General features: G+C 53.8%; 56 protein-coding genes and 3 pseudogenes across 59 annotated transcripts in view; 29 read left to right on the top strand and 30 right to left on the bottom strand.

Annotated features, from left to right (window-relative positions):
* GCG54_00006231 (SAGA-associated factor 73) overlaps positions 1-2429 on the bottom strand; it is a gene marked incomplete at both ends in the record, with an annotated part of 9836 nt that extends 7407 nt beyond the window's left edge. The window contains 3 exons of the mRNA XM_045406240.1: positions 781-834; positions 944-2033; positions 2414-2429. Coding sequence (XP_045265623.1) covers positions 781-834; positions 944-2033; positions 2414-2429 — 1160 coding nt within the window. The remainder of the gene's footprint in view (positions 1-780; positions 835-943; positions 2034-2413) is intronic.
* A 1779-nt stretch (positions 2430-4208) lies between these two features.
* On the top strand, positions 4209-5183 carry GCG54_00006230 (annotated as a pseudogene). The gene is made up of 2 exons: positions 4209-4952; positions 5008-5183. Coding segments are annotated over exons 1-2 (920 nt in total).
* A 1068-nt stretch (positions 5184-6251) lies between these two features.
* On the bottom strand, positions 6252-10501 carry GCG54_00006229 (Cell division control protein 25; the record flags this gene model as incomplete). The annotated part of the gene is made up of 6 exons (XM_045406239.1): positions 6252-6315; positions 6388-6473; positions 6588-6970; positions 7025-7241; positions 7293-9599; positions 9644-10501. 6 exons carry the CDS (start codon positions 10499-10501, stop codon positions 6252-6254), a joined length of 3915 nt encoding a protein of 1304 aa, XP_045265622.1.
* A 14558-nt stretch (positions 10502-25059) lies between these two features.
* Positions 25060-27745, top strand: GCG54_00006228 (uncharacterized protein; the record flags this gene model as incomplete). Its single annotated transcript, XM_045406238.1, has 3 exons — positions 25060-25213; positions 25427-27551; positions 27607-27745. The coding sequence occupies 3 exons, from the start codon at positions 25060-25062 to the stop codon at positions 27743-27745; spliced, it is 2418 nt and encodes an 805-aa protein (XP_045265621.1).
* A 2654-nt stretch (positions 27746-30399) lies between these two features.
* GCG54_00006227 (uncharacterized protein) lies at positions 30400-31558 on the top strand (the record flags this gene model as incomplete). The annotated part of the gene is made up of 2 exons (XM_045406237.1): positions 30400-30852; positions 30908-31558. 2 exons carry the CDS (start codon positions 30400-30402, stop codon positions 31556-31558), a joined length of 1104 nt encoding a protein of 367 aa, XP_045265620.1.
* A 1391-nt stretch (positions 31559-32949) lies between these two features.
* GCG54_00006226 (uncharacterized protein) lies at positions 32950-34113 on the top strand (the record flags this gene model as incomplete). The annotated part of the gene is made up of 1 exon (XM_045406236.1): positions 32950-34113. The coding sequence occupies one exon, from the start codon at positions 32950-32952 to the stop codon at positions 34111-34113; it is 1164 nt and encodes a 387-aa protein (XP_045265619.1).
* Positions 34114-35811: 1698 nt separating this feature from the next.
* GCG54_00006225 lies at positions 35812-37655 on the top strand (annotated as a pseudogene). Its single transcript has 2 exons — positions 35812-35871; positions 36031-37655. Coding segments are annotated over exons 1-2 (1685 nt in total).
* A 575-nt stretch (positions 37656-38230) lies between these two features.
* On the bottom strand, positions 38231-39940 carry GCG54_00006224 (Peptidyl-prolyl cis-trans isomerase-like 2; the record flags this gene model as incomplete). The annotated part of the gene is made up of 1 exon (XM_045406235.1): positions 38231-39940. One exon carries the CDS (start codon positions 39938-39940, stop codon positions 38231-38233), a length of 1710 nt encoding a protein of 569 aa, XP_045265618.1.
* Positions 39941-40715: 775 nt separating this feature from the next.
* GCG54_00006223 (Membrane protein PTM1) lies at positions 40716-42698 on the top strand (the record flags this gene model as incomplete). The annotated part of the gene is made up of 7 exons (XM_045406234.1): positions 40716-40787; positions 40865-40898; positions 40981-41147; positions 41210-41532; positions 41585-41700; positions 41752-41994; positions 42046-42698. 7 exons carry the CDS (start codon positions 40716-40718, stop codon positions 42696-42698), a joined length of 1608 nt encoding a protein of 535 aa, XP_045265617.1.
* Positions 42699-42953: 255 nt separating this feature from the next.
* GCG54_00006222 (Protein arginine methyltransferase NDUFAF7) lies at positions 42954-44663 on the bottom strand (the record flags this gene model as incomplete). Its single annotated transcript, XM_045406233.1, has 4 exons — positions 42954-43813; positions 43872-44076; positions 44135-44404; positions 44460-44663. The coding sequence occupies 4 exons, from the start codon at positions 44661-44663 to the stop codon at positions 42954-42956; spliced, it is 1539 nt and encodes a 512-aa protein (XP_045265616.1).
* Positions 44664-45185: 522 nt separating this feature from the next.
* On the top strand, positions 45186-46647 carry GCG54_00006221 (Serine/threonine-protein kinase ppk23; the record flags this gene model as incomplete). Its single annotated transcript, XM_045406232.1, has 2 exons — positions 45186-45745; positions 45801-46647. 2 exons carry the CDS (start codon positions 45186-45188, stop codon positions 46645-46647), a joined length of 1407 nt encoding a protein of 468 aa, XP_045265615.1.
* Positions 46648-46910: 263 nt separating this feature from the next.
* On the bottom strand, positions 46911-47812 carry GCG54_00006220 (uncharacterized protein; the record flags this gene model as incomplete). The annotated part of the gene is made up of 2 exons (XM_045406231.1): positions 46911-47632; positions 47692-47812. 2 exons carry the CDS (start codon positions 47810-47812, stop codon positions 46911-46913), a joined length of 843 nt encoding a protein of 280 aa, XP_045265614.1.
* A 3692-nt stretch (positions 47813-51504) lies between these two features.
* On the top strand, positions 51505-53134 carry GCG54_00006219 (uncharacterized protein; the record flags this gene model as incomplete). Its single annotated transcript, XM_045406230.1, has 7 exons — positions 51505-51569; positions 51594-51681; positions 51751-51853; positions 51931-51983; positions 52039-52560; positions 52612-52865; positions 52915-53134. The coding sequence occupies 7 exons, from the start codon at positions 51505-51507 to the stop codon at positions 53132-53134; spliced, it is 1305 nt and encodes a 434-aa protein (XP_045265613.1).
* Positions 53135-54009: 875 nt separating this feature from the next.
* Positions 54010-54968, bottom strand: GCG54_00006218 (Short chain dehydrogenase andC; the record flags this gene model as incomplete). The annotated part of the gene is made up of 3 exons (XM_045406229.1): positions 54010-54315; positions 54375-54621; positions 54682-54968. 3 exons carry the CDS (start codon positions 54966-54968, stop codon positions 54010-54012), a joined length of 840 nt encoding a protein of 279 aa, XP_045265612.1.
* Positions 54969-55865: 897 nt separating this feature from the next.
* GCG54_00006217 (mRNA decapping complex subunit 2) lies at positions 55866-58595 on the bottom strand (the record flags this gene model as incomplete). Its single annotated transcript, XM_045406228.1, has 1 exon — positions 55866-58595. The coding sequence occupies one exon, from the start codon at positions 58593-58595 to the stop codon at positions 55866-55868; it is 2730 nt and encodes a 909-aa protein (XP_045265611.1).
* Positions 58596-60069: 1474 nt separating this feature from the next.
* Positions 60070-61061, top strand: GCG54_00006216 (uncharacterized protein; the record flags this gene model as incomplete). The annotated part of the gene is made up of 3 exons (XM_045406227.1): positions 60070-60144; positions 60209-60423; positions 60512-61061. The coding sequence occupies 3 exons, from the start codon at positions 60070-60072 to the stop codon at positions 61059-61061; spliced, it is 840 nt and encodes a 279-aa protein (XP_045265610.1).
* A 1382-nt stretch (positions 61062-62443) lies between these two features.
* Positions 62444-63867, top strand: GCG54_00006215 (Ribonucleoside-diphosphate reductase small chain; the record flags this gene model as incomplete). Its single annotated transcript, XM_045406226.1, has 3 exons — positions 62444-62473; positions 62577-62834; positions 62914-63867. 3 exons carry the CDS (start codon positions 62444-62446, stop codon positions 63865-63867), a joined length of 1242 nt encoding a protein of 413 aa, XP_045265609.1.
* A 573-nt stretch (positions 63868-64440) lies between these two features.
* On the bottom strand, positions 64441-64995 carry GCG54_00006214 (uncharacterized protein; the record flags this gene model as incomplete). Its single annotated transcript, XM_045406225.1, has 2 exons — positions 64441-64836; positions 64924-64995. The coding sequence occupies 2 exons, from the start codon at positions 64993-64995 to the stop codon at positions 64441-64443; spliced, it is 468 nt and encodes a 155-aa protein (XP_045265608.1).
* Positions 64996-65548: 553 nt separating this feature from the next.
* On the bottom strand, positions 65549-66833 carry GCG54_00006213 (COMPASS component SWD2; the record flags this gene model as incomplete). The annotated part of the gene is made up of 3 exons (XM_045406224.1): positions 65549-66342; positions 66399-66633; positions 66696-66833. The coding sequence occupies 3 exons, from the start codon at positions 66831-66833 to the stop codon at positions 65549-65551; spliced, it is 1167 nt and encodes a 388-aa protein (XP_045265607.1).
* Positions 66834-67350: 517 nt separating this feature from the next.
* Positions 67351-69079, top strand: GCG54_00006212 (Mitochondrial oxaloacetate transport protein; the record flags this gene model as incomplete). Its single annotated transcript, XM_045406223.1, has 4 exons — positions 67351-67533; positions 67939-68149; positions 68194-68781; positions 68841-69079. 4 exons carry the CDS (start codon positions 67351-67353, stop codon positions 69077-69079), a joined length of 1221 nt encoding a protein of 406 aa, XP_045265606.1.
* Positions 69080-69249: 170 nt separating this feature from the next.
* Positions 69250-70498, bottom strand: GCG54_00006211 (Cytoplasmic tRNA 2-thiolation protein 2; the record flags this gene model as incomplete). Its single annotated transcript, XM_045406222.1, has 2 exons — positions 69250-70354; positions 70416-70498. The coding sequence occupies 2 exons, from the start codon at positions 70496-70498 to the stop codon at positions 69250-69252; spliced, it is 1188 nt and encodes a 395-aa protein (XP_045265605.1).
* A 1222-nt stretch (positions 70499-71720) lies between these two features.
* GCG54_00006210 (uncharacterized protein) lies at positions 71721-72934 on the top strand (the record flags this gene model as incomplete). Its single annotated transcript, XM_045406221.1, has 3 exons — positions 71721-71951; positions 71998-72485; positions 72538-72934. The coding sequence occupies 3 exons, from the start codon at positions 71721-71723 to the stop codon at positions 72932-72934; spliced, it is 1116 nt and encodes a 371-aa protein (XP_045265604.1).
* Positions 72935-76268: 3334 nt separating this feature from the next.
* Positions 76269-77553, top strand: GCG54_00006209 (putative PH domain-containing protein PB16A4.02c; the record flags this gene model as incomplete). Its single annotated transcript, XM_045406220.1, has 2 exons — positions 76269-76487; positions 76543-77553. 2 exons carry the CDS (start codon positions 76269-76271, stop codon positions 77551-77553), a joined length of 1230 nt encoding a protein of 409 aa, XP_045265603.1.
* A 1717-nt stretch (positions 77554-79270) lies between these two features.
* On the top strand, positions 79271-80521 carry GCG54_00006208 (uncharacterized protein; the record flags this gene model as incomplete). Its single annotated transcript, XM_045406219.1, has 1 exon — positions 79271-80521. One exon carries the CDS (start codon positions 79271-79273, stop codon positions 80519-80521), a length of 1251 nt encoding a protein of 416 aa, XP_045265602.1.
* A 182-nt stretch (positions 80522-80703) lies between these two features.
* Positions 80704-83531, bottom strand: GCG54_00006207 (THO complex subunit 1; the record flags this gene model as incomplete). Its single annotated transcript, XM_045406218.1, has 5 exons — positions 80704-81153; positions 81205-82107; positions 82166-82321; positions 82372-83184; positions 83244-83531. 5 exons carry the CDS (start codon positions 83529-83531, stop codon positions 80704-80706), a joined length of 2610 nt encoding a protein of 869 aa, XP_045265601.1.
* Positions 83532-84172: 641 nt separating this feature from the next.
* On the top strand, positions 84173-88686 carry GCG54_00006206 (Intron-binding protein aquarius; the record flags this gene model as incomplete). The annotated part of the gene is made up of 5 exons (XM_045406217.1): positions 84173-84456; positions 84511-84998; positions 85055-85874; positions 85922-88176; positions 88229-88686. The coding sequence occupies 5 exons, from the start codon at positions 84173-84175 to the stop codon at positions 88684-88686; spliced, it is 4305 nt and encodes a 1434-aa protein (XP_045265600.1).
* Positions 88687-94471: 5785 nt separating this feature from the next.
* GCG54_00006205 (Eukaryotic translation initiation factor 4 gamma) lies at positions 94472-99591 on the top strand (the record flags this gene model as incomplete). The annotated part of the gene is made up of 4 exons (XM_045406216.1): positions 94472-95269; positions 95339-99016; positions 99071-99423; positions 99480-99591. Coding segments are annotated over 4 exons (4941 nt in total), but the record flags the coding sequence as incomplete, so codon positions are not given.
* Positions 99592-101233: 1642 nt separating this feature from the next.
* On the bottom strand, positions 101234-105874 carry GCG54_00006204 (DNA polymerase alpha catalytic subunit; the record flags this gene model as incomplete). The annotated part of the gene is made up of 5 exons (XM_045406215.1): positions 101234-102976; positions 103028-104316; positions 104375-105368; positions 105421-105524; positions 105583-105874. The coding sequence occupies 5 exons, from the start codon at positions 105872-105874 to the stop codon at positions 101234-101236; spliced, it is 4422 nt and encodes a 1473-aa protein (XP_045265598.1).
* A 545-nt stretch (positions 105875-106419) lies between these two features.
* On the top strand, positions 106420-108315 carry GCG54_00006203 (Pentatricopeptide repeat-containing protein 2; the record flags this gene model as incomplete). Its single annotated transcript, XM_045406214.1, has 1 exon — positions 106420-108315. One exon carries the CDS (start codon positions 106420-106422, stop codon positions 108313-108315), a length of 1896 nt encoding a protein of 631 aa, XP_045265597.1.
* Positions 108316-108752: 437 nt separating this feature from the next.
* GCG54_00006202 (uncharacterized protein) lies at positions 108753-109892 on the bottom strand (the record flags this gene model as incomplete). The annotated part of the gene is made up of 4 exons (XM_045406213.1): positions 108753-109016; positions 109065-109577; positions 109634-109761; positions 109850-109892. The coding sequence occupies 4 exons, from the start codon at positions 109890-109892 to the stop codon at positions 108753-108755; spliced, it is 948 nt and encodes a 315-aa protein (XP_045265596.1).
* Positions 109893-111034: 1142 nt separating this feature from the next.
* Positions 111035-116540, bottom strand: GCG54_00006201 (Dual specificity protein kinase YAK1; the record flags this gene model as incomplete). The annotated part of the gene is made up of 6 exons (XM_045406212.1): positions 111035-111747; positions 113673-114452; positions 114506-115244; positions 115300-115459; positions 115523-115722; positions 115782-116540. 6 exons carry the CDS (start codon positions 116538-116540, stop codon positions 111035-111037), a joined length of 3351 nt encoding a protein of 1116 aa, XP_045265595.1.
* Positions 116541-120607: 4067 nt separating this feature from the next.
* On the bottom strand, positions 120608-122351 carry GCG54_00006200 (Oligouridylate-binding protein 1; the record flags this gene model as incomplete). The annotated part of the gene is made up of 5 exons (XM_045406211.1): positions 120608-120807; positions 120871-121000; positions 121060-121707; positions 121759-121929; positions 121986-122351. The coding sequence occupies 5 exons, from the start codon at positions 122349-122351 to the stop codon at positions 120608-120610; spliced, it is 1515 nt and encodes a 504-aa protein (XP_045265594.1).
* Positions 122352-126673: 4322 nt separating this feature from the next.
* On the top strand, positions 126674-127698 carry GCG54_00006199 (uncharacterized protein; the record flags this gene model as incomplete). The annotated part of the gene is made up of 2 exons (XM_045406210.1): positions 126674-126730; positions 126784-127698. The coding sequence occupies 2 exons, from the start codon at positions 126674-126676 to the stop codon at positions 127696-127698; spliced, it is 972 nt and encodes a 323-aa protein (XP_045265593.1).
* Positions 127699-128082: 384 nt separating this feature from the next.
* GCG54_00006198 (uncharacterized protein) lies at positions 128083-129286 on the bottom strand (the record flags this gene model as incomplete). The annotated part of the gene is made up of 3 exons (XM_045406209.1): positions 128083-128838; positions 128888-129088; positions 129140-129286. The coding sequence occupies 3 exons, from the start codon at positions 129284-129286 to the stop codon at positions 128083-128085; spliced, it is 1104 nt and encodes a 367-aa protein (XP_045265592.1).
* Positions 129287-130412: 1126 nt separating this feature from the next.
* Positions 130413-132071, bottom strand: GCG54_00006197 (LON peptidase N-terminal domain and RING finger protein 1; the record flags this gene model as incomplete). Its single annotated transcript, XM_045406208.1, has 1 exon — positions 130413-132071. The coding sequence occupies one exon, from the start codon at positions 132069-132071 to the stop codon at positions 130413-130415; it is 1659 nt and encodes a 552-aa protein (XP_045265591.1).
* Positions 132072-136166: 4095 nt separating this feature from the next.
* GCG54_00006196 lies at positions 136167-136768 on the top strand (annotated as a pseudogene). Its single transcript has one exon. A coding segment is annotated over exon 1 (602 nt).
* A 526-nt stretch (positions 136769-137294) lies between these two features.
* Positions 137295-138516, bottom strand: GCG54_00006195 (uncharacterized protein; the record flags this gene model as incomplete). Its single annotated transcript, XM_045406207.1, has 2 exons — positions 137295-137675; positions 137725-138516. Coding segments are annotated over 2 exons (1173 nt in total), but the record flags the coding sequence as incomplete, so codon positions are not given.
* A 2817-nt stretch (positions 138517-141333) lies between these two features.
* Positions 141334-142761, bottom strand: GCG54_00006194 (uncharacterized protein; the record flags this gene model as incomplete). Its single annotated transcript, XM_045406206.1, has 1 exon — positions 141334-142761. The coding sequence occupies one exon, from the start codon at positions 142759-142761 to the stop codon at positions 141334-141336; it is 1428 nt and encodes a 475-aa protein (XP_045265589.1).
* Positions 142762-143654: 893 nt separating this feature from the next.
* GCG54_00006193 (Serine/threonine-protein kinase ppk30) lies at positions 143655-146969 on the top strand (the record flags this gene model as incomplete). The annotated part of the gene is made up of 3 exons (XM_045406205.1): positions 143655-144561; positions 144609-144706; positions 144759-146969. The coding sequence occupies 3 exons, from the start codon at positions 143655-143657 to the stop codon at positions 146967-146969; spliced, it is 3216 nt and encodes a 1071-aa protein (XP_045265588.1).
* Positions 146970-147507: 538 nt separating this feature from the next.
* GCG54_00006192 (putative amino-acid permease P7G5.06) lies at positions 147508-149374 on the bottom strand (the record flags this gene model as incomplete). The annotated part of the gene is made up of 5 exons (XM_045406204.1): positions 147508-147744; positions 147800-148838; positions 148887-149014; positions 149071-149141; positions 149197-149374. Coding segments are annotated over 5 exons (1653 nt in total), but the record flags the coding sequence as incomplete, so codon positions are not given.
* Positions 149375-152032: 2658 nt separating this feature from the next.
* On the bottom strand, positions 152033-155308 carry GCG54_00006191 (TEL2-interacting protein 1; the record flags this gene model as incomplete). The annotated part of the gene is made up of 2 exons (XM_045406203.1): positions 152033-155203; positions 155255-155308. The coding sequence occupies 2 exons, from the start codon at positions 155306-155308 to the stop codon at positions 152033-152035; spliced, it is 3225 nt and encodes a 1074-aa protein (XP_045265586.1).
* Positions 155309-155807: 499 nt separating this feature from the next.
* Positions 155808-156775, top strand: GCG54_00006190 (uncharacterized protein; the record flags this gene model as incomplete). The annotated part of the gene is made up of 3 exons (XM_045406202.1): positions 155808-156149; positions 156205-156449; positions 156499-156775. The coding sequence occupies 3 exons, from the start codon at positions 155808-155810 to the stop codon at positions 156773-156775; spliced, it is 864 nt and encodes a 287-aa protein (XP_045265585.1).
* A 527-nt stretch (positions 156776-157302) lies between these two features.
* Positions 157303-159838, top strand: GCG54_00006189 (putative sterigmatocystin biosynthesis P450 monooxygenase; the record flags this gene model as incomplete). Its single annotated transcript, XM_045406201.1, has 7 exons — positions 157303-157333; positions 157394-157534; positions 158140-158476; positions 158533-158563; positions 158622-158765; positions 158826-159595; positions 159661-159838. 7 exons carry the CDS (start codon positions 157303-157305, stop codon positions 159836-159838), a joined length of 1632 nt encoding a protein of 543 aa, XP_045265584.1.
* Positions 159839-160905: 1067 nt separating this feature from the next.
* On the bottom strand, positions 160906-161730 carry GCG54_00006188 (uncharacterized protein; the record flags this gene model as incomplete). Its single annotated transcript, XM_045406200.1, has 1 exon — positions 160906-161730. One exon carries the CDS (start codon positions 161728-161730, stop codon positions 160906-160908), a length of 825 nt encoding a protein of 274 aa, XP_045265583.1.
* A 1654-nt stretch (positions 161731-163384) lies between these two features.
* GCG54_00006187 (putative eukaryotic translation initiation factor 5) lies at positions 163385-164717 on the top strand (the record flags this gene model as incomplete). Its single annotated transcript, XM_045406199.1, has 2 exons — positions 163385-164374; positions 164433-164717. 2 exons carry the CDS (start codon positions 163385-163387, stop codon positions 164715-164717), a joined length of 1275 nt encoding a protein of 424 aa, XP_045265582.1.
* A 605-nt stretch (positions 164718-165322) lies between these two features.
* GCG54_00006186 (uncharacterized protein) lies at positions 165323-167992 on the bottom strand (the record flags this gene model as incomplete). Its single annotated transcript, XM_045406198.1, has 1 exon — positions 165323-167992. The coding sequence occupies one exon, from the start codon at positions 167990-167992 to the stop codon at positions 165323-165325; it is 2670 nt and encodes an 889-aa protein (XP_045265581.1).
* A 1106-nt stretch (positions 167993-169098) lies between these two features.
* On the bottom strand, positions 169099-170412 carry GCG54_00006185 (uncharacterized protein; the record flags this gene model as incomplete). The annotated part of the gene is made up of 2 exons (XM_045406197.1): positions 169099-169599; positions 169867-170412. The coding sequence occupies 2 exons, from the start codon at positions 170410-170412 to the stop codon at positions 169099-169101; spliced, it is 1047 nt and encodes a 348-aa protein (XP_045265580.1).
* A 1459-nt stretch (positions 170413-171871) lies between these two features.
* On the bottom strand, positions 171872-172701 carry GCG54_00006184 (uncharacterized protein; the record flags this gene model as incomplete). Its single annotated transcript, XM_045406196.1, has 2 exons — positions 171872-172264; positions 172321-172701. The coding sequence occupies 2 exons, from the start codon at positions 172699-172701 to the stop codon at positions 171872-171874; spliced, it is 774 nt and encodes a 257-aa protein (XP_045265579.1).
* A 579-nt stretch (positions 172702-173280) lies between these two features.
* Positions 173281-174052, bottom strand: GCG54_00006183 (Mitochondrial import inner membrane translocase subunit tim23; the record flags this gene model as incomplete). The annotated part of the gene is made up of 2 exons (XM_045406195.1): positions 173281-173343; positions 173399-174052. 2 exons carry the CDS (start codon positions 174050-174052, stop codon positions 173281-173283), a joined length of 717 nt encoding a protein of 238 aa, XP_045265578.1.
* A 1208-nt stretch (positions 174053-175260) lies between these two features.
* On the top strand, positions 175261-175900 carry GCG54_00006182 (uncharacterized protein; the record flags this gene model as incomplete). The annotated part of the gene is made up of 3 exons (XM_045406194.1): positions 175261-175268; positions 175319-175568; positions 175619-175900. 3 exons carry the CDS (start codon positions 175261-175263, stop codon positions 175898-175900), a joined length of 540 nt encoding a protein of 179 aa, XP_045265577.1.
* Positions 175901-176998: 1098 nt separating this feature from the next.
* Positions 176999-178722, top strand: GCG54_00006181 (uncharacterized protein; the record flags this gene model as incomplete). Its single annotated transcript, XM_045406193.1, has 3 exons — positions 176999-177030; positions 177090-177371; positions 177414-178722. 3 exons carry the CDS (start codon positions 176999-177001, stop codon positions 178720-178722), a joined length of 1623 nt encoding a protein of 540 aa, XP_045265576.1.
* A 1171-nt stretch (positions 178723-179893) lies between these two features.
* Positions 179894-180307, top strand: GCG54_00006180 (uncharacterized protein; the record flags this gene model as incomplete). Its single annotated transcript, XM_045406192.1, has 1 exon — positions 179894-180307. The coding sequence occupies one exon, from the start codon at positions 179894-179896 to the stop codon at positions 180305-180307; it is 414 nt and encodes a 137-aa protein (XP_045265575.1).
* A 1228-nt stretch (positions 180308-181535) lies between these two features.
* GCG54_00006179 (uncharacterized protein) lies at positions 181536-182604 on the top strand (the record flags this gene model as incomplete). The annotated part of the gene is made up of 2 exons (XM_045406191.1): positions 181536-181854; positions 181952-182604. The coding sequence occupies 2 exons, from the start codon at positions 181536-181538 to the stop codon at positions 182602-182604; spliced, it is 972 nt and encodes a 323-aa protein (XP_045265574.1).
* Positions 182605-184449: 1845 nt separating this feature from the next.
* GCG54_00006178 (putative O-acetyltransferase CAS1) lies at positions 184450-190269 on the top strand (the record flags this gene model as incomplete). Its single annotated transcript, XM_045406190.1, has 5 exons — positions 184450-184570; positions 184668-187209; positions 188677-188693; positions 188748-189184; positions 189250-190269. 5 exons carry the CDS (start codon positions 184450-184452, stop codon positions 190267-190269), a joined length of 4137 nt encoding a protein of 1378 aa, XP_045265573.1.
* Positions 190270-191122: 853 nt separating this feature from the next.
* Positions 191123-191875, top strand: GCG54_00006177 (40S ribosomal protein S18; the record flags this gene model as incomplete). Its single annotated transcript, XM_045406189.1, has 4 exons — positions 191123-191147; positions 191216-191245; positions 191367-191465; positions 191559-191875. 4 exons carry the CDS (start codon positions 191123-191125, stop codon positions 191873-191875), a joined length of 471 nt encoding a protein of 156 aa, XP_045265572.1.
* A 901-nt stretch (positions 191876-192776) lies between these two features.
* On the bottom strand, positions 192777-193733 carry GCG54_00006176 (Ribosome maturation protein sdo1; the record flags this gene model as incomplete). Its single annotated transcript, XM_045406188.1, has 1 exon — positions 192777-193733. One exon carries the CDS (start codon positions 193731-193733, stop codon positions 192777-192779), a length of 957 nt encoding a protein of 318 aa, XP_045265571.1.
* A 608-nt stretch (positions 193734-194341) lies between these two features.
* On the bottom strand, positions 194342-196039 carry GCG54_00006175 (Carboxypeptidase Y-like A; the record flags this gene model as incomplete). Its single annotated transcript, XM_045406187.1, has 2 exons — positions 194342-195498; positions 195559-196039. The coding sequence occupies 2 exons, from the start codon at positions 196037-196039 to the stop codon at positions 194342-194344; spliced, it is 1638 nt and encodes a 545-aa protein (XP_045265570.1).
* Positions 196040-198160: 2121 nt separating this feature from the next.
* Positions 198161-200956, bottom strand: GCG54_00006174 (3' 5'-cyclic-nucleotide phosphodiesterase 2; the record flags this gene model as incomplete). The annotated part of the gene is made up of 4 exons (XM_045406186.1): positions 198161-199201; positions 199259-199854; positions 199905-200732; positions 200788-200956. The coding sequence occupies 4 exons, from the start codon at positions 200954-200956 to the stop codon at positions 198161-198163; spliced, it is 2634 nt and encodes an 877-aa protein (XP_045265569.1).
* A 10878-nt stretch (positions 200957-211834) lies between these two features.
* GCG54_00006173 (putative zinc protease) lies at positions 211835-223001 on the bottom strand (the record flags this gene model as incomplete). Its single annotated transcript, XM_045406185.1, has 9 exons — positions 211835-212622; positions 212672-213416; positions 213468-214040; positions 214089-216181; positions 216241-216958; positions 219842-220059; positions 220112-221747; positions 221804-222658; positions 222729-223001. 9 exons carry the CDS (start codon positions 222999-223001, stop codon positions 211835-211837), a joined length of 7899 nt encoding a protein of 2632 aa, XP_045265568.1.
* Between the last annotated feature and the right edge of the window lie 4652 nt (positions 223002-227653).

Below are 227653 nucleotides of genomic sequence, written 5' to 3'. Positions count from 1 at the left end.
CCCCCCCCCCCCCCCCCCCCCCCCGGCGGCCCAAGGAAGCGGAGGTGGGAGAAGCAGATCAACGCCGAGGCTGCCCAATAGGAAGTTACTCGGCACGAGACACCGCTGTAAGGGCAACGCGAGATTCGAAAGAGTCAGTCTGTCCATACGGTACGGCCTCGTTTTCGGTTGCATTCTGCACTTGACGAACATCTCCATTGCACCACTTTATGCGGACAAGTTTCTTTCGAAATTCCTCCTCCCCTGGCAACAGCAAGTCTTCGTCCGATCCTACCAAAACCAGTACCTGTGGCAGCAATTGAGGGCGCACACAGGACATCGATGATCGAAAAGCTGTTCTATTTGAAGTTTCCCGAGAGTTTCTCCGGGCCAAGAAGAGAACACCCCCGGCGAACCTATGCACCAGCATCCCCAAGGAGACCGCGGTACCACCTTCCCCTGCAGCCATATCCTCCGGGCCGCCGTCGACATGTGAAGAACGGAGTTTCGGCGCAACCTGCATCCAGATACCTGAATCTCTCCGACTAATGCCTAGGAATCGAGCACACTCAATTCGACGTCGTTCCACACACAGGCTCTGTGTGCGGCTACGTCCGATGAGTCTTACAAGAAGGAGGAATCGCTGTCAATCGTGAATGGGCTCTCCTAGCACAACGGGCGATTGAGCAGGCCCATTAGTACGACGTTGTGCCACTTTAAGTAGCTTGCGACGAACGCATATCACACAGCTGCAGCGATGCGCATACGTAGGCTGTCCGCTGCGTCTATCCGTACACAAACCCTAGCTCGGCCCACACGCGGTATATCTCATCCTTGATCGCCTCGTGACCCAAGCTTCTCCTTGTTCTCGTCAGTCTATGGTATCGGAAGCCTGAGACAGCATGTACCATCAAGAAAGATCACTCACGGATGGAAAGTCTTGCCGTAATATGTAGGAACATACTACATGGAGTTTTGCGATATGATGTCGTCGCGGGCAAATCGTAGCGATGGATCTTCCTGTTGTGCCCTGGCCATGTAGCAGATGGCAAGCAAACCCCAGTCTCCGGAATTTTCAGCCGGGCCCAGACAGGTATCAGGGTCTACAAAAGGAGATGGGGATGACAACGTCCTTGCGGACGTGCAGTCGCAACCGGCGCCAGCGACGGTACCATTCGGAGCCGGTGTGGGGTCCATCACGTTCGGATCGTTGTCCTTCCCACCCACCAAGAAGAACCACGTCTCGGTCCTGTTGTACGCTGGCTCCGTCACATTGGGCTCGCAGAAGCGATGGCCATCGAATCTGGCATCATAATCAACAAAAACCACCTTGGGCTGCGCGAACCTGGAGTTGACGTTGTCTATGGACTTTCTCAGTTTATCGTTGACTGCGAGGACCAGGTCGTTCATGCGCTTGCGGACACGGACTCGATCAAGTTTGGGGCCTTGTGACCACACACCCAGCGTGCAGTTGTCGCACTCATCGGTGTCGGCGTTGAAAAAGCGCGCGTATCCTGTGACGGTGATGACAAACCAAGGGCGTTTCTCCCACTGGACCTTATCCAATATCTGCATGACGACCATCTCCAGACGTTGTTCAAAGGCGCTGCCCTCGATTTGCTCGGCCGCCTCATGTAGTGCCGTTTCGCAAGTACCGGAGTAGAAGCTGTAGAAGCGAAAGATGCAGGCGTTCATCACCTTGAAGAAGCCTAGATCGTTGCCTCCAATAGAAAGCAGCGCAAAGTCTGCATTGATCGAGGCGTTGAAGCTATCGACCTGACTGCGCTCGCCTCCCGACACGATGTTACCAGTTGTAGAACCGGTGCAGGAAAGAAACTGGAAGGCTGTCGTATTGGGTCCTTGGCTTCCTGCTAGATCAGCGTGGATCAAGACAGGGTGTGCGCGCTCTCCGAGTCTACAATCAGTCTCCTTGCCATGTACGCCTGTCCCGATTCCCGCGCTGTAGGAGTCCCCAAATGCAACGAGGCCGGCTGTGCCGGGTGATCCAGGGCGAGTCAGGAGGGGAACAACCTGGGTTGTGCCCGACAAGGACTCTGCGAGGCTTCAAGATCAGTTGAGGACATATCTTGTGGCAAATGAATTTCAATACGTGCCTTGGTGAGAAGTAATAACGTGCTGGTCTTCGTCCGGACCTCCAGAGGACGGTGCTATTTGGTCGTCGAATGGCACAGCTGCCCTGACTAGCAGAAAAAATCGATACAAGGCGAGTAAAAGGACCATGTCTCGATGCACACCGGAGAGCTGTGTGGCGGGAGATTGATGGAATATGCACCGGAGACTCAACACAGGTCCACGCGAGATTAGACCTGTCGCGACAAAGGGTGCAGGAACTTGATAAACCCAGCCCATCCCGTCAGCTACGGCCATTCAAACGTGCACAGCGAGTTGGTGTCAGCATGGTGGCATGACATACCGCGCGGCTTACGCATCGGTATGTTGTTTGGGTTAGGCCAGTCGAGTACGTGGACCAACGCCCGAGGGACATTCCAGAACGCTGGGAGGTCCACTTTATGTCGCCTTCAAACGGTGTACGGGCAAGTGGTCGATCCAACTCACGCGATGGGGAAGACCGAGGAATGGCACATCGCATATTTTCGTCAAAGGCGTAACAGCGACCGCCTGCACTGTTGGCAGGCAACTCCGACTCGGTACCTACCCACTCCACTAGAACGCCGGGTACCCGGCCGGGTTCCACGCCGAAGGTCCCGCATGTGATGAAACGGGGCGTTGGATGCTTGGGGGGTCTTCGACCTGGCTTTCCACCCTCACCGTCCCGCCCACCGAAAGAGAGGGGGAGAGCAGCGCTTCTTGAGCTAAGGCGTGGCATGGAAACACAGCTATGGCTTATGGCGCTTGTGAAAGCGGTAACGCGAGTTTCCATGAAGAAGACCCTTAGCGGCAGCCAAGCTTCGGGAGCGGGACAAGCATGGTGATGGTGCCCTTCTTGGCTTCTGCTGGTGCGCACCGAAAGCAAAGACGCAACGAAGGTCCATCTTCCCAAGCTTCCTGCTGACAGCTGATACCGAATACTGCGGTAGTACTGCATACCTGCCATGTACATTACCTAACCTCCTCATCCGACCCATGACGTAATCGGTGCGCTATCTTGTTCACATCGATTCTCACTGAGCTCACCATCACGCTGGGATACTGCTTCCTTCATCCCATATAGCACGCGTGCCGCCCAACGTCATAGCTCTTCAGATTCCCCCAGACTGTCCCACTTTCCCAGCCAACGATCGACCGATCCCACCTGTGCCCCTCATCCCTCCGTCAAGACGCAGGGCTACCTTGGCGGGATGATGGACAGGCGCGCAGGATGACGAACCACCACACCAATACCTGTCCGCTCGTTGGCCAGGCCTTCGTCCTTCTTCCACATCGGGAGCCACTGCACTTCATCCGTTTGCGCCAGCCTTGACGTGACTTGCTTCAGGCGCTGCTCCCAGATGACCAAACAATCGCAACACGGCCTGCTTGCTTTTGCCCCAGGCCTAATCCCGTCAACCCTTCCCCCTTCCAAACCCACACTGCCTTGCTTTAGGCTCGCCCCCAGCCACCTTTGGTCTCCCCTCTGCTGCCGCGACGACGAATCCGAGGTCAGGATTCGACTGAAGAGCATCTAGACGACGACCGGACGTGGCTGCTACACTAGCCATGATGTGCCCACCGCCGCTCGAGTACTATGTACCTCACTTACACAATTAATGCCAAATATCGGGCAAGGAGGTGGCACAGTCGACTCCCGATGCGCCTCTTCTGCTGCTATAGCTGAGGTACACTTTAGACGACCTGGGCCAAGATATATCGTCCTTACCCGAGCCGTTCCAACCGTTGCATCAAAAGCCTGCATAGCACGCTACCGTAGCCGCGCCAGAAGGGACTTGTGCCGGACCTGCCCTACCCACCACTTGATGAGCCCCCCGCTGTCCAAGTTAAGCAAGGTGCGCTCATCGACGAAGGTAGCAATGTAGACAAGGAACCTGCAGGACCTGAAGACGTCAGACTTAGCCGAAGATACATATAAGAAGATTCATGACATCCTCGCCCCGGCAGCTGTTTTCCCTCTCCATAGCATCTACCAACGCGAATTCATTGAACCACCAGTACATCGCACCCCGACTTCGGAAACACCCAAACAGCGTTCACATCACTGAGAGTCGGGAAAATCTGCGGGATTCCACAAACACCGAAATAAGAAAGTCATAATGGAAGCCATCAATACCATGGCGAGCGCTGCAACCAAGGCCATATGGGGAACAAATGACGCTAAGGAAGAGCCTGTCTCTGGCGTGTCCGGAAATACGAGCAATGGCGAACCTTATGACGCCGGCAACATCGGTATGAAGCAGAAGAGGCACGGCACACTTGCAAGTTGCCCATGCTGACACGGGCGCTAGAGAATCCCATCAAGAAAGCCGACGTTGCGGACGACGCTCGCACGGCGTCTAAACATGCTACGTCGACAATCGCCTCTGCCACATCCACAGAGACATCTGCCACGACCGAAGACACTGTCAAACATACGGATCAAATTGGCAAGCCTGAACTGAAAGAACAATCCGCAGATGACGCAGCTCCGCATGATAGCGCCGCCGGCAAAACTGACACGAGATCCCCGACTGACCCTGCTACCGACCCGAAACCCAAGGGTCAAGATGTCAGCACTTCAGGGACAGGTCCCGCTAACGAGGGCGACAAGCTCGACGGACCGGGCCCGAAGCCGCTGGAGGCGGTGGCCAAAGAACGTGGGGGCGACGCCGGTAGAGTGGAGGGCGCTTCTGGCGATGGCGGTCTTGCCGGTGACGCAGCAGTGGATGATGAGGAGGATGGTCCCCAGAAGAAGAGTCATGGCGAAGGTACTGGAGAGAAATATGTGAAGAGCACCGGTCTAGCAGCTGATGGTGGTGACTTTGACGCAACCAAACCTGGGGCTGGCCGGGAGGCGGACCGTAAGTACAAGCACCTATACCGGTACAAAATCTCTGTGCTCACACAGGTAACTAGGCCTGATGGACGAGAAAGATCCTGCTGCTGCCGCCGCAAAGGCTGCCGCCGCTAAGCCGGGTCAACATGACAAGACCAGCGGTAGCGAAGAGCGAACTCACAGCCCCGGCGATAACACAGAAAAGGAGAAGAAGAGTCTTGGAGACAAGATTAAGGCTAAGCTGCACCGACACTAACCCCGAACAAAATCTTTATCACGCGTTCCTTTCGGAGCTGAACATGTTGCTACTGCAATGTTTCTACATAATCAACCCTAGGTCAACACACGACCGGATTGTATGACAGTCATTCTTAATGAACCCACGAACCAAGGCTAGTACCGTGTATGTGGCACGGTTGAGACGTTTGAATTGTGACACTTTCTGGTGACCACGTCGGCGAGAGCGTTTGCTGTACTCGGTCACCATTATCTTGTCGCAATGCTTTGTATTTGTCAATTCTACCCTAGTTACAACAAGTGCCACGTGATAATACGTGGCTAAGAAAGCTTGGTCATTCCGTCACAAAATACTTGCCGCATATTCACCCCCAAATGACTCGGCGCAGTAGAAGGACATATCCGTCGCTGTCAGTCTTCCCTTGCCGTCAATGGTCTCAAATGATCGGTATAAGTTGCACCGCACTTCAGTCCATTTCTTTCAGTGGAGCTCTGATTTGTACATGAACATGCGCAAAACCATGACAAAGACACGCCTATGAGAAAATGGAATAGCGAGTTTGAACCATACCACGCGCGCTCGACGTGGACGTCGAAGTCCTTCCATTGCTTTTTAGGCTTGGGGAGTAAACACAGGCCATGATCGTGACCAGCTGCTCAAAAATAAAATAAAACAAACAAGCATTCATCATGGTTTTATCCCAGAATATCATACACCAAGATTCATTCATTCATCTTTTCATCCATAGCTCATCCGTCCCTTGCCTGCCGGCTGACGACCGAGATAGGTATGAGTATACCCACGCGACCCCGCCGCCCCCCCTTCGTACTCGTGGCTGTCGATGTTACAACTCGCCTCTTGGCCATGCCATGCCCACGTTCGTGTTTTAGAAAACACCCGTCGCTGCCTCTAATGGCCCGCGACACTCGTAGGGTCGTCCTTTCTTTCGTCCGCCGGAGTCGCGACTTGCTCGAATCGGCGAATCCAAGTTTACCTGGAGACGTTGCTCCCCGTCCTCAACCATGCGTGCTCCAGAGCCGAGTGGAGCGCATGTTGTACCCACAAGTTGAAGATGGCCGAAGACATCTATGAATCCATGGTCTGGCGCAGGGACGGACCCATACAGGGCCGGTCGCTGCGCACAACCTGGCTGCACAGATGATCAGCGCATGCTGCCGCACACTGGCTGAATGGGCGGCATCGAGTTGGGGCTATGGACGACCGTTCGTAGTGGTGCATGTAGCGGAGGCGCGATGCGTCGATCTCGTCCCAACAGGCTTTCATAGGAAGCCTGACTCGGCAAGTACCCTGTAATATTTCAACAGTATAAGCATATGTTCTTAGATGCGAGCAGGCAATGTCAAACAGTAGGAGTGGAGGTTAAAGTAAAGAGGCTTGGGTCAGCGAGAGAAATTTGACCACGCTGCATGCCATGGAACGAAGAACAAGAGTGGTGTATCGGACAAGGCTTGCGTTCTCATCCCAGCCTGAGCCCAGCCCCAAGAATACGAACTGGTCTTCCAGAGCTACATACCTTACGATTTTCTCGTCTTCTCGCTCGCGCGGCTCCACCTGCAAACTCTTGTCGTACATCTCATGTACGTCTCCAGCGGCTTGCATGTTGCTGATAATGTAGTCCTGTAGTTCGGGGACAGGTTGCAAGGAGTAGCCGACGGCCTGATACTGCTGGATATCACGAATAACTTCAGCTGTTTTAGCCCTCTTCGCGAAGTTGATGAGGTTCGTCTTTTTGATGACAGACGGAATACCGTCCTCAATGAAGGTTAGATCAGTCAAATAAACACCTTCGGCTGGGTCAGCACTTCCTAATGGCTTCACAGTTCATTGGGATCACACACCAAAAAAGGGGATACAGGGCGGGTTTGCCACGTGCAGAGCCTCTCTATACTCGCCAAAGTTCTTGGTGCTGGCCATGAGTTTCCTCATCGTCTCCAAGACACCCTGAGTCCTTTGCGGGACTTGATCCCAAGTCCGCTTGAGACGCGCGATTGGCGCAGTTCCAAGCGCCGAAATAATTGATGTAAGCGTAGAGAAGTTGTTGAGACTTCGGCATTTCTGCGTATCGTTAGTGCGAGACTTGCATTGCCGTGAGATTGCTTTACGTACGTCTGCTACCGAAACGAAATGCTTGATGACAATGACACGCTTCTTCACATCCATTTGTGCCAAAATCATCTCCGCAACCCAGTTCGTCATTTGATTTGAATGCAAGATGAGAGCCTTGACATTTGGTGCAGGCTCAGGTTCTCCTTCAGCAACCTTCTTCTGCCATGTCTTGTTGAGGCATTCGGTTGGCTTGATCTTGCCATACAGTCGCGATTCGATGATCGTAAGTTGGCGAGCAAACTCCGTGACGTCAATATCTAGAAATTTCAACTTCTTCATGTTCTTTGGCATGATAGGCGACGGCGTATTTTGATTCAACGTCTGAACCATGCGTCGCGCTCCAGCCTCCTTGCCGCTGAGACGTTGATCCAAAACGGTCATGAGAGGCCCTGACCCAGGTGTCTCGGTTGACTTGACCGTGTCTCTGGCAAACGTATAGACATCTCGGATGAGCTGCTTCGATTCCTCGTTGTGGTCTTCCATCCAAAAATTGTCAAACCAACTCTTCAAGATATTCACAACACGGAAGCGAATGAGTTTCTGTTTCCTGTCCCGCCATGCTTCGAAGTCAGATTGTGAGAGGCCCTCGGGAGGCTGAATGCCGAAACGGTTGACGAGTAGCTTGAAAAGATCCTGGGCAGTGGTAAACGACCTGTACGTAAGAAGGAACGTGTTGTTAAAGTTCGAGTCCAACTTGTCATGCCGGGTGAGTTGCTCGACAAGTGCTTCCAGGGTGCCACCCTTGACCACAGGTGGCTGCAGCTTGTTATCCCAGGAAAGGTCGGGTTCGTGATCTAGTTTCAGGAATTCAGGGGTATCATCGACGGGTGGCAAATTACTCTGAGGATTGGGGTCGTCGCCCAAAATCTTCTTGACCTTGGAATAGTCGCCTCCTCTGAAGTTGCCAGTACCGTCTCCTTCGGTGAAGGACTGTGAAGTTATCATCGGCGGTCGAGCAGCTATGGTTCGAGATTCGTTGCGCTGATGCGGTCTGTCGTACGGCATTGTATCATTCCTCCGCAGCTGTTCCCGTTGGGCCACGTCCTCCCTCTGCCGCGATTCGGCCTGCTGCTGCAAATTAATTTGAACTTGTTCCGACAGTAGTTGCAGGGAGAACCCAATGTGTGACGAATTCGTCTCCAGCGCCTTTGCGCACTGTCGAACATAGTCTAGACGGTTTTCCAGAGCTTCACCTCGCACTTCTGCCCATTCATCAGCCAGTGGCCCGGCCACTGCTTGACAACCCAAGATGAGGTCAGACATGTTGTCGTACAGACTTTGCTTGTTGGTGCTGAAGTCGGCCAGCTGCGGCGTTTGAAAGCTATTCCCCAACGAAGACAGGTCGATCGATTCGATGACTGCGATCCATGGTTTGAAAGTCTCCAAAACCTTTCCACCCGCTAGACAAATGTTGTTGCCAATCACTTCATGCTTGAATGGCATCATGATCTTGTCTCCGACGACCAAGTTCTTGTCCAGTTCTCGAATGCTGAATACGAGCATTCTCTTCAGCTCATCAAGCCGCTCCAGAAGCTTACCATCTAGCAGTGCTGTTGGTTCGACTACACCCTCCTCGTCTTCGAGGAAATTGGCTGTGATGGGATCACGCGCCCCCAAGCCATTGTTTTGCCAACTGCCACCCGTGGAGCTGCCGATGACGAAGCCAGGGAACAGACGAGGAATCTCTTCGCCCCTCTGCTGTCGTGCGATCTCCACATAGCTGAAGACACCAAGCAAAACGCCATCAGCTTCTTGCAGGCACTTTTGTACCGACTCGGCGTTGGGCCAGTCAGCCGCAGCGATGTGGGAAGAAATTACGAGCTTTGAAAACTTGGACATCATGTCTCTGAAGTGAGGATAAAGGGCCTTGTTCGTTGAGATAATGGAAGGCTGGCCAGAGTGGTTGTCTGTGGTGCCCGAGCCAGCCGCGAGCAGCAGTCTCAAATGGTCCGATATATCCTCTGCTCGTGCAACATACTCGGAGCGATTGTTGCTTGTGATGGCGTCACGGTAGCGATCTACGGCTCTGCGCATGTTGGATACGAGCCGAGTCCACGTGAGGGGTGGCGCTGAGCCATCATCGAAGAATGACCGAGGAACGGTGCTGGTCGGCGGCGTATTGTAGGACGTGCTCGTGAACGACGTTGCAGATGCTATCATGGGCGTGGTGCTTGGTGCTAAATTCGGGTTCACATATTTGTTCTCCCCCCGAGTGATTTGCGCGATGCCGTTCATAGAGTCCATGGACGTGGACGGGGATAGCATGTCGTTGTTGGATCGTCGGTTGCGAGGCTGCTGCGTGTAGGCCTAGTCAGAAAAGAGGACACCATCGTCTGGATTGAACATCTTACCAAGGATCCGCGAGACGCAAGCATGAGAGATTCGCCCTCTAGCTCCGATGCCGAATTCGCCTCCGAGTCCTCATCCTCGTCCTGCGTCAGCCCTCTCGCCATCATCTCCGGGGGTGGGCGTGTCTTTTCCGGAACATTGACGTTCATCCTATTGCGCGGACCAGTCTCGTTGGTCGACACGGGTGACTCTAAAGGTAATTCCATACTCCTGTCTCCTGTCATCATGTTGTAGTAGAAAAGACGGCCGTCGGAGGTTGCCTGTGGAATCCAGAAATCGGCTCTCGATTTGTCGCTCAAGTCGGTGCCCTCGAGCGGAAGGGCGTTGTTAAGATCGTCCATCTCCGACTCATCATCCTCCTCAAGCTGCTCATCATAGACTTCTTGGTCATCTTGGTCGTCGTCTACAGGGCCAAGATCGCCATTCTGGTCATGGTCGGGGATTTCGTCGGGGCTCGTGATTATCTGACAATAGTTGCTTGGAAACCAACCGCGTACGCCGTTGATAACGCCGTCCCACCAGCCGCTTTCCAGCTGCGTAATAACCTGAATGACGTCTCCTTCGTGGAAGCTGAGACTGGTACGGTCGTCGGCCTCGTAGTCGTACAGGGCTCGGACGTACATGGTGCCCGGCGGGGCGGTCCCCGCAATGCCGTTCATGAGGGAGGATGTGGCTGCGATGGTCTGGGAATAAGTTGAGTAGGATTGGCCGACGTTGGAATCGTCCAACGTCGGTTGTGAAGGGTAATAGTTGCTAGATTCGGAACGGAGGTTTTCGCGCGAGGGTTTTTGTCGAGAACTGTAGGCGTTACTCTTCTGACCCTGAACTAGTGCCGGCACTGCGGTTTGTGTCATCAGCATGATGAGGCGGTCGCGCTGATACCCCAAAGAAGGGTCAAGTCATGATCTGGGCGGGAGTGCTCCTTCTGCTCCAGCCTCGCAACGTCCAGTCGGGGAAGCGGTCGTCAATCGCGCCGTTGAAAGGACCGTGTGAGTACGGGAAAAGAATGTGTGTGTGTTGGTTGGGGCGACGAGATGTTGAGCGTCGGGAACCGAACCCACAATCGAGTAGGCGCAGGTTGGAGCAGGGGGTTGCGGGGCGTCGTTCTCTCCCAAGGAGGTGGGCAGACCCGGCCGTGTGTGCGCGTAAGTAAGTGTACGGCTTCCGCGGCGTGTCAACGAATATGATGCTCCGAGGCTGGGCGTGTTCGAGAAAGGGAACTTCGGGCGAGTTTTCGCGATTCCGAAAGCTGAATGGGGGAATGAGCAGTCGTGCCGGCGGGTAGAGTCGTGTTGGATGCTGACGACGATTCGCTAGGAGGTTTTTCGCGTCGTGGGCGCTGGGCGGGAGGGAATGAGGAGGAGGAGCAACGACAGCGGCGATATCAGCAGGAGTCGAGTAGAGCCGGGAGAGGATCGCCTGATGGGGAAGCCCGCCCGGAAGCGACCAACACAGAGTGGTGTCGGTGATGTCTAAGGCCCGGAGCGGAAGGTAAGACAGGGCGGTTTGATTGCCGCTTTGCCCTGAGGGTGCCGATGCCGAGAGATCTTTCACTTGCGATCTCGTTGTCGTCGCCGTGGTCGTCGTCTCTTGAACGAGATGGAACAGCAGCGTCTTGAGGCGAGCGGTTATGGTCGTTTCGACCGTAGTGGTGTTCTTCAATGGGAAGCAATAGAGTGCTTGGGGGGATTAATCTAGCGGCCGTGGTCGCAATATTGGTCAGGCCCAAGACATACTGAGGCTTTGTGCCCCAGCAGGAACTGAGGTGGGCGGGCAATGGGATGGCAGCACAGGTCTTGGGAGAGGGGGTAACTCAGGCCTGTCGTAGTAACAGGCGTCCAAGCAATACTGAGAGTGGGAATGGTAGCGACAGCGGCAGTAGTACCTCGTGGCACGCGAGGCGCCCACCTCCTCAGGCACCTAAGGTACCTACCTTAGGTACCTGCCTAAGGCAAGGTAGTTAGGTAGTTGCAGAGTACTTCTTCGCAACCCTGTGATGGGATACTCTATGCCGTCCTTACAGGCAACTCAGGCAAAGGCAACAACCACCTTTAGGTACCTTACCTTAGGTACCTAAGGTACCTAGGTAGGTATGAATTGAAAGTAAGGTCCACTGCACCGCACCGCAACCACGACACCAGTGACCACTGGTCGGTTTCTTTCCCCTCCTCCCTCCTTGCCCTTGGTGTCTCCTCCTCCCCTCCTTCTCTTCCTCGTGCTGCTCCAGGGCCCTGCCTGCCCGTCCCCTGCAGAGTGGGCCCATTGAATATTCCCGGCATCTCACTGGCCAGGGCCGCTTTCTTGGAAGAAACGGACCGCGGGATGCGTGGTTTAGGGCCATCTCAAGCTCCTGGTTAGGGTGACCTGACACAGTGCACCAACCAATCCGCCTTAGGTTGCTCTTGCACTAGGTTGCTCGTTGTTGCTTTTGACCATCAGGTCGGCGCGGGTTGCGTAAACCTTTTTACACATAGGTTCACAGTGGGCATCAGGAAACCCAGCCTACCTTACCTAGCTAAGAGAGGTTCGTTGCCATCAGCGGACGGGTGGCCTTTGGCGCCTTGAAAGTTGAGCCCGCAACTTGCAAGAGAAGAGGTCGATGCGACAAGCACTGCGAGGGTCCAGTGAGATGAGGAAGGGGGAGGGTCCTGGAACAGGGGCCGAGGTGAGGTGCCTCGGGCATCTGGACGCTTACACCGGTGTGGAGCAAGGCGCCTGTGCTGCCGCGCACCGTCTCGACCGTGCGGAAACCCTGCGAACCAGCCGAACGCTTGTTTGTTGCCTTCGCACTGTCTAACAGATGCGGTACCTCACCTTGGGCAATGTTCGCAGTTTGCCCACAATCCTCCCGCGTCCTCGGAGCCCTCCCTCAAGGCTCTCGATGTCGAGGTACCTTACCTTAGGCACGGCGGTTGTCGTCACTCGAGCAACAACAACACCACCTTCCAACGACAGATCCAAAGCACATCCGCACCATATCCATAGTGGGCACAGCTGATACTCGGCTCCTCCTCCTCACCACCACCGGCAACTGCAAGTCTAATCTCGCTGGCCGGAACTCTTCATCTGAAGATGGGGTAGCCTTGGGTTTTTACCCGTCACGTTTCCCGACGGCTCGACGAACATCCGTCCCCCATCAAGCGCCGTCGCAAGTCACCAACCACCTGGCCCGGCTCGATACCCCTCTCTCTTCTTTCTTGCGCCCTCTGCCCTCCGCCTGCTTCTGTGTTGCAGGCACCGTTGAAGCATCATCCCCTACGTTCATCGTGGAATCCGGCTGATGAATTCTACGCCGATCAATTGCCGCTGTTCTCGATCTTGCTATGCATAATTACCTAAGATGCCCTCGTTGTTGATTGCGCTGGGTTTACCTAGTGCCGCAATGGCCAAGTGGCTGGTTTCTGTCCATATAATTGCCATGAAACGACGAAACAAGTGCTGAGTAGGCAGCCAGCCCACGGGTTCGAGCAAGGACCAGACCTTGAGCCTCAAAGCCAAATGATGAGGCGCGCTACGAGTATCGATACACGCTTCCTGGTCATCAATACACGTCAACGAAGGCAGCAAATCGTGATGCGCTCGTGTTTCTGGGCCTTGGGCTGGGTGGGAGGCATCGGCGGCGAGGCGTCGTCGACATTCGAGTTGGTCCAATGCCCAGATTCGCTGCACCAACAAATCGCGGTGATCGCCAGGGGCCAGAAAGACAGACGATTTGGAGTCAGCCTCTAGCCCGTGTAGCTGTGGTCGTTTACTGTGCGCCCAAGAAAAGACATATCGATATTGAAAGCTTATCCAAAGGCGCTTGCATCGCAGGCAGGAACAATGGCGATTGCTCAAGATAAAAGATAGCTCATTGTTCATGTTGTGTCCCATTTGGTCCACGACTAACCCGTTCGACCGGCTGCACTATGTCGACATTGGAGGGCGAGCAAGCTGCTGAGGGGAACATCGGGGGTCAGTGGATGACGGAAGAATCGCCAAACTTGCGGCTTGCCAGTGTTTGGGAGATTCCGAAGCAGCCCTTGAATGTGCCATGCCATTCATTAGACCATGTCCACCATGTCCACCAAGCCAACCCCCAGCGAGCACCCTGGCACTCCTATCCAAGTAGCAGCGGGCATGGAAACAGGCGCTACCAACGGGGAACCGGTTGACCGGAACCGTGCCGCGGAAGTGGCCCTCCTCTGGCGCCCAGACGTGTGGATGCCCTTTCTGCCTTATTTACTCTGTACATAACTACCTGCCTGCCTAGGTATTCCGTACCATAGGAACCTACACCGTGGGAGAGGTGTAGGTAGGTAGGCAAGAAGGTGAGGCAGGTAAGGTGTCGCAGCGGGTGGTATGCCCCGCTGGCTCCAAGTTCCGTTCCAAAGTGTCCTGTTCCCTCCCCTCCTGTGCCGTCCTGATGTCCCGTAGGGCGTAGGTATCCCCCCAAGGTATTTGAAAGAACGGTGTGCGGCGTGCCACCGGCACCATGGTTGTGTTGCTGGCCTTCGAATGACAACACCACGCGTCTTCCACTTGGGACGAAGCATGGCGTCTAGGTAAAGCACGTAGAGCACGTATCAAAAGACCCTCATGTCATTCTGGAAAAGGACTCGTCGGCCTACAACTACCATTACCATGGCTGCAAGTCTAGACCCAGCACTGAAGCCGAGTCAGCGGCTTTGACAAGACGCCTGCCTCCGTACCCGCAGGCCCTGCCTTGTTTCTCAGACCCGATCGTTGGACAGCACCGAATGCCCGGGTTATTCTGGGCCACGGCATTAACTCTCCTCCCGGGTTCCTTTTGTGACCGCTATGTATCCGTAGACGCGTGTGGGCTCTCGGATTACCTGGAGGTGTGTACGACTGTCCGGAGATTGAGAGAAGGGGCGGTCAGCCTTCTACGGATACACTAGCATCTTTTGGAGTTCATTCGGACAGCTGGTTTTGAGGTTGAACCCCCCCACTCAGACTTATTAGACGGTCGAGACCGACAAGGTGAAGATGCACCTACAAGGACTCACCGCATTGTTGGTGCTCGGTATTCAGCGTTGGCGATGCGGTGCCCCTCCGTGGCCTTGTCAGTGCGCTAGGGGTTTTGAGGGAGAGAGAGAGAAAGAGAGGAGGGGAAAAAAAAAAAAGGAAACTTTATTCCCTGCCGTTCAAGGGCCCTGGGCACGGCGGTTCACCACAATTTCAGGGGATTCAAGGCGGTGACTGACTGCGTGTAAGTGCAGCGAGCGGATAAGGCGAGCAAGGGGCCAGGCGATGCTGGCAGGAGGGGGGCTCGCACGAACGCGGAATCCGCAAAGGGTACTCTGTACTGGCTCCGTACAGGAAAGTCTGGGCCGGTGATGTTTTACGTGTGAAGGAGTGAGAGTGACCGTCGGGGAAGACGCCTCGCAAGAACTAGCTGAGAAGCGAAGCTGGGCCTGATATGGAGGCTTTGCCAGCTGCGATGCGATGCGATGCGATGCGATGCAATGTGATGCGCAAAGCGGAAGTGAAAGAGGCAATGGGTCGGGCAGACAGGATAAGCAGGTGGGTGGTTAGGCTTCGTATGTAGTTCTTTTGTGGTTCCCGATTCCTTCCTAACTACTCTATCTGCAATGACGATACGGGGTTCCTTGATACGGCTATGTTCTGGAATGCAAACTGAGTCTTCGGGTCCGTCTTCGCGCCAATCGTTCAGCAGGGAGAGAGAGTCAGAATGACGGTCCGAGTTCTGTCGCGATTGCCCTCATGGCGTGTGCTAATTAAAGAGCCTACGGAAACGCCAGGTTATGAACGAGGGTTTAGGGAAACCCTCCCGTAATGACAGGATATTGGAATGGATTCAAAGAAGTAATGGATCCAGTGGCGGAAAGGCACGAGAAATTGTGCTGTTCGCTTGACTGACGAACAGCGAGCATCAACAGTCATCCCCGCCGTGTGCTGAGTTACATACATAGGTAGTAAGTACATGGGCACCTGTACCGCAGTACAGATAGGTGCGTTACGAGTACCTTTACCCTGGGTACCCTGCCGCTGAGGAGGAGCGGAAGAAACGAGTCCAGCTGTGCTGCCACTACTACGCAGTAGGTAAGTAAGGTACCTGAGGAAGGTACTTGCTTTGAAGTCAATTCAATTGAGGGAGCTAGGGCATGGATTAGGGCCTTTCTTGGAGGCTCCGCCCGGCTATGTACTATGTACTGCAGTATTGCCTCTACGACAATGAGGGGCATGAATAGTCACAGCCAAATAAACAACCGACCGACCAGTCGCGCGGTATTGACAGCACCCAGCCTCAATTGTACCTGCTTACCTATCTATCTATCTATCTAGGAGAAGGAGGGGTGAGTGCTTGGAGGGGTCGAAGCGCCCCGGGGGGGGGATCGCGAGGGGCGTGAGGGGCAACTTACCAGGTGCAAAAATCGAGGACATCGCTGTCATTTCGTTTGGCGAAGATCACGGTTGCGGAAGGAAGGCAACACATGTATACCACGCAGAAGCAGTACGGATCCCCCCGCGGGGGGGGGGGAATACCATGTCTATACACGGATTCCGTGGATCGATCCATACCTTCGATCCAGGGAGCACGTCTCCAGGCTCAGGGTCAAACTCAGATCCAGATTCAGGAGCTTGCCATGGTCTAGCCGTTGCACCACGCCTCTCTGCTTCTGGGTTCCAAACATCCCATTTTCGCACGAATGCTCTGGCGCCTCTTCGTTCTTCTTGTCTCCTCTGCGTCTCGTCTCGTTTTCGATCCGTCACTGGTGCCAGGAACCAACGGTCAAACCCTGATACCAGACGCAAGTTCCCAACTGCCCCTTGAAGACAACAGGGATATGTGGTGTACATAGTAAGGTAGGTCAGGCCGACCCGCTGAGCCTCTCGTTCGGATGTATGTTGCAAAAGCGGTCGACTGTGAGCAGCGAGCACCAAGCTTACTTGCGGGGGGAAGGGGGGAAAGATGCAACACATGAAGGAAGGCCCTGACGGTAGACAGCACACCGACTCGACCTCGATGTATCCAAACACCGAGTGAAGAAGGCTGTTTGTGCGGCCAAAAGTGCGGTAAGTCCCCATCGTAATCGCAAGTAGAGTGCCGGTAAGGTATGCCATGCTGTTGGGCAGGGGAGCGGAAATCACCTGCCTTGCGAGCAACTTGTTCAGTCTCTCGCTTTCTCGGCCGGCAGCCAACGGCAGTCTGCCGTATCCGTAGTCCCGTCCGAATTCTGAAAGCGGTTGCGGCTGCGGTTGCGGCTGCGGCTGCGGGCCAGCCGTCCGCGCCACCCGTCCCCGGTTCCCCGTCCCCTTGCTTCGGGTCACCGCTCATCATCGCCCGTCGCCCACCGCCTACCGCCTATCGCTCAGCTCGCACCGCCGCGACGAGTCACGCATCATGCATTTTCTCTTTAATGTTCCCGCTGCACGAGAATACCTAGCTGGCCACAATCCAGCTTAATATCACCGTTCAGAGGATACCGGCGTCAGTTTTGAGCTCCAGCGTTCCGGCAACGACCCACCAACACAATGCTATTATTTTCTCTTTTATTTCATGAGCGAGAGAGAGAGAACAGTCTCACAACACCCGGGCTCCTTCGAAAGAACGGACTAAGAACGTTGGATCGCTATGGAGTCGCACGTGAAATGCGACCGCGTACTTGAACAGGCCGCAGGGAGGGGGGTTGTGATACTCGTGGATACCTCTGCTCACCGCTGGGAATGACAAGACCGTCGCGCGTCCACGGGAACAAGCATGCAGTCCGCCGGCGCGCGTTAGTGCATCCTAGCCAGACACGTATCGTCCGAGTACCTGTACACTAATACGTGATGCCCTGTCGCGGTCGCGTCGGCATACCTCGTGGATAAAATAGCGGTTCTAGCAGCATGCAAGTGCTTTAGTATGTCCGGGGACCGGGAGACGGGGTGAGTGCCTATTGGCTACTGAGGAACCACGCCGGTAGACTTCTTTTTTTGGTGCCCGCCGTCCGCTTCCACATCGCCTAGGACTTGCATCACTCGACTTGTGTCCTCTGTGCATTTTGAGAATTCGACTAGCAACACCCTGCTCGTACCCCCTTCAGCTGGTCTACCATCACTACCTTAGAACCCGCTACCGCTACGGCTACCTCTTCCGCTACCGCCAGCCACTGTATGGTAGAAACGGCCCAGGGGGCCTGGGTATCTGGGCATCCAAAGTCGCAGTGTTGTTGGTCTTCGGCTGCCCCAGGACACGTAATAACGTCAGTATTTTGGCTTGAGCAGACGAGCGAGTACCGAGAACCAACCTAGCGATGGAAGCATTAGTGGAAGGTCTCGAAGCAGCGGAATTGTGCCAGGCTGACCAGCCCCCCTCGCAACGCCGACCTGGCAAACGGTAACAAATCTGGGTCTCCTCCCTTCCGAGGCCGGGGCGAAATTGCCAGCCGAATCGGCGGTCCGGGATTTGGCGAGGCTAGGCTGGGAGGGGCAGAGAGCGACCTCCAGCTGCTCCAGGCCGTTGGTGATTGTAATTTCTTTCCACCCTCCGTCGCATTCCTTTCGCCTCTGTCAGGTTCTCACATGGACTATCGGTTCCTCGAGTCGTGTGGCCCCAATGTCCCGTCGCTTCGATATGAAAGGTCAGCAAGAAGAAGCAAATTGTGAAAAGTATGCGGAGGTAGCCGCAGACGGGAGACTTTCCTCATCATGCGGGTGCGCCGTGATCGACTTTCCCTACAGATTTCATCGCAACCAGAATACTCGTTCTGCGCCCATCATGTATCATTCCGCATTGGCATGTCCAGGGTTATGAACATGAACTCCTGTCGCATGCCGTGGTGAGGTGAACAACCAAGCATGGGACGAGACGAACTAGGTTGGATACAAGCACGATTCCACAGACTGCAAAGAGTCGATTTGGGCGCTCACCGCAAACCTCGTGCCCTTCCCGGTCAACGCCTCCCTTACCTTATCACTATGCTGTCCTCCCTCTCGCGCTGCTGTTTTGCTGCGCCGTTGGGGCTCGCTGTGTGCCGGGTTCGTCGCAAGGTGTTCGAACGGCCTCGCAGACTCGCCCTCCACGGCCCACCAGCCCTCGGCCTGTTGACCTAGCCATGCCCGCCCTCCCCCTTGGCTGCACCCTAGCAATTATCCATGAGTTGTCCCATAACCCGGCCGTCCGCCATTTAGCCCCCTGCCACTGCCACCCTTGCCTTGCTCTTGTGGGTGTTCAGGGTGTGTGGATGTGCCTACTGCGTATGTAGCTAGCTAGGTGTGTTCCAGACGGGTCGGGTGCATGCCAGGCCATGCAAATTATCCCGTTGCACAAATTTGGGGCGGTACTTGGAAAGTCGTGTGGCTCGCGGCGGGTCGGTACCGTAATGAAGTGCTTGCTTGCTTGAGGGGTAGCTGTTAAATTGATGGGGTCGTTTTGTTAATTTACCTAATCTAACTGAATTAGGCACTTAAATAGGTCAGCATAGCCACGCTACAGTAATCCCACTAAAGTCTAATATACCTAAGTTTTTAAGTATAAATACCCTTAGCTAAACACTTAAACCTAAAAGGCCCTACCTAGTTAAATCCTAGCCCTCTAATTAGCTTAGATTAACTAGAGTTTTACTAAGTTATTAAATAGTTTAAAAACTCCTTAGATTTAAATAATTTAAGGCTTAGTAATTAGTTTTATTAATTTTAATTAAAAAGCTATTATATTATATAACTTCTAATAAGTATAAAAGAGTATATTAATAACTACTTATAGCTACCTCTAAGTTTATAATCTTAATAGTAGCTAAATCTACCTTAGTAGCTATACTAATAATAATAACTATATTAATAACATCAAAAAGATATATTACTATAGTAGTAGCAGTAATCTTAGCTAGAGGAGCTAACTTTACTACTATAATATAATAAACGCTTACTAACACTAAAAATCTTCCTCTCGCTAAGCTAGTAATATATCTTCTTACTACTAGTATAATCTCTTAATATTAATCTGTTATTATTAATAGAGAGTTTAATAGCTAGTAAGAGCCTTAATAGAGGTAGTAAGAGTAGCTACTATACTATAAAGCTTAGTAATCTCACTTACTATTTATTTTAGCTTCTAATATATACCTCTACTACTACCTCTACTTACCTAACTTATAGCTAGCACTAATATTACTAAAGCCTATAATATAGGTATAAACCTCTTAGAAACCTTATAAGCCTTCTATATAGAAGGTATACGTTAGGTATCACTTAAGTTAATTATAAGGGGGGCCTTATTATCAGAAGAGTTAGAATTATAATATTAGTACTAAGTATTTCTTAGAATAATATTTAGGTTAAGTTTAAGGGTAAGCTATCTAATCCTAATTAATTCAGGCTAGAGATATTAGTAAAAAGTTAATAGTTAATAGACTAAAATACTTATATTACTCTAATTAAAGCACTAATAGTTATTAATATCTTTAATATAGAGAACCTTATTATTACTACTATATAGTTAATCTAATAGGTTATAATAGTAAAGTAAACCTTACTACTTCTAAAAAGTACTAATATAAGTAATAAGTAAGCTTCTCTACTACTTAAATATATCTTTAGTAGTATTATATTAATTACAAAAAAGTTTAAAAGCTTAAAAGGAAATATTATAGATAAAGTTATTAATAAGTTTATACTTCTTTTAGGTAATACGTTATTTATAGACCTTATTACTAAACTTTACTTAATATTACTCTTACTTCTTAATAACTATTTTAAATATTTTAGTATATAAAACATATAAATCAGAGAGGTAGTAGGTAAAGTAGGATTTTAACTTATAGTAGCTACCCTTAGTAGGTAATATTATCTTATAGCTATAGTTTTAAAGTTAATATATAAAGTAGTTAATAAACTCTTTAAAGTATAAGATATATATTATCTAGAGGTACTTAAGAATATCTAAGAAGTTAGTATTAATCTAAGTACTATAAGACTATATATACCTAGCTAGTTATAAAACTACTACTTAATATATTACTATACTTTTTTATACACTTTATACGTTAATAAGTAAATATAAGTACTCTACACCTTAATAAAACTATTAGTATTATAGTTATAATCCTTCTTAGTAGAAGCCTTACTAACACCTTCTAGGTATATAGCTACCTCTATTATAAGTTAAGTAGCAATCTTATAACTTTAAGTGTAAAATTAAAGCTTAATAGTATTATTACTAGCATTAAGAGTAGCAGTAGCTACCTTATCGCTCTTAAAGGCTTATAAGCCTACCTATTTTTTCTTAACATTTAAAGTAACGTTTTTAAGTATATACTACACATAAAACTATTACTTTAAGAGAGGAAATATATCCTTAGTAGCACACTTTAAGCTAGCATTAAAGTTAATAATAATAATACTTAGGTTAGATATAAAGTTCTCAAAGAGAAACTTATATAGTTAGAGTAGTACCTATTAGAAAAATTCAGTAGTTTTAGTAGAAATAAAGTAAAAACTAGCATTAAACATAATATTAATAGTAAAGAGACTAATAACTTAGAAGAGGGGTATTTAGAATTAATTAATCTACTTTATATTTCTATTAGTAAAAAATTAAAATAATAATAAATAGGGGGGTAGTAAAAGTATATATTACTTACTTTATATATATTATCTATTATTAATAGTTCTAAGTTTTTCCTTAATATCTCTAAGTAGAGCTAGTATATCTAAAAAACACTATTAATCTTATTATTATTACTACATTAAACTACATAATAGGGTATATTATACCTCTTAATAAGTTTATTAAAAAAGAGCTAAGTTAATAATAATAAGCTATATTTTTCCTACTAGAAGTAGTATTACTAGTTATATATATCTTATAAGCTAACCTTATAACCCTCCTACTTAAAAAGGTTTATAATTATATATAATATTAAGTTATTTACTATAGAGAGCTCCTTAATATACTTAAAGAGGCTTTTTTTTAGGGGGCTACTAGAGGTCTTTATAACCTACTTAACTTTATTAATAATAAGTTTTTAGAAGGCTAAGATTATATTAAACTAAGCTTAAAGGGTAATAAGGTAGTTATAGTACTTAAAGCTATTAAAAACCTCTTATACCTAAATCCTTATAGTAGTAATATATTAAATTTTACCTTTAAACTAATAGTTATATTACTTAATATAGCTTTTTCTCTTTAATATAGTTAAAATACACTTACTTTCTCAATTATATATAATATTATACTAGTTACTACTATTAGAGGTCCTCTTTTTATATATAGTAAAGCCCTTAGTATAGAGAGCAATATAAGTATATAACTAATACTCCTTAAAGGTAGAGGCTTAGATCTAGGCGTTAGATATACCTTTAGTCCTAAAAAAATATAGGATATATAAGAAAATTAACGATTTGATATACCTAGAAGATAGGTAGTGTAATAGAGGCCTCAGAGCAGTAATCTTAGCTATATATATAGGTAGGGGTAGTTTTTTAACTAAGTTAGTAGTATTAATATTAGTAAGTTATATCGTGAGAGGGTAGTACTTAGAGGGGTGGATTAATTGTAGTAGCAGTGGCGTAGTAGCTAAATTAGGCTAGTGCGGGTAAATTAATAAAACAACCCCATTAATTTAATAGTAACTGCTTGAGGGGCAGGGGGATGTAGTTATGGTGTTTGTGGTGACGATGGTGATAGTTCGCCATGACAGCACCCATAGGGCAAAAACCCCTAAGAAAAAGTTTGGGACCCCTGACGGGAAACGTGGGCGAAAGAGAAAGACAGAGAGCGCTGCGTCGTGTTCCGACAGGCCCTATTTTCCCGTTGCACACCGGGCTGCTACCGAGCTTTTCGCAGCAACCTCTGTTGGCCGTCCCTGCCCCTTTATTCGTCTAATGTTTTATTCTTCTTCTGCTTCGGCTTCTACTTCTCCTATTTGCGCCCCCCCTTTAGATTGTCTTGGATTGAGATAGCAACGCGACTCTTTTTAGATTCCTCGTTCCTCGTGTGTCAGACGAGATGAAGGCACTTTACAATGGAACATCCCTCCGGTTCCGAGAAATTTTTTTAAGATTGCGTCAAATCCGTGAATAGGGCGATGCCGGATGGGCCGCATACTACAGAGTAGATGTTCGTGAGTCTGGTACCGTGGCCGTGGCTTCTAGATTGGTGACGGAGAGACAGATGGATTCATTCTATCGGGAGCCAGAAGTTGTGATCGAATGCGCACCGCAATTGTTGAGCACGTTACGTAGTTATCTTAGGTAGATACCTTGAGGCAAGGTAGGTATGCTGTGTCGACTATATCGTGCGCATTTCCAGCTGAGGTTTCCAAGGCAAGATGTGGTAAAGTAGAGGGCATGTACTCCCCCGCGTTACGCGATACAGACGATACCTATGGACTAGAGGTAAGGTACATGGGGTAAGATTATCAGTGCAGCTTACATAGCTCCGGCCACCTCGACGTGTTTTTCATTGGGGTGTTTTTTTCTTCTTTTTTCTGTACTTTATAACTGGGTCGGTAGCTCAAACGGGAATGGCGAGATGGTGAGGTACGTATCTCCTTCCCTGTTTGGCAGGCTATTTTTTGTGGATAGTGTGCGCAGGCCTTGGTGCCAGCAGCTGCTGCTGCGGAGACAGCATGGTGGACGAAGCAAGTGAACAGCAGCGGTCATATCAATAGACCAGACGGAAAATACCTAGCATGGACAGCTTCACCAACCATGATATCTCGCGTTCAAGAATTGCGACCACTTCTTGGCAGAACACAACAGAGCATAGAGCGATCAACAGAAGACGACGCGGGGGGAGTGAAAGAAGAAAAAAGAAGAAGAAGAAGAAGAAAAAGCGAAATTCAACGTGCACCGCGCCGCTGTGTCGTTGCCATGGGTCATTGGCGCCTCTCTACCTTACTCCGCCTGTCGTTGTCATTGCCCTCATCATGCCCTGCCTGCCTGGGCTGCTTCTGTACCCAGGGGCTTACTGTCCGCCGGGCATCCGCTGGCCCGCCATCTGAGGGGTTGTCTGCGGTCCCGTCTGCTGGGCCAGCTGGTGGACAGACGCTGGACGCTGGACACACTGGACCTCTCTGCTGTTGGGCCCTGGTGTCGTATCCGGCGGTCGTCGTCTCCCCCTCCACTCCCGCTTCAGGGCCCCCCCTCCTCTCTCTCTGCCCCCCTTCCATGTCCTCCACCCCCTCCATCCCTCGCCTCTCGAGGTCCAGTCGCCTCTTGACCCCTCCCTTGCCCATCCTGCTGGGGGATGGAATCGGGACGGGTCTGCCTTCTGCTCTGGTGGTCCGGTGAACGAACTCTATGCTCCAGTCTTCTCCTCCTCCTGATGTACTTGTGCAGTGTCCGTTGTGCAGTCCCGTCTCGCCCGTCTTACATTCATCTCAGCGAGTAGGTAGTCTGGGGATCCACCAAACTACGAAAGACCTGACCCCACGAGGTACTTCTGCTCTACCTTCCCGACCTGACATGCCTGCTCCATCCAGTCGTGGTGACTGTCTCCTGCTTTCCTGCCCCATCAAACTCGTCCTGTCCGAAGTACATCGCTCGCCCTACTCTAGCAACACCGACTGCCTTACTCCTCGTCTCCGCCGGTAGGTATCTGTCCCGGCCTGCCACTCGGCCAGTACGTACCCCTCCTCCCATACCACCCTCTGCTTACCGTCGTTAGGTACCTACCTGCTGCCCGCCTCCTGCCGCTTCTTTACAGTGGAAAAGATACCTGTTTCCAGGTACCCCCCCAGCTTCGGCCAGCGTGGTCGTCCTCCTGCTCGCCCCCTCTCTCTTCCCCCTCCCCTCCTGCCCCCCTCCTATACACCCAGCGTCCCTCCCACTGTCGCAGTCCAGTGTCCCCACCGTTCTCACCAAGACGCCCTCTTCCTCCTCCTCCTCCCCTCCTACTTTTTTCCTGGACTTCCCCTCTTCCGTCTCCTCCTTCTTTCTACTCTCGTGATCATCCTGCATCTCCAACACGCAACCCAACGCGCCTCTCGCCCTCTCCGGCTCCCAACAACCATCACTCAAGCGCGCCTGTCGCTTCCAGACAAGCCGCTTTATACACTGGCCTTGAGCCAGCTTTTTTCCAACACAATCGCACACGTCCTTCCTATGACCAGAATATCGAACCAAATGACCATCAACATCCACCAGTCTAATCAAGACACACTTTAAATCCCACGGGAGCGCGCCGAGCGAGGAGGAACCTACGAGCCAGGCGATTTCAACCATCGTTACAATTCATCGAGAGCCGTTGTCCTGATCAAGCCATTCGCCGTTGTCGTCGCCGTCGTCGTCGCCGTTACCTGCTGTCGCAGGAGCTTTCCCAGCCACCGGGATCACCCACCATCCGCATCCAAAAAAAAAAAAAAAAAAAAAACNATAGTAATAATTAAACATAAAGAACATATTAGTTAGAGTTAGATAGAAAAAAGAAAAAAGAAACTCGCGACATCGACAGCGAGCCGTCACAATGCCCGGCGCAAGCGTTGCGGTCCTTCCCACGTCCGCTTCATCAACACCGGCCTCCCGCAAGGCCTCACTCGCCCCGGAACGCAAGTACAAGTGCCAGTTCTGCAACAGAGCCTTCAGCAGAAGTGAGCACCGCAGCAGACATGAGCGCTCTCGTAAGTTGTGTCCCGAACCCCTCTCCTTCCCCTCCTCTCTACCCGTGAAGCTTCCACCCGACCGGGAACCCCTCGCGACGATTAGCAACCCCTCCTTTCCGCCTCATCGTCGATCCAAATCGCATTGCATCGTGGCACGGGAAATACTTCCTCCCCCCATCGACGCGCGCTGGACCATCACCCATCAGTATGCTAATGATACCGCGGTAATAGATACCAAGGAGCGCCCTTTCAAGTGCATGAAATGCCGGAGCACGTTTGTTCGACGCGATCTTCTACTTCGGCACGATCGAACTGTACATGCCAAAGATGGCGGCATCCCATTGCACAGCGACGGCAAGCGACGTTCGGGTCCCAAGACGAGAGCCATTGGCGGACCTGCCAAAACGCCTATGCTCGACCAGTCTGCGATAGATCAGCTCGAGGCCGCCTCCCATGATGGCACTATCGACGTTGAGACTGCCGCCATGCTTGTCGCCGATTTCCAGCACAAGGCTGCCGCAGGAGCTCGTTCCGCAGGTAGCCACTACGAGGGAAGTCCCTCGATGCCCTACTCGCCGCACGCCATGGAGTCTACTGTCACGTACTCGAATGGCGCCTTCCCGGTGCCCCAGTGGGAGAGCTTCATGTCTCAGTCATCAGAGCCCAAGGCACACTCCATCGCCTCCTCGGCCTCTGGCTCGTTCGAGTCGCAGCAGTCATTCAACAGTGGAAGCACCGTGCAGCCTCATCACAACGTTCAGCTTCCCCCCATCAACGGCCAGACTTGCAACGGCCTTGTTCCTGCCCTTCAGTCCATGATCAACAGCCTTCCTAACTCAGCTGCCGGAACTCCCACACCACTGAGCCCTTACGTCAACGAGGCTAGCTTATCGTCTGCCGGCTTCCGTGCGCCTCAGGTCGCTAGCGACGATGAACGTAACCAGATTCTGGACAACATTCGGGCCAATGATACCGAGCATGCTATTCCTGAGGGCTTCCGCCTGCCCAACTTGACGTCTCTCAACCGTTTTTTGTCAACGTACTTCGGCTTGTTTCACCACCACCTGCCATTCCTGCACCCTGCTTCTTTTGATTCTACTAGGGTCTCTCCAGCTCTGCTTCTAGCCGTGCTGAGTATTGGTGCGCTCTACGCTTTCGATCAAGACCAGGCTTACATGCTCCACATTGGCTCCAAGGTCCTCGTCAACCAGTTCCTCCTTAACAAGGAGAACTTCAGCTCACGCAAGTGCCCTCTGTGGACAATGCAGGGCTCTTTACTCAACATGATCTTTGCCAGCTGGAGTGGTGATCCCAAGGGGCTCGAGTGGGCTTGCTCTATCAAGAGCTTGCTCGCGAATATGGTCGCTGGAAACCGGTACGAACTCAAGCTACGACAGGAAGCTCGCGGAGGTGCACAGCCGGCTCGCGCCGAGTGGGTGGAAGATGAGGGCTGTCGTCGCACTTACTACGCCGTGTACATCTTCTTCGGGCTGCTGACGCTAACTTACAATCACACCCCTGCCATCAGCTTCAATGAATTTGAAGACCTTCAACTTCCGTCTTCGGAAGCACTCTGGAACCTCCAGGTTACGGATGAGGCCGCTTGGCAGGAGCAATTGAAGGCGTCGCCCATGGCAACCTTCATGGAAGCGCATGACAATCTGTTCCAGGGAGAAACACTCAGGTACAGCGCGTTTGCGTCGAGGGTCATGATAAATGCCCTGTTCCTTGAAGTGTGGTACCATAAGCGCAGTCCTGAGGCTCTTCAGGATGTTGTGACTGAGTACAAGCTCAGACTCGCTCTCGAGACATGGGAGAAATCCCTCGAGCTCTGTGAGCCCGAGAATGTTGCGGTTCCATTGAGCGCCCCTCACAAGGGACACCCTCTCATCTTCAATGCCAAGGCTCTTTACAGGAACGCCCGGGCTCGTTTGGAGGTCGACTTGAAGTCCGTGCAGGAGGCATTGCGATACCACGACTCGTACGAAGTTGCGGCTGCCATGACAAACGCACGCGATCGCGTCAAGCGCTCTAGCGAGATGATCAAGGTAATCCAAGAATGCTATAATTGCATTGAGATTGCTGTTGTGCAAGGTGTGCGCTGGGTTGCGCGTACTTCGCCGACGAACTGGAGCGTTGAGCACGCCTTGTGTGGTCTTGACCTGATGATTGTCCTCTCCCTCTGGCTCTACCGTCTGGAACATGACGAGGAGCCGGCCACCGAGGAAGAACTAGTCATGTACAATAAGGTCCGCCAGCTCTTCGAAAAGGACATCGACGAAGCCTACGCTTCCCAAATTAGCTCGGTTGTTGCTCGGCTTTGGGGAAGCATGCTTGACGAGGTCGTCGTTTGGGGGTAAGTTATACTGGCAGGCACCACATAGAGAGAACGATGGCTAACGGTTAAATAGAATCACCAGATTGATGGGCGAGTCTTTCCGCCTCCACGCGCAAGCGCTTGTGGGCTATGTCGACGACATGGAAGCATCCTCCAGCGTTTCTACGCCTTCGATGACATCGCAGGGGGCGGACGAGGACAGCGTGTACTAGTTGCGATGATTGAACGATTTCCTTATGTTTCACACTATTTTCCTTGGCATATACCTTTCCGTCCGTTGGGTTGGTTTTTGGTAATTCCTGGCGCATAAGGGAATCGGAGTTGTTCATACCCTCTCAGTTTGAGGTGTGTTTCCCAAATGGTATGGGAGATGCGGCGCAGATGAGGAGAGGATTGATTTCGGAACAGTCCTTGCGTTTAATCGGTTGCTCGAACGCGGCTGGCTTCGAGGATTCTGGTTTTCTTTTTCTCCTTTTCTATTTCTCGATTGGAATGACGTTGATTTAAGCGTCCCAGCATTGGACTCGGTCATCGGCGATAATGAGCACAGGAAACACGGGGATGGGTTGGGGCATATGGGTTCGGCATGGTTTCCTGGGTAAGAACCCGGGAAATATGGGTAATTCGGGCCCTGCTCACGCATCCCAAAGGCTGCCTCAAGGCACGTTGGCTGGTCCAGGATGACGGGTTATTGACAGGTTTTTGCGTTGTTCCACTAGCTCTTACTAATGTTTTTGCGCTGTTGATATCCTTTTGGTTTTTTGTTTGCTGTTGTTGGTTTTTTTCCCCTCCGTCTTCACTTTCGAACATTGTCTGCTCAATTGGCTCAACCAATTTAGTTTGCTCCTTATTTCCTCGTCTATTCGGATCTTGCGCGCATTCTGCCTGACTTGTTTGACTTTGCTCAGATACCTTGTGCGACCTACAGATTGCAGTATTTGCTTCCCCTGGAATTTCCTCGTTTTGACTTTGATTTTAATTGTCTCTGCTCTGGAATGCACCATCGGCATGAGTAGCTGGAGAGAAGGGATCACGGCAAGGGTGGGCCTGGCAGCTGGGGCGACGATGTTGTCCTGCACTGTTGATCGGTCGAAATGAGGTGGAGGAGCTGGCTTGAGTACATGTGTATAGATAGTTTCCTAGGAGTCGAGCGTTGAAATATCACTTCTCCTCATTGGCAAACCCACGCGGGGGTTATTCTTTGGCTCACCACTCCGGCTGGTATGACATTACAATAAGCAGAATCTATTAAGCTTCTCAAAATCATCATCGTCGAGAGGTCCGTCGCTTGGTTGACAAAGAAGAATTCGATTGTTGAAGGAGCTGCTTGCGCTAACTTGTTTTAGGTCACAGACGAGCGTGTCATGACCTCCGTGCTAGAGAATAAGGACCCTGTACCAGGCGAGGTGTCAGTTTTCTTGTGAATCGCACAGTGACGTAGACCTGGTCTATCTGTCACAACCCATCAGTGGGCAAATAATGTGCTCTTCCCACAAACTTCACTCTCAGCAGTGGAACACTGCGCAGGTTCTGGCCTGGCCCACTTGATGTCGACTTTTGACGCGAGATGCCGGCGGGTGATCTCTCAGGAATCGCACACCGCGCCGTCGTGGAAGGTCGGAACGTCGAGGCAGTGACTGGATGCACGATCGAGCTCAGGGGGCTTTCTCGAGCCTCGAGGGACACGAAAGCCACACTTTAACTTGTGGATGAGACATCGAACGGGAAAACACAACGGGGGGCTTTTACTGGGCAGACTCAGCTTTCCAGCGAAGGTTGGCGTCTTCGTTCCTTGTTCTTTCTTTGTTGGCCCTCAGTGGACTTCTAACGTGGTGGCTTTGGCCTCAACGCCTTCGGCCCCGACTCGAACTCCAGAGTACGACGCCCGCTCGAGCCCCCCACTCCCACCGCCAGTCCTATCCTTCGTCCAATCCAGCTCATACGGGCTCTTGCAGGGTGAACAATACGACGAGACGCGACGCGACGTAACACCAACTGGTGTGGCTGGACCGCCACCACTCCCTCGGACATACGGACAGGGAAGCTAAAGAGGGACGGTAGACATTTCGGGCCAACTCTGATTTCCAACCGGTTTCCAGGCTTCAGCCCGTTATAGTTGCCGTGGTTCTTTGTTCAGTTCGTCCAGCTGAGTACGTTAGAGATCAGTTTGGGAATCGCGAGAAGACGGTCTGCAACGGTCATTACTGGCCCATGTTTCGTGTCTTTGAACATTGTCAAGCTTGGCCTCCTCCATAGTACCAGCCACAGCTCAACGACGCTGGCACACGTTTCCAACGTGTCGAACGGCTCGAACGGCTCACTCCTGTCTTTGTTCGCCAACTGGTCTCCTCTTTGACCTCCGACAGCTCCCAGATGTTGCCCGTTCGCCAGCTACCGATTCCATGGAGACGACTATCCTGATTGGCGTGAAATCTAGAAGGAGGGTTGTATTCTGGCTTGTGGAGGAATCCAAGCCATGGAAGCGACGGTGGTACAGCGTTGCTTTCTCCCGACCCTTGTGCGTCCCCATCGTGCTCCTAACAAGTACATAGTCCGTCGATGATCCCGCTACGTCGTTGTTTACTTCCGTCCATTCGGTTTTGTGTTGTTCTTGTTTGCTAACCCGCCGTCTTTCGTTCCCCCTCTCAGTCGTTTCGCCTGAGCGTCTACCTTCACTCCATTTCATCCCATCACCTCTCTATTTTTGTTTATGCACGCCTGGACTGGTTGCCTGCGTGCTTAGACTTCCTTCAGTTCTGTCAAAAGTTTGGACGACGATCCGTGTACTCCTCTGGCAGTAGTACATGTGAATAAAGACACCCACGCAACCACATACCCCACGACAGCAGTCTAGAAAGCAATCACCATGAGGAATATTGCCGCGATACGTGTGGCGATGGCCGGTCTTCTGGCCCCCATCGCCCAGGCTGCCTGCGAATGCGGTTATGCAGCCAACATCACAGGCACAGTCGAGGTTTTTACCGACCTGATCGAGACCGACTTCACAAAGGTAAAGGATATCAGGAACAACACCGACTGGGTGCGGCAGGACTTCAACAAGACCAATGCGAATGCAAGGGGGCCTCTAGGGGAGAAGTTCATTCCCACCAACGTCGCCACCTCATACAATGCAGGCTCAGGTTCTTTCGCTTCGACCAAGATGGATGCCGGTCTTCAGCTTCTCGTAGAGAGCGAAACAGTAGATGGACTAGTGCCGGGCGCAGAGATTGACTCGGCTCGGAATGATCTACAATATGGTTCCTTCCGGGCTATGATGAAGGTCCCTGATGTCCCGGGGACGTGTGCTGCCTTCTTCTGGGTAAGACTCCTTGGCTCGCCGATAATACAAGACAGATTGCTGACAGTGAATGCAGTATTATAACGACACTCAAGAGATTGACATGGAATTCCTCACGCGAGAGTTCAACGCGGCAAACAACTCGTATCCTGTCAACATTGTTCTGCAATCGCGGGAGTCCCTGGAGAAGGGCTACGACGCTACAGGAACAGGAAATTTCATCAAGGCAAACCTCGGCTTCAATCCTACTACTGGCTTTCACGAGTACCGCATCGACTATCTCTCCGATGAGGTTATCTTCTACGCCGATGGTGTCATAATCGGAAGCATGAACGGCAGTGCCGTGCCTGTCGAGGGTGGTCACTTGATTCTCCAGCACTGGAGCAATGGAAATCCTCTCTGGTCTGGCGGTCCGCCCAAGAAGGACGCAATTCTTGCAGTGGCTTCTGTCAAGGCCTATTTCAACTCATCCCTTGACTCTCGCAAGGCCGACCACCAGGCTCGTTGCGTCGATCTCTCAGCACCCGACGCCGTCTGCACCATCCCCAGCGACCCTTCCTTTTTCTTTACTGCTCAGACGAACATGACCAACAACCAGACCGTGTCAGGACAGCCTAGCCCTGATGGTCACGAGGACCAGGGGGGTCAGCAAGGTTCTGCCTCGGCAGAGACTCCTTCATGGCCTCTGCTTGTCAGCCTGTTGTTCATTGGTGTCTGGTTCATCTGATCTTTCTTCCTTCTGCTGGCATACTCAGAAGGCTGGGTCTGTACGCGAATTTTGTAACTGGGGGTTCCTGTTTTGTGTCTTAAACGATGATCATGATTCTTCTTCTTCTTTTTTGGGTTTGCAGCGTGGCGAACGGAGTCTACGGCAGGCAGGTCACCAAACGACCATATATGTATTTTTACCGTCATGATGATGAAATTCATACGATACGTCTCACCTAGGGTTGAATCATCAAACGATCTGTCTGCCCCGCATTGATCTGCGTCGGCCTCAAACACCTGCAATAGTTATGCATCACCGTCACAGCCCGCCATTGGGGCTCGGGGGGTGCCTAGTTGACCACGCCGTCACTTGGCCGATTTCGAAACCTGCCACCGGTCGGTCACGTTGTCATTTTCCTTTTGGAGAGCTTGAAAAACGCTATCATGATGGCAGTGAGTGTCATGTTCGGTAGTTGCCAGATAACGGCGGTCTCATTCCACGCCAAGGTAGACCGCCTGCCGGAACATTGATCTGATGACGCTGACGAGCCGACTTGTTAGCTAGCAACGGACGTGTCTCGAACCTCTCCAATGTGGCCTCCATTGCGGGGGATCAGCAGCACATGTATGCGGGCCCCTCACCATCTTCGGTGAGGCACATGAACAGCGGGAGGAACAGAGGATCGGCAACTACTGGTCGCTCTTATCCGGGTCAGGCTGCTGCAGTGTTGCAGTCCACCTCCGTGGCCTCGGCTCTTGCTGGGCGGCTGATCCGTCTGATACCTCTGCGGAAGAATGCGGCCGAGACACTTTTACCCCGGATTTCCCCTGTGCGCAACGTCGTCGCGATTATCCCCCTACCGATCCCAAGTGACTTGGCGGCCTTCTCTGCCTCTTCCCAGCCACCAGGGCCCCAAAGGAGTCATTTGTCACTGCTCCGGACGAATTGCGCTTCCTTCTCATGCTCCGCTACCAGGTCGACGTATTAATGCAGGCAACCCGGCCATGTGCTGCATGGTAACGGGGCCGTCAGATGGAGCTCCAAAAACCGGGCAAGACGTTCCTAGCAGTGGAGACTAGTCCGCGCATCCATGCCGTCAATTCCGTCATGCCGTCAGGGAGGGAGAGTCCAGAGCATCGCACTTGCGCGTCTGTCTCTCGCGATGTTTGAATAGTCACTTGTTGGATGGGCCAAGCACCCGCACATGGCCATCCCGGTCGGTCAGTTGCCATTGAACCAGCTTTTTCTTGCCTGCGAACGAAGGAACGCGTTGAGCACCTTCATCATAAAAGGATCAACCCAGACGGCGGCAGCGCTGTATGTTGCTACTGCAAGATATCGGCGCATCAAAGCACAGCCAACGGACACCAAAATCATCATAGCAGTTCAACTGCTCAACAATAGCAGGCATGACGAGATCGACGGTCGACGTTGTTCTGCAGAACAATACCGGCTCTTCCAACGCGTATGCCCACCTAACCGGCCTGGATATCAACAAGAACAATGCCGTATTCCTCCTCCAGTCCGATGGGGTCACTGGCTACTATCCCAGCTCGCCATCTGGGATTCTCCAACCGCTGGGTGCCGATTGTGCCATCTCGCTCGGGGCACCGGGGTCGACGCGAAAGCTGACGATCCCCCAGATTGCGGGTGGGAGGATCTGGTTTTGCCGGGACGGCCCGCTTCAATTCTTTTTGAACCCAGGCCCAGCCGTCGTCGAGCCTTCGGCCACCAACCCATCCGACAAAAGTTACAATTTGGCTTGGGGCTTTGCAGAATTCACATTCAACAGTTTTCAGCTATTCGTCAACATTTCCTATGTCGACTTCGCGAGCATCCCGGTCTCACTCACTCTCGAAAACGACTCGGGCACCGTCACCAACGTACCTGGCCTTCCAAGCAACGGCCTCGATCAGATTTGCGAGAAACTCATTGCTCAGGATGCCGCGGATAATGCCGGTTGGAGCGAGCTGATTGTCCGCACGGCTGACAATACGGCCAACTTGAGGGTTTTGAGCCCCAACTCCGGTATTGTCATGCAGCCGACTCTGTTTGACGGCTACTATCAGCCCTACGTCGATAGCGTGTGGCAGAAGTACAGGTCAGCAGTCCTCACAGTCAACACTCAGGCTGAATGGGGCGACGTCAAGGGACGCGTGGGCTCCGGCAACCTCTTGACATTTGGCAACGTCGGATCGTTCGCACAGCCGGCCTCGAAAGACATTTTCAGCTGCAGCACAGGGCCGTTTGGCGGGTACCCCAGTAACCAAGCGGAGATGGGGGCCATTGGCGCGCGCATCGCGGCGGCGTTCAACCGGTCGACGCTCCTCATCGATGACCAGCAGCCAGAGGGAGAGCAGGTGGCCAACTACTACAAGGACACCCGGACGAACCACTATTCGCGCATCTGCCACGAGGTCAGCACCGGTGGTCGTGGTTATGCGTTTCCATATGACGATGTTGGTCCGTCCAACGGTGCTGATCAGTCAGGGTCGCTGTTCGACTCCAACCCCAAGCTGCTGACGGTTGGTATTGGCGGCGGAAGTACGTCCGCGGCCAAAGAAGAGCTGTAAGGGTTCCGATCAGATCGCCCTCGGGCCTGTATATTTGTTGCCGTGTTCCAGCATGCGGTCGAGACGTGGACGATGCTCGGATGCACATATGTTTGAAAGATGAGCTTGCCTTTCTAAGATCGACGATACGATTGTATGTATAAATTGAGCAACCCCGACCGGATAGCACAAATAGATGCCATTTGCGCGTCAAGCTAGCTCTGTCTGGTGCGCGGTGCGACGGGATCTTTTCGTCCCACCTAGAGACACGAGGGTTATCGAAATCCAGCCGCCATCCCGTTGTACCCGAGAGGATGGTGGATGGTGAATCCGCTCCAGCGATCGTGGGCCAAGATGTGATCCGTTCTCTGGTAACATGGCTGGCCGTCAGCTTTTCTCAGCCCAGTCTCTCGAAAGCGGCACACTTCATGGTCACTGACCGAGTGTTTATGCAGTCGTGCTGGCTTGCGACAGCCGTCGTATGCCGGCCATTCACGGTAGGGACCGAAATAGAATGGGCAGAGCAGTGGGTGACATGGATGGAGGCGTCCATCGCTTGGCTAGCTCGGGAAAAGAAACCGTTGAGGGCGGCGGGCTAATGAGCACGCGAGCTAAGTAAGGTAAGCTAAGCGGCTGCGGTCCAGCTTCGGAATCAATCCTGCCCATGCACGCTTCTGCAGCCATTCCCGCCGGGGACATGCTGCCTAGAGCCACAGTTGTATTGCCAGGTCGACAAGCTGTTTGGTTTATTTGGTTTGCTGTCTGCACCCGATGACCTGTTCGTGATATGCGTTAGGTCCTCACGCGCCAATGTGCCCAGCAGGCAGCGTAGATTTGACCGACCATCCACCAGCAAACGAATGAATGTACGGATACTCCGTACGTATGGATAGGCACGATGACACTAGATGCATCGTCGATCGGCCCACGGCACGAAAGCAACATGCTCTCTCGTTTGTGATGGCGCGACTGAGATTGATTGCGCAGGCTCCGTTTCTCCGTAATGGAAACGAATACTCGTGCAGTAAATCTGCCAGGCCTCGGCATTAGACCCAAAGCCGTTGGACCAAGACCCTGGCTCTAGCTGCCCGGTTCTAGGCTCACGAAGCCCCCGTCGCCACCGCTGCGTGTCCAGTCGTGCGCCCTCCAAGGGCTCTTCCGGCCCTGCAGGTATCGTACCCCCGTCGCTGCGATTTTCTGTCTCTGTTCCGGAACGGCCTGAACGCACCTGCTGATGACAGCTGCGGAGGCGATATCGCAGTCAGGCAGGCTCTGATTTCGTCGTTCCATCCTTCAAGGCATGCTACTGACATGCCCCGAACGCCCGATTGAACAACGTATATGTCGTCGACCTACTGATAGATCCTTCGAAGATACCAAGAAGCATCCCCCTTTTGGCCCATCATCTTGCATTCTCGACTCGAACTCGACCGTTGAAAGCTGGGCGCTCCTCCACGGAGCATGGTGATCTCCGACCAGTGCTGCCCGCTCTGCATGAATCCCGGTTTCTCTGCGCATTTCATCTCCGCCTCGCAGCCCTCGCTTCTCCCCGCCCCGACCTCTCGTCGTAAAAAAATGGACTAAATCAAAGTCCGACGATGGCACCCCCCGAGACAAATCCATCCCGTTCGGCAGTCTTTGAGCACGGCCAACCTTTGCTGTCTTCTTCGAGACGACCCGCCGCCGATATCAAGCGAGCCATCTGAGTGAGGTTTCATCATGGTGTATTGTGGGAAGCCGTCCAAGGGCTGCTCTAGCTGCCGAGAGCGAAAGATCAGAGTAAGTGTGGGCTTGCAGGCGTGCTTCTCTATAGTCATCACCGTGACCGGGCACGCCTTTCTGTCAACAGGAGCTCTTTCCGAATGCTGCTAGGAGACGGCACCCTGATAGCGTTGAGCAACGTCGACCTGACATTATGCTAATAATATTCCCCGTTAGTGTGATCAGAAAGAACCCGGCTGTGGCCAATGCGAGAAACGCCAGCAAGAATGCCCTGGCTACCGCAACCTTGTCGATCTTATGTTTCGAGATGAAAGCGCCCATGTCAAAAGAAAGGCAACCAAAACAAGGACCCGGATCTCTGGAAAGCCTCCCACAGCGTCGAACGCTCCAGGCGTCCCCGAGCCCCCGGGACTCAGCGGGAGTGCACCGTCCAGCTCCGGCACCGAGCCCGAAAACTCCGCTCCGTATCCCAGAACGACCACCACAGCGACCGACACTCGTCGAAAACCCGCCCCTGCGCTCGCTGTTGTAACCCAGCCCGTTCCTGTAAGAAGCAGGCAGCGCCAGGCTCCTTGGCCATCACCACCCGAGCCTGCCTATCCTCCATCAAACGACGACAGCGACGATGAAGATGGCTCATTGCCATCACCGGAAGAGGGCAACTGGCCCACATCACCACCGACGACCTTGTTGTATGCGCTGGCACCCTCGTATCAGGAGCGTGGGACGGCGTTCTTCTTCTCTCGCTACGTCTCGGTTGATGAAAACGCGTGCTACCAGAACTATGATTTCGTCTTCGACATCTGGCGTCCAGCTAGCATGCTTCCAAGTCGGCAGGTGGATGGCGTCATGGCAAGCATGACTGCCGTGGGTCTGGCCGGCCTAGCTGACCTTACCAAGTGCCATCGAACGATGGACTGGGCACGCAGGAGCTACGGCACTGCTCTCCGTCTGACGAATGACGCCTTACGGGACCCATCCGAAGCAGTCAAGGATACAACAATGCTTTCGATTCTCGTCCTCAACACGTATGAGATGCTCACCGGTCGAAGCCCACAGACAGTCCGGGCATGGCAAGAGCACCTAAACGGCGCTTCTGCCTTGGCAAAGATGCGCGGCCTCGCTCAATTCAGGTCGAGGGCCGGTGTGCGTATGTTCATCATGCTGACGCACATCGCGTTGACCAGCTGTATCCAAAGGAGCCTGCCAATGCCCCCGTCTCTGGTCGAACTTCGGAACCAGCTGGGTATGCTTTCGCCTCCGGGTGACCCGAATTGGCGAATGTCCGGACCTATATATAGAGTCATGCAGCTGCGGCACGACATCAAGCGCGGAAAGCTCAGACAAACAGAAGCCATCGTGGACCAGCTGGCTAAGGTTGACAATGACTTTGTCGACATTATTGCAGACCTCCCAGAATCGTGGCATTACCGATTGGTGAATCTCTCACAGTCCCACCCAGCCGTCTTCGATGGATTCCACTGCCATGTGTATCCTGCATTGGGCCTTGCGGCTACATGGAACGGCATTCGATCTCTGCGAATGTTGGTGCACGAGACAATCATTGGAGAGCTCTGTAAAGATCTCGGCGAACAACCTATCCTCTCATGGCCGTATGAGGCAAAGTTCCAGCTCGCAAAGTCTGTAGACGCGCTCGAGAAGCTGCGCGATGCCATCTTGGCTAGCGTTCCTCAGCACTTTGGCGTCGTCAACTACAATGACGCGAAGCCGGAGGACCGTGGGTTGCCAGTCACCCTCGTCAGGGCACGAAGGCCACCAATTCGCGTCGTATCATCACCGGCAACATCTGCGTCATCCTCCCCAGAGTGCCCATCTGCTGATGATCCTCCCCGCCCTGGATCTTTCAGCGGGCCTACTCTTCACGATCCCATCCAAATGGAAGGGGTGAGCAACAGTGCTGAGCGTTTCATGATACTTGCTTCGGCTAGCAACACTATTGTGTGGCCGCTGTATCTGCTAGGGGTCTCGTCTTCCGGTACACCCGAAGTAAGGGAATATGTAATCGACCGTCTGCAAGCCATACTCAAAGAGGCGAGTCTTCAGCAGGCTGGCGGGGTGGCTCAGATGGTTCGGAATACCCAGGTTTCTATACCCTGGTCCGATTTGCCTTGGGATCAAATGCCGCAACTACCAACGTTGCCACGCGTGTTGGTGTAGAGCCTGGTTGCACTCATCTGAAGGCCTGAGACATGGCGCCCTAGAAGTGGTAGCCTAGTCAGGTCTCTTCATTGTACATCAACATACACGACATAGTCAAGACATACAAGAGAGATCGCCGCACCGGTTGGCGAAGTCGACGCAAAGTTTTGGGGTATCTTGTCTATTTTGGATTTTGGATTCTCGTTTCCCCAGGTGACCCTGGATGCTCGGCTCCGCGACTGCCAGTCCTGACTTTTCACCAATTGTCGAAGTTGCCGAAACCTCCACTCTTCATCTTCTTTCGTGACGGCTCCTCCCATGTGTCAAGATCTTCTGCGTCGATACGTTTTGAGCCACTCTTCTGTGTTTTGAGGTACTTGCCTACAGTGGCACCGCCGTTTCCGGTCTCCACAGTGTCGTCAGCTTTGATTCTCTTCCCTGTCCAAGTTGTCTTGTCATCTTCTGTACCGCCGTTGAGCTCTATAGCCTGCTTGGCCTTCTCCAGCTCTTCGGTGTTGCTTTTCTCCTTCAAAAACTCCTCGAAAGGATCAAGATAGACTACAACCTCCTTCATCACGATCTTGTTCAGCGGCCTGTCAGATCCATCGGTAGGAACGTCCTCCATCTTTGACAGTACGTCTAGGCCACCGACAACCTTACCGAAAACAGTGTGCTTGTTGTCGAGATGCTTCGTTGGCCGATAAATGATGAAAAACTGGCTCGAATTGGTGTTCTTACCCTTGTTCGCCATGCTGATGATTCCTCGAGCATTATGCGTCAAAGGCCCGTCGAACTCGTCCTGGAAGTTCTTGCCCCAGATACTAGTACCGCCCTTTCCAGTGCCAGTAGGATCACCTCCTTGAAGCATAAAGTTTCTGATATTCCGATGGAAAGCGACGCCTTTGTAATAACCCTTTTGGGCGAGTCTTGTGAAGTTCCATACTGCGCGCGGGGCAAATTCTGGGTATAGTTCAATATTCAAATCGCCCAAATTTGTTTCTATCCGGGCGTAGCCTTTGATCTTGACCCTTTTGGGTTTGAGCATGTATTCCTCGTCGGTCAACAGAGCCCGCTCGCCGCTTGTTTCTGGCGTCAAACCCGTGCTGGTGAAACTGGCGGCTGCTCTGCCAGTTGTGTAAACTGCCGCATTGGCTGGTATTTTCTTATCCATGATCATGGACTTGCGTTGCACCGCGGAGCCGGGCTTGACAACCGCAGAAATACGATTCACATCGAAACCTTCGTCGCGTTTCTTACGGGCCTCTTCAACAGCTTGCTTGGCACGGAGGACCTTGTCGCCAATGCGACCCAAAGCATTGATGTTGACATTGCCCTGCTTCCGCTCCTCCTCCTGCTCCTTGGTCAAAATTGCCTCTTCACCGTCCTTGAGAAACTTGAATTGGCTCAGGTCCCTACTCGCAGCATTCTGCGGGTCTTGGAGAGTGATGATGTCGGCTTTGGTAAATTCCTCATCATCCAGAAGATCCCGCCAGTTCTTGGCCTTGACATTCATTCGCTCGACCGTGTCCCAGGCGAAGACGTTTGCATAGTTTCCGTGTCGGATCGCAACGATATGGGTGTTGTCTGTGAAAACCTTGAAGGTCACGGGGTCAATCAAATCGCCTTGACCATCGCTAAAGCCTGGGGTCCGCGAATCGGTCTCGGCGTTCCTGGCGAAGTTGAGTTTGATAAGGTCTTTCGCATCGAGACGGTCGCCGTTGACGGGATTCGTGCTGTGCTTGTCTAGCCACGAGCTGATGACTTCAACGTCGAAAATGGTACCATCTTCGGTGCAGACGGGGTTTTTGAAGGGTTGAAGGCTGGCTGCGCAGAAGTTGAATGGCAGCCGTCGGAAAGAGCCTGGACGCGAGCGCGCATTGACGTTGGCGCCAGCACTGGCAGAGTATGCGTCAGATGAAGACCACTCTGAGTGAGTAATGTACAGCTTGTCGGTATTTTTGCCCATCGTAACGGAAAGGTGTCGTGGTAGTCGGGAACGACTTTGCGAGGCTGTATCGCGACCGTCCTGTGGGTGAAAAGGCCAACCACGACCATACCTAGGCGGAAGTCAGGGAGCTTTTCTTAGTTGCTCCAAGCCCGGTAGCAGGGATGGCTGCTGTGCAGCCAGTGCATGAAATTTCAGCGGGACCAATTGACGGAAACATGCGTAGATACCAACCTAAGGTAGGTACTTCGTACGGTGCCTAATTAACCTAAGGTAGGTACCTACTCACTTGCACTGGCGGCTCTGGAAGCATCTCAGTAATAAAGCACAGTAGGTAGTCTTCTCCAATGAAACTTTGCAGGGATTCAGGTCCAGCAGCAAGCGTACGGATACGCATACGTAGGCAGGTAGGTACCTCGGAGCTTGGCACGTCCCTGTTCCAAGGTCCTCCCTTTCGTGGTCAGTTTCGCCAAAAAGGCTGCCAGCCTGGCACTGGCACACTTTGCTGCAGCAAGCCCAGCTTCATATTGTTCCCCGTGCAACCTGTCCGACTTGACCGGACTTGTCAAACTCAACGATCCGCCATCAGCAAGTCGCCCAGGTCCCACGTCGCAAAGCGCCTAGAGAACCGGCATGCTCGATACGACAACTGCCATTCCATATCTGTGGTAGACGTACCAATCAAGTCCGACACAGACCTGCTTCTCCTCCTCTCTACCCACCAAGACTTCCTCTTCCCAGAGCCGCCGACTGGTCGTTTGCCGACACCAAGCCCGCGATTCGAACCAAGATCACGATGAAGGGCTGGCTTTTGGCCTCTGCCTTGGGCTTGTCCCTATGGACGGCCAACGCCCTTGAGGTCAAGATGGTACGAAACTTGTTCTACCATAGACACCGCCGCCGGCGTGTCGCTTTATAACACGCAGACTAACCCATATTGTCCAGGACCAAACCGATGAGAACAGACAGAGATGCTCTGGTACGTGCCATTCTAGTGCCAAAAGCACTTTCTACCTAATTCATTATCCATATCAATGGGATGCTGATACGTGTTGCAATAGGCATGTACAGCCGGACTGCTTGGGGCGGTCCCGTCGACCCCTACATCAACGTTATGTTTCTCCCAAAGCAAGCTCCGGCAGACCAAGACCCTACTGTTAGCCTGGTCATCTTCGAATGGAAGGACGAGGACCTGATCGGGGTTCGTGAAAGTCAGGACTCGGAGCATGTAAGGCGCATTCTCGAAACTAGCATATATGTACGAAGACAACTGATGTTCTCGATGGGTAGAAAATCGGCATCTGCCAGGAGCAGTTTGTCAAGAAGGGTTTCTGTAACGAGACCGATGTCGGCAAATTCATCATCGATCCGGAAGCCACCACGAAATCGAAGAACATGATCGATACGAAGGCGATTCATCTGAAGGAGCCGCAGGCCACCAAATACATGATTCGCAAGACCGGCTACTACTGCGTTCTCACCGACCGTTTCACTGCGGATGAGTATACTGCCGTCGTCGAATTCCGCAATGCGTACGGCGAGCTGCCTGCCACGCAAATCCCGAAATTGCCTTTCTATGGCGGAATAACGATTCTCTACGCCTTGGTTGCTGTGTACGGACTCTCAGCGCATTGCTTCAGTTGTTGCAAAGCTAATGTTTTGCAGATTCTGGGGTTTCCTATACTACCAGCATCGCCATGACATCCTTCCAGTCCAAAACTACATCACAGCAATCGTGATTTTCTTGGTTGTCGAAATGCTTATGACCTGGGGCTTCTACGGTGAGCCGGATTGTACGTGATATCACGATCATGTCACTGATAAGTTCTCAGACTACTTGAACCGCAACGGCGCCAACATTGGGTCTAAGGTGCTCCTTGTCATTGTCGCCATCCTTAACGCTGCCCGCAATTCGTTCTCTTTCTTCCTGCTTCTGATTGTGTGCATGGGCTACGGAGTTGTTAAGCCGACTTTGGGCAGGACGATGGTTTACGTGCGCTGGCTTGCGATTGCCCACTTTGTCTTCGGACTTGTGTACGCAATTACTAGTTTGCTGATCACCCCTGACGCAGCTGGTAAGTTTTGATGTCCATTTTGCCAATGCGGCATGCTTACTTGGGTAATAGGACCCTTCGTCCTCCTCATCGTTCTTCCGCTTGCTGGCACACTCACTGCCTTCTACGTGTGGACCTTGAACTCCCTCAATTTCACCCTCAAGGACCTGCGTGAGCGCAAGCAGCATGCTAAGGAAGCTATGTACAAGAAACTGTGGTGGTGCATCCTAATCAGCATTTTCGTCATCTTCGGTTTCTTCTTCTTCAACAGCTTCAGTTTTGCTTCTGTCAACGACCCTGATTACGTTCCCTTCCATTGGAAGTCCCGCTGGTTCGTTCTCGATGGTTGGCTCAACCTAGTCTATTTCGCGGATGTTGCCTGGATCGCCTACGTTTGGAGACCGACAGCCAACAACAGGCGCTTCGCTATGAGTGATGAGATCGCTCAGGACGATGATGGAACCTTCACAATGGCGGACATTGGCGCGCCTGACGATTCGGACGATGACGAGGAAGCCCAAATCGGCAAAGAGACCAACCCGCGACCAGCTGCCACTGCTTCATTAGGTGCACAAGCGAGCAATATGCCCCAGGCGCAGCCGCAAAGACACATTCCGCGAGATTCTCTGGACGGAGAGACCATCTTCGCGGTGGGCGAAGATGGCGATAGATTCTCTGACGACTCTGACGAGGAAGACGCCAAACTTGTGGGTCCCAGGAAATAGATGAATTTGAGGTTTGCGCAAGGGGCGAAAATCGGCAATGGCATAATTACTTTGTACAACATGCACTTGGAGGTGGCGTTGGCGTAGTCCACTCGGTTTCATTGTTCGGTAAGAGGCCTACGTGTTTAGAGGTGGGAATCATCATGATATTTGGTTTCGTCGAAGCATACCAATCTCCCTCGAAGAAGTGAGGTACTAGAGAAATGTGTCAGGAAGCTGTCAGGCGGCTAATGTTGGCCAATGGTACGTGTGACTTCACACATCACCACCAAAGCCAACCGGCCGTCTTCTTCCTTCATTCTCTGGCAAGATCGCCATGACCTTGTAGACCTTGCCCATGCCCCCTGGGCCGCGATCAGTCAGACGCTTCCAAGCCTTCTCAATATCCCGGGCCTTATCAGCAACACCATTTGCCCCGGCTTGCCTCATGAGCACCTCCGCCCGCTCCTTGATGCCCATCTGGCCCAAAAATGCACCTTGGTCAACGGGGCCGTGAACCTCCACCCCCTCACTCGAACGTGTCGCCGCCTCGGCAATGGCCGTGAAGTCAACGTCGGCACTCAGATCAACTAGACCAGGGTCTGCAAAGGGGCTTACACGGCGGTGGCGACGGATGCCACGCAATGAGTTGATGGGGACTGTGTCAGCCGTGCCGTAGTCCAGAATCAACGCTGCGCCAGAGGGACGAACTTTAGGATGCTGCTTGGAACCGCCAATGCGGCTGGCGAAGTCCGCTGCATAAAGGGATGCGTCGGGACAGATCTCGGCCACAGCATCAGGGATGGACTTGAGACGGCTATATCTTGAGGATGACTGAGGCAGGTATCTTGAATGGCGCGTAGGTCCCGTGGAGAGTGTCATCTGGAAGTCGGGAATCGGATCTCCCTGCTCCGACTTGGGAATGTTCATAGTCTCATGAGTGGCGTCTGGCGGAGTGGGGGACACCACCATCTCTCGCCATTCGACCTTGGGTTTACCCTCTGCGAGAATAGTTGATGATGCGTTACTTGTTCCAGGCTCGCGAGGAGGCGGTTGGACAGTTACAGCCTGGAAGGCGTGTATAGGGAGGGCATCAAAAAATTCGTGGGCCATGATGAGGGGCATCTTGTCTGGGTCTAATGATCGGATTCAGCTTTCACGAACACACAGAATGAATGGTTAATTAATGCCTACCGCTAGGAATCGATTTAATAGTCTCGGTCCAAACAATAGGCAAGCTTGTATACTTGCAAATACTGTGATAGCCAACCTTGGACTCAGTCATGGGAGCGTCAGGCCCGCATAGGAGGTTCTTCTGAGCCTCACGCAGCTGAGGGCTAGCTTCCACCATATAAATAGCGTCAATACTTGAGGCAAACTCCTTGAAGTTTTGCATAGTCTAGAAAGGGCATCAGCTTGCTGCTCAAGGACCACGCAGCTGGCGCAGATTGGCTTACACGAAGCATGTCGTCCATCAGTGTGCCACGTCCAGGACCAACTTCAACAAGTTCAACACCTCTCTTAGGTTTTCCCTGGCTCAGCCACTCTGCAACAAACCACACACCAACCAGTTCGCCAAATATCTGGGAAATCTCAGGTGAGGTAACAAAGTCTCCCTTCAACCCGAACTGGTCTCTGTTCTCCTCGGCCAAGCCGGTGTAGTATCCGTCAATGTCGCCAGTCAAACACATGCGCATGTAGCTTGCAAGAGGAATTGGCCCCGTCATCTGCCCACAACACTGTTAGAGTAGATTTGCGATTATGATGCCCACGGGCGCATACAGAGATAGCTTCGGCCAGCTGCTTCGCCAGAGGAGTGGACCACTTTCTCTCCTCCTTATCTTCTCTATTCCGCCTGGGAACGGACACCGAGAACGACCTTGGAGCGTTTACCGCCCATGACCCCTGTGTGACGCGGGTTGAGGCGACAACTCGTAGACCAGCCTTGAGAGCGCGTCGAGGAAAGAATCGTTGCATCATGCCCATCGTATCGTAAGAGACCTTGGGCACTTCTTCTATTTGATGTGCTGAACTATGTCGAAGTCATCGTCTGCCGAGAAAGAGACGAGATCTAGTTCGGTAGCGCATTCAAATGTGTGACGCGGCGGCATGTATTTTTCGTCGCTTTTGGCTCTAGAATCCGGTTTCCCACGACAATGGCCGGCGCGTAAGTCGGGGCCAGCCTCTGAAGCTTTTATCTTAGCGCATCCATATTTGCGGGATGTGCGATAAGATAAGGACCCTTGCTGCTCTAGCTTCGTCACCATCTCCTGGAAAAGTCGGAAAAGTTCGCTGCCGACTCACCGCGCGTGATCCCTGCACACAGCCCGAGACTCATGGAACGACCGCGTCTAGTCGTCTTCTTTGCAATGCCCGAATAGCTGAGTTTCTGCTGATGTCTAAACTTCACAACATCATATTTCAAACAAAATTTCTTGAAGCGGGCATGCGAGCTGGACGAAACACGCACCTCTTCCAAATAACAACCAATACTATTGTGCCGACGCAATGGCAAGCAACGCCAGATCTAGATGGACCGATAGCGCGGAAGATGCAGCTCTGGAGGCCAAGCTGAAATGGGAGAAGGAAGAGAAGAAGCGTATTAAGGCAGAGAAGGCCCGAAAAGCTGAGGCCGACCGATTGGCTCAACGGGTCAAAACGAGCAACGACAACGCCGCCGAGAATCCCGACGAGTCCCGACCAGCGAAAAGACGGAAAATCACGCCAGATCCCGAAGGCAGAGCGCTGGACGGCTCTTCGAATAAAAAAGAAGGCGCATTGAAACTCATGCGGATGCCATTTGGTCATTGGAGAAAGTGCCGCAGTGTCGAGAACTACGAGAAGCTGAACGACATCGAGGAGGGTACATACGGTTGGGTTTCACGGGCCAAAGAATCCAGGACGAATAAAGTGGTTGCCCTGAAGCGTCTAAAGATCGAACCAGGCGATCGTAATGGACTTCCAGTCACGGGCTTAAGGGAAATACAAATCTTACGGGACTGTAACCATCGCAATATTGTAAATCTGGAGGAGGTTGTGGTTGGAGAAGATACCACCAAGATCGAGACGTACGCCATTACGACATGGCATCCTTTTGGGGACAACACGCTAACCAGCTTACAGCATTTTTCTCGTTCTAGAATTCGTTGAGCATGACCTGAAGAGTATACTGGAGGACATGCCTGAACCGTTTCTCCTCTCCGAGGTCAAGACACTCCTCCGACAACTAACGGCCGGCGTTGCCTACCTCCACGACAACTGGATTCTCCATCGCGATCTCAAAACATCGAATCTTCTCCTGAATAACCGTGGCCAGCTCAAGATTGCAGACTTCGGCATGGCTCGTTATGTCGGCGACCCCCCGACAAAGCTGACCCAACTCGTCGTAACGCTGTGGTACCGGTCGCCCGAGCTGCTCCTGGGGGCCAAGACCTACGGCAAAGCCGTCGACATGTGGAGTGTCGGCTGTATATTTGGAGAGCTACTCACGCGGGAACCACTTCTCCAGGGTAGCAACGAGGTTGACCAGGTCACGAAGATCTTTGAGGTGTGTGGCGTGCCGACGCAGGATAGCTGGCCGACATTCAGGAGCCTTCCGAATGCTCGCTCCTTGCGTCTTCCTAAGAACCCTCTCACCACAGGGTCTGTCATCCGTTCAAAGTTTACAACGCTGACCAACGCCGGTTGTGCGTTGCTGAACGGTCTATTGTCATTGAACCCCGACTCACGGCCTTCCGCGAAGGAGATGCTGGATCACATGTACTTCAGAGAAGACCCGAAGCCCAAGAAGGAGGGCATGTTCCCTACGTTCCCTAGCAAGGCCGGCCAGGAGAGGAGGCGCCGGCATGAACCTAATGCGCCCGTACGTGGCCAGAATGCAGTCGAGCTGGGAGATGTCGACTTCAGCGGCATCTTTCAGGGTAGGGACAAGGAAGAGAGGGGTGGAGGGTTCTCATTGAGGATGGTGTAAGTGTCACAACCAAAGCGCAAGCAGCGAGCATAGGGAAAGTTTAACATATGACCGTACGTGTTCGGTCAGTATCATCAATTAAGCTATGTGTCAGGAGAACTCATAAGTATTTCCGAGTTTATATATGAAGCCGCCATTTTGCCCGACCATGTTGAACACAACGCCACCCTAATGATCACCGTAAATGATTACCGCTGGACTTGTTCTCGCTCTCAAAGCTCCCAAAATAAGATGTTCAACCCTGATTACCAAGGAAATAGTCATTAAAACATGCCCAGTCCAGCCACAAACCACGTAAAGCTGGCGACGGTGATGATGCTCATACCCACGGCCATGCTAATGGCCTTGCTGTTGAGCGCAGAGGCAGCCGAGTCGCAAGTTGGGCAGTTGAAGTCGCTCAACGGTGTGTACGCTTGGGGCTGGTACATGCCAAAGGTGAGAGCGTTGGAAACACCCAGGTAGCCGGCGCCTGCAGTGGCAGTGACGCTGGATTCGGCGTCATAAATAATCAGCGTATACGCGTCGTTGCCCAAAGGGGCTGAGGCATCAGTAGCCTGGACGCTCGTATCCCATGTGTAAGAAGCGGGCTCGGCCCAACTCATGTTCTGGGTCAACGTCCACGTCTGGGATCTGGAAGAGCAGCTGATGAGCACATCAACGGCTGTTGGGGTGGCTTGCACGTTCGTGTAGTTCCACTTCCAAGTGACGTAGTCTCCGATCTTGTACAAGTTGATAGAGTTGGCCGTCGTCGCGGGATCGACCATGACAACACTGCCAACAGGGTCTCTAGCATCGAAAGTAGACTCAGAGCTCGCGGTAGCATCGGTGCCTGTGCCGGTAGCAGACCCAGTGTTGGTGCCTGTCTTCACCTTTGCGGTGTTAAGGTTGGTTGTCTTCGCTCCTCCGGTGTTCGTCGCGTCTGCGGTAGTGGCGGTTGCTTTAGCACCTGTTGTGGCAGATGCCGCTTGGGTGGCAGTGGCAGCGGCTATATTCAAGTTAGAGATATGGACCAGCGACCTACAACCGAGCCTTGATATGAATTACCTGTGGATTCGTCATTCTGACGGACTACGAGCGCATCTACATCAGGAAGCCATTGCGGCCAAGCGGAGGCTAGGGGAGAAAAAACGGCAAGGCCGAGAGCAAGAGTGTGAGCGGCCTTCATGATTATCGATCGAGGTACGGGTGGTGGGTGGTAGTCTTGTGAGCCGAGTAAACACCAAAGGGGAGACCCAGTGGTGCGACTTGGACGAATATGTCGAGAACTCGTCCAAACAGCAGTAAATGATTGCAATCGAGCGGGATGAGATGTCTTCGTGGTTCGAAGAGCTTTGAGATAGGGTGTCGGGATAGTGTGGTATCGGTTCGCGGCGACCCCTTTTTTCGGTGGGCAAATTCGCAATAACAAGCCTTGGGGTAAACTTGTCGACGTCCAAATCGGACAAACCGGGTGAGCCTTTGTAATTTCCTCCTCTGTCAATAAGCGACCGAAAAAGCGAGCGAGTGTGCCAAGCGAGTGGCGATATCGAAATTGAAAAAACAGTAGAAGAAGAAAGAAAAAATAAAGGCGACGAGAGACGGCGCTGGTGGTGAAAATGCTGCTGGGAAGCAAATCACATGAGGATTGTGTGAGAGGGAAAATGGTCAGTGGCGAGAGAGGAGAGGGAGACGAATTCTGCAGTGGAATATGCGTCTAGCCCCGGGTAAGGTAGTAATTAGGTAGGTAAGCCCCAGGAGGACTAGGTAAGCATTACGGCTAGGAAAGCACTGGAATGGCAACAGAGAAATTTGGGGCGGGTTCAACAGGAGACGGGAGAAGACTGTGAAGGCGCACAGCACTAAGGTAGACATCGAGTGGATGGGATGGGCCCCGATTGATTAGGTTTAGTGGGTCCACAGCAACAAGGCGAACCCCCGACTGTCCAAGTCACTCCAGGGACAACACCGCCCAGTGACGGGATGATCGCGAAAAAATGGAATGCAGGGCAGCCGACAGGGGCGGAGCCTGCTAGAGCATGCACCATACGGGATGCATAGAAGCAAGAGATGGGGTGGCACAGCCGAACAGGCCAAGGCACCTCGAGTCTTCTAGCCAATCCTGTGCTGTGTGCTAACACCATTACCTCAGCCCGCCCGGGTGAAAGATGGTACGGGTGTGGTTCGGGCTGCAAAGACACGAGTGGGAAGAGGGGAAACAATGAAAATACAACATCACCAACAATAGTTAGGACATGGCACCACAGGGAAGGAGCACAGGAACAAGAAAAGTAGGATCAACAAGCCAGCCACTCTTCCAGTCGTCCTCTGGCGGCGCATCGAATCGCCATGGGCCTCCAGATTCCCGCCACCCGACAAGCACATATCTGTACCCAAGGTATGCAGTCCACGGATGACTCTAGCGGCTCATGGGCTGCCCGCTCGCCGTTGACCAGTGAGCACACCTAAGATGCGCATCCAACCTCCCGTCGCGCGTCCAAAAAGGGGGTAAGGGAGGGGAGGGGCCATGGGCAGCTAAACACGGCTGGCGTAGTGTAACGCCCGCCTTTGATAGCGACAGCATGCACAGCACCTCAGTTGCTGAGGTGTACTTTGAGCAAGTACCTACCTTCTTCGCCGTCCATTTGTCAAGGCCGGACCTTAGTACAAACATCAACCAACCGGACTGGTGAGTCGGGTGAGCAGACTGGATCCACCAGCCATCGTATTCCTTCCCCTCCAACACCTCCCCTCGCTCGTGTTGACCTCCTAAAAATAATTACCGGGACACGCGCCTCCACAGATTCAATCAATGATGAGACTGAGGCGAGACCGATGGATGGAGTGATGAGCGCCTATGAGCACCTGTGTCAGTCGAATTTCTTCCTGACGATTCTAGAGCAGGATTCAGCGCGAGACTGGTCCCGTTGGTCCAGCTCACCATCGCATGTCGTCCGTCAGGCCCAACTGTCCTCGTGTTCTACTGAGGTGCCTTCCTTCGTTTTCGAGGCCAAGGACCGCGACTGTGGGTGTAAACACCGGATCGAACCACGGATGCCCCGAGTATGCCGTAAAACGCTGCAGGGTACGTCCCCTAAACGAACACTGCTCCGCAGCAAGTGCAGAGGACTTCCAATCGTTCACCTGCTTTCCATTGGAGGTCACTACCTTATGCTGCGTCCATTCTAATACGCTGTCTGCCTGAGCAGCTTCATTGCACCTCGAACATGCGAAGAGTACAGCCCAGCAAACAAATACCCGGCAGCTTCTTTTTTTTTCCCCTTCCCCCATACAACCTCGCACATGACGCATCGTATCAGGTTCCTCGTGCAAAGAAGCACGCGCTGTGTCTTCATCCCCCTCGGTACCGGTAGCTGGCTGTCCTTGACTCAGAAGGGTAGCCCAGAGCACGTCCGAAATGGACGGCTCCCACCGGCATCTTATGCAGCTCGGTGCAGCATGGGTCTGGCCCACTCGCGTCGGTTCTTGGCAGGTTTTCGGTGCACATCATGCTTGTCCTCGTATATAATACTACAGGAAGGGCCTACGTAGCCAAGCCGTTGAATGCAAACCAAGCAGGCTACGCGCAGTAGCACGGACAGCATCTAACACGCATCAAATGTTTTGAACTGCCACCAAAAACGACTTCGATCTTCCCGACTCTCAGAGACTGATCCCACTAGGACCCGAAGTACAAGTTTCTTCGGGGTGACGCTGTGGTCCGCGGGAAGTTATTCAGTGCTTTGCTGGGTTTACCCTGTTCTGCCGGGCCAAACGGTCCCTCGGTGAAACGGGCTCCTCTACAGTAGCGACAGAGGCTTTGAGGTTAGGTACCAAACCACCTCTGCGACGGCGGCGGGCCAAAAGAAAATTCGGAAGCTCATTGTGTTCCTGCTTGATCTTGAACGTTAAAGGCGCCTTAATCGCCGAGACATACCGTGAGCACTGGTATGTTGTATGATTGCCCATCCGAAATTGGTTTCTGGGGCGAGTCGTGACGAATGTCGGCATGATTATGCATTTTGATTGAGGAATGACATTTTGTGCTCGGTCTGCTGCGGACTATCCTCTGCCTCCCTTAACCAAATGCCTTGCCCTATGCCATCATTGCCGCCAAACCATGACTATACGTTGGCGGGAATATCTAATGCCCATTCCACGAGAACGCCAAGTGCTAAAGTGGCGTTTATGTCTCAAGTCGTCCTTCCAACCCTTTCAGATGATCGATGACTCAGCAAGGGATTGGTTTCCCGTTCAACCAACGGCTCCTATGTGTCAGTGGAAATGCAACTTCGTCAGCAGTTCGTACGCTGTACCTCAGTCATTGTCGGGCTATGGAAGGGCGATAATTCTTGACCGACGGTGGATTCTTGCTGGGCGTGTAAGGGGAAAGGCGGAATGGGGGGGGACACTTCAGGGGTCTTCTCTGTTGCTTCTGAAGTTCAGCATTGAGTTTGCGGATGAATGACGAAGAGTTTGGACGACGTGAAGCTTCCCGTCCGTTGACATGCCGTCTCATGGACCACCGGCAGGCTTTCTGGCCCCAGGAACTGGCCTGGAAAGACTCCCGTCCGAGACTTTGGACTTCGATTCACCCGAACCCATCCTCCTGGCGGCTGAATGTGGGGCATTACGGACCCTGCACGAACACTCACACTGTGACCTCACCCAGTCCAGCAAGCTCGTAAGGTAGGTAGGTACCTAGGCGCTGCTTATCGATAAGACAAGCTTCTATCGGCAACCACCACCTACCTCACCTAACCTTCCTTAGATTAGGTACCCCCAAGTGGCTTGTTGCCTTCCATATGGAGCGGCCAACAACTTCTCCAAACTCATACTTTTGTCAACCTGGTTGTTGTCGGCGATCAACTCGTGCCAGTTATGGTGTCTTTCGTCAGTGAAACGGTCTCAATTGACCGGTCCTATCTTGATACGTTAATCCGCAGGTAAGTACTCCTGACACAATCTAGCCAGAGCCTGCCGTCTGAGCCTACTTCGAGACCGAACGAGGCTGCTGCGAGCCGACAAGATGCTAACAAATGGCGCAGGGCTCAGCTCGTACGTCTCACACCATCGTTTAGCTGTATTCTTTTCCCTTGATCGGAGAATATGCGAATGCTGACGTAGACCCGGCTCCTGCAGAACACTGGTGACCCTGCGGCGTGTCACCCCATCATCACCATCTCTTGCGCCGAGCATGAAACCCTGCTCAATGCTGCGCGTGAATTCGGTACGACGCCAACCCCCGCTATATGGCAATCCAGGGCTGCCGGGCATCAAAATGCATTTTTCTGACAAACTGAATAGCCAACTTGCGCCGCAACCTGATGAGAGGTGGTGTCACCGAGGATACACTTGCTGTAAGTCGTCGACTCCACACCACGCGCCTCGTTAGCTGAGCAAAATGTTGCCCAGGTTCTGACCAGTGACGAATCCCAATGTCAGGAGGATGACCAGAAGCATGCCGGTCAAGTCCCCGACCCGTCTTCGGGCGGTGCTCCGGACTATGTTCACAAGCCGAGCCAAAAGATTACGGCTGCCACACGAGTTCCCAACGGCGACTATCATGGAGGCCAACCTAGTGATGGCGGGTCCATTAAGCAGGATTGGGCTGACACGGAAGTCCACGACATTTCGGAATTGTGCATCTCTCCCACTGAAACCAACCATCAGCAGGGCTCAAGTCACCAAGACAAGGATCAAAAGCCTTCTCGTCCCCAGTTCGAGAAATCGGCCACCAGAACGGTCTTGATCACCAATTTACCCGATGGGACGACTCACGCTGATGTCACCGCCGTAATTCGAGGTGGTCAACTCCTGGACATCTTTCTGCGCACGCATGACCGCTCTGTCCAGGTCTCCTTTTTGCACTCGGCAGAGGCTCGAGACTTCCTTGAGCATGCGCGTCGCCACGACTTGTATATCAAACACAAGCGAGTAAGGTTGATATAGATGTTTGCAAATGCTCTCAGCTAAACAAGCTATTAGGTTGAAGTCCGCTGGAGCGATCGACAGTTTATTCTGCCTGGCCACGTTGCGAGTAAGATTGGAATCGGCGCTACACGGAATTTAGTGATTCGGCGTTGTGATCCCAACCTGACCGAGAAGGGTGTTCGGGACGACCTGGAGCACATCCACAACCTTGTTGTTGTTCGCGTCTCGTTTAGAAGTGGCAGCTGCCACATTGGCACTAATTCGGTTCACAATGCCATGTTTGCGCGTACCTGTATGATGAGTCGCTAGTAAGTTGGTCTGCTCGAGGAAGTACAACAAATACTGACCAAGCCACAGCAAGTACAAGGGTTCCAGGATCGACTGGGACGTCGACGAGTGCTCGCAGCCACTGGAGAAATTTCAGTACCCCCGCGCCCCGGCCCAATCTCTGTCAACTAAGCGCCCGTTCGACCCCATGGCAAATCGGTTTGAACTCTTGCACCTGGACGACGATGATGAGGACGAGGATGTAGCTCTTCTAGAGTTCCAACGGCGCCCGATGGACATCGTGGTATGAGTAGAGAGACCACACCAGAGTTCTCGAGAGAATTTTATTCTTGCGCCCTGCCTTCGGTCTAGAGTCCGGAGTCAGGTGAGGGATTTTGTTTGTCGTTTTTATGCTTCAGGTGTTGGTTGCGAATACCCTTGGCCTTTATTGTGTTATGTTGTCCTGTTCCTTGGCAGCAGTGCTATGTGGCTTGGTCTTCTGGGAGGGCGGCAGTGCGTCGGGGAAGTCGGCATAATTCTGAGACGTGTCAATGAGTCAAAATACAAATACATTTCAAGCTGGGTTTCTTCTTAGTTCTTTCCAAAGCATTTCTCGCCATTGCGCATCTTCCAGTGTGGTTAAACTTCACTACATGTCAGGCTATAATGATTGAAATTGAAAAGTAATTGAAACATCTATGATACCAACTAGATTTCTAACCTAAATGTTTGAAGATAATATGCATCATATGTTTGCCAAAAGGTTTGCTAGCTGGGCGGTGTCAGTTAGCTATTCGGGCAGTGAGCCCTATAAATTTGATTGTAATTGCCCTGATACTTCGATAAGGATGATAGTAGTAGAGAAAACGATAAGGCTACAAATGATAGACGACGATAGAAGACGACGATAGAAGACGACGATAGAAGACGACGATAGAAGACGACGATAGAAGACGACGATAGAAGACGACGATAGAAGACGACGGCGACGATAAAAGCGAGTATCCCGGAAACATATTCGCTTGAAGGTAGTATAGGAAATGAGGGTTTCGCTAGAATAACATGCGTATATGATGGACTACCCGGATAGCTGACTGACACTTCCCGGCTAGCGAAAGTCTTTGCCAAATCTTCACGGCATGCGCATCTTCCGCTTCTACCAATCTAGAGGGTGCCGTAAGACTCTCACACAACACCCCATGCCTGATCGATAGGCAAGCTCACTCCGTTGATGGTTCGTGCTTGATCGGAGGCGAGGTAAACGACCGCTTGTGCAACCTCGAGGGGCGTTATGTCCGGCGTCGACCCTGATGCATGGGCTTGCAAAGCATGGACTGGCTCAACTTGGACGTAAGCCTCGACATCAAACCCATCGCCCTGTCCCGTGGCAATGGCCTTTCCAATACGAGAGTCAATTGCACCGGGAAGCACAGCATTGCATCGGATGCCCTCCTTACGGAAGCGCCATGCCACATTCTTGGTAGCCCCAATCTGCCGATGATATTATTAGCACCTAACCTCAAGATACCATCCTCCTCCGTACGACTTACCAGTCCATGTTTGCTGCAAGTATACGCTATGCCAGCAACTGCCCCAGACAGGCCAGCCGTACTAGACACATTGACAATTGCACCAGTGCCCTTCTCCTTCATGAAGGGCAGGACAGATCTCATCATTTTGACCGGCACCGTCAGGTTGACTGCCATTACTGTATCCCATTCTGCGTTTGTGACACCGTCCGCGCTGCTGAAACTATCCATGATACCTGCAACGTTGACAAGCAAGTCGATTCTCCTCCTAGTGCCGTTGTCAAAATAATGATTTTCCTCAAGTCCCTTCTGTCAGCACCGCACTCACCCGAATGACGAAACCGATGCGTAAACTCCATCCTCGCATGCTCGCGGTTTCGTCAGGTCAGCTCGGTGGAAGTGGAAGCGGCCGTGATCACACTCCTGGAGAAGCGAGTAGTTGAACTCGCGTGCATCGAGACCGCAGACTTGGAATTGGTGTGCCAGCAAGAGCTGGGTGCAGGCCAGGCCGATCCCCGAGCTGCATCCGGTGACAACTGCTACCTTGCCATAACCTATTGGGTCAATCGTCTTGGGAGGGATGAAGAGGGCGTCTGGGGAAGTGTGGAAGAACATGCTTGATTGTCTGGGAGGTAAGCCGGGAACATTGATGTCCACCGTTCCAGCCAGGCGAGGTTTTCTTCCCGCCGGGAATGGTTCAGGACGGAACAGCGTCAATCAACAGTCTAGTTGTCGTGGAAGATTGGGGGAAAGTTTGTTCATCATCACGCTGTGTGCTGGAGCCTCCATTATATTCCCTTGGGTCTCACGAGTTGACCGGGTCATCGATGCATCCCGCGCTCATTCTCACCAAAAGAAGTGGTTCGATAGAAGGTCAAATGCGTGGCAAGCGACTTCAACTTGTTGGTTCTTATTGCTTCCGCCATCCCAAACCGGGCTATAGCCCATTTTGCACACCCTCTCTGCACCTCGGCCATCAGCCCACTTTCCATTACCACTCCAGAGCAGCCGCCGTTTGCCGTGTTCCAATAATGACACATGAGGGAGAAACAGCTAACGGAAGATCATTATTCGTTGAAGACCGATGCGGGCCGGCCAGACACAGTCACGCCATTGCCGGAGCGCGGGCAGTGGATTGGCAAATGGTGCAATGCGGGGGTGGGTATTTATTGCCATACTTATTGCTTCCCAGACCCTAGGAAAGTATCACCTTGGTACGAGTGCTTGGAGAGTCTCTTCCAATCACTGAAGCGAAATTGGCAAACGAGGTACATCCCAGGGTATAATATTTCCTTCCTGAATATTTCATGCTGCACCCTTGGCCGTTCTCCCCAAGCCATTGTCCACCAACGTAGATACTTTGCCACGTCCTCAACCCATTGCAACGCAATACCAAAAACGCAAGATTGCGACTCCGTCTAAATGCATGCGTATGTTCGACGGACAACTCATTAGACGGTTTGCAGGCATCAGATGGAGGTGACTGCTGTTCCACCACCTGTAATGATTGTCCTATTTGCTGTTGTTCGCTACTGATGTTAGGTAGCCTAGCAGGAAGCTACGATCCGCGGGCGAAATGGGTGTTTGACTGCCACGTCGGGATTCGGGCAGGCCTTCAGGCAAGCCTTGCCCGCTTGCAGAGGCAAGAGATGCCACCCGTGATCGCATCCCCCCCATATCAGGTGGTATTATCTCTCTCGTCTTTCCCTTGTCATCCACCGCATAGCCGGGACCAGGACTGGGCGACTGCGGCTTCCCGAAAAGCGAAAGAAGCTTCTGCCTCTGTTCCGTGGACATCTCGGGCTTGCGCTGTAACGTAGCTGGTGCTGGCAGCGCGGATGCTGCCGGAGGGCTTGCTAGACTGGCGGGCTTGTCCGCACCAGCGGCGCCGAGGAGTGCTGCCATAGCGGGACTACGAGGTCCTGTCGGCTTATTCACGCTCTCCATGTGCTGCAAGACATGGCTAGAGTGCAATTGAGGAGAGTTGTTGAGAACTGCCAATTGGTTGATTGCGCCCTGATTGTATACACTTCGGGTTTCCGTTATTCTGGGGCTGTAGCCACTGGTAGAACGAGGGCTTCGATACTCAGTTCCTCCGATTTGTTGCGATTGAAGTGAGAGATTATGTGACGACATCTGAGTTGCTAGATCTGCAGGTCCCTGGGGGGGCCTGCTGAGAGGACTGCTTGACACGGGTTGAGTGCTGCGGTTTTGGAAGACTGGGCTGGGAATGTCCTGGTTGTCTCCCCTCGTGGTCGAGATTCCCTTGAGAAGCGCGGCACTTGCAGTAGTTGCTGGAAGTTCAGCAGGTTGATTGGCAGGAGGAGAGCTGGTTATGGGCTTCTTGAACATGTTGAGAAGAGCAGAGCGGTGAGCAGGGTCGACAAGTTGCTGACCCCGCTGGCTCATGGCCTGATTTGGGTTGGTATGGACTGGACCTGCATTCGAGAACGGTAAGCCAGGCTGCTGAACATGCCCTTGAGCCCCTCCATGACTGCGCATACCGCTAGATTGCTGAACATGCGCGCGGGTGGGCTGGCCGCAAGACCCTGGGACCTGACCTCTGTCTGGATTGATGGCCTTGGTATCGGATTTGAGGACGCCCAATAGAGCCATAGATTGGTTTGAGAGCTGCCCAGCAGGCGGCTTGGGTTGATACAGCAGGTTCTGTGTTTGCTGTTGGAAATATGCTTGCTGGTACTGCGCGGTGGGTACAGATTGATTCAGAGTCCCCTGCGCATGCTTTGGCGGAGGGGGTGGTGTACTATCGGCAAAAGTCCCTCTGCTGAGCAAAGACTTTTGAACCTGAGGAGGCAACGGCTGCGGATGTCTCAACGGGGGTTGCAGGTGGCCGTAAAGAGGTCCATTCGTTAACGATGGATCTTGTTGCCTGACCTGATGGGCCATGCCTTCGACGTTGCCCTGCTGAGAGAAGGCCCATTGCTGCGGAGTTCCATCTGGAGCAGCTGAGAAACCGGGCGGGTGTTGATAGCTCGCCAGCGGCGCCCGTTGCTGAGGATGGTGTTGCCCATGAGGGCTTCGCGGCTGGGAGATTTCTCCAATGGTGTGATCGAGAGGCGTATGCGGTACCGGCGCAGCTGGAGCAGCCTTGACGGCAGCCTGGTTCTTCGCCTGAAGAATTGCTAGTAGCGAGGCGCCCTTATCTCCTCCGCTCTCTGAGGAGATGGATACAGAAGTACTTTGAGCCGCCGCAGGCTGAACTTTCAAAAGACGCTGCAACTCCATAGTTGCACCCTCTAGAGTGTCTAGGGCTGGTGTTCGTGTCGAGGCATCTGTTACCGGTTCTGTTTGCCAAACGTCGTCTTCGGTCACGAGCTCATCATGAAGGGGGTGAGGCTGGAATTGCGCGTCGCTGGGTCCTTTGACAGCGTCCCTCTTCTTTTGCTGCACAACCCATTTTTTCAAGGGCACCAAGAATGGAGCTACCATGTAGAACTTATTGGCATTCGCAGCCGCGGCCGCGTCGTTCTGGTTTTGCGCGCCCTTCTTCCGGAAGGCAGGAAGCTCAGATAACTTGTACCACTGAATCTTGCTGATCTCTTTTCTGGTTCGGGGTTGGAAATGTGTTTCCATGGGAACATTGCGGAAGACGTAAAGCCTTAGTTGCTGCTCCCGCATGGTGACCTCGATGTATTTGACATCACGATTCTCGGGAACCAAGCCAGCTGCATGCAAGTCGTATCCTGTTTCCTCGTACACTTCGCGGATGGCACATTCGAGGTCGTCTTCATCCTTGTTTATTTTCCCGCGAGGGAAGCTCCAGTTGGCGCCTTTCTTCCAACCTTTAACCAAAATTGTGGAGTCCATAGCCTCGTTGAGCAGAATTGCACCTCTCACAGGCACTCTCGTCTTGTATTGCAAAAACTCTTCGAAGGCTTTCGTGTGATTCTCGACCGAGAAGGGAGCGAGGAGGGGACAGTGCTGAAATATCCTGAGACTAAAGCTTCGGAGCGTCATAGAGGGAAGGGTCGGGTCGAGCGGGCGGACGAAATCTTCGTAGAACCATTGTGCTTCCTCGATCTGAAAGCATATGCGTGCAACCGACGACAAATCTTCTTCGGGAAGGTTGATAATGAATCGGACACAGAGGTCGTCCAACCCTGTTCGGTTATGATACTTCGTCAGTCCTGTTTCTGGCCGTGGTGATCGGTAGCTGACGCCACGGTTGTTCGGGGTGTGGGGTAACGTACAGTCCTCTAGCTGCATCTTTTCTTCGGCCATTGTGGGCGACGGCCTAGACCATATCCCTGGAAAAGTATACGCTGGTCTTAATCGCCTGTGCTAGGAGGTTTGATCGGGATGGAAAGAGGCTCCTGGCGGCGAGTATGTGTCGAATACAGGGCGAGGAGCGGCAGTGGCATGGTACGGGGTGGGAGGTTTGTTGGGTTGCAGGTCAGGCTCAGGCTCGAAGCTTCACGCTTGCGACCGGAATGCGCCCTTCGACTGGAATCGGTAACGGCAGAAAAGGAACAGTTCAAGTTAAGAGTGGCGTTGGATGCCTCGCACTTTTAATCGTGGCTGGGGCGTTGGTGATTGCTTGCTGTCAGAGATGCGTTGACAAGCAGCCTCTTGGTTGTTGGTCGCAGTGTCGCCGATTAGTAGAGGCGGAGAAGCAAGCGACACTCTGCTCTTTGTTGACGATGGGTGAGGTGGCCAGCCAGTCAGAAGGAAGCACCTCTGGCATCCGCGACCAGGCGCAAGGAGCCACACCGGTGGAGGTAGGTGGGACGGACGTGGCAGATAATGTGTGGCGGAAAGCTCGAGCGAGGGACGTACATGATTGGCTTGTAGGGCCAACCTTGCTCGAACAGCAGGTCACACTGTTTTGTGTATGAGGTTCCTCATAAAAGGATAGTGCATTTTGGTACGGACGCACTGTGCTACATAGCCCTTCTCAAGACTTCAGATCACCATCTTCTATTCGGTCTACACTGGTTTTTTGTCAAATGGCCGGCTGCCTCCAACTGTGCATGGGCTAAGCAGTAGACACAACAGGTGTATCCTTTGATCATTCAATATTTGATCATGAAATCTGGCCTGGATTGCATGTGAAAGGGTGACGACAGGGACTTGAGACGATCTGGAGTAACCAAGCCACAATGTGGCTGAGTAGAACCTCGACCTCACTTCGGTGTTGCCACACTTGTGCGCTCTCTTCAACGCCATTTGAAGGTCCCGGTCCAACGGACACCGCTGAATTGCCCAGTAATGGTCATTTGGGTCGCATGCTCACTGGGGACCGTACAGCGAAGGCGATGCAGCATGATGTGAAACACCGCAGCTAGCTTGCTCTAGCTCCACTGCAGAGGCCTCTCGGGACAGCTCAAAGTGCATTGGCGTGCAGTGACCGACAGGATTACATCATGGCTGTGGTCTGGTCCCCTGACTTGTCAAAACAGGAATTCTGGGCGCTCTCAACCACCTTACGTCGAGAGGCAACTTGCGTCGTGACAGGGACTCGGACCCTGCATGCATGTCCTTTTCTCAGTCCCAATGCTTGTTTGAATACATATACCATCCATCAACTTCTTCGAAAGCTTTACTGTTCCCCACCCTTTGTCTCTATGCACACTTATTCCACGCGGCAAACCTTGAGTCTGCTATAGGAAATACCAGCGCCATTCGTGCTTTTCGAACCCAGAACATTTAGCAAAAAGCACTTTCTTTGCCCGCGCAGTCGGCTCCAAGCGCAATCATGGCCAGTCTCATCGCCAAGTGGGTGAGCAAGAAGATCTTGGCGGAAAAGGTTGAGAACAAGTTTGGTCGCGAGGTATGTACCGGCGAAGGTAAATGAGCTTCCACAAGTGCACTGTACTGACGTCTCAATCCCTCAGGATCCGTACTTTGAGACCGTTCCGGCCACCAGACTTGATGGTCGTCCCACCAAGAAAGTCAAAAAGCGCAGAAAGGCCCTCCCGCCGGGAATCTCCGCCAAAGATGGAGAAGTCTTGACCAAGGTCAAGCGGCGAGCCTATCGTCTCGACATGTCGCTATTCAGCCTCTGCGGTGTCCGCTTCGGTTGGAGCAGCGTCATCGGAATCGTTCCTGCGTGAGTATCATACACTGCCTTGCACATGTCCCACATCCCTATTTGGTACGTAAGGTATCTTCAACGCCGACTAATACCATGCTCACAGCATTGGTGATGCTCTCGATGCATTCATGGCCTTGATGGTGTTCAAGACCTGCAACAAAGTTGAGGGTGGGCTGCCGGGTTCGCTCAAGTCCAAGATGCTGTTTAACATCATTGTGGACTTCGCTATTGGCCTGGTACCCTTCATTGGTGATATTGCCGACGCCGCTTTCCGCTGCAACACCAAGAATGCCATCCTTCTGGAAGACTATCTTCGCGAACAAGGCAAGAGGAATCTTCGACGGAGTGGAGCGCCCGTACCCGCGGTCGATCCCAGCGAAGCAGATGAGTTTGATCGCTGGGATGATGACCGCACGCCACCCGAGTATGTTGAAGAGGAACCGCGCCGTCATGGAAACATGTCATCTGGTCATGGCGGAAGCCGCCAACACTCGTACAACGGACGCGCCCCAGCTGCACCTGCCCCCCTTAAGACACGAGACGACCGGTCTGGCGGTGGCCGGGGTTGGTTCGGGTTTGGTCGATCGAGGGTGGAGGATGAGGAGACGGGCTATGCTGGCCGCGACCCCAGAGACAGGCCTTCTCGGCGTTGAAGTCGCCACGAGAAGTTGTGGCATCCAGAGGCCTAGAAGGGATGACATCACTAGACAGGAAGACTTCATTCATGAAGTGCCCTGGCGATCGTCTATACGGATTTCATTTCTCTTTTGTCTCGAACTGGGCCAGAACCCGGCGTTCTCGCTAGCTTATGTTCATGCGCGCACACAAGATACGAATCGGATGGTGAGATGAAAGCACGACACGATACCTTAGTTACATACCCACTTCACGATAGTAAGGCCGCTTTAGATAATTAATTCAAACGCTTCTGACGTAGTACGTAACACTTGGACTGTCTAGAAATGAGCACTCAAGCCGGGCCGCCCGTCCGTGCCAGCAGGCGGCTGGACCAGCCACACAGCGACGACGAGCAGGATCAACCGCGTCGACCCGCAACCAAGAGTCTCATGCCAGCGAGATTTGTCGATGTTTAGACACAACTACGGGGCGGTAAGTCTTGGGAGGGCCACTTCGTCCCGCCCAAGCCCTGGGTCCTGGACGGATTAGGTGTTATCTGATCTGATCTGATAATCTAAGGGGGGTTCCAGACCAGGGACCCAGAAACGCGTTGGTTCGTAACGCCGAGAACGAATCCAGAACGAGTCGATACGGAATTACGGATGCGGGAATAATGGCACAGAACCGGGTGTGGCCCGGGTTGACGGGGGCAATAAGTGATAACTGGCACGCGTTTGCTCGGCCGAAGCCCTCGGTAGGAGTGGTCTGGCATGCCGTGACGCCGTCCATTTCCTCCCAGTTGCCCCGGTCATGACATCGTTGCCTGGTCGGCTCGCGGGGGGTGGAACGCATGCGGCCACTTGAACGACGAAGCACGTTACAAATTGCCTGGTACGATGAAGAAAAAAGAGGGAAAAAGAGGGCTGGGCAAGACGCGTCCCGCTGGGACCCGTCGGTCGTCACTTTTCTTGCAAGGGTCAGAAGTGGAAAAGTGCCAGCTGAGACAGAATCCTGCCACTTTAGCAGCGAAACGCGCCGGCGATCGCTGGCCTACCCCTGTTCGACGCGCTTTTAAGTGGGGCGAGGGGCAGCGATGTAGTCAGTGAAGGACCTAAAGCTGCCAGAGGTCCCGGGGTAAAGCAATTAGACCCAAAACCCGCAAAACACGAACGCGGAACCCCCTGCACCTAGCGACGCGTTTTCCACCACACGTGCTGCCCAGTTGTCTGGTACAAAAGCCTTCCAAAAGTCACCCACTGACATCGCGTCTACTTCTCTTCACACTCAACCAGAAGACACAACAACGCTTCATACGACCGCCGATATCCTCAATTCATTCTCGCAGTCTTTTTTCTCGTTTTTCAATTCACCCATTTCTCAACGCTTACTTCCCCCTCTCGGCCGCGCAACCCTCGCAATGTCTGTTGAAGTCACTCCTTCCAAGCAGGTACGTCACGACTTGCGCTCTGGCGCGCAACCGCAACCACTACTTTACTTCGTCACAGTGTGCGCGTAAATGGATTTAACTGAACTAACAACCCACTCTCCAGGCTGCCGCCGCTCTCGATTCTTTCAAGATGGAGTCCCCTGTCAAGAAGCTCAACTTCAACAACGCCGACAAGGAGAACCAGCCCATCAGCTCTGACGTTGCCACCGCAACCGACATCCAGACCAAGCCCACTGAGGAGCCCACGAAGCAGCAAGAAGCGCCTGTCGTCGCCCCTGGCATCAAGGAGGAGGAGATGGACGAGCCTCTTCTCCAGGAGAACGGCCAACGCTTCGTTCTCTTCCCCATCAAATACCATGAGGTCAGTCACACCACCACGCGTCATTGACGCGTAAAGTGGTCTTTCTCTCGAGAACATTAATTTAACTCTCGACGCATAGATTTGGCAAATGTACAAGAAGGCCGAAGCCTCGTTCTGGACTGCTGAGGAGATTGATTTGTCCAAGGATCTCCATGACTGGAATAACAAGATCAACGATGATGAGAAGTACTTCATCTCTCACATTCTCGCCTTCTTCGCCGCCTCCGACGGCATTGTCAATGAGAACCTGGTTGAGCGTTTCTCTGGCGAAGTCCAGGTCCCCGAGGCGCGCTGCTTCTACGGCTTCCAGATCATGATGGAGAACATTCACTCCGAGACTTACTCCCTTCTCATCGACACCTACATCAAGGAGCCTGCCCAGCGTACCTATCTCTTCAACGCCATCGACACCATCCCCTGCATCCGCAAGAAGGCTGATTGGGCCCTGCGCTGGATCACGGACACAAAGTCCACCTTTGCCCAGCGCCTCGTTGCCTTTGCCGCCGTCGAGGGCATCTTCTTTAGCGGTGCTTTCGCCTCCATCTTCTGGCTCAAGAAGCGTGGTCTCATGCCCGGTCTGACCTTCTCCAACGAGCTCATCTCCCGTGATGAGGGTCTCCACACCGATTTTGCCTGCCTTCTGTACTCTCACCTGAAGCACCGCCCCAGCAAGCAGGTGATTGAGGATATTATCGTCGATGCTGTCAAGATCGAGCAAGAGTTCCTGACCGAGGCTCTGCCTTGCGCCCTCCTGGGCATGAACTCCAACCTGATGAAGCAATACATCGAGTTCGTCGCTGATCGTCTGTTGGTTGCTCTCGGCAACGACAAGGTCTATAAATCGACCAACCCCTTTGACTTCATGGAGAACATCTCTCTTGGTGGCAAGACCAACTTCTTTGAGAAGCGTGTCGCCGACTACCAGAAGGCCGGTGTCATGAACAGTGCCAAGAAGTACCAGGATGAGTCTGCCGGCTCTTCCGAGGAGAAGGGTGAGAATGGTGGCGACTTCTGCTTTGATGAGGACTTCTAAACTGGAGTGTGCGAAGTCGGTTATGTCCTTTTTCTTCCCTCTTATACCCTTGTACATTGCATTCGCGTGGTATTTGCCACAGCGCTTTATTTTCGCACTCCATCGCCTCTCTAATGAGTTTTGGCATAGAGTCGTTTGTTTTATCACATACATACACGGCGTTAGCGGGGAACACATTACACCAGGGAGTTGGATGCTCCCACGGGCTAGGTGGTTGGATGACGGTGGAAAATGGGGGGGCATGAATGTCTTTGATGGATGATGTATTGGCGAGGACTATTTTCAGTAATTCAGACATGACAAACGAAAAAATGCATTCATCGCATGTGACGAAAATGACGCATCTTTATTCGCCAGCCTTGTTTCACTTTCACTGATTGTTCTATCAGAACTCGGTCTGGGCCAAATAGATCGGTGTATATGTGAGCGCTTTTTGAAGCCCCGACGGCTTTTGTATGCGCCCGTCAAGTGCCATTTTCAACATGTCCCCAGCCATATATCATAAATCAACACGGTTTAGGCATGCCTATCTATCATTGCGTGTGCGGTCCCTGTATGCCATCTGTCATTTTCTTATTTCTTGCCCTTCTTCTTCTTCTTTCCACCACCGCCACCCGCAGCTTGTTGAGGCTTCTCCTGCGCGCCACTCTTCAACTCAGCAGCGCCCACGCCCTTCTCCTCGGCAGGCGTATCGGCCACGGCTTCGTCCTTGACCTCCGCGGGGGCCTTGGATGTCGCCATGGTGCGGCCCAGGGAGCCCAGCAAATTGATGAGACGTGTGACTTCAGCAGCCTTGGTCGTCCGGTACTTGAGCGCGACACCGCTGACGGGGTCGTATGTCTTGATCTCGAGGCTGCCTCTTGGTGGCTTGGCGGTCGCCGCGTCGGGCATCGTGCTGTCCTGCTCGCCGTCCGCCTTTGATTTTCTAGGCTTGACGTCCTTTATCGAGTATTTGGTTGTGATTCTAGTCTATGAGGTCGATGGTCGCGTAACGCGACACGGGTCAGTCGGGGCTCTCTGCAAGACTTGAAATGTAGAGCAGGGGAAGGGCCTCACGGTTGCTGGACGAGCTTGGAGGAGCAGCGACGACTGCTGCAGCCATTCCTGGCTGTTCTTGTAGGTCGGCATCGTTGCAAGAGGGCGGCCAGAGCCTTGCACTGCACCGAGATGTGCGCAAACTCGGTCGCTATGTTCGTCTCTCCAACGCGACCTAGGTACCTCTTTGCGCTCGCGTGTCGTCTCGAGGTTTCGGCGACTGTTCGCTAGATGTCGTGGGATTGTGTATGTGGATGAGTGACGTTCGTTGATGTGGACTAAGGTAGCCGCGGGCGGTGGAGGATTGAATTTTGGTGGGGTCCAGCTAGGTGACCTACCTTAGGTCGTGGTAGCTGCGGTCAATCCACACTGAGGCCATGGGTGGCCGTGATGAGGGGCAAGTCTAAACAGCACGTCGCTGCTGCGAACCTGGGTCTCCAGGCCAGAAAATGGGCAAATTTTATTTGATTCGAGGATAGTGACTAAATGAAGCATATTCATATCGCGTTCAGTCGTATCTACGATAAACTCTTGGCACGGAATTGTACGAGTTGGGTATCTTGTCTTTAAACTCCAAAAATGCTTGTCCCTCTCAACGCCGCTAGCTTGCGGTCCTTCCTAAGAACTCTGAACCAAACCTTCCATCCTATTGAGGCGGGTCAGGCAGCCAGAAGACAACTTCCTGGTCAGCCGTCGCGAAGAAGTTGTACCGAGGGTTGAATGCCAGCACTGCCGCCTCTCGCTTGTCCTCCAAAGTCCAGGCGGGGTTAAGAGTCTTGGTTTCGTTCGGCGGCGTCAAGGTATCCCATACCAAGACATCCTTTTTGGTACCACTGAGCACAAATCTACCATCCACCGAGAAGCAACATTCACCGCTGCTCTCCACCGTGGCAGGATCGATTCTCGAAACACCATTGTAAGTAGCATTTACGCCTTCACCCGCAGCCAATCGTCGAGTGCCGCCTTCAGGCTTGCGGAGATAGGCCTTCAGGCTGCCATCAAAAGCATCGATGAGAAAATGGCCACTCCCACGCGTGCCGACAAGCATGTGCTTTCCATCGTTCGAAAACTCCAGTTTAGTCCAGCCCCTGATCACAAACTGGGGGTCTACGTGTCTGCCCACATCGATCAGGTCGAAAGTCGCGAAGGGCGCCTTGTCGTAGTTGCGACAGTCGTACAGCAACACACTTCCGCTGCTTGGAGAAGCGACTGCGAAAGTCTGTCCCGAGGGATCGTATGCGGCAAGGTATGGCGTATTGAGGAAAAGCTGGCCGCACCACTGCTTTGTGGATACATCCCACAGGCGCACTGTGTTATCCTGGCTGCAGGAGATGAAATTATCAGCTCCTGGGTGCACTGCAATATCTGTCACACTCTTCTCGTGGCCCTCGAAGTATCTGATGAAGGAGTTGTCGTGGGTGGCAAGGTAGCGAATCTGGTCTGTTTCGACTGTCAGCTTCTCCAGCCCTCCCTACCGCTACTCAAATCCTTCTCACCATTCTGTTTTGTGCTCGCATAGAGAATGCTCGAACTTGTATGGGTGAAATTTGCCAGCTTTACGCCATATTTCTTGCTTAAGAGACTCTTTTCATGCCGTCCCTCCTTAACGTTGTAGATCTGAATGGTCTCGTCGCTTTCGGATGTCATAAGAAGCTCACCCGGATCGTCGAAGTCAAGCGAGAGAACATGAGGTTGCGGCCGGCCGTCTTTGATGTCATCCCTCTTGAATAACTGAAAGGAGGTGTAAGCGCCACCCGTTTTTGACTGATCGAGGGGTCATGAGACCTGCCTACCTTTGTAGGACGAAACGTCGAGATAACATCGCTCAATTGAGAAGTGTTGTTTGCGTTCAGCGATCGCGTAATGTTCAGCGAAGTTCCATTGGCAGGAGTTGAGTCCCGGTAGTCCAGATCCATGGGTGTCGAAGCCATGGTGACGGGTGAGAGGCGAATTGCCGGCTCTTTCAGTGCAATTGGCGTTGCGGCGGTGGGCAGCAGCGTCGCAGATCGAGCTTGTCAATCTGCCCAAGGTTCGTTCACCCGGAGGCTGGTTAGATCAATGTTTTGAGTTGGCTTGGGAAATGACAACTCCGATCAGAACCAACCTCTGGAGTCTTGGTGGTTTTGTCGCAAGAAGGCGTGTGGACTGTTGGTGAACGCGGCGCCAAAGCAATGCGGATGCAGAAGACGCGATTGCGGCTGCGGCTACGGCTACGAGGAAATTGGAAGCTCCAAGAGGTGGCGGGGCAAGGAGCTTCCAGGGTCTGTGAGGTCCTTGTTCTATAGGCACATACCTCGACTCAGTTCAGCCACGTCGTAACACCACACGGGGCCCGTGAAGCTAGCACAGAAGAAACCCCTAGCAAGATAGCAAGCCACACCAGGCCAGTTGTCCCACAGAGTGCAACGACCTGCGATGACGGCTGACTCTGCATTGCAAACTGCCTCAATGGCAATGGGCCAGCTAAAGCAACGCCCCCATTTACGCCAGGATCCGGGGTACCGGTTTAGGCCGCTGCTGTCCGCCAACCCTGCCAATTGGCAGCTCCGAACGCCGGGATCGGCAGTGGCTATCCACGGCCGTCGTCGCTGCAAGAAAAATTCCCATTTTCTCTTCCGCGCGCGGAGCTTAGTGAGATACCCTACCTGCGACCCCCAGCAGCCTGAGAGTCAATTCGTCCTGTCTGGTGCCAACCCGACCTGCCCACACCACCATCTTGCATCGCGACTTTGTTGACTCAAAAAGTGCGCGACAACCTGGTGTTGGGCTCTGGCTAGAAGGAGTGAATATGTAAGACCTGCTCGCCGCTTGACTGCCTCGTTTCTGCTTCTGCTGCGTTGTTTTGCTGTGCGTCAGCCTATCGTGGTAGATTTCCAGCTGTTACTTCGCGTTGCTAACCCGCATCGTTCCGTCTCCAGGTCCTAAGGTTCCGAACGGTGTCGCTCTTTTACTACAATTTACCGACAACCCCGATCGCCATTGCATATGCGATCAGCTTCACCTGCTTGATACCCTTTTATATTCTTATTCGCGCAGCAAGACCGGCACAATGTCGACAACCTTGGGGCAAGTTGCGGCCCGCAGACCGGCAATCCGCGAGATGGCGCAGCTAACCATCGAAACAGCGCCTTTATCGCCGGTGGCATTGCCGCCTGCGGTGCCGTGACGGCTACACATCCCTTTGAGACTGTCAAAATTCGGTTCGTCCCGGCCCTGCTTGCCCTCTCCCCAAGTTGGCGCTGCCGCAGTGCGCTGACCCCTCTTCGACGACATCTAGAATGCAGTTGCAAGGAGAATTGAAGGACAAGGTACATCAACCCCATCAGTACCGCGGACCTCTGCAGGGTGTATCCGTCATTGTCAGAAATGAGGGCGTTCGGGGCATCTACCGTGGTATCGGCTGCGCGTACGTCTACCAGGTCCTGCTAAACGGTTGCCGTCTGGGCTTTTACGAGCCCATGCGCCACGGCCTCGCCTCCTTGATCTACAACGATGGCAGTAAGCAGAGCTTGGGCATCAACATGTTCTGCGGCGCTGGATCGGGAATAATGGGAGCTGCTGCCGGTAGCCCCTTCTTCCTTGTAAAGACCCGGTTACAGAGTTTCTCTCCTTTCCTGCCCGTCGGCACACAGCACAAATACCGCAACGCTTGGAACGGCCTCAGTTCGATCTACCATAACGAGGGAGTTCGCGGTCTCTACCGCGGTGTTGGCGCCGCCATGATTAGAACCGGTTTCGGAAGCTCTGTCCAGCTGCCCACCTATTTCTTTGCCAAGAGGAGATTAGTCCGCCATCTGGGCATGGAAGAGGGCCTTCCTCTGCACCTTGCTAGCAGTACTGTCAGCGGTTTCGTTGTTTGCTGCGTAATGCATCCTCCTGGTATGCGACCGTTCGATGATGAATTGTATTGGATGAGGTTTACTGATGTTCACCGACAGACACCATCATGTCCCGCCTGTATAACCAGAACGGAAACCTGTACAAGGGAGTTTTTGACTGCCTGTCCAAGACCGTCCGCACCGAGGGACTGTTCGCCATTTACAAGGGATTCCTGCCTCACCTGGCCAGAATTCTCCCCCACACCATCTTGACCCTGACCTTGGCCGAGCAAACGAACAAGCTGATTAGGAAGCTCGAAGATCGCATCCTGCCTACGGCCGCCCTGCAAAACCCGTGATTGAAAACCGATCTTGTACTTACTGAATCAGCGTTTGCATATATGGAGTTCAAAAGAGCTGGATAGACTTGATGGACTCGTCATAGCCGGGGATGGCTGGGGTTCAGGAAAGCGGCAGGGAATAGGCCAAAGCTCTGAGAAGGGGACGTGGGGATGCCTCTCTGTTTGATCTACCCATATATAGACCGTTCGCACCCGTAACATAATCGTCCTGCAGTTCCCTTGAGCTTCACATCATCCGGATCCTCGCCAATCTCTCCCTTCCACCTGGCGTAGCCATGCTCGTCGAGATCCATTCCGCAGAGTGCACACGCATTACCGGCATTCTCTCGTATGAGCTTGCCAGTGGTGCGAACGACGTTGGCGACGACCGATGGATAACTTTCTTCCACCTCCTCGAAATACCGGGCCATGACGTCCTCGATGCTTAATTCTCTATGCGACACGATGGTGCTGCTACTCGAACCCGCGTCTTGAATCAGCTCCCTGATCGGTGGTTGGACGAGTCCAGTATACGTAGTCACTTCCCGCCTGAAAACATCTCTCAATGGGTAGTAGACAGGGAACGTCGTCTTCTGAGTTCCGCTGGCTGGCTGGCCTTCTTCCGACTGCTCCTTCGAGCGTGGAAACGTCGTGATGGGAACTTGTCCGTCATTCACTTGCAAGGGCACCGCAAAACCCCTCCCTTTCGCCGTCTCCGCCAGTGTCAGTTCGGCCAAGGCGGTTGTCGTGCAGCCAAGAAGCAGCGCGTGGCATTCCTTGTCGATGGCCAGCGACAGCAACAGATGCCGTACGAGCAGCCTCAAGATGTCCACCCTCGACGTCACAGATGGCAGCGCTTCGAGCATGGCTCTGACCTGCTGCGAGGGCTCGAGGTCCTTCTGCAGAGCCGGTAATACAGACCAGTCTATCGTATCTAGCCTGAGAGCGTCACTCAGTGGCACGCATTGCATGGACAGGTTGGGAAATCTTTCCTCGTACTTGTCCAGCAACTGGCTCGCAGGGGACTTTGCCGATGATTGCGAAGTGCCCGATAGGTCCGTGTCGATGTGGATGGCGTGCACCTCATAGGCGACGCGCAACTTTCTGTCATGGAGGCTCTGGAGATTCTTGTCCAATATCTGTACCATGGCCGCAGACGAATGCCCGAATGAGAGACCGAGGAGGTACTTTCCTTTGGCGTTTGGCTTGTTTCCGATCTTCTCCTTGGCCTCCTTCCATGGCTTGCCAAGAGCCTTTACCACTCGCTGAGCAATGTGTGCCTCATAGCAGGTTCTGAGAGAACAATCAGCACGGGACTTCCAGAATGTAGTGGTATTCAAATTTGATGGCTTACTCGCACAGCGGGTCCTTTCTCACCGTCAGAACCGTCGGTATCTTGCATCGCCGGCAAGGTCGTGGCTCAGTGTTTGCGCTCATACTTGCGAGTTTGGCTGCGACAGAGATTGGGTTTGGCCGCGTTCAGCAGCGAAGGAAAAAAAACTATCGGCCCGAAATAAGTGTATGACACAATAGTGTTCAAGCTCGCCTATTGCCGTGTGCTCTTGTTGCGTGCCGTTGCACACGCGACGGGATATTTTTGGCTGTTTAGTTGTGAGAAGAAAGATTATTTCACTTTTGGGTTCCGCCACTCAAAGTTGACTCACACAGTTTGCTGTGGGATTTTTTTTCTGGGCTAAGTTCTCAGAGTCCCAAGTGGCTTCTCACTTCACACCAGACCTGTGTTTGGATTTCATCAACAAATTGAGGCTACCAATAGCCAGATTAATTATTTCGCCTTTGCCTCTGCTATCCGTCATAAAATGCCCCTGGTTCATGGACATGACCATACCATCAATATATGCAAAACGCGGATGCAAGATCGCCACTTCAGACAGCGTCTTGCACAAACTAGACTTCTACTCACGACGAATATGTGAAGCGACAGAGGTCATGATGCAGCGTCCGCATCCTATCTGGAACCGACTCAAGGTTGTCGACGGGTCCCCAAAGTTTTATAGGCCCCATTTCGGGTTGAATCTCGACAAGTCAATGGCCCCGCCACCCTCGATCGCATGAAAGCTTAGCAGAAGAACCGCACACCGTGAGCCGCGAGCCCTTTCATGGCTTGTGGAAGTATAATTGGCATCGCCTTGCGTTGTCCTGTAACCATTACCCAGCTACGGTTTTTTTCAATTATGCCCCATTCGGGGATGCTTCCTTTTTGAATCGTCGCACATGGGCAGAAGGTGGTGTGTGTGTGTGTGTGTGTGTGTGTGTGTTTGTTTTCGCTCTATATTCTTCACTATTGCCCACCGGCCAGATTGTTTCCGGTTCGTAGGTAGCAGACGTAAGGTAGGTAGGAATAGATGTACTCGCCGTCTGACTCATTCGGCGGGAGGTGCAGGCTGCAACTTCCGTTCTCGGCAGGTTCAAACTCGGCAGGTTCAGGAGGCACAGAGTCCCTCGCGAAGACTTGTGTCGATTTCATTTGACTGTGTCTCGCTCGCCATCGACCAGAGGCGCGTCAAACCTCGGGCTGCAAAGTTCTCGCCTTCAATGAACTGTCGCATGAGAAACTCGCCCCGCTGGCTGCTGTCAACGACCACATCGACCTTCTTCTTCCCATGTTGTGAACATCAACTACGATCTGCTCTTTGCCATGGTTGCCGAAGATACATCTAAACGTATTCTGCAAGACATCAAGGCAGAATTGGCCAACACACCATACAACTTCGGTTCTGCTCGACTGCTCACTGGAGGAACAGCGAATTTCATCTACCAGGCGCGCCTAAATCAACCTCTTCCCGATGGGATGTCGGAAGTGGCCATCAAGCATGGCGAAGGCTTCGTCCGCCAAAGCCCAGACTTCAAGCTCACTACCTCCCGTTGCGTATGAAGCCCTCTCGTATTGTGCACTGCCTCTAACCGCTACTCAGCGCATCGAGGAGTCTTGTCTTAAGTATCTAGCGGCGTTTCCGCCGTACATAAACTCGAATGTCTCAGTTACCACACCGAAGTTATTCTACTTCAACAGAGACACCAACACGCAAGTGCAAGAGTACCAGCCAACCCCGCTCAGCCTCAAGCTCTACGCGATTGAGCACTTTGCACTCTTGGAACCCGCATTAGTAAGAGCTCAATGTCTTGAGATTGGTCTGGGAATTGGCCAATGGCTCCGACAATTTCACGACTGGAGCAACTCGCCGGCACAATCCAACCTGCGTGAGATTGCTTTGGCGAACAAGGAAATGCAGTCTATCAAGCATTGGGCCAACTACCAGCAGCTTCCGAACGCGATGAAAAGACACCCGACGGTGTTTCGTGGTTGTGGAGACATCTTCAATGCCATCGTGGGAAAGTCGACCGAGGAATTGATGGACCAGAAAAGTCTCCAGGTCATCCACGGGGACTTCTGGACGGGAAAGTGCGTGGCCTAGGTCAAACTTATCAGCAGCATGCACTAATACTCGCAATAGCATTCTCTTGCAAGGGGTACGGTGGGAATCGCGGCGTATGCATCTCTTTGTAGTAGACTGGGAGATGTTCCAGGTTGCCCTCACACCGTTGGATCTCGGTCAGATGATCGCAGAGCTTTATCAGCTGAAGCTGTACAAAAACCTGGATGCTGGCCTGTGGTTGATTGAAGGCTTCACCAAAGGCTATGGTGATGTTGATGACAGTTTCGCCTTCAGAACGTTGCTTCATGTCGGCGTGCATCTCATTGGTTTTGGAACCACTGTGCCCGATTGGGGTGATGCAGAGCAGGTAGAAAATGTAGCAGCAGTAGGACGGGAAGTTGTGTTAAGTGCTTGGGCGAAAAGTCGGCGGTGGTTCGACGACCACCCGCTTGGTTGCATTTTCTCTTCACCTTAAGGCAGCAGGGTCAGAGATGGACGTGTGGACTTGGGTGGTCGATGAAACGGAAGATGTAAAGGCCCTCCCTGTTCAAATGTCCAGTCTGCCGTGTCTTTCACGGTCGGACACACATGTAAGACCTGGATGAAAAAGAGAAGGACCGACATGAGACGGCAGCAGTCAAAAGAGAGGGTCGGCCTCGAAGGATCAGAGTCAAGTGAGAAATGAGCAGGATGGGAAGTGCGCTGTAGAAGCCAAGCCACGGACGCACGAGAGAACAACGGTCAGCCATCGGGCCGCACCGGGCTTAGGCACTAGCATCTGCCAAATCCCGGCATGATTGTAGTCGAAAGCCACGAAAGACCGGTGGCAAGCCACAGAACATGAGCTTATCTGAGCGTTTCACCGCTCTTCTGCGTTGTTTGTTTGCATTGTGGGATGCGGTAGGGAAACAGAGAGTAAGCGAGCGAGAACCTAGGCAGTGACGGGAGAGGTTGGTATGAGGAGAAGAAGAGTGGTTCCTCGTGTGCCGTGAAGCAGATAGAGGCGGGAGGCCGGGATGGCACAACATCACGATGTTTTGATGGCCGGGCCGTCCTCTCATACACTACATGGAGTAGTCTTGGCGAGGCGCAGGAGTGCCATAGCTCATGGGTGGTCGGATAAGGGCGCGGGCATGAGGCTCTCTGCTCGGGGGTAAGTGATTGATCATGACGGCGGCGGCACGACGTGGAGATTGAAAGTGCGCAGGCTGCCTAAGCGCGCGTTCGCGCGTGCTCGGGCCAAAGTCAGGCCGAGTCAAGGCGCTTAATCATGACGCCGGCTGTACAGTCGATTGACTGGAAGCGGCAAGCATCAGACATGTGAGAGCGCAAGGCGTGCCGAATCCGATGTTTAATCAGGGAGGGGTTTGGAAAGGTGGCTTACTGATGGACAGTGGCATATCATTGTCAAGGTTCCACGGCCTCTGTGCTCTCATCAACGGACGATGCAGGGCAACCCTTAGCACAAGACGCAAGACCCAGTTGAAAGGAATTCTGGAGAATGGAAGCATGTTCGGACCATCAGAAACAGCACCAATGCACGGAAAAGAACAAAGCACACAAATCTCGAGACTGTTCCTCTTCTGGCGGGGTGGGTGGGTTTAAGGACAAGATGGGACGGGCATGGCACTTGGGATACTTCAAACAGGGACTCCCGCGGACTGGCGGGTCTCGGGGTCATCGATGGTTAAATTCGTTCTCCATGAGACAGAGTCCCCCCTTTTCCTCTTCCCAAAGGGTCTGGGTTCGGGGGGGAAGGACGATCCCAACCGATTTGTCCAAGAGACTCGAATGTGAAACGGGGCGGTGCTTGTCGCTCAGTGCCTCACAGTTTTCTTGGCTTCTTCTTTGCGCGTTCCACGGCCCTGAGCGGCAGGAGGTGGTGGTCGGTCAGTCTATTAGTCGTGCGACTTGGTTCTTGAAGAACATATCAGAGCAATATCAGCAAGAAAAAAAGAAAAAAAAACTCTTGGACACTTTGACCCGCCCAGCGGCCCCCCCCTGGAGCTAGGCCATTCCACAGCATACTGCAGTGTCCCAACCACCCGACGACCCTTTCCCGGCCCCAAGGCCTGTCACCTTGAATCTTCTTTTCTGTTTGAATCCGGTGTCAACCAGTCATGGTCGAGCTAGGACAACTACCCCTCGCAGGTCCATGTCGAAGCAGTGGGTTGTTAAATGAAGAGTGGCCCTCAAGAGTAATGCAGGCGCCGCCGTCTTCATCTCATCAATGCCAAGTACGTCTTCGTGGCCACAGTCCATCCAGTCAGCGAATACCTACACTAGTGTACATTGCATTGAGGAGGCTGGCTCCACGGCCTAATTTTATCACTCACCACTGCAACTACCTTACCTACCTACCTTAGGTACCTTATGGAAGTACGTACACTTTTCACAGGCGGGCCTTCTTCAGATGGCGGCACTCCAGTGAACGAACCCCGTCCTTGGAACCTGCTCTGCCGTGCCTAGGTAGGTGCCCTCCATCCATCTCCCTCTGCGCTCTGCCTGCGACATCGCTGTGCCGATCAGCGCCCCCGTCAAAGCTTAACTCGGGGGTGCCGCCTTTCATCCTTCGTACCTACCTACCATATAGGGTGCCTACCTTAAGGTAACGTAAGGTAAGGTTCCTGACACAGGTACCTCGACAGAGGTATCTTTTGTTTCTTTGGTTATGCTCACACGCGAGCAACAAGAAGGAGGTCATCGTCACTGCCCGTTGCTCTCGCTTTTTGGCTCCCGTCACCCGTAGAGAGGGCCCGCAGCATCCGCCATGCCCTTTCTTTCTCACTGTAATAGAGCCAGCTAGCCCTGACCTCATCGTTACTTTCCACCACGGCCCATCTGTTTTATTAGCTTTCCCTTTCCACTAGAACTTCATTTTCGGACATATTGTCCATGCCCAACACAACGCCATCCATTCCCACAACACGCCCGAGTCCTCTACAACACTAAAACGCAGACGCTTGCCGGGGGCATAAATCTCCGGGCACGCACACTCACACACACCGCATCTTACCAAGTACCTGATTACCTCCTCAGGGTTGGAAGGTACTCACATACCACTGCACCCGCATCCGCACAAATCCCTTGCTGTCTTTTGCCATTGCCCATCGCACCCGTCTAAAACTCGAGATTCGTCTCCTTTTCTTGGCATCCCAAGTTTCACCACTCAAATACTTCTTCGCTCACAGTCCCCTTCCCCTTTCCGCCGTCACCATCCGTGCTAGGAACAAACAACTTCTCCTCATTCACTCTCTCGCCCACACGATATTCTCCCACTTCCCCTCCTCTCAACAAACACTGTGCGCAGCCTGTCTTGTCTCGTCCCGTCTTGCCTACGATCGTTTCCCATCCCACGTGTGCCCAAACACCTGCTGCATTCGCCTTTCGTTTTTTTTTTAAGATAGAGGCAAGGGCAGCTTAGACATCCAGACACGGTCCCTGGTTCCAGTCGTATGCTACCCTACGCTGCGGTAGGAGCATCCCCCGAATAGTAAAGCCACCGACACGCGACTCCCACTCGATATATCCACTTCCAGCCACCCCAACTTTTACCTCGCCCACCATCGAGATACCGACTTCGGGTACCTTACGGTACGGATCACCTCACGGAACACCTGGCCCGCCGCCCGGTTTTTCCTGATTTTGTCCGAGTTGTGGAACGAACGCCCATCTCCCGCTCTTCTCATCCATCTGTCCGTCGTGTTTGTACGCCCGAACACCGAATGGTTCAACTATTGATGCGCGACTACACGCGATTGCCAACCCGCTTATAACTACGATCGCTCGACACGAATTGAATTGTCGCAATGGCAATGGCGCAAACACAAGTCCACACACTCCCTACGCCTATCATCGACGTCTCCATACCCCCTTCTTCCATATCTCTCCCGAATGACCCCAATTCGCGGGTGCGCAGTCGTCTCGCGCTGGACACTTATTCTTCGCCCGTGAACCAGAACGGCAGCTTCGAGTTTGACCGCGTCGTCAAAAGCGGTTACCTGCAGAAACGCACCCAGAAGACAAAGGTTTGTCCCAATGCCACCGCAACACGACGTGCGACACCTCTGACTGTTTCCCTAGGCCTGGAAGTCAATCTACCTTGTTCTGCGTCCTACCTCACTCTCCATCTACAGATCCGATAAGGAGGACAAGCTGCGACACAAGCTATACCTCGCCGATTTGACGGCTGTTGCGCTTTTGAAAGATCCCAAAAACAAGAGAAAGAACGTTTTTGGCATATTCTCCCCGGCTAAAAACTACCACCTCCAGGCTAGCAGTGGCAATGATGCAGAGGAATGGGTAGAACTGATCAGGAATCATGCGCGTATTGAAGAAGAGGATGGTGAACTCCTGCTTGCTAGTCCCATTGGTGGTCGCCGACAATCCTACATGGCAGCACCAAGTAGCTCCGGGCAGGGTGCGGAGACTACCAGACCCGAGAGGCTGGCATCAAGCTCACCAGAACCATTGGAGCCCCCAGTACCACGATTTGTCGGCTCGGACCGTCGCCGCCCTTCGCAGATGGCGGATTCGGCAGGCTACTCTGGCAACGAGTTGGCGTCACACTCCGATTTCTCTGATAACGACATTCAACGCATTCAAGGCATGTCTATCGAGGATTTGGCGGTGCAGTCTCCAGGCGACGGCGAAGGTCTGACATCCCGGCCCAGCCTCGGGAATCGTAACGCGAGCCAGGTCAGTGGCCTCAACTTCGACCAAGACCCGGATCGCGTCATTTGGCAAGGCTGGCTCTGGTTCCTCCGCAGCAAGGGCGGCGTCAGGCAGTGGAAGAACCTCTGGGGTGTATTGCGGCCGCGAAATTTTATTCTCTACAAGGACGAATCCGAGTACACGGCCCAGTTCATCAGGCCAATGTCAGCGATAGTCAACGTAGTCGACATCGACCCCGTGAGCAAGTCAAAAACGCACTGCCTCCAGCTCATCACCGAGGAGAAGAGTTACCGATTCTGCGCTCACGACGAGGAATCGCTGATTCACTGCCTGGGCGCCTTCAAGAGCCTCTTCGCAAAGAGGAGAGAGCTTGAGGTTCGTGCCGCAGCTTCAGAACCACTGCCGACGTCTGCGGCATGAGCCAGCATTGGCGAATCCAGAGTTTTCTTTTCCGAGCGGGCGTTTTGCGTTGCATCATTCTTATCCACGACGCATGAAGTTACGATGTATATGGGGCTTCACGGAGTCTAGGAAAATATTGTTTTTGGGAGGAAACCTCATCCTGCTGTGCTGAGGGAACACCACTGACGGCGAAGGGACTCAATACCGATGCGTTTCCTTTGGGGCACGAGGAGACTGTCGATGCATCCCCTTCTACCATTGAACATATTAGTATGTTAAGTATACCAAGTTTACTGCGGTGGCCGGTAGCTGCCGACCGTCTTCCATGAGGAAACGGATGATGAATAATGATAAAATAAACACTTCAGAAACCATGCTTGGTTTTCACCCTGCCGTTGAAGGGGGTTTTGTGAAATCGGGCGCAGTTGCGTACTTGTTGATCGCCAAGAGACGACTCTAATTTCTCACCTTGTACCTTGGTCACTTGATGATCTAGTTACCTATTGAAGACGGGGAATTATCCAGCCAGAGCCAAACTTCATCGATCCAGCGTAGCACGTCCAGGAACCACCAATGATGTTCAGGAAGTATCGTCAACTGGATAAGTCACTAAGAGCCGGCCCAAGAGTGGCACGCGCGAGAATCTCCATCAAGGGTAGCCATCAGTGGGATGAAGGCCTGTGGCGAATGAAAGGGCGCGGGGGGCCCAGGCCGGCCAGCAGCGCAGCACAGCTCGGTCGGGTGACGTGGGCTCTCCTTCTTTGGACGGTCCAATCGTGCGGTGGCCCGGGCGCAGCCACCGCGACCTTCCTCTTGTTCGTCCGTGGTGGCTGCCACCTCCACACCAACCCTCCGTGTTTACCCACCTTCGTTCATGCCGTCCCTGGGCGAGACATCCAATCACACGCTGTGACGGCCATGTGTCCAGCAGAGAGCTCCACTGCCACTTGCGGGCAAGACCTTGACGAGTGTCGAGGCACAACCGTCTTCTCGTTTCTCGTTCGCTGCCATGTTGAACTTATCAACGTCCAACTCTTGATTGTCCCTGACTACAGCCTGCCTGAGTGAGGGATACGACCCTGCAGCTCAAATCAGCTTTCATCCGAGCCCACCTGCTCTAAGGACTGACAGGTCGAATTCCCCATGCGAACGAGTCCACGGTCTGGAGGCGAACGTGGATGATGGCTGGCTGCCTCTATTCGTCTTCGTCTGGCCGGAGTTGCGGTCTCTGAGGTGAGTCTGGGAAGGTGAGAACGGTCGCGTGCTGTTCGCTCTATGTGCTTGGCTCTAGTGACTATTTCTCACCAACAACCCCTGTTCATGTGCTCCGTGGTGGACTGGCCCCAGAGTTGCGGCCCGGCTGGAAGCTCTTGTCTCTGGAAACTCTCAGCTGCCAATTCTGGAGTTGGGAAGAACGTCCTCGTGGTTCGATAATACCTGTTGTAAGCCAGGCAAGACCTTCTTCAGCAGCTCCAGTGGATGCCTGAGTCTCGACTAATAATCCTTCGTTCAACCCCCTTCCCCCATCACTCACTTGAATCCGTCTCTTTTCAACACCTGTGTTTGTATTACATGCTTTGTTCTCCATACGCCTAGGCTGCATCCGTGGCTTTAAGTTTCGAAACCTGTATTGTTATATCTCCCGAGTATCCTGGCTAGAGGTCGTATCACTGGCAAGCCCGTTGGGTCTTGTATTGAGCCCAATCGCGGGGTCACCCGCGAACTTCTCGCAAAGATGAGGCTCCTACCTCAGGCATGGGCCTTGAGCTGGATCGTCATTCCCGTCCTCGCTCAAAAGCCGCAGACACCTCTCTTCTCAACACATCGCTGGATCACGGACTCCGCCAACAAACGCGTCAAGCTTCGCTGCATCAACTGGGCGGGCCACATGGAGGTCAACCTTCCAGAGGGCCTACACAAGCAGTCTATCGACTATCTGGCTGATTGGATAAAGCAAGAGGGGTTCAACTGCGTCCGTCTCACCTTCTCAACTGACCACGCCTTAAACCCGGGTGTCGGGGTCCGGGATTCCTTCACGAATGGTGCCAAGGCAGCAGGCGTCGCGGAGGCAGACCTCCTGAAGCTCTACGACCAAGCGGTTCAAAAGAACCCCTTCCTTGCTGAGTTGAACATCACGCAGCGTGATGTGTTTGCACGCGTCATTGACGTCCTCTGGGAGCGAGACATCATGACGATCCTCGACAACCACGTCAGCAAAGCAAGCTGGTGCTGTAACCTCGACGACGGAAACGGGTGGTGGAAGGACGCCAGGTTCTACTGGGCCGCCAACAGTCGCTACTTTGACACGGACGAGTGGCTCGCGGGATTGCAGCGAGTATCGATGTGGGCTTCCACGAGACCGGGTGTCGTCGCCATGTCGATTCGCAACGAGCTCCGCGCGACATGGACCCAGATCCCCTTTGCCGCCGACCAGTGGTACGGTTACGTGACCCGCGGGGCCAAGACGGTTCATGAGGCGAATGCGGACGTGCTCGTTATCATCGGCGGCCTCAACTCGGCCACCGATTTCTCACCCCTGCGTACGAAGACGCTAGACACGTCGGCTTGGAAGGAGAAGAACGTCTGGGAGGCGCACAGCTACAGCTTCACCATAACGACGCCCAATTTCGGTGACTGCAATGTCGAGCGCACAGAGTACGGCGCCCTGTTTGGGTTTGTGCTGGAGCAGGGTGAAGGCTACACCGGCCCGCTGTTCTTGTCCGAGTTTGGCGTGGGCATGAGTGGCGGCCCAGAGGACGGGTTATCGGCCGAAGACCACACCTATTTGACCTGCCTTATTGGGTATCTGGAGGGGAACGATGCGGACTGGGCACTGTGGGCGATTCAGGGGACATACTACGTGCGGAACAAAGTCGTCGATTTCAACGAGACGTGGGGGGCGATGGACAGTGATTGGAAGGGATGGAGAAACCCACTAGTCAAAGGCTTGTTGGGCAATATCTTTTCCGTGACACAGGGCCCGTAGAATAGTTTCTGGGCGAATGACAGGAATGGCAGGAATCGAAGCGTCTCATGACAGGTTTATGCACACAGCCACGAGGCTCCTGATGGTTCCCCTGTTATCTTTAATACTTGTCTCGCCACTTGCCATGCTGCAACCTCAGTCACGAGTATCTATCATTTACAACCACTTGAGAGCGGGGTACTCTATGATGCCGCCTCCTTCACTTCCTCAGACTGGTCGGCTTTTCCCTCCACCTCGGCCTCCTTATATTGCGCAGGCTCTTCGGCTTGCGGTACATCAGACGGTGCATCAGCCATGGGTGCATCGGTGTCAGCCTCGGCCGCCTCGTCCGCCGCAGGCTTAACTCTATCACCAGCTTGGCCGTTAGCATGATTTTCCTCTTGCGTGCTGTAGATGTGACCCTCAAAACTCCTGAAGGTTGATTCAAGATCCTCATTCGTCAGAACCAAGTCGAAGCCCTCTTTGATATTTGACTCCGTGTCAAAATAGGGGGCAGATTTGGAGAGGATGTTTTGCACATCGTCTTTGTGCTTGCCTGATTTCTTCAACCGCTCTTCCAAAACCTCCTTACTAGGTGGTAGCAAGAGAACAAACCGAGCTGCGAAGCCAAGGTCCCGGACCTGTTGGACAGCCTGTGAAACGATTAGAAACGTTCGACGACGAGGATGGCGATGACGTTTTACCTCGCTATCCATGTACATTATCGGGACCTTTCCTCCCTCGATAACAGTCTCTACGGCCTTCCGGCTCGTACCATAGTCCACATCATCGACAGTTGTAAACTCCAGCAACGCATCGCCGTCTCTCATCATGTTGAAGGCCTGCGCGTCCACAAAGTGAAAGTGTTGGCCTCCTACCTCGCCTTCTCGCGCTTTTCTGGTGGTGTGACGAGGCACTCGTGTAAATACTCCAGGACGCTTCTCAGCTAATAGGCTAAAGACAGATGTCATGCCAGCTCCTGATGGCCCTGATATGATGATGGGCCGCTTGTCTGCTGGAATTTCGTCGCTATTCGGGGCCTCTTCCGCAGCTATGTCGGCCTCATCTGCGTCAACCGGCTCCTCGAATATAGCATCGATCTTGTCTGGGTCATCAATGTTGTCAAACAAAGTTAGCCTGGTCTTGCTTGCTATTCTGAGAGCTCGCCAACTCTTGCTAGCTTTGCTCTCGACGGCAGCGGCCTTTGTTTGGTTGTTCGTGGGCATCTCGATCTCGAAGTCATCGTCAGCTATCTTCCTTTTGAACCCCTCCAGCTCCGGCAAGCTGTATCTCTCCTCGGTCTTGAGTTTCTGCATTGCCGTCTCCTCATTGCCCTCTTCGAGGAAGCCAAGGGGCAAAGAACCCATTGGCATGGATCTTAGACGCTTCTTCGTAGCCGTGCGCTGTGCGCTTTTCTTCGCCTCGAGAAATGTCTCAGGAGACACTGGCGGCAGCTCTATTGATGGGCAGTTCTCTGATTTCCACCGAATCCAATTCTTATCTCTAGCGAGGACAGTCTCAACAACACGGCTGAAGTACGGGCCGTCAGTCCCATGCTTGAGGTACTTATCGACGATGACCCTCTTCATCTCCGTCGCCCATTTCGTCTGCCACGCGTTAGTAGCTTTCCTGAGCCTCGGATTCAGGTAACCAAGAGTTACTGACATCTTCGTCGCTGAGAATCTGGCCCACGTAGATGACCGACTTATTCTGCGCATTGCCGGCTAGTTTCTCCTTCACTTTGCTAGACAAGGATAGAAGGAAGTCCATGACGATCAGAGACTGAACGAGGATATGTCTTCTAAACGATATATCGCTCATCTGCGAAGCAATCAGCACGATTTCTTCCCCATCGAAGTGCCGAAACATACCTCTAGCTCGAATAGATCCCGACTGGTCAGGTACTTTGGGTTGTATGAGTTTGCCAGGTCACCCTCTTCTGCGTCTTCTCGTTTCCGCTTCAAGCTTCGCTGGGCCTCATCTATTGCCTTGGGCGGTCTTTGGCCCTGCTCCGCTTGAATCGCTCGGAAGGAGTTCATGGTCGCCTCCAAGCCGCGCTTGAAACCTGCCAGGTTTTCTGGTTCAAACAGCTTCTTTGGTTGGCTGAATGTCTCTTGGAGAGACCAGAAAAGAGGGTACAGCACATCTGGGTCGAGTGGCTGATCGGCTTGGACTGGTTTTTTGGCATCAAACGAGACAGCCTTCGTCTGGGATTTCGCGTCCACATCGGCAACCTCCTTGGGCTGGTCCACGTCCATCAGATCGGCAGCGTCGTCGTCCTTGACGCCGAGGTCATCGTAAACGGTCACGTTCTCAACATGGTATTCGCCTCGCAAGTTTACGGAGCTTTTGTCGCCAAGAGGAAAGCTCTGAAACATGAAGATAAACACCCGTCCGCAAAATGCCGTGTCCTCTGCGCGAGAAAGACGGCGCAGAAGCTCATTACAGCTGCGCAGAATGACCAATTGTTTTTGCTTGAAATGCTTGACAGTGATCCTTTCTCGCCTCGATTCGAGGAAATCAAATATCTTCCGGCATCCGGCAATAGTTTGGCTGTCCAACAGCTCCTCCACCAACCAGAACAATAACGCGGGATCGCATTTCTCTTCGTCGGAAAGTATGATGAGCAAATCAAAAAGGTTCCAGACCTTGACGAAATCCGGAGATTCGATCGGTGTTGTAGCCTGTCGGCAACGGCCGCTCGTTAGCTTTGATTCCAGGATTGCTTATGAAGTTGATGTACAATTAGGTTGCTGAACATGTCCCGCACAGCAGTCTCAATTATAGCGAATTGCTGCGCCTTGCTCTGGGCGCTGGTAGCGGGTGCGCCTTCCTCTCCGGCAGGCTGCGAGACCTCCAGCACATAGCCAAGCTGGTTGTCAAGATCGCCAAAGTCTGCTTTGTGCAGTGCGGGTTCGATTGCGGGTGTGGACTTGACCTCCGTTGACTGGGTCAATAGACTTTCCAGCAGTTTTGCAAAGGAAACAACTCCAGACATCTCGTGTCGGTGCGACGCAACGGCGGCCGGCATTTCGAGATTCGCGTGGCAGATAGTGGTCGGATCAGAAGCTGCGGATGAAAGCGATGGCGCGTGCCATTCGCAAGGAAGCACCACCTGGATGTGATCTTCCTAGGTTCGTGTGGATATGGGTGGTGGAAAATGTTGGTGTGTGTACGTTAGTTGACAGTGGTGATGTTTGCGCAAGGCTGAGAAGTGAAAGAGCTAGACACCTTCAGCGTTCGATTGTTCATAGCACAGGTAGTAGGTATCACAGTGGAAACAAACACACGGTGCAGTGAAGCAAAGACGCTAATCGCCCGTCGCGGTACCGTGCGCGTATCATCCATCCACTAAAGTTGGGGCTCTGCAAGGTAGGCAGGCACATCTAACGGAACTTTCCAACTGGCCTTGCCCAGCAGGTACTTTTAGGTACCTCCAGCCAGTCAGCAGGGGGACGATCGCGTCGCGTGGGGGATTTGGAAACGGGCATCCATGGATGAACTGCCAGAAATGCAAGGCTGAAATTTTTGGAGCTCTCAGGTTAAGCATCTCGATCTTGTCAACACTTGCGCCTGCGCGCATCCCGACCCGACCCCGTACCTCTATTTTTTCGATTCGGAATGCGACCGCGACCCTTGGCGCCCACTTTGTCTTGATCAACATCGCCAGAAATGCCCACAGCCAAGCGGCAGAAGAAGAGCGGCGATGCTCAAGCTGCACCGTCGACCCGATCCAAAACAAAGGCTCCGAGCGATCGCCCGACCGTCGCCGATATCGAGGGCGAGAGCTCTTTCGCTCAATTAGCAAAGAAGCACTGGCTCAAGGCTACCAAGAAGCCAGCCAAGGTCAAGGTCAAGAACGATGTTTTGAAGCAAGACATCTGGGATGTTTTGGAGCACGATGGCTTCCCGTATAAGTCAATCTTAACATTGGAAAGCTTGCAGACACTGGAAAGGTATGCCGCAATACATGCAAGCTGATGATAGCCTTGACTAACGAGAATGTGAAGTTGGCTATGGCCTGGATATACAGAAGAATCGTCCAATCACCACGTTTTGTTGGTGGTTCTCCTCGTCAATGTGAAGCGCCGCGAGCAGCTTGAGGCTTGGAGCATATTTGAAGATCGACCCGACGATTTCTCCAGTCTATTCCGCCGAGTTCTTTCGATGACACTCGATCAGACGCTGTCGCCTACGATTAGAACCCACCTTTTATCTTTCTTGATCTCGTCGTTCCAGAGTCTCGACTGTGCTATCGTGAGAAAGGAGTGCGCGCCGCTGGTCTCTATCTCGATCTGGCACAACTTGTCAACGGAGGAGCTGCGGGAAGAAAAGCTTGAGCAGAATCCCCATGTGCGGAAAGCATGGCGGGCCGCTGGAAAGAGATACGATGCTGCTGACGATGCCACGAAGGCAAAGCTGCGATTCGACCGATCATGGTTGTACACTTTGATTCTGCATTTCTTGAGTTTGATCTATACAGAAGACGCAAAGCCAGGTATGATTTCGGCGCTGGGGAATGGAGGAGAGTTTCTCTGTGCTAATTAAGCCCAGATCAGGTTCTCTACTGCGAACGCCTCGTCGAGTTCTTGACCGACTTGCAGAGCCAGCTCCCAACTCGGCGCTATGTTAATTCTCTACTGATCGATCTGCATGTTTTGTCTGCCATGAGGCTGTCTCCCATGTTCAATGACGAAGACAGAAGCCTGCTGCGAGATCTCCATACACTTCTCCGTCACTACACGTATTTCACGATTGATGACCAAACGGGCGCGCAGCTCAGCCGGACAGAATCTTACGACAGGCATTGCGCCAATTTGTCACGACTACAGAAGGTGGCGCTAAAGCATTTCAAAGACAAGCTTACGGTGCTTGCATTATCGAACTATGGTTCCATCGACAAAAGGGATGAGCTCTCGAGCCTGTTGGAACCCTTGATCGACGAAGAGATAGTGGAACTGTCACGGTTGCTTCGTCTTCGGACCACTTATCCTGAGTCCTTCAAGGTGAACATCGACAGGAAATTCCTCGTCGAGGTTATTTTGACGGCGTTCGAGAGGCGGAAGACTTTCCAAGAAGTAGCACGTGGCATGAGCCTGGTCCCAACTGAACAGTCTCTCTTTGAGAACAACATCATGAGGACCGATGATTACAATGGTTCTCATCCACTTGCTCTACCGAAACTCAACCTTCAGTATCTGTCTGTTGGTGACTTTCTGTGGAGGTCGTTGGTCTTGTACCGCGCCGAGTCCTTCTACGGCATCAGAAAAGACGTGGAGTCGGCCATCCGACGTCTTCGCCCCGAAAGCCGCAGACCTGGCGAGACAACTTTCCAAGGCTTCTCCAAGATGGCATTGCCGACAACAAAACCATCGTAAGTCATGGCGTTGCAAGTTGGAGACCGTTTACTAACTCACCCAGCATCCTCGAAGTCGCTCCGGCACTCGTAGGTGATGATAAGCCATCTTTGGTTCGGGCAGAAATCTCGATTGATGTCCGTCGTTTGAATGACGGTATCAGGCGCGAGTGGGATTCTCTACGACCTGACGACGTGGTCTTCCTTGTTGCTGTTCAGGCACCCGTTGCTAATAGCATCACCAACGGAGATGCTTCACACTCCGAGGCTGAAAAGCTTGGAATCATCTCCATCCGCTCGGCTGAAATCATCCAGATCACAGACGATAAGGGCAAGGTCGTGCGTCCTGGTTCTGCTTATCACGATAACCGGCGGAGGCTGCAGTTGAAATTGGATTCCAGAACGTACGCTTTGGATGCTGAAAAGTCATCAGCAAACCCTCCCGAGGCCTATGCGAAGGTCAATTTGATCATGCGCCGTAGCGGAAGGGAAAACAACTTCAAGCCAGTTTTGGAGTCTATCCGTAGCTTGACGCTTTCCGAAGTTCCAATTGCCTCGTGGATTCATGAAGTCTTCCTCGGGTACGGCGACCCAGCTGGAGCGACGTACAAGCAGTTGCCGAATCGAATCAAGACGATCGACTACCGCGATACTTTCTTGGACTGGCAGCATCTTACAGGGAGCTTGCACGGAAAGATCGTTGAGCCAAGTGACGATGTCACCGGGAGCTTTGGCCCGCCTTATGTGCTGGAAACGGCCGAAAAACCGATCGTCGAGCCACCGTCAAAGCCCTCCAAAAAACGCCGCCGTGGTGTTGAGCCGGCCTTGCTAGCAGATGTTGAGACTGTCAAGGTGTCGACCTACAGACCTCCGAACGTGGGCCCTTATCCCGTCGACGCGCCGAAGCTGAACACGGTGCGCTTTACTCCCTCGCAAGTAGAGGCAATCACTTCAGGAACGCAGCCCGGGCTTACGGTCATCGTGGGTCCGCCGGGTACGGGAAAGACAGACGTTGCCACGCAAATTATCAATAACATCTACCACAACTTCCCGCAACAGAAGACGCTACTCATCGCACATAGCAATCAAGCCCTGAATCAGTTGTTTGCGAAGATTGTGGCCCTCGATATCGACGAGCGCCATCTTCTCCGCCTTGGGCATGGCGAAGAAGAGCTCTACACTGAGGGCAACTTCAGCAAACATGGAAGGGTAGAATCTTTCTTGGAGAACCGAGACCGATATTTGCAGGAGGTCAATCGTTTGGCTACCAGTCTCGGAGCCCCAGGCGCCCATGGCAATTCCGCAGAAACTGCTGGATACTTCAACTCTGTTTATGTCGAGCCAGCGTGGGCAAAGTTTACTGAAGCGACCAAGGACGGGGAACTAAGTGCTGCCAACATTGTCGCTGCCTTCCCCTTCCATCACTTCTTCTCAGATGCGCCTCAGCCACTCTTCCCAACAGACGCAGACCGAGACGTCGTTCTCGAAATCGCCAACGGATGTTACCGTCACATTGAGAAGATCTTCTCCGAATTGGCTGACGCAATACCGTTCGAGATCTTACGCCGTGAGAAAGACAAGGCAAACTACTTGCTCACTAACGAGGCTCGCGTGATTGCCATGACATCGACTCATGCAGCTATGAGGCGGGCAGAGATTGCCTCTCTTGGTTTCCACTACGACAATGTGGTCATGGAAGAAGCTGCGCAAATCACCGAAATTGAGAACTTCATCCCGTTGGCGATGCAGAAGCCCCAGAATGGACAAATGGCTCTGCAAAGGGTTGTCCTCTGCGGTGACCATTTCCAGAACTCTCCTGTCATCCAGAGCCTAGCTTTCCGCCACTACGCAAACCTTGAGCAGTCTCTCTTTTCCCGACTCGTTCGTCTTGGGGTACCCACAATCACGTTGGATCAACAAGGAAGAGCTCGTCCATCTATTGCCAGCCTTTACTCGTGGCGGTACCCCAAACTTGGCAATCTGCCCCATGTCGAGAGTGAAGGCGAGTATACCATGGCGAATGCAGGCTTCAAATACGACTACCAGTTCATCAATGTCCCTGACTACAAAGGTCGTGGAGAGACAGAGCCTACCCCCCATTTTGTTCAGAATCTGGGAGAAGCAGAGTATGCGGTAGCTGTCTACCAGTACATGCGTTTACTAGGCTATCCTGCCTCAAAAATCAGCATTCTCACGACATACGCTGGGCAGCGAGCCCTGGTAAAGGACGTCTTGGCCCACAGATGCGCCAACAAGACGATCTTTGGCATGCCCAAGGTTGTGACAACCGTGGACAAATACCAGGGCGAGCAGAACGACTGTAAGTTGGAAACAAACCAGATGATGCCAGCTTGATGCTAACTAGCCCACAGACGTCATTCTGTCGCTGACCCGTACATCGAAAGTTGGATACTTGAGAGACATTCGCCGCATGACAGTAGCACTGTCGCGTGCGCGTCTAGGCCTCTACATCCTCGGCCGTCGTGATACCTTCGAGGCTTGTTATGAGCTTAGACAGGCGTTCGAGCAGCTTCTGGCTCGCCCTGATAAACTCATGCTAGTTACCGGCGAGTTATGGCCGTCGGACAGACAGCTTGCTGGTATCGCAAAGGACACGGTACCTGGAGAGGTTTGTATGGAAGGAGTGGAGCATCTTGGGCAGTACGTGTATGAGATGACCAACACCAAGGTCAAGCAAATGCAGGCAGAAGGTACGACGCCTGGTGGGGTCGAGATGGAGATACAAGAGAACCTTCTGGACGATGTGGAAGAGGTGGCAGAGGAAGACGATGACGTTGAGCCCCAGGATGCTGAGGAAGCCGAAGCGTGACAAGCGGGGAATTCTGGAGATGAACAACCCCTGCCGACAAGATGCAAGCGTGTCGATCAGTAGAAGTGGAGGCGGGACGGATCTGATTATCAACGCGTCGAGATGGCTTTCCTCCTTTCGAAGTTTTGAGGTTATGCGATGACTATGAAACGAGGGAGGACATGTATATGGACCAAGAAAAGTCTCAAAGTAATGTTGATACAATAGGCCATGCGGGATTTTCACCATATTTTTCTAGCGGCAGATGGGACACGCGAAGCCGTCCACGGGGTGGCTTAAGATATGCTAGCGGTGCGCGCGAAGTCGCCCTTTACGGTCTTGACCACCACTCCAATGGCGGGGAAGGAACTCGCTGCAGCATGCATGGTGACGACACTCAGCTGTGTTGTAGAATTTTGCCTGACTTCCTGGGGACAGAACAAGGCCGGGCGAAGACGGGGTTTTCTTGGGGACTAGAGCAAACGCGCCACCAGCAGCAGTGACAGTGCAAGCTGACAACATCAGCCTCAGGGTTTGCGAGTGACAACTGCGAGTGGCAACGGGTCGTGGATGCTTGGTTAGATGTTTGGACATGTTCAAGGCACCTTGTGTGACTGCAGGAGACGACCAAGTGAAAACTGTAAGAGTCAGCTTGCACGGGTATGCGTGTCATGAAGACCACGGAACATGTCATTACTTGGCAGGTGGCAGGGGGAATAGAACATTTCCGACGAATAGTGTGCGACCACTCAATGAATGAGAGAGAGAGCAACCATTCCGTACAGCCATCTAGGTGAAAGGCAACGATGGGATGAGTTTGTGAGCGACAGAGAGATGACTCGCCCCAAACCTGAAGCAACAAGCCCCTTAGGAGCAAACACTTCACGTCTAAAATAGTGTTCCCGCCGGTTAGCGCTGTACTTTCATCCTCCTGGAACGGGGGAAGGCAATAGAATTGGTATAGGCTTCCCAAGCGTCGTCATTAGCTAAATCTACCTGCTTCAACGTTCGAGTGCCTCCTCTCACCAAAGTGGGCTTATCAAGGCTCATCTTAGCTCGGCAACAGGCTGATATCGACCACCGCTGTGGAAACATCTTTATCTAAACTGATGTATGTCAACGCGTCTGAATCGGCCATTTTTTTAATGGAAACGCAGGAAAAGGACGCCGCGAGAACGGCTGGCAAATCATCGACGAGTCGCATTTCAAGAGCATAGGGGTGACAAGACGAACCTAGCGGGACGTAACCAATGGGGCTGACCGGAGCGATAATATTGGGACGCGACGACCACCAAGCCATGTCCAGTTACTACGCCATGCAATCAATTAAACGGTGGAATGAGAGGTTGGTCCTCAACGACGGGATCACTTTGCGCGCCGTACTCTGACTATTTCGACAACTCCCGTTCCGCGGCCCCTTCCATCCAAGTTCGGTCGTGAGTTCCTCGGTTTGAGCGCCAGTCCCTTTGGTTTTGTAGGGTGTCTGGTTCACGAGCAACCACGGGCAACCTTCCATAGACCCGTTAGCGTTCTACACAGATGGTCTGTGTCGTCTGGTCTTGTCTGCTATCCTGGGGCAAATGTACCAGGGTCTGGTGCCTGCCTGGGCAATGGACGGTACCTTGGCATATCGCAGATCCCTCGACGGGGCATTAAGACGGAATATACATGTAAGCAGCGGCGTGTGGTTGCCCGTTGCAGTCATGCAGGCCCGTCGGAAGTCCCATCTCATCTCCTTCGGATTGTAGGCCGTGCTCTCATTTACCCATCTCGACGCGTCGACATGTGTGATGGGTGATTGATGGGAAAACGATGCCGACCCGGGGCGTAGTGATGAAGAATTCTCTTCGGCGTGTCAAGGGGTGAGAGCACCAGCAAGATCAGACCATGGCTTGTCGTATCAGGATCAGCAGCCGACTGTCATTCAAGTGAGCTTACGGACACTGAGGCGAGGGTGTATGACTGCTATCGCCTCCGGACCTATCCAGTCGACGGCGACGGTGGCAACAGCGAAAGCCGTGAATTCTTCAGAATAGCCCGTCCGCTGTCCAATTAGGGTCGCATTGGGATTGGTACTCGACAAGATCCATGGCGGCGATGACGATTTTCCTGTTAAAAGAAGATGAGGACGATGATGGATGGCAAAGTGCACGTGTCAGCCACTCCGTGAAGCCCGGCATCTGCAGGGGTGCGAGCTTGACCAGGGTAGTGGTGTTTGGGGGTGCCCTTGTCCAGCCCTGCTCGACGCTGGTGTTGCTCCTTGTACATTGTCCAGGGTCCGTGTTTGAAACCGACCTCCAGATCAATTTAAATTTTTCTTCCTGTTCTGGTGTCTTTTTTTTTTTTTTTTTTTTTTTTTTTTTTTTTTCCCCCCCTTTTTTTTTNGGTTTTTTTTTTTTTTTTTTTTTTTTTTTTTCTTTATCCCTCCCTCTTTTTTTGCCCCTCTGTCTCTCTCTCTCCCTCACTGTCCCTTCCCCCGTGCCGCTTTGAGTGCGTGTAAGGAAGGGCTGGCTGTACGGGGACAGGTAGGTAATAATGCCTCAGGCTTCAGAGCTGCAGCACCTTGCAGACCGAGGTGATGTTGCTCCGTAGCCCGTACCTGCAACCGGAACGGACGTCTGGCATCTGGCACCTAAGTATCAGACAATTAGTGACGGCGCGGGTTTGGGATGGGAGACCACTCCTGGCAGCAAACACCTCTCATCATTCCTGGCAGGCATTGCATGGCAAGAAGGTGAGGCACTTTTGCAGTGCAAACTCAACTCTACTACTGCATACGGCGTACGGAACCTGCCTACTTGATAGCGGATGGGGATGACTGCTCGTAGTGCCTTTCATGACTGTCTCTGTCAACCCTAACTGTTTCTAGTAAGATGGCTAGGTAGTATTCTGGGGTCGAGGTTCTGTACCAAGACACAAGAGCAACAGGCAACAAACGTCTGATGTTCGTATCTTCATACCAAACTGCCGGTCTCGGGCAGATCGGTACGTTATGGAAGGGCACTCCTCCAACTGCTTATTGAGCTCCCGACAGTTTCCTTAAGGACTGAATGTTCTAACGACCTACCTATATATCCGTACCTACTGTGCTGTGGTGCACCGTAGCTGCGACCTGACCCACTGGCTGACCTGAAAATTCGCACTTCCACACAGTCTTGCCGACCTCCCGACGCAGAGCCCAGGTGACATCGCACCTTTCATTTAAGGAAAGGGAAGAAACAGGCAAATAAGAAAAAAAAAAGGGCCAGTCACAAGCGGGAAGGAAGGGACAGTCAGTACAAGCAATGTACCAGACAACATCGAGAACTAAACTATCCGAGACGACATATCCTCACCGACTTGGGCCATGGTTTACGATGTTGAGCGCAAGACGGAAAGAAGCAATAACAAAAGAAAATAAAGAGTAAGAAATAAAATAAAAATAAAGCCAATTGCTATGAAAGAAGGGTCCTACCCGAGTTGTGCCAGAGTGGACGGCGAAGACCAGGATACATACACACGCGGAAGCCAAACCCCGTCTCCTTTTTCGCTTCAACGATGACTGACACCCGCTGCACCATCGGAACTTGGGCCTGAAGCACATGGTCGGGCTGGCACCGCACTACCTAGGGTTCATAGTGAGGATAATCTGGGAGGCTGAGGTGAGGCCAATATTGCCAATGGAGGTCAGTGGTTCGAGCTCTGTATCTCCATGTACCCCGAGCTAAGGTAGCCCAGGTGAACCAGAACTTGGGGAAAGGCATGCAAGTAATCTGGCCCGACATCCACGGATTTGGTGGCGTCGGTCGTCGGCCCTCGCATGCTGGTTTTGACTGGCGAGCACCCCGGCCAAATGTCGATATAATGCTACGACATGGGATCTTAGGGGAATTCAGTCGTTCAAGAGTGGCAGCTCCTGCTACAGATGGCATATCTATCCTACCTTCGGTATTCAGTGAGGAGAGCACCTGGGAGGTCATCATACATATCTGTGCGAGATACGACTACTGTCGGTAGGTGGCATTTTGGGGCTGGCGTGGGCTCGTACGCTCCCCGCCTGATGCGCAGTAAGGTAGGTAAGGTAGGTAATGTACGGATAGGTAGGTTCCATGAGTACCCAGTTGAGTAGCTTGTGCTCCCGCTGCCCAGGCGCACCGTAGGACAGACAACTCTGGAAAAGGAGGCTGATCCAAGAATAACCTGTAATTATCTGCTCAACAAACCACAAGCCGGTACGGATGGATGCAAAGACCAATGCATGTGTTTGTCCATTCCGACAGGCTTCTGGGAGCTCTGCATGAAGCGGCGTTCGTTTCCCTACTTCAAGTGCACGCATAAATAAGTAGTCAACCACAGCACAGCTAGCTGCCTGACCGTTACCGGCAGTGATGATTAATTCATCTGCGCGCTGTTAGCAGGAAGGATCGTAGATTTATGAGAGGAAGGGGGAGAAGAAGGAGGGAGGACCTGCGAAGGAAAACTTTGGGTTTAAGCCGAGCCTCTGCCGCTACACCAAAGACATAAATCACTCAACAACTTCACTGCTTCGAGCCTTGTTTCCTCTTGCCTCATATCGATAGAAGCCTACCCACCCCTAGTAACGCACCCAAACAATCCCACTCGTCCTGCACCACATTGCATTCTGTCTTGATCTCATGATGAACACAGTAGCTGCCTACCTTGCTGCGGTACCTAAGCGCCTGTCTGGGGTTCCAATCAATCACTCGCCTGGGCGGGCAGGGAAAAGTAAGAATGGCATTCACCAATGAGGAATTCGCACTGTCATTTGTGCGCGAGAAATGCGGGTCCTCTACCGTGCTGATAAGCGAGAGATATGGCCAGTGACGCACTGTCGTTCTGCCAAACGGGGCTACTGGGGGGGCCCTGGGGTAAATGGTCTTTGTGTGTATGAGGTGTCCTGGGCTGGTGGTGTTGGGTGTTGGTGTTGGCGGTTTGTCGTCCGGGCCACTCACTGGTCACCCCGTCCTGTCGCCCAGGGCATGTCGCTCTGCCCTCCATGGCTCTTTGGCTCGTCAGTGATTGGGCGTTGGTATGGCCCAAGCCAGCCCGTCCACTGTACTGCGTAAGGGAATGAATGAGTGAGTCCTTAGCAAATGGGACGCTTCCAGATCGAGGCAGATTGGACAACGGGCGACGGGACAGTAGGAGACGTCGACTGCCTGAGCAACTCTCGTGGACATCTGTGATTCACCTTGTCCAGTGTCGTCGACACAGTGTCCATAGCCCCACTATTTTTCACACAGGGAAAGGTAGTGAATCTGGGCTTCCCACAGGCGACGTGAGGTATCGAATCTGCTTTTAGGTGAGCCATAGGCGCGGGCTTAATGGTGAGGTACCTCCGAAAGGTACCTTCCTGGGTCTTTCCCTCACACTCCTCCGATTTCCCAGGTCCACGCCATAATATCTGCCGCCCAAAATTTTTTTGGCCGTTTCCTCTTTCAAATCTTCCCTCACCACAAACACCAAAATTGGTCCAGGTGGATAATTCCTCACCAGACCCTTTCTTCCATCAGCAGGTTTCTTCTGTATTTCCCTTCAGAAGACAACTCTCCCCTCTTCTTAATACAGCCGGTCGCCTGGAATACCTTTCTTTGGTTCCTTTCCGACCGCTGCGAAGGCCGAAAATCGTTGTATTTTCCCCTCTCCCACCCCCCATCGCCCAGCGATATTTCGTTCCTTCCGTCAAGGAATCTACGACAACAGTCCTTCGCAACCCAGTCAACGGACCGAATCGACAATAACCCGATCCGATCCTGCCTCTGAATCATCCTAGCGACGATTCATTGATCGACCCATTGCACCACAGTCATTCACTCCTTGGATTTCTGCGCCCCAGGACCCCTCCGTCGAATCTGAGATTCGGTATCCGAGCGATCGTATCAGTTGCGCCAAGTTCGACCACATCGTCGTCTTTTCGCAACCTATACATCATCCCCCGACGCCGACGCTTCCTCGACCGAGAAACGCATCTCCATCATCGCACTTTTCTTTCCGCACGCGCAACGACGAGATTCCACATATGACTTCGACTGCCAGCCCCCAGTCCAACCCGGCGCCCAACTCCTCTGCTGCGACTTCGGCTCCTTCATATGCGTCCGCTGCCGGTGCGAACAAGAAGCAAGCCTCCACGCCGCTGATTGCGACGGGATCCAACCCACCTGTGGTGGTCGGTGGCTCCTCTGCGCAAAATGCCAAGCCGTCTGCCCCGTCACCTGTAAATGGACGTCCACCCATCACTCCTGCTGTGCCTGCTGCCCCAGCAGTCGCCCACGGTTCCTCGAACATGAACGGAAACACGGCTGACCACAGCCGCAAGAGCTCCGTCACTCTTGCCAACGGTCCCAACAGCTTCGCTCCCAACGGTGGCCCCGTCGGTGGTTCCAAGCCTGGTATCCAATTTGGCTACAACTCACCCGCTGTTGCGCACAGCACTCCCCAGTCTACCGCGGCTCCTATCCCCATCCCTGGAGCTCATCAGAGGGTGCCCTCTCCTGCGCACTCTCCCTCGCCTATTCCTCAGCCTTCTGCTAGCGGTGGCCGCCCTCCTTCTGGTATGGCCCACTCTGGCGCGATGACATTTGGCAGTCTCGGAAGCGATGGCGATGTAAGTTACCCATTGAACCTGCATAGACCATGCGTCGTTGGTACCCTTGCTGACAATAACTCGCTGCAGCGCCACATGAGACAAGCCTCCACTCCTCAGTCCCAGGCCGCTCTGCCCGCCCAGCCTGGCTCTCATATTCGACGAGAATCGGGCGTCTCCCAGCACAGCGATGTGAGCGGACCTGTTGGTCCTAACCAAGGCCCAAACCGTCAAGGTTTCCAGCCTCAGGGCGGCCGAGGCCGAGGCTTCAACCCGCAGCACCCTCCCTACAATGCCAACATGGGTTTCCCGCCTGGCCAGCAGTACGGCAACGGCCGCGGACGCGGTGCCATGCCCCCTTCCTTCCATCCCGGACGTACGATGCCTTATCCGAACTCGCCTCAGCCGACCCGAAGCCCGGCTCTGGCCCAGTCCCAGCCAGGAACCCCGAACATGGCTCCGGCTCAGATGCACCCAATGCCTATGGCCACTCCGCCTCAGCACTACTACCCGCCACCCAACATGGCGCCCCAACAAGTACAGCACCCCTCCTCCTTTCCAGATGTTTATGTTCCGTCTTTCAATTCGTCTACTTTGTCTACCAAGAACAAGCGGAAGAATCAGCGTCGTGACTGGGATAAGTCGTCCCAGAAGTCTCGGCATGCAGACTTATCACATGAGTCGCAATTGGATGTCAACAGACCTCGACGCCACAGTCGGCGTGAAGAGCAAATCTGGGTGGCTGATCATGAGCGATATCATCTGGGCAACATGCCGCACAACGAGTTCCAGCCGGGCTACTTCCCGGAGCATGGCGAACTCAACTTCGCTGATCAGCTTCCGATGGCGCCTGATGGATCTTTCCTTGCGCACCCCCCAGTTCCTCCTCTTGATCTTTCGCCCGAAACTGGTAATTACGAGAGATTGCTAACTCAAGCGAAACAGCAACAGTACGGATACCCTCCCCCTCAGGGCCAGTTCGACAACTACGGCAGACCCATTTACTACAACCAGATGGGGTACATGCCCTCCCCCCCTGGCGCCCCTCCGGCCTTCCAGCCTGGGTTTGTGCCTCCCCCTTTCCACCAACCTGCTCCGACTGCCATGTCACGTACATCTTCGCACTCGGAACGGCCGTCTTCAAGCACTGGCCAACCGGCCGCGCCTGTTGTCTCTGGTACACCTCAGCCTCAAAATGCTCAGGTCAAGACCCCAATGGTTGTCGGTAACAACTTTGTTCGCCCCAAGAAGAGCGCGGCCATAGTCATCAAGAATGCTGCGGGTGAGGCTGTTGACTTCAAGAGCATGAAGACCCCGTCTTCTCCTGCTCCAAGCATTCAGCAATCCAAGACTCCTCCGATTGTGACTTCTACCCCTACCCCTCCACCGAAGTCAGCGACGCCATCCCATGTCCGTAACGATAGCCAAGCCACCCCGAAGACTGCTCGCGAGATCCAGGACGAGCTTAGAGCCAAGATCCAGCAAGCTACCAAGGGTGGCGATGATAAGGCTAAGGAAGAGGCCGAGGCCAGGGCGAAGGCTGCTGAGGAGGACAAGAAGACTGCCGAAGCTAAGGCCAAGGCTGAAGCTGAGGAGAAGGCCAAGGAGGAGGCTCGCAAGGCCGAGGAAGAAGCTGCCGAGGCCAAGCGTAAGGCTGAGGAAGAAGAGAAGGCCAAGGCTGAGGAAGAAGAGAAGGCCAAGGCTGAAGCTGATGCCAAGGCTGAAGCTGAGGCTAAGGCCAAGACAGAGGCTGAGAAGCCCGCCGAACCTGCCGCTGAGGCCGAAACAGAGGACGAACGAATGGAACGCATGATCAGGGAGATGGAAGAAGAGGATGCTCGTCGTGAGAAGGAGGCTGCGGAGTACAACGCGAAGAAGGCCATCGAGAAGGAGGCTGCGAAGAAGGCCGAGGAGGAGAAGAAGAAAACCAACGCCGCCGACGAAGATCGCAAGCTCCGCGAGGCTGAACGTGAGATGGAGCGTCTTGAGGAGGAGAAGGAGAGGAAGCGTGCCCAGGGTGCTTCCTCTGCCCCCTCTGTTGCCGAGCTTCTTGCGAAGAGTAAGTCAGGAGACCTTCCCGAGGAGCCTGCCAAGGTTGGCGACGTCGCCGACAAGCTCTCTACCTTGAGCATTGGTGGCGATTCAAAGGCTTCCACTCCTACTGAGGCGTCTGCGCCCAAGGCCACTCCTACTGAGAAGCGTGGAGCCAAGCCTTCCCCTCTCAACCTCGCCCCGCTCAACACCAAGCCTGTCGAGCCGCCTCAGCCCAGCGCCGCTCTCCAGTCACTCAAGTCTGCCCGCTTCTTGCAAGTTATCAACCAGGACACCTATCCTGCGGGAATCAGCTCCCCCAACCCCGCACTCAACGCCGCTGTCGCTAAGAAGGGCAAGACCTTCAAGTATGACGCTCAGTTCCTGCTCCAATTCCAGAAGGTCTTTACCGAGCAGCCTTCCATGGAGTTCCACCAACAGGTCAAGTCTTTGATTGGTGATAACGATGGCTCCCGTTCCGCTTCTACTCCTCGTGCTGGATCTGGCCGCGGAAACTCTCAACGCGGCTCTGCTGCCGGAGTGATGGGCAAGTTCGGCGCCCCTGGCGGCCCCATGAACCCCAACGTCAGAGGCACGACTTCTGCTGAACGCTTCGCCATGTCCAATGCTGCTATGAGCGCAGGCGGCATGGGTGGTATGGGCAACTTCCGTCCCTCCTTCCCTGTCGCTGGACAGATGGCTCGCACACCTTCCTCCTCCAACATGGGACCCAACTCGCCTAGAACTCGTTCTCAAAGAGGAGGTGGCAGCAGGCGCAACGACTTCAACGCCAAGGAGGCGCAGGCAGCTAAGACCATGCCTCTTACGCAGGGCATGGAAGTCAAGCCTATCGCGGTCTCCGCTACCGGTTGGAAGCCTACCAGTATTGGAAAGGGTGGTGCCGCAGGTGGCGGTGCTGCTGCCGACCACATGGATCCCGAAATGGTCCAACGTAAGGTCAAGGCCGCGCTCAACAAGATGACCCCCGAGAAGTTCGACAAGATTGCCGACCAGATCCTCGCCATTGCGGGCCAGTCCAAGGACGAGTCTGACGGCCGCACCCTCCGCCAGGTCATCCAGCTCACATTTGAGAAGGCGACTGATGAAGCTCACTGGGCCTCGATGTACGCCAAGTTCTGCAAGCGCATGCTTGATACGATGAGCGCCGAGATTCGCGACGAGAACATCAAGGACAAGAATGGTGTTGTTGTTAGCGGCGGTGCTCTGTTCCGCAAGTACCTCCTCAACCGCTGTCAAGAAGAGTTCGAGCGTGGTTGGAAGGTCAACCTGCCAGAGCTCAAGGAAGGCGAGAAGGATAAGGCTACCGGAGAGGCTGTCATGCTGTCCGACGAATACTACATTGCTGCTGCCGCCAAGCGTCGTGGTCTTGGTCTGGTTCAGTTCATTGGTGAGCTATACAAGCTCGGCATGCTGACTGAACGTATCATGCATGAGTGCGTACGCAAGCTGGTTGATTACGAGGGCGTCCCCGACGAAGCAGAGATTGAGTCTCTCTCCAAGCTGCTGAGAACAATTGGCGGCAACCTCGATGCATCAGACAAGGGCAAGCAGTTGATGAATGCCTACTTCGAACGTATTCAGCACATGGTCGACATGCCCGAGCTTGCCAGCAGATTGAAGTTCATGCTCATGGACGTCATTGACCTCCGCAGGTCTGGTTGGTCTTCCAAAGAGGCCAACAAGGGCCCCAAGACTCTGGAGGAGATCCGTGCCGAGGTAAGAAAATCAGTAATTCCCGAAATGCTCAAGCGAAGGCTAATAAAAACATAGGCCGAGGCTGCTGCCATCCAGAAGGCTCAGGAGAACCAGCGCAGCGGCAGCCAGCGTGGTGGGCCTGGCGGTCGTCCCAACCTTGGTCGTGGCGATTCCCGCAACTTTTCGTCTGGCTATATGCAAGCTGCTTCCAACCAGGTTGGTATGGATGACCTGCGCCGCCTGAAGGGCTCTACCAGCAGAGCCGCAAGCGGCAATGTCACTCTTGGGCCTACGTCCATGTTTGCCTCGCGCAGCAACAGCGGCCGCAGACTCGGCCCTGGCGGCTCCCTTGGCCGCCCTGGCGAGGACTCTGGTGCTTCTTCCCGCACCGGAACACCGCCTACCACCCAGCACACCAACGCTTTCAGGTAAGACAACAATCATGATCATCTTTTCTTCTGGTCAATGTCTCACGGGTCAATAGCGCACTCGCCAATTTGGACAGCGAAAACCCAGCCTCTCCTCCCTCGACTGCGGCATCGCCTGCACTGTCCAAGGCCGTTCCTGACAACTCCGCTGCCGGCGGAGACAAATGAGGAGAGACCCTGAGTATTTCCTTTTCCAATGAGTCGTTGCATTTCAGCAAATAGACAGGGGCGGGGGTTGTTTTGGTGCATTTACACAAGGGTTTTCACAGTTCGTGTGTTTCAAAAGTTACCCTGATCTTTACTACTGCGGACCATGATACCTCGAGAAGAATACCGACATAGACGATTCACAACCGAGAGAACCTCTCGCCAGGAAGAGAGGTTTTCCCAATTCGGACCACAGAAGTCCGTTTTCCTACATCCTACCCCTCTTCAACTCCACAACGCATCCCCCGATGCGTTTCTCAACATGTGTTTCTATTCCTTTCTAATACGAGTTCACGACGCTTTATGGGTCATCTTTATCGTGCCTGGCTATGTTTGGAGGGATGGGACATGGGCGAATGGAAATGCCAGATGCACGAATGAAAGAAGACGACCTTGGGAGGGTCTATCCAGCAATGGAGAGCTCATGTGTGTATGACCTGGCCAGCACGCTTGAACTTCCAGGCGGATATGAGGGCACACTCAAAAGCATACAATGGGGAGCTTCGGCCAGGTCGTGATTTCCTGTTATGCAGAAAAGGGGATTCTGGGAATGTTCAGAAGAGGGTTTCGTCTTTTTCTATTTTCTTTGGCTTTTGGCATTGGCTTGTCCACTGGCTGGTTTCTCACAGCGGAAACCCAACAACACTTTGCATGGAAACAAGTTTGAGGGAAAAGGAAGTGAGGTCCCCCCCACCCGGTTTTGGGAGGGCAATGAAACGGTCTGGTCACGGAACACCCTCTTTAAAAAGAGGTTGGCCCAGTTCTAGTACGGACGTCAGGATCTTGTTGCCGGTCGCCAACGGCAGCTTGGCGCCTGGGTTTGAGCCATGATGAATAGGGGCAAGAAGATGAGACACCGGCGGGATTAATCGGACCGGGCGGAGGACCTAATACTTCTTCTGACATTGTACATTTAATTCGGCAAGAGCCTGCCAGTGGACCAGCAAAAGATTACACAGTTCACACAATTCCGCATGTGTTGTATTTGCCTAGCGGTCTACTGACTACTGACAGCCCTGTCTTTATGGCGTGTGAACGCATGTGTGAATGTGGGTGGCTTCCTGCATGAGGGCTTTTTTCCCCTCGAGTATAGCCTCTGTGTCGACACACCCCTGCCAGCCCTGATGTACCCTACCCCTGCAAGAGTAGCCCCTCATGCGGCGCCGTCGTTGGCCTCCCAACCATCGACAGACGAGGAGGGGTCGAGGACGTAAAGAGAGGGGCTGACAAGCCTAGGAATGGCAGTATGTTGGTATCTGTAAAACGAAGTGAGAGGGAGCACAACATGCAAACGGAAGCTCGAAAGGCTCTACTTGAGTAGACACAACTAGTGTAAATTGAAATCGGCCTTCTTGCAATACCAAGACCAATGCCGTGCGTTCATCGATACGTGCTCAACTGCCCAAATTTGAATCTGCCCAAAACGCCAGGCTCGACAATCTGAAAACCCGCCACTGTTGAGCCAGGCAGGAGAGAGCAATGTATACAGAAAGCCAAACAAACTCCCTTCCCTGAAACCTCATCCTACTGCCCCAGCCAAGCTTCATTCTAAAGTGATCCCGTCCGGTTCATCATCATTGCATTTCGCGGTTCGTTGTCTGGCTTATGCGGCGGCAAGAAGAGGCTTGTTGAAACCCAGCTTCGCGAACAGAGTGTCCATAGCCACCCATTGCCTGCCGCACTTGTCGAGGTATTTGTCAACCACGCCCTTGACGGTGTCAAACCGGACGCGGTTATGCTCGGCTAGTGCGAATATTTTGTCCTTTTCCTCGTGGGAGAGGTCGTTCCCATTCTCAGCCGAGGCCTTGGTCTTAGCCTTTTCGACGTCCCACAGGCTGGCAAAGTACACCAGTTGGTTGTAAATTGCCTTCTCGGTGAACTCGTAGCGCATGCGGCCGAGACAGTCCCGCGCAAGGCCTTTGGGTCCCAGACAGCGGGTGCCGTAAACATTCATCTGACGAGTGCGGATGCCACAGGCCGTGTCATCGCACACGAGCCAGCCCTCGTAGTAGCGAGCAGTCTGCGTGCGAAGAGCATGTTCGACTTGGGCCACGATAGACATAATCGAAATGGTTGCGTTGCACGAACCGCAGAGCACACCCGAAGCCGACACACGATCAGGCTGGGCGAGGAGACCCTCAAATACAGACGATTTTTTGCAGGTGCGGCAGCGCAGAGACAAACGCGCACACTCGGCAAACCGCACGTCGTCGGGGATCTGCGACTCAAGAGGATGGATCTCCAAGTCGTTGCTAGAGCTTTGATGACCATCCTGCACCGACTTGTACCTGCGAATATCTAACCCGAGGCACTCTGCAAGTTGAGAGCTTGACGTGCCCACAATGTTTGCACATAGACGCTCAACAGGGGGGAAGATCTGTTTGCCCATGTACCATTCGACGTCAGGCGAGAGGCCAGAGTCGGCCTTCATGACATCGGCGGGAAGGTATGCTCTCTTCGGGGCAGGGTCGGAACTCTGAGGATCACCGGTGATGATGTACGAAACAACGTCACCACGACGAACTGTCTTTCCTCGAGCAATCTCCCGAAGCGCTACCTGAACCTGGGGCATCGAGTCTGCGTTGGGGTACTCGGTAGGAGCTTTGCCGAGTTGGGTGAAGATGATGTACTTTTGGGGAGGGACGGAGTGCTCGCGCATCTTGCCAGAGATTTCTCTCAGGTACTCATGAATACGGGAAATAGACACCTCTGTCTCATCACCGGAAAGAATCTCATTAAGAATCTTGCTGGAGATTTCCTTGGACAAAGTGCAGTACTCGCGACGCTTCATGTCTAGACCCTTGACCTCCATCTTTTCGATGAACTTGCCGTCTTTTTCAACCAAATTGATGGCGGCGTACTTCTTCTTGGCCTGGAGCAAGATACGGCGGAAGACGTTGTCAATGTCGATCTCAAGAAGTCTGTATCGCTCGTTGACTGCCTTCTTGAACTCCTGGCCTACCTTGAATGCGTCCGCCACATTTTCGACGTTGGCATTGATCATGACGGAATCAGTGTCTCCGTAGATCACCTGAAGTGCCTTACTCTCAGCAAGCTCCTTGGTGCTCCGCAAGATCTCACGACCCTTGTACGTGGTCAAGACTGCGAGCGGACGGGCGTAGAAACGAGACTTGGTGTAGCCCAAGCATCCGTACATGGAGTTGGCTGTGAGCTTCAACGCAAGCTGCTTAATATCCCAGGTGGCAAGCTGCTCCGTCGTGGCGGTCTTATCCTTCATGAGAGCCTTGACTTGTTTTCTTCGACTGACAAGAGTGGCAATGAGTCTGGGCAGAATGCCCTGGTCCTGGTCCTTGGGAACCTCGGGCACAGCGTCCTCGTCCTCGTTCTAAGAAATGTTTAGATATTGTCGCCTTTCCAGAAGATGTGATTAGCTTACCATTGCTGATCTATCGACAGTCGTGAAGCAGATGTTGAACTCCTGAATGATAGAGGGGTACAGGGAGTTAAAGTCCATGACGAGAACGAACTTGTCGTACAGACCCTTTTCGGGCTCAAAGACGAGACCTCCCTTGTACTTGTCCTTCTTCTTGCCTTCGCCTTCCTCTTCTTGATTCTCCTCTTGGGCCATTCTGCCCCGGAAAGTTTGCTTGTCGGGACAGATGTACTTGTTGCGGTGAAACTCATGCAGCAAAATGTACTCATTCCTCTCAGCACGAGTACCTGTGAGAGTTCTCGCCCAGGAGTTACCAGCCAAGTTGGTGAGGACTTTGGTCAGAGGCAAAAGCTGGACTTGGAGGGCAAGGGCAGTGATGAAATGTGTGTCGGTCTCCATGTGAGTGACGTAGTTCATCATGCCATCCTTGTTTTGGGTAGCCCAGCCCTTGAGAGCCGCCTCATTGTCAATGTCTTGACGGCGGTTGTTGCCCGATAGGTAGAGGCTACACATCTCTGTCAAACTCCAAGACTGGCACTTATACATGGCAGATTTTCCGGCGTCGTTGGCGAGATCACAGAGAAGACGACCAGACATGATTTGCCTTTCAGCGAATACATTGCCACCGACCTTGTTCATAGAAGCTGGCCATTGTGACCGCTTGAGACGACCGAGGCGAGACCACTGGTGCGTCTTCTTCTCGTGTAGGCGGTTGAGTAGCACACTGTAGTCGACGCCTTCTAATTGATGTCCCAAGATAACGTCAGGATCAACAACATCGAGCTGTGCTAGGAAAAACTGAAGGATTTCAGATTCTTGACGGAACGTCTTGAGAAGGCCTCTTTTGCGCTCTTTGGCCATTGTCTCGAACCCAAGGGGGAACGAAGTGCCGTACGGCCGAATAAGTGTGAAGGTTCGGCAGGGAAGCTTTTCGGCGGGAGTGGTGTCATTTAAGGACAGCTTCTCGTAAATCCTGGCGCTGATGGCGAGGATCTCGGGCTTGTTGGCTTTAGCATTGAATGCGGTACGTAAGGACAAGGCCATCAATGTCAGGGGAGGCGTATCGAGGTTATCGGAGTCACTCAGCGGGGCGACCATATTTGGGTGCTCGACCAAGACCTCAAGCTTGCAGTGAGAGGCATTCTTGAGGGCGCCAAAGTCGGCGTCGTTGATCTTGAGCCAGCATGGTCCCATGATGTTTTTCCATAGAACGAATTGCTCGAATAAAGCGGTGTTGGTGCCGAAAACGCGCGAAAAGGTCTCTCCAGTAGCGGATCCATCGATCACGGGCTCTTTTTTTTTTCTTCTGGTCAGTCAACGTTCGCCAAAGCCTTCATACCGGTGACTTACTTGTATACGGGTAGAGGCATTTGAGATACTGTGCTTCTTTGGGGATTCCTGGCAGTTCGAATGCATACTTGCGCTTGCAAGCCTTGATCTTGTACATGCCAACATTCATCTTGGTCATCATGGCATCAATCTCAGAGTAGACGTCCATCATCCCGACCTCCTCCCCAGTGTCCTCGCCGCCTTGCACTCTTGTTTCGCGCGGCAGAAAGTACAGCTTGCGCAGGATGTTGTCGACTTTTACGAAACAGCTGACATACAGCCCGGTCTTCTTGTTTAAGACCTTACCGAAGAGGCAGAGACTGCCATTCACCTCAGTGTAGTCTGTCCAGAACATGTTGAGACTGCCATCCGGTTCGACAGCATCCTTGTAGTCGATCTTACCAACAGTTCTCGCCTGCGTAGGTGAGCTGCTGACGACGTTGAGCTGGTCAGTAATAGAGTTCCAAGCTGACGAGTCCACCATGGGCTCGGCTGCGTTAGCAGGGGACGAGTTCAGGGGCGAAGGATACGGCTCCGGCTTGATCAGCTTCTTCGGAGGTCTCGATCCGGCGATGTTGACGCTGGCAGTGGTGATGGTACCGGCGTGTGCGACCTCCATCATGTCGTCATCGTCATCGTCTTTTGGCTCTGCCTTAATCTGGGCCTTTCGCTGAGCTACCTTTGCCGCAGGCGATGATGGTGCCGGGTCAGACATGGGAATATCAGCAGCCTCCACGATCGGACTGTCCTCTCCATCGTCGCCCATAGGCGGCATGTAGCCATCGTCAAGCACCGAGTCGTCAACGGTGGGAGAAGAAAGTCGGTCGTCTACGGTCTTGGGTCTCTTGGTCAAGGGCCGTCTGGTCTCTGGCGCGGGAGAGAGCACGCGGGCTCTCCGCCGTTCTGGGGATCTGTTGCGTTTGCCCCCAGACCTTGGGACGGGGGCGGGGACATTGGCGTCCACTTCACCAAGTAGGTCGGCAAGGAAGGCGTCATCTTCTTTTGTCTTCGCTACCTGTTTGACCTGGTTACCATAGAGTTCGTCTCACAGTTTCTTTAATGCAAACCTTTGGCTTTGCTTGTGTCTTGACAGCACCCTTTGTAAAATACTCGCTAATGTCTCGATCGTTTGCGTCTCGCTTGGCTGCCTCGTCCTCGCGCTGCTTCTTTACTACTTGCTTTTAGCTGTTGTCCAGACTCGAATGATGGGTATGGTCAGGCTTTCTTACGTGCTTTGCTAGGCCTGCCGCGTCCTTGTACAGTCACGTCCTCGTCGCTGTCCGAATAATACTGAGGGGCACGATCCCACTCCTCTCGGCCGTCGTCAGCGTAGCCTTCGCCATTGTCGTCGACAACGAAGTCGTCCTGGTCCAGACGGGTCCTAATGATCTTTTTGTATTGATTCTCGTCGACCTCCTCGTACAGTTCGGAAACGTCCTCGACTTCGTAGTTACCCTTCTTGCCAGACTGTCGGAGAGCCCGAAGCTCGGCGAGCTTCGAGCGCCTGTCGGCTTTCGGCATGATGGGTTGTTTTCTTTGTAGGATGTCAATCAGAGAGCGAAAGTGTGTAGAAGAGGTGTCTAGTTCATGGTTTCGCGAACAAAATCGAGACTGCGGGCAAAGTGAGTTGTTGGCGGTTCGGCGTGGCTATCAGAGGGTGGAAACAGGCATGTTGTGAGCGGAAATCGCAAAGGACGGGGTTCTAGGCACTATAATTTGGCCCGTTGCAAGGGGCGGCGCGTGTTGAGAAAAGTCGCGTCCGTGTTTGCGACGCGTTCTGCTTAATTGAACTGGGCCAATTGGTCCACTACAAGCATATGGGGCATGCAAGAGGCCTGGCCCCGCGGCTCAAACGTCAGTGGCCTGCGTGACACGCTAAGCATGCATGCCGTTGTACGGATACAGAGTACGGATACGGAAACCGATATTTCACTAACGTCCGATAAGATAAGGCGGCAGCTTCATTCTCAGCAGCTTCAGTCACTGCAAAATTTCCAAGTAACGGCGCATCTACCAGCACGATTAGGAGTTTCTCCGGGCGTGCAAAATCAGAATCGATACCCAGCATGTTGGCCTGTACGGCGTGTCTCAGGAGGTCCACCAAGCCCATCAAGGCAGTAGCTTTGTTCGCCGGGACGCCTCGCGTCTCTCAATATGGCCTGCCGCTGATCCGACTAAGCCATGCCGATGCAATTACACAGGAGAAGTTCATGCGGAAAATGAACGCAGCACCCCAAGAACAAGAGGTGCCAGCGAAAACTCAAAGAGAAAGAAGGATCAAGCGGGTTGTTGAGAAAGAACTCGAGTACTCGGAGGACCGCTGGAAGATTGCCCAGCAAGTCCAAGCGATGCTTAAAACGGACCGTCACGAGGAGGCCGTCCTCCTGGTGAAAGAAGCCAGCAAGAAAGACGATTGTGCTGTTGCCTGGAACCACGTTCTCGACTACGAGCTCGTCACCCGAAAAAGCCCGGCCAACGCATGGAAGCTCTTCAACGACATGAAGAAGCGCGGGCAGAAACCCAACGAGCAGACTTACACTATCATGTTCCGCGGTTTTGCCCACGTCCCTCAACCCGAGGCCGGTGTCAAGCGGGCGGTCCAGCTGTACCGTACTCTATTGCAAGATACAAGAGTCAAGGCGAACCAAATACACCTCAACGCTGTCCTCCAAGCATGCGGCCGCGGGAAGGACATTGATTCCATGTTCGCCATCTTGGATTCGGCGGACCCGAAGGCCGGTCGCGGAGCAGACGCACGAACATACACGACCATTCTCAATAGCTTGCGCTTCAGTATCATGTCCAAGTCTAGCCATGATATCGGAGGTACCAGGGAGCCAGCGGGCACACAACAGAGCGAGACGCTAAAGGTTGTTGATCAGTGCAAGCGCATCTGGGAAGAGGTAATGCGCGAGTGGCGAGCCGGAAAGCTTACCATGGACGAGGAGTTGGTCCTGGCCATGGGGCGCATACTGCCAGAAAAGGAGTTGATGCAGCATTTGCAGGACACCATGGGCATACCCAACTTTGAGGACGCCAAAGTCAAAAGGGACTGGGGAGGTGTGATCAACGAGGATAATGTCATTAGAGGTATCGCTGCCGTCAGCAACAAGCGATCTCAGAATGACCAAAATCGCGATGGCGTCAACCTCGCGGTTCCAGGTCCAAAGACACTCTCCCTCCTCATTTCATCCAGAGCCACCCAAAGACAGCCCCGATTAGCCACCGATTACTGGAATCTTTTCGTCCTTCACTACGGCCTAAAGCCCGACGCCGGCAACTTCCAACTATACATGTCGCAACTTGAGCGCCGTGGAGCCAGCGCCCTCGCCATGAACATCCTCTCAGAGATGCCCCAGGCCCAATTCACATCATCTCTAGTACACCAGGCCCTACAAGCGTGCCTCCGTGATAATATGAACCCCAATGCCTTCACCAATGCCACCGGCATCATCGACAACACGATGTTGCGTGCAGAATCTCTGAAGAACGATAGGCGGTTTCCCCCACGCATCGACATCCTCGCGCTAGTTCTCTACCACCGAGTCGCTGTGGCAGCAGACCATGCCTTCCGCCAGATGGCCAAGTCTGGCAACCATGAGGGTGCGGATCGGGGCTACGGCAAGCAGCTGGCTTCGGCCGTCGAAAAGTTATATGGCCCTATGTGCACGGCCAAGCAAGGTGTGCTGGCAGCGGCAAGACCAAGTGCCAAATCCAAGGCCAAAGCCAAGCCGTCCGCCGAGAGAGGGGGCGAACGCCGCATCGAGTTTGCGAAACTCGTCCTTGATCTTGCTCGCAGCCTCATCGCTACGGTCGACAGGATCGAAAGGAGGCAGCTTCTCGAGCAAGGAGATCAGCTTGAAGATCTTAAGAAGAAGCGAAATGCCATCAACCGTTTCGTGGTCGAACTGACTGACCCCCAACAGCAGGACTCCCAGCCTGCTGTGTCCACCAGCATATAACTTGATGTGCAAAAACGGTGACGAAGCGACAGGGCTGTATCATAGGAAAGGCGCCTCAAAACTATTATCATCTCCAAAATATACCCATTTCTAGCTGGACACTGCTTTTTAAGTGCATTTCTCTTCCAAGTGGTACAAAACGCGGCGAGGTCCAAGAGGCCATATTGAGGAAAGGGTGAAACCGAAATGACGACTTGATGCCAAGAAGCGATAAGAACGTTTTCTACTGTTACATGTGCTGCTGAGCAAGTGATACTAACCTCTCGCAATCCGTGAGAGAAGAGAGAAGAGAAAAAGGAAGAAAAGAAATCCCCGAATATTCGCTGCAACAGGGAAAAGCATAAACATGAGTCGCTTTGGTATTCGACCTTCCAACCGCTCTTTACCAACGCCAAAGACAAGCATCCCGGTTTCTGATTCAGTGTTGCTATGACTGTTTACCGCCGTCCGCCGCGGTTCCAACCGTGTCCTCTGCGGTTACCGCCGCCGCCGCCGCCGTTGCCTCTACCAACCATCTTATCACTGTAGAGGCCGTTGCCTCCGGTGTTGTCGGCCTGGACAGGCTCAGGGAAGCCGTTAGATCCGTCAATGACATTGCTCGATGTAGGGCGAGCATTGCGGGATACGTTAGTGCTTGCTGGCGCAGTGGTGTCCTTGTAACCGCCGGGCTTGGGGTACACCTTGATAACACGCCCGTCGGCCTGAGAATGTCAGCGAGCAGTTCGACTCCCGAACATCCTAATACTCACGGTCTGGTTGTTGAACGTAGAGATCACAGCATCGCCGCCCTCCTTGGTAGCGAAGACCATTTCCGCCACGAGCAACGGCATCGTCTTGAGAATCCGGCAACTAAGCATCTCACCGCCTACGGGTGTCATCGCGCTCTCGATGTCAGCGGCCGTGGTGCCGGGCGCGAAGTTCTGTGCCATGACGGCAAAGGGACCCGCGAGACCCCGAATAGAAAGACCTGGTCTCGCTGCGGAAGCGGGTGTCATTTGCACGTCGGCCATGGCATCGGAGCGCTCAATCGCATTCGCAACCCTCGCGGCCCTCTGTTCGTTCCGTCGCTCATTTCGTCTGCTCATCGTGGCCGCGGAGGGCTTGCCTCCAGGCGCCGAGATGCGAGACGCAAGGCCACCAGCTCCGGCGCCGTTCCGTCCGCCGCTCACTGTGCCATGGAGATCATGCGTCCAGTCGCCGTCGATATTACCAGCGGGAACGGCCTTGGGACCGAGGGAGGCGGTACGCTGCTGTATCAAGCGCTGTCAGCTTGCGTGCTTCTGTCGACTCGACTCGAGCAAACGGGCGGCGGCTATACCTTCTTGACACCAACTCTGCTAGCCAGCGAAGGACCTGCGCCAGGCTTGAGCTTCGACGGGGCGCTTTGTCGTCTATCCTTCGAAAAGATCTTCTGGGCCAGCGCCTCGTTCTTCTTCCTCTCTCGTCCTGCGCATCCCAAGAAAGACGTCGGTTAGCGGCTGTTCCTAGCCGGCAACATTGTACTTCAGAAGAAAGGGGGAAAGGACATATCTACCTTCCTGGATAATCTTCTCGAATTCGGTTGCAACCTTGGCCATTGTGAAATTTCCGGGGGAGAATCCGCGGTTGGGTGTTCTAGTCGCGGGGGTTGAGTGGCTGTCGCAAAACGAAGGCGTTGCGATTAGGTCGAAAGGCAGGGAGCTGTAAGTGCGGCAGCTGCGACGGTCGGTGTCGCCGGGGCAAGGAAGCGCAGCAGTGTCCAGAAATAAATGTCCCTTGATGGAAATGGCGGTGCGCAGAAACTTCCGAGATAGCGGGCAGAAGAGGCTTTGGAGACGGATTCTTAGCAGAGACCCTGGGCGACATGGGAGAGAAAGTTCACTTCACATGAGGCTGACTTCAGCGCGCGTTGGTTTGCGAGGTCGCGGCGTGGGAGCGTGTTCCAGGGGTCTCCACACACTATTTGCTCATTGGACGTTGGCCACAGCTGCTAACTTCACAAGGCCCGGTTATGTACAGCTACCTAAGGTACACTGAGGTGAACCTCCAAATGTGTGGGCCACTACATAGTAATTGCAAGGGACGGCCTAATTCTCCTTTGTCTGCGCAGCTTTATTTATGTTTCCTGTGTAGTTAATCACCCCTATCAAATAGAGTAGTAGAAATAAGTGGTAGCAATGATCATGATAGCGGCGACGACGACAGCAACAACAGCAGCAGCAGCAGCAGCAGCAATAACAATGATAGCAGCGACGACGACATCAAAGTACATTGTATTACCACGGGAAAAGCAGTCGCTCCAGCACAGGAAAATAGGCAGTCTCATCGCAAGGGGGCCAGAGCTTCTTGGGGCAAGCCAAACAACAGGGACGTTGTCGGTGGCTTCCGTTGCTTTTCTTTCAAGCCAATGTTTGTTTTCGTTGCTTGGACTTTGCACCTGGCGTTGCAGCTAATCGTATAATCTTGAAACGTCTAGTCTTCTGACTCAACTAATCTACAACGCGACGGTCGCAGCATTTCCCTTTGAAAGCAATAGTCGTGCATGTGTGGTGTGTCATTCCCGTCTTCAGCAAACAATATTTGCGTCTCTGTCCCATATCTGCCTCTCTTGCGGTGTACAAAATACCCAATCCCCGTTTTCAATCGTTTAGCTGCATCAGGACGGTGATCCCGATCTTGTGGTCTGCCTTCAAGTGCTCATCACGGGGCGCCCCGGCGACTTGCTGAAGGGTTGGCTCTCCTAGTTTCCGTTGTCAGACATTGTCACGTTGGCAGCGCTCGACGAGGTTTCCACCGGCTCGATAAATCCACGGAAGAGTTCTGTCTCTTCGTCCGCACGCCACTTTGGCGGATGGCGAGGATGCGTGGTTCGCAATCGGCCCTGCTGTTTATGGATGCTTGATTTTCTGGAAAGTTGGGTTGAAGCCGTGATGCGAAGTGGAGATGCATGCGGGACAGTGACCAGCCCTTTCTTTTCTCTCAGCTTCTTGTTGTATTCATCCCAGGCCTGCGCGTCTTTCGATCCAGGGTCAGGCAGCCCGGTAGCGGTCATGTTTAATACGGGCTCCTTGGAGATAACCCAAGGTTTGGGTGGGCCCGGGACTCTCTCGAAGCACACTTGCCCTGTCTTTGTGTCAATGCTATATTCCCAGTGGTGATCCGTTGGTCTGTCTGCCCCGATTGGTGTGAGAACACCAGCTGTATCCTCTTCCGCAGTGCCAGTGGGAAGCGAAGCAGTAGAAGCGGCAACGTTAAGCCGATCTATTGGATTTGATGTTGTGGCTGTTTTGTCGTCTTTGGACTCAACGGGCACAGCTTGCAATTCCCCCGCGAGACCATCTAAAAGCCCGTCAGAGGGCTTGATCAACTCGCTCGCACTGGTAGGCAGTCCCTGACCGAGTTCATGGAGTGTGATCTTCTTAACGACGATGACTGGCTCGGTGCTCATTGAGTCTGTCTTGTCGTTACGTTCGCTAGCCACAGCGCCATCCGTCTCCCGTTTGAGAGGATTGCACTGCTCCTCTGACGGGTTTTCCGGAAGGAAAGCCATGGACGCCAATGTCATCTCTGATCGCTGTAAGGCCGATGCCTCTCGAACACGATCCGGCTTCGTTTTCTGGTTATTCTCCCGATGACGTACATGTGGCGTCTTTGCCATGCAATGTACGGCTTTTTCTGCCCCTGAAGAATCAACTTGACTCGTCTTGTGCAGGATTTCCTTGGGACTCAAAGCCGTGGAGTGGCTGACAAACTCGAGGTCCAACGACCCAGACGGCTTGATGACCAGAGGTTGGGGGGCCGGACAGTGCGGGACCTGAACCTCGCAGTCACTAGGCTCTTCGTCGACTCGGAGTTCGTTTCGAGATTTATACCTTCTGAGGCCATTGTGCAGATGAAGGTGAGTGTCGATCACATCGCCCAAGCTTCGTCGTTTTTTGACCGCCTTGTTTCCTGCCGAAAAGCGTGCGTTAGATGCGGGCAATACTGAGCAAGGCGTAGAGCGCGATGGTACCTTGTATGCCCTTTCCTCTGTACTTGACAGTTGCACTCCATCCTTCAGCGTGCTTCGGAGCACTAGGGCAAAACGTGGAAGGCTCGCCGTCCCTTTCACACTCTTTGCGTTTACCGAATATCCTGGGCTTGGCAGAGATGATAGACGGCCACCATCTACGCCAAGAACGACGGTCACTAGAACAGTCACTGGAGGAAACTGAGCTTGCGTGGCTACGTTCGGGGGCCTGCGAACTGCCATCCCCGTATGTTTTGTTCCTTTGTAGAAGCGGGTGATCCATGCTAGACCTGAAGTCCTAAACGAGCTTGTCGATGAATGAAATTTGCTTACAGATTATTATTGCTAGGAGCCAAGAAGAAGAAGGTGAAGCTGTGGTTGAAAGCTGTTGGAGTTGAAGAGATGACGAGATGGAGAAATGGAGAGATGTCGAACAGCTACTCAAGTAGTGGCAGTGGGTTGAAGAGGTGTCGGAAGAGCGTTCGAAGACAGCAGAAGCGTTCATAGCAACAATCTGGAAGGCGCTCGGGTCATACTCTTCCCTTCCCTTGTAATAGTAACCGCTATAGTAATTTTGATAGTGTGCAGATGTGGACACAGAAGGCACTACTCACCGCTGACCAGCGTGATTGCTACCGCCACCGGGAATTCAAGCTGAGGCCGGTTCACATCGTCTCACTGGGTACCTTGACCTATGATCTTCACTTCGACCCATCAAGCGCCATCTTCGCTTACAGCATTGTATTGAAAGGACACAGGTGGCAAATCATGTCAAGACGCCATCGCGGCTGGCTTTGGCATCGCTTCCGCATTAGTAAAACAACAAGAGTAAAAGCCAACCTGCCGTACCCGACACCCGTGCGAACCTAGGACGGTGGAGGTTGTTAGGTAGGAACCTTCTCTCAAGTGTCGTCGAGGCCGTCCGCCTCCCCGCAGGCAAGACGCTTCCTTTAACGACCCAACGCCCCTGCCTTTCGTTTCCCTACACGTGCATCATCCCATCAAAGCTCCCGTGCATTGCGTGTCATTGCCCATCCCAGCTCATGTCGCTACGCCCGCCTCTCAACAACTCCCTCCATGCATACAGGCCTTATACGACAACGACAGCCCGCAAGTTGGTTCTCAAGGCTCTTGGGTATCATACGTCATTCCAGCTTCCATCTCGCAGACCAGGGCTTGTTCTACACTGACCAGATCATCGCACTAGGACACGTCAATTTCAGGGCTTTCCTAGTGTGAAGACTCTTAATCTCGCAGACCACTTCCGACAAGTCAATGTCGGTGTCGCTCGTGGCGACATCGAGACGCAGATTTGAGGTGATTGTGCGGCTGTCATCTAACCGAAATCAGTGCCATGGATTTTGGTTACCCATAAAGCCCTCCTCCAATGTTCGCTCCTCAAGGTTGCGGATGAAGTCCCGATTACCTCTTCCACCTTGTTGGGCCCGGCTCCCGCGTCTGCCTGCCCGACCAGGTGTGTTGTCCATACCAGCCATAGCTCCGTCAGCAGGAGGGGGGTAGTACGCTGGACTGGGTTGCAGTCGGATGGGTTGGCTCGGGTCAAGATGACTAGCCACACGCTGAATGGCCATGGGGATACCACTCTGCTGCTGCTCCATGGTGGAAGCACGTTGACGAGGGGGCCGCATTCCCGTTTGGGGGTAGAGACCGGGCTGCTGGGAAACATTGCCGTAAGGACCGGGTGGCATTTGCTGCGGCGCTTGAGCCATCGGCATCTGCGCATACCCGCCTTGTTGCGCACCATATGGCGGTGGTTGAGTTGCGTGGGCGTTACTTGGAGAGTACATGTTGTTCGCGTACATCGGGGTGCCTTGGGAGTGTCCCGGCTGCTGGTATTGTGCAGCCATTGAGGCATAAGCTCCTTGTGCGGCGGAATTCGCCTGTGCCTGAGCCGCCTGTGCCCTTTGCTTGCTCAAAGCCTCAGCCTGTTGCTGCTGTTGAGTCCCTGGTGCCGGAGACCTATTCAGAGAACTAGACTTCAGGTTCATCGGCGGTACAAATGGCCCAGTGAATTTTTGCTGGGTAATAAACGGGTGCAGCTTGGCTTGCTGCGGCGACCAACGCTCCAGAGGGTTAATGTTCAATAGACCCCTGACAAAGTCAATGAAGGCGATTCTATTGTTCATTTCTGTGCTCAACGTCAGTATTTGTACGTAGGCTGCCCAAACTAGTCTGGCTCACCTCTGTCGATCTCGCTTTGCTTCATGTTCTTGCGCGGCATGGGGTAGGACTTGATGATCTCCGGGAGAGTGTTCGCCTGGAAGTACTTCTTGCTAGGCTGCTCCTTTGTTGAGTGTTCCCTGGCGTACTGCTCCATGCTCTTCAGTTGATACGTTCGTCGACCAAACTCGTCCTGCCTTTTTTCAAAAAACTCGCCAGCTTGCTTGCCCATCTCGATCATCCAGTTCGGTGGGTTTCCAAGCATGTCTACGATACGGGAAACTTGGTTGTACTCGGAGGAGCCGGGGAATAGAGGAAGTCCCAAAAACAGCTCTACAACGATGCAGCCAAGTGACCACATGTCGATGGCAGAGGAGTAGGGAAGTCCCAGCAGAACCTCTGGAGATCTGTAGAAACGCGACTGGATGTAGGTGTAGACTGTTTGGCGTTCGTCACATGCGGATCCGAAATCGATAATCTTGATGATGGGGCTCTCGAGATTCTTGAGCAAAATATTCTCCGGCTTGAGGTCGCAGTGGATGAGACGGGCTTTGTTCAGCAGTGCCAGGCCGTTCAGGAGCTGTTGGGCAAAAACGCGGACGAGAGTTGTGCTTAGACCTCGGAACTGGTTTTGCTTAATCAGCTCGTACAAGTTGACACTGAGAAGCTCGAACACCAGACACAAGTGTTGGCGATGAATGAAAGTGTCCTTGAGTCGCAGAAGGTGGTGGTCATCGTTCTTGTCGAGCTTGGTGTTGAGCTGGGAAATAAACGTCAGCGCTAGGGTCACGTCAAGTTCGACGGAATTGTCTCACCAGATCCAGAACAGACACTTCCATCATACTTTGGTTGAAGTATGCTGTGCGGTTCTTGATGACTTTTACAGCCACAACCTCTTGAGTCTTGAGATTTTGACACTTCACGACTTGGCCGAAAGTGCCCTGGCCCAAAACATCCAGGATAAGGTACCGATTCCTGTGTCCCATGTCAGTACTATCCAAACGGCGCGTATCCGTTCACTTTTCATTGCAAACGCACTTGTGACCAGCTTCTTCAGAGCCCAGTATGTCGTTCACATAGAGGATGTAGTCGCTGTCTTCGTTGTCGTATCCGTCGTTCTTCACGCCCTTGCTTGGCTTCGTTAGGACCCGACGGGGGTTACGCGAGGATTCGTATTTGAAATTCGGGTTGCATATCCTGTAAGTGGCAGGCAGGTGCACCGTGAGCGCTTGCAGGGGCTGGCAGAGTGGGTTAACAAGGTTCGGTTGTGGTGCAATCGCGGGGTATTTGTGCTTACACTGATAAATCCGCCTTCCGGGTTGGCGCGGCGGAAAGGAGGCTGCGAGCTGACCTTTGGCCGAAGGTCTGTCGGCCCTCTGCATGGTCTGAATTCGGGAGCAGGTCCTCGCTGAGGAATCGGGCGTCGCGGTGATTTGGGGTCGGCGGCAAAAGCACTGTCGAGGGCGGCGACAGTGGAAGACGGATAATTCTCATGGCCCGAGGCATAGGGAGACATGGGGGGGACCTGCTGTCCCTGCTGGCGACTACCATAATGGGGGCTCTGTGGGAGATAGTCGGATTGTCTCGTCGGGGACTGTCGTTGTCCCGGAGGTGATGCGAACTGACTCTGTGCGGACTTGGGCGCGTAAGGCGAGGTGGGGGACAGGGCCTCCATTGGCGAATACCGTTGGGCAGCAGCTGAGGGCTCCTGGGACGAATACAGAGTGGAAGACCGACTGCCTGAGAGATGGGACTGATGATGAGGTCTCATCGGGTACTTCATTCCAGCGTATGAGTCTTGCACATCGTGCATAGGGATGTCGCCGTTCCCGTCGCGCATCTGGGGAGTGGACATGGGGGAGGTGGCAGCGCTGGCAGTGTGAGAAGAGATACCTCCAGGGCTCTGATATTGATCGTACTTGAAGCCGGCAGGAGGCTGGCCCTGGGGAACCTGCTGTCCGTTGTAGTCTCCCCTGGGCATCTGGGCGCCAGTGCCGTTGTATCTCCTCGCAGAGCCGGCCGAGTCGGCATAGCCCTGCTGCCACTGGGAGTCCATGGCGGCGGGGGAACGATGTTGACTCGGAGGAAAGGGAGCGTTACGGTCGACCGAAATCGGTTGGATTGAAAGATGGGCGAATGCGCGGTCGTCGGTGATGTGAGAAGGAAGAAGACCGGGGCCGGGTAATTGAGCTGATGTCGTCGCTGGCTTCTGACTGCACGCGTTAGGCGGACAAATGGGGCCGGGCTGGACTGGCTGCGCTGGGAATGGTAAGGTTGGGAGGGCAGGTCGCAGGTACGCAGTAGTGCGAGTCGCTTTGGTCAAGACCCGGCAAGGTAGGTAAGTATGTAAGGCTCCCAGGACAATGCCGTCGTGGATGGGTGGCCTGTCTTGTGTGGCGTCTGATGTGCGTGTGCGTGTGTATGCGTATGTGTGTGTGCTGTTATTGCTGGGGACTGCTCAGCGCAGTGAAATGCGGTACGATGAGTTGCGCCGCGGGCAAGGCCGCGGGCGGGTGGAATAGTGAGGATGGGGGACGACGGCGGGTTTGTCGCAGCACCTCGGAGTAAGGCACTAAGCAGGCGGGCGGCAGGACGTGGTGGTCGGGCTCAAGCTCAGGCTCGAAGACTGATGCAAACCAAGCCCGGAGCGTGGCAGTCGCCGCAGTCGAGCCCTGAGGACAAGATTCGGGGGAAATTGGGCTGTGTCAGCCCAAACTCTCGTCGTGGGAATAAAGTTTGAAGCAGGAGGTTGGCGGTAGTATTCTTCTGAGGAACTTTTAGTGATAAACCCGTCTCAAGATTTGCGAAACGAAGGTGATCGTGAAGGCGACAGAGAAACCGACGTGCTTGCGGAAGATGGAGGAGGACCACGTAGATTGACGACGGGGCTGTGGTGTGGTGGTGGTGGAGGAGCACGAGGAGCTGACATCAAGGCCGTGAAATGGGGGGAGGGGGAGGGGGTAGTGATGGATGTGGTGGGAGAGAAAGGATGCGATGCGAGCATCCGCGGGCCACGATGATCACTGCAAAACAGAGCGGCCGTAGCAATACAGTCGCAACCAGTGTGGACAAGCACCGACTGGTTGTGGAGAGGTAGAGAGAGAATGTGTGTGTGAGCGGGAGAGGGAGAGAGACAGCAAGCCTCAACACAATGGAGGCGACAAGCAATTAAAGCAGCAGGCAGGACAGCGCAGAGACGGGGAACACGGCCAGTTGCCGCTGTGCGACAGACAATGCCAACTGACGGGAGCAGCGAGCGTTGTTTTGCTTGACCTTAAGCTACCTTACACACACTGATTACAAGGGCCCGCCCTTACTGCCCGTGTCTGGCAGTGGACGCCAGCAGATGGACGCCCAAACACGGCTGCTCGTCAAGCTCCCTATGTCAGACAACTCATGATACTTTCCAAAGGCCATCCAGCAATGCGCAAATGCCCAAGGTGAGGTGGTGAATTGGAGACGAAGCAAGCGGGTGGGCGGGCTTTAACAAGGGTGTCGAGTGTGAAGTGTACGTGGGGTTCGCGAGTCGATGAAGCAGCAGCGTCGGGGACACTCGCGGGCCATACTGGAAGTCAAGGCCAATGAGGTTTGCAGCAGCGCCAAAATCCGCGCGGGTAAAGGTACGTCAGGTTCGGATTGGGTTTCCATGTTCCCTACCGGTTGTGGACAGGTTGGCCGGTGCGCGGAGGAGAGGAGTGGACAGGATGCTGGGAAGCTTCCCATCTTCTACACCATCACGGAAGCATTTCAATCCATGGGTATGAAGAAAGCTGAAAAGTAGCCTTTGGTCTCTTCTGGCGTTTGCAGTTCAGAAGAGGACACGTTCATTAGCTGTGACTTTGCGACGACGACGGCGCCGACAACGTGGGTCCAGTCTGGCCTGGAAACAACGATTGACTGATGTGCATCTGATCCAATGGCACTTAGTGTGTCCCTTATGTGTTTGCGCGCCGCTCAGAGCACCTCAAGCACTCGAATGTGGGTTTGCTTTAGCTACCTTAAGCCGAGCCCAGCCCAGCCCGACGTGCCAAACGTTCCGAATATCCGCTCCCAGCGCAAGGAAACGGATACTGCCATTTCGAATGGAAAGCTGAGACGTCTGCTAAGAACCCTGCTGCTCCAAGAGACCAATCTTGGTCCTTGGCTCTCTCTTGGTCAGAAAGCCTGCCGCTGTTTAGAAGCCAGAGCAGGGTTGAACAAGATGAGTCTTTTGTTTGTTTTGTCCACAGCAGACCTTGGTAAGGTAAGGAAGCACGGAAGGTAGTGAGATATCACAAGCAAGGGCCGCACCGATTCTTCATCAGTCCCCCGTCGCTGCAGATGTTGTCGCCCTTCCTCCAAATTTGCTCTGCGTGCCACCAAAAGAAGATAGGTATGCCCCCACATGGCGATGTACCTTCCCTTCAAGCGAAGAGCGACAACCTCCCAGAGTTCTGATGACTGCGGAATGCGGTGCCCGTACATGGAGCAATTGACGGTCTCAGAGCGAGCCGATCATCACGGCCATCATTTCGCCCCTAATGTCATTCAAGCTCCTTGTCACTCAACCTCCCAGCCAAGAATCAAGGAAAAATTCAAAGCCGAGTCGTCCCAAAAAGACAGAAGCTCCTGCAGGTGGGCCGCAGCTCTGCGCTACTGCAGTACCTACGTAAGCTGTCTGACCCTCGCCTGGCTCGCTACTTTACCTGACTGGCAAGGTAGAAGGTGGGCTGGGGGTAACTTTTATGACATGGGCAACAGCAGTAGATACAACATCACAACGACTCCTCAAGAACCCCTTTGACTCAGTGGGCATCAGATAAAAGCGCATATCTATATCTGCTTTATTTTCTTCTCAAGATATCTGCTAGAGGGCTGTACATCAAAAACACATCAGCGGAACTGGCAGGAGTGATGGCCTTGCAGATGACGACATGTCATTCTCGGAACTGCTGGTCAGCGTCTCTCTCACTGGGTTTTTTTTTTCTTCTTTTTTTTCTTCCCCTGCCCATTTGTGTCGTCATTCGCAGGGTTCTCCGGGAAGGAATGGGTAGGCTAGATTTGGGTGGCTGTCTTTTATCCAGGATATCGGTGTGCCACGATGATTAGATTCCAACATACGGGGAGTCTCTGCGGCATTCAGTTGGCTCCAAACAGCATCTGTGGCAAGTTTTCGCGTCCCTCGCGCTGAAAGGCAACATTCGGACGTTGCACCATCCACTCAACCAATCCAAATGCTCTCATGTAAATCTCACCATGCACTCCAACATCAATCGCTAGCCCGCCTTGAGATCCGGCGAATGTCTTGCAATGTTCTTCTTTAATTTCTTCTCTCGTTGTTTCAAACCTTTTCTCCATCCCGTCACACTCCGAACTCGCTAATCGCTTGTCGCCTTCCATACTTCCTAACCAACACAAACATCGCAGCAACCCCAATCTGCACCTCTCCTCTCTTCTCCAGTCTGATTCTGGTTCGTACATATCTAAAAGGGGGAGGGGAGGGGGCCGGAGCGTGATCCAAGTAACTGGGACCACACACGCATGAGTGAGAATGAAATGTTTTTGGGTCCATAAGAAAAGATAAGAATAGAAAGTTGTGTCATAAGCTCGTCAATCCAACAGATCCGTCATGCTGAAGAGGTATCCATGAGAGAACAGAAAGTAGCAAACTTTTATGTCAACGGAACAGCATATCGAGTCTGCCTCTTACCCCGACAGGTTGAGAGAAAATGACCGCGTAAGGAAAGAAGAAGAAATATCTGTGACTTTGTGGGAATCACTTAAGGCCGTAGAAGGAAAATACGAAGACGTAGTAAAGAGCATTCCGGAAAATGCACATGATGGCCCCATCGCACTCCCAGTGCTCACACAAGAGAAACCGACACATGTCCCTCATCGCAGATGAAAGGAGAGACAGAGAGATAGAGAGACGCCTTGGCAAGAAATGATTTTTTTGGAAAACATGGGAGATGTGTTGGTCATGCCATTTCTGCCACCAGAAACATCAAGAACTCCTCAAAGATACCCCTAAATCCCGGCAATCGCTGTGTATGCGCGCAAGCATGAGAGACAGAGAGATGTGCTCGTTTCAGCCAACACGCAAGGCGATACGCTCTGGCTTTCCACCAAGGCCGTTTCGAACATCTAGCCCTGGTATCCGGCGAAGCCGTTGTTGAAGTTCTGTCCCTGAGGACCCTGGGGCCACTGGGCATTGGGTGGCTGTTGACCACGACCGTAGCCTCCTGCGCTCTGGGGTCCGCCGTATCCCATCGGCTGCGCTCCGTAACCGGCCGGGGACTGAGCAGTCGGGCCGGCAAAGTTGCCATGCTGACCGCCGTACTGACCTGAATGAGAATGTTGTTAGTTCCAACCGATGCGCGAGCTTTAGTCCGAGTTCGAGCACATACCACCATACTGAGGGAAGTATGCCGTCGGGGTGCCGGGGTAGCCTGGTCCGGAAGCACTCTGCGGGCTGTAGGCCTGCTGGGAGGGGTCAAAGCCAGCGCTTTGAGGGTTGGGAGTCTTGTCCTTGCCCCACTTCACAAAAGAACGTCAATGCTGCTTCTCCAATTCGATTTGGGGTGATCCAAGCTTACACTGCACTTCAGAGGACGTCCATTAACATTATAGCCGTTCATTTGGCAAATGGCCATGGCCGCGCTCTCGTGACTGTCCATCTTGATGAAGGCAAACCCGCGGTCGGCCTGGAAACGAGACTCGACGACATAGCCGAAATTTTGGAAAAGCGGGACGACATCATTGGGGGTGGTATAGGGGGTCAGGTTACCGACATAGCAGGTCGTCTGCCACGACGGCGTCTGGGCCAGAACAACCTCGTAGCTGGCAACGCCGTGAGCCGGGAACTGGTGGTGACCAAACGGCGTCGTGGGGGTCAGGCCCATAGCCTGCATGGCTTGCTGCTGTGCGATGGATGGCTGGCCCTTCTGGTTTGCCCAGTTGCAACGGATGGCGCGTGAGCCGAGCCACTCACCGTCCATGGAGCTCAGAGCCTTCTCGGCATCAGGTCGATCGCGGAAAGCCACGAAACCGTATCCACGAGATCGTCCGGTCTTCATATCCCACATGACACGGGCCTCCGAGACAGAACCAAAGGCGGAAAATGCCTGCGTCAAAACCTCATCGTTGACCTCGTTGCTAAGATCGCCAACAAAGATGTGGAAGTGGTTGGATGTGTCCTCCTTGCTGGAGGTGTTGGACTGGTATGCCCAGTTGACTCGGATTTCCTTTGAATTGGTCAGTTTCCGAGTGGCATGGCGGGGTTAGGCAATGCATACGGATTGATGAACACGTCTTCCGTTCAGGGTCTGCATGGCGCGTTCAGCGGCACCAGGGTCATCGTACTCAACGAAGCCATAGTTGTAGCCCTTTGCCTTTGGCGCAAAGTCAGCAAATATTCCAACAAGGGCCAAGGAGAAGCAGAAGGCTTTTCCAGAGCTGACGCCAAACTCATCGGAGCCAGCAGCATCTCCGCCCACAGTGTACACACGGATCAAATACGCACGTTCTTGTCGGGAATAATCTTGACGTTCTGAACATGGCCCGTCGTCTCGAAGATTTGACGCAAAACGTCCTCAGTGACACGCTGGTCCAGGCCTCCCACGTACAGCGCCCGCTTGTTAGGCTCGGGAGCTGCGCGGCGGCCGAACCCCCCGGCACTGCTAGGCGACATGATCTTGTCAACGCCAGAAAGAGGCGATGTGACGGCAGTCGGAATCGGGTTGGTGTTCTGGGGAATGTGCAGAGGCGGAGGCGGCATATGAGCCGGGTTGGACTGGCCGTTCTGACCATTCTCGTAGCCTGGCGCACCGGCGTTCGGCTGAGGAGGAGGGGGCAACTGCGCCGCGTTGGGAACACCGTTGTCGGCCATTGTCTCTTCGTTCGGTATTAGGATGCGATCGCGCGACGATTTGGATCTCGAGAGATTGATTGGAGCAGCGTCGACTTCGTGTGTACTGACGGTCAATAGCAATATTAGGGCAAGTAGTCAGAAACCTCAAGAAGCAGAAGTCTGGAGCAGTCTATTGCGCAATCTGACGGTTGGAACAGCGAAGCAGCGAACTCGTCGTTTCGAAAAGCAGGCGGTCGATTTTTCGTAGCTGGGTAGTGGCGTAAGGAGGGGCGGGAGTGGTGGTGGTGGTGTTGGTACTGAAGAGTGTTCCCCGAATGTCTGACGTGACCCTAGAACCCCAACGCAAGGCAAAGCAACAAGGCCAAAAGAGCGAGAGGGAGAGAAAAGAGGTGGGGGCAATTAGGACGAGGAGTCGAGTTGTTGTTGGCGTGTCGACTCGTCCCAGTGCCAGAAGGTAGGTCGAGGTCGAGGCTTTTGGCGGTCTGGGTCAAACGACTTGTGAGTTGACTCTGGCTTGGAGGTGGAAGGCAGCCGAAAGTCTCTTGGAAAAAATGTGGACGTGGAGACGGGATGAGCAGTGGCAGCTAAAAAGGACGTCGACCCAACGTGACAGGACAAGAGACAGAGAGAGAGGCAGACGCTTAAGCGGATAGAGAGACAAGGGGAAGGGCGAATGATAAGAGAGATGCCGAGATTGAGAAGCTCCAAAGTACTTTGAGTGGACTGTGCTGTGTGCTGTGTGCTTGCTGTACCGGCCGTTGCTGCGGGTGGTAGCTCCAGCTGTGGCGTACGTGGTGTTAGACGACTTGAAATGATGAGCGGAGACGAGCACCAAGGAAACAGGCAGGAAAGAAGAGGACTGGAAACCCCTGAAGGGAATTACGACAAAAACCGATCCGAGGAGAGAGACGGGAGAGGAGGTTGCTGGTGGACGTGGAGGGGAGGAAGAGGAGGAGGAGGAGAGGAGAGGAGATTCTACGATGGGGAGGGGGCTGGCTGGCGGAGGGGAAGGGGAGCATAAGGTATGGAAAGAGGGAGAAGAAGGCGGGCAATGAGGGGACTTTCATCATCCCAGGATTGGAGCACTAAACAACCCAACACCAAATTGCCTTGCCCGTCTTGTCTATACTACCCATACCTACGTTACCTATGTATCCGTACCTCCTTCGCCCACGAAGCTCACTGCACACATACTCACCTTACCTACCTGGCCTCACATGAGTACTTGCTTGCCCACGCAGCCCTGCAGGATGCAAAGTGTGCAGCCAGAATTCCCAGCGCCTCCGGTGCATATCCTGTCCTCCTCAACGTGCAATTGGACGAGGATCGAGTGCTGCAGCACCAGCGCGCGCAGCATCACACCTGGCACCTACCTGCCTGCTGTCCAAGGTACTACCTTACCTACCTACCGGGTGCCTGCCTAACTTACCTGAGTACAGCTGCACTCTTCCTCCAACAATAGGTACCTCCTCTAAGCGCACTTCCAGATTTCAGCATATGGATGTGACGGGTCTTCAATCCCCACCACCGGCCCCAGAAGACAAGATTGGTCCGTTGAAGGTCTCGTCCAGCCCAGCCCAGTGCCAGGCATTTGCCTGTCCTGCGAGCCTGTCCAATGGACACAGCTGTCCCCTATTCCCAGTCAGCCCAGGGTGGTGCTCCTAAACCCGGGTGCCCGTCGTTGGTCACTCAGCGGCGTGGGCTTTTTACCTCCTTCGTCTGTTTGTTGCTTGCCGCCGACGTTGAGTACACTGTACTTGTCGTATCGCGCACTCAACGCCGAGCCCCGCATGTCGAGGGCACTTGGGTCGAGCTTCCCGGTAGGTCAGGGCTTGTGGCGTGAGCAGATGGGATGGCAGCAAAAAAGGGGTGTTGCTGCAACAGATAGATCCAGCCTAAGCGACTAACGCTACACTAGACTTTCTCTGGTATGAAGCCACCCACTGCCACTGACTGACACTGACAATGTGGAACTTTCAGCATCGCATGAAGACACGCCGCACAGCTGTCAACGACAGCCCGCCGCTTGGGATGGCGACGGCGACTTGCTTGCCCATAATCAACTGGCTTCCTCGGGGACACACTGTACTGAAGACCGTGAGGGTGGCCATAAGACGACGCATATAGACAGCATGAATCGCATAGTATATGTGGGGTCGGCTATTCGCGGTGGCTCAAACGCGTCACATTAGATGAGGACGCCAACCGCTAAGAAGCACCATAAGATGAGCTCGAATGAGGCATGAAATGCGTGAGCTGACGAGCAATATTCGAGTCAATGGAAGCCCCGGCCACCGCATCCAACATTGGCTGCAAACAAGTCGATATAGGAAGGGGTTTAACAACTAGTGCAGAAATGATGGAATCCTCACAAAATCGAACGATTCCGTCAAGATGGGATATTCCTGGTCCTACCTCGATCACTTACCTTTTTCTCGCACTACTGCCTTGTCCATCCCCACAATCATTACGATCGAGTAACGAACAATTGGGAGCCGCATGGCGATGCTGGACATCTAGTGTCCAAGAAAGACGGCTCTTTATATAAGAAGGAAAGGGATCCGCTGGCACTACCTTAGATGGGGTTAGGAGATTGCAAGATGCTTCTAGTGGCCATTGAGCCTCACGACACCTCCCACTAGAGGAAATTCGCAGCAAGCCCATGTTGCATAAGAAAGAGACATCGACGACCGAGGGTTTGGATTACGAAACTGTGTTGCAGGACACGACCAATTTCCCGGGAGAAGGGCTCCCGGCACGGATGGGACGAACACCATCAGCTGAGTTAATCCACTGCATCGCGTCGGCGATAGGGCTACCCATACCTCCGTTTACCGTTACCTTCCCGGGGCGCTACCCATCCGCAACAACGGGCCCCCTCAACGACATCTGAGAACCTCTTCTTTGCATCCCGGAAAGACATCGAGTTGATTGGTTTTTATCGAGCGTATGCTAGATAGGCAGATTGCTTCCCTCCTTGGGGTCTAGCATCCCCGCGCGAGGCTGCTCATGCTTCTAACACTAGCCGTTCTGTAGCGAGTTGCATGGTACGGATGCGGGAGAGAGCGTTTCTGGGCAAAAGCAGACGATACAGGTCGGAACACGCCGTTACGCTGAAATGGGCCGAGATCCTCACATGAGCGTAGCCGGTGGCCCTTAGCCTCAGATTCTAGGAACCAAGACACGAGCTTCCCACATGGCATTTCCATGTTTCAAGTCGACTGAAAGCCCCCCCCCTTCCTTCAATTGCCTTTCGTCCCAAGATTTTGATCTGATGCATGGAAAGCAAGTGTGGGGGACGAGAGACACAACCAAACAGCGGGCGAGGGGAAATGCCCTTCGGAGGTACGGTGCTTGCCTAAGGTACCTCCCATAACTAGGTGCCTTCAGGGCCTTACCAAAGGGAAGGTACCTACCTACCAGTCTGAGGTAAGGTACGGTCGATACCTTATGGCGTCAAGGCGTTGAAAGTCCGCGCAGTACAACTGCCCGCCTGCCCGCCTAAACATCCCACGTCTGCGTCCACACCCGTGCCGTGTTGGGTGCGCGGGGTGCTGCCAGGGTCACTTCTTTTTCCATAGGTTGGCGCTGAGAGAGCTCAACAGCGGGTGCGTTAGCGCAACTGCGCGGACCTACAGCCATTGTGAGCCTGAGGCTACAGTCTCTCGGCTCTGGACCCACCTTGTTTGCTCGGGCCTCTCCGTTATTCTCTGTCCCTGCGTGCGGTACGTATCCACGCCAGTGGGTGGTCGGAGGCTGGCAGTAGACAGCTTCAAACGACATCAAACATTGATGACCCGCCGAATCAGTGTCACTTACAGCGATCAGCAGCAACCACATTCACTCTCAGTCATTGTCATAGCAGGTTAGGGGCCCGGGCTGTCACTGTGTTGAACACGGCTTCACTGAGGACGCCATTTTCATGTCCACATCTGCGTGCCAAAATCCTTGGTTTGGCATCAACTCAGGCATCAATTCAAGCATCGAAGCGACTTGTCAACGTATCTCGTCCTGACGAGGCCGATTTCCACGAGACCCTTCATCCTTCTCGCCCTTTCAACCAGCTCGAACAGCTTTTGTATACCTGGCCGCATAAGCCGGGGCTCGGCCGGTACATCCCACTGAGATGGCCACCTCGAAGCCGGCCGATATGGATTCTGCAGAGGCTCTTCAGGGGCTCATTAATGACGCGGTTAATTGCACCTATCAGGACTGATTGGAAGGACTACTGCTTACTTTGCTCCTTTTCTTTATAGCTCGTACAAACAGGAAAGGCATTGAAAGCCTGGGGTAAGGATGGCAAGCACCAGCTTCAGGCTCACATTTCCCTCCAAACAAAGATGCCGGAAATTATTGAAAGCTTCCACTGGAAGCTAGATGACCTGGAGAGCGAAATCGTGAGTCGTTATTCGGTCAAATCGGGATGTGTCTTCTCTGACCAATGCGGCAGATCAGAGCAAAGGCAGCTCTGCAGAGGGATCTGGACAGGATACAGGAGGCAAGACGACCAATTCAACAACCGGCCCCGGTCGATGCGCAGACAAAGTCACCAATGGCCATCGACCTCGACTCCTCATCCAGGGAGCCGTCTCCCGACCAAAAGGTTCAGCTCACACAAGCTTCGGGCCCGCATAGGGTCCCCGCAGAGCCGAGCGCGGCTCCATCGATGGCCCCCTTTCCCGATATGGGCGTCAGCTTCCAGCCGCCGGTAGAGCCAGCGCAGGCAATCAAGCAGGAGCAGGCACCGGCCCCTCCGGCTATGATGGCGCCCATGGGCGACGTGAAGCCCGAGGTAAAGACGGAACCCATTGCCACACAGCCTCCGCAGTCTGGCGCCCCCGAGGCCCCAATGGACGATCTATTCGGCCTGGGAGGAGACGCGGGCGGCAGCGGCGCGGAAGGAAGCAACTCGGAGTTCCACTTCACCGACATGACATTCAGTCTTGCCCCGCCAAATAACGACTCTCAGGGCCAAACCCAGTCTCAAGACGCCGCCATGGATATGTCATTCGGTTCTGGCGAGATGGGCGGCGATCTCCTGTCCCTCGACAACCTGCTCCCGCCGGACAATGCCAACAACGTCAAACCCGACACCAAAGCACAAGCAGCGCCGGCAGCAAGTGCGCCGACACCGGCGGTAGCCGGCCAGGAGAAGCCTGCCGAAGGCAAAATGGAGAAGCAGGACTCAACAAACTTGGACGACCTCTTCAACCTCGATGGCAACACGAGTCTCGATGGAATGGATCTCGACATGAATATGGGCGGCGACGGTGGAGACGGCAGCACCTTCGATGATATGTACTTTGGCGATATGACGGAGATGGAGCACGGCAAGTTCGACGATGCCTTCTTTGGGATACAGTGACCACCACGAGACAGGTCTTTTATTTTGCTTGGGAGTGTCGGCGTCTTTGGCCAAGTGTGTTTCTTACAGTTTGTGGGTGGCCTCGCAGTACGCAATGCGAAAAAACCTGGATCTTGGCAGAGGTTCAGGACGGTGTTGGAAGCCGGTAGTGTGCCTCATGGAGCAGTTGCCTCGAGTTTGGCTAAAAGAGTCCATCTCCATACACGGCACTATGGAAGCATTGCCTCGTTCATATTCGTAATGGCATCGGATCCTGAGGGCTCCTTTGGTATCAGATACGGCTGTCGTTATTCATCTGGTATCCCTATCTCTATCTGCGGCACTGCCCAATCATTTCTCTTAGTACCATCGTCTTGACCCTCGTCCTCATTCTGTCTTGTCGTCTTACTGGTCCTCCTCGCCCTGGTACTCATCCACCTCAAGATATTTGGGGTTAAACTTGGCACCGGGTATAACCCCATTAGTAGAGCCTGCGGTCTCCAGACGCATCATCCGTCCTCGAGTCCTGCTGGATACCATGCCGGCCTGTAGATCTTGCCGGACCCTATCTTCACCATAAAAGTCGAGTCTTGAAGCGGCCAGGACCTCTGCCAGCCGCCTCCCGCTCACAGGGATCGCTGCACTTTTTGTGCAGACATCTTTTGCTATCTCCAAGAAGGCGACATGAAGAAGTTGTATCTCCTGTTCCAGATTATTTCTGTCCTTGTGGAATTGATGGCTCTGGCAGATAACAGGACCCGATATCAAGCCAGCAACAAGAGAATCTTCGCAGAAGCGGCACCGCAATGACACGTCAAAGTGCCGTAGGTTCCTAATGCGTCGTAGTGCAGCCCATGGCTTGGAATTGGGACTGATCATGCAGGAAGTAGGCCCCGATTGTCGACGGTTTGCGAACCATGTCGCTGGCGTCGGATACAAGATGCCGGTGGTGATGCCGATGTCGATCTTCAGACTTTGCAACGAGGTACATTGAGACAACACATCTGCTGCCAGTGATACAGCCTTTTCTCCGTTCAGGCAAACCCCCCACCACGAAATGATGCCGAGGCGTATTTGGCATAGCGAAGAGCGACGAGCTGGCGTCAGAGCCGAAAGGAAGATGTGTAACGATGTCACTGAAGGAAAGGCGAACTCGTTTTCCTGACACCATGTCAGTATAGCGCCAACGCCAAGCTCTGCATTGGCTTACTTTGTAGAAGAACGGGTGGGCTAAGATTTCGTCATAAAAGAATCGACTACTTAGAAGCAAGCTGGTAAAGGTGCGTACTGCTTGTTGTCGCGATTTGGGCAGCAGTGGAGCAGTCTTGAACTTGTTGGATCTGTCTTCGATTTGGACAGGCCGAATGGGATCGTCTTGTACTACTGCCAAAGAGTAGATCATCAGGCGGATCTGCACGTCGGGTCAGTCTGTCTTGTCCCAGTTTCGGAGGTTCACACGTACCTCTGCAGGCAATACTTGGAGATAGTTACTGGCGACACCCTTCTCTATCGAGCAGGCCACAGCAGGTTCCTTGGCGGCTTGCGAGGTCTTGGTATACTTGGCCGTCACTGTCTTGGCTGTGACCTTGCGCTTGCGTTTGGGTGCCATTATGGGCGAACACGATGCACCGTGTGGTGGTGAGGTGCAGAGTGTGAAGTGTCGAGGTTAGGTGGGAAGAGGCGTGGTATGTAGTAGCATGTTTTTCTTTTTTTCTTTTTTTCAATGGGTAAACGAAAAAAGAGTTCGTCTGTCACTCGGCCAGGAAGGTGCTGATTAGTTCTCGACAGAAAAGGTAAGAGCGACGTGACCTACCTACCTAGACAGTGATTAAAGTAGCATGAAAGAGCAGACTGATGAAGTGTTGGGAAAGAGTAACTCACGCGCCAGCCACTGTTTCTTTCCCATCCCGCACGTCATTTCGCCTCCCAAAGTACGTGGACATAATATCCAATGCCTCCAGATTTGTGAATGCCGCCCAACTCTGGCTCATATGCCATCAAACAAAAACTTGAGCTCGTATTGAAGTAATGATTGAACCAAACAACGCAGGAGTTCTATACTTGTCTGGTATGTCTTATTAGAGGCATTCTCAAAGGGCAGATAAATGTAACCTGTCTTGACTTCTGGAAACTGCGGATGCCTTTCGTGCGCCACATCATAACAACGTGAAAACAATGTGAAGAGCGATGATTCGCTACCGAGATTGCAGTGGTCCTCGACTTTGCATTAGACATAGCTATCTAGTAGCATACTTGCATAGCCCAATTTTGGTATCTGTATCATGATGTAATGCGTTGAAGTGTCCTAGCTTATGACCGATGCAACCATGCAAATGCGAAAACATGTTCATCCTCCTATATATATTCTCCTTGAAGAGGCATGGCACAGAGAGCGCCCGCAAGCCCCTGTCGCTTCCTTGGCCCCGGCCGGCATAAAACACCTAGGCCACTCGCGTATGACATGCAGTACCGTTGGCTGGACTAGTCCCCAGCATCAGAAGATTCTGCAGTCTGAGAGGGACCTGAGCGGCCGTCAATAAGGGCACCCCTGAGAGATTCTGCACCTTAGCCCGTCTGTTTCATTGTCTGATAACAAGCAAACGGGGGCAGCGACATCTCCAATTCAGCCTCAACCCCGTGGGGGAGTTTGAACCGAAGTGAAGTTTAAAAAGATGCGATCAAACTCAAAAGCAGGGATGACTGCCAAAGGAAAGCTTGAGTTGGGCAAGGGACACTTACCATCTACTTGACTCCCATTCCAAGACCCAGCCGCAGCAGATCTTGAGTCTCTCTCTGACACTCCTCGTGCCGAGCAATTTGTACTTTTCGTACTCCTTAGCAGGCAAGATGCTGGCAAACCACCAAGGAAATAGTGCCGGGTCATTGGGACATTCTCCATAGATTGCTAGCATCCGTTGTGCCAGCCAAGGCACGCTTTGTTGCCGCATTCTCTCAACGAATGACACGCCAAACGACAGTAGCTCGCTCGTTGGCATCTTCGAAAGATCTTCGGGTGTGATTGTAATAGAGGGCGTTGTCGTCGAGTCCTCGCTTTGATGTGTATTCGCGCTCTCATATCTTTCCAGAGCTAGTTGGGTTTCACTCGCCTCCAGATCTTCCTCCTCCGCAATGGATATGTCGTCAATCCTCTCAATCTTCCCTACCAGGTACCCGTCCAATATACCATGTCTTGTGATCCTGAACCGAGAGATGCCAGTTGTTTCGATAAGACTACGGCCATCGGCAAAATATTCCGCATTCACGATCCGCAGCAAGGTACCTTGCTCCTTGAAATGAGTGTCGTTGGCCGTGCGCGGCCGCTGTGGAAGGACCATGCCGAAGGTTCGATCGCCTTCGAGTGCTCGCCGAATCATGAGTCGATATCGTGGCTCAAAGACATGGAGAAATGTTGGCATCATGGGGAATGAAAGCGTACAAACGAATATCGGGATGTCAAATTCCCGATGTCTGTTCAATGCCTCGGCAGCCAAGGCATCGCCTCTAGTGAGGACTGCGTCGGCCCAAAAGGTTTGAATGATAGTCTTGAGGTGTTCGTTTGACGGACAAGATTCCCGGTACAGTAAAGGACTGACAGAGAGGCCCCTCCGACATATGGGGCAGTATGACGAGTGGTCCAAAACCCGATGCAGGCATGAACGACAGAAGGTATGGCCGCAGACCGTCGTCAAGGGGTCGTAAAACAAGGCATAACAGACCTGACAGTCCATTTCTGTCCTGACAGATTCCTTGACTTTGGAGAAGGTCTTAGTGTCTAGAGCAGCTGCCTCATCACCATGGGAAGATACTTCAGCAAAGGCAATGTCAGAGTTGTAGTCCAAATCGCCCCCTTCAGCAAGTGTGTAAACCGCGATCAGCGGGCCCCCACGGACGACCCTCGACGTTGTCTCATGGGCTTGCTCTTTCGTGTTGCTATCGCCATGATTTGGTGGTTGTATGACAATGTGTGAAGAAATTTCGGCGACTGTTTCCGCCATCCTTGCCTTCTCAATCTCTGCTTTGAAGTTGTTGACTGCCTTGGTGAGGATAACGTCGACACCACAATCGCCCACCGCATGGTTGCGACCACAACCGGGATAGGGACATTCGAAGCCTTGTAATCTGCCCGGTGTGGCTGGATATGATATGTTTTCTCGGGCGTGCGTCTCGGGGAGGCATTCTCTGCAAAGGCTTCTGCCGCAAGGGAATGTAACGGGCTCTCGGAGCGGGCGCGAGCACTTCCGGCACTGAATCAAGCGAATAACATCTCGAACCTGATCGGCCAGCAGAGGGCGCTCAACAGTGCCATGGTCCTTTTCGTCCTCGGCTTCGTGCACCGGGTTGGACGTCAAGGCCGATGGTCTGCTCTCGACGACCCGGGGCTGGTCGGAGGACATGAAGCGTCTCCTCCAGCACGGCGCTGGCGCGGGCAACTCGTCTCGGGGGTATCTGGGAGGGTTTCGGTTCGTCTCGTAGCCTCTACTTCCAAGTTGACCCTTGCCGTGTCTTTCTTCTAGAGTCTCTCTTGTGGAAAACTCTCGGTGTTTCTATGCGTGCTGTCGCCAAGCGTCCGAAGCAGACGACTGTTCGTGGTGGTTTTTCCGGTAAGCTCTTGGACGTATGAGTGGTCCAACAGCAGGGAAGTGACGGGGGGATAGCGACCAGGGGTCATATATGCGAGATCATCAGAGCTGCAGTGGTTCCAGAAACGAGCGGATCTCATGATGCGCCTGAACGAGATCAAAAGCGGCCAGGTGAAGGGGCGCCGGCGAAGCTAGTTGACCGAGGGCCGGAGCTAGATGTTGGAGGAGTGCTGGCATGCATGTACCGGGTAGGCGTGGCTAGTATATGAAGAGTACGTTTGAAGCGCGAAGTAACAATGGAATAGATTCGCAGGCAGGCGTCATACATTTAACGTCCTGTTACCAATCCGCTGGGTGTCTGAGTGGATTTGGAGGGGTGTTTCTGGGAGGGTGTGGCCGTGCAATGAGGTCAATGAAATTCGAGAAGGGTAGGTCAGGGGCCTGCGAGCAGGAGCATGAGTAGGTAGAGAGAACAGGAGCAGGGGTACTCAGAGATGAGCAGGCCAGCGAGGCCGGTGGCCATCCAATCCAATCCCAGAGACAAGAGGCCAGCCGAAGGACATGCGAGTCGAGACCCAAGAACATCTGCACTGCTGCTGGATGAGTGGGAGGAGCGCGCGCGCGCGCGCAACATTGAGAGAAAGAAGAGAAGAGAGCCACCCCCGGACAGCAACAGACCCGGCGGCCCATGTCGATGTCCAAGAAAAAAGTAGCTGTCAAGTACCGGTACTTCAAAGTTCCCAGGTTCTGGCGGCAGGCGACGAGGGCGCATGGGCGGGCTTTCCAAGTGCCCTGGACGGGGCCCCTTGCGTCTAGGCGAATAAGGGTTTAGCGGCCTGTTGTCAGTAGACGAATCCTGGGCTAGCTGTGACGACACCGCGGGTCTGAATGGAGGGGACTGACTTTTGTCGTTCGGCTGGCTGCACTGCGCTAGCACGACTTCAGGTGCTTGTTCGCATTTTCTCTCAACGGCGGGCGGATCAATTGCTGGTAACAAGAACGAACCAACTGCTGTTTGGGGTCAGCCACTAAACCAATCCGTGCCGTCGCAACGGGGCGATTGCAGTGGAGATGCACTGTTCTGAACAGAACGCTACCGCCATCTGGGCGGAACCCAGGATGTGGTAGGTTAGTGGAAGGTTTGTGGAGAACAGCGCCCAAGTACGGTTGGGACGTTGAACCGTACATTACTGAACTCGGCAACTGTCTCTTCATTCCTGATCATCGCCTTCGATGTTGTCTCTTGCCGCACTGCTGCTCTACACTACTTGTCCGTGTACACATCTGGTTTGTTGATTGTTCGCCTCTTTGCTGCCCCAGGAAGTCGTGATTCCAAGTGTCGGATTCCAGCACAACGGTACACTGTATGACGCCATTGAGCAGTGGAAGCCCCTCCTCCCACATACCTTAAGGTACCTTTATGTGAAGGTGCCTACCTAGGGCAGGTAGTGTAACGCAGCTGCTTACCTCATCCATCGAGTGAGACGTCCTCTTCACGCCACGTGACTACTTCGTGGACGTCCAGTAAGACACTTGTATCGGACGGCGGTCCGCCTCCGATGTGCGGCTGGCTGCCCGGGCTGCTTCTGAGGTGTTGCAGCCACTAGACTCTATCTCGCTGGCAAGGCGAAGAAGTGTCAGGCGGGTGGGAGAGCGTAGCTTCGAGCACAGAAGATGCTTGCCCTTTTCAGCAGCTCAGTCAGTACATCTCAATGCGGATAACACGCAGCAAACTGGCAGGCTTGGGTTTGTGATTGCTGTCATCGTTGTTGCTATATGTAATAAAGAAGGACGGATCTAATGCAAGGGATGGATACCCGTTCGCCAACTTCAACCGAACTGCAGAATCAGTAATCTCGCAGCCACGGCGGATTACCACTCTCGGCATTGCCAATTCGTGTGGCCGCAACCAGAGATCTCGATGCGAGCAAGCCCCAGGACCCTGACATCAGCAAGCATCGCCGTCGACACTCCCAATCCATGCTGACAAGTACCGCGACTTGGGCGGTACCCGGTATTGGACGGACGCCTCTCCTCCAGCAGGGAAACCGGAGACAACAACTTGGGCCGTGGCCCGTATTCCCACACAGAGACTGCGTTTTTTCCTCTGCGTTGAGTCGGACGAAGATGCCTCTGATGAAGTGATCGCAACTGCAGAAAACGATCCCGCTCCGTTCTCTTATGTTCAGCCATCGACGCTAGCCCATGCACGCACCCAGACAGCCCGTACAAGCCCAGGGTCCAGCATTTTTCGTCGCCCTGTTCGCTGCCGCGCCCACTCAGATGCACCTCGTTTCTCAGATCCAGTGCGTCATGACAGCGCTACTTTTGCCTCCGCCAACAACACCACTCGCCCTTTGTACCTTCCCTGCCTTACGTTATGCACATCCCCTCCCCGAAACGCCCTCGGGGACGAACCCAGGCAATCCCCGTGGCCCTGACAAGCGCAGTCGCTGTTGTCGCAGTCGCTCTTCTTCCTTCGACTACTGTGTCGTGTCTCGGATCTCTCAGAGCATCTGCAACATGACTTCTTTGGTCACCTTCGGTCGTCTGATGGACCCTAGTTCCAGTTGTTAGCCCTGGTTACGGCTGATCGCAGTCCCGGACAGGAAACCAGGACGGCCTCGGGACTCTGACTACACCCCAAACCTCAACAATGATTGGTCAACGTGATTACCCTTCACGGTCTAGGACGCGTCGAGCAGCAATCTCGATTTCAGCCTCGCCCAACCATTGCCGTGGCGCAGAGGGGCACAAGGCTACTGACGGAACGCGTACGTCTGTTTTGGGCACTAAAACGAAGCTATCACGCCCTTTTTGTTGCCACGCAACTAGCCGCCCGCGGTCCTACCGCTGTCTACAGACGCCTTGCGTGCCGATGCCGCCGTCATCTGCCTCACCACGAACTTGATAGCCTTGTGGTCGCTTGCGCGGAATCCGAGTGTCCCGGCCTAACCACTGTCGGCGCTGATCCAGTTCTCTCGAGACTGCTAGGTTGAGTTCGCCGCAGACTTCAGCACAATTATAGCGCCGTCTCACGAGCACCTTACCCACAACAGCAATGCGAGACGAGCTTTTATGCAGCAACTTCTTTTGTTCCGCTGCTTCAGCCTCACAGGCTGCCCGATATAATTTTTCTCACCGGACATTTTGCATGATCCCAGTCTCCGACCCAAAGTCCGAGAGCTTGCATACTAATAGGACGTCGAGGGCAGGACTAGGCACGTTGCCTCGTTCGAGATATATTCCAACCTAGTCTTGTCGCGCTCACAGTACGAAGATCGTGTTGCTTATTGCACCGGGGCCCGGGGACCGTGGGGTTTTGACGAAGGCTGGCATGGTTGGCTGATTGTCGTTGCAACAACATTATCTGTGCAACCATATCCGAGATTCGTCATATCGACTTCTCAACTGAGCTTCCAGAATCGGGCCAGATCTTCGATTCTGGGCCAGCCATCGAGACCCCATCAACCCCTCGAACCCCTCCATTCAGCCCAATCCCGCCATTTCGACCCACTGGGTTCTCGGTTCCCCCCTAGCAAACGCAACCTAAATTGAAAGCGAAGGCGGTGGCTTGTTGTCCAGCCGAGTCTGTGCGATGGGAACATGCCACATCTACGCGGCAACGCGTTCCAAACCCTTGCTTACCCTCACCGACAAGTCACAGATTAGGAAACTTGCCTTGTGACTGCTAATTCAGCCAGCTTCAGCATCCAAAATTTCACTTCTTTTCCTTCTTCTCTCTTCGTCTTCGATTTCCATCAACTCCCTTAACATCCGGCTACCTTCGTCCAGTGATTGTCTCCGTCTGCTTATAGCATCGCTCGACAACGGTTCTGGTTCACCTGGACTTTCCCCTTAAATCCTGCCTCAACAACTCTTCTATCGTGCCCAAACTCCCGGTTCGAAATGTCAGCTGAACTTCCCTCCCCCGAAGTCCGGGCCACCATCATCGAACGGCTCTCCGAGCTCATCACAGCCATCGAGGCCCACCCGGCCTGGAACCCTGAGAACCCCCACCGTGGGCTCTTTCACGTCTGGGACTTTGTCAGCAGGTCCCGGTATATCATGACCGAGCTCGACCACATCCGGAACGGCGAGCCCGTGCAACACCCGGAGCAGATCCGGCAGCAATCTGGTTAGAGCAGCCCCGTAGCACTAGCAAACACATGGAGGAGAAGAAAAAAGGCGGCAGGCAATGCATCAATCCACCCACCACCCGCACCCGCACCCGCACTCGCACCCGCGCCGCCCTGTCTGCTGACCGCGCCCGCGCGGGCCATGCCGAGAGAGCACTGTTTCCCACTAACATGGGGATCCCAGGTCTATCAACCGGTCCCGCCGCTGCCGCCGAATCCTTTGCCGATGTCTGCGGCCGAGCCGTCACCGTCAATGAGTTGGTTAGCACCCCGCGTCTCCTGACCATGATGGGTCTTCCTCAGGTCGATTACGGCAGCGATGTCACCTCTAAATCCCAGGCCGTTGTCGAGGTCGTCAACCAGGCCAGGTAGCCAGCAAATCCGAGGCTCCATAAAAATAAAGACTAGCAAAAGGAGGGAGCAAAATACGACGAGGGATCATCGTAGAATGTTATGCACCGGGCATTGCGCAAGACTGACACAGTTAGAGTGAGCGTCAAAGGGATGCCTAGCCAGGGAAACGGGGAAAGGAGGATGTAATAATTGATTCCGTCGCGTCGTCACCTGGTGATGTGCTGACCATAGTTGCCCAGATTAGGCTCGCGTGACGAAACAGTGCGGTTTGCCAGCATAGTCATGGCATGAGTACCCACGACTCGGTTACGTGACAGATGCTGCGCCTCTCTCAAAAATGGCATGTTCTTCATTGAAAGCCACTCTACTGCTCGTAGTCAATATTCGCAGTCAATATTCGTAGTCAATATTCGTAGTCAATATTCATAACTTGTTCCTTATATGCCCACCATTCCGTGTCCTCGACGACGCCATTTCATACAAGACCAGGAGCGGGCCGTAATTATGTAGAGTCCCGAAGCAAACAAACGTGATATCTCAGCCCTCATCTAACTCCAGCCCAACGACCCCGTGCGGTGGCTGACTTGTTGATAGCTAAACGCCTGCCAATGTTTCCAAAACAGACGCAACTGCAGAACAAGACACTCAACATCCAAATCCCCGTTTCGATGGTCTCCTGGCTTGCCAGACCACCCAGCGTCATGGGCTCCGCGTAAGCCCTCTCAGACTCGTTCCGATAGGTGAGGGATGATGGGGTAGGCATCACGTCGGGGTTGATGCCCAAGAGCACCGCCGATCCCGTCACCCCGACTGCCATGGACAGCAAAAAGCCAGGTTTTGACCGGTCAATCAGATACCACAGAAATGGGTTGACGAGAGCCAAACTTAAGGATACCTGGAGGGTGGAGGCCCATGGGAGTTTACGCTGTTGGTGGTCAGTTTTCAGGTACTCAATGGTGCAGACAGCGACTCACAATGGCGAAAACAATACCAACAAAGGCACCGATACTCCGAACAACTAACGCCCAGTCCTTGACAGGGCTGGCGTCTTCAGACGATGGGCTTTCCCTCTCTTCTGCAATCTCCTCTTCCTTTCCGAAGGTTTCCTCCCACACACCATCGAACCAAGGGAGCAGGCCGCCGAGAACGACGCCCGACAGACCCCATAATGAGAGGTATTGCCAGTTGTAACTTGGTTTTATGATGCTTTCGACCTGGAATGACGAGAATCGGTGTTCGTTCTGCAACCGAGTAACCATAACACCGTATCCCATGCCAATGATGAACAGAAGGGCTATTCTGAAGGTTGTGAACAGCGTAGAGGCTGCGGTTGAGGGCGGTGGCTGCTTGGCACCACGATATGAGGAGCGTCGGCGCAGGAGAGTCGAGCGATCCCTCATGAGCTCGAATGTCGTGTCGTCCACGCTAGGGCGCTTGATGGGGGTTTGTGCCCCTGTTCCCCATGGTGTGTCTGGTTCATCCCTCTCGTTGCCGTCGCGGCTCCCATAGGTTGTCGGAGAGTATATGCCAAATAACGTGGAGGACGTCAAGTTCATGATGGACTGCGCGCGGGGCAAGGAGCCAGAATCCGACGAAGCTTGGCCATTGTGCAATCTCGAGAAGTCAAGCTCGGGATTCGGGCTCGGGGAGGACGAGGCGTCTTCTGGGGGAGTAGGGCTTGTGTAGTTGAAGCCGAAGGGACGGCGGGGAATGGGCCGCAACAAAGGGGGTCCGTCGTCAGACATGGCGTTCGATTGAGAGGTGCTCTGCGACTGAGGCTGTTAGTAGGAAGTCGATACGACTCTCCCCGAGATGGGCGCTGGGCCTTTATGATGTGCTCACGGGAGGGATAACAGTGCGCTTTGGAGTTGCCGGCAATAGATGTGTACGGGTAAATCTGACTCTGCTGACCAAAGACCGGAAGGATTTTGCTGTCGTCACCAAACTACTTCGGACGAGGAGAAGATTGTCTCGTCTCACGTGGCTCAGATACGATTGTCCCCAAACCAAGATGCGATGTAAGATGGTGAAGGATTGGACGAACGGAGGAAGGCCTAGGTATTGGAAGAAAGTGTGTGAGACTGCAATTCAGGGCCGGGATTTCGCTGAGCAGTTGAGGGTCGACTCAGCGGCACGAGACGAGGGAGGAGGGGCGGCAGCGGTAGCTCGGAGGAGCTGATGCAGGGCGTCCTCTGCGAGATAGGATTGTGTTGGTGAGGAGAGGCGTTGCGGACACGACGGAAGATCTTAAGGAAGGAAGAGTAGGGTGTGCAATTCAGAGGGGAACGATGCTGTAGGTATGCTCATGCGTCTTGCTGACAGCAGTGCGGGCGAGTGAATGCTAGGGCGACGGGAATGAAGGAGGCGGCAACGGCATGATCTCTTAGAGGTTAATTCGCGGAGACTACGAGCTATCGGCGTCGGGACCCGTATCCCGCGGCAGCCACCGCAGTATCAGGTTGCTACGACTGCCACTTTGCTGCGTGCGTGCTTCGTGCTACGTGCAGTCGCTTATGGCACGTTTCTCGGAAGGAGAGGCGAGACAAGCCGGTAAAACAGATGCGGGCGACGCGAAAGAGAGAGGGGATTTTCGGCGTGGTGGTGGTGTGGTCTCCGCGCTGTGTGGCTTGGGTGTTCCCGGCAGCGGCAGGTAATGTAATCCGGGGTGGAGGAGTCGTTGCAGCAACACAATGCAGTAGCTGTGCAGGAAGAAGGGGTACGGCAATAACCAGAAAGGAGGGGTTCCTCGAGGATGGGCTGGACTCGACTCGACTGGAGAATCGTGGAAAGAGAGAGCGGAAGGGACGGGCGAGCTTTGGAGAAATATTCACATGTCTAGCTTTGCAGGTTTGCATAGTAAGGTAGGTACGGATAGGTAGGTAGGGACGAATAGTGTTCCAGCTCTAGGCCCACCATGAGGTACCTACCTACCCTGCAACTCGTCAGTTCCATTTGATGGTACGGCACCCGCAGCAGCTCAACGTCCATAGGTTTACTGCAGCTAACACAGCACAACACAACAAGCCCGAAGAGAGACATACCTGCAGCTGCAGCGAGACACCAAAGGACTCGACCAGACTCAACGAATCCTCCCCTCTGCAAGTTCCCTTGGGCGAAAAGACTGAACAGGCAAAGATTCCCCCTTGGCTGCTGGTTGGAGGCTGGGGGCTAGAGGCTGGAGCTAGGGGACTGGCACCAAGGCGCAGCTGCATGCAATGGGATTGTCTCCGGTGGAGCCACATGACTGGTGCACGCCAGATTTGGGTCCTGAAATGACATTCCTGGCCACCTGATTCGCCGCTACCCCACACTCTGCTAGCCCGTTGCCCCCTCCAGCGTCCGTCCTCCGTTCCCTTGAGCAACCAGCCGGGTTCCTTGGTGTTTTCTTTCCCCTTCACCTAATTACCACCTACCTCACTTTAAACCACCAGTCCCTTGTTCCCGTGACTACGACTGCGACGGCGACGAATTATCCCTTGCCTCATACTCAAGGTCCATGCCTCAAGGTCGTCGACGGATGAATCTGCGAATACGCACCTCCGAACAACTCTCGGGTCAGACGGGAGAGAGAGGTTGAGACGGAACCAGTCAGCCAGTTTGCCCGTCCCCGTCGGTCCCTGAATGTGAGCTGTCCGCGTATTTAGCCCCTCAATGCGCAAGGCCCCTGCGAGCTTTGAGAAAATAAACGGGGACGGCAAGCATCATACCTTACTGAAGAAGAGGAAAAAAACTTCACCGCTAGAGGAGAAAAGACCCTTCGAACGGGACTCTAATAATACTCATCTCTGATCTGCAGCCAACGACCACAAACAAACACGAAGGACGAGCGGGAACTGGCGCCAGCCCTACTCCCCGTCGGGTTCTAGTGTGGTCATTACTCGTCGCTCTCCCTCATTCAACAGCCCGGGGCAAAGGCATCTCAGGAGTGTGCGTGTCTCTTCCTCTATGCATCACGCACATCGTAAACCCCCCCTGCACAGACTGCTCTGCACGTGAACATCCCACGGTTGAATCACACACTAGACGGCGCCTCTTCGTCTCAACCAGAGACAAACGTGCTACCCCGTCTGTGGCCTACATACGCATATGTAGTATGCGCTGCCTAGCCAAATCTGCGTTTGCCCTAAACTGCTTGTTTCTCTTTCCTCGTCAACCCTGCCCAGCGCGGACCTCTCTCAACTGCAGCCTTCAACATCAAGGTCAGCATCGAATCTTTGAGAGCCTTTGGGGGTGGGGAACTGTGCAAGTCTTGTACATTGAAAACGTCGCACTGGCAGCTCCATGTCGGCCCTCCAAAGCTTTCAGCATTCAACTGCAAGCACTCGTGCGCCAGAAACACAGCTGGGAACAGCATGCCAACTGCAGACTGATGCGAGACACGCTCGACGCCGATCAGCGGGATCCCGCACGAGCCAATCTTCTGACGCCGTGCCGGCCAACGGTCGTTCGGACCCATTCTCCTCTCCGCCACCTCATCGCGTCGTGCCGGCTAGGCAAGTCGTGCACCCAGGTCCGAGGAGACAAATTGACACAAGTCTTGAATTGATATATTATTCTCATCCAGATCACATAGCTGCGTGCAATTACTCGTCGTCCTCGTCCTCGGAATCCTCAGAGTCCTCCTCGGCTTCGTCCTCGCTGTCATCCACTCCCTCCGGCCGGGGTATCATCGTAAACGCCGCCATGCATGTAATGCGGTTTTGTGTATCGTAGGTTCCCAATAATCTGCCTACTTGCTTGCCTTTCCCTGCAACAAGCTCCTTCACGCCGACCTTCCAAATTCGTACCTTGCCGTCGCTGCTAGCTCCGATTACAACCAAAGCTGACGAGTCCTTTTCCTTCGTCTCCAATACGGCCATCGTCTTGATGCGGCGCGAGACACCTGCCTCCTTGCCGCCGACTTGGCCAATCAGCTTGGCCGTAGATAGCTTCCCCTCCTCATCGGCCTTGTTCAGGTCACTCTCCTTGGTGGAGAAGAACAGGACGCGGCCATCCTCAGTCGATACAGCCAAGAAGCTCTCTTCCGTCTCGCCCTCAACGGGAACATAGAAAAGTTCATGGATCTTGGTTCGGGGCTCCGGCATGACGCGGCACTTGATTTCGCAGTTCATACCAAACACGGCGATATCACGATCGAAGCCGACCGCAAACTCTTGCTCATCGTCCGCCGAACCCCAGACCACCTTGCGAGCTTCACCAGTCGAGTGTCTTCCTTCTCCGAGCTGTTGCAAGTGCTCTCGACTGAACTCCAAGACAGAAGACTTCTTGCCAGTTACTAGGTTCCACAACCGCATCTTCTTCTCGCCCTTGCTGACACTGATCATCAACTTCATACTGGGATGGATGGCGAAGTCGTTGATGCCAGAAGGCGTTCCGCCGAAAGGAGCAGTGTCACCACTGGGCCTGCCCATCACCTTGGGCTTGGGCGCCTTAACGGTCGACAAAACAGACCAATCTCTTGTCCTTGTGATGGCGATTGTCGAGTCCTCACTTGAAGAAAGTAGCTTAGACCTCGTAGGAAACACCAGCTTGGTGATGCTCGATGTGTGATGCAATAACGTGCCCAGTTCGCGGTTCTTGGGGTTTTCGAGGATAGGGCGGGGAGCAACGGAGGAGAGAAGCTCCTGGCTTTTCCGGCTCGGGGGATGCGCAGATAGGTTGTACAGATTGACTCGTTCGTCGGTGCTTCCTGATGCCAGCAGGACCTTTTGGCTCTGGCCGGGAATGGGAGCTGAAATAGGCGACAAGGCAACAGCGCGGATTGCAGATGTATGTGCGCTGAACAGGAATGTATCGGCAAAATCGACGATCCCCTCAGGCTTGATAGTAGCGGTGATACCGTGCAGAACGCGATCGTACGAACCGGCGACAATCTGGATTGTCAACTCCTCGGCCGAGGCGTCTTCTTTCGAAAAAGAGCTGTTTGTGGTTGGCTTGGCCTTCTTCGCAGGCGCAGCGCCCTTCGTAGGAGGCGCGCTCGCTATCTCGACTCTCTTTCTTTTGCCAGCCATTTCTGTCGTCTTTCGCGGTCGTCCGTTTTAGAATTTGGAAGGTTCTTGGGGCTGTCGCTAGATCAGATTGAAAGGGGGGGGGGGGGGGGGGGGGGGGGCNGGAGGGGGGGGGGGGGGGGGGGGGGGGGGGAGGTTGCGACGCCTCTTAGATGTAGCAGGCAGTTCGAGCCTCTCGAGGGAAAACAAGAAAAAAAAATTCGGCTTGGGCGCAAGGTCTTATCGCTATCGCGTATCGATAAACTAAACTGACAACGATCTTCCCCCCACCAGCGGAATCTGCATCTCGGCTGACCGTTTTCAGTTGTTGAGATGAGAAAAGCCCACCTTTGCCCGGTTGGTACATAAACAGACAGGTGGTGCCGTCTGGCCAGAACTGTCAAACAGCTGCAGCCCAACCAATGACATGAACGGTGGTGCATGGCATTTATCCGACACTTCCCCGACTGATGCATTGCGAAACATGCAACTGTGAACAGGGTGTGCCAGGGTCTTGGGTTAGCTTCCCAAAGCCTTATGCCAGCGCTCCACCACTAACAGCGGCTGATGGACTCTCCGTGCCTACCTGACCTACCTTATGCACCGCGTGCTGCCTATGTCTGCTACTCTTACTACACATGTCCGACTTCAGGGCCAGCTTGATGGCAACCTAGAATCAAACCATCAAAGACGCCCACACCCGCCATCGACGCCCAAGAATGGCTTAAGTGTGCCTCGACAGGGTCACATCTACGAGTCAATGTCACCGTCGCTCCTCTCATCGAATCCACTAGCTCCATCACCCTCACCGTACTCGACCGCCTGCCAACCCTACACCTACCCTGTCTTGACTACGTCGGGCGGCGACAACCTCTTCTCCTAGCCGACGACCACTACCGCAAGTCTATTCCGTCGATATGGCATCCTATGGCCATCACATGCCCGCAGCGGCACCTCGAGCTGCCCATCCTGCCACCTATGGCGCCCCAATACCTGCCCCCGTGCCTACCGCCCCTGCGGGCACTTTCGCTCCCGGGACGAAGATACAAGTTGGAAACCACAGGGTGGTGATTCAGAAATATCTCTCCGAGGGAGGGTTCGCCCACGTGTATCTGGTCAAGCTCCCGAAGCCCATCGACGGCACAGATATGGCTGTCCTGAAGAGAGTGGCTGTCCCCGATAAGGAGGCGCTGCGGAGCATGCGAACCGAGGTCGAAACCATGAAGAGGCTCAAGGGTCATCGCCCAATCGTCACATACATCGATTCTCACGCCTCTGAGATGCGTGGCGGCGGTTATGAAGTCTTCCTCCTCATGGAATTCTGCGATGGGGGCGGTTTGATCGATTTCATGAATACACGTCTTCAGCATCGCTTGACTGAGCCCGAGATCCTCCACATCTTCACAGACATCGCCGAGGGCGTCGCCTGCATGCACTACCTCAAGCCACCTCTCCTTCACCGTGACTTGAAGGTTGAAAACGTGCTCATCGTCAGCCATGGCTCCCAGAAAAAGTTCAAGGTCTGCGATTTTGGATCTGCTGCTCCGCCGAAACCCGCGCCGCAAACCGTCGTCGAATGCAGGCTCATGGACGAGGACGTACAAAAACACACCACCATGCAATACAGGAGTCCCGAGATGATTGATGTTTACCGCAAACTTCCCATTGACGAAAAATCTGACATTTGGGCCTTGGGTGTGCTGTTGTACAAGTTGTGCTACTACACTACTCCGTTCGAGGACCAGGGGCAGCTGGCTATCCTCAACGCAAGTTATAGATTCCCTAGTTATCCAGTCTTTTCGGATCGCCTCAAGAAGTTGATTGGTAAGTTCCCACGGCCTGGGTCAAAAACCATGCTTAACAAGAGACAGCTTCCATGCTGCGTGAGAGCCCCGCGGCTAGACCGAACGTCTATCAGGTTCTGCGCGAAGGCTGCGCCATGCAGGGTCGCGAAGTCCCTATACACGACGTAGGTTATTCCATGAAACCCTCCAACGAGTAGCTCACTGAGGATGGCATAGATCTACACCGGAAAGCAACGTTCGGAGCCACAAAGCAGACCTGTCGCAACTGAGTCTGCGGGGGCCAAGCCAGTAGTCGGTGCCGTGTTTGCCCCCGCGAAGCAAGAGGAGCAAGTCCTCCCGGAAATTGTGCCCATGAGGAGAGGGAGGCTTCCGGCGTCCAGCCACCAGTCTCAAGCTCAGGGCCAGCAAGCGGCAAAGCCAAGCCCGTCTCCCATGCGCGTCACCAATGGAGACCCATTCGCTGCTCTAGACACACCAGCTGCCGCAACGGCGGCGGCTGCTGCTACTCCTGCGGCAGATGTTGATGAGTTTTCATCTCGGTTTCCATCTTTGGATCAGTTTTCTCTGCTCCATGAGTCCGGATCCAAGTTCAACTTTGACTCGCATACCCCCCCTGCAACGCAGCAGCAGCGAAGCCAGGCCCAGCGACCCGCTGAGAAGCCCGTAGACGCGGCGTTCCCAGCTGCGCGCTCGCCTCCGAAGAATCAAGAGCCAGTTCGTCCAAGGACAGTTGCGCCAACGGGAGCTTCTTCCTACACACCCCCGACGGTGAAGTCTCCTCCACCGGGAGCCGTGGGCTTGACAAAAACTGCCTCGGCTCCTACACAGCAACCCGAGATGAGCAGAGCGCATGCAATTATCAACAAGAACCCTGAGCTGCAAGCTATCTCGTCTCAATCCCAGGCCCATGCTCATGCCCAAAACCCATATCAGGCACCGCCATCGAGATACGTGTCCACTGGCACAATGACGAATACGCCGCCTCCGGAGCAGCAGCAAGCCCGTGAGACAGCACCTATATGGCGAGTACCTACGACAGACCCCAGCCGGTCAACAAGCCTCCCTCGTCAGTCCGAATCGAGTCTTCCTAGCCGTTCAGCAGCGGACGATCCAGTCCCTGGGTCTATTCCACGGGTCCCTTCATACCAATTCCAGCCGAACCACGTGCGGCATCCATCATCATCTCGTCCGTCCCTTGAGGGCGGACGCCCAAGCCTGGATCTCCTTGACTCAAGCGCTCAAAGGAGATCCATTGACGGCCGCCAGCGTCCGGTGAGCACACACCTGGAGTCGAACCTGGATTTTCTGCGCGAGAGGGAAGGATCCTCAAAGCCATTGCCCTCTCCGGGCTTGATGTCTCCAAAGTTCCCGGACAGAGTGCCATCCCCTGCGGCGCCCACGGAGCCGGAGCAGGAGGAAGCCCACATAGAATCAAACGTAGAGTTCCTGCGCAGTATGGAAGAGTCGAAATCGGAGAGGAAGGAGTGGGGCGCGAAGCATGGCAAGCGCGGAAGCCTAAGCTCGCTCTCTGGAACTAAGAACATCTTGGCTGGGAAGTTTGGAGATGCATTCAAACGGTTTGAAGGAAATCAGGCCCCGGCGCCCGCCCGAACGCCGTCACCGCTCAAGCAACTAGATCGCCCGACACTCACCCCAATCGAGGGTTCAGAGGCTACCGATGGCCGTACTGATGACGGCAAGGGCATGGAGGAGACTGAAGACATGACTCCCGCCATGCGACGAGAGCTCGAACGGCTCCGGCTTGAGGAGGAGGAGCGCCGCGTCGAAGCAGCAGCAGCAGAATACCGACAACGATTCACCAATCAAAGCTCAGGTCCAGGCGGGCTGCCGAAGAGCATTGGCGGCGTCTCTCGAGCCGTAAGCATTCAAAACAGAGTGCAAAATCTGTTGAATGAAGGCCAGAAGTCCTCGACGCAGGTTCCTCGCACTGCACAGGGCTACGGAGTCTACACCGACAATTCATCAGCTCCAAACCGACTGGATAAGCAGCTTCCTGAGATTCCCCGCAAGCCGGTTGGCGGCGCCAAATCTCGGTCCGTGACACCCTCCAACGCTCAAGATGTCGCCGTCCACAAAGTTCGGCCGTCTGCCAGCGATCCTGTCTCACAAACGGGGCGAAGCACTCCTGGGCCGAGGCCAGTGGCACCTCGTAAGCCGATGCACCTAAATAGCTTGCCGACCGGTGGCCGATCAGGCTCGCCACCGAAATCATCACAGGCCCCCGCGATGCCCTCCGACCACCTTGTTGGCGTAGGACTCCCCGGTCGTCCAGTGATAGAAATGTCGGCCAGGGAGAAGGAGGACTATTTGCAAGACTTCTCCAAGCGATTCCCTAGCTTGGGCTCTATCGAGATGGTTGAACGTGACCTCGCAGCGGAGGCGGGCGAGCAGCGACCGGCAAGGTAAAACACCTCGCATTTTGCATCTGTGGCTACTACGCACGACAGCGAAGCCGACCTAGACGGGCGAGTTGGGCTAGACTTGAATATACACACACTGATCAGCAAGCGTATAAACTGTCAATTTACGTGTGCGCACAACGTTTTACTGAGGACTAGAACATACACTTGGTCATGCTCTGGATAGACCATGTTTGAGAAAGTTGGGCTCATCTTTCTTGTATATACGATTGCAGAACACTGTTTAAACGCGACTTGTCCAATCGAGGACCCAGGCACGTGTTTTCCGATCGTGATGGATGCCGAGACAGTCCTCGTACTCTATCTACACCGCAATGCAGGATTAAAGGAAACAATGAACGTTTGGTATCTTTGGATTGAAATTACACTAATTTTTTGTAAAAACCCGACTCATTAGACTCGTAGTCTTACCCCTTTTCTCCTTTTACACTCACGCCATTCACCTTTCCTTTAGGCTTGTCGTACAAGGGCGAAAGCTGCATACACGGCTCGCCATTGAATTCGATAGACCATTACCTGCCCTATTAGAACAGAGCGCGGGCAACCCGTCGGGGGAGATTGGCCCACGTCTTCTCGGGCATGGGCTCGTCGCTGGGTTCCTGGAGGCGGACGCCCGACTTGAGGTCGATGTCCTTGAGCGGCACGTACATGCTAGTGTCGCGGGAGATGACTTTCCAGAGCAGGTACAGGAAGATGACAATGGGAGCCGCGAGGTACTGTGTGAAAAAGGCCTCGGCATCGGGGGTGGCGTCAGGGGAGGGCTGATGTATTTGTTAGTATACTGTTGGATCGCCTAGGGGTCACGGAAAGACTTACGTATAGAGCGTTATAGAACGTGGCGATGAGGCAGATGAAGTTCAGGCCTAGGCCGATGACACTACCCCAGATGCCAAGGGGCACCTTGTAGGGGATCTGCTCAAGAGTGTAGCCCTGCAGCTTCCAGGCCAGACGCATGCGGATGTGGGCCAGGCAGATGGAGCCCCAGACGAAGAAGTAGGACAGACCGGAGAGGGCCAGGAGCCAGCCAAAGACGGTGCTGCTGTCGGCCGACTCGCCGATGAAGGCCAGCAGACCGAAGGCGAGCTGGATGAGGACGCACCAGATGGGCCGACCCGCCTTGTCGACATAGGCGAGGACGCGGGGGGCCATTCCACGCTCGGCCATAGCCTGCATCGTGCGGGTGGATCCAAACGTGCAAGAGTTGGCGACGCTAATGACGGAGATGGTGATGACGGCGTTGAAGATGGAGGGGAGGACGTTGATACCGGCGTCCTGGATGGCGAGGACGAAGGGAGATGCCTTGGTGTTAGCGCCAGAGGAGCCCATGAGACGAGGGTCGTTGGCGGGGACGATGAGGCCGAGGATGAAGAGGTTGACGATGTAGAAGAAGGCGATACGCCAGAAGACCTGCTTGGAGGCAGTGGGAATAGCCTTGCGAGGGTTCGTGGACTCGGCAGCAGCCAGACCGACGAGCTCGGTGCCGCCAAAAGCAAAAGCAGCAACGACGAAGACGCCGGCGAAACCGTTGAAGCCGTTCTGGAAGGCGCCCGGGTCGTGCCAGTACTTGGCACCAAGATAGCCCTTGTCACCAACCCCGCCGCAGTTGATGACGATGCCGAGAATGATGAAGCCCGTGCAAGCCGCGATCTTGATGATGGAGAGGATGAACTCGACTTCACCATAGCCGCGGACACCAAAGATTTGAATGATTGCGAGTAGGACGAGGAAGACTGTGACCCAGACACCCATGTTGATGTCGTCACGCCAGAACTTGATTGTGATACTTGCTGCGACGAGTTCGAAGGGAAGAACGGTGAGCCAGGCGATTGCATAATCCCAGCCCATGGCGAAGCCCCTGGATGTTTGTTAGTCTGGCTATGGTTGATGGGAGATGGAAACGTACCAGGACGGGTCGACGAAGCGGCAGACGTAGGTGAAGAAGGCACCATTGACCGGATAGAGAACAGCCATTTCAGCGAGGGCCTGGGTCGTGAACATCAACATGATTCCGACAATCATGTAGCCGATGACCTAGAGCCTCTATGTTAGATGTGAGCCTATTCGAAATGAATGTTCTAAGCACATACCAAAGCGGCCGGACCACCAGTTCGCAGAGCACCACCAGAACCGACGAATAGACCTGCTCCAATAGCACCACCTGTCCAGAGCGTTAGTATCTGCACGAGCGTAGCTTTGTTAGCAGTGAGACTGACCGATGGCGATCATCTGCATGTGGCGACTACGGAGGTTGCGCTGAAGGGGCTCGCCCTTGGTGACAACGCCGACCTCCTCATCGTGGGATCCCTCATAGCCATTTTGGCTGTCCACCACGGGATCCTTGGCGTAGTGCTTCTCGTCGTCGACGACGGGTTGGGAAGACATGACGGCGAACTAGTATCAGATGATGCCACCTCCTCAGAATGGTTGTTGGGCACTGCGAAGAAGGACGGACCAGGGACGCTTCATCCAAGCTCCCTGGAGGTGCCAAGAGGTCCCTGATATATACCTCCCAGATCGAGCAGGGCAGCTCGTCTGAGGGCTGGGAAATGACCTCTGATACGGGACACATAGACTACCACTGGGCCCCGTACTAAGTAGTCTGCAACGGAGCAGTCCCAGAACCATGGGGACAGGCCATACTACTCCCCCGGGTTCGCCGCTCCGTTAGTCCCCTTGGGACTGTTACGCTCACGCGCGGCAGGATGATTCGTACGGACTAGACCCTTGACGCGTCGAACGGGGGACGAAGGTAGACGAGACAAGCTTTCGTCCACGATAAGACCAATGTTCATTCCCCCAGGTACACTAGAAACCAATACAGTGGTCCCGGGCGACGGGGGAGCGAGGCCTGGGGTGGTCCCATTGTCACCCGGCGCGGCATGCGTATGGCTAGACAAGGACATGGGATGAAGTTGAGGTTAGCTTCGTTCGGCCAAAGATACCACAACGACCCAGAGATTGGCGATGGTGGTGGCAGCACGCTTGGTGTTTGGGGTTAGGTCGAGAGAAGCGTCGCTGATTGGGTCAAGTCGGTATGATATCTTGGCCTTCTCGGCGATACTCTGGGGTGTCTCTTTCCCCGGCGCACCTCCACCTCTTCCCACAGGCCGGCCATCCCCTGCTCCATGCCCCTGCTCGTTGATAAGACTGCTTGCTCACTGGTGCGCACTTGCACGGCAGCAGAGTTTAGTTACAGATAAGGCAGGTGTTGAAGGTTCGGGTATTATACGAAAGTAACGTCGGAAGAACTGCTTCTGCGTGTTTGATACCTCGTCTTATCCAGATTTTGCCCTCATCTTCGCAGTCTGGGCCTTGCGTGATGTAATATTTGGGAGAAGCAGAGCCGAGATGAACGCTGTCTTTCTCTCCTACTCTCGTTTTACTTTGGATAGATGGGGTTGGTGCAGCGTCCGGGTTCATGCTGAGAGTGACAAAATTCCGGCGTTGGCGTCTAGTAAGGAAAGGGTTAGATGCTCCGAAGGTCTCAAAGACTCGCACCCGGGGGCGATAACGCTCAGCACGCGATGCCCAGTGCGCCGCCGACGCCTCCCGGGTGGCCGCCACTATCTGGGATAATTGCCGCATGCTAGACGCTGGTCCTTCTTCGATTTGTTCTAGAACGCTGCTCGGTGTGGCGTGCGGCAGGACTTCTGAAGGGGGGCGGGAAAGAATGGACGGTTGGTGGTGGTTGAATTGCGGATGGCCGCGTAGCGTCCCCGATGCAAACTGACATGGCGCCATGATCTGACTCGGAGCAACCTGGCCAGCAAGCGTACTCAGCTACCTCTGGTTGTAATTTGGAATCCATTTGACAGGCCGTGGGGAGACAGACTATCGAGAGTGCTAAAGGCAATAACAGACTGGGAGCTTGTCCTCGATCTTCCGTCAATTGCGACTGAGGGGATCGTCACATGAAGTCCCCAATTCCCCGCTACGCCGAGAGAAACCAAGCTTTTGCAGCAATACGGGTCTGATGCAACCATTGGCTCGATCCAGGGCCAAGAGGTCGGGGGATCTGTAGTCGCCCTTGGCCTCTGGTGCTTCTCCCAACGTCCATCCACCGCCCCCAACGTCGCCCGAGAGACTTGTTCCAGACTTGGTGCTTCCTGTATGGGTAGTATTTCTCAACCCCCTCCCCCCTTGCCGAGATGCCGCGACCATGAGTATCTGCCCAAGCGAGCCACCTGGACAGAAGGATGAAGCGTAACGTTCTGTTCGAGTTCCCAGTACACCCTTCTCCGGAATAGGAATGTGGTTTTATTGAGAATTCGCCCGCTAGCCCGCTGCTTTGATTACTAAGCCCATGACCTCGCGGAACGATGGCCTCGCAAAGATCCGGGGAAGTTGTGGTCATGATATTGTTTTCCCGTCTGTCCAGGCATGTGCCTGGTCGTCGAATTAACCAGGTTGGTGGAACCGTTGATCTTTGCGCGATTCACACCGACTGAATAGACAGCTCGGTCGCCGGAAAAATATCAACGACAGCAATAGCAGACAAATCAATTTCTTCAACTATCTCCTATCAGGGCTAAAGATTGATCTGCTGATAGCTATTCCCTGCTATCGCAGAGCTCGGACTCGCCGAGAGGTGAACCCCCGCGCGTCAGCGTGACGCCCGGCTGCAGTACGTACGCGCAGCCGGGCGTCAAGAAGCGCCGGAATGTTACTTGTTTGCTTCGCCTGCGACTCTTCTCGCCTTGCCGAAGAAGCTTCGAATTCAGCTCTCACACCTTCAGCCCGGGACCAAGCGAGCAGGCGAACGGCAGCATGAATTCGCATTATCCCGACATCAAGCTCGTCCTTGCATACACTAGAACTGTTCTAGTGACCTTCTAGCTGCCGCAATCTGCATATCGCCATCCCTCGTGAACACTGCCCACGATGCGAACAGACTGATAGCTCACTGGGCCCCTGGGTAATCGGGCGAGAGCGCTGCAACGCCAGCAGCGTGGTTTACGATGGCGCTGGTGAGCCGATATTAGTGGCCGAAGCTACAATGCCAAGTCCAGTAATGGGTCTTTCCTAAGCAACAGACATGGATGAAGCATCTCAGCCCAACGTAGGCAGTGGAGCGAACGTGTAACCCTCGAGCTGGGGCGTTTGCAGCGGTTGGATATGCCCTTGCTGATACCGAACAAACCAGACGGCGTCAGGGTTGATCACTTCCAACGCTTGGCGTGCCTCATGGTTCTTCTCGAGCACGTCTGCCAAAAGCTCCAGGAACTCATCGAATATTGCTTCCTCAATGCGAACATGAGACGCAATTGCTACCAACAGGCGGATAACAGCCTCCCAGATCTGTGCTGCCTGAGAAAATTTGCCCAGTCCGCCGGATACCGAGCTGGTGGCCACGTCAAGAGATTGTTGGCCCAGCAGATCGCTGCCAGAGCGGATAGGGATGATGATTCCCTGACTCGCAGACGCTGCCGTATTGCCTGACTTATTGGTATCTTGATAAGACCTGCTCTGATTCTGGAAGCGGCTTGCTTCCGTCTTTTTGGCCCTGCACCATTTGCCCAGCCCGTCCCACCATTCCGTCTTGATTCTGGAGCTCAAAAAGTCTCCGGCAGTGGCGCATAGCATAGACAGAGTATCGCACGCTGAGATGGCTACGAAAGCTTCCTGATCGTACATTCTGCTTTTGACGACCGGCCAGACGGCATTGATGAGGGGCAAGAACGAGTCCTCGTCTCCCGAGAGTGCAGGAGACACGTTTGTCAAGAGGTCCAGCAAAGATTTGCGCAGGGTAGGACTGGGAGAGGTAAGGTAATGCTGGGTCAAGGTTGTGATCTTTTCGAGAAGCGCGTAGGTCGGCGTCTTTGGTGGTTTCTCCTTGTCAATCTGGCTATCCGCCTCATCCACATCCTCGGGGCCTTTGTCTCCTTGATTCTTTCCCGGGCCCCAAGGCTGTTGCGGATGCGATGAATCGATTTCTTCCACGTCTGCATCCACCTCTGCTCTCTTCTCCCGTTCTTGACGCCTTCTCAGCAAGTCGATAATATCGGCGATCGTGGTGGGCTTGGCGGCGACTTTCTTGTGGCTGCCAGGGCCATTCCGTCGGCCGTCGAGCAGGAGTTTGTCTGATTTTGCGCCTTGGGTGACGACCTCTTTGAGGACTGAAAATAGGCTCTCCACGAAGATGGGATACCCGTGGTAGTTGTCCAATGCCGCAAAAATGGACGCCACTACGTCATCTAGATAAGGAAGCAGTCGCGGACCTGTCAAGCTAGTCATCATCACCAAGACCTTCGTGGACGCCGGTGTAATGTCAAACGTGTTGAGGCGCAAAGAAACTGAATTGATCATGTAGTCGGCATTCTCGATGACGAGGTCGGACACGCTCTTGTACCTACAGGAAGCGGCCAGGATGTTCAGTGTTGTAATAGCGTGACCTCTCAGCCGATCACTTGTCGAGCCCAAAAATGTTGTGATGGGGTATAGTACGTCAATGAGCTCCGGCCTGAAGGCTTCTCCTGATCTTGACGCAGCAAACGCAGTAACCTCGAGTGCGGTTGCCTCCAGCCTCCAGTCCAATTCAGATAACTCCGAGTGGGAGTCAAGAAGCATAACAGCAAAGGTGTACAGTTCCTGGAAGACCGCATCGGCCTCGTCGTCTGCCGGATTTAGCGAAGAGAAGTCCAGCAGGTCGTCCAAGTCGCTAGAGCGCGACAGGGCCGCTTTGAGAAGCTCGAAGCTCAGCCAGAATGAAGCTGTCTGTGCATCGCCAGCTGCATCTCGAGCAAAGTCCAACATCTCCGCTGCAATTTTGGCTTGCTGTGATGCTGGTCCGACTTGAGACAGCAAATCGAGCATCGATGACCGTGTGCCTGTCTGGCTGTCTTGAGATAACAGAACGTTCTGATACTGCTTGTAACTCGCTTCTGCCTTGACAATATCTTGGCTATACCACGAAGAATCCGCTGAAACCAGATCCATAACTTTGCCTTGTTTGGTACTGCTTACGAGAGAAGTTACGCTATCTCTCAGGGCCGCGGCGATGGATTCATCAAGTAGCGACGAATCCAGCTGAAGGTTGCTCACCAGGGACATCCCCTTTCTTAAATTCTGGATGGCAGCTTGTTTGTTCAACTCGTCAGCAGATTGCATAATCCTAGGCAAGCTTGTGATCCAATTGTAGCATGTGACCTTGACAATCTCTCCGATCTCAGGGTATAAGATTGCGAGGTCATGTAAACTCGTTGCCGAAAGTGACTGAACTTGGTCGGCTGGAGATAGGACCATTGCTGTTTCAACGAGAATCGAAGCACAATTTTCTAGCGAGGTATGGCACTCGTCAAGAAGGCCGAGGGACAATGCTAGTAATGCCTCGTGTACATCCTCGGAGTCGTGATTGCGTAGCTTTAACACAGTTGCCATGGCCAGCTTGATTTGGGAAGCGGTTGCACTAAGCCACGATGAGCTCAATATCTGTGCTTTCTCCGCTTCGGGCTGTTCCTGGGGGGTCGGCTTGGCGACTATGATGCGAGTCTTGACATCGCCCAGGACCTGTATTAGAACCAGTTTCAAGCACTGAATCGACGCCATAAGGGCACGGGTCTTTTCGCCCTGGGGCTTGGCGAGAAGTTTTGTCAACGAGGAGACAACGCCGGGGAGGAACGAAGCTAGAGCAGCATGGTCCCTGATACCGGTGTAGAAGCAGCTGAGGGTCCGGAGGGCTTCGAGCTGAATTGCTGGCGTCCTTCCGTTGTTAACGCAGTCGAGAAGAACAGTGATGGTATGTCCAAGAGTAGGCACCATTTTCTCTTCGGTCAGGGCCGGCGCGGCCTTGACGGAGGATCCGGCCACCGTGATTAGGGCGGTCAAAGCCCTCAACGATTCAAGCTCGGTCTCCTCGGGAAGATCGCGTGTTTCTTCCCTACCCGGAACCCCTCCAATGACGAAAGTGAGCAGGATCAGAAGTTGTTGCATGATCTCGGGCGAGATGTTTGACTTCCAGCCGTGGATGATGATGATGGTCAAACACTTGATTGCGAGTTCCACAAGGCGCTTGGGGTATTTGTCCTGATTTCTAAATACGTGGGAAAGCGGAAAGAAGACGTAATCAGCGAGTTTCTCGTCCATGACTGTGGCGTCTCTGTTGATTTGGTCATTGAGAATGGAGAAGAGTTCGGTGGCCAGTTCTGTGAGGCGCTGAAAAGATGATGGTCCCTCCGGAGGCCGGATGGCCAACTGGCTGATCGAAACACAGCATGGCTTGAGCTACAGGTATGTATTAGCCCCTTGATCGCGGAAACATTTTCGGGTGCGAACCTGTTGGAAGAACTCATTTCGGGCCGGGGTCGAGTTTACGGAGGCGGTCGCCATGATAAGGATATTTCATCCCAGTCCGGAAACGATACCTCGTTTCCTGCACTCCAGGGTTTCCTGACTTATCAATCTCTGAGAGAGCTCCTCATATAATCAAGTGAACGAATGAAGGTAGTTGGGCGCGCGTGGATGCAGTTGGGATGCGAGCCGCATCGTGTTCTTCAAGCTTAGTGATGTTTCGTAGTCCAGGTTGGAAGACGATGATAGAAGCAAACCCAGGATGCGAAGCAGGTGGGCCAATCGGGAGGCTGCCATGTGGGGCATTCCCAGTAGGCATCCATCAGTGGCCACCGCGCTTTCAACGCCCTGTGAGAACATAGGAAGCTCCACTAAGGCACCTAGGGAAATCGAGCCCCACTAAGGTAGGTGCGTGCCAAAGTACCTACATCGACACGACACATCTCATTGCAAGTCTCGCGGTTTTGACTGGCTGTGTTGTTTTCCATAAGAGCTCCTGATTTATCTTGTGATATCCTATTCAATTTTTGCACGGGCCATGGCTCCAGGAACTTTCCCTTGCGTCGTGCACCCTTACGAATCACCAACTTCCAACGCCGCCGCCTACGAGATAGGGCCGTCGGGCTCGAATGCCATACTCTTTGTTGGCGGCCTCGGAGATGGTCCTCACACCGTTTCTTATACTCAAACTATAGCCAAGAACCTTGAGTCTAAGAGTCTGGATTGGTCCGTCTTCGAGATCAGGATGAGGAGCTCGTTTACGGGGTACGGTTATTCGAGCCTGAAGAACGATGTCGAGGACATTTCGGCTCTCGTAAGATATCTCCGAGGTATCGGAAAGAAGAAGATTGTCCTCATGGGACACTCGACCGGGTGCCAGGTGCGCAGGCCATCTTGAGATTGGTAACAGTCGAAACTTCAGCTCACGTCTTTAGGATTCCGTCGAATACACCAAGCACAAGGAGGATCCTGTCGACGGGTTCATCCTCCAGGGCCCGGCATCAGACAGAGAGAGTATTGCCGACTTCATCACACCGGAGCTGTACAAGAAGAGCGTGGATCTTGCAGAGAAAATGATTGCAGAGGGCAAGGCAGGCGAGGCCATGCCTACAGACCACCTGCCGTCCTTGTTTGATACGCCCATCACGGCGTACCGTTGGCACGCGCTGGCGGCCAAGGGGTAAGCCACCACCCAACTTTTGGTGACGGTCGATGCTGACTTAGCCCAGGGGCGATGATGACTACTTCTCATCCGATCTCGACGAGTCCTTTGTGTCTTCGATCTGGCAGAGGTTCGAGCAACCGGTGATGGCTCTGCACTCGGCCGAAGATGAGTTCGTCCCGGCCAAAATCGACAAGCAAGCTCTTATCGACTCGTGGAAGAAGACGAGCCCAAAAGTGCACCATTTGAGCGGGGTGATCCCAAGAGCAAGCCATGCTGTGAAGCAGGCAGAGGCCCAGGAATGGTTGGCAGGCCGCGTGATGGAGTTCATCCAGCAAATATGAAATCAGGAACAGCTTTGTCTGGTTTAAGTGGGCTGGCCAGGTCGGCGACAAAGTGGCTCGCAAACTTGGCCTCGGCGGCCGCCTAAAAGAGTGAACGAATATCAATATACCTCTAGAACATAGCAGGAATTCAAGAGTGAATACGCTTCAACTTGATCTTCTAGGGTGAACCTCTTCACCAGTGGTAGGACCTTCTTCTACTTTGCTAGGTACCTGGGTAGTGTAATGAGCGAGGTCGGCGATAGGCAGGCACGTTCGTGTCCCGAGACCCACTTACTCGGGCAGAGGTAGCGGCGATGCTCAATGCAGGTCGCCGACCCCAAGAACTGGTCGATTATGCGATCGCGGGCGCCGCGAATACTTAATCCCTTGTGAGCTCATGCCCGTCAACATCCACAGACTACACACGCTACCTAAAATCGACCATCGAAAGGTCAAAGCTCACCCTTTACAAACTACAACTGACCATCACCGTCGATTATTGGCACTACAACATTTCTACCTCCAGCTTCTCCCCGTACTTCAACATGTGTTTCGGAGTCACTTGCTCGACTTGCTGTAAGTTCGACCCAAGACCTCCAACCCCGTCCAGCAACTCGTGGGCTAACAGCCCGCTAGCAAAGGCGACCTGGCGTGGTTGCGGCCAGCACATCCCCTCGGCTCTGAGCGGCGTCCCTGAGGACCAGTGGTGCACATGCACGCCCAAGGTCACGGTCAACGGCAAGGAGTACCCGCCGGCAGGCTCAGTATCGATTCCTGGTATGTCTTGGCTGAGCAGCTTGTTTGGCGGAGGCAGTTGAAATGACAAGGCAAAGCAGGAATCTAAGAGGCGGGGAGAGCTATGCTTACGGGCTGTATAAGGCTTCAAGGCGGAGATGAACGATGTACAACAGTGGGCGGCTGAGGCGAGTTGAGGCGTTGCATGGTAGGTGGTGAATGGGCGAAGGCAGGCGTAGGTTTTGGAGTTGAGTCTGAATAGCTTTATGAGGCTACAGAATACATCATCTTTAGGCCAAGTGAGGATTTCCAAGTGAATGTACGGTCCGTTGCCAGAGTCAAAGCGGTAGGGTGGGGGATGGAGGGGTTGTCATTGCAATCGGTGCAATGTCGGATGCCCCTCACGTCTCCATTTTGGGGTTCTAGTGGGTACCGTTACCTAAAACGCCATACCCGCGCTTGGTCATTTACGAATAGAAACGCGCTGATTGAACAGCACCTATCGTCGCTGGCCCGGAGCTGATAAGAGGTCCCGGCGTCACTCGAGCTCCGATCCATGAATCACGGCGCTTTTGTTTCCTGTTAGAGGTCCCCTTTCCTCCTTCTTTCCGCACCCTGGCTGTCCCTTCGGATCCCTTGGAGGCAAGACTTCATCATGCTGCTTCTGTCACCCGTCGTCCTCGGAGCGGCCTCCGTTGTCCTCACCCTTGTCTACCTCGCCCGCTGTGTTTCTTCTCCGTTATGGAGACTGCCCGGCCCGAGGGCATCCGCCTTCACCTCCGTACTTCTGAAATGGCATGAGTGGCACGCCCAAAGGACCAAATATATACACCGCCTCCATGAGGAATACGGTCCCGTTGTCCGTATAGCGCCGAACGAGGTGGCTTTTACTTCCTACGATGCTGTCAAGGAGATATACTGTTCTGGGGGCAGCGGGTATGACAAGACGGAGTTCTATAACCTGTTCAGAGTTTATGGTCGGAGGTAGGAGCAAAGCAGTATTTTTCCCCATGCGGTCTCCCTGTCTCACACACGCCTAGGACAATGTTCACCACTCTGAACAAAGAAGATGTATGGCCCCAAAAATCCCCTGCCGAAGGATTAGAGACTCATCGAGTGTGTGACACAGCACGCCAAGCGTAAGAGGATCATCGCAGACCGCTACGCCAACAGCAACGTGCTGCGCCCGGCACCCTTAAGTGGCATCCAGGAAAGGTCTCTCAACTTCATCAAGCGATGCGAGGCCTCTGTGGGGAAGAGCCATGACATTTTTGTAAGTTATCAAGCAACAGCGGCCGTTGCCGCGCGCAGCAGTGTGCTCACACCGGTGTAGATGAGCCTGCACTCATACGCCTGCGATTGCGTCACACATCATTTGTTTCACCCGTACGGCACAAACTGCCTCCAAGACACCGCGGACGAGGAGATGATGCACCAGGTCGCCGCCGACGACAGCCTGCAGAACCGTCTCATTCAGCACTACAGCCCTGCCCTGCACAAGGCTTTATCTGGGGTGCTGTACGCCTTTGCCAAGCCTCGTGAGACGCCTCTCGCGGACAACTTTGTGATGGAGTCGAGCAGGCAGCCCGACCCGGCGCCGTTCACCCTGCTGAGCCGTCTGCACGAGAAGTCGAGCGACTTGGACCAGACCGACAAGGCGGGAGAGAATCTGGATCACATGGCGGCCGGTATCGATACCACGGGCGACGGGTTGTGTTTTCTCATGTGGGAGCTCTCGCAGCCCAGGTCCATGCAATTTCAGGAGAGGTTGCAGTGGGAACTGCGGGAGAACCCCGGGGTCTCGTTTGATAAGCTGCCATTCCTGGATGCTGTGGTGCAGGAGGGGCTCAGAGTCTTCCCCGCCATCCCCATGTCCCTTCCCCGGTATGTGCCCCAGGGTGGTCGCACAATTGACGGGCACTTCATCCCGGAGAAGACCATCGTGAGCTGCCAGGCGTACTCGGTTCATCGGGTCAACAGCGATGTCTTTCCCCGGCCAGATTTGTTCGATCCGGGCCGATGGATGGGGCCGACGGGGGACGCAGAGAGGAAACGATTGATGTTTGCATTTGCCAACGGTGGCCGGGGTTGCGTAGGAAAGCAGTGAGTTTTCCCCTTGGTGTGCAGCGCCTTCCCCTCGTCTCAGAGACTGACTCTCGACCGTGTAGCCTGGCACTGGCCGAGATGAAAATTCTCCTGTCGGACATTTACTCTCGTTACACGACACTTCCTGAGACATCCATGACGGCCGAATCGATGGCCATGTCTGACCAGCTCATCTCGTCGCGACCCCTGGCCCAGAGGTGTTTGCTGCAGTTTGTTCCTATTGCCGAGAAACGAGAGTGATCGGCGTATGGTTTAGATGGAATATGTCCTGGCCAGGTTTGAAAGAGTTAGCAAGGCCGGGGCGATGTTCAGGAGACCATGGCTGGGCGTTTTGTTTCTGTTGGCGTTGGAAGACTTGGACAGACACCAAATATGTCGCGTGGAGGTTTAGGGATGTAGAAAGGCAGAAGATGAGTAAGACGACTTGGCCCGCCCCGATCCGGCTACATACTGGTGCCACCTCTGAGCAATGCTTCGGCTCAGAGAATCTGGCCTCATCTATCAAGTGGTTACGTGGATGACTGCAACTTCAGATAGGTACAGATTGGTCGGTCCAGATGACTTGCAGGGCAGAACCTCACGAGTTCGCAAGTCACTCTCACTGGCTCGGATGTTCTCCGTACTCGCCAGTGGTATTCGTAGGTATGCGAGCCTGGGAATCGAGGTGGGGGCAAACCCAGCGGCTGCAGAAAATACAACACTAGTGCGGTCCACTAATAGCGGAGGTGGCAGATGGGTTGCCCTGCAATTGAAAGATTGATTTTTGTTTCTGCGCCGCAACCCAGATCAGAAAGCAACGAAGAGATCATTCCATTTGCATCCGAAGCAGCGTCAGCATCCGTTTCCCTTGCCGGCCTTGCCCTCCCTACCGTCCACACTGTGACACTCTGCGTGCGATTTGCGCTTGCTGAGGCGTGGACGGCCATTGATTGGCCTGTGCCTGCGGCGGGGCTGTCGCAGTTTCCGGTGAGATGGCCCGCGGGAAGTCAAGCTGCTGGTGGGCAGTTGTCAGTGTTTCAACGTCCCGTCAATCGATGGGAAACCAGAAACCCCTTCATGTCCAATCGCATGCATATTCGCGCACAGGGCATGTCCCAGGCGAGGGAAGAACGTGCAGGGCAGGGAGTAATACGTAGCCCGCAATTGCGAGCTTCTTTGGTATGCTTGCGTGCTTGAGCCCAACTCAAGGTTCGTGTGATTCTTTGATTATCATCATTCATGATGTAGTCCGCCTCTTGAAATCCCGTTGACGTGTGTAACGATGGGGCAAGTGCATCCTGGTGTCGCATGGTAAAGACTGCCCGCAATTACAACTTGGCTTTCTCGATCCTCTCCTGTTCAGCCCATGCTTTGTTGATGCGGACATTTTGATAAAACCGCCATGCCCCAATGGCTGCTGCCGCGGGAGGGCATGCCAGAAGCAACCAATTCCACCAAATGGGACTCGATGCCTGTACCTGACGAATGGCCTCGGCGATATCCCTCTTGAGATCATCCTTGGTTCCGTCGTTCCAGAGAACAACTCCCTTGCCTGCACCCCGCGCCTCGCATCTCTTCGCCTTGAGCCTTACGTCGGTCTGACTTAGCACACGATTCTGAGCGTCCTCGGCAGACAGATGGGGATCACGAGCTCTGAGTCGCTGCATCTGCACCTCGGGGTCCTTGACGGCAACGACGAAGACGGTTCCGCAGATGCGGTCAAGCCCGCTCTCAAAAAGAAGGGGCACGTCCAATAGGACGGCCCAGTGACCGCGGATGTAGGCCCGAAAGATGGCTTTATACATGGCCCCGCGGACGGCCGGGTGAACGATGCCGTTGAGGACAGCGCGGTCACGTTTGCGCTCCTCCGTGTTGCCGAAGACGCGGCGGCCGAGGGCGGGCCGGTCGAGAGGACGTCCTTTGCCAGTGGGCCCATTTTCGGGCATCGAGTCGGAGACCGGGATGAGGAGATCCGGAGTCGTCGGGAGGAAGTAATTCACAATGGCGGCATATCCTTTTGTCCCCGGCTCGACGACCTCCCTGGCGAGGATGTCGGCGTCGATGAGTGGGATGGAGTAAGGAGCATTGGAGAGGACGGAGGAGACGGTGGATTTCCCCGTTGCGATTGATCCAGTCAGGCCGATAAAAAGCATATTGCGCGTATGCTTGCTTGTTCCTGGTTGACAGTCTCTTCACCTCTCTGTGTTTGTTTTGATTGCTCTCCCGCAGTTGATGTTGGTGCTGAGTGAAAGCTGAGCACTGCGACGTAGGTTGATGATGCTGATGGCGACAGTGTGGGGTGGACTGACTGTGGCCGAGGTACAACGCGGCGCGTTCGCTTAGTGTGCGGTGGTGCTGCATGCACCCTGGTTTCTGGGCACTGGTTTGAGGTGGGACACTCCGATGATACCCACTTGGGGAGTCTGGGACACTGATGTTGTATCTGTACTGGTACGCAGAATACTAGTATGGCGGCGGACGTGACGTGGGGCAAACAACGACTACAACGACGACGCTCCAAGGACATGTTCTGGTGGACATTCCGCCATCATTGGCTTTATTGGACCTGGGCTGTAAGACGGGAGAAAGGAAGGGAGCGTGAGGACTATTGAGGGAGGGAGGCTTAGGTTCCGAGAGGCTCGCCGAGACGGGCGAACCATGCTGTCAGGCTTCAGACTTGCCGTCTACGCCGTTCAGTGCCGTCTGTACTTTCTGAGGCCAAAGAAGGTGCGGCTGGTAGATACATTGGCGCCTTGTGCCTCCAAGAGACAGGGTACATGAGGGGCAGAGCTAAATGCGCCGTCACAGGGCGTACCAGTGAATCATGTCCGCGGTAAGGCGGCCACAGGCTAGGTAGGTACCTGGAAGTAAGGCGGCGGCAAGGTTGGGCCCCATTATTAAGGGACTTTTATTGTCCATGTGTCTCCGAACTTCCTGACACTGACTCTCCCTCTCCCTCACTGCTCCTCCCGCACACTCCACTCCGGCCTTTTTTCAAAACTCTGCACTCACTGCCCACCTCAGTCAACTCCGTGTCTCCTCTTTCCCGCACACAAAAAACACGCAAAATCCTGACCTCCACTCGGAGATACCTCTCTTCATCTCGCGAAAAAGACATATCTTCTGCAACAGCAGTCCCACCGTCTGCTTCTGCTCCTGCTTCGGCAATCCCATCCTACTCTAGCGCCGCTCGCGGTTTCGCACACAAAAACTTTTGCACAAGAAGAAATCGCCACCACCACCAGCCCCCCAACAACAATACATCACCAGCATTCACCAGCAGCATCCTCTCTCCTCGTATCGTTCGACCGCCGAGTCCCCGATCCTCGCGAGAGTTGAACATAACCCAACACCCTCACGCGGTACAAACCACATAGCAGTTTATGTATCAGCACGACAAGACCACCGTCTTCAGACAATTCGTCCCCAAGCTGCAATCATTTCGCATAGCGCGGAAACCTTGTAGCCCCAACATCAGTTCAGTCGGCTGAAGTCCACTTCCCAGAGGATTCTATGAATTATCGACAGCAAAGACGATCCAGTTTCGCTTTACCCTATGTCCATCGATCCACCCGCTGAGCATTGAGTCCGCCTTCTTGCTCCCTTCCTGCTTCCCTACAATTACCGATTCGACCGATACTACTCCGAATCACGGCTTCTTCATGCCCCTCGTCCGCTCGACAGCCCAGCATCACTACCAGCTTCGCTTCCTGAGCCTTACCACTCTATCCTAAACTCCAAGAAAACAACACCTACAACCTTCTACTACCAAAGACCTTCAGTCGTCTCAATAACAATACCGCAATCATGGCTTCTCTCGTCAACGTTCGTCGCGATGTCAAGGACGCTTTCTATCGCTACAAGATGGAAAAGCTCGTCACCAAGATCGAGGGCAAGGGCAACGGTATCAAGACCGTCATTGTCAACCTGAGCAGCGTTGCTCAGTCTCTTGCCCGTCCTGGCGCCTACGTTATCAAGTACTTCGGCTTCGAGCTGGGTGCTCAGACAAACGTCGACCCCGCTGACGACCGCTGGATTATCAACGGTTCTCACAACGCCGCTAAGCTGCAAGACCACCTTGACGGCTTCATCAACAAGTTCGTTCTCTGCAAGAAGTGCAAGAACCCCGAGACCGACGTCAACATCAAGGACGGACGTATCCTGCTCGACTGCAAGGCGTGTGGTCAGCGTTCCGAGGTTGACCTGCGCCTGAAGCTCAGCAGCTACATCCTGAAGAACCAGCCGAAGAAGGGCAAGAAGGACAAGGCCGAGCGCAAGGCAGCTCGCCGCGCTAAGGCCAATGGTGCCAAGGAGAATGGCCAGAATGGCCACGGAAGCGGAAGCGGCGGCGAGGGCTCCGACCACGGATCCAACGACGCCGACGACCAGGACGCTGGTAGTGACGACGAGCTGGAGAAGATGAAGAAGGAAGCCCCTGAGCTCGATGACAACGAGACTGCCGAGCACGAGTGGGCCGTGGACATGAGCGAAGAGGCTGTGAAGGCCCGTCAGGCCCAGCTGCCCGGTGAGTTCAAGCAGAAGCTTAACATCGGCGATGATGAGGATGAGGATGGCGAGGGCGGTGGCAACACCGTCTATGACGAGTTCGGCACTTGGATTCAGGACCAGGCCACCGCTAAGGGCGGTGTTGATAACGTCGACTCCATTGACATCTTCGTCAAGGCCAAGGAGCTCGGCATCGAGACCAAGCACCGCTCCGTCCTCGTCCTGGTTCAGACAATCTTTGACGAGAACATTCTCGCCCAGATTCCCAAGCGTTCCGGCATGATGAAGCAGGTATGTCAACGTAATCTTAGAGGCTTGGTATGTGCAGATACGCTAACACGCACTGTAGTTTGTCACTTCTGACCGCCACGAGAAGGCTCTGCTTGGTGGCACCGAGCGCCTTATTGGTAGCCTCGGCAAGGAGCACCCCGAGCTGTACGCTCAGATTGTCAAAATCCTGCAGTTGTACTACAACTTCGACCTGCTCAGCGAGGAGGTCGCCATCAAGTGGGGCAGCAAGGCCAGTAAGAAGTACGTCGATGTCGCCACCTCCAAGAAGGTCCGCAAGGCCGCCGAGCCCTTCATCAAGTGGCTCGAGGAGGCCGAGGAGGAGGAGTCGAGCGACGAGGAGTAAACGGGAGGTTATGTGTCGGATATCACTCGGTTTCTTACAGTACAGTCAAGGCTGGCGTCAGCAGGTGGCCCTGCCCACTGGTTGTGCTCAGCTTTTGCTCGGATCAGCTTCGCTCATTGGCTTTTCTGCCTCGTACACTCGGTCTTCACTTTCCAGATGCTAGGCATCCGGCGATTCCGTCGGTTTGCTAGCATTCACTGTTCCTAGGTAGCACATCCTGTAGGCCGCAATTAGGGATAGTCCACTCTTGACCAGCGAATATTTCTGATCAAACTGTATCTGCCTTATGTGCTATTTCTGTTCATTCGCTTTGGTCCTGTTAACCCTCGTCCCTCAGGACACCAGCGTAGCTAATTAGGTAGTCCGCGCGCGCCGTATGCCGCAAATTTCACGAAACTAACTCCGCATCCCGCCTCACGCCAATTTGCTGCCCAACGGCCTGCCGCAAGCCAACGCAGTCTCAAATCCATAGACGATAATTATGTTCCTCGATCCCAAGCAAATCCGCAAACGCAGCCTTCGCCCAGGCGCCATTACTTCCTCTAATCGCATCAAGCTTGGATATCCGGTCCTGTCGCAGACTTCAAGTTTCGTCTACTTGTTTCTTACCAAGTATCCGCAAGTCCATTGGTAGATTGCGCCATGCTTGTATCACCCCAAGGTAGCGTAGGGTCCCAGGCTCCTGGCATGCTCTTGCTGCTGCCGGAGCCCTTGCTCAACTCGGTGCTGGTCGGATTCCAGCCGTCTCCAGCGGGAGCAGGTCCCCATCCGCCGCCCTCACCCGCCGTCGTGGTATTCTTATCGCTCTTCTCGCTCTTCTTTGACGTTTGTGAAGCGTTGGGGCTAACCGTCGTCGGTCCAGTGTTGTTGTCGGCTCTCCAAACTGGGTTGTTGTCGCCGCCCTCAGCATTCCAGGCATCGTCGTTGTTTGAGCCCTTCTTGGAGCTCTTCTTTGAACCATTGCTCTTGTTGGAGCCGTTACCGACGGGGCTATTCGTCGAAGGACCAGCGTTGTTGTCCCAACCTGAGTTCGACGGCGGCGCTTGGCTCTTTCGTGACTGATGCGAGTTGTTGGAACCACTCGAGACAACCCGTCCAGAAAACCCGACATTGTTGCTCTGATTATCCCAATTGGGAGGTGGCTGCTGGTTGCCACTGGCGCTTCTGTTGCTTCCTCCCCCGTTTTTGCTTTTATTCGACTTCTTCGAGCTGTTCGAAAGATTAGAGACTGTTGCCCAATTGTTGTAACTGCCTCCTGTAGCCCAGGTGTCGCCTGTGTTATTGTTAGAGGCTCCCCAGCCGTCTGTGTTCATTGTCTGGCTATTGTTTCCGTTGTTATGGCCCGAGTCTCCCCAAGTATTGTTGTTTGTCGTCGCTCCCCAGACATTGTCGCCGCCAGACGCTCCTTGAGCAGCATCGCCCCGGGTATTGCCTGACGAGCCCCAAGTATCATTGCCGGTGTCGTTTCCTGACGTGTTCCAACCGTCATAGTTTTGGCCATTGCCTGAATTGTTCCAGGTGTCATTTTTCTGGTCGTTGCCTGGATTGGTCCAGCCACTGTTGCTTCCGCCGCCCTTGTTGCTTCCTGACCCGCTCCTATTACTTCCTGAACCACCTGTCGTTCCCCAAGCGTCATTATTTCCATCACCAGTTTGACCCCAGGCAGAGCTACTTCCTGTGGTCTGGGGCCACCCAGAGTTGCTGCCCGCTTGACTCTTCGCGGGGGTGCCCCATCCGAGGTCTGGATGCTGACCACTGGGTATAGTCTGCCAGTCGGTGGTCTTCTTGGACCCCCAAGACTTCTTGCTCCCGTTGTTGGATCCCTGCTTGCTCCCAGCTTGTGAGCCGTCTTTGTTGGGGCTAGACTTCTTGCTGACGGTGTTCGCAAATTCGGCCCAAGGCGTGTTCGGATTGACAGTCAAACTGATGTTGATGGGAGAGGCTGGTGCAACATTGTTGTTTAACGGCTGGGCCTTGGCGCTCTTTGCAGGAGAGGGAGCTTTGGCGCCCGCTGGACCAACATTCGTATCCCATCCCTTCTCTTTGCTGTCTCCTGCTTGGTTGGCCCCTGACATCTTCGGCGACCCTTTGACTGAAGAAATCTTGACTGGTGACACTGGAGCCCAGTAAGGCGGTATCTGTGGCATTTGCATCGGGTCAACCGGGGCCATCATCGAAGGTCCTCCTGGCATGTAGGTGACTGGAATAGCACCCCATGGCGACTGGCTCTTGGAGTGGCTGTCGCCAGGATTCATAGTGCTAGAAAACCCATTAAAGTAAGGGTTCTGCAATGGATGAGGCATGCCTAAAGGCAGACTTGCCTTGGAAGGATCGCGCGCGGGATACAGTAGTCCATAAGGATTGCCGTATGCTGGTCCGTGATAGACTCGAACGACGCCGTGCTGCGAATCATGGAAAGCATTCGGTCGGGGGTCCTTAACCCCTTCAATGGCATGCTCAACCTGTAGAACCTCAGCTCGGATGGGCATGATGAGATTTGGGCGGCGGAGATTGGGAGATAAGGCGGCCTCGGGTCTCAATTTCTCGGGCTCGCGAGCTTTCTTGACCTTCTCTTTCTTCCTGTCGTCGTTCTTCTTCACTCGCTCCTTCTTTGTCGGACCAACATTGTTAGGCTCGACGTCTCCTGCGGCCGTTTCCTTGGATTTCTTCGCGCTCTTCTTGCTCTCCTTCTTGTCCTTTGTCTTCTTAGCAGGCGGCGGTGCCTCATCCTCGGTCTCTGTATCGGTCTCTGTATCGGTCTCTGTCGTCTCAGCATCGCTATCGTCGCTCTCGGATGATGATTCGGTTACCTTGTTGCTCTTCTTGTCGACCTTCGACTTCTTCTTTTCTTTTGGCTTGGACTCCTCTTCAGAAGTTTCTGCCTCAGCTGCCTTCTCCTTGTCACCTTTTCCTGCCTTTCTTAGTCTCCTGCGTCCTATCTTACAGTCTCGGCACTTGCAGTCCGGATCGGGTTCTGAATCACCTGAAGATTCGGCGTCTGATTCGGCCGCTTTCATTGCGGGCTTGGGTGCTCCCTGGAAGCGCACCTTCTTGATGTTGGATGATCTGACAGCAGAGCTCTTGCTCCCGGCGCGTGGATATGTGATCTTGACGGTGTCCTCCTCAGACTCCTCGTCAGTCGAGATCTCGACGCTGATGCGCTGTCGGCCAGTCGATGTCTTGCGCCTGCGCCGCTGAACTGAGTCGCAATACTCCTCTACGCTGACTCCAAGAGCCCATTCACAGAGCGTAGAACTTCTGCCCTTAACCGTCATGGCAGCAGCGACCTAGACCAATTTAGCCTTGCGTGAAAGTTTGAAGACTTAGGGTGTGTTTGCAGATTACAGGAGGGTGTGCGGAAGAATCTTCGCTCGAAGTTAGTGAGTAGGAAATTGCGGTTGTAGAGGACCTTTTTTTCACTGATGTGGACTTGGGAAAGCGCGGCAGAGCAGCAGTTGCGCGAGGCAAGGGGAAGTTGGTCTTTATTCACCTCAAATTTTGGGAAGGAACTACCTCGGCCACCTTCCACCTGCCAGACGAGCTTTTTGGGGCACTATAATTCATGACTGATACAGAAATTGAATAACGGGAAAGAGTTCATTTCAAGCAGATAGAAAGAGTGTTTTCCAAGCAGATAAAACCATCATGGCACCTTCGCCCTTCTCACCATGCGGGCTAGGGTCGGTGGTAGGTTTTATTACGCCCCGTACAGAAAGTACGTCACTAACACATCTGAGTCGCATGTGAAGAAACCATCTTGAATATTGGAAAGCATTGCGAAAGTGTTGCAATTTTTAATTTTTTTTTTCAACTACGGAAATTCCAGGTTTGGAAGAACTGGGCCGGCATCTGACAATCGAGGACCGTCGACGTGGAGACTGCCTCCGCTCTTGGTACCAAGAAAGCTACCCATCTCTCTTGTGTCACGCACAATTGACGTGATTTCGTCCAAATCTGCCTCGAAACCATGAACATAAGAAAAGTCCGGCCATCCAATTTACCCTCGTCCTGTCTCCCAGTTCGTCCCAGTATCTGCCGTGGAGCTGGCTTCGGACATTTCATGTCCCATTATCAGAACGCGAGGCAATTCTGGATTGCCATCACGTCAGTATGGCTATCGTAAGTTCTCTGGCACGAGTCCAGAATACCTCGAAAACTGGAAGTCTAGTTGGGAAGTCGTCCGAGGGCGTCCCAATGAACTACCAGGATCAGCAAGATGGCTCGGTAAAGAAGTTTGATGAGGAGACTAACTAGCAAAGTCTGCGATTATCATCGCTCACAGTTCAAGTCTCGAGGACCAGCGACGTAGGGTATCGCTGCGCGGAGTGAGCTGACTGTCCTAGAATTGACAAAAAGGTTGGACTCACAGCAAATAGTCTGCCTAGTTGGGCAGACGAACGGCGTAGAAAAAGCCCTCGTTAGTGACATACCAGCGGCAATCGCCGAGGTTGTCAATAGTAAAACGGTTGCGCTGGGTCCAATTACCGTCAACCTCGCGAACAGGATAATAACGAGACGGGTCGTCATCAGCAGGCTTGAAGTCCTGAGGCTCAAACAAGCCATTGGCGTAGGCGAACTGCGCCTGTTCCATGGCTATCTCGCCAGCCGTCTTTCCAAAGCCAGTGACATCAGGAGGAAAACCACCATTACCTGCAAAGACGGGACCGCCGCCACCGCCCATGTTTGGGGGCATGTTCATGCCCATGGGGGGAGGACCCTGGAACATGGGGACGCCGTTCATGACTTGGGGATGGCCCTGGAGCATGATGGGCGGGTTCTGCATGGCCATTCCAGGCTGCATGATAGGCTGCTGGGCGATCATGACGGGAGGGTTGGAAGGAGGAGCTTGGCCGATGTAGGTGACATTGTTCGGGGGCGGCTGCTGTGATTCCAAGTTAGTATAGTTTCGTTTGGGAGTTAGCGAGGCAAAATGAATAGATGATGAGACGAAGGTTGCGAGCAAACATAGGCATGCCAAAACCACTTGGCGATGGCAACCAATGGAGATTAAAATTCTGGGATGTGTGAATTTATGGTGACTTGCATAATAATAAAAGATGAGGGGCGCATTCAGCAAGACGGAAGCAGGCTGCTGCGCAACGAGGGTAGTAGTGGCAAGTGGGAGAATCTGAACTTGAGGAGAACCGACATGGTAAGCATAGCCAGGGTGAGGAGGCCCGCCGTTGTCAAAGCGAGGCACATAGACGTGCTGCATGACACCGTGAGAAGTGTCAGGGACGGGCGGCTGGAAGTGAAGACCTCCGGCAGGCGGAGCGACGTTCTGGTAGTCGGCCATGTTGACGTAGGCAGGAGCTTGAAGACCAAACGGATTGAATTTTCCAAAAGGTGCGAAAGCGTTCGCCTCTGCAGTGAGGGCGGGATGGGTCGAAGTTTGGGGGATGAAAGGTCCGTAGGTTGGCTGAGGAGGGACCTGGCCGAAAGGTGTTGAGGGTGGAAAGTTGTAACCAAGATTGACAGAGGCAGAAGGGTTGGTAGATGTGTGAAGGAAGACGCCAGGTACAGGCTCCTCGTCTTCGTGGTTGTCGGAGGTAGGAGCGGTCGAGGTGGTCGAGGTATCGGGTCCTTGGGTGATGGGGAAAGAGCTACCAGAGCTGTGGCTGCTGCCCTCCTTGAAATGAACCTGGCGAGGTCCACCAGTGTTGTTGGCACTCGTCTTGACCTTGGGAGACTTCATTTTTTCGGCAGGGCTTTTCTGGCCTGAGTAGTGATATTCAGAGTCGATGTTGATCTTGGCCAGCCTCCAGGGAAATGTCTGATTCGATCAGGGGTTGAAGGGTCGAGATTGAAGAAGAAGCTTCCAGTGCAGAGCTCGCCTCAAAGTTGAAAGCTGGATTGATGAGGTCTCCTTCAATCCATCGCAATCTGAAGTGAATGGGGCTCAAGTGAAGTTTTTGCAAGAGATGGCAAGAGGAGAAAAAGAAAGACACGACCCTAGGGCCAGGTCTAGAAAACCCTCACCCAGCCGCATTGAAGCCATCGCGGCCTGATCTTTTCGGCCTGGACTCCTCAGCCATAACATCACACCACGACTAAGCGGGGATGAGGCTACAAGAGCAGTGTGAAGAAGACAGGTTCAAGGGATGACGCCTTTGTGGCGTTTCCCATGGGAGCACAGCGAGACCAGGGGAAGGGGGTGTAGAAAGAATAAATCAAAGGAACCAAACGAACCGTGAAACCATCCACTTACCATCTCCATGACATATCGCTGACCATCCCACACGTAGCGGTATACATGAGGAGGATCTTCGTTGTCGTAGTGAGCGCCTGAAAAGGGCCAGCAGCCACACATCTTGACCAAATCGTAAGGGGTTGGATTGTTGTCGGAAGAAGCAGGGCCAGAAAAGTGGTGTTGATCGGAAGAATAAGTGTAGCCTTACCACACATAGGACGAAATTTTGAGGACTGGGAAGCCAAGTGAAGACCGGTCGCTCCCACTTTGGCGATTTTTTCGCAACCCATATTATCCATACCACCTGCTCAACGCAGCAAGGCAGGCACCATTTTCCTCACGCTCCTTTGTAGTTTAAGAGAGAAGGGAAGAGAGATCAAGACGGGAAACCACCAATTCTCCTGGACTGAAATCGCGATGCTCGCGCTGCGTCGCACGGAGGTTGATGGCAGATGAATGAAGTAAGGTACCAGCGAAAAAATCCAGACAGATGTGTTGATACATAAAGGCAACTTGGCTAAGAAGAGAGACCGAAATATTTTACAGAGACGAACGTTCCAACAGCCCGAATCGCAAGCGAAGTGCCGCCGTTTTCCACTAATATCCTTCGACCTGGGCTAGAATGTCCTCACTCAATCACTCAAAGTCCCGAGGCCATCCTCCTCGTCCATCTGGAGATCGGTGGCCTTAAAAAAAGGCAAACCTTCCAACATTGACCGGGTCGTCCGGTTGGCCCGCGTTCTCGGGGACAGAACGCTGGAAATCTCTGAGCCGCGGCAGCTCTTTCTGCAGTCTGACTTCCCAAGCCTATGTGTCCGGAACGGTTTACCTAGTCAGAGATCTGCGACGGAATTCACCGAGTAAGGATACTCACCTTTGCTATGGCGACGACTTTTCCTCCGTTCTGCACGTCCTTCACCATGCCATCGAACGCATCTGCATCGCCCAGTTCCTGCTGAGACCCCTAAAGCTCAGGGCGGAATATTGACTCGGCGTTGTAGAAGGTGCGAAACATCCATTTGCCTTTCTTCTTGTCAAGTTCCTCAAGCCATGCCTTGTAAGTCATCGCACTTCCCCTGTTCGGGGGATGGGGACTGTTTTTGGCGGCGAAGGTAGCAATATGAAGATAGAATCGTTGAGTAGTTGACCAGCAGTGGATGGAACGGGTCGACCGAGAATGGATGCGTTCAATGTTCTCGATGAAAGGCTCGAAAGTGGCCCAATTTGGCCATACCAGCATTTCCAAAGCCGTCGCGCCATCTCCACCGAGATGAACGATCGCGATCTTGAAGCTGTCATGATCAAGGAGGGGATACGCGTGGAGAGTTTCTAGTCTGGCTAGGGCAACCGCCTGAACCTAAGTTATCGGCGTCAATGCAAAACTTCTTAAATCGGCTGAAGATGTACACAAACCTTGTCATCTAGCCAACTAGGGTCGTGGAGAGATCGGGGTCTCGGTGGGTATCCTGCTCCAAGCTTGAGGAGCTCTTGATCCAGGAAATTATGTAGAGACAGCATGAACTCGATCGACCTTATACGAACTGTGTCCCGAAGAGCGTCGGATCGCGCTTGCAGGCTGTCATGTAGGTACTGCTTTCCCTCGGAAAGCGGGCTTGACGTGTCACTGGAGAGGACGATGTGACCACCGAATTCGTCATCGACGCGCAACTCACCCGAAGGTAACGGAAACTGAAGGCTCGTGAGATCGCCACGGCGGAATCTTGCCCGCATGTTGTCCAGCTTGAGCTCAACGAGGCTGCTGGCCACATCCTTGAGGATTGGCCGTTGTGTCATCGCGGTGGTAGTCGAGTGATTGTCGACGCGAAAGTTTGTGACTGTGTCGGAAGATGAGGGAGCAACTATTTGAGGAGACCTACCGAAAGTGGTGTTGACCTGTGAGAAACAGGCACCCCTTCCCCCTCCGATGGCGGCTTTCAAGGCAAGGAATTGCGCCTGAACGCAGGGACAGNACCCCTTCCCCCTCCGATGGCGGCTTTCAAGGCAAGGAATTGCGCCTGAACGCAGGGACAGTTGGCACTCCTCGAAATGAATGTGGCAGTATTGTTTAATATCTTTTATTTTATTTTTTTGGTTGGCGAGTACCGAACGCCCACCACTACCACCCAATGATGCGGTCGTCTAATGCTTCTTCCCAGATACTATACACGGGTCCACTAGAGGAGAGATCGTCCGTCCAAATGCCCAAGACTCCTCTAAGGCTCTCTAAATTCCTACTCAAACAACAGACAGAAGAAGCTCGTATCAAGCGAGCATTGCCATCCACAGATCCATGGTGATCCGAGAATGATAAAAGAGTTTCATTATTGGTGGGGTTCAACGAGGAGAGGTCGTGAGAGGTGTGATGTCGTGAAATTACAAATGGGCGTGCTGTGAAGCCGTGGGTTCGGGGATGGCGAAGAAAGTTCGGCGAATAACCTAGTCGAAGCGTTAGAGAACCAGAATCACAATTATGTGCAATTTGAAAACTTACAGCCCAGGCACCGGCCACGGAGGCCACAATACCACCAGAAATCAGCATGGGCCTCACACCTCGTGTGCTCTTGAAAACCATTCCGCTCAATCCGCCGGCCAAAATAGAGTTCGCGGCATCGTGCTTCCCTCTGAAGTAGCCGATGCTGGAGTTGAAGAGGTTGTAGGTGATGGCGACCACACCGGCCGAGTTGCCGAGGAAGGGACCACGGCGGGTGACGGCGTTGAGAACCGAGTTCAGACGCAGCTTCGGAGGTTGGTTCGCAGACCTCCTGAGGCCCTCCTGCAGACCCCAGGCTCCTCCTATCGACAAGGCCGCCAAGTATGTGACACCGGTTCCGTAGCAGAGATCATCCGTAAAGCCTCGGGAGGGGAGAACGGACTGGCCGCCAGGCACATCGTTCAGAGCGGCATCTTCGAGTGAGAGGTATTCGAGAGTGTCCTTGTTCAGGCCGGACAGGGGGTGTAGTTGTGCGGGGTCTGCAAAGGCAGAGCTCTGGAGGAAAGACTCGACACCAGATCCTGCTGACGGGTCGAACTGGGTGGGCGCAGTCTGGAGGGTTGTGGGTGCTTGAGAGGGCGCGGGGCTTTGCGAGGCGCCCGTCTCCTTCTGAGCGGACTTGCGTCCAGAAAAAGCATCCCAGAGCGACGACATGGCGAGAATCGTGGACGTGGCGAGTGTATTGATGCCGGAGATCGGAGTTGGTCAGAGGACAGGAGACGTAGACTTGTGCGGCCGATGATGGAAGCATCGAAAAAATTTGGGCACTCAATCGCGACTTGGACCGTGCATCCAAATGCGGGAAAGTGACGGATGCGACCTGCGGAATTTTGGCACCGACCCACTTATCCCGGTCTTGGTTCGGAGTGGAGAGACTGTGATGGAAGGTCATCGGCGGTTCTTTATCGATAAGGAATGGAGGGAAGATAAGACGATAGCAGCCTTAGGTAAGCTGCCTACCTGGAGTTTCCCTTCCTGGTCTTGATGGGACGATGGCGGGGATGATCTCGAGCGTTTGCGGCCGGTCTCCACTCGACCCCAGGCAACGACAGGCAAGCGGCAGAAGGCAGGGCGCAAGGCACTGCCCAACTCGTCTTAAATTAGCGAAAAGCAAGTCTCAACGACATCTTATCCCAGCACCAACAGCAAAACCAACGGCTGCTGATCCTCATGGCTCAGCCCACCGACAACATTGTTGGTTCCATTTGCATGGCAAGCCAGCCAGCCTCGCGAATCCTACACTGCTCCAACCGTCATCCTCCTCATGCTAATCCCCCCGTCTGAGACAGTAGTCCCAGCGAGCCCACGCCAGGCTCATGTTAGCTGCTCAAAGACAGATGCTGGCGTGAAAATTTGAGGCATCCGCGACATCCTTCCAGGGGCGGGCGAGGCAGGTCTCGTGTATCGATGGAATGTCTTGCTCGGCAGGCGTCTAGGAGAATTACTGGCTCGTCGATCTGCACGTTGCCGCCTCGGACGAGCTGTGCCTTGTATTCGAGCACAAACATGCATGGCTCTCATTTATGTGTCACCGGGCTGAACGCTTGGACGAGGAACATCGTGCTGTGCCGTCTTGAGAGTTACATTGGGGGTTGGATTGATGGTCGTTGGTGCCTGGTGTTACCAGTCTGCTATCGCCCAACCTTGTGTGTCTGTGAGCGTTTGAGTCACATACTTAAAGGCAAACCGCATTCCTTTACTATTTTTGAGGGTTGCTTCCCCGTTATCTTATTGCATGTTTCAGTGTGGCCTGCTCAAGATCCTTGGCACATTCGTCCTTAAAAGACTGCGTGAGACCACCTCGCAACACTCTCGACGTAGCCTCACAATTATAAGCTTGCTCTCATCATCCGATCGACAAGATGCTCAAGTTCATCAGCGCTGGTGTTTGGGGCCTTCAGGTTTGTACTCTGGTCATAGGCCATTTTCGGTTTCACTAACGTCGCAGGCCATTATGGCGATTGTTGTTCTGGCACTTTCCATAGAGCTCATCAAAACTCAGAGGATTGGCGACGCACCTACAACTCTCAAGTACAGCGCATTCACGGGCGGTTTTGGCCTGGCTGTTGCCGTTTCGGGTGCAGTCGCGGCCTTTTTCGACGCCATTCCAGCCCTCGTTGTAATGGCAGCCGATGCTGTCAGTGGACTCTTGCTTCTGGGCGGTGGCATTGTAAGTCTACAAATCTGACATTGAACTCTCGGTCGTTAACTATATGGCAGGCCATTGCAATTGGATTAAGCGGAACAACTTGCGACCCCAAGACCCAAGACGAACTAGATAAACTGCGAGACAATGACCTCGTCAACCGTGGCAGAATTACGGTTGACGGCAAACAGACGGTCGGGGCCGAAAACCTAGGTGAACTCCAGAACAACTGCAGGAAGGCAACAGCTGATCAAGCCATGCAATTCGTAACTTTTGGTTTTGTTCTGGCAACGCTTGCTCTTGTTTTCTTGGTCTGGAGGAGGAACCGCGCTGGTGGCGGAAGGGCATATGTTTGAGGCATTGAGAGATGTCTTCTGGGATGCTGTGTTGCGAATCAACAGAGAAGCTTGTCGAACAGTTGAGCCCAGTTGTGCTGGTTACCCAGATTCATGGAGCGTTGCGTGTTCCCGTCTTTAGTTGATAGGTTTGGTTAACGGGCGGGCGAGGGTTCCATGTCGCGGTCCAGCATTGATGTCGATTAGAGCGTGGCACGGAATGTGTGGGTAATTCAGATGCCTAACGTGCGCCCGCAACTTTTCGTGCTGACGGTCAACCACCTTCGTCTGGAAGATGCTGCTGTTGCTTATACGTAGCTAAGGTGAACTTTATCGTGTTGGTCCAAAACACGGCCACACGTCGCAAAAAGCACAGCGAAATCTCCAAAAGTTTTACAGACGGGACAACGCCGTGAAGGCCACGTAAAGGCAGGGTTTACTAATATCAATGAAAAATCTCAAAATAGTCTGTTGAGACCACCCCACAGTCAAATACCAGGAAAAGTCGTCGTACTCGGCTGATAAGGAAAGGTGTTCACATGGGATTTTATTTAGGGGGCCGGGAACGGAAGGAAATCCACGGAGAACAGGACAACCCTCAGCAAGCCGCTATGCGGAGCCGCCATTAGAATTAAAAATACACATGACGGTGTAAGTTTAACCCAACTGATGTAGTGAAGAAGAGAAAGAAGGTCTGAATTTCGCATCGCGAGCAGAGATTTTATGTTCGACCAGGGGTGGGGCTGATTGGGGTTAGGCGCTAGCGACCGCCGCCTGTGTTTCTCCGGCCTCCATTGGACCGTGCACGACGGATGGGTCCACATTTGGAGCAGAGACCCTGTCCAGTACCGCTACCACAACGCAGGACCTGTATGGCCTGGCACAGAAGTAGCTGTACAGGCAGTCTGTGATCAACGATGGAAGAGCCTGTCGATTGAGCTTCCAAGGAACGGACGTGGTTGTGTGACGATGACGCGCGCCGTAATAGCGTCCTCTGGGGCCAGAGGTCAGCCTCGACTTCACTTCCTGGTCACTCGAGATCATCACCTCCCATCTGCCTCATACATCGAGGGATAAGGTAGCAACCATCAACAGAATCAACAGACTGGAGAAGCAAAGATGGCGCCGGTGCCCCTGGAGCCAGAAGTCAAGTGTGTTTGTCTATTGTAAAAGGAATGGATGATGATCGACATTCTGACGCAGTTAACAGATACCTGCCTTTGAGCCTGGTGGGCGGCCACGCGCTGACGGTGGCATACCTTGGTTTCACTGTCGCTCAGAGTTTGTACAGATCATATCGAGATCTCCCGCCGTCCCAAGGAACAAGAGCAAGACTGGTTCGGAGGTCAACTCTTGCGCCGCTTTTTGCGGGCCTGACTCTCGTCAGCCTCTCACTCGCAGGTTACTGGACATTTAGCTATGCAAAGCTCTCATATCGTGTCTGGGCCGATCAGCGCGGAGTGGAATCCCCAGCTAGGTTCGTTGTACCTGGGTATGTTTCTTTGTCTGGCTCGCTGACTGACCGAACTTTTAGGTTCTACGGCAACAACGGTGTCTTCCCTTACGGCGAGAATGCCACTCAGGTTTACGTCGGTCGCTGGTTGAGCGATACTCCAGTCCATTTGGACGCTCTGGAGATTATCGCGGAGAAGGCTCGCCGGTTCTGGTGGGGACAGCAGATCGAACTCGCGACAATCTCCTGGAGCCTTCTGCTGGCGGTCGAAGGCCGAAGGAGGAACATCCCATCTGTCTGGGCGTATCTCGCTTTAGCTCATTTGGTAAACTTGTCGTTCGCGCAAAACCTCTTTTACCTGGCGTTGATTCTTACGCCAACTCCGGCTCAGGCTGAGGATGGGCGACAGCCAACTACGGCATTCGGACGCCTTCGCGACAAGGTCTTTCCTCCTAAGCCTGCAGACTGGTTCCCTCACCCGGCGCTACTCCTCGCGTCCTTTTGCCTGAACTACGTGCTGATATACTGGGCACCATCAACAACCGGAACAGCGTTCAGAAACATCGCAGTGTTTGGAAGAATTCTGACGTTTGCGCCCGTCATAATTCCAGCCGTTGTTCCGGCCAGTTGGGGAACGGTGTACTCTAATCACCATGGGGCATACAGGATCGTCACTGAGCTATTCCGATTTCTGTCCACGGCGAGTTTCGCGCTTCACGTCAAAGGGACTGCCCTTGGCCTGCTGTACAACGCACCGGACGCTCACTATCATCGTCATAGTCGGTTCCTCCCCTTCGACAGAGAGGAGCGCTCGACGTGGGAGCGAACAACAACAGCTGTCGGCAAGGTCCTGGGATCGGCATCCGACCACCCCGTGGTAGCAGGCGTGGCATGGGACGTTTTGCTCAGCGGTGCCAGCCAAGGTTTATGGGCTGCCACACGTGCGCTGGATGTGGACGACATTCTGGCCTCCTCGACACCCTTCGCGCAGAAGAATGCCCCGAAGGCGCAGCCACTGACCAGACTGCTGGAAGGTAACGACAAATCAACGCCGGAATCGGAAACGGGCAGCCACACCAGCGCGGTCTCCACGCGACGCAGGGGCCGCCCAGCGAAAGCGAAAACCGGCGAGATGACAATTTCCAAGACGGCTGTGGCCGATGGGAATCGCCGAACCCGAGATCGGAGAGCCACGGAAGAAGTTGACGAGGCACCGGAGGATGCATACGAGCCGAGCGCTGCAGAGAGCCGCTCTGCCGTCGAAGGAGATGAAATGCCTGATGGTGAATTGGATTGGGAGTCTGCAGCTCTGGCATGGGGCCTGACAGCTCTCGGCGGCCTGGGATCCTGCAGCGCTGGGGTGTTCGGTGCCGAGTGCACATCGCGATGAGCGGTTGAAACGGATGGGGAGTGCGAAATACACTTAGCGGCCTTGGATGCCCGTTCACAACGCAAAGCTCTTTGTCGGCTTGCATCACGGTTTACCTAGACAAATGGTATTCGACAGAGCTCGAGGACGGCGACCGCCTGAGGCTGGTGGCCGGCAGGCGGTTGCCTCTTAGTTGAGGGTGGCGTTCCGGGAGTGGTTTGGCAGATTGGAGATAAATGCACCAATCGAACTTCTTTTCGCGTCCACGCGCGGATTTTTCCTCGTCCTTAAGCCCGCGAGGTGTCACTAAATGCACCCTTGCATTTAAGGTGCCTGGCACTAAGTAAGACATGGCTCGCATCCAGACCCCAATCATTGAGCGGCCTAGCCGGGACCATCGGAGACGGTTCGACGTCTTCAAAGAACACACTTTGGAATGGCCCTCTTTCAGAACAATGAGTGCTGAGGTCGAGTCGAGACCGTCAGAGACCAACCCCGCCACGTTGGAGATCATCTTCGATCAGAGGCGAGCAGCGAGCATCGAGCTTTCTGATACACACGCGCCGGAGACAAGCGAGGACTCCTTTGGTCGAGAACGACCGCCGGGCCAGAGGTTTTTGGAATGACGTCGGCCCGCATCGAAAGCACCCACCCCGCAAGCACCCGTAGAGGCGTAGCGCCTTGCAGACTGCCACCCATGGATCCGACCCTAGGCACGTAACGCGGACACAGCGGCAGCAAGCCCAGTAACCGATTCTGGGGTGGTGTGGTGGTGTTAGACTCAGGCCCTGTTCTGCAGACTCAGCGGCGGTGAAAGCACCCCAGAAGCTTGACCCCACCAATGCAAGGTCCAAGAAGGCCGTCGAACGACGTACATCCCACCATCTTGGATCGACCTAACGGTGCTTTCTTTGGCATTGCCACATCCGTCTTGCAGCCAGTCATTCTCGGTATTCTTGCCCATCTTTGTTAAATACCATTGGCATCCCCTTCCCTCCCAGGCTTGCTCCAACCACAGATCAGCACGCACAGCATCTACAGATACTCACAGACTCTCATCAACTTCATCGGTACCAGTTCTTGTCTTAACACCTCCATCAGTACCTTATCTGTGGCTCATCGACACCATTCTGTCGATACTATCGATACCTTCGACATCTGAAATATTCCTCCCCCGCCAGCTGTATCCACTATGGCCATCCGTGACCACTTCCGCCGCCGCAAGTCCATCTCTGAGCCTAGCCAAGGAAACGGCTGCTCATCGCCGGAATCAAAGTCCCCTGGGGCCCTCCGTCTCGCCAAAACACTGCGATGGTTCTCAAAGGATGAGAAGCCGGAAAAGAAGGCCGTCAAGGAGAAGCCCGATCCCCGCGAGAGGCCTTTCAGCGAAACCAACCTCCGCCACCAAGAAATTCTCAACGGCTTCACCCTCACCTTCGGCAAGAGGCAGCCAAGTCGCGACACGCGGTCAAGCTACTACAGCATCGGCGTCAGTCCCGGTACTTCAAGACACAACAGTGTGGACGAGAGCCCGCGCCGGATGAATTCAGTGGCGCGCGAGGGGCCGTTTGTCCGGCCTGTGCCGGAGGAGGATGAGAGAGTCTAGGATCTTATGCCTTCTGGGAGGTGTCACTGTCGTTAGTGAAAAGCATTGCATCGGAGTTGGGACTGGCTTATCATACGGGAAAAGACGATTGTTCTTGGTGGAAAACACTATCTTGGAGGGTGGATTTTGGATGTTGTCAAGGTGTACGTACATATGGTGACCAGAAGCCTCAGGCTAGTATTGAACCAAACGAGTAATATTCTGCATGCAAATACTCTTTCCGAGATAAGCGACATCTATGGTGATTCTCCTAATTCTAATCTGTTATTTGGTGGGATGGTGTTCTTCCAGTTCCCAGAATTGCGATGGCCAAATTCGCTGTGATTATCGTGATTGTCGCTGTCGACGTACTCGACGCCTTGGACCATACGGCTGTGTTCATCTTGCCATCTTCACAATGCCAATTTATAAATACTTTCCATTCTGTTGCCTTGAAAAAAGCTCAACTCTGGCGATGTCCACACGTGGTCATTGCAGGTACCTAGTATGTCCTTGCTGACCCTCTTCCTCCTCGTGCCCTCGTCGTGCCCTCGACGCACCTTCCTGTCCCGGCCACCACTCTTTCTGTTTGCTCTTTTCGTCCCAAGGCGCGTTCTAGCGAGTCGACCCTCAAACTCATCACTCCTCATCACAACCGTCGAGGCTGTGACCTACGTGGACGCAATTCCCGAGGTCCCCCTGGCGCTGCCCACCTCGGCCATCTTCGCCAGCTTCCTCTCCTACTCTCCTTACCCCCACTCTAACCACAATAAACCCCTCTCACCTTCAAATCTCAGCCACCTTCCAAGAACAAGATCCTCACCAGCCTGAGATAGTTACTTCGTTGGTCGGGATTTTTTTGCCCGTTTTCTTTCTGACAAACCCATCCATCCTCTTCTGTGCCTCCCGCCACACTAGACGTCAATCGACCAGCACCTTTCACGCGGTATGCTTGAGGAAGCATTCGCGCTTGTTTTCCCAGCAAGCGTAGCCTGATTTGAGGGATACACATCTTACGATCTCTTGGACAGCAGCCATCAACACACAGCAGATGCCTTGGCACCCATCGTGAGTTACTCTTTGTCGTCAAGAGTGGGCGCAAGTTAACTGAAGTAGTGTTACCAGCTTAACAAACTGAATCAAACGCGCAGCAGTCACAAAGACCTTGAGTAATACTTACAACCTACCTGTCTGCCATTCAGTTTCAACCAAGGAGCCCCATCTTAACAAATTGATCAAATCAACAACAATGGCATCCCTGCAGCCCACTTACGGAGGATGGTTGATCAAAGCTTCCAGGGATTGGTACTTCCTGGCCATGGAGAAGGTCCCTCAGAAATACGGTCTCTCTAAGAACGCCCAGCAATTGCTGCAGTACTTGGACGATGTCAAGGCGAAGATGATGGATGAGTACGAGCTTGGCCGGATGGTCCGCATGAGCAATGAAAACCGCAAGGCCGTCACCGACACCATCCGCAAGGTTGCACTCCTGATGCAGAAGCAGCCAAGGGAGCAGAAGAACTGTATCAAGCTGATTGAGATGTGCACTGAGATCTTGGACATCGCTAGTGAGTATCAGTTAGCCCCCATTCATTCAGCCTTTGACCGTTGGGCCACTGCATCCTTTGAACCCTTAGAGGGCATGGGCTGACTTTCATACAACAGACCGCCCTCCTCCTCCTGCAGCATTCCCCTTCATGAAGTTCCCCCGGGAAATTCGAGCCCGCATCCTCGACATAATCATCGACCAGCATGGTGACACCGAGAAGTTGCAGCCGGTCAAGTGGGGTACCTGCAACTGCGTCAACCCAGAGAGGGAGAAGTTCCCGGTTGTCTCAAAGGCCCAGAGGAAGACGTTCAAGCAGCTTGGCATGTCGTTGGGTGACGAGTTCTATGACGTCCTGTACAAGAAAAGAAATTGGTACTTCTCCTGCTGTTGCACGCTTAACAAGGCACTCCAAGGCAACACCAAGCTTCGGACGTACTTGCGTAACGCCCATGTCCACTGGTGCGGCCCCATGGCCAACAAGGCGTTCGAGAACCTGGCCAAATGCCCCAGCTTGAGAAACCTTACCATCAAGATCTCCAAGGCGACGATGACCATTCTGAACACGCGCGAGGCTGGTTTGGCCAGCTTCTTCTCTCTGAACAAGCGGAGACTGATGGACTGTCTCGGCGCCGACGAGCTCCTGCTTATCCAAGGCCTCGAGGAGGTCCATGTTGAGCATGTCAGCTCGGTCCAGAAGGACAAGCTGAACGAGTACGACCGCCAGGGTCTGCTTTCGCTTCTGAAGGCCAAGTGCAAGGATCGCTTCTGAAGGGATTGAAGGAAGTGTGTGCAGAGAACTGGACGAGAAGCAGAAAAGCATGTCAGGGCGGTACTGGGTCTTAAGTTTTGGCATCGAAATACAGTGGAAAGCGCCAAACAATGGCTATAGGATTCCCGAGGCGATGCTAGTACAGACGGATATTCAGGAGACAATGAACATTGCAACGGAGATAGCAAATCATGCCAGCAGCCAGAAGTAGGCAGGTATTTGAAGTCTGAATGAAACGAATCGCAATATTGCAATTGGCTATCGGGAGACCGGTGATTGCGAGTTACAAAAATTGAGATCTGCAACTGACAGAGCCATGTTGTCGGCGCAAGCCAACACCAAATGAGGCTGGATATTTCATAGATGTGACAACAGATAAATTACGAAAGCCTTCACTTCAAGTCTAAAGGTTCCGTACTCAAAGAACATTGTCTGGGGGTTGATCTTGTCTTGTACACGTCGCCGAAGCGTGGTGTATCCGGCTCAAGATCAGCAGTCGGCAAGGCTAAACTGATCGAGCTATGGCAAAAGACGGCGTGGTGTGTCACAGGAAAGAAACAAAAACAGACACGGAGTCGAGCTGCGCCATAACCTACCGGTGGTTTCGCGACTGCAATTGGCAGTGGGATGTCAACATTGACTCTGTTGCCTGTTGCTCATGTTCCAGTAGGCATTCTCATGCGCCTGGAGCAGCATGGCGAACTTTCAAAAGACCAAGAGCTGTGCGGCCGGTTGCGACGGCAGGCAGTATGCAGATTGAAGGATTGCATGTCGATGAGATTGTGAGGAGGAGGAAGGAAAGAAAAAATTCGCCCAGCCGAAAAATAAGCGGTGCGCCTTCTTGGCTGTCAGCGTGTGACCCTAGCCACGGAGGTGGGCCGCACTGTGTTTGTCCGACCTGAGAGATCGGCGTTTTGACGCTCCTCCACCGTGACTCTGCACAGTGTTCATGCAAGTAAGCAGTCCACACTGTGTCCTTTATGCTGCCCAGAGCACAGTGCTCCGAGCGGGCAACAGCGGGCGGCGGGCAGGTGCCTCGACCAGAGGGTGGTGCCTGCTGCCCGCCTGCAACCTCCATCCCCACAGGAAGGTCGCGTGGTGCTTTTCCAAAAGGAGCCTTCCCGCGACAGGGATATTGTACGTCCACAGGGGTCTTGGAGGGCATTTTCGCTTTCTGGCCTGTTATCTCGGGTCTTCCATCTCGCCAACCGCACCTGCCATCGTAGGCGAATGGGTGCAGGCGCTCACGGTGACGCCCACCCTCCCTCTGCGTATCCGTAATCCTCATTGCCAATGCGGCCCCCTAAGCCTGAAGGCGCATCCCTTCCCCGTTGCGCCTGAGAGCTTCCCACCATCCTCTAGACTGGCTCGCTGAGGAATGAGATCCCAAGACCATGGACGGGTCTCTTTCCGTAGCGGACTCTTGGCAGCGCCAGCCCTGTCATCCGCCCGTTTCTTGGCTTCTGCATCCCATGGCTTGTGGCATTATAAGGGAAATGGCAGCCGCGGTCTCGCATTCGCGCCTGGAGGAGGGGGTAGCTCACCACCTCTGATCCTTTCAACCGTTTCCCTCCCGCCTCTTCTCACATCCTCCTCACGAGAGAGACACGCACGATCGTGTGTGTAAGAGAGAGATAGAGAGAGCGCGTGCGAGTGTGTCTCTCCGTTCCCGTCCCGTCCTTCTTCGCAGCGCCGCACCGAGCCAGCGGCCCGGGAAACCTTCTACAACACTAAACGGAAGAGAATGCCGTTTCCCGCCGACCACGACCGCCGCCGCCACCACCAGTCGGAACATTGATTCACGTCGCGCCTCCGTGGTTCCTTTTTCCTCTCTCCTAGCCCGCGATGCTCCGCATCCAAAGGCTGGCCGCCTCCGCAGGGAGCTCGCCACTTCTCCTAAAGATTTTACCACGCCTCTCCCTCGTTATCTTGATTCTTTGTGTTGTCTATCAGTATTTTGTATTCGGTATGGATTCTGCAAGCCCCCAAAGGCCCCACACCTGCACCCCCCCCTCCCCCCCCAAAAAAAACTCCAACATAATACGAGCTGATACGAACTACAGGCCAGCACGATCCTTACAGGTGCGGTAGCTTGCTCTCGAGTGGAAGATGGCGCTCTAGTCAAGACTCGAACTTGCCGAGAGATATCTTCAAGAGATGGGAGCCCGAAGACTGTCGCATGCGCGAGCTGTCCCGTGAAGATATGTCGAGCTGCTTGAGGGACCGTCGCCTAGTGATTGCCGGCGATTCGACCATGCGCCAAATCTACTTTGCTGCCATGACCCGGTTGGACCATCACGTCGCCGAGAAAGCCATCCTTGACTTTGCCGTTTCCAAAAACAAGCACCTGAACCTTGCCAAAGACGTCGAGGGTGTGAAGCTCGAATTTATCTGGGACCCATGGCTCAACTCCACCGCCCTTTTCAGCCAATTGGCTCGATTCCGGGAACGTCCTGGCTCTGCAGATTACGAGAAACTCGTCCGCAAGGAGGGCAAAGACTCGGCCGCCCTCATTGTTGTTGGTACACCAGGTCTCTGGGCGGCTCGCCAGGGCGGTGATCGGTACTTGGAGCTCTTCAGAGAAGGCATCAACAACCTGATGCCGTACCTGCATCGTGATTTTGATCACTTGGTGGTGCTGCCCAAGAGCAAGTCGCAGTCGGCATTCGAAGAGCTCTCCAACCATGTGCTTGTCGCACCCGTGCCTATCCCAGCGTATGACAAGCTATTGACGTCCCGGGCAAGAACAATCACGCCCGAGAAGATAGACGCCATGAACTGGAATCTGGACAATTTTGAGCCGGCGGAACGAACACATGTCATCGAGAGCTACAATGCAATGCTGGATAGCCACGACGATGCTCTTCTTGACGACGGGCTGCATGCTGTAGACATTGTGGCCGAACGGAAACTCGACGTTATTTTGAACGCTCACTGCAACTCTGGATTGGTCAGAAATGGATACGCAAACCAGATCACTTGTTGCGCCCCCTACCCGTCCCTGTCCGGGGTTCAGGTGCTGCTTCTTGGACTCAGTATTCTAGCGCTGCCTATCCTATTTCTGGACCGGAGACAGGACGCTTTCCCTTCCGCTCGTACGCCGCAGGTCATGGACTCTCTGCTTGCCGCAGCCACCCTCGTCGCCATTGCTGTTTACTGCCTGCTCGCCGACCGCACTCACCTCTTGATCAAGCATGATAAGCATTTCGACGTGCCCGACTTTATCTTGCCTGTCATTGGTCTGGCAATTCTCGCAGGCCTCTCCCTTCGGTCAAGACCGCCTGTTCTGTCTTCCGCAAAAGGTCTCACGACGACTTCATTTCTGTCCCGTGAACAAACCGACGAGTGGAAGGGTTGGATGCAGGCGTTCATTCTGCTATACAACTACCACGCTGCATCCGAGTCACTCGCGATGTACAAGGTGCACAAGTTCCTAGTGGCGACTTACATCTTTCTGTCCTGCTATGGCCACACAAGCTACTTTCTCCGTACAGAGGACTTCACATTAAGACGGGCAACGTATGTGCTGGTCCGGCTCAACCTTCTCAGCTGCATTCTAGGCCTCGCGACGTCCAGCGAATGGATCATCTACTCGGCGCCGCTCATGACGTTTTGGTTCGGTGTAACATTCGCATCGCTGGCTTGCTTCAAAACGCTCAACAACAACCCTGTCGCCTTCTTTCTCAAGATTGTGGTCTTCGCAACCTGCACGACCTTCCTGGTCCGAAGCACACACCTCCCGGAGACGTTCTTGAGGGTTCTCAAGTCAACCAGCGGCATTCATTGGAACGTGGATATGCTGCGGTCGCATTTCGCGTTGAATCGCTTCGTGCCGTACTTTGGCATACTCACAGCTGCAGCTGCCCATCGAATTTCCGTTCTTCGCTGCCGTCAGCACGGCATCAACGCTCGCGCGCCATTCGAAAGAGCCAACGACGCCTTTGATCGGGGGATTTTGGAGGTTGCGTATCCCGAGAGAGACGCGATTCCGGTGAAGCCGATAATGATATGCTTTGCGATTGCCTATCTCGTCGTATTCATCATCTTGGCATTTGCGGCGGACGTCTACCACAACAACGACTCCTACAACGCTTTTCACCCATACACCAGTCCTTGGTTTGTCCTGTCAGCAGTCATCACGCGCAACTCCTTCAAAGCACTGCGTGAACTTCACGTTCCACTGGGTGCAACTCTTGGACGGTTGTCCCTCGAGGCGTACGTTCTTCACCACCACATCTGGTTAGCCAGCGATGGCGCCGGGGTGTTAAGAATCGGGCGCCCGGGCTACCTCCCGAGGTCGCTTGAAGTAGTAATAATCGCAGCTATATTCCTCTGGGCGTGCGCTAAGAGCCACAGTGCCACTCGACGTATTGCCTGCAGCATGACAGGTACTGAGAGCCAGGAGGAATCTGAGGACGTCACTCTGGGTCGACCCGTTAGGGACGGTAAGAAGAGTCCTATTCCGTGGCAGCCCGCAGTGGCAGACGACAAAGCAGCAGAGAAGGCGGCAGGGAGTGTGAAGCAGAGCGGCACCTCTGTTTCGAACGGCGCTTTGAGGCTTCGGGTTGTGGGATTATTGGCGGTGCTGTGGTTGGGAAACGCGATGTACGGAACTTGACGAGAATGGCAGGACGACTTGCGAGCTGGAGCTGAAAGCCCATGAGCCCCAATTCACCACACGATAGATACTTAATTACAATAATGCTTACACGAGGCAACACGCCACGGAATCGCAGTTGACACACGATCCCTGCAAATTCGTCAGTTGCATTGTAGTTGCAGCGTTACTAAACAAGAACAGGGGTTAGGGGCTCACGTCGGTGTTTCGGGTGTGCTCCGTCTGCGCACAGCCAAACCGCCATCTAGTTGAGGGAAAACAAGCTTCGACGTCCTCCGAAAGCCAAGCTGCCATCGGTTCAAGCGGAACAGAGTCGTTTTCTGCCCCATCTTGGCATCAGCATCGGCTTGAGCTTAACTCAAATGAAAACTTTAGTTTTAAGCCCCTTTTCCTAGCTTCAAAAGCCGCACTCGACTCTAAATTTCGCTTTGCGTTACGTTTCAACATGAGAGCGCATCTTTGCCAACGCAAATGCCAGCAATAATCCCCTTGGCAATCGACATGCCGAGCATCAACCGACCAAGATGCGCGACGATTATCACCGGCATGGTCGCGACGACTTGCCAGATTTTACAACACGGCGCGCTTCCCGACTCCTGACTCTTAAGACCAAGGGATGGAAAAGCCCCAATGACAGAGGGCCCGGATGAGGCTCTTCCGCCCTACCGTTTCGCGTGGGTCGCGAAATCGGCTGGGGTCATTTGGCCAACGTGATTGGCGGCTTGATCCCGAAACTCGTCCTGTCGTCGATGGGATGATGCCCCGTTGACAGCTGTGTACCTGGCGGTTGAGACGGCACGTCAGTGCCTGTCAAGGTTGGATGGCAGGACTCACGAGAAGCATAGTTCGGCAGACAGGCTGGTGCCCTCTTTTACCCCTCCCCCGAAGGACCCTTTTCCTTGTCTCAGGGCTCGAGATGCCTCTTTGCGCCTCGAATCCCCCTCTTAAATCATGCTGTCCCGTGTGCTTTAACCTCCGAAGACTAGGGCCGGGGTGGGTGACGAGACGATGTCCACCAGATCGTCTGTCCATCCCCTGCGATGTGCTCGCTTCGTTCAGGCATCTCGCGGTGGACGACGGGAAACGCTGCTCCCGGCGGCAGGAGGGATTCATCGACAGAGGGCGGATTTGCGTGGAGGCTGTCGGTGGTCGAAGGTTTATACTTAAAGACGAGGCTCCAAATCCGCACCCCGTCGCAGCGGATCATGAGAGATCATAGGATTTGCTTCCCAGGAGTAGATCTCTTGGCCTCGCGTTTACTTTCCACGACCGTTTCTTTCTCTCGGTGAGCCCTAGAGGTCGCCTAATACCTTCATTCTATACTCGATACGTAATCGATTTGCATTTGGCTGTGCCTGGCATCATATCTGTCCTTTCTTTTGAATTCTAATCTTTGGTGTGACGAGATCCAAAATGCAACTGAAACATCTTCTCACTGGCCTTGCGGTCTTCAGCTCACTTGCTGCTGCTGGTAGGTCTCAAGTGCGATATGATGACCGGATAAGGTACTGACTTGCCCCGACAGCCCCAGCAACTGCACCCGCGCAAGACGCCAAAGCCGCAGACAAGGGCGCGCAAAAGCAGGACCAGAACAAGGACCAAAACAAGAACAACAAGAATAACAATAATGGAAAGACCAACAACAACAACAACAACAACAACAACAACAACAACAACAACAACAACAACAACAACAACAACAACAACAACAACAACAACAACAACAACAACAACAACAACAGCAATAACAAGAACAACGGAGACGTGACGATTATACAAAACATCATCAAGCCCAACATCATCGTCGTGCAGGAGAACCTCGACAAGATCAACCAGCTCCAGCGCCAGAACGAGAGGGAGTTGGCGTTGCTGGTACAGTCCCAGCTTGCTCTTGCGACGCAACTGCAGGCTGTCAAGGACAACATTCGCATCAACCACTTCAAGGCGCAGTTTCCCCAAGCGGTGAGTTACTCCTGGTGTCCTGCGTCTTTTCTTCCAAGTTGGTCCTGTGCTAAGACTGCTACCAGAACACCATCATCGTGACCGTCACTGGCGTCGTTGACAACCGCCAAGGTGGAGGACAGAACAAGCGATACCTCGTGAACCAGCTCCTCGCCGACAATGGCAAGCCGGGACAGCAAGCCTTGGTAATGGTCAATGACCCGACACCCATGGACATCTCAACGCAACAGGCGGCATCTTCGCAATCCGACACTTTCGGGGCTGCCCGCGTCGCACTCGACTCTGCCTCTGATGCCGTGTCGAACAACACCGACGGTGTCCAAGCCGCCGCCGCTCCCACTCCAGGAGCCGACGAAAGCGACACCACCCTCAAGCTTGCTGCGTTCGACCAGGCCGCTCCGTTTGGACAAGTCGGCCAGAGCATCATCCTTCCCGCGGGCACGCAAGCTCCTCAACTGGCCGCGTCAGTTCCAGACCCCGCCGCCATCATTCTGCCGAATCAGGCCGGTCTCTTCGTTTCCAACGCAGCTACTTTCCTAACAGACTGCGCCTCGACCGCCGCCAATGCTGCTGCCGGCAATCCTGCACTCGCTGGAGCTGCTTTGAACATCTTCTCCTCGTTCCAGCAGATCGCTGCCGCACAGCTTGCGGGTCTGTCGGGTCTGGGCATCTTTAACAACGCCGGACAGGTGCAGGGACAGCCTCTGGGTGCTATTGCCGTTGGTGCCAACCAGCCGGCTGCGGCCGCTCCTCCTGCCGTCGCTCCTCCAGCCCAGGGAGGATCTCTTGGTGCCATTGCCGTCGGCGCAAACCAGGGCCAGCCAGCCGCGGCGCCTCAGCCTCCGGCCGCGGTTCTCGCCGGGGCTAACCAAGCGCAACCTGCTGCTGCTTCCCCACCGCCGCCTCAGGGAAGCTCGGGATCAGGTGTGGTAATCGTGGGATCGAGCCCGGGAGGAGCTCCAGCACCAGCTGCTCAGCCTGCGGCGCAACCTGCGGCGCAACCCCCTGCGGCCGTTCTCGACGGGGCGAATCAGGCGCCCGCAAATCCACCAGCTGTGGCCCCGGCTCCGGCCCCGGCAGCATAGGGAAACGGGATTCGACAGTGCACTACGTGCGATGGAGTTGGGGACGGGGAGTTTGGGTTGGGCTGCTGGGTCGGGATATCCAACGGGAGGAATGTGGCGAGGACAGAAAAGGAGAGCAATACACATTCGAAACTGCAAACATGTATACCTCTCGTGGCTCTATGGTTTATGTAAATGCTTAATGAGGGAGGGATTGTATCAGAGACGCAAGAGGTTCTTGTGCTTGTGCTATGTAATTATACTGAATGAAACTGTAACACCTACCTACCTACCGCGTATGAGTGCCTGCCTGGATGTCTTGAGAGTTCAAAGACGGCAAATCGGTTGATGCTGCAGTGATGACACGACAGTGATCAATTGCAGGCCATTGTAGAATTTCGGCAGTAGACCATAGCCCAGTGAATGACACAAATGTCCAGGCTCGTTCACACTTGCAATGGCACTCTAAAAAGCACCAGGGGTCCTTTTCCATGTTTCTCGGCCGGGGCCGTCAATTTTATGGACTTCACAGTGGTCGATGTTAGACTGGCCGAGAACAGCGGGCATGAACAGCCAATCAAACACAATAAACACTGCCCCTCAGACCCACAGTGGGATTTCAGCAGGGGCAATGGACCAACGACGGACGACTCTTTTGAGGCAAAGACCGCGAGGGAGGTGGTCAAGCGAGGAAGAAAAAAAAGGGTGCGTCGGCCTTGCACGTGACCCTACCCTAGCGAGGCCCACGCCACGCCAGAAATTTCCCACACCCGAAGCGCACCTCCAACTCTATCATTGCTCGTCTGTATCCCGACTTCGTCGTCAACCATCAACACCCGACACCTAGGAGCAACCATCTCGACAGTTGCCCAGCATGTCGCTCGTCTCGGGGGAGAAGAGTGCGTTATCACCCGCGAACCGATACAATTATGGAGGAGAGCGAAATTGGCTGACAGTCTCGTTACAGCGAACTTCCAGTTCATCCTTCGTCTTCTGAGTACGTTTTACCCTCTCTCCCAGCACACACCCACACCCCCGTTTGACGATCCCATGCGACGACGAACAATCCGAATTCCGAGAAATGATGGAGGCGAGAGGCTAACGTGCGCTTTTCATAGACACCAACGTTCGTGGCCAGGAGAAGGTCATGTACGCCCTCACCAAGATTGGTGGTGTCGGCCGTCGTTACTCCAACATTGTGTGCAAGAAGGCCGATGGTACGTTTCCCCACGATGCCGAGTAGGGGCAATCCCTTGCTTCTGAAAGACAGAAAATCGAGAGTTACCAGAGGTGCTGACTTCGCCCAACAGTCGACCTGAACAAGCGCGCCGGTGAGCTCACCTCGGAAGAGCTCGAGCGTATCGTCACCATCATCCAGAACCCCACCCAGTACAAGATCCCCGCGTGGTTCCTCAACAGACAGCGCGACATTGTCGACGGCAAGGACAGCCAGATCCTCGCCAACGGTGTCGCCTCCAAGCTCCGCGACGATCTCGAGCGCCTCAAGAAGATCCGCGCCCACCGTGGTCTCCGTCACTACTGGGGCCTGCGTGTCCGTGGTCAGCACACCAAGACCACCGGTCGCCGCGGCCGTACCGTCGGTGTCTCCAAGAAGAAGGGTGGCTAAACGTATCGCTCGTCATGACGACTCTGACGAGGGTTTGGGTGGTGTTGCGGCTGGGGACCAACAAACATTAAGGCGGCCGGCGTGTTATCGGGCTTGGTTTTTCTCTCTATGTCTCTTGGCGACAACATCCATCTACAACAAAATGATGATGATTCATTCTCTGGGGCATTACCACCACCCGCTGAGGAGGGGATTGCTATTCAGATAACATGAACAAACAACGGAAGAGTCTCCATCATACCAAGAAACAAAAAGGCTTTCAAAAAAAAGTTGACTTTTGGTTCCTTGTGATGTGACTACTGGTGTCTAAAAAATGGGAATTGATTTGTTGTTCAACATGCCGGGATCGTATAAACTTGTGACATGCCATTATCTGAATCTGCGCCTGGGTTTCCGTGTTCTGGATTTCATTGTGGACCTTTCAGTGACATGTCGAGTGTCTGCCATTTCGGACATGTGCGACATCCAAGCGAGCGGAGCTGCCACCGCCGTGTGGGGGTTATCCTGCGGCGATCTGTAAGATGCTGGTGATGGAGATATCGGCCCCGGCCCCCCCCNCCCCCCCCCCCCCCCCCCCCCCCCCCCCCGACGGCCTCGACGTCATTGAGGGTGGTGCCTCAGCATATGAACTTGCTGATCTCGGACTCTTTCCCAGGGCTCCATGGTGAAGGCTGTAGCTCCCAGAGTAGTGTGTGCATAATGGCAAACTCCTCGTCTTAACATATGTCAGTACTTCAGTATGACCCCATCACAGACAGCAAGCAGCATCGCAACGTGAAGAGTGCCAAACGTTAAAACCACTATGCCATATTCGTATCATTAAGAACAAACCCTCGATCTAGGGGGGTATCGTGCCACGTCTTGCTCTCTTTCCTTTTACTTCTCCTCGAGCCCTTCATCTCTAGTCTTCATGGATAACAGCCATATCCAACACCTCAACCCGTCCCTGTCCCCTCGTCTCGCTCGAGATGAAGTCACCCAGCCCCTTGAACGCACCCGGCTCGACAAAGCCCACGACCTCCCACTCGCTGCCCAGCACGTCCTGGCTTTCGACCTGCTCCACGAAACCTAGAATACGGTCCTTGACGGTTCCCGCCTTGGCCTGCTCCCCGTCCTCGCCACTTTTGGGCGCCGTCGACTTGACGGCCTGCTTCAGCACGCTGGTCGCACACGTCACCCTCAGCCTCATCCGCGCCCTCTGCACGGGGATCGGCTGCGCCGCGATCAGCGCCTTCATTGCCTCCAGCGCCTGGCTCTTCGCCGACTTGGTCGTCACCACGCCCGTCCAGTGCGGCGCGCTCTTCTCCCTCGGCTTCGCCTCCCCCTCCTCCCCGCCCGCAGGCGTTCCTGCGCCGCTGTTTACCGCACTGCTGCCGCCCTTCTTTCCCGCGCTGGCCGCGTCCTCCGCAGCAGAGTGCGCCGCCGACGACAGCATGTCCAGCGCCTTCTCAATCATGCCCGTCGTGTATACCCTCTTCGTCCGCGGGTCCACGAGCCTGCTGGCCACGATGCCGATGACCTCGTTGTGCACCCTCTCGAGCTGCTCCGCGCGCTCTTTGCCGCCGACCTGCATCTCCCCCTTCTTCAGAATCTCCAGGACGATGTCGTCGGTGGACTTGCCCTTGCCGAACGCCTTCTCGAGGTCCTCTTTGGGCGCCGTCTGACCCTTGGACACGTTGAGGAAGACGTTCGGGATCTGGAGGACGTTGTCGAGGTCCGTCTCGACGCCAGAGCGCCATTCCATCACCTTGTTCTTGTAGCACGCGATCTCGAAGCGCTTCTTGCCCTTTTTGAGCCGCACCATGGACACGTTGGTCAGCTTGATCTGGTTCGACGGTTGGTTGATTCGCGACGACATCGTGGCGGTTTACTGCTTCGGCAGTGGCGTTTGCGTTTGTTTCGCGATCGATACAAGGTTGGGGACTTGTGTGTAGTAGTTTTCACTATTCAAGTGGGAAAATCGAATAGTTCGTCGTCGTCGGTGTTGCTGTTTGCACGAGGTTCTCGCCCGAAAAGTTTTGGCGGGGTAGTTGGTTGTACAGCAGCTGCTAGGAGGGGCAGCGGGCGGTGAAATATCTGTAGGCTGGTACCTGGGCAGGTTGATCTGACGTTGTTTTGCGGGTACGGCACCTGCTTGGACATGCGCCGCCGCGGTGACTAATACCATCATTTCGACTCATCCCCGAATCTTAGTCAAATCGGATGGAACGCGACCATAAATGGCTCAAGATATGTCACTCGATACCAAGATTGCGATCATGTTTACGTGAAAAGAGTCATATTTTAGCAGCGTAACTAAGATCTACCGCGCCGGGCTGACACTGGCGCCCACCCAAACGAGACGACTGGGTCTCTGGTATTTATATACTCCAATGCCCAGTCTACAATCCAATACAAGCGGTCACTGCGACAATCCGTCCACACGAATCATTCTTTCGTTCATACAAATCGTTACAATAAGCAAGCTTAAGCGCTCCACTCACCGCCCAACCAGCGGTTGAAGAAGTCTGATGAAGCCTCGGGCTGGTCCATGGGGACCATGTGGCCAGCGCCGTAGAGTTGCATGAAGGTAAAGTTGCCGCTGGACTTGACCTTGCCGTACTCCTCGCCCTTGCCAACGTGGAGGCCCTTGACCTCGGCCTTGTTGAAGGACTTCTGACCAGGCCACTCGAGAGCCTCGGTCCAGGCACGGTTGCCGAGCCAGTTGCAGATGTAGTCAGCATCACCAGCGTAGATGAGGACGGGGATCTTCTCGAGAAGCTTGGGAACAACACGGTGGAACGGCTGGAACCAGTCGCCAGCGAAGAGGAAGTTGCGGTTGATGTCAAAGTTGCAGCTGTCGTAGCTGTCAACCTCAGCGCCGAGGGCCTCCTTGACGGAATCCTGGTTCAGGTAGTCGGCGATCCAGCCAAGAGCAGAGTAGCACAGGTTGCTGCTGTCCTCGCACTTGCCACGGATGTCGTAAACGTTCTGTCCGGTGCGCTGGTAAGGGCCGATGAGTGCGTTGTTGCAGTAGATGCTGGCAGGGACGCAAGACCAGACGCTGCCGGAATCGTAGCAGTTGTTGATCAGGCTCTGGCAGCGGGGAAGAGCGTTGTCCATGGCCTGGCACTCGCCCTGGTCGAGAACGGCAGGGTAGCCACCCTCTCCGCAAGCCATGGGGCGGTAGTATTCGTACTGGGTCAGGCCGTCAGTGAGACCGTTGCCAATCAGAACACTCTTCAGGTTGATGTTGCGGTCCTCGTGAGAGAGAATCTCAGAGGCGAAGACGGGGATGTAGTGGCCGGCGTAGGACTCGCCAGCAATGTGGAAGTCCTGCTTGGCGTACTCGGGGAACTCGTGGAAGAAGAGGGAGAGCAAGGCGTAGACATCCTTGCCAGCAGCGACCGTGTTGGAGACGGAAGAGCCAGAGTAGGAGTAGCCGACGTTGACGGGCTGGTCAAGGAAGATGACGGAGGCGTTGTTATTCCACGACCACTCGTTGTTGACAACCTTGAGCTTCTTGTCGATAGAAGCAGGGCCGAGCTCCATGAACAGACCGGTGAGGGAAGAGCAGCCAGGGCCACCGTTGAGCCACAGAACAACGGGGTCGTTCTTTGGGTCGTTGCGGGATTCGAAGAACCCTACATAGTTGTTAGTTGGTTCGACAAGATGATGCAGGGCTCCAAATCATGGTTACTCACAGTAGAAGAGATGCTTGTCGTTCTCCTCGTCATCGAGGTAACCGCTGTACTGCTTGACCTTGTCTACGCCGAGGGCGGAAGGGTCGACCTTCTTGGCGCGCAGGTTGAAGTTCTTGAGAGGACCACCAACCTTGCGGTGCTTCTCGCCGTTTTTCTCAACCCACATACTCTCAAGGTCAGCGCCCTTGACGACGTGATCCCAGTGCTTATCGGCCTTGCGGCGGTGGGGCTTGGGCTTGGAGGGAATGGCGTTCTTCTTGAAGGCCTCGACAGCGTCGGGAGCGAGGAGAGTGATCTCGTCCCAGACGGCCTTGGCTTCAGAGGTCATCTTGCCAAACTTGTCCTCGAAAGCCGACAACCAGTTCTCGCCGGTAGTCTTGATGGAGTCGAAGGGACTGTCGTTGCCACCAAGGACATGCTGGTCCAGGGCGACCGCGGTGGAGGCGGCGCCGAGCACGAGGGCGGAGGTTGAGAACCTCATGGTGTGGACAGGTAATTAGCTCGGGAATGGAACTATCGCTGGCGTTGATGGGTTGTATCGGGATGATGCTGATGAATGATTGCTCTGATGCGAAAGGGGGAGGGTGGGAGAGGATGGTGTTGAAGAAGGGAAGATTGAGCGATGGGGAGGAGGGAGCTCGGAGTAAGTATGGCTGTCGGGTCACAGGCAGGAAGCTCGCGGACGTAATGAAACATGACGAGGTGGGCGCGGGTTGACTGGGTGCTAGTGGATGCTCATGCTGGGGACCTGGAGGAACCCTCTTGCCGTAGACGGCAGCGTGCAGGCAGGGAGGGCAGCTTCCAATGTCTGGGGTGTGCTGGCCGCTGGACCTGCCGTCGCAGCAGCAGCTACAGCTACAACCGAAGCCAGCAGTAGCCGCGACAGCAGCAGCAAACAGCTCAGCGCGCACTGTTGGTCTGTTGCTGTGGAGAGCTTCGGAAGCTCAGCAACGACTGGCTCGAGCCAAGCGTTGCCCAAACGATAGTCGGGGATGCGTGTACTTCGTACAGGGTAGCGCCCACCTGATCCCCGCGACTCGGACGCTAAAAAGAGAACCTGCCTGTTGCAGACGCACTAACACGTCGCGCTGTGCCCTGAGCAGAGTGTCTGTTAGTGCCGGGCTTGCGTGTGTCTCGACTTCCATGGCTGCAGAGGTACCAAGCATCCCGCGCGCCGACGGCCGACGTCTCGTTCGCCCTGCCCCCCTACGGTTCGTCTGCGTCATGCCAGGTACAGGACAGGCACAGAACCTGGGCACTTTTGCTGCGGCGCCCCACATATGTCTTCCTGATAAGCGCATCCCGCATTCCGATTCGCGGCGGCATCATGGGGGGATTCTCAGGCACAAATGCTGCCCTGCACCGCCCCCCGGCTCTGGATCACGAGCCGTTGGAGCTGGTGTTCAAGATGCAATGCCAAAGGGACGAGGGGCGTTCGCTGCTTGCAATCAAATCTACCCGTACTTTGTTTGGTATCGTATTTCCGGGGCCCAGGTGCGAAGAAAATATCTGGATTGCTCTGTACTATCTGCTAAACCGCAGGTTAGGAATCACCATGGCAGCATTAAATGGCCGGTAAACTAACGTCTGTCAACGTCAGACACCCTGCGAGATGCGTGACCGCTCATGCCCCGGTTGACCGCGAACCCCTACGGCCAACTCGTCTGTGGTAAGAACATAGGCCAGCCTTCTGGCTAGACCGACTTGTTTCGTAGCCTCAGTCATTCAATGCCCATCACCGCCTTCTGCCACAGCTTTTGCACTAGTATCCAGAGCAGACTCCGCAACCCCTTCTCTACATCGTAGAACCGCAAAATACCCCGGATCGTTCATTCGTGACCGCCATTCAACACGGGTAGGCGCGTGTCGACGTCACCCATGTCGCCCCAGGTCTAAAAGCGGTACCCGCTGCCAAGCCTGGGGGTCAAGTGTCATCAGTCACATCCTAGTGGTCGCGTTGTGATACTAGGTTCTGTCTCCCCGAAGATGATGATCCATTTATGAGCAGCCTTGTGGAACTGGTCAGAGTTTGTATTCGTCTACCACGGACGTTCGGCCCTTCCCAGCCATTCGTCTTCCTGGCATCTGTTTCTTCTGGTCTGGTCGCCAGCCTTCTCGGCCCTAATCAAAACAAGGCTTCGCCGCCATCCTCCCTGGTACCAGACCTTCGCCGTCCCGATGCCCTATCATCACAATTCACCCGTCTGTCCGGAAACGCCGCTTTCTGTCCAGCCCATTCTGATGCCCGCGGGGCTGTTGAGACCATCAAGAACTTGAGTTCTCGCTAAGCCTTCCATCCACTTCATAAGAAACGTGGCCATGCCTCCCCAATGCCGTCGCCGCTGTCTGGCCAAACACCAAGTCCCCAAAGCATTAACTCCATCTCCGATACTGTACATATATAGCGAGGTCCGTATACTGCTTTACAAGTCATTTCGTGTGTGGGTGCCGCCTGATCATCTCGGTTCGTTATTAGATTAATAACAGCATGGCTCGGGTATATCGACGACCAGGACAGCTGTGTGAACCACCACGTTTAAGGGCTTTTGTGCCCATGTGCCACTACCTCCGAGTCGGCTTACCTCGCTCCAACCCAACGTCATCAGCCGGCTGTGTCAGCCGCCGGCATCGAAGGGCTTGCCGACCTGGTGCCCCGGAAGAAGTTGAACGCCTTTATGCGGAACCTGCTAGATTTCTTCTTGACCAACTTTCTCCCTCCGTCTACCCTGCAGCTTTCATGCGATGTGTAAGAGCCGTTCGCTTCTTGATCCATCATCGGGGGCTCGAGCTTGCCTTCATTGAACGGCTTGGGTTCCGAGATCGTGGGAACGCCAGGAATATGCTCTGCGGACTCTGCACTGACAATACTAGTGCCTTGCGTGCTTGGAGAAAGAGGCATTTTTCCTGTGGTAGCACTGGTAGCCTGCGAAGCCCAGTCTCCGCCGTACTGGCCCGTAATGCTTCCGTCGGTTGTCTCGCTGCAGCGTTGTTTCCCGTTGTGGCCGTGGTGGTTATCAGGAGAGCTGCTCGCCCTGTCCCTGCTATGGAAAGGATCGCTCGCGGCGAAGTCTGCCACCGAGTCAAACGTCGTCACGATGCCGTTTACTTCCTTGTAGTCGTCGGAAGTGTCTGGCACGTGCGTGGGCCTGTTCACCGGATCGGCCGGCCCTGGCGACAATTCCTTGTCTTCCCATTTTGATTCGTCCAGCAGCGACGGTGGTGTTGCTAGTTCCTCCGTCAAGGGCGTCGACACCCGAGGGGTCATGGACTCTCTCTGACTCTCGGGACCGCCCACAAAACTCATAGTTCGCGGGGAGAATGTCCCGTCGCGGAGAAGTCGCTTGCGTACGGGGTCCTCCTTGGCCTGCTCATCTCGGACACGCTGTTCGAAGAGGCCCTTGTTGATTTCGAGCTCGTCAACCGTGTATCTCATTGCTGGGAGTATGTCGGCCACGCCCTGGAAGAGTGGAATAGCAAACATATTCATGAAGCTCAGCTGTGCCTTGGAGAGCGACATTAGATCCTTCTTCGGGGGTGCAAGAAGAGACGATGCAATGTCCAATTCATTCTCCATGGAAGCTTGGCGTGAGAATTCGTCTGAGAGAATATGCATCCACTTGAGAGCAGTCTCGTGTTTCCTCGCCTGTGGTGCGCAATGTTACCATCCTGCCAATATTGAAATGCATCGGGCCCAACTTACCACATTACTAATGTCTGCACATTTGATGAGCAAGGAGCAGGCCAACGCCTTCTGCTCCTCTAGCATACGACCATTCCATCCATCGGTGGTATTACTAACATCCAGCTTCTCCTGGGTGTCGCCAAGCTTTTTCATGTAGTCAAAATGTAGACCCATGTCAGTGGCAAGTATGGAGCTGATCATGAGGTTCCTCATCTTGGTGTCCTCGAACGCGCTAGGCCAGTACCTTCGCAGGATCTGCGAATACGCGGCGCAGTGGAATGACTCAAGGACGGAGCGGTCGTTGTAAAGCTGGGCCAATGGTGCGTTGAGGGTGACGAGGAAGCCGTTGTTGACACCAGGATGTCCGACGTCATGTCCGATGGCCGTGATCAGAAGCGTGAGGCCCTCGAAAGGATGCAACAAGCTGGCCATGGGAGACTTTTCGGGAAGCTGTTCAGGCGCAAGCGAGTCTTGAGGGAACGGCGCCAGGGTTCCAATACGAACTAGGAAATGGAAGGTGGCCTGGAGGACGTCGACAACATGTCGGAAGTTGTGGTATGGAACGAAGTTGTTGTACGCAGCTCTGCAGGCAACCAGGAAACTAATGAGCTGATCTGGGAATTGTTAGCGACTGCACCGAGTCTTGCCAGCCAGCAGCATTCACCTGTGGGAATCCGCCAACGATCTAACTCGGGCATGGTCAACGCATGTTTGAACATGACCATCGCTGCCACGAGCAGCTCGTCGTCGGTCCAGCTGTGGGCACAGAAGTGCCACTTGCCTACGGCGGCAGCGACGGCGGCTTGGCGATCAGTGGATACGGCGATGCTGACGTTGGCAATCCGATCATCGTCTGAATCCGCGCCCGATCGGCAAATGCCTCTCATAAGACCAGATACCATGGCTTCCCTCAAGTATGCAAAGGGCTTTTCCTCGTTTACGCCGACCCATGACCGCTTCCTGCCCCTGCGGACCTCTAGCATCTCTTGCTGTTCTCTTGCTGCCTCTTTGTGGCCGCGGTAAGCATGGATCTCCAAACTGGTGACGCATTTGGGGTGCAAAGGGCTAATGATGACATCTACTGCACCAAGATCGAGACAGCGAATGATCAGTCGCCGATCGACTGTGGGCGAGGTTTTTGTTTCCGCGTCTTCGATCGTGCTGCCATTGGAGTGATGGACTTCAATAGAGGAAAAGCTCACGACTGGGATAGGTACGACCAGCTTGGATATGCTGCGCAAGTGAGCCTCAGTCATGATTCTCTGCAGTAACTTCAGACCGTAGACCTCTTCTTCTGGGGTATGTATATCAATATCGGCAGTGACTGGGCGCGAGTGCGGCGAAGGTGACCTAGACTTTGACCGGACCTTGGGTAAGCGCTCGTCATAAGGGACGTCGACGAGGACGAGAGTTGGCGTGAGATCCATCATGGACTCGTCGGAAAGTTGGAAAAGCGTCGAGATGCATGCTGAGCCGGTGGAACAGAGGTATACTGGCGAAGTGCCGTTAGCATCACGAGCGAGAACGAGGGGTTTGTCGGTTCATACCTTCTCCAAAGGTATCCAGCAAAAGTGCAGCGTCTTTTTGTATAAACTCAACTTCTCCACTGGCTACATCGCCATTCGATAGGTGTGCATCGGTCGCATCATTGCGTATCAGTCTGTCTTGGCGAACCTGACGGTTCACGTAGACGACATGACAAGTAGCGTTGTCCATCGCGGCTTCGGGGAGCAACCAGTCTCGCGACCGGAGCGCTCTGGCCACAAGGGCGAAGGAGGCTGAAAGCGTGACGATGCGATTGAGCAAAATGGCAATCCAAGGGGCTCCGCAGAGGATAATTCGAGGACGGCGACCCAGTCCGATTGAACAACAGCACGGCGGCGCGACGCCCGCGACGTATCAGCGAATGCGCAGTCTGGCGCAATAAAATCGAAGCCTGGGTGATGTGCGGGCGAAGGGATCGGGACAATTTAGATACAAGCGAGGTCGAGGTATGGGCCTGATTTCTCGTCCAGGGTAGACGCCCAAGCGCACGCGATTAAATCAACAGCGCAATTGCGGTGGTGGTCACCAGGATTGTCATCGATGGCAGTCGCACAGCGTCGGGAGAACCGAAGGCATGGGAGGATTGAATGCAATCAATCTCGCCGTGTACGGGAGCGTAGAGGGACGAGGAGGGGATTGTCGTTTCGCAGTTGCGGGTACCGTCGCGCGGAAAGTTCGTTGTGTACTCGGGACCAAGGTGGAGGCTCCTCTATGCTGCTGGCAGCGACCGAGTCGTCGGGTTAGTTGTGGACAAAATATAAGTTGACGAGGGGGGAAAAGCGGGCGAGAGGAAACAGAGCACAAACAAGCAGCGACGACGACGACAAGGAAAGACGTAATATCATGAGGGCAGGCTACGTACAACAGGGCTGGGACGAACGGGCGTGAAGTGGGAAGAAGGGGAAAAGAAGGCAAGCGTCAGGTAGCTGGGACGGGAGGATAGAGAGGAGTACAATGGGCAGCCAGGCTTCGAGTACGAAATTGTTAAGCCAGGCAAGGGGGGTATGGTGTGTGTGCGTGAGTGTGTGTGTGCGTGAGTGTGTGTGTGCGTGGTTGCTTGCTTGAGAGAACAGCGCTCGCGCGGGAGCCCCCTCCAGGGCCCAGAAGCAGCGCAGAACAGACCAAGCTTCCTTGCCTTACCCTTCCCCTCTACATACTTTGCCCAACAAAGCAAGGCGGGACAGAACAAGAAACACCATGGAAGCTCGAGAGAAAGCTAGAGGAGTGCAGCTAGTTTTTGCAGGGCGAAAATGACTTACCAATTCTGCTCTTGGTCCCTTTTCTTTCCCTTTTTTTCCTTTTTTTTTTCCCCCCCTTTCTCTCTCTTCCGGCTCCGCTCGTTTCTTCTCACTCCCTTCCGCGTGGCGAGTGCAAGAGACTGAGTGACTGACTGAGTAAGTGAGGGGGGCGAATAAGTGCGTAAAGTGTAAATGTGTAATGCAGGCCCCTTATGGATGTTTCCTGAGATGTTGGCTGGGGGAAGATGGGAATGAAAGAGGAGAAGGCAGAAGAGATTTCGACAGCAGCGAGGAATGGATGAGAGATTGGCGAATGCGGGTTGGATTTGCAGACGAGGTGGTGGTGGTGGTGTTGGTGAATGGTAAGTGGCAGCAACGTAGTGGTGGCGCGGTCTTGGTGGTGTGCGCAGGCAGGCACTTGGGTGGTAGGTATGGTAGGTAGGTAGGCCAAGTGAAGTGAAGCAAGTAGGTAAGTACCTGACGAAAGTACCTTTCACGAGAAATGTACCTCTTTGCCGTAACGCAGTTGGAAGAGGCTAAGGTTTTACTGGCGCATGCTCGGGAGGAGAATGGGTGTGGATGGATGCAGAATGGAACGAAGACGATGGTCCAGAGTAGGAAAGGTGGGCTCTAACTAAGACGAACCTCAAAGACGCTCTGAGAAGACAAGTCCAGTAAAGCAAGATGCCGAGCAGGAAGCGAGGCCCTACCAAGCTCAGGTATTGTGCTGCTCTGCGCTGGGTTGCGTTGCGGTAACAGCTGCACCTGTCGTTGCAATTCGGCCTCGAGACGGCATCAGGGCTGCTGGATGCTACGCTAGAAGATGAAGCAGAGGAGCTGGTATCAGGATCTCGTTACATCATGGCACCTGCCTTACAGGCCCTGCAGAAGCAACAGCTACAGCGGGTGTTCAAAGTCATCAGCAGCAAGCAGAGAGCGACGTAGGGGCTGCAAGCAGCCATTTCACGAGGTCGCAGGGGCATAGTGCGATGATGAGGCGGACATCAACAGGTGAATAGCGGACAATGGAAGCTGGATTCGACCGACTCGTCTGAGGTGACTTCAATCCGGGGCATCGGGCACTGTTCCCGCGCTGCTGGTCTGGGAGATGCACCGCACAGGGCGAATGGAAGGCAGACAGATGGAAGAAAAAGTGAGATACCGGGGGCCTTCGTCGCCTGGGAGCTGTGGAAACAATGATTTCCTACTGGGTCTGGACTGGACTTTGCAGACTCAGAATGGGAGGCCATGTCGGAATCAGAATCTGACAAGCCTACAACAGGCGGAGACGGGTTGGGACGATCATGGATGTGCGTACGAGCGTTGCACCTGCATCTGCGTCTGCTTCTGCGCCTGCGTCTCGCAACGCGGAGGGGAACCGTCAAGGGAAGCGGGCGAGAAGGGGTCGAATAACGAGAGAGAATGCGAGCAATGCCGCAAAGGGGGACTTGTTTCCGTTCATGTCTCCTGAGCTGAATGCGCTGAAGACGAAGAAGATGCTTGAATTCTGCTTGGCCTTTCCCCCAGGGCACGCAGGCTGAGAGCCCAGCTGGCATGGCAGGAGTTGCTTATCTCTAGAGGTATTCGTACCTGGCCTACCAAGCCTACCAAGCTAACTACTCTACGTCTTCGTACCTTACCAACCTCAGAACGCCCCCTGTTCGTGCGAGAGGAAGGGAAGACGGGCAAGACAGGGAAGGCCAGGGCCCTGCACCCGGTCTTCTGGCCGGCTTCTCGAACATCGATCGAAAGTGTGGAAGGCTTCCAAGGACCACAAGTTGCAAGGGGGCGCACTCGAGAGGGGCCTTTTGGGGGGTGCACCGGGGGTTCTGACTGGAACAACTGGGAACAGGGCTTGCAGGGAACACTACCCAAAGCATCCCACGCCGCGCTTGCCAGGCCGTACCAGTCTGCGCTTGCCGGGATACCTAGTGGCGTTTTGGGGCAAGAGCGAGGGCGGAGGAAGGGACATTGGAAACAATTGGGAAAGAGGCAGCATGCCGGGGCGGCGCGGCGCAGCCGTCGCTGGCCGTCAGTGGTCATTCAATCACTGAAAAAGTACCTTATGATGCACCTGCACCACACCCACCTTCCCGCCTGCGCCGTCCACCGAGACTCTCTGTCACATTCCAAGTCTCTTACTGGTCCGACGTAGGTTCAGTGGCTGGCCGCGCTACCATTGACGTGCTTCCACCACCACCTACCTACCTTACCTACCCGCATCGTACACCTCGCTGCAAATGCAGCAAACCCAACAGTAAGGTGCATTCCCGTCTGCCACGGATACCACTGCGCAGTCTCGCCGGGTTTCATCGCCCACCGGCTGGAATTGGTCAACCGGCGAACCATTCACAGCAGGCTCGCTACCGGCCACTGACTAGCTGCCTTTCATCTTCGAAACACATCTCGAGATTTCCCTCTCCATCTGCTGAGGTGTTCGGATTGCGTACGGCGTGGCGTTCGGTACCCTACCCTACCTTACGGATACGCCATATCGCTGCCCCCGGCATGCGCCAAGGATACACGATTTCCCCTTCTTTTACCTCATCGTTCTCCATCGCCATCCACCCGCCGAAACCGACCACAATTGCATACTGCACACAGTAATGGGTCTTCCCCAACCTCCTCCATATTCGAAAATTCGAAATTAACGCTCAATTCCCTCGAGGCTGCTGTCGCTGTCGCCAACTTCGTCCCACATCTGCCGCCATCCGCCTTTCTACCCGCATGCGTTCACCCGGCCGCACTTGCGCACTTGCGTTTTGATTCCCGCCCCTCCCGCTCTGCAAACATTGATTGCCCGTACCACAATTCTTCGCTACAATTGTCACATATCTTTCGCAAGGTACGGTTGCCCTGACGGGAGCCAGCAAGGTGCCGCCGGGAAGGGGACCTGAGTCTTGAGAACAGAACCCGACTCGCTGTCCCCTTCGTTCGCTCTGCCGATCGTCGCCTCGCACAGGCTGGGACCGGCCTGCCACGCACGGAATGGAACCCACAACTGCCCACATTGGTCAGCACAACATCATGGCAAACATGGCTCCCTCCCCTCTCTGATCGCAGATTGCTATCCACATTGCGCAATATCGCCGATGATCTGGTCCACTTACTTGTTCTGCGTGGCTTCCAGAAGCAATGGAGAGGCGGAGAAGGAGGGAAGCCATCCATCGTGTCTCCCGACATGCTCTCCCTCATGTCGTGGATACCTTGATATCGGTCCTGAGGATTGATCTGTACCACACAAAGTGATTAATTCCCTGGCCAACCCTCGTCGACTGTTGCCCTGCCCTGCCCTGGCTTTTTTCGGCTGGCGGTACGAGCTGCAACGTGCGTGCATACGGATACGCCTGCCTCCCTCGACGCTTGCAAATTCTCCTCTGGGGGCCGCTGCCACCACACGCCCCGCTACGTACGAATATCGACACCCATTTTCTGCCCTACCGGTTGTTCGAAATGATTCAGCTTCCAGCTTCTGCTCGACAGCATCAACGAGACGTCAAACACCATACTGGACGCCAGGTATCCCGGCATTACCTCGCACGCCGCGGACTACGAAGTGCGAGGACACGGACATCACCTTTGGCTGCAGCTGCAATCCCACACTCAACTACAAGCCTTTCCCCTCTGGCGCTGATACTCGCTGGCCTGGCCTGCCCGTTCCGGTCTCGACGTGTCCACAGTTGTATCCCAAGCGCCCGTGCATCTGATCAAGATGACAGCAAACAATTTTGGCTGGTTGTCTATTAGAAACGACTAAGATGACTAAGTTGCAATCAGGTCTGCAGCCTGTGCCACCGTCATTCAACTTCTGGGAACGGAATCGACCTGCTGAAGAATGATGCTGGGTGCCAAGCTGACAACTTCCAACGGCACCAGCGAAACCATCCATCGACACGGATAGATGCCGACAAAAGCCCGACTGCTCACACCTGGTCGATGCCTGTCCGGTTCCAGGCTCGCTCCCTACGTCACCTTTCGCTCCTGGCCTTGCTACTTGCGACGCACAAGACCCGATCGACCATTTTGACGTTTACCCGATTCTTCTGACGAAAGTAACGAAAAAGCTTCTTCTGTTTGCGACACAAGAATACCAGCATAGGAATGTTTCTCGGACGAAGACGACTTTTGATTGCTCATCCGCATTCAATGTGGCAATTGGTAGCATGCATGCATTTCTTGACCGACACTCTTGCTGCACACGGCGAGTCTCATTGCTCGGCGAGTTCCTCATATCATGCCTGCCTGTCTCATCGACCTTCCCCATTGAGCCCGTGAGCCCCTCGCTCCCAAGCTCCCTCGGATCGCAGCATGTTCCTGAACGGCAGATGAACGCGCCTTCTCGAAAATCTTGGCTCCAGATTGCCTTCTATGTCTGCTGTGTCTCTGGTGTCTGATCAGCTCCACATCCTTTCCAACACCTGCTGTATTGAGACAAGAAATGATGAAGATCGGTGTGATGGGCTATTGGAGCTGGCCATCTACTGGCTGGCCCTGAGTATTGTGCATCGTTCAGTGTTGCTTCACTCTGGCCGCCGCTTGGCCAGCGCAACCCTCTCGCACACTGCCGATCCATGTTCAGCATCGGAATTCTGCTGTCTTGATTGAGTTTCTTCGTCTCTCGTCGCCCGGCTGGCCATGGAAGAGGCATGCTTTCTTTTCAGCCACTGCTGATGCTTCCATATTACCTGCCCATGGCCCCCATGGTTCATCTCAGCTCTCGCCGCGCCGCCAATGGAAGCTCAACCAATCCCCGCGGCGATGAACCCCCTCCAATTATGCCAGCCTATCGCGGGCTTGGATGGTGAAGCGGCGTGCAAGTCTAAACTCGGCCGTGCTCGAACTGCCATCTTCTCCGCTGCCACATTCTCCTGCAAGGGCAGCATACCAGCCGCCCGGCATTCTGCCCATGAACCCACAAAGCGTTTGAGTCTGCACCAATGTCTTCTGCGACGGCCTCGCATTCTTCTTCTTTCGCCCAAGACTCCGACCATGGAGTCATGAGGCCCGGCCCCAACGTTGGTAACTGACTTGGAAGTTGACGGCTTGACACTCATACACACCGTCTACCCCCACCTGCGTAGAATTCCATCGTCCCGGCCGCTACTTGGCCATTCGCAACTGACATCGGCCTGGCTGCTCTAGCCTCCGACGCGCCCGCAACTCTGCGCCCGCGCCCTCCGAAAAAGCATCCTCTCCGCCTGAAAAGTGCCGCTGTATCGTTCCCCGGACCTTCCGCACCCGCACCTCCAACCCGCCGATCAGTTGCGACGAAGAAGGAAGAGCTGTGACAACTTACAAGCCCAGCCGCGGATCAGGCGCCTGCAGTCACGCTGTTGGCCCGGTTCATCGTCTTTGGGGGCGGCGGCGACGGCAAAAAGCCTATTTTCAGTTTGGTGCCTGAAGCCTCACTGGACGGTTGGCTGCCGGACGACTCGTGGGCCACCATTTCGGTCGCCCAGCCCATGCCTCCCTTTTTTTTACGCTTTACTCATTGGTTGGTTCGTCAGCGGTTGAGTTCTTCGTTGCACCATCTAGAAGACTCAGCCTCGGCTTCTTGACACCGTCATCCCAAGTACTCGATTCTCACTGGGTAATGGCTTCGGCGCAATACGCCTACCTGAGACACGTGTCGTGTTCCAGCCCATGCCTAATTTTCCTGTGTCTGCGCGGCTATATTCTTTGGTTTTGTTACCCAGTTTTTCAGTGTTCTAAATTACTCCTATCGAAAGCGATAGTAGCAATAACAACGACGAGGATAGAAGCCGACGACGACGACGTTAGAGTGATTAGAGTATAGCCACAGGAAAAGTAGTCGCTTTAGCACAGGAAAAAAAAAATAGGCGGTCTCACTGGACGGCCACCTCGCTCATTGCTACCCGCTGATAGCACGACGCCAGATATCGCCATCGCCCATGCTGTCCACTGGTGAGGCAAAAGTCCCGTGGTGGCCTGTCAACTGGGCATCCGGGTTCCCCAATCCCCATTCCCCATTCATCCCATATCGGTACTCAAACTGTCCACGTGCCCCTGCTAAGAGGGGCAGGGTATCCCGACGGGGCCACTTTGCCTGCCTAGCGGCACGGACAGGTGAGAGATAAGCTGCGATGCGTATGTGCGATTGGACCTGTGACGATGCGGTTGATTGACAACTTGACAACAGTAACCTCATCTCGGGAGCGAAGGGTCAGGATTCCGAGACCGCGGAACACGTTGAAGAGTGTTTTCTTGCTATTCCCCTTCGCACTCCGGAGCGCTCAGTCGAGGCCACTGGCAGTTGCGTTCGCCCATCTCCGTTTCAGCCCTGTCGATCCGTTAAAGGCCCCCCAACCCCAGACCCTTCCTATGCTGTCCATCTAAATGACCCCTTTGAAGTCTGCCCACCTTGACAGACCATTCCGTGCTTGAGCCCCATCGTCGGATGTCTTGGTCGTGAGAACGTCAGCTATTCTCCATCAAAGAGTCTCAAAAAGCTTGCCGCCCGTCGCTCGGCCCTTCCGGTCCCTCTCCGTCATGGACACGCCTACGATGCGACCCCGTTCGAGAACCGTTCGCAATTGATGAACACTCATCTGCGTCTATTTCTCTCACCTCGCAGACTGACGACAACCGGTGTCCGTGCTCGTCCAAGCGGGAACCGCAGAGGGTCACTTAATTAAAAACCTTCAGACCGTGCCCAACTATGGATGGCACATCTGATCAAACGTCTCATACTGTGGTTCCTGCATACAATTTTCCGCCCTCTCGTCTTTGACAACCAGAAACTTGCGTTCAAGTTTCGAAAAAGGGAGAAGGATTTCGCTCTGCCGTCCCCCCTCATCGAACATCGGCTCGTCAGTGTTCCTTTTCGCATTCGCTCATGCAAGTGTGATACAAACGAGTCCAAGCCAAGTAGTCTGCAGTCAAACGGCGAAGCTGCATGTACGTTCGCAACGGAGTTACCATCTAGTCGTAGTCGCGTGCTTCAGTCGGTCCTCAGTCCCCGGGGGAACACTCGCAGGCACTCACGCATACACACACATACGATCCGCGCTTCAATGTTGTCTGCAAGACGTAGGGCTGTTGACGAAGATTGTCCCCTGCGCGCCGTTGAGATTAATCCACCGCCGCTTGGGGTTTCGGGACGTGTTCGTCTGAGACGGAGCTCGGCGCGGCATCCGAGAGGGGACCCTGCTTCAGATGATGCTGCCCCTCAAACCCCCTCAACCCAGGGGCAGGGACCTTCTTTTTCACCATTTGCTGTTGTATTTTTTTAATCCTATTAGCCGAGAAAGATGAATCAGGCGGAAAAGGCTTGTTCCCTACGAACGGTGGAGCGATTAGGGCTGCAAAGCCTGGGGTCGTTCCGTGAATAAAAAAGACTCGAATCAACATGCGGCAAAAACCGACAGGTTGGTTATGCTTCCCTTAGAGTTTGAGAAGAAGCCATCTACCCCGGACGCTGGCATGTCAACTTAAAGACTCAACCTGTGACTTGGGACTTCTTTGTCCGGTTCAGATCGTTGGAAAAAGTCATATCTTTTTAGAGTTGTTGACAGATTAATCCGGATACATTGAGGCTGGTTGCCGCGGCTTGCCTGTGTGTGGACCAAGGTCCCGAGTTGTTGAACCAGGGAACATGGGTTCTGAGCGTGGTTCGCATCGCATCGTCAATGCTCACCGGCATGATCCGGACTCAAGAGGTTGATCTTCAATAGCTGAAAAAAGGGCATCCTGGCAACCCTTTTGAAAAAGTCTGGTGGTTGATTGTATTGAATAGATACATTAGGGGGCCTTCAGACGGGCTCTTCAACTCGGATGTCCAGACTTTGAAAATCTGGTTCTAGACGTTGTAGCACTCGGCATGCCCGAGCAGGGGTTTGTTGGTGATCTGCTGTGCGCTTGAAACTCAGGAGTTGCCTGCGTGTAACATTACCTGCCTTTTTTAGTATTGTCAGAAAATAGAGAAGGAGAAGAAAAAAGTCGCGCAGACTTAGAACAATACCCCTATTGACAGACACATTGTAAAAAGCAAAAGAGAAACTCCTCGACGGGGAATTGAACCCCGGTCCCCGGCGCATCGTTAGAATGACAAGCCGATATCCTCACCACTAGACTATCGAGGATGCTAATCCGATGTTGGACGTAGAAGCTTAGAATGGATATAACCCCTATGGTTCCCCCCCCACTTAGGTCGCTAAGTGAAGTAGGGAGGATAGTAAGAGAAGAGAAACCTTAAGCCCTTTCTAATAGATATAGTTAGCTATTAGCTATATTATTATTACTTTAGCTATTATTAATTTTTATTATTTATTATCTCTTCTCTTTATTTTTCTTTTGTTTTTCCCCTCCTTATCTCTCTTCTTTATCTCTCTTTAATATTACTTTTATTTTTTTCTATTATTATCTAACTAGCTAAATAATATACCTTATGACTCTAACTATAATAAACTTAATTCTTTAATAGAGATAGCTAATAAAGTAATAATAATAATAATACTAATAATACTAATAATAGATAGATTATATATATATATATATATATATATATATATATAGTAGATACTACCTAGCTAATAAAACTTATATAAAATACTGTTTATATCAAAATAAACATTATATTATTACTTTAGAAGGTGGAATATTTTAAAACTAGATTAAAAAGATAGATTCACCTTCCTCTAAAGCCCGCGTTATAATTATCAACAAGGCCTTAGATCTAATTCTATTCATAGAAGCTCCTATACGTCTATACATCCACCTCTATATTCTTCCGTCTCAGTGCTGTTGCCGATGTCATCAGAATAAAACCATTTTACAACTATCAACTTGAAAGCACCAGCCCACCCTGGCCTAGATACGTGAATCCTTTCAGACGAGAATCCATTGTCTTGCTCAGCGACCCCCTGCATTGACTGCATGTGTACTGCCAATCTGGGAGGAGGATGCTACACACCTTGCTAAGCATCACGTCCAGAAAATACAAGTTACGCCTCCTAAAGTCGCTAGCGGTCTATCTACATCGATCACTACAGAAGTAATTCAAAGCATCATTTCATCGTTCCATCCCTGTAGTCGTGGTTGCTTTGGTCATTGTTATTGACGCGTCCTTTTCGTCTTCGTTTATAGCCGCCGTTGTCATTGCAATTATCCTGCATCACTTTTCGCTTAAATAACAAAATTCTTCGGGAGAATTGCGTCTCCTAAACCCAGGTCCTCTTGTGACTAGTCCCTAACGATATAATGCCACGTGCCGGATCTTGTGCCCTGACCATGATGCTTGATGACGGTGCCTCGAGAGAGCCCAAATGCCACCGAGAACAACGACAGGTCACCAAACAAGACTGTTTCGAAGCCGGGATCGAAGGCGCCACTGAAGTCATGGTCTACAAAGGTCCTTGGGGACGACGTTCACTGCGTCGATCGTTGGCACTTCCAAGAGGGACGAGCACATTGCGACGCAAACGCTCGGTAAATCTTACGAATCTGCTATATTCTCTGTATAGCGTACCGTAATAATCAAAAATCATACACCCGTATCCTCATGCATCCGAGACTCCAAGAAAAACGTCGAGGCCAACAGTATGGCCTGATGTATGCCAGGGCATGAGAGGTCTATCTCTATTTACGCCTCATTGTATCCTTTCTGCTTTTTCTGTAATGCCTTCACTAACCGTGTTCATAGACTTGTATGCACACCGGGTTTCCGTACTGAAATGCGTACCCGGTAGTCTTTCCGTACCCTCGCCTGACTCGTTAAGAACGGCGGACCGCTAGTCTAAGACGACCCCTTTCGTTGGAAAAACCTAGAGCAAACCCCAAGTCGCCGCGGCAACTAGGACCGAGGGCGCTGGTCCGCCTCGTCATCAAGATGGATCTCCGCTGCCTCAGTGGAAGCAACATCGTTATCGACAGCGGGGACCGAGATGACCTTGTCCTTGTTTTGACGCTCCCATGCCGCATTTTGGATCTCAGAGAGTCCGATTTGCGCGCTAAAATCCGGTGGCGGTGGCGCTTCCTCATGAGTCGCATCACCGTATTCTCCAAGGGTCTCGTCAAACTGCATGTCCGTATCGTTGTCCCTGTCGTCCGAAGAGTCAGGCTGGGCGTCATCGCTGGCGTAGCCTTCCATTCCGAGAGAGTTGGCCGGGCCATCATTGGAGCTCAGGGAGTTCCAGTTCCATGTCTGTGTTGCCTGAAATCCGTTCGATCCAGCAAAGTTGTCAGTCATACCGATGCCTTCGTCTTCGATGCTGTTCTGGATATTCTCACTGCCAACGTTCGTGCTCGAGCTGCCTTCATAAGGCGGGAGCTCATCCTCTGTCTCGCGCGACACCGTGGCCATTGTGCTACTAGCCAAACCACGATTTCCGCGCGGGAGAGTTGCTTCGGCTCCGGTCCCAAGTCTCGACGATCCAGTTAGGGAGGAGCCCCCGGCGAGACGTTGATCTTCCCCCGAGCTGGTGTCTCCCTCTTCGTCATCTTCGCCGCCCTTGTCGAACTTGTCGAAGATTTCCTTGAAACGGGGACCGCCCAAGGGGCCGTCTGAGCGACGGCGGTAGAACAGCAGGTACGCTGCCTTGGTGATAACGCTCTCAGGTGATGTCTTGCTAACCGACGTGTCTGGGATCTCATTAGCTTGGCTGCGTTTTAGCTGCAGGGCCTCACGTACCGTTATAGTTGTACCACTGTCCATCGACAAAGTTACGTCCGTACGCCGTATAGTGACCGCCACCGAGACCGCCGAAATGGTCATCGACGGCAATGAGGTCGTAGATCTCTTCCTTACCCGTCTCTTGGCAGAGGACGCGCTTGTGCAGATCGAGGCCTTCGATGGGGAAGTCGACCAGAACGTCGAGCTTGTCGCGGCGCCAACCTGAGCTGCTAAATCTCTTCAGGTGGACAATGAGGATGTCTGGCGTTTTCCAAAGGTCGAACTTTTTGCTGGCACGTCGGTGCTCTTTGCAGCGTGGGCAGTACCACATGTCCTGCTCAGACAACACTTCGGCCTTCTCGAACTCGTCCAAGCATTCCTCAAGAGTAATTCCTTGCTTCTTACGAGCCATGCGCGTCTTACGCTTCTGCTCGAGAGCTTGGTCCTCAAGTTTCTCAGGGTCGACAAAGGTCCTCTGGCCGCGAGTGTCGTCGTCACGATCTTCCTTACCAAAGACCATGTCCCAAGACTCTTCGGTCCAGTCGACGATGATGCCCTCGCCAAGACGGATGAGGGGGCCACCGGGAGCCTCGTCCAATGGCGATGGCTGGGGCGCAACGTCGACAATGTTGTAGGACTGCTCCTTGCTGTTCCGCAGCTCCTTATTGCGACGCTTGTTGCCCTTCTTGCCGTATGTCTTGTTGCCCTTGTTGAACTTGCGGCGGGCTCCACCAACCTTATGGTTGCCTCTACCACGAGCGGCCTGCTTCAAGTCAGATGTGGACCCTGTGGTTAGAAACTGGGGAACGCTTACCTTGGGAGGGAGTCTGACCGGCTCATCCTCCTCCGACTCGTCTGCCATACGGGTCTGCTCCTCGACCGACTGTGGAGATTGCTCCTCGCTCACACTCTCATGTTCACTGTCAGCGGTTTGGGAAGAACCAGGGCTGTTGGCCTCGGGTGTGGTCTCGGGTGCCCTAGAAGCCAGAGTGCGGAAGTTCTTGTTGTCGTCAACTGAGTTCCAACCGGTTGGCAGCGGTGAGTCACCATTCTCGTTGAAAAAGCTGAGCTCAAACAGGTTCTGCAGCTGAGGCGGAAGGTAGGCGCTGCTGTTGACCCATTTGGGGCGAGTGGTGTTAAACTGCTTAAGAGCTTTTCGGCCATTCGACTTTTGCCCGCCTGCGACCATGGAGACATCAACTAAGTCATCTTCTCCTTCTACTGAGTGGGAGACAATCTTACTGTCCCCCGATGAATCAGCGTCGGACTGGGACGTGATGACCATGTCGGCATCAGTGCTGTCGTCGCTCTCGGAGAATTCAGACCAAGTAGAGAATGTCGCCACCTTTTCCAAGACCTTGCGGCGAATGGCGTCCTCGTTACGAGACTGTTCTGGTTAGGACGAGACAGTTGATAACACAGGGTGTCCACTTACTTCCTCGGGAGTGAGAACGATGAAGTGGGGAGGGGAGGCCACATCGTCTGACCTCATGCGGTAGGTGTTGTTGTTATTGCGCTTGCGGTGAAGGACAGTGACGACCATTCGCTCGGTGAGAGGATCGACATAGGGCTCGTCGCTTATGTCTAGCATAGAAGTAGGCGCACCCATCTTCTTTTGCTTGGGAGGATAGTTGGTTGGTGCTGCCTCAAGCTCGTGGAAAGTGGGGATGTCGTTGGACTGGATCTCATCCGACACGTCGCTGCTATCGTCGTAGACCTTGAAGAATTTGCCCTTAAACTCTTCAGCCCCTAGTAACAGCTCCACAGGCACGCCAGTCTTATCCGAGATGGCCTTCTTGAGCCCCTCAATGGCGCTGTGCTTTGACAGCTCAACCTCGATCTGTACAGGCGCATCGTTCAATGGCAGGAATTTGACAGTTCTACTCCACATGTCCTCCACGGGAAGCGGCAAGGTCAGATTGCTAAAGGGGTCGAAGGTGATGGAGATCTTGTCGCAGACGGGGCACTTCAGCGTCGACTTGTACAGTCCGGTGAAGAGGTCCGCGACAACTGAGTCGTCACGCTTGCGCGTGATGTCCCATACCTCTTCCGCCATCTTTCGGATGGCCGCCTCATCGCCAATCATCTCATCGGTCGAGTCAGGCTTCTCAATGTACGGCTTCTTCTTGATGCGGCTCAGGTCTTCCTGCAGGGCGTCGAGGAGAAATCCGAGGAACTCTTGAGTGTCCTGCTGACCCCAGCCCTGGAACGTGCTGCGCGCGCGGCCGACAGTGTTCTTGAAGTCGCGCGGGCTTACGGCGCCTCTTGACTCCGCGTAGATCTCCTTGAGAAGATTGCCGTATGCCATTGCGACCTGTCCCTTGTAGCCAAGCGCGTTGGCCTTGTTGATTTCCTTCTCGTACTCGCCGGTCAGGAAGTACTTTGTCAATTCCTCAACGCTGCGGACGCACTGAAGAGCCGAGTTCATGTAGCACGTGTTACCGAGATTTTGGAGACCAACGGCGCCAAGACCTCTGCCAGGCTTCTTCTGCTGGGTCCGACCTCTGGTTACGGGCCCCGGAGCAGGGCTGTTTCGGCTACTGGTGCCTTTCCCTTGTGTAGTCAAGCTCGAGGCGCTACCTCGTGAGGCAATGACCTTGTCGTTGGCGGTTTTCTTACCCAGCCCGGACACCCAGGAGTTGGCACTGTACTGTTCATCAACGACAAGGATGCAGTCCTGCGATAGCCCGTAGAAAGACACGGGAGACCGGCCGTTATAGTTTTCGTCGCCTGTTCTATCATCCGCCGTAACCTGAACGCGCTCAGTGTCTCTAGCAAGAGCCGTGAGGACAGTCGGTCTAATCAGCAGCTTTTGCCAGGGGTCTGCCGAGGTTTCGGCCTGCTTGTCGGGGTTGGGTGACTCGGGCGGCGTCAACGTAGACGGGGGCGACAGGTCCTGCACAACTGGCGTGGTCGGCTTCTGCAAGACTTGCCACACGCGGATCTTGCGGTCAAGGGGAATACCCATGAGCTGCTTCAACTCCTTGTAAAACGCATTATACGGCATGGTGGAGCTTCGGGCCAAGACGAACGGGCCCTTGGCCTTGAGCTCGTCATCAATCTGGAAGGGACTGGCAGGCGATTCGACCCTGTGAACCGTGAAAATGGGAGGATGAAGCTCGAACATGATGTTGGCAGGGCTTGCAGCGTCGGTCGCCGTGTTGATAGCAAGACGAACAATGGGCTTTTGGCCTTCCCTCACACCATACCACTCAGACACAAGCGTCCAGGCATCTTCGGGAAAGAGTTCGCATTCCTCCAAGCTGACGCCAGGCTTCATCCGCACAAAGTCATCGCCATTGGGTTGCTTCAGAACCTCGAGGATCACGCCCGAGTTGTCGACAGGTCCCAGTGGCTCGTCTGACGCCTCTTTCTTTGCAAATTTAGGGTCTCCACCTAGCGCTAGCGCCTTTTCCACCCATGATCTCGACACAATGTAAGCAACAGTGCCTGCTTTGGGGGGCTCGTCGTTGAAAGCCTTGAGAAGTGTCTGAATCGTCTTGATCTGCTCTGGCAGCGGAGGAATATCTGCAACAGTTTGGTCAGCAAACGGCGATCCGCAAGCGTGTCTGAATGATGGATCTTACCCTTGTCTTTGGGTGCACCGGAGTGACCGTTCGCAGCGTTGTCGGGCAAATCGACGCTCATGGCGCGGGGCAGGTGTGTTTTGGAGGTAGACGGGGCACTCTCGGGGTCCTCGGTGGTTTGGGCCGGGGTCATCTCGACGTCCTCCTTCATCTCAACGTCGGGGTCGGGGTCCATGCTGGAAGCACGTCGTTTCAAGGGCGAGGAAGAACGTTGGTGAGGGTTGGCATCACTGGTCATGATGGCTCGGCGGGAGACGTTGAAAGGAGACCGGCTTCTGGCTGAGTGGAATGTCAGCGCAGTGCCAGTCTCGGGGCCGGAGATTTCCCCTCGATCGCTGTCGATGGAGAGATCGGCGACACCGCAGGGCGACGAGGCGGTGCTGGATGCGTAGTCGGCGGAGACAAGAGAGCCGGTTTGCAGACGCGCAGGCAAGCTAGAAGCCGGGACAGAGTCGCTGCGAGCGTAGGTGGGAGTCGACCGGCCGTCGGTTGACGCAGCGGAGAAGGAGAAGGCCGGGTCGTCGTTTGGCTCGCACGACGGGAGGACGGTGTCGGCGGGGGAGGAAGTGCTGGTGCTAGGCACTTGGTCGTCGCGGGACTGGTTGCGGGAGAGCTTTCTCTTCTTTGAGGAAGACGTGGTGAAGGCGAGCTGCCTGTGCAGCTCCGGGATGGCGGCGGGGAAAATCCAAGTGTAGCGAAAGCAGATGGGAGAAGGCGTCTTGCATTAGTAGTGCAGTGCAGCCAGCCAGTCGTTCAAGCAGCAGGTCTGTTTGGCGGACGGCAGACAGACCCAGGGCAAAAGCACAGAACAGAAGAACGGGGGGGAAAAAGTAGAAGTCCTGGTCGACAGGGCGGTGGAAAACTACAGCTGAAGACCTCCAAGCGGACTGCGCATCGGGGCTTGTGGGGTGGGAGGAGAGAGAGAGTGTGTGTGTATGTGTGAGAGGGCGGAGGCGGAAGGACCGTACGGAATTGGATCCCACAAGGAAACGGCAGGAACTGGTCCAAGTCGTGAGTAAGGTACGGAAGGGCGTGGACGGTGGTGGACGTAGTGAGGTAAGGTAAGAGAAGGCGACGGGCAGGTATGTGTGTGTTTGAGTTGGGGGCAGATCAGATACAGATGTGCGCGCGTCTGCTTTGCGACCTGTGCTTGCGCCTTTCTACATTGCCAAGTGCTGTGGAAAGAAGGCACTGTAGAGGACGGCTATTGGAGGCGCTTCCAACACTGGACGTTTGCTGCTGCACTACTGCCGGATGGTCTGTTGTCGTACAGTGCGTGCCAGGCAGGTTCCAGTAATAAGCCCAGGTCCTTGGTACCTAAGGTAGAATAATTGGGAGGAGCTGATGGCGGTTGCGGTACAGCTGATGCAGATTAGGCCGATTTCACAGACTGCCCAGCAGCGCTCTTGCTTGGAGGGGTCTAGGATTTTTTTTCTCTTAGGGGGTGACTTAGGCGAGGCGGCGCGTGGACTTGGACGGCGCGACTTAAAGCAAACGGTACGTATCTTGTGAGACGGTTGTCAGTGTCAGAGGAGGCCTTGAAGGTAAGAACCAACAACGTTGATTTTTGTTGTCGTTGTTGTACACTTGGATTCTCAAAGTGATCAGATATGAGAAAATAAAATGAGGAACCCCCCTGTGAGATGCCTCAATGAATCACTCCTTGTTGTTTTACTGCGCAGAATTGCAAAAGTTGAGGGACAGGTGCACTGAATGGCAGAAGAAAGAAGTGATGGAGGATGCCCTTCACTGCTAGGGGACTAAGTGGCCAGCCTCATAATTCAGAATTTTTTCCCAACCTACCCACCCACCCACCAGGCGAAGGAGAAAGGGAGGGGGGAAGCGCTTTAACAGGGAAGTGACGGTCAAGTGCACCAAAGTTGAAAAAAAATTCGAGAAAAAAAAAAAACTAGATGAAAAAAATCATAGAGAACTCTTTCAGGGAAAGACATGCATCCAATCAGTTGCCAATTGGGATTTCGTGCTGCACCAATGCAGCTTTACCCCACATCTGGGAGTGGGGAAAGAAGGAAAGGCCAACTGCCACTCCGCGAATTGTAGCTGCCTCTGCAAGCTCATCAGCGTACCCTCATCGCTGAAGCCGGTTTTTTTTTTTTCTTTTCTGTCTTGAGGAGAAAAAGAAGCGTGGTATTGGAGCGGGCACGGCGGGGAAGGAAGGGCTTTTCTAGACCCAGTACCCGGGCACCTCCAAGTCCGGCACTGGGCAATCCTGCATGGACCGAGCCGGGGGCTGCCTTGCGCTGCCCGGAGGTCACTACCGTGAGCCCTAGCCTTGTAATAAGTGTTGTTCCCATTGACCTGCTGACAGGACGACACGGAACCAGCTGATATTCGAGCAACTTCAGAGCATATCAGGCCGGTGATATCTCAAAGCTCATGTCGCTTGGAGAGGAACTTTCTCTGCGCTTCTCTGTGCCAAGTTCTTCTCTTCCTTTTCTTCTTTGGACTTTCAGGACCCGTCCCAAATCACTCCGTGCTGTACGTACACGTAAGGTAGACGCATCGGTCCATGGTCAGGGGTCCACCCACCGCTTCTTGTGGCTCCTTTCGTTCAGCTTTTCCAATACGGACGACGCTTCAGGTCCAACTCTCAGGAACGGTAGGACTGTTTATTCGGCAGAAACATGCCTATAGCAAGATGTTAACAAACATGGCCACTTGTCTCCTCCACCGTCCGTCAATTCCGACTTACCACGAGAGACATCGAGAAATATTCAGTGAAATCCGCGTCAAAGCGTCCCCACGGCCCCACATACCTCTTACCACGACCTCCCAGCTTGACGTCAGAGTCGGCCCCTGCCTCTTGTCGCCGACTTTGGAATTCTCGGCTGGAAAGCGGCAGGAGACCTTCATTCTGATAGGGCATTTCTTCATCTCATCCCAAGCCTCTCTTGACCGCCTATCTTCAAAACCCACAATGCAGACCACACACTTGGAGCGGGAAAAATAAAGTAAAACCAAAGCAGCAAGACTCTCTCTTGTCGACCCTCGGAAGTCAACCCGTGGTGTTGCCAATCAACTCGACACGTAACCAGCATTTCGCCACATGCCCTCCATTCTTGACTCGTGTGGACTTTGCACGTCACCCGACTGCTTGTCAGGCCGGACACACGGTTTCGCATTCTATTACTCGTAAAAGCATATGACATGCAGGTCTCTATTCTGCTTCTAACTACACAAACCCAGGTAGTCTTGTTGCTGTCCAACCCGCCATAGTGGCGGCTGTGGTACACGAATGCAGGCTGCTCAACTCTTGGGGCTCTATCCCAATTCCCGTCGTGAAGCCTCATAACGTCATGCCCCTCCCCCATCCTGACGATGGATGCGTGTAATAACCGATGCTCGAAACAACTGTTTTGGTGCCAGTACTCTTCTCCCCTCGACAAGACTCTGAGTCCGTTGTCCTTCTAGCAAGTGTTTCTTCTTGTAATCACCCCTGGTCTCAACGCCGCCTGTGTGTCTTGAACGACCATCTTCCACTCGCTACTCATAGCTTCGCATCCGTATCTTCGTATTCGCTCAGGTCTTTGGCTGGCCGGGCTCCCCGCGTCGCCTGCAGGCCCGCCCGGAAACTACGCACGTCTTTGATGGGGACTGGCTCCGGCGTGCTCGTCGCCTCGCCCTCTTCCTTCTTGACCCCATTCACCTTGGTTTCCGTCTCCGTCGACTTACCCGCCTGGGCATGAAGGTGGACTGAAAGCTTTGCGCGTGTAGCAGAGCCTGGCTTGATATACTGCTGGAAGAACTCAACCATGTCTGCCTTCGTGAGCAACTTGACATGGGCGGCATCTTCGTGGGCTAAAACAGGGGTCAGCATCCGTAATCCTCGACACACAAGAATGCCACTCACTCAGCTCAAAGTCGTAGTATTCACTGGCGATCTGGGCCCAGTGGCGGCTGCTCTCCTGGTCAAGGTTCTTAAGCTTTTCCAGACGCTTCACAATCAAACTTCGCTTGTGGCCCTCGAAATCGGTCTCGGACATGGAGTCCAGGTTGTTGGCGAACAGGTTGAGGAATGCTTCGATTCTCGACTCGAGGTATTCGGGCGTTCGCTCACTCTGAATGATGAACCGGAAGCCATAGGTTGTTGAGAAGCTTCGGACTCCACTAAAGACAACGTAGCCCAACTGCTCCTTGGTTCGGAGTTGGTCGAATGCCGGCTCATGGGTCATCTGGTCGAGGAGCATTGTCTTTGCCCGCGTCATGCGGTCGCTCTTATCCCCAACGTACAGCCACACCTCGATGCAGTGGTTGACGTTTGCTGGGTCCTTCAGCGTCTTCTTGTAAACGTAGTTTGATCCAGCGGGGAGAACAAGAGATCGAATGACGGGCCACTGAGGGCGTGGCAATTCACGGGGCTTCAGGATTGTCTCAATCATGTCAGTCAACTTGAGGGCATCCTCTTTGTACAGATTGCCGTGCACATAGCTTTCAATGTGCAATTGTGAAAGCATCTGCTTCTTGAACTGGCGGACGTCCTCAGCAGTGATGTTGGGCAGCTCAGCCAAAGACTCCTCAACAACGTAGTCACGCTCAGAGTTGAGCCAAGTTGTGTAGTCTGACACCTGGTGGAAGGGCTGCTGAAGCTCCCAGTTGTTGTATCCCCGGTTCAGGCGCTCCCTGATGATGTCGAATCTCTCATCCTTAATCTTGAGGTCGCGCATAGTGATGAGAACCTGCTCCAAGAGAACCGCCAACTTGTCGTTGTACCCACTGAGGTCTAGGAACAAGCCGCGGGCGTCAAGGGTGACACTGTACTGCAGACCGGCAAGCTCCGCATCATACGAGTAGGCCTCCAACGCATCCCTAACGAGGTCGGTAAACAGCCTAGCCTTGACAGCATTCTCAGCAGTCGAATATATGTTGGGGTTCCGGCAGCTGATGACGAGGTTCGCCTTGGGCACCCAGAATGTGTCATCTTTCTTGAACCACGTCCGAGCGATGCTGTCGTTTCGGACGACACGCGGCGCCACTGCCGGCTCCTTGACCTCCTTCTTCTCGACCTCAAGCTTGGTGGGAATGAAGTTGTTCTTGTGGGGGAGGTGAAGCTCTGCGAGCCGGTCGGAGGCGGAACTCGAGGCAGCCTTCTTGATCTCCGCCATGAAGTCGTCGGGAATCTTCTCGTGGCGGTACTCGGTGCCGTACCACTTCTCCTTCTGATCCCAGTCACCAGGGAACTTCTGCGACACGATGGTCAAACGGAAGTTATCAGGTCTCAAGCAAGCCAGTCCCTTGTCAATCAGTTGAGAGTCGAACTTTCGCAGCCGGCTGTATCCACTGAGAAGCCACTCGCGCGGGAGCGGCTTCTGCATGACGGCACTAGTCTTGCTGGTGAAGCGGCTTGCTGGCGTCTTTTGTTTAAACTTGAAGTCTACATCGGCCATGCCCTTCTGCTCATCAAAGATCCATTCTTGGGGCGGCGACTCCCGGAGAAGAGAGACGTATTGGAAGAAGATCTTGACGATCTCCTTGTAGTTCTTGAGGCCCTGTGGTTTGCGTCAGCATGTGAGGCCATAGTAAGATGGGTGAATTCCAAGCTCACCTCCTCGGTCAGGCGAATCTGGCAGTCAAAGATACCAGGGGTGCCCGGACAGACTGGGTATGCGCCAGCACTTAGACCGTTGGCCCAACCCTTCTCCTTGACATAGGCCATAATACTTCCAGGTCCCTCGTGGCCGATCAGGTGGCTGACGTATCGGCTGGGCTGCGACTCGAACATATTCTCCTCGTCGAGGAACGGGAAAAAGAGGTTCAGTTCGCGCGAGTCCATCACCGGCTTAGCGAACACCTGTACACCGAGCTCGCTTTCGCGGAAGGGCACCTCGGCCTCCCAGCGGTTCGGCACCAGATTCTTGTTGGGGACCCCAGCAAACAACTCTGCGACCCAGTCCTCCAAAACGTCCAAAGGCTCCCGTCCCAGAACCACCAACTTCATCCTATTCGCTGAGTAGTGCTTCTCGTGGAACTCCATAAACTTGGCCCGAACATTGACGCCCTTGGCCTCTGGCTGGGCCTTGAGAACCTCGAAGTTGCCGGTCGAAAAATGGCAGAAGGGGTGCTTGGGGTTGGAAAGGCTCTTCTCAAGCTGGTGCAGTCGCCATTGGTCGCTCTGCAGGTTCTTCTTGTTCTCGGAGTCGACGGCGCGCAACTCTCGGTCCAGGGTCGATTCGAGGAAGAGAGGCTCGATAAAGAACTGGGCGAAGCGGTCGAGCGCACCCTTGAAGGGGGAGGGGTTCGAGGCCGAGGGCTCCTGGTCGTTGGCAGGCTTTGCAGAGACATCAAAAAAGTAGTTGGTGGAGGTTGCTCCCGTGTATGCGTTTGAGCTGCCAGAGTTGGAGGCGAGGTACTGGGAGTATTCGTTTTCTACAGGGAACTTCTTGGTGCCCATGAACAGAAGCTGCGCAAACAATTGTCAGCCAAGGTAAGCGATTGCGACGGGGTTCCTTTGTGTGTGTGAAGAAGCGTACATGTTCCACGGCATGGGCCATGCCGGGCATATCCTCTTCGTCGCTGAAGTTTCCGACATTGACGTCAAGGGCGGCGCTGGCCTTGTCTGTCTCTGGATCGTGGACCAGCAGGGCCTCAAGCTTGTTGGACAAGCGAATGACACGGTAGGTTCTGTCGTCGAGCGAAGGGGTCTCGAGCTGATCCGTCACCCGCTCGATAGGCTGGGGCCTCGGCTCGCGAAGGGGGCCATCCAGGTCCCTGGGACCGCGGGCACTGGGCTCTCTGTCAGACATGTCGGCGGAGTTGTGCCTGAACCGTCGAGGGTGATTGACGGTGATGGCGGTAGGTGTTCGGTTCAGGGTGCTGGTTGTAGGATTAATATTTTTGGTACCGATCCTCGTGCAGCGGTGGCGGTAGATGCAGTTGAGTGGAAGGGAGTGTACGGCACGGGGCTGCAGCAGGACGGTTTGGGAGACTGCTGCTTGTCGCCTGGCACTTTGAAAGAAGACAAAAGCTCTGGGCGTGGGGTGGGGGAACGCCACTTTTGAAGGATAGGGGACGTCGGGGCGAACGTCGGCAGAGGCGGACGTGGTAAAGAGGGTAAGGTATGACAAGGAGCGGGTGAGGGTTGATTTGAAGAAGAGGAAAGGTGAGTGAGGCACGTAAGAGGTGGGTTCGCAGGTGGATGAGATGCAGCGCAACGAAGTCAGTCAGTCAGGCTGGAGCAAGCTGCGACAGGATTGAGAAAGCACCCGCAAGCCGCAGCGAAATGCAAGGCAAGGCAGATTGGAAAGGCGGGTGCAGTGTGAGTGGTTGGCTGAGGTGCCCGTAAGGTAAGGTAGTGTGCGAGTGTAAGTGTCAGCCGTGGGACGGACGGTGGAGGAAGACGAGGAAGCAGCCGGGAAGGTGCTTGGGTGCTCGTGCGGCGGCCGGGGTGCGCAGGTCGCAGGTCGCGGGTCGCGGGTCGCTGGGTAGGGGGGGGTGGGAGGAGGGGAGGAGAGCGGGTACGGGTACTGCAGTGAGGGAAGGGTCGTGGTTGCGGCTGGCTGCCGCTGCTGCTGTGTTGCTGTTGCTGGACTGGCCTGGGCCTGAGGTGAGATTGGGATTTGGGGACTGGACCTCAAGCAGGCGGCGGAGAGAGGGACGGCAAGGTATGGGGGAGGAAGGTCCGCACGGATAGGTTGAATGTTCCTTCCAACCCAAGGGACACTGCCTAGGTATCCGTAGTGTAAGGCAGGTACGTACGGTGCCTATGTAGTTACCTAGGCAAGTTAGGCAGGTAGGTACTTGCTTTGTTAATGATAATGATGATGATGATGATGATGATGTTTGTGCTGGGTATTGTTCAGTCAAGTACACACAGTCAAGCAGGTACGTATTTTGGCCGTGGAAGATGGAAACACATCTCGCGGCAGGAACAGTGGCACTGACTGGACATGACAAACTGGCAGGAGCAGTCCGGTCTGCTCTGCGCCTTGGTAGTAGTAGGTACTGACTCCTCCCATCGCACCGGCATCAGCAAGCACCTCAGCATCAAGCAGAAACAGAAGCCACGGCAGAAAGCAGGCAGAGCACCTGCGGCCAGGGCAGCTGCAACTGCAAGAGAACACCTCATGGAAAGAAGGGTCTGTGCTCGGCGTGGGGACGCAAGGGACGCTACCGCTGTGCGACCCAAGGGTACCAGCCAGACGGTCTCCAGAAACGATGGACGAAAGCGGATAGACGGGCTGCTGATCGCTGGAACGCTATTGCTCTGGCGAGGGTCCCTGTAGCCCGTAGGGGTGGCTCCAGGCCCTTCGGTGCTTCTCCCTTCATCCCTCCATCCGGATGCTGTCTTGCCTGTTTCCTGCGGCAGACCGTTCTCTCCCGTCCATCTTCATTCCTCTCAATGACTGGCCGGCAGATAGGAGGCTACAAGAATTGTATATAAAAAGAAATTAAAAATAAAAATAAAAATCTCGCCATCAGCAAAGCCAACAGCCGCCGTCAGAGGCCTGCGACGACGCCGAACACCGGATTTCAACATCCTGCCCACGCTGCTACTGCCGCCAGACTCGCGCTAATGTCGCCGCTGCGGCCCTACCGAGAAGACCGCACCACCACCGCGTGCCTCAAGGATTCTACTTGCCTTGTATGACTGATGTCAAGGGCGAGATGACGACGAGGTCTCTCTGAAACATACAGTGGCTCTCCTTCCGTGACGAGCCGTCTGCCGTCTGGCTGTGAACGTGGAGTTCGTCGTGACTATTGCCCTACTTAACCGCGACCGACGGTAGCAATATTCGCCCTACATACCATGGGCCCCCGGCAAGGTTGCAGATGCCACGACAACCACGAAAAAACATGCCTGCCTCACCGTTACCTTCCGTCTCCAGCTTCTTTCTTGAGGCTGGAGATGAGGCAATCCAACCGAAATGCCCAATTTGCATCCCGTCTCTCGCCTGTCCACGTCTAAACCCCCGCTGATGCCTGGGAGGGGGAGGGAAAGCGAGTCGCTTGCGAATCTTCAGACCCTCGATTTGACCGCCCCTTCCATCCCGCCTGGTGCGCTGTTATGGCGCCAGGATACCCCGACTTCCACAGCTCCACGTGGAAAGAGACCGGTTGTCAGGTTGAAACGCAGTGCGGTGCTGTATGCCATTGTGGCAGTTCGGGGCTGGTCGTTGAGTCGAAGAGGGGAGGGACAGGCTGGACGGCAAGTGAAAAATAACTGGGACCGCTACTTTTTTGGTGGTTATATCACCGGCTTATTATGTCAGAGAGCAGAGATCATTTGGGGGCCGGACCCGGCGCACCACGTTGATGTCAAAGATTCACACTCCCAAAGTCAGTCGGATGTGTTGCGGTCGGTCGTCGGAGGAGGAGAATGCATGCGAGTGGACGACACGGGGGACGGGCCCGGAGACGTACAAGGGCCCAGGAAACGACCAGCGCACATGTGCAGCATTGTGGTGGGTACAAGAGACCCCAAACAAGCCCAGGGCAAGGTACTTGGGAGTAATGGATACAGATCACTTGCACTCCCTTCAGATCTCGCTGTGCCGGCAGGTAGCCACGTTGACAAATCCCAATCCCCCGTTATGAAGGAACATCAATCCTGGGAGATGCCGCAACAGTGCCTGCTGCTGCTGCTCGGGCAGTTTACTCTGAAGGGGCAATGCCCTCTCCAATCTCGAATACCTTGGAGAGGGTCTTGTCTCGCTCCCGGATCTTCGCAATTGTGGGATGATAACACATTCAAAACCGCACGATATTTGATTGGACTTTTGGGTTTTGTCTGGCGCGGAGCGACGGGAGCGGACCGGCCTGGGGAAAGTTGGAAAGGATGGGCGGCAAGGGGGTTTCAAGAGAGAATGTTTGACGGCAGGGGCCTTTACACGCACACATTCACAAGTAACTGGTTTGGCTTGTCGGGCTGTCCCTTCCATCATCCTTGGCTGGGCTTGCCTCACCTGTACCTCAATGTCAATCGCGCTCTCGCTCGCCCATGGATCGCGTCCCTCTGGTCGTCTGGCAAGGAGCGGGGAATGGGAAGGCTATTAGACGTAGCGCGGGCTGGCCCGCCGTCCGCCGTCCAGATAGGCAACCCCAGTGCTTATTTGCCCTGTGATTTAAAGCACCCTATCATCCGGGTCCCCGATGTCTCAGGCATATTCTCTTGGCTCCGGTTGACGGCAAATTTCGCTGATGAGTTGTTATATCAATAAGATTGGCAATAGCTGATATAGATGATGGAGGGTATAAAATCCGGTGAGAGTCGTTGATTGTGTACTACTGACACGTTACACCCGAGCCGCCTCCCACCCCCATCGAAAGGAAAGCCTCACAGAACAACTTGATGCCCGGGGATCCGTCCACCCCTGCTTCCGCCCCGGATGAGCTGTTGGTGGAGAGGCAACGAAGATTGAGAAAAGGAAGAGAAACGTGTTGCAAGGCGGTGACAGGGGAGCCGAGTCGGGATGTTGCAGTTTCGGGTGGCAGCGCCGAAAAAAAAATAAAGCGAAGACAGGGGACTCTTTTTCAGTTGTTTCGGGAAGGGTAGAAGAAATTGAGGTCCCCCGGTCCGTTTCTAATTTATTCCCGGGAATCTGGTTGCGAGCAAGTAAGTAAAAGAGAGAATGGGAGGGTAAGAAAAAGAAAGAAAGCTCCGACTTTGGCTTGCTGGCCGACGACCTATGAACTATGAATTTGAGGAAAGGCGGACGTGGGAGTCAACTGCTGAGAAAAGCGTCAAGTTTGAGAAGGCAAACCGAAACTTACACATCCATATACATACACACGCATACACGCGCACACAAAAAATGGAGCGTAGTCATTTGATGCCAAGCATATCTAAAAATGTGTTTGCCTGTCAACCACAAAAGAACGGCCTGCGCTGACTTGCCTGAACCCCGCCCAATAGAGATGACGAAAACTTGAGACGAGACGGGTTGCCAGCTTTGCCGTCAAAGCCATCCTTACCTTCCACCCACTTCCAATGCTTGCGCACTACTCATGTACAACGCCGCTCGGGGAGACAATCGTTTCTCTCGATGTCATTCGCTTCACCTGTTGAGGCAATCCGGCAGATCACGCCGATGCCCTCGTGCATGGGCTGGCGGCCGGTGTGCTGATGTTCGCAGTGGACGAACCTAGCCTGCCACGCTACTCTGATGCTTCACATTAGCATCACAATCCGGCTCAAATCGAGCCCAGTAGCAACAAGGAGGCCGAGAGCCTTCGATCACGACCCCATGTGCCCATCTGCTTACATCTTGGCTCACTGAATGACTGGCTGCTGCTCAAAGCAACAGGCTACGCATGTTTACTATTTTAGCACCGCAGTGCGGATCCTCATCCCTGGGTTCCGGCGACTCGGCTTGGATCCGTCTGGCGGGATGCCATGCTTCTCTCATGCACCGTCCAACACACTTGCCTGCCCTGCGGGCCAGCTCCATCGAGAGAG

The sequence above is a fragment of the Colletotrichum gloeosporioides genome (assembly GCF_011800055.1).
Source record: "Colletotrichum gloeosporioides strain Lc1 chromosome Unknown consensus_36, whole genome shotgun sequence".
Taxonomy (NCBI): Eukaryota; Fungi; Ascomycota; class Sordariomycetes; order Glomerellales; family Glomerellaceae; genus Colletotrichum; species Colletotrichum gloeosporioides.
Note: the sequence above shows the minus strand (reverse complement) of the source record. Positions and strands in the feature narration are given on the sequence as shown.